Raw genomic sequence first — 231,123 nt, 5'->3', positions numbered from 1 at the left:
TTGGTTCATTGACCTAAAAGTTTTTCTTAATAGTATGGCAATTAAAACGAAATTACAAAACTTATTCAATTATACTTTTAAAGAAATCTCATTAACTGAAATTACGATAGCTTAATATTCGAATTTATTAAAGGTACGTACTACTTGTACAGTAGCAAGTAGGAATATTTAGGCGTCGCGCAGACTGTAAGTATCAACTTGTTGTTGAAAAAATCTATACTACATTCTATGAAACTGATATTGCTTCAGTAAATGTAGCTACTGTTATTTTGATAGAAAGTATGAAAAGAGGCTGCATTGTCATAAGTATATTATTCCTCAGTAAGTCCACAGCGTTTACGCTACGCTTAAACGTTCACTTGATTCTTGTTTAAATTCTTTATCAAAGTCTCAGCTCTCAATGCAAAGTCGGTTTCATAACTCGTAAGTAGAAGTTCGAAATGTATGTCGCTAGACAAGTTCAAGAAAGTTAGAAGACGGAACTCAATATATTTAGTCACGTACCACGTTACGGTCATGCAAATCTATATATATAAAAATCAATTGCTGTTCGTTAGTCTCGCTAAAACTCGAGAACGGCTGAACCGATTTGGCTAATTTTGGTTTTGAATTATTTGTGGAAGTCCAGGGATGGATTAAACGGTGACGAACATAAATAATAAATAACGGAAAATACTAAAAACGACAATATAAGTTTTCAATACAAAATGTTCCTACCTGTCAAACATTTCATGTCTTTTCTCTTTTAGAAATAAAGAACTGTAACATATATATAGGTGTATTCAGAAATAAGTCTGTTTCATAGTTGTAATATGAGGTCCGATTTCTTTGGTTTATTTTGTTCAAATACAAAACATTTCAGAAATAAATAAAGTGTAAAAGTGTTAGTTGGTTCTCAAAAATAGAAAATAAATAAAGAAATTTCAAGACTATAATTAAAATCTATCATCAATTGTTCAGTGCGCGAGAACTTTATTTATTGTTATTGTCGCAAAATGCCACGGAGATGACTTAGATCGTCGAAATCAATCAAATGTGCGACGAGCTACCTCACGTGCAAGCCGTACTGGGGCCTTATTCTCTATCCCGCACGTTATTTTAACAGTGTGTAACAAGCACGTAACACAACGCATCATGTTAAGGACTATAGAAATTTGGCTTACAGAATACCATTCCACGCACATTTCTCGAAGATAACATGACACGGCCGCGTTACGCATTTATATCATACAGAATAAGGCCCTGTTGACTAGCGAGAGACAGATAACGTACGTATTGGTATGGCAAAATTGCGTTCCACGATGAATAATAATAATAAATGTATGTAGGTGATACGAAGTTCACCGGGTTATCTAGTAATATATAAAAATGAATCCCTATTTCCCTTGATCGCGCTATCACGCGTGAACGGCTCGACTGAATTCACAAATTTTTTTTGTTGGAAGAGGGGAAGGAGAAGGAGAAGGAGAAGGAGAAGGAGAAGGGGGAGGAGGAGGAGGAGGAGGAGAAGGAGAAGGAGAAGGAGAAGGAGAAGGAGAAGGAGAAGGAGAAGGAGAAGGAGAAGGAGAAGGAGAAGGAGAAGGAGAAGGAGAAGGAGAAGGAGAAGGAGAAGGAGAAGGAGAAGGAGAAGGAGAAGGAGAAGGAGAAGGAGAAGGAGAAGGAGAAGGAGAAGGAGAAGGAGAAGGAGAAGGAGAAGGAGAAGGAGAAGGAGAAGGAGAAGGAGAAGGAGAAGGAGAAGGAGAAGGAGAAGGAGAAGGAGAAGGAGAAGGAGAAGGAGAAGGAGAAGGAGAAGGAGAAGGAGAAGGAGAAGGAGAAGGAGAAGGAGAAGGAGAAGGAGAAGGAGAAGGAGAAGGAGAAGGAGAAGGAGAAGGAGAAGGAGAAGGAGAAGGAGAAGGAGAAGGAGAAGGAGAAGGAGAAGGAGAAGGAGAAGGAGAAGGAGAAGGAGAGGGAGAGGGAGAGGGAGAGGGAGAGGGAGAGGGAGAGGGAGAGGGAGAGGGAGAGGGAGAGGGAGAGGGAGAGGGAGAGGGAGAGGGAGAGGGAGAGGGAGAGGGAGGGGAGGTGGAGGAGGGAAATTAGAAAATTTAAGAAAACTTAACGAAAATATTCATTTTATATAACTGTTAATTGTTTGAAATAACTGTCAGCGATTTACAGAATGCGTGCTGCAAATTGATAGTTAAGACGGGACAACGTCTGTCGGGTCAGCTAGTTATATTATAAAGATTTGGTATCTGTGGTTCTATCCTATGCAGTTTGCTTCAATAAAATTCATAAAAAAAAAACTAAAAATATCACACGTAGCGACAAATTACATGACATTATTTAACACAATCTTACATAACTTGTGCAAACAAATGTAATTATTGTTAAAATCTATGATATATTGAAATAAAACATATTCCTTTTTTGCGAGTATCCAAGAAAATTAGATTAATACCTAAGACATGCAAGCGGAAAACTTAATAGAGAAGTCATGCCGGTCGCAGTTAGTCAGTGTATAAAAGAATTATTTACTTTTAATTCATGTGCTAGCAGACTTAAGTTTATAAATGTGAGTGGATGTGATATCTAGGTATAAATAAAACAACCATAATTAAGTATTAACAAGAGTAGCACTCGCATGAATATTTTTAGCAATCGATATGCGATCGTCTCTATTCCTCTATTTATTAAGACTGATATTTATGTGTAATCGATTTTGTATATTACGGGCTCATTTTTATACTTAAACAAATGGTTGCAGTCACACTTATAAATTTAGGTACTTGTAAAGCAAACACGTTCATCATCAATTTCCTTCATCAAAGAACAAAAATATAAGGAAATGATAACGACTCTAAATTAAATGCAAATCCACTAACCCCGGTTTAGTAAATTTTATCTTACTTACTTCTTATTTCATCTTACTCTTACTAGTATTATAAATGCAAAAGTATGTGAAAATGCTTGGAAAGAAGTTTTGTTAGAAGTATACGTAAACCGCTGAACGGATTTGGATGAAATTTAACTCACGGATCAACCATCTCCTGGATTAATACACAAGCTACTTTAAATCCCGTAATTGTGTAAATAAAAATAAAAGTACTAAATAAAAATAATAAACCTGTATTTTTGGTTGAGAATTAAAATATCAGTAATACAAAAGACTTTGAACTCAACAGTATTCGCGGTAAATCTACTTAAGCAGAGTTACGGTTTATTCTGCTGCCGAGTATATCATAGCGATGCGACCCTCCCTAGAGCGCTCTGGACATGAAGATAGGATTTCTTGCTCTTTTCCAGACGGAAAATGTCACTCAACAGAAAAAGATAAAATTTTAATATGACTATTATACTCATTCAATATGAAAGTTACGTAATGAAGAAAAGATATCTTTACTATTTTTTTTATTGAATACGTAATGTGTATAATAGTTTTATTCTTATAAATGATTGCACAACGTAAACTTCATATTTTTACTATTAAATTACATTATTAGAAATCTAAAACAGATGTTTTTTAATAAATAGATTTTTTTATATTCTGTCTGCGAAGCTTCTTCCTTTGAGAATAAATTTATAAGTTATTCTAACGGGACATATCATTATGAAGTTATATTACAAGTTAGGTAGATCTTCGTGGTCAAAGTACAGCCTTTACTACATATATTCACGCCCTTTATTCCTGAAGGGGTAGGCAGAAATGTATCTAATGCACCTACTTTTCGCCATGTTTACTTTGTCCCATGATGCGATGATATTGGCATGTCAAGTCCAGCGCAAATTCAAAACTTTGGCTACTAAGTAGAAAAAAGAAAAATATATAAACCCAATCACTTAATATTTCATAATGTTATGTCATATTCATAATAATTAAATTAACAAATATGAACTTTTTGACAAGTTGAAATTGGAAACCGAACTTCTCGAAACGGCTAACCTTTTCATTACCTGATGTTTTATGAAAACAGTAGGTACTTATTGAAAACTTTTATTGTTAACTCGAAAATTATAGCAATTGTGAAATCTGTACAAGGTAATATTGTAATTAAAATAAGTAGTTTAACAAATGTAAAATTTCGTATCGCCTACACACTTACGTTTTCTTAAAAATATTATAATATGGATTTACTTTATTTTATATAAAGAAAAGCGATTAGAGCTTTTGAGTTTGTTTACCTAGTTTTGTGTCTGACTGTATATTAGGATAAAAAACTTTTATTACAGTTATACAGCAAATAGTACAAACAAAGACAAAGGGCTGAAATAGGCCAATGTACTCTGTATCACGTCTTTGATTTATGTTTTGCCTGGAAACTAAAGAATAGTCGATGATAAAGGACAAATAGTCACTCACATTAATCAATAAATTACCTGTAGTCGTATATCATTGCCTGTGTCCTAAAAGTCATGTTATTTTTGCTCTTTAAGGTAACAAATAAATCCGGTCGCGAACGTCATCAGATAACTGATCTCTACATTTCATAAATATTAATGGATGCTTTGCCGACCATTAAGAAAACAAATAGGGATTATGCTAGCGGTACTATGCTAGGGATTATGATAAGCGGTGGGTATTTCGATTGTAGTGCTAGATTTTTCACTTAACATACGAAACAAAGAAAACATCGGGCTCGCTTCACGTCGGTATTTAGTGAGATAATGGAAGTATAAGGAACTTGTTTAGTCGAGCCATTTGTAGACGTTGAAGACAAAATACTTTTTTACAGCTCTACCACGATATATACACGCCTAATATGCGCCGAAAAACATAGAGTTAACGCGTCACACACAATGTATGTATATGCGTCTATTAATATTATGTTTATTAGTGTTTTAGCAACTGATAGTGTAGTATTTGTCCACTAGGTAACAGCGTCTGCGCGTAGCCTTATTATCTTGTTGCAAATAATATACAAAAGGCACACAATATTTATGGTAAATGTATTGGAGCTACGTCTCGTGAAAATGTTAACAATTTATTGTTTGGCTACAGTAAACACTTGAGGAATTTTTAATAAACCTAAGGGTAGAGTTGCTCGGTTTATGAAAAGCTACATTCTTAAATAATTGAAAGCTTTATTCTTGTTGCTTTCATCCGATTACCGGTTCTAGTTTGCTTTGGTTTTATGATTACCGTTTTGTAATATGAAATTTTCATCGAAATCATAAAGAAGAATAAGTGTTTTAGTTCCATTGCAGGTTTTACTGTGGGAACACAGGAGTGTTCTATAGTGGCGTGGAAACGGAATATGATCCCTTTTAAATGGTCGCATTTGGTACGCTTCTGAATGTATCGCGTCGCCGAGTATCTCTGTTCCTGAACGCTCATCAGTGCTGTTTCAGCTTCAAGAGAGAGCGCACGTTACAATTTATAATTTTCAACTTCCTCCTCAATTTTATATAAGTAGAAGAATGTTCTAAGTTAATTTATTTAATACTTTGGAACCGATGAAGTGAACAGTTATAGCCGTCCGCCCACTTAATTAATTTTTGTTACTTTGCAAATTTGGGAAACTATTTGCGAAGTTTTTATATTAGCTTTGAGGATCAACGTTTTCTATAAGCTTAATTGATGAAGTGGCACAAACGTTCTTGGAATTGTATTTTATTATACCGAAGAGAAATATAACTCAGAGTTTGTCACTTATTACAATAATGAGGTAAGTGTTTAACATTTATGTTTTTGTTCGGTCATTTTTATGGTGTTGATCGTACAAGTAGAAGATTACATCAGCCCATTTTCACATACCATTTGCCAATTCCCGACAATATATGACCAGTGTAGTCAACAGTCCGTTAATATATTTACGAGGAAATATCTGTTTATTTTATCGTCGGAATATTTATGTCAATGGTGCCATACCATTTACTGCCTCCGGTATGAAAAATAAATTTGTATATTTAACCGATATTCTACGCACATACTTCGGCACACATAATATTATATTATCTGTTAAAATAAGCATTCCAATTGAATTAGAATGTAAATATACCACCAAACAAATGATAATAGTGTTAAAAAATAAAGTGACAAACTGTATAAAAAAATATATGTATAAGCCTCTGCGCGGTAATCTGATATTAGATAGTAAGTATATATATATATACATATAATCAATTGCACACATGTTCAATAGCGCTGACGTGTTGTTTACTTTCAATGTTAAAATTTCCCATTCTTAGTTATAATAAATCGACGTTTATAACATTGTGTTGCTAAAATGATCAATGAATAACATTTTCAATGTCAAAAGTTGCTGAAAATATTTCCAAATAATGTCTCTATCCTCTTTATAAAAATGTTACAAAGGCGTTTCAATTTACTTTATAAATTTAACTTCCAACTCTACATACCTACTTAAATATAATTTACAACCAATATCAGTTGCTGGTAATGAAATCATTAGTAAAAATTCGTATGCGTGTATAAAAGTACAATACGCTATAAGGAAAGTAATCGAAATACAATTTTATTCGGAAAGCTGTGAAAGGCGTCACACCTCTGGTCTTCTAATTAGAATAAGAAGACCAAGTTTTTTTACTAAATAGTTTACAATACCTAAGATATAATATATACCTACAAGATTAAAAATCACGCAAATATTTACTTAATATGTATGTATAAGTATGTACGCTTTTTAGATATTTTTAATTAAATGTTACTTTTCTTTCTATCGTGTCCTTTGTGTGTAGTGCACTTCCCTAAGCAAACATTATGTGTTTGTGTACGGATCAGCGATTCACTCTCCTAATATTCTATACAATTTTATTTATTGTTATAATAAAAATGATGCATTTAGTACCTTTTTCTTGAGCATAAACTGCAAGTTATGTAAGTATATTTTATTATATATTTTATTGTGTAGAGTCGCACTGTAGCCAATTTTAATTTTCATATAGAAAAAAAAATATTTTGCGGTCTTATATACATATATATAAAATAAATATTATATTAATGGAAGGAATGAGAATGGGAACGAAAAACTTAATTGAAACGGCGAACATAAATTTTCAAACATTACGTTCAAATTGTGTAATAAAACTTTTACGCGGCAATGTTCGACGTCTGAGCTGAACATAATTTGATTGAACATGGCACGTTGTATGCACAGATAGGATATCTGTTGTCTGCCAAAATTAATTTGCTTATCGGGTGAAATTAAACACTTATATGTGCGTAAGTACACTATTAGATAGCTGTGATACACTGTACCGCGAACCGACAAGGGACAGGCGTAGTTACAGAATATTAGGAATTACACTTTTAATGAAATAGAAGGGTTGTCAAAGTATTACATATATTTATAAATATTACTCATATTATAATATTTTTGAGTCATTATCGAAAAATATCTGTCAATGATTAAACGCATGATTTTAATTTGTTTAAATCTCTAAGCTTTTTAGACATTACTGGAATATTAGTTGTTGTACTAACTGCTTTTTGAATGTTAAGTCTAGTTTTAATAATGCCGGATTTCTCAGAATACTTTTGTTAAATACTAAATGTTGTTCTCCAGTGACAAATTCACTGTTTATCAAACGCTTGAGCCCAAAGATTATTGAATGAGACCTTTAGATTATAGTGTGTATAGCTTATAATATATAATATTATAAATTGTAGCTTAATTCTATGAAAATACCCGATTATTATAAAATTTGACGTCTCTAACAGTTTGACCCTATATTCCTTAAGTGCTTATTTACAAGAACATGCTGTTTATATTCGTTTTCAAATAAAGTAGATCATGCAGATTTATTCTTTCTGTAAAAGCAACAAACTTGCATACAGAAAAACAAACTTATAGGGGTCAAAATACTTGTCGCTTTACATTTAAGAATAAAAACGAAACCACTGTTTGTCTGAAGTTGCATGCTGTATCATAATTTGATTTTTTTTTTGTTAATTGAAGCGTTACACGTTTTTCAAATATTATATTATGATTTTACCTGTTTAGTTTTTAATCAATAGCATAACATATAACTCTAGGGCATCTTAACATTTCCAATAGTACCGTTTTATGTATTAAAAGTTATAATTGCGTTATAAGAGTGTACACAATGTATTTTAACACGTCCTGTGCTTCTATCATGCTAATGTGATGTGTTCTACGCGTTCATCAGTTTCGCAGAATTATAGGATAAACAAATACTTAGAAAAACCGCCAGCATAAAACTTTAATAAAAATCGTAAACGTTTCTCATGGATGTAATATGAAAAACTCTTTGTGTTGTTGTTTCCGACTTTGTGATTTAATTAAAATTATAATTGTAACAATTTAACAGAATCCATTTATAATCGATCAATAATATTATATCTAGTAGGCCATGATATTTAGAAAACTAGACTTTACATTAGGCGTGTCTTTCATTTGTTGAATGAATTGTTTATTCACTCCCAGAAATTGATTAAAGAAAATCAAAAGAACGAGTTTAAACGATATAGAAATGTCAAGAAACTTGCAAATGCAAAGCGTATTATTATTATTTAATATATTTTCCGAAATCATAGAGAACAATATAACAAGTTAACAATTTATGAAATGAAAACATTCTCTAACAAAGTTTTCACTAATACATAGCACGAAAATATAGAAATTAATTAAAAAAAAGGAAAAAGCTAACAACTAATAGACTTTACATGTTTCAACAAAGTCTTTTTATAGCTATCGAGAGACTCATAAAAATATCGATGTTGGAGAATATTTAATTATTTTTAGTAGTGAATCTACAGACAAAAATATTAAAACCATATTTAGTTTTAGCTACACGTGGTTTAAATAAATTCATTTCAATTCAGCATTTATAAAATATTTTACTTAAGAGAAAAAAGAGACTTAATATAATTGTTAACAATTTTGATAAAAATACTTTGATATATATAGCAAATCCTGTACGCTCTTATTATTTATACTTAAATAATACGAACTATTTGAAAACAAGACATTCAATTTGTAATATTTACTTATTATGTGATGTATGAACACACTAACCATTAAAATTATGGCAACAATCATTTTTATGAGTCTGTTATTGTTGGTAGAGCCGTGTTAAGTTTTGTCTACGCCACGAAACAAAATATCACATTAAGGCAGGGTTTATACATCCGTTCTATAGTTTCGAAATTCAGAATTGTAATTAGAATGATCCGGATCTCATACAAAACGGCGTTATCTCACACACATACAATTTTTTCCGTGAGCGGATGAAATGAATGATTCTTTTTTTAAAATTGTCGTGGCAATCCGTTTCACTTAGTTTATTACAAATTATTATTATATTACAAATGGTAATAAGTGGATGTATATTTTACTTTTATCATATTCAAAAAAATAAATACGTGTATTTTGTTCACTATTTTACATGTTACAGAATTTACTTAGTTAATATTCTGATCGCGACATATTTTATTGTTTTTAATTATGTGTCTAGTATAATTGCCCTTTAATATTTTATTTATTTTCAAACAATGAGTGGACATTTGTGACGAAAGTGTTTATTTTTAATTACTTTATAGTTAAATTTAACTTTCAATATAATTTTCCTTTTTTAGGAAATTTAGTTTTTCCAAGATGGTCTAGCATTCTTTATAGCGTCGAGTTTGAAAAGGAACACTTCGGAATTTAAAAAAGGTATGAGGCAAGTTTCAGATTCTGAATTTAGAATGCAATTTCAAACGTACAAGCCCGACTTAACATTTTTCTTAGTACGATATCATTCCCCTGGCTTCTCCCTTCACATTCGCTTTTTCACCGGATGCCTTATTGCTAGTATTCACTTACTTAAAGAAATAAATTCAAACAGTAAAGTAAGCGTCAACAAATAATATTACAAAAGACAATCTGAATATTAAGCTCTTTTGAAGAAACAAAAATGATTTCACAAATATTTCTGTATGCGAAACAATTATGTCGGGTGTGTTAGACGCGAAATGATTTACTATGATCTGATACGCCACAGGGTGACAGAAATAAGCAATCTAACTTTCTTACGTACTTCTTACTCGTGTATATACCAATAAAGTTGCCAACGTCCACGTTATATTTCAATAATCTACTCTACACAATATGAAAAAAAAAACTATTTTGCACTAACAGTGACAAGGGGTACACTAGAGAATATGTACTTTATAATTATGTAGATTTACTTTTTGATAATATTATGTACATATTATTACAACGAAGTTGGTGACCACGCCTTGTGTTTAGTTTTTATTCTAGTTTCCTAACTTCATTTAAAACTGAAACACTTCAAAAATCCTGATAAAATTACGTAATACGGTTGTTCGAGTATAAGAATAGAAATAGTCTTATTAAGTTCGTTAAACTCATTGACACGCGGTGATTTAGCTCGGACTGAGATTATGTAGGAGAGAGGGCGACGAATTATCATACATTATTCCATTTTCTGTTTACATGTAATGGTACAACTTTAGGGTAATAGGGGAGAATTATTTAAGTGGCAACTGCCAACAATTACAATAGAATTAAGTGAAATATGACGCGCCTTAAACAGTTCTCGCTAGCTCTGTTTTCAAGCTAATTTTCATTGTTTGAAACAAAGCTAAAATAAGTGTGATGTAAAGTGGCACTGCGACTACAGATCCGTGGAATCTTTCGAAATGACGCTTCAGTTTTGTTGTTACGAAATCCGGGTCGTATACACTTCTACACGTTATAAACTTCGACGAACTGTTCTAGTTTCACAGCAACGCATGTGAATTGTGAAGTACAGGAATGATACGTAACAATACAACCCATACTACCATTACTATTTTTGGCTAATATATTATTGTCTGACACAGACTAATAGACACATGTAGGTATGAGAAAAGCTCACGTATTCTCTTATATATTACAGTATGACTAGACTAGACAATTTTACACTTACACATACCAGACCCTATTGTCATATTGCTGAGTACGAGTATAAAGTTTCTCTACAACTCAGAGGACTTATGATTTCCGTGGCGTTTTACATTCCTGTTTACATTTTAAAAGTAATTGTACATGAATATGTTCCTTAAAGCATAGACCGCCGAAAATAACTGCCTTTAAATTTCGATCATAAATCTTCGGTCAAAATACTAAAAACATTATTGAAGGTGATTTATATAAAATTATCTCGCGTAAAACATACGTTTAACAAATAATGCGTGACTATAAAGCGGAATGTAAACGGATCGTAAAGCTCAATCATGCTCTAGCGCGTAAAAATTTAGATCCGGAGGATCGCACGTAATCTTTTTATTAAATTCTTATCTGCGTGAGTATGTTTTGCAAGTTGTGATGTAATTTTAATGTATAGTGTTAGGTCACTAGGTGTAGTGTACAACCACTTCCAGTAAAGTAAATAAATATGGATTCTTGTATTTAATGTAATTTCTAATGTCTCAGGGATACTGAATTAACTTAAGACAATGATAAATGTTAATTTTATAGATACGATTATATATTTTTATATTTAAGTAACATGCAGAATGTTTGTCATAGTTTATGCAGACGCTAACAATTAACAAGGTAAGTAATGTAAATTACAATGTACGCTTTGATAAATAAAATGCAATATAGTTCAGTTACAACCATAACTATGGATATAGAATACCCTATAAGGAAAACGGAATTGATAGGACACAAGAGATGAATGAAATAAACATCGCAATTAACCATAGAAAGCAACTTAATTGTCATCTAAATCTCCATAGACATTTGCTAACAGAGGGTACGCAATAGAAATTAAATTCTCACATAGATTAGTTAGGTTACTTTATTTGGGATAAAGGTTTGATAATTATAAACTTTTCTATTGCCTTGGAGGCGTAGTTGTTTCGTATGCGCGATACGGCTATCACTCTGAAGTCTGGTTCGAATCCCGGGTCGAGCAAAATGATATTGTTGATATGGGCCAGCTGGGTTTATTAACTGAATATTATCAGCCTGGAGTGTACAATTTGTGTCAGATATGACAATAGGTTATTTTACACAATTAAGCGTCGGTATACACACGGCTTTTGATTCTGTCATTAACAATAGATATAGTCAAATAAATTTGAAATACTTTTTTACTATTTTAGCCTCTTGCTATTTATAATAATCTGGGATAATATTTCTTTATACAACTGGATGACAAGATGAATTAGCTGCGGGCATATCTAGTGATATACGACGCAACCATCCATAGACATTATCAAAGCTTTAACTTTCAATTACAAAGCTCCGCGTGGCGCTGCACTAGGCTGCGCTGGTAACCATGACACATAAGGTGCTAAGTTTTAAGTTAATGTATAAATCCAGCTAGACCGTCGTATGCTAGTGACCAACCATCTAAAACTTTGTTTTTTCTTAACTCGATGAATAAAGTTTATAAATAAATAATTGTCCAATTTATTTCGATCTAAATCGCCTGCACTCACTATTCAGTCTTTAATTTACTATGAAACGTATCCCGTAAATGTAGGGGCATGCCATGTTCCCGTATATTGTCTATTTTTATAACAAGAGTAGTTTCCCGACATAGCCATTAAATTTACAGCAAAGTAAGGTTTTGACAGCTTTATCAGTCCATTAGACTGAAGTATACTAATATATATATTTTTAGCGCGCTGTGTGCAAAATACATTGTAATTAATTTTTATGTGACATAATTTTACAAAGTTCATTTCGTTTGTCATTCCTTTATAACCGATTATATTTTTAAACATTGTTTTATCAGTGGTGGCTTATGGAGGTAATCAAATGACTGCTTTGATCCAAATATTCTTAGTGTTGTCAAAAATTTCATTTATCGGGGTTTTAAATTGAATTAATAGATAACTTGATACGAACTTACTCGCGGATCCTCTCGCGTGGAATTAATTTCATGATGCAAAATTTCATCTAGATATATTCAGCGGTTTCTGTATTGATATTTAATAAACATCCAAACATGTCTTTAAACATTTATAATATTAGTAGTCTGAGGTCAACTAAATACCTAAAAAATTAAGGAGTAATACTCTTATCATACAAATAGCCTCATATATAAAATTTATGTTGAAGAAAACTTAACCCATATATTATATGTCACTGATATTCTAGATCAAAGAGCTTAGAAAAGAACTATTTTATTCTTAGCAGTATCATAAAGCCTAAGCATATATCCAAAAGTTCTACAAGAACCCAAACAAGAATAATAAAAAAATCTGGGTGAAAAAGCTTTCCGTCTGGCTTTATGAGTTTATTTAATAAATTCTTGACACTAATTACCAGATTGATAGACAATGCATAGCTTGAATTCATGGCTTTGAAATAATGGACTTTTGCCTACGAATTCTTGAACTATCAAATTAGTACTAGATGAGGTATTTGGATTTTTTGCCTCTGAGAAGTTATTAAATGCTAGACCATCTGGCCAGTTATAAATTAATTCATAAAACAGCGAATGTTAATAAGTAAAACGAAAGAAAATTATGAATAGTACCTACAATTTAATAGCCTAAGAAAGGATTACAAAAAGCGAGGAGCCATTTTCCCGTTCGAAATTAGAGCCGCGTTAACCTAAACCTTACTCAAGGACAGACTAATAAATATAAGGACTGCGTCGCAAATCGCAATATAATCCGTATTCGAATATCGATACTAGTAGGCCGTAGGTATCGATAAACTGGCGTCTAAGATATATCTAGTATGTTTTTCAGTGACTCTTATGTATTCTATGTTGAAACTTGTACTTTGTAAAATTTCGGGCGAAGCCACAGCTGTTATAAAAAACACGCCTATAAAATGTTGTTTTTCTGGACGGTACTATGTACGTAAAAAAGTATTATACTTTATTGGTGGAACGGCAGTAATAGTAACACTTCCTAAAAATTTATAACAATTCATACGTACTTTTCATCTACTTTAAATATGTTGCAACCCCAAACACAGCTGACACAGGAATCATTTGAAATTTTGCAAATTTTGTCATCATTATCTTAATATGAACTTATTTTATTTTTTATTCATACTGTATATTGCTGTATATAGACAGGATAATGTACAGATACTTCGATCAATTTGATATGTAATAAATCCCCAATAAGTAGGTAGAGCAATAATTCCTTATATTGATTTTTATCAAAATAACGCTACTTTGAATCAACGATTGGAATCGAGTTGTTTTGCGTCTGTCTTTATTATTCGACTTAGGGTACTTACCAGGATAATTTTAGCTTAACGAGTTACGTATTTTTGGATAAGAACATCGAATGGCGCCTCAAATTCCCTAGCCTTGTTCATCGTCGAAGAGCCTTAGATTGGTTTTTCTTACTTTCGCAATTTACTTTTCTTTTCAAAGTATAGATGGTAAATGGGCAAGTGGGTCTCCTAATGATCGATGTTTATAAACTTCCCTAGTACCCACCAAAATTTCATATTGTATTTGTTGCCGAACTTTAAGAAGTTTGAGATTTCGAACTCTAAAACAATCTTAACTGTTTGAACTGCAAAGCTGTTACTTCCCGGTGTTTTTGTGTAGGAGAACTAATTATATGGTGTAAGCATATTGGCTATGAGGCGACTTTACCACCTGTTAAAATATGTATTCTGTTTATAATTCTATAATATTCTTGTTTCTTGAACTTAAAATTTATGTGTTAATATTTGTTTTAATTTTATGCAACTGTATGACTATAGCAGAACTAGCGAACCGCATGAAATGATAAGCATCAAGACTATTTGTAAACAATAGCAACACCTTGCAAACTTTAAATAATTATTAATAAGATCTTAGTGACTCTAAATTGCGCTCGTGAGTCTGTAACAACTTTCGTACCTCCCAGCCAGATTTAGATACGAGAATCGTATCATCGTCTACACCTTATGTTTAATAAAATTCAATACTGCATCCCCCGGAGTGAGGTGTAACTATCCACGAACGCGTAGTTCGAATAGTTAGATATAGTTAGAGTTGTTTGAGAAGTATATTTCCTGTAATGTGAATGGCGGACACATTGAGGGTTGAAGCGTCACCACAGGCCGCAAAGTGCGGCGGGGACCGCGCGCCGAGCAAATGTAATTACACAAGCACTTCGTCTAAGGTGCGTCACAAAGTGTCTATTATGTCTGCTGAGTGATCAAGAATTCTTCACCAACCTACTTTAACATTATGTAATTGATATCTTTTTATTTCTGTCACTTTCGCGCTGCCCTATATTTGATTATAATACTTTTAAATATTAAAGTATGTCTTAGAAGTTACGTGTTCGAGTACGTCAAAAAAATATATATACTACTAAGAAACGGATAACATTGAATATTGACCAGACATAAATTATACCTAATATTATACCTCGGTAAAGCTTAGATGGTACGTTCCATACAAGGCTTTCATTTTTTGTAGGTTTTCCTAATGCGTACAGGTGTATAGAGAAAAATTACATTTATACCTAAACAATATGTAGTAACTGTCAGTCAATATTCTTCCTCATCAAAGACATTGTTTTATATTATTAAAATAGATTGGCATATATCTCGTTACTCCTTATTTACAACATAAAAGTGCCAAGAATAAATGGGTGGCGAAAGATAGAGTGTTATAAATTGGGTTTAACATACGTTACATAAATGTCGTTGCATTACAAATGGTGCACACTATTTTGTGGAAAATACGTAATATTATTATACATTGGATAAAATTTACTTGTTTAGAGAGATTACAGCTTGGGTTAAGTTTAAAACAATATCAAAATGTCGATGATTGGCAGTATTGTTACGTATTATCTAATTTTCTGCGTCTTAAAATATTAATTTTATTTTATTGCGTATTCCAAACTTCAACGAGGGAAGGACAGCAATCAATAGAAACGTTATTAATACATCAAATCAATAAATAATTAAGTGGGGTAGATCCAAACTCTTTACCCCGACTCGCATCATTCGCGTAACAGATTGATGTTAATCTCCATGATAATCGGACATGATTCACATTCGAATAATATGTTATAATATCGAACGCAGTTTGTTATTATGGAGTAGGAACTGTGGGTACAAGAGTGGCTCAACATCGTTACAGACGCTACACGGGTCACTATGAAATAATTAAACGAATAAGCCACAAATTTAATAAAACAATTCCATTAGTTGGGCAGTCGGAACCGTGCAGGTCCATCAGTTATGGTTTGTGGATGTAGGTCCACAGATCTAAAATTTACAACCAAATGTAACTCCAAAAGAAATCAAATAATGCCCAACTTTAATAAACAGACGATGCGTCCATATTTAAAATTATTAAACTTTTTCACTCGAAAATATTACAATTTATAAGAAACAGTCATTTTTCATTTGTGTTATATTAGCTTAACACAGGTCGGCAAATAAATAAGCGGTCTCACCGCCCTTTAGTATCACCTAAAAAAAATCACCTTACTTAACCTATAAGCTATTAAATCAAAGGTAAATCAACGTATTAAAAAAAAACGCTTGTCATTGTGCTACGAAAAAAACGGTCATAAAATATTAGATATAACGGAAATACAAGTGTAAAATAAATTATAATAAGTACAGCACTCATTTTCGATATGTTTTTCTGGTCTGTCGCCCTCTATAATACTTTGATTTGAAGTTACTCAAGGAAATTGAATGTCAACAAACGAGTCAACTTTATTCCGAGTGGCTTCGTTGTACTCAAGGAAACAATACTTATTTCTTTTGTGAAGAAAATATTTCCAATCACATTTGTTGTTCTCGCTCTATGGTTATAAATATAAGTATCGTTCGATTAAGTTTTTTAAACTAGTTCACAGCTACAGAAGCCAATTGAGTGTAAGAAATTGCTTTCTTTGTGATCTAGTTTTTATACTAGCTGTGGAATATGACTTTAAGGCATCGCACTGACGTTGACGAGAAACACTACACTATAGCGAAACTGAGTTTTGCCTCAGCAACTTTAACAACATCATTTTATCGTAATGAACACATTACGATAAAATGATGTTGTTAAAGTTGCTTTTCTTTTTCTAAGATTTCTCAGCAACAAGTTGTTGCAACAACAACAAGAAGTTGCGCGGTGCCTAATTTTCAGTAATGTTTTGTATCGAATTCATTTTTTGTATTCAAAGTTAATTTTAATATGTTTTCAATCTCTATAATTCCGACTACGGCAGTAATTCATCTAAACTTTTGAGTACATTAAGCTTTTATAATTCAAGTAAGGAATAAAAATGAATATAATCTGTTAATTGGCCTGCGTTATTTTCCAAGGAAATTAATTTCATATTATGCAATTTATTTTTATTTAAATTGAACAATTTGTAAGAAATAGTTGTATAATAAAGCTTTCACCCGCTTGTATCAAGGTTAAAAAAAAATATAAGATTTTTTTTAATTTACAAATATCTACGATATGAATACCCACTGATGTTGGAATAGTAAATAAATCAAAATGTTTAGGATTCGCAATATATTGACAAATATTTTGCTTAATGACACTGTACTTACTGTAGTGTATGAGGGATGGCTGTTAGTCTCTACCAGCATAATAGTAAAAGAACTTGCCAACTAATATAAATTTTATTCTTAAAATAATGTGGATCAAGCAAGCATTATAGATCATAAAATCTTACGAACACACACTTACACGAATTAAAGCACAGGATAAACGGGGAAATACCAAACGCGTGATGGCAGTCTGTAGAGTTCTGCGATGCGGAAGCTTTTACAGTAACTAGCAACTAATAAGGACTATTGAATATTAAATTATGAAAGTAAATTTTCACAAAAAGCGCTTAATAAAATTGTATCTATATAAAAATATCTGGGTTTTTATTGTTTTCTGCAAATGTTATAGAGATAAATTAGTTGGAACAAAATTACTTCCTGTTGATTTGAAATAATACCAAATGCATATAAAAATTGCTCAGATAATATGTTTGACGCAATGAAACCAATTCATGATTCCCGTACGTTTTGTGACAAAGATTATAAAAAAAATACCGACTATCCCGACCTTACATTTGCTTATTTTACATTAATGTGTATATGATGAATCATAGAGAAATCGTCTCCAGGATGTTAAGCAGCGTAATATATGAACTGTGAAATTGTGTGGGTTTTGTTAAAATGAACGTTCGGACATTGGATCTTCCAGAGATCCGAGAGGTCGATCGTAAAAACTAAGCCAAATCATTCAGTAATATGCCAGAAAAATATTTTGCGGCGACCCTATACTGGCGTACGAGAAGCGTTGATGGAAAAAGGCTTGTTATGAATTTCTAAGCTATCAAGATCATTCAAGTAATTCTTATAATCCGCCATTTATAAAGCACCCATTACACAAATATTTAGTTATATGAGTGTTGGGTCTTGACTAAAGATATAAATGTTTATAAATTTAAGAGGACATGTAATTGAAAAATAGTGTGCAGTTTTGAATATCGTTAACTCTGCGTCTAGCAAAAACATAGAAAGACGGCCAAGAATATGTCAGACAATGTCTCTTACAGGGTTCTGTACATAGATTTTATCATGTACACAACACTTATTTGAACCAAATATATACTTAATGTATTATTTACCTACATTTTGTAAATTGCAATACAAAATTTTAAAATAAATATATTTTTAACTGAAAAATATTGTGATATACATATTAAATTTGAACTAACTTGTAGTACTTATTAGGCCTTGCCTAAACTGATTGGCGATTTAAAGATATAATATATAAAATCTTTTGCTACGACATTCTAAAAATGTATATCTAAATGAGATAACAAACTGAAGGGAGTCTCTAAAGGCACTCTTCATACTCAATTAGGTTACTAAAGACTCTCTATAGCTAACAGTGTTATTTTAGTAAAAAGCTTTAATGGCTTAATACGTACAAAGAATATTAGTATCTCGACAAGTTTTTATCTTAAATTTGAGATCCACAATACATACGATATTTTCTTAAAAATGAGCACATATATAGTTTGTTTAAATGTTCAGGCTTGGGTATGGTTTTGATTTATTTATTGTTGTACCGTTACACCTTCTATAGAAACTAAAACTAGACGGTTTGTACATGACGAATATAACAGTGAATATTATAATATATAAGGCACGACGCAGCCACTGACAACTTATTACACCAGACATAGGACACAAAATGGAAACATCGAGTAATTAATACATAGATATTATAAAATTAAAATAAAAATAACATATTAATTGCTAAATCAATCAACTAGAACATCGCCGACTAAAAATCGCCTGTGTCCGATACAAAAAAAGGAAAATTCCACTTCGCAACACATTCAGCTAACTTACGATAGTTGGCAACTGTTTTGACCAAAGTTGGTTTGGAGCCTTGCTTTTGTCATGTTGAGATATAAAATTCCCCAATAAAAATTGTATAAATTTTATAATTTTACAAAAACATCTGCAGCGATAGAGTTGACGTCTACGCCGCGCCGTGCCTAAATGGTTGTTACCCATATTTACTATAAACTCATAATTTTCCCTCGCACTAACTGGTGCTATTTGAAAGGCGAGGCGAACCTAAAACTAGTATGTCGATTGACGAGACACGAGCCATGTTCGTCAGCATTTATTTTAAACCGTGGTATTCGTATTCCATTGAAACAATACCTAACTTTAAAATCAAGATATTCTTCACTAGTCCGTAACCTTCTTTCGCGTGACTTTAAATTGCTTTGTTATGGTCTACTATTGACAACAAATATTGAGTAAGTATATCATGTTCGTGTATGTGTATGTAGCTTTCGTATTTAATTTAAAATAATATCTTTTTTTCATTAATTATTTAATTTAATATAATTTACAAACATCACATAACGTCACAATTCTTCGAAGCTGTGTAAAATGCCAACGTCTCTATAACTTTGCAAATTGAATTTCGTTACAAATTGATATTTGTATACGGCCATTTTCATTTATGGATGAAAATTGCTTCGCAACAATTTCGTTTCATGTAATAACAGAGTCCGAGTTTCAATAGATTGTTCGACAGCGTAAACAAACAGACGGCTCGTCCTAGTTAAAGTAGATGATTGTTGCCTGTTGGAACAGATTACATAGAAAATGTTAATTTCCTATCAATTATATTGTTTTACTGAGATTGAGACACTAGGTATTATATTTTATCGTAATAAGTAGGTAACTTGTAAACATTTTTGTTTTTCTAAATAAATAGTTTATATAAAAATATCTTGTCGAGCAGCTTAATAACTTTATAAACTTTTCACAACTCAGAAGTAAAATCATGTTAAATCATCTTAACAACCTAATTAAATAAAAACTTAACTCTCGTATAAACTTGTTAGTTAACATTTCAAACCGCGCTGAGTGCTCGTTTAAACTTTTGTTTATCTTAACTTTGTTGCCGTACATAGAATATCTCTGCAATTGAGGTAGACGCAATCAAAAGTTTAGAAAGCCGATAGAGCTCGATGCACATCGAACTCTACTAAGGGACTATGTCCGGGATAATAAATAGTTTATAAACTAGTTTCCTTACCACAAAGATATATTTAAAAAGTTTTTTAAATGGTTTTGTGGTCGCTTTCGGTGATATATCTACAATTTACAAAGAATTTAGTAAATTACCAACCTGTCCTCTAAATATTATCTAAACAACTTAGTGAGAAATGCAAGGTAGGGCAACGTACGGCGAATGCTACTTGTTGCTAAAGACTAGGTAGATACTCTTGGTAACAATATATATATAATGAATACATAAAATATTTAGTACCCGTTGTCATGTGAACAATAACGCTAATCATAATAAAATATTAGCAAACTTAAGTCCACTTAGTAAATCAAATGTAATATATAGATATACAGTAGACCTATAAAGTGTAAATAAATAAAAAGTGCAATCAACAATAGTACTTTGTTTAAACGAAACTCTATTGTTTACTAACTATACTTTCAAAATTTATTCTCTTTAATTGAATTAGTAACTTGACACTGTCATAATATTTATATTTGAGTTCGAAACTACGATTTATAATTGTCTACTGCGCTTTCACAGTGCTGAAATCGAGACATTTATATAGCTAATGGCTTTTTCATTTCCATTAACACTGTATATATAGATATTTATGAAACATCAACATTTGGTTTAAACACAGTCCTAAATATACCGTCACTCTCTATACCTGGCTTACTTTGTGTACTTTACCACAACTACAACAATACTCGACCTACCTTTTCATTACAGTTGTTACCATACATAAGAAATGGAAATTTGAGAGCAGTACACTTAAGAAAATTTCATTATTGTTGAATTTTTAATGACTTACTTTTGTGATGATGATTTAATAAATAAAAATATAGAAAGGTATTTAAAGATAAATTACTAATGTTTAAAAAATAAGATTGCTAGAAGATTTAGTTTTCTTGCCTTGTTTTAAGATTCTTGGTCCAACTTCAACATTACAAGTAAATCTATTATATGTCGGGAAATTCCAATGTAAATATATTACGTTCAAAATAGGAGATAAAATAAATCAATTTTCAATATCTGAGAATACAGCGTCGCTTATGTATTATGTTTTAAAGGTTATGAACACGTAACAAGAACTGAAATTTGATCAAACATTTACTTACTTAAAAGATTTAACATTTTTACACTCCTTATTGGCGAGACGGCAAGCGTAAAGCGGTGGTAGCTAGTTGGTTGTGGAACGGATGCCGAGACGAATGTCCGCAGGTTAAAATCCCTAGGGCACACCCCTCTGATTTTTCTAAAAAAAATATGTCTGTATTCTTTGTGAATTATTGCGTGTTTCACCGGTGAAGGAAAACATCGTAAGGAAACCTGCATACCTGAGAAGTTCTCTATAGCAATTTCGAGGGTGTGTGAAGTCTACCAATCCGCACTAGGCCAGCGTGGTGGACTAAGGTCTAATCCTTCTTAACAGTAGAGGACGCACGTGCCCAACAGTGGGACAGTATATAATACAGGGCTGATATTATTATTATAATTGGCGAGACGAGCATGTCGCTTATTTGGTATAAATGCCACTCCGAGTCTATCTATAAACACTATCATTATGTACTACAAAAATTAGAATGCGATTTCAAAACATAATAACGATGATACAAATTGCTAGTCTAACCTAACAAAATGCCCAAAGGGAATACCAAATGGAAAAGTAACAATGTTAATGCACGTAAGTCAAAATATATCAAACCGTGCGGTTAGAACGTAAGTCTTTTTAATTTGTATGATTTGAATTAGGACTTAGCAAGTTCTGACAATATTTTGAATAGAATTAATAAGATGTTTATTTTTCTGTAATCTTAATAACATAGTAAAATTATTACCTCCACTTATTTACGGCATAATAATATTGTGTTCCTAGCTATATAATGCTATACAATCAGTACTATGCGTAAAAATCTTTTTACTCGTAAGATTACCCATTCAATTATTTTTCTTTCTACTTTTTCTATCATTTAGGGGGCATAAAAACGAAGTCATTATTTTCCTCGGTACCTTGTAGCTATGAAACACGGCACCATCTGAGTTATGACGTCGTCATAAGCCATTGACCTCATTTCTTTTACTATTCCACCTATAAAACACTGGAAAATAACGTATCCTCTTGGGCTTATTTAATATCTCCGGATATTATGAATGATCTTATGCCGCCATGCCGACCCGTCAGTCTCTCGGTGTAGCGTTTTTCTTGTAGCGAATAAAACAAATAATTATTTCAAAATGGGTAGAGGAAGTGTTTTTTGGAAAACTTTCCGAGAACCATGACATTCTACCTAGAATTTTCATTAAAGGAATACTTACTAAAATAATTTTAATTGTTAAAATAGTAAAATTATGTTGTCAAATGTGTAACATTTTCATTATCCATTACTGATAAATTATCAATTATGAAAGAAATTATAATTATAAAACTTTTCGAATATAACATTAATAAGGTGGTAACATTTAGACAAAGAAATTCAAATCCTAATACATGTAAAAAATTAAGTACCGACTAAATCCTAACGTACCAGTTGTTTATTTTGTACCCCTTTTTTACTTTTCTGTTCTCCCTTAAATAACTTTCGAAAGTCGATCCGCCAGCAGGACAACATACTCAAAGCTAGATGCAAAAAGTTGAGACTTATTTTTATGACTGGCCGCTTACGTGATACCTCCTCCCCTTTGGGGATATAGCCCTACATAAATTGTGTTACAAAAATACATATAGTAGACCTGTGATACAAATTCATGATCCTGCTCTACCATCCATATACGCTGCTACTAGACCAATGAGCCTTGAGGGATCATGACACTTCAATTTATTGGATATCAAATTTATTATTATTTTTTAATAGAGAAACATTTACTTTCAGATAATATCCATAAAGATGGGCCGAAATTCTGGTGGTGTGGACGCCAACGGCGAATTAAGAATACTGCTCGTTGTAACCGTGATCGTCGGATTACTTCTAATGTTTTCTCTCCTTATGTGTTATGCTTGCGTTCTGAAACGATTGTGCTGTGGAACACCCAGAGAACGAGCCAAAAATCTTGCATGTGCCAGGAGAACCGAAAGCTATCCAATGGGTGACGTCACGTTGTTGTCGCAGCCCACAGAGAGTGAACGTGTTTAACAACAAAAGTAGTTACAACCTACCTGGCCAGAAGATATGGTAATCGTCTGAGAAAAATGAAGATGCTACTAAAACTTTAGCTAAAATTTTGTTTACTCTTACTACTGCCATTCTTACAAATATTTTGAAGACTGATTCATCCAGTGTTTATAACTATGTATCCAAAGAAATAAATGTATCGTAAGTAGATACCTGCTTAGTTCACCGTATTCGTCAGATATATTTCTACACATAGTGCATAAAGATATCTTTCCACAAAATATTCTACGACTGAAATAACCATTATAAATGTAATATGACACAAAAAAAAACACTAACCTATAATATATTTTTAAATGGTGCTTCAGAGAGCTTATTTAAATACACCCTGGACTTTAAACCTAAAACATGATCTGTTTTGTCGTTGTGTGATGTGTCTTATGTTTTTTACCGTTTTTAAAATATCATAGTTTACGTAATGAACCTATGTATTTAAATACATACTTACCTACTCATAGGTAATTATGATAGCTAGCGGTACGTATAATCCCAAAAATTGTAATTGACGAAGGTCTTTACGAATAATCAAAGTTATAAGTAGTAACTTTTACTATGATTGATTTCAAAAGTCTTCTAACTGTCACATTTACTGGGTATAAAGAGCTAAAATGCTGATAACTTACTTACCTATATTGACCTCAGAATGATCTACCTATGAAATAAAAATATGTAATTGCCACAATGTGTATGACGGCATGCAGCATCACTTGAGAACGGGTCCAACAATTTACCTAATTTCATGTTTTTATGTTTTTAATTGAAAGGACAATGAAAATCAACGGTACACTTAATACCTAGGTAGAAATATTGTTGGTATTTTTAATATTTTTTTTTCATACACGTCATCGAAAATCTGAAACTATCTAACCGATTTTACTGAAATATTGTGAACGTGTTTAGTTGGTTCAATCTTGAAATATTAAATACTTTTCAAACCAATAAGTTGCACTGTTGTCGAGATCTCAAATTACGTTAGGTGATCTAAGTACATACATAAGTAAAATGCAGTCTACGTAGAAACCGATGTGTGACAGGAAATGTCTGCAGTTAAAAATATATGAATTATAATTATTTAATAGCTGTAAGCATAAATGGATAGGTACTTAATAGGTACACAGAATAAAATTATTAAGGTGTGAGTAGTTTTGGAGGTTGCAAATTTTTTAAATGTGATGTAGTGTCTTCATTAATAGTAACAGTCAAAGATACTGTTATTTTGCCTAGATTATAATGTGCTGTTAGTTTCATTTTGACAGTTCTTGAAGTTATTTACTGAAAGTTGTATCTATTGCATTACTGTTAATTGACCAGACGAGGTTATAATATAATATTATGTAGATCTAAGATGTTTTTACTACATAGATACGTTGTCCGAGCTCAATACTGGCAAGACGAAAGTAAGGTAATTGCCCGACTTAACAGCCAATGAGCGTGCGGCACTAACGTTGTTACGTAACTGTCGATGTATATATATCCTTTTCTAACGAATGTATGCTGCATCTGTTTATTCCTTCTTCGAGCCAATTTGTAATTATATGTACAGGTACGTGACTATAGCAAATAGTGCGCCGTTTTTTTGTGCCATTTTTTTAGTGTATGACGCGTCTATTTGTAAAACGTCATTGATGTAGATAGTTTCATATTTTACTATTTCATGTAATTTCATTTAAGATCTAGGCGTTTAAATAAAGTCATGTAAGTAGTTGCCTTTAATTTTATTATAATACTATTTTAAATAATAATGGATAAGTTAGGAATAGAGAGGGAGAAGAGTGGTGAGCACAGAAAAGAGTGTTAAAAGACGACCAGTGCCAGCAGCCAGTGTAGAGTACTAGATCTACATATTCGTGTCCATGTCGTGTCAATAGTAAACGAGCCTCGATTGAGGACCAATCTCGCGAAATATCGGCGCGTTGAACGTTGAACCGACAAAATAGGAGTGTGCTCAGTGCTCACGACTCGTACTATAATCTGTACCCACCTACGTTATTATTTTATACCTCTTAGTAGGTGTTTGATCGTTAACATTGAGCAAGTTAAGAAGTATGTATAACAATTATTTATATCAGTTTAAATTAAATTAACTACTTAACTATTTTATTTTTGTGATTCGTTCATCAATTTTAATGTAAGTAATGAAAAATCAGCTTTAAATATATTTAGGTATATTTTGCAGATTCATATGCAAATCCAGTATACTTGGCAATAATCAAAATATTATCCAAATATTCAATACCCATTGAATGTACTAAGAGACATATCTTACTGGTGGATTGCGAACGAATTTATTGCGGAGTGAAGTCGCAGTGAATTGAGTACTCTTACAGCGCGTTTTTTACAGTCAGTAACAGAATAAATTCCGCCAAGGAAACATTGCCGTTATCTTTGTAAAGACGAAGAAAACGAACGCGAAATCATGTACAAATATTCTTTTATAACGAAGTGACTGAAAGAGAGCGCCTACTTTGTTATTTTGCAAATAATTAAAATTTTGTTGACTACATGCCAATGTCAAGAACTACATCTTACTAATTGTGGCATTTGATCCAAAAATACTTCGACAGAAAGATACACACTTATAATAATTAAAGTGTACTGTACAAGACCGTATGGACGTACACGTGAAACGAAGACACTGCGTGCAACGTGGCAAAACAAGAGGCTAACATAATTAAGCCTACGTATAATAAAATTATTTCATTTTATAACTTCTTTTTCTAAATAAACATTATAATTGGTTGTATGGGCAACTGGGTATATTTGATCCACAACGAAAATTGGTAGTAGATAAAAAAATATATACTTTCTGCACTAGTGTTTCACTACTAAGTCCTTAATAATTGTTATTCGTAAATCATCTAAAGAAACTTATTTTCTTTTTGTAAAAAACATGCCGTGTCACATAATCGTACCTAATTCTAAACTGATACAGGTCTTATGCAAAAATATTTTGTTTAAATATTAATTGGATTCAGTTCCGTTATTGCATCCCATTTCCACTTTACATTTATTTTGAATTCACGAACAAACGTTTTAATATCATATACCTGCTGATGCAGGTCGTACCTATGCTTAGCAACGTAATCAACATTGCACCCTCAGAATAAATACGCATCCATTTTCTTAACAGAAGCAGAAGTAAATATTCGTTAGGAAAAGCTACTCCATATGAAATAAAATAATAATCGCCCTCACTAACGCTCCAACTATACTCAGACACGGCGGTATTATCAATTTTCATCACTATGGGTCTTACGTACTATATTTCTTATTCTATGACTATGTGTATAAGGGTGACGAAATTGCCAACCAATAGAACATTGCGGCATAGTTGCCATTAAATAAAAGATCGAAATTAAACTGCAAATCTATTTATTGTATTTATTTACATAAAGATATATTCATGAAAGGCACGCACAAGGCACGATATTCATTGAACGTCATAAAAATGCTCCAAGATTTGGTGCTATTTATCTTCATAATTTACTATTCCAACATCTATGTTAACATTCACCTTCCCAATGTTGAATCCTAAGATACTCATGTACCTACGTACTATGCGTACCACTTACACTTTTTGCTACACGTCAAATCAGAGCAAAATTTCTGCTATCACGCATTGCTTATGATTTTAGATTATCTATTTGTAGGGCTGTGTTGTTTTTCTATGTACCATTTGGAAAGCTACATCCAATAATATATAGACTGCCCTATTAATTATGAAATGGGGCGATTTCATTTCTGATTTTCGTAATTCAACATTGTGGAGCTGAAAGTATATTCAGTAAAATCGGTAGACTTATTTGCCTTGTCCCATCCAAAATCGACTTTCCCTCACATGTATTTTTATCCAACAAGGGCAGGTTAATAAATTAGTTAGTAAAATATCATCGTCGGCAAATATAATCAATGAAGAATCGTGGTTTGCGGAAGATTCTCATGGAAAAGAAGCTGTTCTTGTAATTATGCATTTTACATTATTCTCAGGAAACAGAAAAATATAAAAAAAAAATGATTACATTTTAGTATAAATAATTATAAGTAAGTAATCATTATATAAGCAACCAGTTCATAGAGACAATACTAAGTAGGAAAAATTTAGAACAGCAACTAAAGGATTTCTTTATGAAACTAGCTAATTACCTTTAATGACGAATCTGACATGCCAAGATAGTATGCTTATTATTTATTTTTCTCTCAGCCCAAATTGTGATGGGATAAAATACAGAAACGGGGTAGTTGTTACGAGACGGAATATAGTTACTTCAAAATGTGCTCTTATAAAATTTGTATATAAACTTGTTGAAACTGAAAATCTTGATTTCGGAAAGTGTTTTTCTTTGGATGTATATATATTTTTTCTCAAACTATATTTTGACAGAATATGAATAACTGCTTGTATAATTTTACAAAATGTATCTATAGTATTTTATGTTTCATGTAAATAAACTATTTGAACAAAAATATACTGTTACTTCCAAAAAGTATATTATGCAGTTTTTACACAATTGAAAAACGAAATAGTTTATGAATGTCTCTTCACTTGTATGAACTACACATTTTCCTCCTTTGTAGAAGTCTATCACAGGCACAATGTTATATCTAGAAATGTAACTAACATAAAATAATTAGACGGAAAAAAACCATGTATATTATAGGTACCAATATGTTTACCACAAGTATATAATATGGTGAAAACAATAATCTACGTACTTTTAAGACCTTTAACGGACGATAGAAATATATATTATTCATATTAAAAAATTGTTTCAAATTAAAACTGCTTTTGCTTTAAAATGGGTGGGATCACATCTTCCCAGTTTCTCTTATACAACCATAATAATATTATAATCTATGACACATGTTAGAAAGTATTAAAATAATATTGTTTTCATTTTAGAAAACCCTCTGTTAGATATTAATATGCATTAATTCTTTTACAAATAATACATTAAAAAATTGTGACAACAATTGATACCAAACTTCAACAAAAACAACCCATTTAATTTTGATAACAAACGCATATTATAAAAATCCTTACAATAATAAATATAGGTTTGAGCTATTACTCTTTTTTTTTTGTTAATAATTAAAGATATATGACACTTATATACCGGGTTATTGTTATAGGATATAAAAAAACGGGCGGTTCAGAATTTCTGTAAGATATTTTTTTTCATAAAAAACTGTGGCCTTTTTACGAAAAAATTAGACATGTAACTATGACTATAGAATAAAATATTTATAAAAATACATTTTCTTATATATCGTAAAAAGAATTATTCTCAGTAAAGTATTCTCTTTTTTACTTTAAACATTCAGTACTCTATAAAACACCCGTGTATAAAAGGCCAAATATTCGTAATATTTATTAATTTTATCATACAAGATATAGTTTCCAGTTATTTAAAAACCTCAATTATTAACAAAATATCGAGGGCTTCATAACTAATTGATTAGATAAGTCTATAATTTAGAACACGGATTTTTATAGGCATAACTTATACATATTTGATATACAATCAATTATTTTTACTTTATTCGCATTTTTGTTGCTCCTGTAAAACTACATTTTTGTCTATACTTCTTTTTGATATGTAGTCCTCGATATATATAATATATGTAGAGTATAAAAAGGCATTTATACAATACATATATTCCAATTTGATTCCTTTTAACATGTAATAAGTTTTTTGTAACATTCCATTAAATATTTCATAAAAACGTTAGAGCTGTATAAATATGAATCATTAAATTTAAATCACATTTAAGGAGTGTAGTTTTGCTCCCTAAGGACCCCGTGAACCATCGTCCGCAATGACTGGGGCTTGCAGTATTCCTCTAGCCAGTTAAATACTCCAGCGGAAAACTCGGCGAAGTTGTTTGTTGGGACCGACTCGAAAGACTCAAACAGTTTGTCCATTATGCCCTGGAACTGAACAACGATAGATTGGAATTTACATGTCTGACAGAATTAAACTTAAATGGAGTATAGTGCATATAAAATTTTGAAAGGCGTCAGTCTTTGAAACTTTGGAAGGTTATTTGCATTATGCCATTCTAATTAATACTGTTTGTTTGGACGCTTATTGAATAGAAATCTTGCTCAGAATATTGTTTGCCTAAAGAAAGCTAGATTATCCCTTACCACTTGGAACTTATCCTGATCCGTCAGTCTTTGCTCATTAAATCCAGGTACGGAATGTTGCGCCTTCACAATCTGTTCGTAGTTGGCTTGCATTATGCGCAGTGCGATAACATCTTTGCGAAGGGCATTGCGCTCTTCTTCTTGCCGACGTCGCTGCTGCAGTAAGTACTGGATGTAGTCTATTGATTTTTGGAGGACCTGTAATGAATTTATTGATTCATAAGGGTGAGTATACAAAAAAGGAAATCAACTATGGTAGAATATATTCCTAAATAAATATTTACATATTCTAAAATTTATAAACCTGCACAGGCAAATGCATTGCAACTACATTTAGATACATTTATTTCTTTACACAAAAAATATTTTAAACAACATTGTTATTATAATTATCACATTCTTTTATTCTCTCAATGACCACAGAATGAGTCCAACACTTATTAGTTTAAAAACTTCTTATAAATTTCTGGGTAAAGGGGTTTGTGTGTTACATAATCAAACAACTAACTGATAACCCTTCACTTGTCACATAGGTAATAACTGATAAGATAATATGTTGTTCTTACAGCTGCCTTGCTTGGTTTGTACCCCGACGCGTCAGTCTGTTGACATGTTGGCACTAACTCTTGAAGTGAATCATAGCCTTTCTTAATAGCGTCTCTTCTTTTTTGTTCTGCCTGTAAAAATTAATTGGAAATCTTGTCTACATTCTTCGAATTTTATCGCAGTTTTAATACTTTACTTTTCCCTCAATATTTCGAAGACTTTGCAGCCTTAATGGTCACTGGGATACTTTGCAGCCATAAAGGTTGCAAAGTCTTCGAAACGTCGGGAGATAAGTGAAATATTAAAACTATCCTAAAGTCCGAAATATAGTTTAATTTTAATGTCTAACATTCATGTAAACATAACAAATCATAATTATCTACATACATTGAATATAGCTACCCTTTGAATATGATTAATTGAAGGTGAATAAGTATGATGAAGGAGGAGGTTTATTATTAGGGATTTATTTCTCATAAGCCTATTAATACAATATATACTAATACAAAAACCCTAATATAATGATTTTATAAAGGATATATACATTTGTTTCCTTAAATTTTGTTCTTATTTATGGTAATATCAAATTATACTAGTGTTATCTATCTTAAATCCACATCTCTATGTTACTATCTTACAAATAATGTACTCATATAGATTTAGAATTTTTTTCATTCCAATCTGTATGCAATATGACTGTGATTGTTGCATACTCATACTTAATCATTGAGTACAGCCTCATAAATATCACATTTATACCTTTCTCTAGAGAAGTAATAAATAATAATAATCAACATACTTGAGTATGAGCTTCTCTTCTCCTCTCTTTGAAACTGAGCGCTGAAGTCTTGTTATCACCACTGTCATCTTCATCTTCTGCAATTTTAAACATATTAAATAAATAAAGAACTTTGTTTTTACTAGCTCAGTTTGATCACATATGGTAATCATGAAAGGGATTACTAGAAATATACTAAGACTTTTTGGGTATGAGAGCATATGAGGAAATGGGAGCAAATTTTTATTTCTTAAGCATATTATGCATACATAAGTGATTAATAAAATAAAAGATAGTTAAAGATTTTTTAAACAGTATTTTTATGTTTCTTCAGGGATGTTTGTATTCAAGGTAATAGCGAAAAGATAAATACATAATTTAGATAATGATGTTTATTTAAATCACTTTATTATTTTTGCAATCCAATATCTGAAGTGTGTTTAAGGAGTCTTGCTTTAGGCCTACACAGTGGCATAGGATAAGTAGCCACTCAGGGGACACACTATGTTTGCCGCCCCGAAAGACTAAGCAAGAGGCTTTTGAAGTAACTGTACCTATATCATCTTAAAAGGTAGAAACATTGCAAAACTTCATCTAAGTATGTAAAACCTCCTGACCTTATGGATTTACTTTTAATTTATATCTATGACTGATAACTTTTAGCCCAACAGAACATGTGAGGAGTCAGTCCAATTTATTCTTCCATTCCCTATTCTTAAGGTAGTTGGCTTTGTCTCTTTATGTTTTCCATGACTTACCTCAAAATACAAACATTTCATTCCCTTTAGTAACAAACTTAGATTTTAAAAGGACTTTTCACATTTATTTTTAAGACTATGATGTCTCTGACCTGGATTTACTACAGATGAGAAAGTAACTGTACCTACATACAATATCTACAAACAATTGCAATACAGTAGAGTTATGATTATCCGAACAGTAATTACTTAATTGCACAACTTCATACCCGGATAGCTTGGTTTGCTAAATCAGAACAAAATTAAGAATTTCTACATAGGGAAAAAAATATTAAACAAGATGTTTTGTTCCTTAAGTTATGGATACTATATTTCCTACTATCACTATAATAAACGAGATTCATATTACAAATGTATGTTTTTATTGGTATATTGGTAAAGACATAAAAGTATACAATTAAATTATCGGAAAAATCGGTTTCCCCATATCCCCAATAAATTCAGAGAATCGGCGCTCTATTGTACTATATTTACATCATAATTCACAAAATCAAACTGATAACCATTATCTATTATAAAATGATGTGAGTTATGTACTCTTTGTCACAAAAATATAAATAATTTCACTTGTATCCCTTACCTGTGTTTTGATTAGAAGATGAAGGCGTTTGGTGTATATTCTGAATAGATCCGCTACTTCCACAACGAGGATACATTGTTACTTTTGATAAGAAAACAAGTTGACAGAACTTAAACACGTGAAATAAATCTTATCTATTGGTTATTTTTAATTAATACAATAATGAACTCAAAAAACAATTATATTTAGGTGACCCATTTTATCTAAAATAGGTACGAAGTTAATAAAGTAAAACATACTAAAACTAATAAACTAAATAAACACTTTGATTGTGATAATTCATGACAGTATTTTTAGTTACGCAATACGCACTAAAGTAAATATTTCCTATTTTTTCAATTAAAAGAATGTCAATTTGACAGTTCAAGCTAGTGACAAATATGTGATATAGCCTATAGAATCATTCTATTTTGAAGTTATGCCGACATATTCTTTATCAATGTTATTTATTTTAAAACATTCTTACAATAACGAAGTCAATATTATTAGTCGTGACCAAAACCCTACTCCACGTATATACCATAAAAATATCGCACATACATAGATTCAATCGAAAGAATGTAATTATCATGTCTGAAACTCCTAAACTCAATAGTTTCACTATCAACATCAATATTATGTACTTTCGCAATAATATTAACGGTTGAATAATAAATACTTAATATTATTAATTTTATCATTGTGACTAGTCCAATAAATATGTACATGTAAATATATCTACGATATTTTTAAATCTTTAAGTTTGATATTGATTTAAATGAAAACTTAAAGTTTTAATTGAGATTTTATGAATTTATAAGATAGTGATATTCATTTTTAATGTTACGTCCATTACTCCAAAAAAATCTATTCAGTAAAATAGTTATTGTAATCGATATTCCATCATTCAAAGTAATCCACCTGTAAATTGTTTGAGAACTTAATGTTTTAATTGATTAATCATTGTTCAAGTGTATTCATATTTAAAATCTATATAATATTATATTTGTGTTGAGAAATTGCTGATTTTGCTATTTTAGAAGATTGTGTAGTAGTACGTTTTTGCTTTTATGCAATAGTTCACTCCAATCCATAGACAGCATAACTTTTTCAAGCTCTAATCTCATTCATTCATTCCATCAATGTCTATGATCTACGATTCCAATCCAATCCAATAAAAAATATTTTTTGTGAAAGCGTAGCTCCCAAGAATCTACTGCGTCTCATTACAAATTTGTTTTAAAAGAAAATTTCAATTTATTTTAACAAAAGATGTACATGAACTCTTGAGTGGGTGAATTTTTTAAAAATTATTACAAGTAAACATGCCATGTATAGATATCATACGTAATTTTTCAAGTGATTAGGTACCAATCTAGTCATCCATGGCCACCATTTTAGAATTTACTCGGTGGTGTTCAAAGTAATATAATTTTGTTGTATGAAAAATGTGCATGATTTTAGTTCAAGACTTAGTTATATCAAGAATTAACATCACTTCTTTCTATTTATCCGTTACTATTGCAGCGACGAATTGAAAAAAAATGTGTTTTGTCAAAGAATATGAGATGACTTTATCTAATGGGTAGTTCAGTTTTCAGATACTACAAAGTTTAAAATTGGCAAAGATGGTGTCAACGAGGCAGATGAGTAGTGTGGGTGGTGGTAATGGGAGCGGCGACGGGTCGGGTCCGTCTCATGCGGAGCCCGTGGCGGTGTCCCGCGTGACACGCCACTCGAGCGCTTTGATGCCCGGGGGCTCCTCGCCACACGCCAGCACCTCTAAATGCAACGCCATAGTTCCAGCTCCCAAGACCTACACTACAAATATATTAGATCTGCCTGTTGAAGTGATTGAGAAGATTTTTTTCTACCTGGGATTTAAAACAGTTTCACAACTGAGAATGGTTAATATATTTCACATAATACGTTATTTTTGTACATATTTGCAAAATTTCGACACGTATGCAGTACACCATGTAGAATTTTTAATGCTTACTGTTACTTTTCTAATGCTGTAGTTAAATTTGAATATAATCAACTAAAACAGCATAAAAGCACAAATGGGATCATTTACAGTTCGTGTTTTTTATGATCTTTTGGTGTGCTACTAGTGTTATGTTCACTAGCTTTAATTCATATGTATTGTAAGGTATGCATTCTGTTATCTTTTATTTAGTTATCAATATTATGCATATTTAGCAATTATTTTCTGATGCATGTCTACCAAACATCTTTCATACTTCAAGTTTATGACTAGAAACAAAATAAATTAATAACTCACATTGATCAGGTCAATGTCATTGTATTTAAGCCTTGTGTTTCCAAATGAAGAGCCCTTCACACATAATGCATATGAACAGGGAGTCTGGGTATGAATGACAATTTCATTGAAAATCTTGATATCCTGTAAAAGCCTTTGCGTAATGGGGAATTACCTGATATGATTGTGCTTTATGTATATATTACTGCCTGTGGGATAATTTTTGATCTAATTTATATATAGCAATACCATGTATTAGTGTATTTTTTATATCAGCATGTTTTTACATAGCTACATTTATGGTTACACAATGGCAACCCATAAAGAAATCTCTTATTTTGTATGCTAATTTATAAATTTTTTCAGGTCAATCGTCAGTTCAATACAGTATGTAGTACTATTTTAAATTCTACATTTCAACGTCTACAAAATCAGATGTTACATAGATTTCAATCAATTAAAGCTAAGATGCCACGAAGAGAGTCCGCCCGTAGAAGCCATCCACTTGCGTGCGAGTCAGACATCATTGAAACTTTGCACATGAGACTGAGCTTACTGCAGATGACATTTGGCAAACATATTGAGAGGAAACACTGCTGTTTCTTCCCAGGAGAGGTAATTGCTTCTATTTTTTTTTTTTTACCGTTAATGATTTTATTGTAAGTATCCAATGTGGTGATGTTTCACTGTTGTCATTTCATAGGTTTATTTTTGTTATGTTTGAAATTAGGGATAATTTGGTGACAATCAAGAGTAGTAGAGTTCATGAAGGATTTATAGCAAGGTTATGTTATATGTTCTTTATAATGTTGACAGACTACAGCACCATTAAAATGTGTGTCTTAAATTTTAGTTTTCTTTAAAAATCCTTATACCTAAAATACACAGTAATAAATACAACTAGTATATTAATAACAGCATTATATAATATTGTTAATAGACAACCTTGCTTTCAGATAATGTTAAGTACCTTATAGTATGTGAGGCTAGACAAAATCTATTTAGTTTTATAGTGAGTGATTTTCAATCATGAAAAAGAGAGTGATCATCTTTGAGTATGGGAGTATTCATTTGTTCCCTATAGTGCCATAACTACTTATTCTATCTTGCCAAGTAAGGTGACACTGTTAAAATCCATTTGAGGATTCTGTAAATTGCAGGACATATTATAATGTCTAATGTCAATGTATTATAGTGGGGTTTTTAATTAATTCAAGGCTTAAAATCCATTTGGTAAATAGTATGTGACTGACTGACCTGACATTGGAAGCAAATCCACAGCCCAATAATTTTTTAGATAAACTCTGAGTGGCTAATTGGTTGCAAAGTAAGACAAAATGTCACAAAATGCATGTAGTAGTCATTGCATAAAGGCTCTATCTAAAATATGTATGAGTGCCAGATAAAAAGCTACAAACTATTTGCCTAAGCAGCTAAAAACTTGAAATATCCCAGTCATGTGGCTGTCAAACTCGTACTCTGTAGATTCCATACTTTAGTGTATATTTAGTACTTGACTAATTTTAACAAGTAACTTCTTAAATTATCTCAACCCATTTCAAGAGCAGCACCTTCTTGTTTTTTCCAAAACCCATTAACAAGTATTTTTGGCATCTCAAATTAGTTCTATCCATTTGCTTTGGTAGGTATACTTTACTGTTATAATCCTATAATTTTGTTACTATAAATAAATATTTTTCAAACACAATGAAACTTGTTAAACTTTGAAATCTATTACATACTTTTACCTAAACTTAGTAGTGGGATGAGCATTAGCTCCTATTATACATAATAATTAAATGACATTGGCCTATGTTGTCATGTGAAAGAATAAAATTGCTATTCATTTAATTATATTTTTAACAAACCAAGCCATACAATCTTGTGGATTGGGAAGTGGTTACAAACCACACTCAGATATGTTATATAAAAATGTAGGATTAATAAATATATATATTATAATTTACATGTGCATAAGATGAATTTAGCTTTTTGTATTGTGGGAATTTATAACAAAAACCAAGAGGAGCTTTATACCCTATAGTGCCTACTGCCTATACAGTTCGGATAACTCGACATTTCGTAATAAGGAATAGTTAACTCGCTAATAATCCAGATTGTTAGATATTTTATGTGTTTCACGTGACAAGAGCTCACATTTATGCTGAAGTGAACATTGAGGTGCAGAGTTGACATACATAATGTCACGCCTTTTTGCGTTTTTCAGGCGTAGAGTTAGTAGCATACCTACATTGCGCCAACTATGTTAGGTCCTATATTGGGGATGAGCCTATTGCCATTTACAGGGCAGAGATTGGTTAATAATAAGTAGAAAAACCCAATATTGCTGCCCACTCCGAGGTTCGAAACCACAGCGCGATAATCGTACCACATGTGCAATACAACTGCGCCACCGAGGCAGTGTAACTTTGACTAGGTTATTTTTTTTTAATCAGCAATATATGTTGGCCGAGTTTAGGTCAACTAGTCTAGACATATGGCAAGTTTAAAAGAAAATCAATGCAAGCAATATAGACAGATTTTGTAGATCTGCTCAAACACTGTTTATACAGACGACAAGGAAGTTATTGCGGCTGCAGCTTATTGCTAATGAGGCCAAATGTGAGCATTGCTTCGAAGTGAGACAAGTGATTGGTAGGGACTGAGAGTTGTAACAAACTACTCGAAATGAATTCTATACAATTTGACGCATACATTTACTCAGTCCTCTAGGCAATGGACACCAAGCAATAGCAAGGCAAGGCAAACTTTATTGGTTTTGGCCTTCATTTAGCAAAACTACCTCAGGGGTGTAGTTGTATTGCGTCCACGGTATGACACCGCTCTGAGATCCTGGGTCCGAATCCCAAGTCAGATAAAGTGAAATTAGGTTTTTCTTCTCACTATTAGCCAGGAGTCTGGGATTTGTGTCTAACATGGCGATCGGCTCGCCCCCTATCACATCAATGGACTAAACACGCAGGCGAAAAGTGAGTGTTCAGTTTGCACTTTTGCCTCTTCTGGAATAAAGGGGTGTTTTAAACTCACGAATTTGTGAACCATGGCTATAAACACAGGATTTAATTTCACTTCGTCTTCGTAATCTAGATAAATGTGATAAATTATACAATAATTATTGTTTGTTTTTATTTTAGATATTAGATGAGGTGTACAGTATTTTGTCTTATTTAAAAACAACAACCAAACTAGCCAGGCCTTACAAAGTAACAGATGAACTGTTTGACTTGACAACAATGGCTATGGAATATTTCAAGGAACACATTGAACCAAATTTACCAGAAATTACATATTTCGGTACAGACTTCTTTGATATCACCACGGCGTTTTCACGTAAGTATGCCCTACTGTTTTATGTGAACATGAATGTAATTAATTGTTTTGTCCAAGGGACATGGATGTACAACTTTTTATACATATGTATAATTGTTGTTATTCAGCAAATAATCTGTAGTGTCACTTTTTGATATGTTAATAGCATTATAAGTTTCACTGAACTATATTGTGCTATAGTCTTGTTAACAATTATTTACACCATTGTAATTAAATCACAAAGGTTGATGTAACGTAACGCGATGCTAATTGGCACGTCGCGGTAATTATTATGTTCCTGGAATTACATTCAATTATTATAATTTATAAATTAAAGATTTAAACCTGACTGCATGGACTGTTGTCTGTATTTATTTATTATACATATTGGAACAGCTATAATATGTATCAAGCTGAATTTTTGTTATAAACATAAAATAAATACAGTATGAAATTTACATTGAATAAATAAGAGGAAATAATATCAAACATAAGTCCCAAAATTATTAATTGAAATGCTTTCTTGTATATGCTATGCACTATTATGGTGTTCATTACAATCTAACCATAAAAAGTTACGATACTATTTTCTAACTAACAACAAGATAAGGTCTCAGTGTTGCGTTATGTAATATCATGTAGCAGGAGTCTTATATATTAGCCTTGATATATTTCACTAACAAAAACATGGCCACAATGTATGGTTATACAAAAATATGTAAAAAGTGTCGGAACTGAACAGTATTTCATCCAAATGTTATTTTGACAAATACATACACAACACAAATGCACTAATAATATAATTCATCACTAAATCTTTTCAGGTTATAAAGATAAATAGTCCTGTCATATTACAATTTGAAATTTTTATTTCAGCCGGCGAAAGCAGTAAGTCTTACATCTGTCTTGACTCGCCCCCGCCCAGTGGTTTTGATTCTGCCGCGTCACAACAAGCGGCCAATTCTAATGGCGACCGAAGGGTGTCGTCGCTCAACTTGTACATGGAAGAGAGCTTGCCGCCCTCGCCGCCACCGCCGCAAAGCAACATGGTGCTCCGGAAACGGATACACCGCATTAAACAAGGAATGAAAAAGTATGTTATAATACCTCTTTTACTTGGTTAATTTTACGCTTTTAAGTTTTCTGATATATTTATGAAAAAAAAAGAATATTCTCTAAAGAGTTATGCATTTTCTCCAAACCTCTACTCATTTGCCTTATTGTTTATGAGAATGTGATACATCCGTTATTTTTCTTATTATGATAAGGAACTGTGTGTGTTCTCATTATTAAAAACTAAATAAAATATTGTAATAACATTGATGGCTGTAGAAGAATGTTTTAATGTCCTGTATAAATCTAACATGTGTGCCTGGATTGACCGGAATACTAAAGTAGAACAAAGAAATTATTCTTGTTACCTTTTTGTACTTTAAGCATTGATCTGCAACAAGTTTCTTTATTATAAAAACATGCTAGACAAAAATCTTTTTGATGAAAAAATCTCACTCCAATAATTTAAAATGTATGGATTTTAATAATTTAAAATTTCACAGGTACAACGATCAACTGTCGGCGTTACGAAGCGACCTGCGTAGCTGTAAACGCAAAACTGCACTTCAACAGAAACAAATAGCGGAACAGCAGAAACAAATTGCTGAACAGCAAAAGCAAACGTTAGAATACGCGAATCGTCTCGACGATTACGACAAGAAAAATGAGGAAACTAGCCGCAAATTTCAGACTTTGTTACAGGTATAATCTTATACCTTATGTAGAGTAGATAGAATATTTTATATGTAATATATTACCAGCTTTATGTAGATATATTAGTAATCAGCGCAACCAGCGAGTGTTAGTTTCCTAAGTGTTATTGATGCAAAACAAAAATATTATGTGAAGATGTTTACTAATATATAGAGAATGAAAATAAAACAGATGTTACAATTTCAAATCTTTTACTATTTTAAAGTTATAGTAGTCAAGGGACAAATTTTCACATCCTTATATTCCATGGGCATATCAGTATAACACCTTCTATCGAGGTTTATTTGTATAAAAATGTGAAGATAAATTCAATACTACCAACAATATCATGTAATGTTTTTGTTTCTGCAAGACTTCTGTATTATATGCATAAAGTAATCTAAGTAGGACTAAGAAGATTTGAAAATGGCCTATAAAATATTGCATGTGTCTTTTATACGCATAACTATACAGATATAGTCACACACAAAAGAGCAGAAAAAGTTCGCGATTCATAAATAACTTGTAATAGATCATATATATCCTATTCATACATTATTTAAATGTTATGGATAATATGTCATATTGAAACAGTCTTCTGTTACTTAAAGTTATTTAAATTAGAGTTAGAATTTAATGAATAAAATAATATCTCACATGACCTTAAATGACGAATGATAAATCATCCTTTTATGAATATACTTTTTTTTAAACGTTTTATGTATTTTTCCTTTACAGGAATTAAATAAATGCAAAACGGAGTTGCAATATTGGCGATCTCGATCGCCAGCTGTGCCGCCGCTGTGCGCTGAATGCGGTGCTTCCCTCAGGTTATCACCGACGTCTTCGTTGGCTCAGGTAATAACATTTTGTTACAAATACGTTAATTTTCTGTCAAATATTTTTATTACTAACTTGATACGCCTAGTATATTTTAAAGTAATATAATTTGAATGGCAAAATTTTCCTATTATTCTTTAGATTTATGCATAAATTTATTTTTGCAATATATGTTTTGCAGTGGGCCGCCGGCACGAGTGCGGAATCCGTGGAGGGTGAAGTGTCGATGAACTTGGAGGTCGCCGTTGCGGTGGCCACCGGCGGCGTCACGGAACCTGCCACCGAGGTCAAGGGAGAGACGAAGACAAAATCGGAGGCGAAGCCCGATACTAAATCCAAATCCGATTCAAAATCGGAAACCAAATTAAAACCGGATGTAAAACAGGAAACCAAAAGTAAACCGGACAGCAAGTCTGAAGTGAAGTTTAAAGAGTGCAAGGCGGACTCCGGCAACGAGGCGTCAGCCGCCACGCCGCCCAGCCGGCGCCGCGCCTCGGCCGACGCGGGCGGCGCGGCGGGCGGCGCCACGCCCGAGCGCAAGAAGCGCCGCTTCACGCGCCCGCGCAAGCTCTGAGCGACAAGCCGCGCCGCCACAACTACACGTACAGCCACCACACATCATGCTTGCGATTTACGTGAGTCTTCTTTGTTTCTGACTCTTTAAATACACTCCTGAGTTATCTGTCCTTTATACATTTAATTTAAAATGTAATTTTGTAGCGAGTCTTTATGGTAGCTACTCTTAGACATGGAGAAAATAATGCTAGAGAATTACACAAATTAACATTATAAGCATATTAAAAGATTAAAAAAATAAGTGCAAAATATGTACTAATTAAATTTTATTATTGGTGCAGGAAATTGTTTCTTTTTTTTTTTGGTTAATTTTGCAGATAACTATTTTTACTAAAAACACTAAATATAATTTTAAAATAAGATGGTAAATTCTTTAAATATTTAAGAATTTTTCAATATTGGATAATAGTATCTGCCACAGAGACTCCTAAAAACTCGAGTGAGTATAATTATTATAGTACATATGCAGTGCTTTTTGTCTTTACTCTGGTACATACCAAATCGAAAGGAATATGACATGCAACAGATAAGGGTCATAGTAATTAAATATCTTAATTGCCAGTTGTAAGTTACATTTTTCACGAAATTATGCTTATTTTCCACATCATTAATAATGTGTGCAAAGGTATCACCATATTTTTTTGACTTTGAACACTGACTCTACTAACTGACAAAACATACAATTAGTATGATCCTTAATTATATATATTATGTAGTTTTCTTGTCAGAAATATCAGTAGCCTCAAACTAAACTAAAATACATGACCATATCTGATAACCTGGTCTTAATCTATACTGTGGTGTCCCTGCAGTCGTGTCGGTTCCCCAAATATTGACTACTATTATATACACTATATATATATTATATTACCGGCATTTCAAATGAACATGACTGCTTGTCCAGGCGTGAGTCTGGACGACAGATATTTTTGCGGTCGCTCATCTTACATAATGGGACGGCAGCATGCGCATGCGCCGCATTTTTAACGATGTCTGAATTATGTAAAGTGACGCTGTTTTAATAGTTGTCTAGTAGTGCTATTGATGTTGTTGGGCGGGAGCAGGGCCTCCTGATAAACTCGCTTTTGACGCGGGCTCTTGTAGACCATTATGGTGAAAGTTTGTTGAGTAATATTATTATAAACTTTTATGTACGTACGACGATCCGCAGCCACTAAACAGTAATTCACGAGCTCATACATATTTTGTATTTGCTCATATTATGTATATTTATATTACATATTTGAGGTATATAAATAAGTTATATTCAATTCTAGTAATCCACTGTTGGTTACTATTTTATTCTTTTGTTAAATTGTACTAAAAAAACTGACTGCAAGTTGTTAGTGTGCTTCATTTGCAATCTACATTAGTATATTTTTACAGAAAAAAAAATAATTGTTTAACAGAATAATAGAGCTATTTCTCCCTGGCTATTAGTATCATAGATTAGGATTTCATTTGAAAACTAAATAGTAAAATTCTTGGCAGGAAAAATTACTTATTTTATAATCAGAATAAAATAATATTTTAGCTAAGGTTTCAAAGAAATAATGTTTCAGCAATATAGATGTATAGCAAAAAAAATATTAATATGATTATTTCAACTTGAACATTTTTAGCATGTACCCCAACCATTTAACATAGTTTAGGGTAACCACATAATTTTTTTTTCCATAAAATTACCAATGCAAGTTTTAGTTATTCTAAACAGCAAATTTTATTTAAAAAAATACATCATCTTAAAATTCCTAAAACAGGTTTATTACATAGACCAAGTTTTCTAATAGGATTTCTGACATATAGGTTATCGCTTAATAATAGAATGGTATGTAAATGCTTAGACAGTTTATGTGCAATTTATTTGTCTGGTAATGTAATAATTATTAACTTTATATGATACACAAAAAGACCAAAAACACATAACACCTGTTACATTGATTTACAAAGAAGTGTTCGATATTAGATGGTTGAACTAATAAACGTATATATAATCCCAATTACAGTCATGAAAAAACATTGTATATATGAATCAGCAATATTATGTCTTACCAAAGCCATAATGATTTCATTAGATATTTGGAAATGCTGTCTTAAAAGTGCACCGTTTTCAGATGTCGCGTCTTTGTGCCACATGGACAGCACGTTATTAAGTCCATTCGCGTTAAGAAAATAGTGAGTCTTCGTTGTCAATCAGGCTAGCCACAACTCTAAAAGAAAAAGCTCGCTGGTGGTAGGATATATTTTATATCTGCTCGGATAGCGACCATCGTATACAAGGTGTTAAAACCCGCCGTTTCCAACAGGCCGGCATAATTGTGTCGACTACCGAGGGGTAATCATCTCTCGTCAGTCGACATTCTATTGGACCCCCCTCCGCTTACCATCAGGTGCAGTGGGGTCACTGCCGTGTCCGTTTAAAAAAATGTAAGTAGCATAAAATTGCAGTCAAGTTGATGTTTTTTATAATTGGACTGCCTCTGTGCCGTAGTTGCTGCAATGCTAAGGTCTCTGGCTCGATTCCCGGGTGGGGCAAAGTGATATTGGGTTTTTGTACTTAGGATCAGCCGAAAGTTAGAAATTTGTGCCCAATAGGCGTGCCCCCCTATCTCATCATGGGACGGAATACACACTGGAAAGTGGGTGAACTAGTTGCACTTCTTTCTACCCCTTCACGGATAAAAGGCTTGCTTATTCAAGTAATATTCAAAATGAATACCTCACATATTCGTCAGCATAACGCGGTTGTAGGCCGAAAGCTAAGTTAATTTAGCTTACCTTGCATAGATGAGATGAGAACACTTAGTACATAGCTGAGTTTACAGTGTTTGTGGTTTGCACGCAAAAATGATAAAATATTTCGGCTGTGTGAGGTATGCTAAACAAAATAAGTTTAGTTTTGGGTCTCCAGTCCGCGTAAAAGGGGTCCAAACTCATAGCCCAGAAAAACGAGGAATTTTCAGTGTTTTAAAGTAGACTCGTGATTTCAATACTGCCGTGGAAAACAGCGTAGTAATAACGATAAGTACATGCGGTGTGTCCGAAAATATTATAGTTATTTAAATTATAATTTGATAAGGTAGCTAAGCACACACAATCTATATTCTCCAAATTGTCACAATTAGGTCGTATGCATTCACTACGCGTAAATAACAAATACAAGCTGCCTTTTTTTCTTACTAGTTTAAGTCCGTCAATTTGTATAACACGAACACAAAATCTTTTTAAATATATATCTTGTTGAATATTTTCTTTCTTGGAATACATTTAATTTATCCTTCAGGGTCCGAATACTGATGAGTCACTTTTTTCTTATCGCGAATGGATTATAAACGAAAGTTGCTCGGTCGCATATTACGAATCTACTGTTGCTTAGTGAATTCATGAAATAGTTTACAGAATTTAGCTATGTATGTATATAGGTTCTGATAATTGGTTGGGTCACATTGCATTATGTTCATGCACTACATATTTCATACCTGTAAAATATGCGGCCGCGAAAACCAGAATGGCGTAACTATAGTGCAATGAAAATATTGAACAAAGTTGAAATTACAATGATGATAAAAACATCTATTATCAACTTTCATGGAGATGAAGCGATAGTTATTTATTTAGATTCGCATTTAGTGTATGGATATCAGCAAATTAAAGGATTTGCATCAAGTACGTTTTCGAAAATGTTATAAAGAAATAAAATAATAAAATATCAATTTTGGTTCTCGCGGCGTAATAATACTTAGTGTGCATTTGTATGGCACACGTTTATACTGTCTCACGATACTAATCTCAATACGTTTTTGACTTATAGGATTTATGTTCCATGTATACACTTTTGTGTTCTATTATTTTGTCTGTTGGCAATGGATAATAAATAAACATGCTATGCAAGTAATGTTCAGGGCAGTATTCAAATACCAAATGGCTAGATAGATTTCTTTATGATGAAATATATTGTAAATTATAAAACAGTTAATTGATTTCGTGCTGGTCAATGCTGCAGGTGTCATTGAAGTGAATAAAATATAATGAATTATATCCATATATCCACTGATGAAATTGTAGAGAAGCCGAACATGTATCAGTATAAAAATGCATAATTTATCAAATATAAGTTTTTGTTCACTTCAAAGATTCGTTAGTTATTTTGACTATAAAGTAGGTTTGAAGTAAATAATTCTATTTTAATACTTATCACACCACTTGTATAATTAAATAAAAGTATTTATTAATAACAGTGTTGTGGCGAATTACTATGCTTAGCACGATTAGTTTTATTTAATTTAGGTTTTACAGCCCTGATTATTTTCATTGATTTTAAGAAGCGTAGGTTTTAAAACTTTGTGAATAGAGGTGAAGGTTGAAATGTTGTGTTTATTTGTAAATATTCTAATTCTAAAATGACATGTGTAATGTACAAATGAATATATTTATGATTGTATAAATATAAAGCCGTGTAAATGTAATATTTAGTGACATGGTGCTTGTTAGGCACGGTGTGACGTCCGCGGTGTTGGAGACGCGCTCGCTCCGCTCACGGCTCGGCTCGCTGGGCTTCACACAGTTCTTGCATCATGTCACGCAACAATCTACAAACATATCAACCAAATTCATCGAGTCATAGCCAGCAGGTTACCCACAATATAGATACGTAGTTCACTATTGTATTCTGATTGAATACGCACAATTTTTATGTCATATTTATATTTTTTTAATATTTACATATAGATTTGATCACATATTACTTCAGTTTGTGAGTCATTCACCTTTAATTATAGGATTTATTCACACGTCTTATGTACATAATTCACTTGTGTTGCTAGGATGATTTAATTTGTGAATTTCATAAACACTCTGTACCGTTCGGTTGACTTAGGTCTTAGACCATTTGACATTGAGATAAGACTTAATTTAGTTGCTTCTCCATGTTACACAATAAAATTGCATGTGGGCAAAGGTGAATATCCATATATAAGAAATTGGAAAATAAAGAAATACACGGCTTTAAACTGTCATATGAGAAGGTACTCTACAACGTAAGTCATTGATCGAAATAAAAGTCTTGACAATATTATTGCTCTTAAATAATGTAGTTATGATGTGTGAAAAGTGTACTATTCTTCTACAGTTATTTATATTTTCATACTATATCACGATTATTTTAACATTCATAATAATGTATAAACTACTTTTTTATTCAACGCTTCGTTATTACAATATTTATTAAATACGTTTTTGAATCTAAGTTCAATCGAACTGTGCAATTTATTTATTCGTCTCACGCCACGAAGGTTTCTAAGTTCCAAGTTAATAATAAATAATGTTTATGTATAGATTAATAGTTACTTTATATTGCGTAACGCAATTAATATTGTGTGGTAGTTTCTGTGTATTTGTGTAAATTTGATCTCGGGCATGTTTCTCAGGTACGAAGGTTTGTAATGCTTCGTCTACTTGGACAATAAGAATACTAGTTACCATATGTCTGCCAGATCCGCCACAGCAGCGCACGTGCATCGGAATTTGTTCGACATTCAAGTTTATGTAACATATAAAATGGTTTTCGGTCATTGTCGAAATTAAAACAAACTTTGTATGAAGAACAGAAAAGTATTGATGCATGGTCGCAGTATGGCAAAGCAAAGCTCTATAGATATCTTTGCGATGTTATATTCATGTATATAGTTTGATTGTACATACTATGTATGCTGTGTGTAGAGCTGTAGATTGTTACACATGCTTAGAAATGTAAGACATATTAAAGAATTCAAAGAAGTACACAGATTTTTTTAAATATAGCTGTAATTTGTGGGATACAGAATCTGAGAGGTTCACTGTGTATGTTACATTTAAGACGTGCCTGTCAATGCCGTGGAGGGAAGTTGCGATGCCTTTGTACGATTCGTATATTTATATGACAGGAACGAATTGTTGTCGGTGCAATTGTGTACATATAAAACTAATATTGTAATGATGGCTATGATTTTCAACGGTCTATAACGATGGATAATGCATCTGTTTCAATTCCTTACATGATAAAGTACTATTTGTCTTTTATTTATTTCAAAATGTATTAAAGGTGAATGTTGCAAATGCGTTTGAATAATAATATTATTTAGCCAATTTATTTTAGATACGTTGTGTACATAATAACATACTTAGTTTTAAGTAGTCCACTTGAAATCATTTTCCGATGTGCATGTCGAGCTTTCTATTATAAATGAATATTATTAATCCCCTAAGAATGGGCCATGTCTTGTTACAAAAGATTAAAATGTATTTTATTGTTAATTATCTTTTATTATCATTTCTGTCAAGTTTATATTGTGAAATTTCTTTGGCAATGTTCTATTGTGAGATAGAGTAGTTTTGTACAAAATTCTACTAAATATTTGTACCTACCTATAAGGATGATTTAAATATGTATCTTGTGATAATAAATAACAGTTGAGTAAAACATTTCATAAATGTATTGTAGAGCTTAATGAATTGAGCATAGTTACTAATGTTGATCAAGAAAAATCATATTTGTGCCTAAATCACTTGAGTACTTAACCTATTTCACTGAAATGTATTATTGGCATGAAAGAAATTGTACAGTCGGACACAGTACCTGGAATATTGTGACTCTGAATCTGTGGGAATGTGCAGTCTCATTGTGACACGTACTCTTCATACACGAACGTGTGAACAGTTCTCGCAATGAAGGCGCAGGACTCCGTACTATGGCCTAGATACCTTCACCAAATAGGTCTTGTAAAGATATATTTAGATATTTTTATTTCTTTTGCATATAATAATTTTAAAATTGTTAAGATTCCGGGTCACACTTCAACTAAAGAATGAGTAAAGCTTTAGAAATTGAAAATATGAGCTCACAACATGCATCAACTTGTGGCAGTAACAATATAATAAATGTTAACTTCCTCTACACCCAATATTTCTTTAACCTTCATTAATCATTTTCACTTGGTAGTGCAATACGAAAATATATCCATTCAATGGTGTTATTTTGAATAAATGTGCAGTTTTTATTACTCGAAACTTAAATAGATGATGTAGGGCTGTAAATTAAGGTTTAAATAATTTTGTTAGTAAAGAAAAACATTTTCAAGTGCAGTAAAAGGGTATGGGTATCATATTATGCTCTGGCAAGTGCGTACACAACCAGCAACACTGTCAATTGCTGTAGATATCCCTTTATAATAGTAATATGATATAGTATTTTTATTAGACAAAAATACAATAAATGTGTGAAGTCCAAATTTGTTTTCTTTTATTTTACCTCAACAAAACTGCATCAAACTAACATGTTTGTGTGCTAGAATTGCGAAGAAAGCTGGAACAAAACTATTGTTGATGTAAGGTTAGTAATACAAAAGCTGTTGGCGAATATTGATGATCACAATCAATACTGTACAGGTATCTATTTCTGATGAGTGATATTTTGCGTTTACCTATCTGGAGTTTTCTCTCACGTTTTATAGCTAGTGGCGCTAGATTTAAAAGATTTTCAATAGAAATAAGGTAGATTGGGATGAGTTTTTTTGGGGGGCTACCGTGGTTATCACCGGAGGTACCCTGCTAACGGTGTACAAGCGATCCCCCGGCTTAGCAACCACGGCAGCCCCATGATAGTTGATGGGCCCTAACACTATCACTGGAGGCGCCAGCTGAAGATTCGCTGGCAGCCTGCAGCTACACGATCTTAGGGCCCGGGAGGAAGAAGGGAAGGAAGAGAAGAGGGAGGACTAGGAGTTACTAGGATGGTTGGAAGGGAAAGGGAGGGGAAATGTTCACGAACCCTTATAGACCTCACTGTGAATTTAGCAACCATGAGATATACACACGAGCTGTGTGCCTAGGGTCGCGGAAAATGTGCCCCCAAGCAGATAGGGTAGATGCTCAGTCACGAAGTCGCAACAACATAAGGCAGAAATGTCGTGATCCGGTAGACAGGGTGTTGACCTTGCAATCGACGCTAATAAAAAAAAATGTAAGTAAATGATATTTCATTAATTTATATTGTATTTTAGTAAAACATTAGCGTTAACGATTGCAGAAAGGCATCCTCGATTCGATCTCTGAGCGTTTTTCTTTTCTATTGTGTAAGTATCTCTAAAGTAAATAAATATTCGATACCAGCATGGTGAAAATTGAATCTAAAATACACTAGTGATTCTCGACCTAGGAATTGAACCCAGGAACTATCGCTTTTATTTTTATACGGGACAAAGTGACCCCACCGCACCTCATAGTAGGTAAGCGGAGGGCACGCTGCTGTCACTCGATTAGGGAATGTTGCGTACATCATTAATCAAAGCGGATTTTTTGCTAATGCGTTATTTATTTTCGAATTAATGGAGTACATATAATAAACTTGACCGCGAAAAATTTACGTCATTGCTCTTTATTAAGTACTTGTTTTTGCTCGCGGCTTCACCCGCGTAAAAGAGTTTTCTGGGATAACAGTCCCGCTATATATTTTTCAGGATAGAAAGTAGCCTATGTCCTACTCGGGGTCTCAAATTATCATATATCACATATACACATATATGTCATATATAACTATTATATATTGTTGGGTAGTTTTTGAATTCATCGCGTTCAGACAAGCAGACAGATGCGACAGGGACTATGTTTAATAATATATTTTTTAATAATGTTAAGGGAAATAATTCCATATATAGGTATAACATCACTCTATCGATCATACAGTGATGTTTATAGCTTATAGCCATCCTCGATAAAGGGGCTATAAAACACAAAGAATTTTCAATTCGCACCAATAGTATAGTATATATAATCAATACAGCCGCTTTTGGCGTTAACACTGAATCGCGTATTAGAAATTTTGTCAAATCTGAATCGCATAATTGCAAAGCGCGAATTTTACTGACATACTTTTTAACCGACTTTAAAAGGTTACTCAATTCCTTGAAAAAAATAAATTTTGTTCAGTCTTACTTCTTGTCCCCGTTGTCTGATTTAAATAATTCTCTTAGCGTTAGATTTCGTATAGTTATGCAATTGCACCATTTTATTTTCCTTTCTATTACACCCTGCACTTCGAATACACAGTATCTATAATTCTTCAAAATCCAATCAGATTTCAATAATCCTTTTTGTGTTGGGTTCAGTGTAGCTTTTTGGTGCTCGCCAATTAAAAGATTGTTGTTTCACGTTGAACTTTAAAGATGAAGCAGGAATCTTCAAACACTTAGGGCTACAATTATTAAGTACTTTTGCGTTGATTCAGTTACATTTTTTACTTACTAATGTAAAAACAAAAACATTAAAACTTTTTAACAAAAAATAAGCGACTTGAAAAACAACTACATACTAAAAAGCTTTATGTACAAGTTAATTAGAAATTATCTAAATACGAGCAATATACTTTGCTTTGCTATTTATTTTATCATGTTTTTTCCACATTCAATAATTTTATGGAGTCGTTAAAGCGTTTAATTTTTGTATTATAAGAGTTTAAAGTAGAAAATCTTCAGCGGTCATCCATAATTCCTCTTATTGACATCGAAATTAAGTATCTCTTAAGAAAGGACCAGAGCAGCCGCATCTGCGAATGTAAACCCAGAAAAATCCTAATCCGCGGATATCTGAAATTCTGCATTCCCAACAACTTTGCAGAAGACCAAGAGTCGTATTTTTTTATTAACTCCTTATTTGGTGGTGGACCCTAAAAACTGCAGCTCGGGGTAGAAGCGGGGCGCGTCTAAATAATCCATAATATTATTTGTGACAGAAGTTAATGCAGGACCTATGTACCGCACTCGATAATTTAGTAATAAATTAAAAATTTTGTAACCATTTCTATTGCACTTACAATATGTTCTGTTGTGTATGGTATTGGCCTCGCTTTTTGTTCCAATAATAATATTGTTATAGGTATGGTTCTGTTTTTTATTTGAATATCACGTGGACATGGTCGATACTCTTTATTTAAAAAAATATGTTATGTTTTTCTTAAAAATGTGTCGAATTCATTATGTAGTTTTCAAATTTTCCGCTTGTCTTTGTTTTTTCTACTGTAGTCGATTTTAAGTTGCAATTTAACTCATTATAAAAATATAGGAACGCGCGTGACCGACGTGCAACGCAACAATCTCATTTTGGAATATCGGCACAATGTTTTCTGCGGAATTATAAATACGTGTTTATGAATTTTGCGCTGCGCCCTAGGATTCTCAAATAACATAGAGACTATCCAGTGTAGCAATTAGGATATACTTACATAAAATTTATTAGGGTGGTGAATTCATAACTGTCATGCAGTAGGCATACATGCATCTGCCTGTTTTGTATTTCGAAATAGGTAGTAAGGTATTCCCAGTGTTGTAGAGTGGGACTGCTGTCCAGAGCATTAGTAGTGCCAATAATCGGAGTTGCTACTGGATCCCAACCCTCAAGAGACCCGAACGTGTGCTGCCATCAGACTAATAATATTGGGATTATCACCCGTACCGAAAACAGATGAGATTAAGACTACATCTAAAATACATTGCCGTAACAAATAGGTTATAATAAATATTTACCTATTTTATAAAAAAAGCATTAGGAGATTTCTTATGCCTGTATGGGTTACTCTACATTTTGACATTTGAAACGACTATAACATTTTTCAGGGGGACCATCGCAATAAAGTTTCTGCGGGGTTTTCTTGCTGTAAATAGGCCATGACTTAGTTTGTTTATTAACTATCAGCTGTATAGGTACAGTTTTTACAAGAATAACAATAATAATAATTAATAATTTTATTGTGACTAAAAGAACATAGAAATAATAATATCATTAAGAATTACTTCTGGTTCAGGTTGTCTGGAAGAGATTGCTTTTTAGCGATAAGGCCGCCTATTGGTGCACTTTTTTTTATTTGATGTAATAATGGTATTCATTTTTCTGTATTTGGTGTATACAATAAAGTGTTTCATTTATTCATTCATTCTTTACTATTCAATAATTGGCATATCTGAGTTAAGCATTTCAATAATCGGTATGGGCTAGTCTAAAAAAGGCTATGCCTATATCTTGGGATACCTATAAAGAGAGTCAAAAACTTATGAGCACTGAGCATGGCACCGACTCCAAAATTGGTAACCAGTATATAAGTAGGTAATGTAAAATTAGTTTTTGGTTTTAGTGGTTTCTGAAGGCGGTTTTATTTTTTGTTAAAAAGTTTTCATTTTTAACTTTTTTGTGTAAGTAATAATCATGAGACCAAATGGCAAACGCCCTTTTAAACATAAAAAGAAAATTCTTTTTATGATTTACTAAATCAGTCGGTGCCTCTTCGAGTAACTCCTCGCTGTTAAGGTGTTGTACCTTCCATCATCAGCTCAGCTACATAAGATGAGGATTATCATATGCAAGTACTTAAGTTACTTCATAAAATTTGCGAAAAAAGATGTGTGGGCCTATAAAATTTGAGGGCTGCCCTCGATTTCTCCAGGAACCAATCATCATATCCTGACTTGGTGACAGGGGACAACTTCAAAAGTATCTTCTTTCGAACAAAAAAAGAATTTTGAGAATCGGTCCACAAATGTCGGAGTAATCGCGTAACAAACCCACACAAAAAAAAACATACAGTCCAATTGAGACTCTCCTCTTTTTTTGAAATCATTAAAATCTTTTAAAAAATAAACAAACCAAAATCTACAAACTTCTTTATAAAAACAAAGAAGAAAAAACAATGAGTAGCTATTTGAAAATAATTATTAAATAGTTATACCTCATACATAAATTATTGTTCTAATATGTTATAATGTGTCATGCATTTTGTAGTCCGGAAAACTACACAACGAAAGCAGCTGACGTCCTTTCATTATAATAGGCAGGGGAAGTTATAAGCGAGGGAAATCGTTGGCAGCGCACAGTTGTCTGTTACAGAGGCAAGTCAGCGCCGCCGTATTTGTATATATTTTATAATGGACTTTTTAAACTATTGTATTGATAAAAAATGTTTATAAATGTAATATAATTAACAAAACGATTTATTATTTAAGTGCTTTGTGTCAGTGAATGAAATGAAAATTATGGTATTTATGCTTTTTGCGCTGGCTCTTATGCAAGGTACGTAACGATTTTTATTCTTTAATTAATTAATTATAATTTATTTATAACCAATATTTTAGTTTCAATTTTTTAATGAGCTACCTACAGTACCGATACTGTAACTTAACCGTGCCAAAAAAGTCATGAAATATCCCTGTTTCGGCAAAAATAATATATTATATCGATTCATGCCTGAATTATTATTTAATATATTTTGTAGTAGTCAGTAATAAGAAAAACCATAAGGACTAAAGAATTTAGCGCCTAGGTTTAATTCAGCAAAAAGTAACGTGTATATTATTTCTCATGCTTCGTTTATATGTAACAATTTTATATTATTTTAGTACGCATGCGTTCTTAGTATTCCTCATACTTATAAATAAGATCTACTTTGAAGGAATCTAAATTAACTTTTGGGAATTTCATATTCTATTATTAATCATGGTGTACTAAAATAATTATGCTTTTAATATCTCGTTTTCAATAGGGAGGTATAAATTTAGGCAATGATTATAGTTTTTGAAATTATAAAATTTCAATTTTATCATAAACTGAGCTGTAGGTGCAATTCGTTTGCATGGACTTACATACAAAAGTCAATGTGATGGTGCAAACGATATTCCCTTTAACACCATCTTTTGACAGTAATCCGAAGTAGCGACTTCTACATAAAGTTACCAAATTTGATTTTTCGGGCGTTCGTTTGGGATTTTCCTATTTCTTTTTTCTTTTTCACCGCGCCCAGTATTGAGCGAACAAAAGAAAAAAATATTCAAATATTCAAACCATTTTCGAGATTTGGCAAAGTAATGCAGCAAATCATTTTTATATTTACCTAAATACTTAGATCCTATATTAAGGTTAAGATGAACTCAAAAGAAATGTATGATTAACATATTATAATGTACAAAGTCTATTTTAGAAATAAAGTTTGCTTTAAAAATTAGAACTACTTTCCAAACGTCACATGCAAATAGAAATATAATAATAGTATCATCACACTTTTATGAAGTCGTGTTATTATTATTAGATTATATCGTCAAAAAAGATATTGGGTTTTCTCCGTAACTAATGAAGAAAAAAATGAAGAAAAAAATGTTTCGTAAGTCTTCGAAGATTGTTCTGGAAATATAGATTCATTTTTGAATTTGGACTTTCTTTTCATCATCATCATCAACCCGTTTCAGTCCACTGCTGGACATAGGCCTCTCCCAAGGTACGCCATAGAGTCCGGTCTGCTGCTTTGTGCATCCAGTCGTTGCCGGCCCTCTTGTGTAAGTAATCTGGCCAGAGGGCGCCCCGGTACGTTTGCCAAGACGCAGTCTCCACTTCAGAACCCGCTTACTCCAGCGGTTATCAGTTCTGCGACATATGTGCCCGTTTCCCCGTTTCCCAGCCCATTTCCACTTCAACCTACTAACTTTCAGAGCTATGTCGGTAACTTTGGTTCTCTGACGGATCACTTCAAAATGTTGCTCGACATAGAATTAGAATCTCCTGATCCCTAACCCGCTACGCACTGCTATCTCTAGACCAACGAGACGTTCTAGAATTTTATAATAAATAATAAGAATTGTGAATATATATTTTTTACAGTACTTAATTATTTATAGTTACTCAATATTTACTTTTTACCGAAAGCTAAGACATCTGCCGCTAAGTCCTGGTCAGCTATCAGCTTTTTAGACACATATGTTGTTACTTATGTTGAGTTTTTTTTCCGAATGGACACAATCCAGGTGTAATAGGTCTTCTAGGTATCTTGTTCCGGACAAATACCTAGTGTCGGCTCGCATCAGTGGATCAGATTACACTGCCCCTTCATGACTCAGACTTTCTCCATACAGTACGTATCTGCTTTCGAACTACTTACTGTAAACTTCAACTAAGGTGGTAGGATATTTGAATCCGGCCACATAGCTGCCACCATACACTAGGTACCCCGTCATAGTAATCCACGTAACTGTTTCGTGTTCCGGATCCAACCTGTGTATATCTGGCTTCAAACGAGACAGCATAATTGTGAAGACTGGCAAGGGATAATCATGTCTTGACACTATCAGAATCCCACTCCGCTTACCATTTGATGCAGTGGGTTCACGTTGCAGTGCATGTATAAAAACTAATTTTACTGGAATCCGCGTCTCTAAAGGCCACTGACCTACAACGTAGTGCGTACCTACATATATTTACTGTGGTATATTATAGTTTGGGAGGTTAGATCATGATTTGAATATTTTATTCTTGAAATAAGTGCTAGTGATTTTTCAAAGTATATTATCGTTGAATTAGTAAGTAGAATGTATAGTAGGTATATAATATTATCTACCTATACGTACACTAGGTGTTGCTCATGGCTCTGCCGCGCCCGCGTGAAGGACCTTTCCCGGATTCAACGACCCACTATTATAAATGAAATTAAATCTTTATTGTGATTTTGATACAGTAGTTACTATTATTAGTACATACAGATTTTTTAGATTCATTAATACAATTAGTACGTAGATATATTTGGCCTAAGGGCCAAGGGATTAAAATTTTAATCGAGATATACTCACATTGATGAGCCATATAAAAATACTTGGTATTTTGGTAGATATATACTTAAGTGTATAAATCTACTGGAATTAGACCATCTCCCTTTTTTAACTTAATTTAAATTTTCGACATTTGGTCAAAAAAATAAAAATCAGGTTTTAAAAATTATTTTGTGATATATACTCAATTCGCTAAAAGATTATTTTGAAGCTACACGCTGATATTTCCTTATATTACCTACAAGTTTCAATTAATGGACTACTTATATGAGAAATTTAAATCTATTACTTTCCTAATAAAAACATGAACTGCACTAAATAATATAATTATATGGACAAGAGTTATTGTATCTAGATACTTGTTCTGCAAAATATAAACTATTTTCCGCACTGCTGGGGCCTTATTCTATATCCCGCACGTTATTTTGACAGTGTGTAACAAGCACGTAACAAAACGCATCATGTTTTGGACTATAGAAATTGGCTTACAGGATGCCATTCCACGCACATTTCATGAAGATAACATGACACGGCCGCCTTACGCGTTTACACTATCATACAGAATAAGGGCCCAGGTAGAATTAATATTGACAGAATCTACTTAAATAATGTTAAACATTTGATAGGGTCAAATAAATGATTTCATTTAATTTCAAACAGAATAAGAGTCTAGTTTTTGAGGCAATAAGTTCATGAGCCGTTTTATTATGCCTACAAATTTCTAAGGACGTGGGGTAGTGATTCGATTATTGAAATATATTACATCATAAATTATTTAATATTTTTTGCTTACACCATTCGGCATTAATTGATTTCTTATGAATATTTAAGATAAAAAACCGGTAAAAGGACATAAAAAATATGCGAACTTTTGTCAAGACAAAAGTTGTGTTATATAATAGTCCCCTTTGCTGGGAAAAGTTGTCTAATGGCAAGTCTTGTGACATAGGCTGTTAATTAATAGTGAAACAACATGTTCTCGTTTTTACGATAAAGATCGCAAAAGTTAATGGAAGGGTAAGTACATAATACTGTTTGGATAACTTCGTGCCTCTCGTAGAGTAGATTATAACCGTAAATTAACATTATGTACTTACTATACTTTTTTGTATAAGTACGAGAAGTAATTACATACAAATTTCAGTCATATCATTGAAACTACAAATAAAAAACGGGTAGTTTGTTTCTCCAGAACGTCCGATGACATAAAATTTTAATTTTGTTGGATTTGCACCAACGTCCTCGGTACAATTTTATGCAACTTACTAAGTTTAAAACATTACGTTGGAAAATTTTGTCGAAAATAAACAATTTAAATTGTATTTTATTAGTAAATCTTTACACGGGAAGTATAACTTTGTATTCCACTAAACAGTGTAATGACGTGACGTGTAATACCCATAAATAAGGAAACATGCCCGAGAACAATAAATAAACATGAATAATTTTAGTCTAGTTGTACAAGAGACCAAGTACTAATCATCTACATTAGTCGTGACAGTTTTAACGAAGGTCCTTCTAAGAACGTCGATTCAATATATATTGGAAATGAGTTCATAATGTATGCCTATGTCCCATGAGAAGTCCTTGTAACAAAAGTATGGATGCACCTTAGGATTGATGTTGAAGAACAATAAAGGTACTGTGGTTTATAAATTAATAAATTTAATTCTCAATGGTAATAAAATTGTTTGCACTTAGAGGTTTCATGTTTCAACATAAAATTTTGCAATAATTTGCACTTTAAAAGGAGTGACTGGATGAAATGTCCACCTATATTTGGATATGTCGTTAAATGTGGGCGAAAATAGCAACGTCTTGCAAAATATTTTGGTAATTCAAACCTTGCTCTTCTACTGAGGTTCATGGTAGATTCTTCCAAAATTGCGATTTTGGCTTTAATGTTGTGATCACTAAAGGCCAATGCTATAAAAATATTATGCGACAAGAAGAATTTGTGTCAGTTGGATCAAAACCAAGAGCAATTAGTACTCTTTATTATATTAATTTAGTTTTGTATTGGTTATATATTATTATTTATGTTTATTAAATTAAATCTTATATCAGAACAATTTTAAAACAGACATTAATAGTAGCCCCGGTTATTATCTGTAATTTTCACTGTTTCGTTTAGTTGCTATGTGCAAATTTCAATTATTTCACACTTTTCAATGAGATATTCTGTTAACCAGGATGGCTTAGTGGCCCATGCAAACTCATAATTATAATTGTATACTCACATTTATGGTAAAAGTGATAAAAAGTTTAATGATTTCTTATGTTTACGCGAGTGCTTGACATTCAAATTATAAAATAGTTTAATTTTAATGATCAATAGTTGTAGGTATCTATACCGTTTATTTTAAACTTATGGTTGAAATAAAACACACGTTTTAAATTATTTTGATAATTGGAACACTTTTCGTGTACAGAAACAATATCTACGTGAACGTAGTCAATTTTTAAAGGCCTTCATCTAACAGAAAACACGATAGAAGCCAATCACCATAATGTCCCTACAAATTACATACTATTTTTATGTTCTACAATCATAAATAATAGCTAGGTACCTAATTTTTTTTTCTTCTAACACCAGCATGTACTTCGCTGTTCTGTTCTGGTCACTGTAGCCAGGCTTAACTTAAAATCTAAGAACACAGGTGACAGCACAAGGAATCTTGCAATTTAGAGCCATGATACAGTAAAGGCTAATGGTCATTGCTAAACGCATTTAATTTTTCCGGCAATGCATTATATGGAGCAGTTCGAAAGATTGACATTTTGATACGGCGAGTTGGAGGAAAACTATGAAGGATTTCAAGCCTTCTTTAAAGACGCAATTAGCATTTTTTTTTGCTACCAATGAATTTAGCCAAATATATATGCACAAACAGTACAGACCAATATATTTTTGAAGGAATTGTGAAGTAACTAAATCACGGTTCTAAAAATGGAGCTTTTGTTATTGCTCTCCCGTCACGACCGAAACCAATATCATACTTTGTAAATGGTAGAGCACGAATCTGTTTTCGCTAACTTTTACTTTGTTTTGAGTTATATTTTACCAACCTACGACATAATATAAGTTCCCGTTTAAAACTTTTTGAATTAAAAAGCCCATATAACATTTTTGATGCCTGGCTTAAGTAGTTAGACTTACAAAGCTTTTGATTTCCACCAACTTCATGAATCAGATCCAAATCCCATTAACTTATATACTTAGTTTTAAAAACAAATGAGAAGTTAATTAAGAGGCATTTTATTCATGTATCTAATACTAGCATAGCATAATATGTGCATTACAATTAAAAAAAAATATCAAGAATTAATTTTCTGTAAAATTCATCTATGTAGAATACAATTTCTGTTTTGTGGCTTGCGTAGTTCTGAGGCTCTTGGTTTTTGTCGCCCGCCGTTTATGCGCAAAAACCTATTATATGACGTAACTTGCTACATGTATTCTTAATCATGTGCGCACAATTAACATGGCTACACCACTTAAAGATTCATATCTAGTGAGACGGTGCGGATATTAGTAATTTACTTATTGATGTTCAGATAAACGTAAAATTATATAATACCCGTCGTCGTTCCGTAAAATTGATTTAAATAGAATGACAAAAGCAACCTTTATCACGCCAAAGGTATTATAGACAATTCTCTAAATGTGTTGATTATGATATGAATAATGAATACGGCACGTGGACCGACTCGCGTGACACGCGCTCGAAACACAACCACGTCGCTATTTAATTCATGATGTGACTGTTTATAACTGCGATTGTTTGGTTGCAATAGTGCTTTTAGTGTTTGTGTAATATAAAGAAAATATTTAGTACATAGTTTATAGTTATACGATCCATAGTTATTGATGTACCCATTGTTTCATTGGTTATCCCTTTTAATTATCCTATAGTTTCTTGGACAAAAGAGATACAGCACACTTTGTACAAATAAAACTAAAATGCATTTACCACGAGATCTATATCATAATGATCCTTTGGTTATTGTGTTAATAATATCCAACTTAGCAATATTTAGTTTCACGTAGCGTGGCTAATGCTAAGCGAATCACTTTGTCTTGAGACCGCAAAATGAAATATGAAAGCATTATTTGAATCATGATATTGTTTCTTTTACTACCAAACGTTTTATTGTTCTGCTATTTTACTCAGAGCATTATCCAATTGTTAGTGAAAGTGCTAGCAGTTAAGAATGCTCAAATTTAGTACAGTAATAATGTATGCAATAATGAAGTAATATATTCTTGTTTCTTATTTAATAACTGACCATGTGCTTGATGATATTAAATTCCCTTAGGGGATGATTTTACGAAAACCCGTTATTGATCAGGAGATCAATAACGAGCACGTATGTTCATCAATATGTTATTTTCACAAAGCCTCAGCCAAAAGAAGACAATTCAAAGTCCCACTCATGGTATATACATTGTTATGCCTCACTTATATAAACATTCCGGGTACCAGCAACTTTACGGGCCATTCGTTTTTTTAACTCCAAAATCTGAAATATTTTTTCTTTATATAGAGATAGGGATTAAACCCGCGCCCCCTCTTTTCATGATAAGTTCATGACACGCTGCTACATAGAAACTATAAGAAAATATACTAAGTTATGACCTTAATCCATTCAAGGAAATAGTAATAACATTATTAAATCATAATCAAATTTGTGAATAAAATGTGGGAATCTCTTGTCTACATTTGACTATTATACGGATATTACGACTGAATACTTATTTCCTGTCATTTAAGAGTAGGTATATTCCACATGAATATAAAGAAGATAATTCTAAAACCAAAAACAATTACATTCCTAAAATAAATATGACTGTTATGGTTAAGTTTAGTACATACAACACTAACACCGTTACGCATGCTATTAACAATTTAAACACAAAGGAACCTTCTAAAATGTGTCAGGCCAAATTTTAAAACAATCGCCTTCTATAAAACTTTCAAGCAAACTTAATACTCCGAATCGAATGCTGTGCGAATAATAGACAATCAATAGTTGACATTGTACGCACATTTGGGCTTTCAAAAATGTCCTACCTAGTCCACACACCTGTTGGTGAAAGTGGTCGCGGAAAGCCTGGTTTTGCTCTATCTACATGTCCGACTGGTGATTCCTGTCGTGGAAACTAGTCTTATCGTCCACTGCACTGCATACGAAACGTGCCGCGACCGTTGGCAGCATTGAAAGGTCGTTAAAACTATTATTAACTGTTTAGCCACCATAATTTATTTTTATCAATGAACTTGTCACGCATCATTTAACGTTACGGTGCCTACGACCTAACTGCACCAATAATAATACAAACTACAGTTACAAATCTCGTGCCTCGTGAGCGTTTTTATTGTGAATTACCGTGAACTGATTTAATAGACTAAAACGTGATTACGCCTAAAGCAATTTTTTCTTTTTTTTTAATTATGAAAAGCCTTGATCTCTTTATTTCTGGGTTTGAAGTGGAAGTGTAATAAAATGCAGTTTCCTGAAAAACTATACCCTGATAGTTAACGAATACTTAATAATATATGACTTATGTGATGGTCAACAATTGATTAAGTTGTGCTGACAATCGAAAGCCCGTAGTCCTACGGGAATATTATAACTCTGTAACTTGTTTCTTGTAGAGATACTTTCCTCACTCGCTCATCCTTGCTCAATCGCTGCTATAAACAAATCTCTTCAGTCCCACAGCTAATTAAATATTAAATACAATTAGGAATATGGAAGCATGCGCAAGATGTTTATTGAACCAATCCCATATTGGAGTGGGATAAGGACAGGAAAGTAAGCATAATGAATTAGAAGACGAAGGTGGCAATTTGAATTAATCTGTTCTCGTCTCTTGGCAATTTCCGTAATAATAATTCAGATAATTCAGAGCTGGGCAGTGTAATTTTCCAGTACTTTTCCGGGAACCTAGAAAACCCTGCCATCCACTCAAACCCATCTTCAAACTATATTTACGACAGGAATAAATACACTGAAGTATTCTAACTGTGTCAAATATAATAATTAAGATTTACATAACAAATTCCATGTTGGTAGTTCTAGTAACCCAGTTTTGAAACTACTCTTACACAGCGGGTACACTTTATGACTAAATACTTATTCCTTAATATTTATCAGACATTAAATAAATACTTTCTATAGGCTGTGCGATGTGCTTCATTGATGATTAAAGGATACGTTAAGTATATAATTTAATTGAGCATTTATCAATAAAATAACCGTTAACAAAATAGTATTATTCCGTCGTAGTTAACATCAAACGTGGCCCATGGATCATTTGATAATGCATTATACCTACATAATGACAGTGTTCCGGTGTTCAAGCTCGATACAATGGCTTTTATATTCACATCAAACGATTTGTGTCCATCGAACGTTGTTTGCGAAATTATAGTTTTTTTATAAGTATTTTAATAAATTAATAAAGTTTCGAAAATATTGTATTCGATATGTACTTCTGAAGGTAACTGTGATTCTGTTTCAGCGCCCCGGATCACGTATGGGGAAGACTTTGGGTACGATGGAAACACAGGTAACACGAACTTATATATTTTTTTACTTTCATATATATGCTTAGTACCTACCTATATTGTACAGCACCTAAGAAGTACTAGAAGTAGTGTCTTTCTTTTCCTATTTTTCAATTATCTGTATTGTATTTGAAAAATGTACATAAAAAAAATAATTGTAAAAATAGTAACTAACTTCCTTGTTTACATTTAGCTTTTCCTCCACTATATACGGTTTATAATTCTATGAAATAAAATGCAGCAACCGGAATATACATCATAATAAAACCTACGGAAGGCCCAACTGCTCTCATTAGTTGAGGATATATGTATCCGGTATTGTGAGTTGACAAACTAATAGAGGACATATTATTAAAATAATACTAAGAATTACACTCTCACGTATTCCTGTTAGTAAGACACACGTTCTGATTAACTTGGGGTAAATGTAATTGCTGTTTATAAAGCAATTAAGTATGCGGTCAATACTTTACCAACAAACCGACCTTATTTCTCGCTCATTGGAAGTAGCGCCCTTTATGACTGTTTTTATTATGAACAAAAAAGTGTGTCATTTACCTGTAAATTACTACACCAGTAATAGAGTTTCAATTTAGTAGTAATTAGTTTATTATTTTTTAAGGGGTCATTACCTACTTCGTGGCTTGAATATTGGTTATGGTAATATAAAATTGTTGAGTATTTGTTGTTTGTTCTGTAAGAATTTGAAAAGGACATTAGGAAACAAGTATCACTTGTTGTCGCTATATGTATCCGCAATACCAGTAGAATTATGGACCTGCTGCGACAGGGCATGAGTGCATGGGTTTCCGGAAATCTCAGTTACCTTGAGAAATGTTAGAAGCAGTCTTTTCATGTTAGTTGACTGTGAGACAGTGGTACTGCCCCGGTCCATTAATTTGTACCTATTAATGTTATAGATGTCTACAGAGTGATTTTTTTATGACACAAATTAACGTTATTATGATAATATATGTATGCAAAAAGTTAACCACACCTCGACTCTATGTAACTATTAAAATTATTGGTCATGTCACTATGCGTTAGAAATTTATGATTATCGTATTTATTTCTTTACAAAATTTTACGTCGCCAGAAATGCTCTTGGGAACTAGTTTATATAACCATTACTTTTTATAGGCCTTTATACCTACCTATCCTAAAAATGATATCAAGTTTTTTTTTTAAATGACTTAACCAGATAAACAAACGTATGGGAACCGACACACAACAAAATGATCCTTTTTACTAAGAATAAAATTCGGTACATAGGTACTTCACTAAAGTCCGTATAAATACAAGAAAATATTTTTAAGTAGGTACCTAAGCGCTTGTCGCTAACATCGTGTAATACTGTCAAAATAAATTAAGTAAATCATAATTTTTAGGCCCGACGTTTTGGAGCGAGAGATACAGGGAATGCGCTGGAAAGCACCAAAGCCCCATCAATATAAACGTGTTGCATGTGAAACAAGTGACGCTGCCCGACATCACCTTCATCGGCTTCGACGACTCTATTGATAATGTCCACGTCACCAACAATGGACACACAGGTAATGTATAATATATTAATTTCTTCTATAATATTATGGAATGCGTTTAGGTAGGTACACCTAAACCAAGTTTTCAAATATGCCGAATATGGCTCAGACATTGGTCCCACCGACTACGATGAACGAGCAGCGAATAAAGTTACAAACAAAAAGTTAGAAATGAGTTAGCGAGCATTCAAAGTAAATGTATAATTCCGATAGTTTTGTCGCTGGGCTATAGAGTGTGTACAAGTACCAGGGGCGATTACTCGCATTGTAATAGAGACAGCGTAACTCTAGATTTTTGACGGGGGGAAGGCAGCCGTCGGAGCAAAAAAATAATCACCCAATTCAACGAAACGTCTGCACCACCCTGTAAGCGCTTTTTTGGGGTGGGCACCATCGCTCCTTGCCCCTACCGCCTCCCCCAAGAGTAGAGAACGGCCGCCGAATCATCGGTCACTGCGACAAACTTGCGGAGAATCTGTGTCTCTGCACGGTAGACAGTTAGTTATCAACTATTTATTTAACTTAAGCGAGAAAATCAATTATTATTGATTTTCTTGACGGCGGTGAGACAAGTGCTTGAAGTAAGTAGAAAAAACCCCTCATGGAAATCAGATGCCAATTGAGTTAGACGAGCAACTCCCTTTAAAACATTGGCATACAAATTTTATCCGAATAAGACTTTCACATAGTGCCATATTTTATTAATAGATATAGGTGTTAGTTATCATATTCAGTTCAGTTTGGTATTAAAACTAAAATATCTACTCGAGTTTTAATTTGCGATAGCAGGTACAGGTAGGTACAACTGTAACGCCAAAAATCTAAAAATAATCCTTACGTTTCTTCTGATAACTTTTGTTTTATTAAAAAAAAGGCTAATGTACAGAAATGTATGACCTGCACAGTAAACTTCAGTGTAATTATAGATCAACAGTAAACTAAGAATTCATTAAATTAATATTCTTTGAAGACGGACAAAAAATCACTTGAAACGAACACATTAGATATTTATTTTTATTAGTCGAACTGAGAAGTGGTTTGAACTTTGAAGGCAAAAAGTATGCTTGAGTTTTTATTATATTAAAACAGACACTTTTATTCGCTAACGTGTTATTTTACATTAGTTAGGAGATCGCAACAATGCAATGGCTGTAACCTGGACATCACCATACTTGTTACTATATCTTGAGACAGTTTTCTTTTCTTGTTAAGACCATGATTTAGTCACTATTGTATTATGAACTATAACATATTCTAAGCAAATTAATTTGAAGACAATATCATTTACTCACTGCATGGCTAAATAGTTTTTAGATGGATTATAGCCAAGTCGTAAAATGATCGAGACAATTTTATACTCTAATGCGAAATGCATAATCACGTTCAAACGCAATTACATTTATAAAATATGATAAATTATAATCTATTGTTATGATAATATAGGTACAAATCATCAAGTCTATTCTATATTTATCAACCGGTTAAGTACCTATAGACAGCACCAAAAAATTTATAATGCACACAATCCGTCAATCGTAGGTATTTTATTCTCACTTGATATAAGAGCTCTACGTATACTTGCTTAGATTTATAGGTATACTCAGTGTTCTACATTTTTTTTTTATATAAATTAAGAATTAATTTAAATATTCTATCTATAATTCACAGCCAATTTACAGTTAGTTTTCTCTTGAAATAGGCGATTTCTATAAGAAAATTTTGATATAAATGTTATTTGTGTATATGAACATTGAATAATGCATCTTTTCAAACAAGCAAATAGGACTTGCACATAGTGTGTTCATAAGAATGAACTTAGAAGACTAAGTATCACTAGAACTGTGTATTGTGTAATTCAAATAAATAATGTTTCATTTTTTATTTATATTTAGTTTTAATCGAGGTACGAAACGAGCCGCATCCGCGCGTCCGCGGCGGTCCTTTGGAAGGCGATTACGTATTCAGCCAAATGCACTTTCACTGGGGAGACAACGACACCTTTGGATCTGAAGATAAAATAAACCATAGAAGGTAATTCTTAGAAAAATATTTATAAGTATTAAATGGGAACTAAAGTAAACGTTTTACTGAATATATAAACCAAATATAAGTACCTAGGAGTTGTAGAAATATTATGTATCCAGTATCTAGATCGAAACACAAGTCGACGTAAAATAAGTAAATATTAAAAAAGCAAACCTATGACGGTAATAACCGACATAAGTGTTGATAAAGTGTTCAATTGTTAAACACATGCAATAATACCGCGAATAGGATAATCAATACATTCATTTATTTAACGTTAAACGTGTTGCATTAGATAACGTATATGACTTGACTTATGAATTGGTTATGCCTCACACTTCATCATAAGAATCATTCACTTTTCAAGTGGATGATTAAAATGACTCCTTTGAAAATATGGGTTGACGAACGGATGGAATGTATTAAGATTAATGACTAATCTAATAATTAGCAGCGTTTTACCAATTAGGCACTGAATGTATCGTCTCTGTCTACTAAATCATGCAGGTTATTTTACATTATACGCTGTCTATAACCACCGATAAGAAAACATACGCAATATTACTCATTATTATTATATAACTATGTATTTTGTAAACGGTAAAGCGATGCCACAGGCATTTCTGTAAATATTTTTATGAAAGTAGAGCTCAACATAAATACGTACCTTAAAAGTAAAAACGCAAAATAATTAACTGAGAGTATGAGACTGCACCTTGCTATACGACCACTTGGCGTTAACAAAGAAAATTTGTGTAAATTACATAAATACCTGTTATCTCAAGGTTTATCGCTAGTAACTACTAAGTTAGCGCGTCGATCTTCTGAAGAAGATCTTAGAATATACAATGTGCATACAGACTAAGAATTGTTAAAACTGACATAGACAGCAGAAGAGACGATTTTTTTCAATATGTACATATTATTTAGATCATCAGTTGATGAAACCTAACTGAAATATATTATGTACATTTTTCCAGCTTTCCGATGGAGTTACACATGGTTTTCTTTAAGGAAGAATATAAGTCTGTTTCGGAAGCAGTGAAGCATCAAGATGGTTTAACAGTTCTTGCGTTTTTCTATGAGGTAAATGTTTTATTGTTTGAAAATAGACTTCTGTTTATTTATGTGCCTTTAGGCCTACCATAGCATTTTTATCTTAGTAAAGTGACGAAGGAACGAAATATTGCAAGTTATTAATGTAGTTTATAAAAAATATTATAGCTACCAATAGAATAAAATCGGTTATATAACAAGTTACTTAATAATTTATGTAGAGACTCTACAGTAGAGCAACAATTACAAACTTAACATAAAAACTGACGCAGGTAGTGCTGGTTACTATTCTTAATTAAATTATCAATGCTGTGTTATTAAGTTCCGGAGTTTTCCTAACTCAGATTAGTGCGATAAAGTATTTTTATTTCAATCACATTGGTTTAAATTATATAACGACAAAAATGCATACTCGCGGTTTTGTGCTATCGATGGCGACAATATTTAAATATAAAATTTAATTAACTATATTTTTCTTATTACAGTTGGATCGCCACTTTCATCCAGCCTATGACGACATAACATCCGCTCTAACCAACGTGACAGAACCATACACTTCGGTCGTCATGAGCCATCCTTTTTCATTCCTCAATATCCTTCCTTATGATTTGAAAAGATACTTTACATACAGAGGATCGTTGACTACCCCTCCTTGTTCCGAAGTAGTCATCTGGTTGGATTTTGAGCAACCAATACGACTCACTCATGAACAGGTATGAGGAACAACTTCTAGAAGTAACACAATCAAATGAATGAATGATACTTCACAAGAAGCGGCACTGCTTATTAAGCATAGGACATTTATAGCTGGTAGTAGGATATATTTTATATCCGCCCGGATAGTGACCACCGTACACAAGGGGTCAAAACCGCCATAGTGGCCCTCGTAAGTGTCGCGTTCCGGGATCAGCCTTTGTATATCCGGTTTCAACAGGCCGGCATAACTGTGTCGACTGCCAAGGGGTAATCATCTCTCATCAGTCGACGTTTTATTGGACCCAACTCCACGTATCATCAGGTGCAGTAAGGTCATTTGGCTGTGTTCGTATAAAAAAAAAACATTTCGTGATTTTATATGATAGTTATGCACTAAATACCACAATGCTCGTACTTAGAGCTAGTGTTACTATTTTCCACTGATAGGAACATCGCGTTACACTCGAGCAAAATCGACTTAGGAATTTAAAGCGGGCACGATCTCGATAAATGCACAACTATATTGGCACAGAGTACTGAGATCCACGTGTTATCTTACAGTTGTTATACGTACCTATTTGATTACAGTAATTTATAAAATAATGAATACAATTACTGTAATGTGACAACGCGTACACAATATTATTATGTTGATTTAGTGGATTTTACCTTGACACCACAGAACCCTATTGTATTTTTGTAAACAGTTTTTGCACTAGGGTTTTTGTTGAAGAATTCACCGAAATCTTCCATTAGGACGGTACCTACTATATAGATACGTATGAATTTATACTTTGACTTTACGAAGATTTTATTCTTACAGATTGAAACATTTCGAGAGTTGAAATCAGCCCATGGTAAAATAACTCACAACTTCAGGCCCATTCAACCCATCGGAGACAGAGTTGTTTTCTACAATATAGATAACAACTACTATACCTACAACGAAATTGATTACGGCGATGAGGACGACCCCAAGTCACCACGAAGGAAAAAAGGACATAATAGTGGGGAACGACTTCTTAGCAACTTTCATTATATTGTAATCAATAGCTTAATCCTATTGTTTCTTTGGAAATACGTGTAATGTAAATACTTATATTCTTTGAGTAGTGAGGCCTTCAAAATGGCATATTAATCTATTAAAATACTGAATACTACAATGCATTACGCAATAAGTACCTGTCATATACTATTAAGTTATATTTTATACATATATTTTTTTAAAACTTAATTATCATTTTAGCGCACTAACTGCTGTTACATGTTTAATAAGACATTAATATTTTTTGCGCTCAGTAATAAGTAATAGATATTGTTTAAATGTATAATATTTTTATAAGAAAATAATCTTACTTTTGAAGAAATTGTATTTACGCGATATGATACATCATGCACGATGTAAAATGCTATTAAATTTTTAAAACACACCCATGTTGTAAATTAGGTAGAAAAGAAAACTCAAACGAGTTTATAGGTGTTTAATAAATTATTCTGGTATTAAGTAGTTTAATTACCAAAATTTTTGAATTAATGACTATGGTCTAAGCTTACTTAAATTATGAGCAATTAATTTTGACTTCATGATGGATACGAAAAATGTAAACAATTCTATATTATTATCCTGTGATATTAAAATATTTAAATTAATAAAATATATTTATTTCCCTAGTACCAATAGTGTTAAATAGGCTAGATACTTTCTCGCCCTCACACCTACCACTGCAACTCCTATAAGCCAGGATCAGCAGTGGCATGCATTTTATGACACCGAGCAGTGAAGCTTGGCGAGTCTCAGGAAAATTTAATTTCTATTTATCCCGTTTCCGATTACCACCATTATTACCAATAACAAAGCATCATATCTAGGTTTATTTTGTTTATCGGGACCCTTCGTTCGTTCCTGCCCGGAGCCTCGTGTTAAGGTCGCCACTGGTTAAACCAAGTAAATGTATTATGTTGGAAACATCAGTGAGATCACTTCAACATTTTTATCTGACAACCAAAATTACAATTAATTTTGGTAGAAATTATATAACATTTATTAAGGGACACTGTTTGAACTACATGTCCAAGAAAGTTTATTAAAATATAAAAAAAAGTTCATTGTTTTAAATGAAATACACTTAACCATCTTGATTATAGTTTATCACCGTTGTTCTTTTATTGAACAACATTCATGCAACTTATTTATTCAATCTTCATCTGTCGTTCTGTTGTCAGTCATAGTGACCATGGCTCCCAAATTGTCTTCATTGCCTTGTTTCAACCTCTCCCAAATTAGTTCAGCAATGGCTTTCTGTGTTCTCCTTTCTAGTTTTTCTAATTTCTTAGCCACATCTCTTTTTAGATCCCAATCTGGTTTCCTTGGCGCTAAGCTTGATATGTCCAAATCTTGTAATACTACCTGTAATTGCAAATAATGTTCATGAATACATTTGAATTATTTGAAGATGTTTCCTTAATTAGATCACCCACTCATACATTTTTATGAATACCTACAGGGATAATCTGTGTCTTATTAGCAACTGGTTTATTATCTGTTATACTATTGACACACACACACACACACACACACACACACACAAACCCACTCATCACACCTTTATCCCAAAAGGGGTAAGCAGAGGTGCAACCAAGGCACAATATTTCGCTATACTAAAAATCAAGAGTGTTTAAATGTTCCATAAAGAGAACAGAGACATAAAAATTCTTATTTATACCATTCTAATGTGGATGTTATTTTAACATAAATTTAAGTTATTATTACAGATTGAAAAGTTGCCAATATGACATTTTTCAATTATGTAGCTGTCTAGATTGTGAACTAACAACACATTGTGGACTAAAGCCAACAATATGAGTATGTTTGCCAAGCAACAGCCAATCCATTGTAGTTTCTGGTATTGATATCAGAAGACAGTGATGTGATTGATAGATGGACTGATTATCTGAAATCCATCATCACTTCCCGTGGCGCTACATTATATGGCTATATATATAGAGAAAATACCTCCCTTGTAGTACATGTCGGTAAATACAACACATCAGGTTATAAAAAGGCATTCAATTCTTAGCAGTGAGTTTTACAAATGTCTATAAAGAAAAAATACAAAATTGATAAGTATTCCTTTAACAGAGGGCAAACCTGAGAGTACTATCACTACAAGCATGAAATACTCTAAAAGCTTTACAAATACATGTGTAGTTTATATAGGTGGACTAAGTTGTGTTTCATACAAATAATTTCATAATGTAGTGTACATACATACATACATACATCACGCATTTATCCCCGAAGGGGTATGCAGAGGCGCAACTAGGGCACCCACTTTTCGCCAAGTATGTTCCGTCCTATGATGTGATAGGGGGCGAGCCTATCGCCATATCGGGCACAAATTCCAGACTCCGGGCTGATACTGAGCAGAAAAACCCAAATATCACTTCGCCCGACCCGGGATTCGAACCCAGGACCTCAGAGCGCTATTGTACCGGACATGCAATACAACTACGCCACCGAGGCAGTCATAATGTAGTGTGTATGCTTCAAAAGTAAATGATTATATAGAATAATTGTAGTTTAATTTTAATACTTAATTTATAACTAAGCTGTTTGAAATAAGAAATTTAAGAATATAAATACACAATGTTTTATATCTTTCGATTGTAAAGTTTTAAATTATTACTTTATAGTATACCTGATCAAAAATGTATAATATTAATAAATAATCTTTTTTATACAAATCAAATGCCAATGAGATAAATTTTTAACCTTTTCTTTCCCAGCATCAAGTAATTCTTTAACCTCTTCTTCGATAAGTGCTGGTTCAGCATCATCTATTTTGGATTCTTGTAGTGATTCATCTTGAGGTTTGTAACTTCTAAATTTAGGTCTGAAATATGAAAATTATGCATTAATGTACAGACCAATATTAAAAGGGGGAGTAAGAGCTTACTTAAATAAATGGGCACATCTAAATTACTGAGGACTGCCCTGGACAGAACAACCTGGTGTGCATTGCAAGAGGCCTACACTCAGCATTGGGTGATTATATAGGCTGAAGAAGAAGATCTAAATTACAGTACAAGAAAAAAATTACTTTGGAAGTGGTACAATTTCTTTTTCTACTTCTGACGGTGCATTTTCATTGCTAGGATTTTTTCGCTTTAAATTTTTTAATCTCTCTTTCCTTTTTAGTGCTTGTTCTTCCAAGCTCCCAACAGATTCCGGAGTGTCCATAATTACCATATTGTATTTGAACTATGTCATACAAAATTGAGACTGGTTTAGACAAATTAAGTTAGGTAAATAACAAAAAATATTATTAATGTTGCCTTTAGAGGTTATGTTTGACAAAAATACTATTTACTTGTCAAAACTTATATATTTTTTTAATTCGTTCAGAAGGCAGGCTATAGTCTTTCGACCATACTGCCTAGTCTTACGTAATATGTCTTGTTAATATTTTTTTCTTAATTTTCTTTTCCTTTTGGCACAAGAAACAACTCAGAGAAACAAGTAATAACATTCATAAATTAAAGAAGGTATGTGTAATGTCTATGTCAAAATGATTACAGTGCGACGCGGCCCGTTCGCTCATTGATTTAGCCCCGACGTCCATATTGTCGTATTTTAGGAAGGGCTTACACAATACACATCCATTTTGTTTTTATTTTAAAATTGAAACTGAATTCAGTATCTGAAAACCGAATGGTTGCGTCAGAAGTCATACCTTTACCTAACAATTTAAAAAGAATTGTATTCTTTACGACATGTTCACACATTGTTTGAAAATTAAAATAGAATATGGAAAGAAAATTATGTTTAACACATACATGAAAACAATACAATAAATCCAGAAAAAAATATAAACTAAAGAAATTTGGTCTTGAGAAATATGAGTAAAATATACATTAACATTTTTTAAATCCTGTAAAATTGTAACATAAATTCACATACTTTTCATATAAATTGAGTGATACGGAATGTATTCCTAATATGAATCCAAAATGCTCGCTAATTTCATTCATGCAAACATTCTGAGAAATTCAGCATGTGTGTGAGATGATGCCAAATTGCATAAGATTCGAAGCGCCTAAATTCAGGTTGAATTCCCGTTCTGAATTAGGAACGTGATTTCGTATAAGCCAGAGCCAAAACGCGACTCACCTTTTTTTCATTGGCGAATTTCATGAAAGAAAGTATATTTACTTAGCTCGAACAATTATTGTACTAAGATAAAATTTTGTGCCTAAAACATTTTGTTCTTCCAAGGGCTTCTTAAAAAGGGCTCAAAGGCCTAGTTTTCAGAGCCGTACAATAAAAAACATTTAAAATCAGCCTATACCGCGCCAATATCCCGCTCAAATAGCAATGGACGCAATACGTACGCAAAAAAAAACGGATAAGTGCGAGTAGGACTCGCGCACCGAGGCGATGGTTCCGTACAAACTAGTAGGTAAGGTATATGACATAATATGTAAGTTTTTTCACAAACTTAACTTCCCTAATCTTAAAAACCCTAGACATGGTTATTTCAGTATTTGCCCACTGTAAATAAAAAAAAAAAAAAATACTTTATTTATCACGTAGGCGAACAAAGATGCACTTATGATACGTCAAAACAAAGAATAAGAATAATTATTATTTCTAAACAACTATTAAAATTACTTATATAACTATGGACATTTTAAATTAGGGATAAAGTTTATACAAAAGACAAGGTACAAACCGAAGTAACCAGCTCGGGCTGGCAAGTAGGGGGAAATAGAAGGGTAACGCGTCGCGATCCTCACCGGCGAGGACATGAGCCCTAACCTAGGTAACCTACCAGCCTTTCACTAGCTACCTAAGTGATGACTACCCGAAGAAGAAAGGCAGAAAGAAACTCCGGGCTTTATTTTTTGTCATCAATTGTTCAGTAAGTACTTCTTTTGTATTTTTTTTCCAAGTCTTTCTTGTACATAGTCACAATAGTTATATAAGCTAATGCACGCACATCACCGTTAACATGGGATAAGATGAAATCCAATCGACTAAACCTGGAGCGGCATAAAATAAAATTAGCGATAGCAAATAAAAGAGAACATAGATTCATACTTAAATAACGGCGTACAGCGTGCATTCGCCTACATTTACAATCATAGTTTTCAATCATGAGAAAAGAAAAAAAAAATAGTGATATTAAACAGGCAAACACAACATGATCGGGTGGTCGTCTTTCAAAAATTATATTTCATTAAGATATGATATGATTATGTCAAATTAGAACTATAGAAATGTCATTATTATAAAAAAAAAAAGCATGTGAGACATGTAACAAAGACATTTTAGGCAGTTAATTAATTACTAATGTGTGCTAACATGGTGGGTCATTGTGTGCAGGACAAACTTTCCAAACCGTCTTATCATTAAGGTAATCAGATACAGTATAGTATCCTTTACACATTAATTCACGCTTAACATAACACTTGAATTTTTGTTCGGTCAAATTGGTAATTTCGAAGGGAAGTTTATTATAGAACTTAATGCTATTAACTAAGAAAGATTTATTGGTTTTACAGAGCCTATGATTAGGGACAACCAATTTATTTTTATTTCTGGTATTTAGACTATGCAAGTCACTGTTTTTAATAAAAGTACTAAGGTTTTTACGTACGTACATTATATTCTGAAAAATATATTCGGCCGGCAAAGTCAGTATATTCACCTTCTTTAACATTTGCCTAAGGGAATCATGAGAGCGAAGGTTGTAAATAGCACTAATCGCTCGTTTCTGCAAGATAAAAATGGTCTGCAGATCTGCAGCAGAGCCCCACAGAAGAATACAATAGGACATAATGCTGTGGAAGTATGCAAAATACACTAGCCTTGCCGTAGCCACGTCAGTTAATTGTCTAATCTTCCTAATAGCAAACACGGCAGAGCTCAGTTTACTAGATTTTTTGAATATGGGGGCCCCATTGCAATTTACTATCGATTGAAACCCCGAGGAAGACCGTTGAGGGAACTAATTCTAATTTATCCCCATCTAAATCAATATTTAGTTCCTTTTTTTTATTCAGTAACGAAAATCTGACACAATTCGTTTTTGCGGCATTTAAAAGTAAATTATTAGAAATCAAACTAAGTACTTTATGTGGCTCACCGAGATTTTCATCCCTTCTATTTAACTTAAAAATTATCGAAGTGTCGTCAGCGAACAATACTACATCTGCCATATTATCAACCATGTAAGGCAGGTCATTTATGTAAACTAAGAATAGGTATGGACCCAATATGGAACCCTGGGGAACCCCAATTCTAACTGCGGACCTGGCAGAGGAGACGTTGTCGATAAATACTTTTTGATTTCGACCTGATAAATATGAAGATATTATTTTAAGTCCAATTCCTCTAATACCATAATAATGAAGCTTTAAAATGAGGGTTTTGTGATCGACGCAATCGAATGCCTTGGAAAGATCACAAAAGACCCCCAGTGCATCCTGGGATCCCTCCCAAGCATCTAACACAGCTTTGACTAAAGCACGTCCAGCATCTTGCGTGGATCTGCCTTTTGTAAAGCCGAATTGTCTATTATGTAAGATCCCATTTTTATTAAAAAAACACCAGCATTTGGTTAAGCATTAGTTTTTCAAATACCTTACTTAAGGCTGGTAAAATAGAAATAGGTCTGAAATTAGAGGGGGTGTTAGAACAACCTGCTTTAAAAATTGGTACTTCTTTACTAACCTTCATAAGATCAGGAAATATGCCGTCTCTGACGCAGCAGTTAAAGATTTCCGCAAGAATTGGGGCAATGTTGTCTATTACTGACTGCAACGCTTTAACAGATAAACCCCATAGGTCTTCAGTGCTTTTAATGTTTAAGCTCTTAAATACTTTTATTATATCAGAGTGCGTGACAAACTCAAATTCGAAATTTGGAATCGACAGATCAACATTTTGTTTTAAGAACGACCCAGCTGCCCCTGGTGAGGATGGCAGACATTTTGTCGTTTCAAAAGGTATGTTAATAAAAAAATGTTCAAAGTAGTTAGCTATTCTATATTTATCTGAAACTAGCTCGTCATTAATGTTCAATAAAATCTTGTCATTAGTTTTATTTTTGCCAGTTTCAGTATTAATAATTTTCCAAGTAGTTTTAATTCTATTATCTGAGTTTTTAATATGACTACTGATATAGGCAGCTTTAGCATACCTACATACACGTTTAAAAATTTGAGAGTATGTTCTCACATAATTATTAAATTCGACATCGGGTGTAAAGGACCTTCTGTCATATAATTCATAGAGAACATCTCTACTACGTCTAATACCGTTTGTTGCCCAAGCACTGAATGATATTTTATTTTTTAGTGGCACTGATTTTACACTACATGTTTTATTAAATATGTTTGTAATACCATTTAATAATGTTTTAAACATATTATTTGGGTTGTCTGAACCGCAAGTCAGCATAGGCAACACCAAATTAAGCCTAGCACTAAATTTCTGTAGATTATATTAGGGGTCTAAATTGTACTATGTTCTTATTTCTATTGCTTTCACAATTCAGTTTGACCATTTGACATGTGTGGTCTGAGCGAACGCCAGCTAATAATTCTTTAGAGTTAATTTTAAAATTTGAAATAACATTATCAATATAGGTAGCTGAAGTTGTAGTTAATCTAGTCGGCCCGAGAAATTGACAGTTTAGATTAAATGATTGAAGTAAATTCAAAAAAAGTCTTTTATCTGTGGAATCCACTAGCAAATCTATATTAAACTGTTTTTTTATAAGTACAATAAGGAGTTATAAAATCACTGATATATTATGCTCCGAGTGCTATGCCACTAGATTTGATACAGCGCATACGAAAGAAACTACAGCAACGACGTCGAGACCTATTTAGTATTATTTTCCAAGTTACAGCTAGGAATAGATTATAAATTTATAACGTTTTGTTCCCTTCTTCCACTGGTTTCTGGTATCATCAACTTGTTACATATCCAGTACCTTCAAGTTAACTGTATGAAGAGATTATTGTATTAATAAACATATAAATTAATGGTCTTAGAATTCTTTATTTTCAACCAACACTATTTCATAGACAATTTAATAAGGAACATTTTGGTCGTTTATAATTTCTAAAAAGAACTAAAATTGTATTTTAAAGGAATTACTCCTAAATCTGTATATTCCCGCCCGTAGCTCATATGCCTTAAATGTAAAGAACGAATGCTCAAGGCCGTTTGCTCGGGGGAGGGCCTTAATTTTAGAGAGAGGATTTCAACTTTAATTTAACAGTGTTTTCACAGTTTGTAATTATATTGGGCGGGAAAGGACTAAATAAGCTGAGATTATTGATAAATATTTAACAACAAGGATTATTGATATTTATACTTACGTAAGTTCTTATGCAGTAAGTATCTATACCTACAACACACGGCATAGATCTCCGTCGACACTCGACGGTGACGCACCCTTTGTTCTTTTCAGGGGGTACGCATAGGTTTATCACTCATATTTTATCCGTTTTTATGTTAACTCTCATGTGGCCGAATACCCTTTTTTTATCTTAATCATAAGAAATTGATTAAGATAAAAAAAAGATTGCAAAACATTGAACAACTACGTACGTCAACGCCTTAGATGATAGCTATTAACCACCTACAATTTTTTTCATACGCTTTTAAGAGCTGCGATTCCAATGTCACATACTGCCAATACCTTGGTTACTTTTATTCCTTGTAAAGAACTCGAGAATATGTTAAGCGAGGTTTAGATTAAAACCTGCAGAAGTTGACTTCCGCAACCAATTTTTACCATGTACCTAAGTATTCACACAAAAAGCTAACGTTCGCAAGTTTTGGGAGTTGCAATATTTGCAGCAAGTCGCCTGTGTACAGAGCTTTCAAAATATTTCCACTAGTGTCAACGTATCTGGAAATTCTTGCATACAATACTGGTGGAAGAACAGCCTAACAGCAGATTGGATAGTTACCTTTTATCCATATTTGCGTTGCACACCTTCAAGTTAAAATATCAATGGGTCAATACTTTACAATAAGGTGCCTAGCTGTGAGTATATAATAATAAACATGCTTCATTATAATTTATTATATTTTTATTGGGCATATTTGAAGATTATTTACAAATCTTACAAAAACATACGACTGAAAATGTCACAAATGCGTGAATCTTATATATAAACAAAGTTACAATAAACGTAGGTTGCATACAAAATTGCAATGTATATTTATATAACTTTTTGTTTGCAAATATATTTTGTATCTACACAAACAATTTAAGTAATTATAACATAAAATTGCAATCAAAAATGTTTTGGATCATTATTATAATATTTTTATGATTAAGTATAACGCCTTATAAAACATTATAATATAATGTGATTCACAATAATTAAGCAAATAATAACATAACAATTAATAAGTTCGTTTATTATTCATCAAATTCATTCTTTTCCACGGTTGTTTGACAGACATATTGCTTTTAACGATAAGACCGCAGTACAACAATAAAGTGCTTTACATAGAGTCATCGTTCTGCTTTTACATTCAATAATAAAGATTTATGCTACAAGTACAATAATAATTCAAAACATTACTTATGAAATAAATTCTTTCTGGTTATAGCAAAAAATATATAATATTAGCTTTTTCTTGCGGCTAAGCCCGCGTGAAAGAGTTTGTCCAGAATAAAAGCTCAGCTACATATTTTTCTGGGATGAAAAATAGCCTATGGTCCTTCCTACAGTTTCAAATGTCTATACGAAAATTTATCGAAATCCGTTCGGTATTTTCTAAGCATATCGCGTTCAGACGTGGCGAAGTACTTTGTTTAATAATATGGAAGCATGCATGAACAAGGTGCAAACTGACAATTTATGATTCTGCAGTTATTGTAACAAATAGTCCATTCACTCATCACGATCCACATATTTTATTTAAGAATATAATAATATCTCACCTATTTTACTTATGGCAGTTGACAATTTTTAAATTAAAATAAATAATTCTACACTAACCTAATTTAAAATTAATATTAAACAGGTAAAATAAAAAAGTGCTGTTCGAACATCACGTTTTCTAGTACTTGTATAGTATTGTATCTATGTATCTACGAGTGAATATTAAAATTATTCTAAGTATGTGTAATGTGTATTGAAAAGAGTCTCTTTGGTCGCTATACTGAGGGTAAAAAATACATTGTTTACTGTGGGACACGAGTCTCGAAAATAGTCCATAATGCTTTCTTATCTGTGTTAGGTGCTATTGATAATAACTTTGCAGATAACTAGTGTTCTTTTATGAATTTCAACAGTGGTGGACGTTTTTTTCTAACCGAAACATATTGTAAACTTATCAACACACTTTTTATACAAATGGTTTCACATGTCTTCTACTGTCAAAAGGCAAACGATTCGTAAAGATATTGAATGGAACTCCGTGATTTAAAGATAACACCTTCGACACTATGTTCAAGTCTTCAGTATTGCGTCCATTTATTCCAGTTTGTAATAATAATTGTTTAAGCTCAGCGTCGGAACCGAATTGAGTAGACTTATTCTGTTGTACAAAAAATCTATTTGATTGCACTGGGTTAAAGGTATTAAATCTATTGTAATGTTGTTGATTATTAAATCCGAAATTTCCTACGCCAGGTTCTTGGCGGAATATCCGAGTGCTTTGCTTGACTCCATTAATCAACGGGTCATTCAGTGATATTCCTTGATGAAACACTTGAGCTGACGTTGGGTGTAAGAATGTACCTATTCCTTGAGGTAAGTGGTTTTCTTGTAAAGGAAACTGAGCGGGTTGTTGACTACGTAAATGTACCAGAAAATCAACAGCTTCTCGGTTTGGTAGTTGTTGATTAATCACGGTATTTTGTTCTATCGGTACACTAGATTGGATTGATACTTGTGGACTGTGCGGCCGTATTCCTACATTTTGATTTATTGGTGGAGATTGCTGTACACTTTTCTGAATTTGAAAATTATTTACAGAACTATCGGACTGAAACTGTTGTCCTTTATACTGGTTTTGATCAAACAAATTTTGTTGAGGTCTTTGAGCTTCTTTCTGCTGCAATAAATATTGTTGTTTTCTTAGTAGCTCCTCTTGTTGCCTTTGTTGTAGCTGTAGTAAACGTAATTGTTCTTCGAGAATTCGTTGTTTTTCTTCTAGTTCCCTCTGTAAGATTAGTTGATGATTAATAAATTCGTTTTGAGACCCTTGATTTATGCTTTGGAAAGGCACGCTGGTGCTCAAAGTATTGGTAGGCTGTGGAGTTAATAAATGTTGACTATTCCTTTGTTGGTAAATGGGAATAACTTTTTTTGGTAAACCTTGAGCGTCCTGGTGCACGGTAAAAGCTGCTACTAATGGAGCCTGATATACATGAACGTCTCTTTGGTCTACATCCTCTATATTTTCACCATCTTCATTATGTGTCGGTTTAGGAGTAGTCGTAGTCGTAGTTGTAGTCGTTGTCGTAGTTGTCGTGGACGGTGTTGTTCTAAACGTAGGCTTAGTAGGTTTTACCGTAACCTTTGCCTCCTTGTCTGTGTTAAGATAAGCCGAGCTCGGAATACTTCTCACTTGTTGTAAATTCACACTTGAATCTTTTGTATGGAATATTTCTGTAAACGGTGATGTTGTAGGTCGTGTTCCTGATGCTTGATTCTCAACATTACCAGCTGTGGTGCTTAATAGTGATATATTGCTGTCCAAAACTGTAGGTGTATTATAACTGTTGTTTGCAAAAGCTTCTTGCCCGTTGACTACAAAGGAATGTATTTGGATTGTTTCCTTATGAGGTGATTCGCTATCGGTGAATTCGCTTGTTCGTGGAGTTTCTGAATCATTAATAGTTTCATCTGTGCCGTCGGATCCTGTCGTATAACTATCACTTTCTTCTAATTCACTAAGAGCCTTTAGCAATGCCTTTCTTATGTATGGATCCAGCCGTGCCGAAGGTTTGGTCTCGATATTGTTTATTTTATTGTTGAAATCATCTGTTAACGAATCTTGAGCAGCACTCAGGGAAAGCAACCCGAAGATAACAACCACCGGCACCTGGAATGTAAAATAAAATAAATAAATATGTAATAATGAAGAGATATGCAGAGGTGAACCAGGGCACCCACTTTTCACCAAGTGTGTTCCGTCCCATGATGTGAAAGGGGGCAAGCCTATCGCCATATCGGGCGCAGATTCCAGGCTCTGGGCTGATAATGAGCAGAAAAATCCAAAAATCACTTTGCCCGACCTGGGATTCAAACCCAGAACCTCAGAGCGTTGCCGTATCGCACATGCACTACAAGTACGCCACCGCGGCAGTCGAGTATGTACCTATTCGTTATTATTCTTGTTTATTGATGGTATTAGTTTAGGAGAGTTATACTAATATGGAATTTTTAAAACCCATCTTCTATAATCTGTATTATACAAAGGTTTAGAGTGTTTAGAAATATATTTAATGGCACTCAACTGACTATTACAATAACATTGGCACTGTTTATAAATGTAAACCTTTGCCTCTGTTATGACTTATGATAGTTGACTATGAATACTTCACATGTTACCACAACATCAATGTTTTTAAGTCAGTGAGAATATGGTTTACTTAGCGTGGAACAATGTACACTTTTTGTAAACTGTTCACGTAATATACACCATAATATTTACAGCGAACTCTTAGTGTCGAATAGCTGTGTTACTTGACGATAATTATCATGATGCCTGGCAATTTCCGCCTTAGTTATAACACATGTTTAGTAAAAATCTAAAATACTAGATCTAAATACCTAAGCACATAAATATAATTATTCTCCTTGTAGGTAACTATATCCAAAGAGTCAAGTCCATTAGTTAAGTTCAACAACTTTCACACCCACTACGGATAGAATATAGACTTAAAACCTGACCGGTAGAGACTTGGCATCAAGGTAATTTGAATACGATTGAAATAAATAGCCAGAGAAAACATCAATTATTACCTAATTCGTTGTTTCTTCGGTCTAATTTGTTTGTGGTATAAAGCGATATATAGAAAATAATTTGTAAGTTGAAGGTATTCGGCTTTTATCTTGTCTTATTTATATTACAAATGCGAAAGTTGGTGTAATCGTTTGTTAGAAGTAAACTCAGTTCACTGACCAGATTTTGATGAAATGGACGGCCTACTATTAGGCCGTGTCTTGGATTGACAGATAAGCTAGTTTTTATCATTGTACCTTCACTCCCGTAGGATATAATTGTTTTTTTTTTAATAGATGGCTCTAGCGTTGTACCCTGGTGAACGACTACGGGGTTTTAGAGAGTTTTACAGCGAGAAACCCTTATCACGCGGGCGAAGCTACGAGCAACGACTAGTCGATTATATTTATCAATACAATATTGATTAGATATTAGCCAAGAATATGTAACTCTTCACTACAATATCGACTGACTGCGAGTTGCATGTCGCTAAATATAGACAAATTGTTTGCACGTAAACTAAGATTTATGTAATTGTTCTAATTGTTTTTTTTTATGACTGAATATTTTCTAATACGAGTTTTTGATAAATCATTACATAACAATGTTTTTTTGAAAACACCATATAAGTTATATACACGATTTGGGATATTATTTAAATATTATGATCGCCTCGGGCCACTTGTTGCAAAACGTATCTTCGGATGATGGCGACGCTTTCACCGGTCGTAAGTCACGGACAGCGTTCGCATCTCGAGGAATGCCGGAATCAATAGTGCCGCGCCCATACGTCACCAGACTATAGGCCTCATGGCTCACACATAACATCTTCGTAATAAGTACACGTCAGATGCGTACAAAAATAGAAGCCGAAAAAATTACGTAAAAAATAATTTAAAGAAACCGAGATTAGCTTTTTATTTCTTAAGATTAAACGTAAAAAACACAAAATATCATATAACGTAAAGCTCACGTCTATAATTGAAGATAATTTCGAAATATATCACGATAAGAAAATAAAGTATTCCTATACGGTTGGAAATGAATGAATGAATGAATGTTGACTAATATCCATAGCTCATATCTACGTTATACGTGTACAATTTTTGCGAATAATAAAGTAGCTAATATCGTAGATCTTGGACATCATGCACCAATTAAGTTAGCCATTGCAGTAATATATATTTTTTTTTTGTATCTTAAAGAAATAAAAAATTGCCGTACAAGCCCTAACGGATTTCATAATATAATCAAATTTAATATTATATTAATTATTCAACATATTAAATATTAATTTTCTGGTCTGAGACGAAATTAGCTAAACCAAATGATATCGAATTTAATTTCCATCGTACCTCATTGATGTACTTTATAAATACAACATAATGTTATAATTTATTATTTAAATACTAAAGCAAACTTAATAAGTATTGCATTTTACTTCAGTTTAGCATATTGCACCGTTATAATTTTTGCTTTATACATCAAGTGTTAACTGTTTATAACTTTCACGTACATTGTACTCTTCTTCCACTGTGACATAATACTTAGCTTTAAAATTAAAGACTGCATCTTTATAGCCCATGTTTAGACGTCATCATGTATAAACCATTAGCATAGTGATATAATAGCCACGCACTACATGTCAGTAATATACCCTGAGTAAAATAAGATTATTTCTTAGACTTAGAGTATGAATACAAACAAAACATATAAATTAGAACAAAGTATCTCAAATAATTACGTTAAGCTTCTGTCATACAATCTACCTGTTTGTGGCGAGCACTGTAGCACATTTCCTTGCGGTTTGAACTAGCAAGGTATAATTTCCCACAGAATATAATAAATTATTTATTGCAACATAACATGTCTAATAAATTAACCAGGTTCTGTAGCATCGTAGGAATGGCAAAGATACCTAATTATTAGATACCTTAGTATCTCAAGCCTTTCTCTTTAACACATGCATTTCATGGGCAATCCATAATTTCACTAACTGTTTTCTTGCAGATAATTACTATTCAAAATGCAATCCTTTATTCATATTAAGATGCCGATAGAATGCATTCAATTGCGTCGGCGTGAACTCTTCCTTCTTTTAATACATGACAAAACTTTGATGACTGCGCCGCAATCGCACGGGTTAGTTGAAATTAATTTCACATAAATTATATTGAATCGGATATATGTTCCAAACGTGCATTGCTATGAATTCGCCATTGTCGAAATAAAAACAAAATATGTTATACTAAGTATTAAATCAATAGAACTGTTCTGGAGTTAAAAATATAATACATACAAATATTAGTTACTCAGCAGTTGTTCGTTTTGTATGAACATTTACCTGAATGAGTCTTTTAGAATGCCTTTGGGGTTCAATGGAAATAACGTTGATAATATGAAGCTTCTAAATTTTATCTAGCTGTTGTCTGTCAGACTTTCGATTGTTTGCTTTCAATGGATGTATAAACGGCCATCTTAACACACTCTCACTTAATACCTGCTAACGCTGCGTTTAGGTAACTATGATATTGTTCTTCACAGTTCCTAACGCGGGGGAGGTCAGTGACATCAGAATCGTAAACAAAACGAGCCACCTTACCGGTAACCGGTCTCTGCAGTCAATTGTTTCCATGCTGCATTTCTTTCCACATAATAAAACCCGGGGATTACAATATCCGCACTTCCCTAACATCGACTTGAAAATGAACTAGTTTAAGACTGCTGACGTATGAATGGCTTTTGTGACATAACTGTGGGAGAGTAGTATGGCCGAGTTTAAAATGATTTTGGTCTACTTTAATTGTGGCTGTTACTAACTTTACAAATTACATCTTTAAGCATCAATTCTAAAGTGATATTGATACAATGGCACATGATAATTGCATAAGGCGGCGTTGTCACAAAGGCAGAATTTCACTTTCTACGATTAGTGAAGATTAGTTTTGTTAGGTCAGAGTATTTGCAATTTCAATGTAGTTACTCTATCCATCAAGAATAATAATATGGTTACAAATTTCAACAATAATAATTTTGTTTCTAAACACCATTACCTAATACACAGTAAAACTATCTTAAATGGAGGGTTAGGGTATAGTTATCAAGTGTGTTTACCTCTTAAAGGTATTTACAACTTACTCCAAAAAATTCATTTAGTACTTAATTAGATATGTATTAATAGCGTATTTTTTTATTAATTAACTAGCTGCCGCCCACAGCTTCGCCCGCGTGGATTTCGGACTTCAAAAATGGAGGAGGTGCTCAATGTATCGGGATGTTTTTTAATGTATGGTGGTATGCAGGTGGTACGATTGTCCGGTCAGGGTCTGATGATGGGATCCTGGTGAAATCGAAGGAAGCATATAGCATGATTCAGTATTCACGCGTGATGGCTTATTATTAGCGTATTTCATGTATAACTTTGGTGTTTCTATACCGATTTCTATGATTCTTTTTATGGAATATTTAATAATGTTAACTTTTTTAATTAGGGATGACTGAGAGTGTTATAAACGTAAGATTAGACAAATATAATGAGAAAGCTTCGAACTGCTAAGCTATCGGGAGTTACACGTGTTATTGTGAGTGTACCATAAAAGATAGACATATGCTGTCGTGGGATATTTTTTACATAATTTTAAGGAGAACATTTCCGTCATACATGATTTCTGTGTAGCTTTTACCATTAAGGTTGCACACGCGACGGAAGCTTAAAAATGGAGTAACTTCTCCCGTTTTCCCAACATTTCCCTTCACTGCTCTGCTCCTATTAATTGTAGCGTGATGAAAAGTATACTATAACCAGCACAGGAGTATGAAAAATAATTGTACCAAGTTTCGTTAAAATCCGTCGAGTAGTTTTTGTTTCTATAACGGTTATACAGACAGACAGACAAAAATTTAACTAATTGCATTTTTGGCATCAGTATGGATCCCTAATCACCCCCAAATAGTTATTTTGGAAATATATTTCATGTACAGAATTGACCTCTCTACAGATTTATTATAAGTATAGATAGATGTTAACTTTTTTAATTAGAGATGACTGAGAGTGTTATAAACGTAAGAGTAGACAAATATAATGAGAAAGCTTCGAACTGTTAAGCTATCGGGAGTTACACGTGTTATTGTGAGTCAACCATAAAAGATAGACATATGCTGTCGTGGGATATTTTTTACATAATTTTAAGGAGAACATTTCCGTCATACATGATTTCTGTGTAGCTTTAAACATTAAGGTTGCACACGCGACGGAAGCTTAATAAATGGAGTAACTTCTCCCGTTCTCCCAACATTTCCCTTCACTGCTCTGCTCCTATTAATTGTAGCGTGATGAAAAGTATACTATAACCAGCACAGGAGTATGATAAATAATTGTACCAAGTTTCGTTAAAATCCGTCGAGTAGTTTTTGTTTCTATAACGGTTATACAGACAGACAGACAGACAAAAATTTTACTAATTGCATTTTTGGCATCAGTATCGATCCCTAATCACCCCCTAATAGTTATTTTGGAAATATATTTCATGTACAGAATTGACCTCTCTGCAGATTTATTATAAGTATATAATATATATAGATATAGAAGATAGATGAAGATATAGATTATAAGTATAGATAGAAGAAGAAGATTGTGATTAGCGTGTAATTCACTTATGGCGTAAGTTGTATGCGCAATGTCAAGCCAGTAATATACACTGTGATTTTATAAGCGTTTTGGAACCGAAAATTTTAAATTCTATATCAATAATAGTTTAAAAAAATACCAATGTAACATTTTTTTTTATAAATATTCAAATTAATGTTTACGAATAATAAATGAGAACTCGTGGTAATGCAACTAAATCTCACATGCTATCACTACGATCGGTGCCATGCATAGCTTTGAATAATTGTCACGATGTTACTATAATTATCAAATTATTATCAAAAACTTTTTTTTTAATTATCCATAGTACAAGGAACTAATTTTTTTTTTGGTCCTAAAAATTGTTCTAAGTTACCACATTTTAGTTCCAAAACGATTATAAACTCACGGTGTACCTATATAGTAATAAACAGTCGCAGTTATCATCTTGATTCTTAAAAATACTGCAAGGAAAAACTTAATCCGAGATACATAACTGATGAAAAAAAAAACTGTCAAACAAACCCAATTTAACGTTTAGTCCAATGACCACTATAAGTGATACTAAGAAATGCAAAAAATTGGTATAAAATTTTATATATGGTTTTAATTAGCTAAATTGATATCTTTGAAAAGCTTGACCATAATAAATTAAGTGATTGAAATGAATACGAATTGTGCTTATTAAAAAAGTTAATATTCGTTAATAAAGAACAAGAAAAAAATATGCCGTAACGAGATATCAGCTTTGCATACTGTCAAGTCTTATTGTGGTAAATAATAAGGTGATCATTGGCCAGTGTGTAATAATTACACGTGTAAATCAAACTGGCGCTTCGGGCTGGAGAATTTAATTGCTTTAATGTTCCATATAGTTCCATAGGCCATGTCACATTGCGCAAGATGACGCACCATAAAGAAATACCGATGCGCGTATCTAATAGAAATTACACACATATAATATGTAGTTATTATTATAGTTATTACATATGGGAACTACAATCTCAAGTTCTATCGTACCAAGGCAATCATATAAATTTGATTGCGTCTATTGTTTAATTTAATTATAAAAAAATATCTCGCAAGATCTCTCTTTGTTATATTTTTCTGTAACCTTGTTAAAGTTCTTTATTAAATCTTTATTATTGTATTGTGAAAATAATGTGTTTATGACTGCCCCGAATTAATCATTACAATATATATAGTATAATCCCTAATATAGTCATAATCCCCAGATAGCTATGAAATACGGTTGCAAGATATCTTTTATATTAATTTTATTCTACCAAGTTCATATTTTAGACGCGACGATAAACCGTAGACAAATGAAATGTTATAAGGATAATTAATTTGGTAGGTACCTGAAGTTATTTACATTTATTAAATGAATCTTCCCGATGCGCTAATCTAACATAATTAACTTTGCGAACTATAGTGTTTTGATCCTTTTTATTACAATCATAATATCTTCCGTTCAATTTTGCGGTTTCAGGCTAAATTACTTTAGTTATATATTTTGTAAGTCATAAGTATATATATTTAATGTCATATAATTTAAAAGTGCAAAAACATTAGAAACACTTTCACATTTTTTTGCTATGTTTTTAAAACGTAAGTTATGAATAAATGTATTATGGTAAATTCATGTAGAAATGAAAAGAGGAATTATTGAGGAATGACCAGAGGAGGAACCATATTTGCTTGTAGGCATTCGTGATGGGGCATAAAACATTTCAAAATTGCGAAATTGTTAACTATGGTTCGAAATACTTCTCATTCGGTGTATAGAATGTAAAAGAGCCAATTTCACATGGCTTTGACATTATTTTTACGTATATGTTTCAGAATACTTAAATTATATTTCTTATACCTATCTGCGAAATTACTATTTAAATCAGTTCAACATTTTTGGAGATTAGTTCAGTACTTATAAATATATAGGCAAAATTATCAAAACTTAATTTAAGTAGGTAAACGTTTCTATTTTAAAAATTTTGTATAAAAATTTGTTATCTCGATATTATAAGCAAATATCTTAATTGTTTATTTATCTTAGTTTATTATTTGTTGTTATTTAAAAAAATCTATTTAAAAAACCGGGCATCACACTTTTAATCTTTTTAATATTATATGCCACTATAACACGTATTTCCCATACAAATTCGAAATATAACTGTAAATAGAAACCAGAATTTTCTCTACGGCAAACATAATAAATGTTATACAATAATATTCGACTTTTTTCTCGTGTCTCGTGTTGAACGTCAGTAGAAACAGATATTTGTGTTTATTGCGTAATAAACTCGAATGTTTATTTTAAAATGTGTGAGATTTTTTATGCTAATGAAATGGGATATTCGACACTGAACCTTACTAGATTTATTACACTTATGAAGTGAATGAAGTCGTAATATTAAGTTGTATCGGTCGAAGAGACCGTTATGGTTACTTACACAATTTATTTTAAAACTTTGTCTATAAATTTCGGTGAACACGCACAGCCGTTCTGAATTTTGTATTTTGCTTTAAACCTTACGAGTACCTATGCGTCGAAATAAAAATACGTTTCGAATTTTATTGTGGTTTTAGATTTTTATTTTGAAACGTCGGCCCCGTGACTATGATAGCTGCAGTTTTCGAAACGTCGGGAGAAAATACAAAAAGAAATATTTTGCGTAAACACAAGAAATCCTTACGATTATTTTTGTACCTAATAAAGTTTTATAAGCATCTGCAGCGGACCAATGCACATGTCATATCACGAATGCATTATTCAGGTTTTTAATTATTTGTCCTTGTGTTTGATTTCTTAAAAGGTTTTTTTTTAATACTTGGGACGTGCGTTGCGTAAACATTTCACGATGTTAATGTCAACTCAGCTCGGGATAAAAATACAGTAACTTTATTTCAACATTGACACTTATGAAATATGGTTCTGTTTACGCAGATTACGAAAATGAATATTAATAAAGGTATCACTTTCACTCGTAAACATATATTAAAATAAAGAAGATGTAACGCATTAATATTTTAGGCATTTTCTATTAGTTGTATGCAAGTGAGTAGTATTTGGCTTCGTGATGTGACTTCTCGTTGCGTCGTTCTCGCTCCGTGACTTGTGAGGCTTGCGGCGGATGCACTGATAGAGACGTTACGAGCTTTCCAACTTGGGCGCGTACGTGAGTTGGTGCTTTTAGTTTTTGGCAACTGACATACTTTAGCTTTTGCAATATTACCTAAAGTAAAGAAAATAAGCAAATATTTTATAGCTAGGAATCTTAAAAAGAGATGTTTTACACAACTACCTGAATTATTAAATAACTTAATAAACATTTTAAGCCTTACATTTTCATAAATAAGTTATTTTTAATTTTACAATAGTGTATTCGAAAAAACATTGTGTGAGTTATCGAATCTAAGTCTCAATCTGTGAAATAATTATAGTAAGAGAATGAGACAAACATTTATTACAATAGAATGAAATATCTACTAAATATAAATATAAATATCTATCTACTTTGGAGAATTGTGTGCGATTATTTTTAATATGAGTGTAGTTAATAATATAATGAATTCGTTATAATAGGTATTGATGATTATAAAAGTTAAAATGAATCACAAATATATAATATTTAAAATTCTAATAATGTTGTTCGTTGAAATCTTTTGTTTAATATTTTAGGGGGTCGTTTATACGTGCGTTATCCGCGTTTAGGGCCGCGTGCCTACATGCAGTCATTGAAATCGCTCAAAATACTTTTCGAATACTATTATAAATTATAACTGTACGAGAACCATGAAAGTCTTCAACGCATTAGACGCCTTTCAACTAAACTAATCTAATGTGTAACATTCGCGTAAACATAAAAAATCCTTACGAGTTTTTTTTTTCATTATCCTAATCAAGTTTTATCTGCAATAAATATCTGCAGTGGGCCAATGTTAACATGTTGCTAATTTTTACCGCTCCATATTTTATTTTAAGCAAATCTTAGTGAAAATGTTACACAACCAGAGTCATCAATATTAAAAATTTAGAGACATCTCGATTTTCACTATGTTTAAGATTATATAATTGATCTCTAAACTGTGATTCAAATCTTAATAAAACATATTTACGGACTGGTTCCACCTCGTACAGACTTAGAAAACGAGGTAAATTGATTTAGAATTTTAATTTATTACGGATGTGAATGTTATTTTGCTGAGTTGCTTGCGGATGTTTGCATACTTCGAGTTATTCAAGTAATTAAACGGTATTTAGTTAATCATCCACATTGCGTAACACAGGACCATATAGATGTAAAGGAAGACACCCTATCCGTATTTCCGAATATAGAATAGAGAAATGGTAATGCACTTCAGTAGCAGGTTCTTATGTAATGTTGTGCTGACGATTTCGATGAGGCTAGCAATAGAATTAGAGAGTAATAAAAAAAGTTTTTATACGAATTACTGGGTAAATAAAGTTGCATTTTAGTAAAAAAAAAACAAATTTTGAAACGAAAATAACACATTTTTAATAAAAAGAACTATCTGCTGTGTAATATTAGAATACTTTAATAACCTATTTTATACCTAAGTAGTATAAGGACACATTAAAGTTTTAAGTAACAATACGAAATAAAATATTAGAGATTGTCTTCATAGGTTAAATATTCTAGTACGCATCCCTAAACAGTAGCATGGTGAAGAGCTTTACAATTCAATGCGGACTCGGAGTGAAAGTGTACGTCATCACATCGTGCAAATTTTGTGCAAATTGCCTTCCACTGTTGTGCACATGTTACAAACTCGTAGAGAAATTAACCTCACCAACATAATTGCATTTACTTATTGTTCGGAAGCACTGTATTTTTAACAGTTAATGTTCCATTACTTTTATGGTGAAGTACCTTTCTATTATACTGCTGAGAATTGAGCTCATTCAAGTATAATATGATGTTATCAACGAATGTTGCTCTTCTCGGTAATTCCTTATCATCATAAAGAAGAATTCTAACAATTCTAGGTTAATCTCAATTCTAGTATTTCGTTGACTCACGATTAAAATAAATGGTCATTACGTAAACTGCATAGTGTAATGTTTAGTCGGGCAGTAGGGTGCATGCAGTTTGTCTAGGAATACAAAACAAATTGCGTTTATTCGATGTGCAGAAATGAGGTTGTGATTGAAATGCGTAAACACAAGATTAGCCAGTGCACCGCATGTACTCAGTGAATCCATGACGAGCGAGTGAATGAGAAAATCATTCAAATAACTCGGAAAGTCAGTGACTACGTAATGTCATAATGAGTGCAAGTATGTAGTCTTTCTTTGAGCAGGTATAATTATATCTAAGTCAACTTCCTATTTCACACATATATGGAAACAGCGGAATATGTAATCTTAATATTTACATTATAATCTGTGTCATAGTTACAATAATTTATTAAAATAATAATTAAACTTTAACTTTATGAAAATTAAATTAAGTTATATAATTGAAAATATTTATTATTTATTATTTAATTGAAAATAGTAATTTGATTATTAAATTTCCAATAATATTTACTTTCAGTTCATTATAAATCTTGCGATGGCAAATCGTATCTTTGTACATATCATCTTTCATTTTAAAATGCGACCTTTAATATTATGAAATATTTAAACAACAGCCTTGGGCTATTATACACTGATAATTAATAATTGTTACTGAGATTATTCTCATACTTGGTCGTTATCGTATAGTTTCCATCGCGTACTTCATTACGCTTAATCGTATAATGTTCATGGCTGTGAGAATTTCAATAAAAAGATTTCGAAAAACATAGTCGGTAGGTCAAAACGCTGATTTAAACATTACTTACGACATATTATATTATCAAGGCAATGTGGAGACCTAGTTTCTTAATTAACATTAAACTCAACAATGTTCTTTTGTAGATTATTTTACGGATATCTTGTTTGCGTACAATGTGCGTCCATTGTTTTATCGCAGTCTCATTAGTGACAATGGAGAGATAAATTCCACTTGGTAAATGAATATAATCTTTATAAGCTGTACATGGAGATAGGGTTTACTTGTGTAATACTGGTTATGAAGGGGCGGCGAGCTACGCTGGAAACTGGCCTGAAGAACTTCCTGAAAAAGATTGTGTATTCCTATGTCGTAAATTTGAAAACAGTATACGATGATAGCTCATTAGAGACTACCATTGTAATCTGCAGCCGCTTCTTACGTTTTTGTATGCCATTGCACTAGATACTCAGATCCACGCTAGAAAATATATTCACTTAGGACCTCTAAAGAACACGCTATATACCAAAGCAGTTCATCGGACAAAGCCGGAGAATTCAATATGCACCTTTCTTCTAACAAGATTTCGAAAGCATGCTTAACCAATTTCTTGTACAGAAAGTAATATATCTATAGATAAGTAGGTAAATTTGACATAACATTAAGCGCGCTTGCATACCAACAAAAATGACGGCCAGTCGCAGGACAGGCTGCTAATGATAACCACGTTGTCAGGATGATTTATTACCTTTGATTATTTAATGCGCCATAAAATGGATACAGTATCACGTAAGTGCGCAAGCATTTGCGTAATAAAAATATGTGATTAACAGGCACTCAGTAAATATTTACCCAATATATGTCATAGGACACTCCCGCAATCCTACTCTCACACTATAAAATTATAGACTATAACTATACGACCATTTGTTAATCAGAAAAAAAAATTCTTTTTCGCAGCTAATCAAAAAGTAACATTGGATTTCAGCCGTAAATTAAAACATTAATTTGAAATGCCAAAACTTACTGAGAGGTGGTTTTATTAAAGATATTGAAATACTTAAGTCTTAATAGCAACAATTTAAAAGACAATTAAGTACATTATGCAGTATTTGCTTTATGGATCAGTCATGACGTTGAACAGCAATCAATCAGCGAATAGACAACGAAATGTTTATACTTGTACGCATTAATAACAATTACATATGTAATTAAGGTGTTGATTATTATATAATTAAGAAATCTACATTCCTGGTTTTCTTAAGTAAGTGAAGTCTATTAATCCTTGTTTATTTTTATTTTATCATTTGTACTCACTACATCTCAATGATTTACATATTTCGTATTTTAATTTCATAAATCATAATATGTTATACTGATGCCTAATATTAATTTTAATAAATATCAATCCTTCACTGCCTGATCACTATTCATCGACAACCTCTATTGTAAATACTTTACAAAACATTGCATAAGAGCGTCAAACAATCGAGTGACAAGGGAGTTACCGTTATTGTGCACTAATATTTATCAATGAATTCGTCAAATATTTCTTCATCGAAGGCATGTATGTTGATCTTGAGGCGAAACAACTGAAGTGAAGAATGCATCTGTTTAAGGTACACGTAATGTCAATTATCATACAATAGCAAATGATTGCTATTGTTGTTGTTATGAAACACGAATTTGTTTTTTATCCATCACTCACGCTACACCTCAATTTAAAGTTAATAAATAATAATTAGCAACGCACATTAAAGCGACGAGTTCTGTGTTGATGCGATTAATCAAATTAACCTTCTGTAACTGTTCTGTTCTTCTTACGAAGTAAATAAACGTCTTGACTTTTCAGTTTGCGAAATATACGTGTAGATACAATATGAACTTGGAGTCAATGAAGTTAAAGAGATTAAAAGTTGATACCTGATATGACTTTTGACACAATTTTAAGTAATATTACCGACGGCAAAATATAACCATTACTAGGTAATCTAGTATATGCACAGAGGCTGCTAATTTCGATTTTTGAGGATAGGCAAGTGGTATTAAAATTTTCAGATATATCTTTATTTAATTAAGTATCGGATTCCTAAAAAAGTGATTAAATATTCTTGAAACCACAAGTAGAGCCTTTGACGCAATGCGTTTAGTTTTGTATGCATAATCTGAGTAATAAATGATAATTGTCTCGTTATCCATGCACAATTGCCTAGTAATTTTAAATATTGTGTAAAATCTTATCCGACACTTATGAACAAATTATTATTATCAAAGTGAAAGATCGTGAGAAAGATACTATATTCAAAGCCTTATTTATATTATGCTTTCACTGTCTCACGGTCATTCATTTGACATCAAGAAATTTTATGGTTTTTATTGTTATAATTTGGAACATCTAACGTTGATAGGCATAGCAAATAACAAATTATGGTTGCGTACATTGGAAAATGTAACAATAAGGTTTTTGGCAGTTACATTGAGCGCTTATAAATTATTGCTACGCTCAACACAACTTACGTATATCTTAGAGCCTGGAAAAAAAATCAGTTTGTTTTATTTTTAACTCTAGAACAGAGTAATATAAAAATATTTATTAGAAATGTTTATGGAGGTAATCTTTACAGACATTGCCGATTACCTTTATTGGAATAAACCGCGTTACGTATAGAGTCAATCACTACTGAGTTGAAAAATATGCAATAACGTTATAGACGCGTATTGTGTGATAGACTGGGAAGTGCGATATCTGTGAGCATACGTTACTCGTTCGGAATATGAAGAGATCACACTTTTACGTTACGTTATATAATCGGTTAGATGCGGCGCTATGATTATAAATACGCTGTATTCTAAGATTTGTTTCGTAATATTCACACAATCACGGATAAGAATTAAAAAATTAACAAGTTTTCTATATTCATCAGCTTTTGTTTTTTGTGCACCAGTTTTTAAGTGTAGTAGGCATTATTGTTAATGTATGGTTTTATTTGTATTCATTGTTGTCCGCATCTATTTTTGTCAGTGTCTCTAGGAATTTTCTGTGAGAAATGGCTATTGTTAATTTTGCTTATTTCTATAAGTGATAAGCTAAAAGGGTTTAAGGTTAAAAGTTCAACTAAGAATTAATCAAAACGGACAAAAGTTTGCAAGTCATTGAACTTGCAATTTATTACAACCTTTCTTATTGTATTTGTAATACTTACAAATACTTGCAATAATAAAATTATACACAAAAGGTGGTCTTTTGGTACAGTTAAAGAAAAATTCATTGTTTTTTTTTTGTGGTATAATGAAATTATACGTATATTTGCGGCTAATTTCTTACTAAGTGTAGAATACAGGAGTCCAACAAAAAGTTAATAAAATAAATACAATGTGGAAACTATGTTCGGAACTCTTTCAAGCAGCTAGTCTTTGCACCTTATCAGTTTAAGCACATTCGAATAACAAAAATAATTTCAAAGTATATGAAAAACCTGCATGCAAGATAGACATGTTACATTAAGAAACGACTTTAAAGCGGTTTGGCTGGCAGTTACCGAGACTACAGCCCAGACTAGAAACTGGACATCGTATGATTCAATTTCTCCGGTAAACGTAAGCTGAGAAGTTATCAACAGTCGCGACACGTGTTCGGCGGCTACATATGAGGAATCCTTAATAGCAGTCATTCTCTTCCGACGATTGATGTAAACGAGCGCATCGCATCATCACGCATCGGTTACGTAATCCGGGGAAAGCGCATTGATAATAATTTATCGTTGAAGATATCTTAAAAATACATTTTATATATGTGCATTTAATTTTTTAAGTTTAAGTGTTGTGAAATGGAAAAAAACATCTATCTTGATCATTGCTACGAAATGCCACGAATAAATACTTTTTTATCAATAGTTTAACACACAAATCTTATAAAATAACAAAACTGTAATCAAATGCTTATTTAGCGTATATAACTATGGTGTTGTTACAATTATTACCAGCTTCATTCTACAATCATTCTAGGAATACCGTAAAAGTCAATACTATAGATAGATGCAAGGTGAAGGCCGGTAATGGAATACTGAATGAAATCAGTAAACTTACTGCTCACATTGCGACAATGGATAGTAGATAATGCATAGGTAACCTATTCAACCTTCTTAGAGGACGAGTAGTGAACTTGCTGCAAATAGAAAGCTCGTTGGCAACTTTCAGCATGTCTAGATAATAATATTATTATGATACGATGTAAATAAATCGACAAGAAAGTCAAGAAAAAAAAAACAAGAATTCTAATATTTATGTTTATACATTCATCATAATGGAAGGCAATTACTTACACGAAAGCTCATATTTTAGCTTTACACGAAAAATATAAAATTCTATTAGGATATAACATAATAGTCTCAACTAATACATTTATTTAAGACTTATAAAATATTATTAAACTTAATGAAATATAATTTTAGAAAATTATGTTTATTACATATTATTTTTAAAACAAATTCTCAGCCGTATTTACATTATAATATTAAGTTTTAATAGTGTATTGGTAATATCCCCTACCCCACACTGTAACAATAACAATAATAAAGAAAACATTACTCACGGAAAGCATCGTGTCGGCAATCCGGGATAATTTTCCGGCACGTATTCTTTACCGCAGATTTCGAACGTGAATGCGCGTGCGCGTGTGGCCGCGGAGCAGTTTTACCGTGAACTGCGGATGCATGAAAAGCCGCCACACACTCGAGATCACAACCACGACCAAAACACGTTAAAACAACTGCCAATTGTGTAAACTGTCACATCCTACGAGGATATGACTGTCACAACAATTATACCTACTCGTAGTACGGGGCGATATCATAACACACTTAGTTTTAGTGTTGAAGTAATTAGCGTTGTTAACTTACTCTACAACGGTTACCGTTTAGATTGAGATGTGTGCATATACGTAATATGCAAATCAACGGTAAATCTAGTTTGATTTCTTGCATTTTGAACATCCATAAAAAATGTGTATTTTTAATCAAAAAATAATTCTGCCTGTTCTTAAAATTTATTGAGGAAACTAAAAATAAATTATAAACCATTACGACATTACCTTTTAATAGCAGATTTTTATTCTTAACGTTTTATTAAAAAAAATACATATCTGTAACAAGTGGTTGATAAGCTAAAGAACGTCGTGCTCCGTTCTCACAGCTTCAGTTGGCGAAAGCTAGTTTAGAATCTATACCAACCCCACGACTTGAACTATGGAACGTGATAATTGATAAGTAAAACTGAAACACGTTTAATCGTTAACAAGACTCAAAATCAAATCTACATTTTTCTAAGTTCTTCTCCATCAAGATTCTTGGGTTATTGTTGGAAGTACATAAACATAATGATTTCTTAAGTTTACGCGAATGTTAGACATTTAAATTAGACTATTTTACGAATTTTATCGCGGTTTTAATACTTTACAGCCAGACTTTGCAGCCTTCATGGTCACGGGGGGGACAGTACCCCCGTGACCATAAAGGCTGCAAAGTCTTCGAAACGTCGGGAGAAAAGTAAAATATTAAAACCGCGATAAAATTCGTAAAATAGTTTAATTTAAAAGTACATAAACACATAAATTACATGAAATTTGGCACACAGCTATGAGATAAACCAAATTGTGTGTTCACATAAATGCTCCTTTATTTGCAATAATTACATAATATGGCGTCGGTCTTTTTTCGGGAAAGTTCAGTTGGGCTAAGTATCAAGCAATATCTATTATATCGCCTAAAATTCAAAACAATATTCACTATATTCTGTACAACAGATTAGATGTATCAGTTACAACACACCTTATTTGTGTTATTCACATTGCCGATAATTCTTAATTAAATTATTTCCAATGAGTCACGGAACGCACGCTGTGAGTGTAATGTTGCGAACTTAGATCTCTTTAGTATTTTGTGCGTAAAAGCGCACGTAATACCGTGAACAACAGAGGGGGCTACGTAACGTCCGTGTTTTCTCGCGTGGGCTAACTAAACGCAACAAAAGACATATCGCGTCTACAAAGCGTGAACAATAATGCATAAATGGGTGTGACAAATGTTTGACGATTACAAGACTGTTATAAATGGATTGTGTTCATGTTGGAATAATTTTTACTATAAGTTAAGGTGACCTTAATAATAACTGAGAACATACCGAAAACCCCTTGCCGAAAACAAATATTCTGAAGTAGAGCTAGCAATAAATTGAAGGTAATCATATTAATATATACATCCAAACCCTTTGGATTACGCATGTTTTTTTGGACCCAAATAATTCATGATGTAATATAAAAATATAAGATTCAAATAATTATAGTACCTATCTGGGCAAAACAGTAGTAGTCCCAATGCGAGGTCAAAGAGCATGCGCGTCGCCATCCGGTCCTCTCTGCCCTCACCGCCGCGCCACACGGCTACTGCAAAGTTACTTCGTTCTTCGCCTTACAATATCTATTAACTTTCTTTATGTTGTCGACAGTCTTTCTTTTCTATGCACACATAAGATTCCGCAATGACTATTGTAGTTTGCTTATAATGAAAGTTCATGCATGTACCATATATGTACTTACTAGTCATTTAAAGAAATGTATTTGACGAAGAAATGCTATAACATAATGCTCTTCGTATAAAAAATATTGTTTTAAGATACGAGTACACATTTTGTTCTACAATTTGTAAATATTACTGTAAAAGTGTGATAAAGTAATTGTAGGTGCAGTCATTTTTTTTAATCTACGCATTAAAGTGGTTATAGCGTAGTGTTTTGATAATATATTCTTTGCCATAAGTAATAATAGTTAGGTGTTCTGTTTCAATGAGTTACGACAGTTTAATAAAAATATTTAAGCCCCACCGGTTATCGATATTTTTGTTAGAAGTAATAAGATTAAGGATAAACGACCATTTAAGAAACGTTGTCTTTTACTAAAATTATAACATGACACTTTCATTTACTTTTAAAACCACCATAACAAAGACATGAAAGTACCTCTGACTGCTACGCAATACTAGGAAACCAATGCGATGCGTGTTTTTCGAAAAAATAACCACGGACTTATGATGCCGTAGTGAAGACCGTTTTGAACCTTTAAGAGTTCAGTAGTACAACAAAAAAACCTTTCAGTTTTATCATGTCGCTCGTATGTTAGTACAAGTAAGGTATGCCACTTTGTAAGCTTTTTGAGGAATTAATTGATTACAATTGATACATAAAACCCGCAGAATTTTGCACGGTAAGTGTCGGACTGCGATATTTTTGTTTATAGTAATAACTGCACAACACTACGCTACGACCCGACATGGTCCTTACTGGTTTTTCTTGTTTCCATTGGATTGTTTAGTTATTAGACTCTCACGCAAACGGAGAGGCAGACACAACTAGTTCCAATGTTTATAATGAAGAATGTAAGTGACATTCTTGTAAGTTATTTGAGGTACCTGACACGCTTACGAGTCGAGAGAATACGGCGAGTCAATGACATGAAAATGCCTCATTTAACGCTAGAGGGCTCATTAGTCGTAAACTTATTAATATTCAGCTACCGACTACTGTAATAAGAATTGTCAATATATTTAAGCATGCATTACGCCTTTAACCCCACAGGGGTAAGCAGATGTGCAACCGGGCTACCCACTTTTCGCCGTGTGTTCCGTCCCATGATGTGATAGGTGGCGAACATATCGCCATATTAGGCATTAATTTCATACTCAGGGCTAATACTAAGCAGAACCGAAATATAACTATGCCGGAACCGAGATTCTAACCCAGGACCTCAGAGCCGTGTCATACTGCCCATGCAATAGAACTCCGCCAGCGAATATATTTTTTACTTTAGAAAATACACAATTATCTAATTTTCTCGTCATTGTTAACTTGTAAATTAGCCCTTAGTTATAGAAAATACTATTGTTTAAAAATAAGAACATTAGGAAACGCCACTTTTGATTTATCATAATTTCCCTGAATAAAAAATTAAGGAAAAGAATCTAGCTTCCTGTTTAATCTCTGCCGCAAAAAGAAAGCGATGATACATTATAATATGCAAATTTCATATTTGCACACATTTCTGCCAGTTCTTTCCAAGCATTTATATTTCGACAGCAAATCTTGACGTCCTAAACTATTTAGATCGTTGCAAGTGCATCCGAGCGAATTGTGATACGAATCAAGTGCTTTTCGGAATAGCTTCGGCAAGACAAACCTGCAGCCACACCTTCCTGAACCGTCAGACTTTTTACTGTTTTATCGTCATTTCGTCATAAGGTGAGGCTTTCTCCTGACTTGTCATTTACATACGCATATTTCTGTTTGTATTACAGATTTCACCATGAGCCACCAGAGCCTACGCGACGCGCTGTCTGATCGATGTTATTGATCCGTGGATGACATTATGTTTACTTAAGTCATAAATCTGTTTACATTGAACAGTTATAATGTAATTTTTTACCATACATGAGGACGTACTATATATAAATAAACAATATTTATATTTGAATTTCCGTAACTCAATAGATTTAGGAAATAAACAATGAGTAAAAAAACACCTAAGTTTGTAGCTTGATATCATGGCTGTATGTGCGACTTCATGAATTACCTAGTTATAGTGAAGTTTAAGTAGGTCAAGACCAAGAATAAATCAATCCTCATGGATTAAAACGTGTGTTATTGATGATACATGTATGTTTGTGGAGAAATATCGAGTAAAATTTTTGTTAAAACCGCCAAAAAATTTTGTTTAATAATAAAGAACAAATTAATTTCAGACTTAATTTCATGATAATTTGTAATTGCCTTTTAAACAGTCCAATATAAAAACGATTGGATGGGTAATGATTTATAATTGTCTAGTAAAACACGCATGGTAGCGTTCACGCAATATTTATGAAATGCATCTTTTTTTTTTACTATCACGAATATTAAATATTAGTTATGAGTCACGATAGACCTATTATAATAAAGTACATGGTAACGAAATGTGAATTTTTACACTGTAAAACGTGTTAACGGACTTAACCACCATAAAATAATTTAAAAACATCAACTGCAAATAAGCAGGTACTTTATATAATGAGTTATAATATATAGTACAGCTGTTTACTGAAGTGAATTTTGGCATGGCGTGCAAAGCTTCTACATGGCATCGGACACATTATCTTTATTTACAAAATGCACAATTCCTGCCGAAAAATATGATATGACTATTTGTGCTGACTAAAAAATATAGATACTTTAATTCAGGCTTAGTCTTTCCAGCCAAAAATAAAATGTTTACGCAATTTATTAATTGAGTAATGACGATTCAATAAGTTATCTAAATAAAAGTCCCCAACGGTATATAAATAAAAAAATAGAGGATTCTATCAGATCAGAAAAATGTTCTTGAGAATAGTATAACAAAGGTAATGGAAAATCAACATTAAACGATGAAAAGTTCTAACATCAGCCATAACAATAGATACTTATTACTAAGGAAAACTAAAAAAAAATAAAAAACAATAACATAAATATCAATAACATATCAATCATCACAAGTTTCCATATATATATTATAATTCTTTTTGATCACAAGTCAACAAGACGAAAAAATTATTAATCCTAGTGGTAATTTAAGTGTTCAGGTCCAGAATCGAAATCATCCGGAATTTAATTATCTACCGTTCTTATTTCTTCTTAATTATGTAAAATTCGAAATTAATTTCGAAAATATAAATAATTAAATAAAAATATTTTATCCGAATTATTAAAACTACATGACGAAGTTCTATTACGTAAGTTTTATCAAAACAGTAAATTAAAGCCAAAAACAAAAGCCTCAAAAGATAAATTGTTTGATATGAACTTATGAGACTATCAGCGACGAGGCTAAATTAAAACATAAAGAGATAATCTTACCGGCATCCCTGATATTTTGACATTACAAGAATCTCAATTAGATAACTGATTACCTTGACAGTGACGGGAATCTGAGAGATATAATTCTATGCATTGATTCAATACCGTAGGTCAAAATCAAGTCGAGCGCATGGATGCAACCATTACGCAAGACCACCCATCGAGGTCATTGGAATGTATTGTGTAACATCCCCGCTGTAGATCTATTAAAGTGATTCTGATAAACTTCGTAAATAAACTGGAAACAATAAAAACTGATGTAATAAAAGAGACCACAGTAATGTATTTGAAACTCATTGAAGCATCACACTATATTTCCTAAATTTACAAGTTTTCTTATCTAAGATTTACATACATATCTTCATGTTGAAAGGAAATAAAAACAAAATGTAAACTGTTATTGATAACTGTACACTATAAATAGTTCAGTTCATTTATTATTATTAAAATATAGACATGAGTAACGGGTAAGGCTAAAATCTGAAAAACAAATCCTGTAGATAGATACTGTAACACATTTAACTCATAATATTATGAATTCAATTACATAATATAAACATTACACAATGCAAGCTATATTCGCATATTAACCGCTATTTTTATTTCTACCCAGCAGGCAAAATTACATACATATCTAAGGCGAAATGTCCATATCAATTAATCTTCGCTATTAACACACGCTTCTAAGTAATTTGTGGAGAGTTAACGCTACCTTGTGCGTTCTACCTGTGTTAAGATGCCTCATAATATTGACACAATACTCTTACGATATGCACTACCATAACCCATCGTTACAAGAACGCATTAAGTTACATAATATCTTTTTTAACATACTTTTTATATACTATACACGCAGTGACATCCCTATAAATTAATATATTTCCACTTGGCACTATATATAATCTATATTATCATACTAATTTCTTTGAAATATAAACTAAGTAAGTGAATTAACTTCTAAGGAATTGCATGAAACATAACTTACTTTTTGATATTATGTGCTGCACTCGATACGTATGTAATATGTATGCGTTTAATGAGTTTTACATTCTTGGGAAAGTTTCATTTACGCATTACATTATCTCTTTATAGCTTCTAAGAAGCTCCAAGTTTGAGATATGTTTAGAAAGATTATGCTACGAGATACCATCTATTGGCCTTCTCATTTGACCAATAACAGGTCAGTATATAACTACTTTAACAATAATGAACTGAGGTACGAAGTCTTCATCAACTTGCTCCAATTATTGGTGATAGTTATTGTGTATTGGACAAAGGTTGGACGTACAGCAACTGCGCCAGATTACTTCGAGCATATCGTCCGCGTTGCTGTGGGGCTCCATGTCCTGGGCGCCCCCACAACGAAGCCCATGTGGCGTGGTGTTGTTTGACACTCTCCGCGGAATTTCGACGACTCTCCTATATACATAAAATATAGAAAACATCATTAAGAAGGTAATTAACATATTTTATGTGGTGATGTAGGCATATATAACACTATAACATTATACGGTAATAATTAGAAATTTTATCTACATTAAAATATTATGATGTAGGCATCTTAAATAATTCAGTTTAAATACCTCAGTAAATGTTGAACTGAGTATAAATTAAATTCTGTTTAAAGTCGAGCAAGGAGAATATTTGTAACGATTATGATTACAAAATAAATTATCGATTTACCTCTTTCTGCTCGCATTTAACACGCATTTGACGTTTGAGCTCTCTCAAATAATCAACTTGAAGTTCACGCCATCTGTAAAGCAATGAACATCACTTGTTTCTAAAATAAGAAGACATGCCACACGTGTTAAAATCACAAGCGTAATACTTATTTATTAACAATTACGCGTATTCATTTTATTCAAATGCATTTTTGTCGATCTGGTAACATGTTGATCATTATCAATAAGTGGCGGTGGCAAGCGTGTGGTATGGAGCTAATGAAAACTATAAATCTTCACCCATGTGATGTCACGCGGTGCGTGTTCTTACAGATAGAAAGCCGTGACGCAACCACGCAGCCACGTTGCAATCGATGATGGATGACAGAATATTGAGTAAAAATGCTTTACCTCATCGATATTTATTACTAAGCTTTTGTAAACAACCAAAATACTTTTGTGTAAAGTACTACTATATTAAACTTTACGATAAGTAGATATATTAAGTAATTATTTTTTTTTTTTATTGAATCAAAGATTAGAACTTAATAAATATAAATTATTTCAGGTGTTTGGTGAGATATAACAAAAGCAGGACAAGTTATATAAGTGACATATTTCATTATTTTAAAAAAATATGCATTAAGTACTCTTTATAAGCATAAGTTTAGAAAATTATTTAATTATCATGGTAGTAATAAATAAGCCTCAGGCAATATTATTTTTTATTATTTTTTTTACGCGTACTGCTTATGCCAAATGTTATTGGATTTCTATTTTTTATAAAAGTTCATAAGTCAATGCCGAAGAATTAAAAGCCCATTCTCCTACAGTAATTTATGTATAGTGACAAAATTGTTCAAATGCTCTTAAATAATCTATGCTCGATAGGTACACAATACCTTTTTATAGAATTCGTTACTGAGGCGGCAATATCAAACACAATGTGTCAGTAACAATGGTTATCTTTAGTTGTTCATTGACCTACGGTTCACAATTGGTTTTAATACGTACTGACACGGTTGGTCCGGAGGTCTCGTAACATCGCTGGAAGGCAGAGTTCTCGCGCCGACGCGCCTTCTCCTCGCGAGTAACGGCACCAGCTCTATACCTCCTGTAACCCTCAAAATATTTGCTTCGGGCGTGAGTTTCTTTTGAGTTACAACATCGCCTTCAATATAATTATCGTACTCATCAAGACACACTCTGCTTACTTTGTCGCCGTTAGATAATCTTTTGATAAACTTTTTCTTCTTAGGACTACGTTTGTATTTACGGTTAGTGCCATAAATAGCTTTGACTTTTTCATCCATTTCTCTTCTTCTGTCTCGGCCACTTCCAGTTGGACTATCGTTATAACTAATGTGTGGTAGCTTGTCAATTAGAGATGGTTTAATATTTTCTTTGTCCGGTGTTTCCCCATATGTATCATCGTCTCTCTTTACTTTAGGTAAAGTAAGCGAAGAAAGTTTTACGCCCCTTTGATCCCCTTTTAATTTACTAAAAATTTCGTTGTCGGTCCAACCCTGAATTTAAAAAGATATACTTATGTTATAACAACTTAATAAAACAGTCATAACGTAAAATCTTACCATAGACTTCGAGAAATTTAAGCCAATGTTGCGAGGGTGCCGCCAAATTGTTCCGCCTGGTCCGGGCTTGCCCCATGGTCCATCCATGTTAAGCTAAATCAGTACATTGATAAATAAATTAATTGGTAACATTGATAATATATATAATATATTGACGCATTTATGTTATTCAGTTAAAATTTACCAATTTTTGCTCCTGTTCTAATTCTCGCTTTATTTCCTCCTTTGTAGTCTTTCGTCTCTGTTCTATAATTTCATCTAAAACAAATAAATTAACGATATCATTTGATTGATTCAAGATATCACTAAAAGCAAGGTAAAATCTAAAATAAGGAATCTTGCCCAGATCTTGCTTATAAAGCATTTGTTGATTCGGAGACTGCTTGTATCGGATGTCATTGTCCACACTTTTACGCAGATTCTCCGCATAACACAACTGTGGATCTTCTCGTAGTTTTATTGGAGTTTGTCGCTTACGACGTTGTTGTGTTAATGCCCAGTTTCTACACGCCTCGTATATCGAAACACCCTTAAACAATGACACGATAATAGTTAAAATTTTAATTGCAACTAGCTTAGTGCATTTCAACGAATCTAAAAGGCATATGACTAAGCCTTGATTGACTGCCTACATGATGGTAAAACTCGTTAACTTCACTTTGTTACTTATAAGCAATTTGTATTCAGCAATTATGTTTTCATGGAATGTTTAAAGGTCACGAAATTTCATGAAAGTCAGGCTATAGCTATTTATATACCTAGAGACAAGCATGTCACTGGTTTACCGAGGTGGATGGAACTGGTGCAGTCCAACCACCAATACCTACGTATTTGAACTTACGACGTTAGTAATTTCATAGACTAAATCAGCTGACTAAACTAATTAGCTATTATTACATTTTACTACAATATTTCAAAATAAAAATGTCATTTACAAGTATATCATAAACATTGACGATATTACGTTTTTTCTTAAAACTTTGATTCTTACTCTAAGTTCGTCCTCGGGAAATATTCCGGTGGCTCGTATGTTTGAGAAGCGCACGCCCTGCGGGTTGGGTGCGCCGCCGCCCGCCCGTCCCCATGGCTCGTACGTCGCCAGCTCCTCGCGCGCCTGCAGCACAAAGTGGGTCACTATGTCGCGGATTACGGCTTTCTAAATGTCATGCCACTGTCATATCGCGGCTTCCATTCTTCTTTAGTAGTGTCATAAATGCGAAAGTTTTTGTGTTTTACCGATAGTGATATTAGCAATCCCTGATGGCTATAAACTTATTTGACAACATAACTATGAAAAATAATAAATAACAAAAAGATATAGTCTGTTGTAATCTTGATAGGGTATACAGATCATAAGAAAAGCATGCGAAATTTGTTTTCTGCGGTTTAAGCGTATGTGCTATTTTGAAAAACAATTTCTAAGAAAGCTTTGACAAAGATCAGTGGAGTACCTATTTTCCGATGCGTAATATAATTTAGTTTTAATAATTACAACCCATGTTTTGTACACCAGCTGTTACTCGCGGTTTCGCCCACGTGAAATACTTTTTGCGGGATAAAAGTTTTGCTTTATATTTTACCGAAAAAGAATGGAGTCTATATTTTAAGTTAGACATCTAAATATGCATCGTTGAAAATGCAACAATTTTTGCGTGATGCGTGTAAAAACATACTGGCCGACAGAGAAACGACATTATAAATAGTTACTGTTGTTTTGACTTCTATTACTCTAATAAAGACAACCTCCGCCCCCATTTTATTTTTTTTAAATAACTAAGTATAATGTACAAACTTCGGCCTGTTCCCATTCTATTTTATGTAAAAATGTCATGTAAAAATTATAAAAAAAAGTGATTTAGCCCGCTTTTGGCCACTAGATTTTAATTTAAGTTATCTTCAATAAGGTATAATTCTACTTAAAAAACGATTACACAAAACTGAGATTACACAATATACTAAAAAACATATTACTACTTAATATAACTTTTCATTATTACGTGACCGAAAACTAGGAGTTACCGGCCCTCACATAAAACACTGCAGACAAGTTTAAAGGTTTTTGTTATGCCGTTTACTTATTTGCGAAACTTTATTACTGACCAAAAACAATTTTGCGGAAGCTATTTTAGATTAATGTCATACATCTAACACACAATTCCTGTAACTTGATACCTAAATATATCACTGGTATGCATTACGTTTTACTGTCTAAGTGACGATTTATTGCTAAAATTTATATGCCTAAAAGCTATATAAATGTAACCTGGCGGAGATAGAAGAATCTAAATACTTATATTTTCGGTCGTCAAATACCAAAGAACTTAAATTTGTTTTATACCAAGTATTAAGTGATTATATGTTGCCAACATCTATTTAGTGAAACAAAAGTTATTTTTAAAGAAAATATGTATATAAAATATAACCAATTAAATTATGCAGGTGATGTTAATAAAAATCATAAGCACAACAAACTATTTGTCGTCGTTATTAAAATCTAATGACCGGACCATTGAATTTAAATGCCTATAACTTAATGCTCAAATGATTTTAGTTAAACACATAAATTTTGCTTATCTGGAATAATCAGTAAAGGAAATTATGTTTATCTACCATTAAACACCTTTGTAATTTGCTTGCTAAAATCTCAGGCGCCGAATTTTTCTCTCAATTTATGATACATGTGAGTAGTCTGATTTTCAAAGTCTACTGATATAACAATTCGATCATTATATAGCTACAAAATATTTAATTGGAGGTACAGGGTTCATTGGTAAAAATTAAGTGGACGACAATTCAAAAATGGATAAAGTAAAAATTTCTTATTATTAGGATATATACCTCCTTATTTGCCGAAAACCGACTGGAATTGACCGACTAAATACTAATATTTAATAAAATACGTAAGTTGACACATGTGAGAATTTTAAAATATATAATTAGAACCGTTGTATTGCCTACCTAAAATCTTGTCAAACAGATCATACATAGTCATTTAACTAGGTATATAACTTCAAAAGCATACAATCCTATAACTTTAGCTGCAGACTCCATTCATATCATGTCGACAGATACCGAAGTACATTGCAATGTAAATTCAATTTGAATTCCATATAATCCGTAGTCAAAATTCAATATGTGGCAACAATTAAATATACCAACGGCACAAATGCAATTAAACTCATTGGAATTATCTTGTCTCTCAACATCGTTAAGCTCTTACCTTTCTCTGACTCTCAAGTTTATCTATAGCTCTCTGCTCACGGAGTTCTCTCGCGAGTCGTTCTCCTTCCGCGCGAGTTTTTTCCGCTTGTCGCCGCTCGCGCACTCTGCGTCGCAACGATCCCGATGAAGGAGCAGTTAGTCTCCTAAAAATATTCAACAAATATTGTTTAAAAAAACAGATACATCGGGTCATCTTGTGATAAGTAATTACCTATAAGAACACATAAAAACGTCGTACGTGCATTGTTAACCTTTCAGTGGAACTGGAGCTAGAGTAATTTGCAGACCTCTGACTATATTATGGACTTTATGAGATGTAAAAATAAAGCATCACGGAGTTATGTATAAAAATTCTTTGCCATGTAATTAATTGAGTTATCAGGTCCACGATATAAAATATTTTGAAAGTCTATATATCTATCTGCTGACGACTGATGTCTTTAGTGTACTTTACGTCACAACGAGGAATATCACAATAAAAACAACCTCATACCAATCAATATAATCAAATCTGTCAAAATAGCTCTTGAATGTGTAGCCCCGTAAATGTAATTAGAATATTAAAATATTTACGGTAGCAAATATTTTGATAAATAAATATTCGACAAAGTGCTATTTATAAAGTAAACAACGATGATCACTTTAAAAGCTCAGTCTTTACTGCGGGAACACGATATCTTACCTACGCAATCGTGCTGAGTGCAAAGCAAACATTTAAACTACGGTTTCACTTGTCCCAACAAAGAATTTCATATTACATAAGCGCAAATTAAAAAATATATACTAATTAACAACGAATGAATAGCAGGACCAAAACTGAAAGCAAACATTTTCAATGATTGTTCCCGCGCGGTTAACTCTTACTACTGGCGATTTTTCAAATGACTTGCGAAGTCGCGAGTGTTCAGACTGAATTTGTTTGCACGCATTGGCGAGCGTTTCCATATACATTTACGGTACGACATCAAAAATAAAATTTCAATATTTTTTAAGACAACAATACAACTACTATAAACTTTAATATAAATTAATTGCCGGGAATTTCCTTTTCTAATATCTAATGATCTGAATATGAAATTAGATAAACTTTTTAAGCGTCAGTTAATTATACTATAATAATAATACTAGAACGTATGCGTAACGTCCATTATAAATAAAATACAGGTAAAAGTGTGCCGAATGCACTAAATGGATCATGCCTTTGGAAAAAATACTAAATTCGTAGTCCTAATGTAATTAATTCTATTTATATCATTTTTTACTTATATCGATTTTATAATATTCAATAAAGTCGAACAAGTACTTACTAACATAATGAACAATATTTACAAGAACCGAGTACAGCTCTATATAGAGTTTAAAAACAGATAATATTTTTGAAAATTTTTGGACGGATTTAAAAATATATACATACTTACATAATAAATATTAATAATAGAGGCAATGATTAATTTATAAATTAGTTAAGTACTTAAATCTCCAACAGCGCCATTACACGTACACTATTATCAATACTAAATACAGACACACAAAAGCTCAATATCATATAATCTATAAATTTTTACTTACTTGGTAAATAAACTTTTTATGGATCACTCGCACGTTCGTTCTTTGATATCGTACAATAGTATATGAACATTATAAGGTGCGATACGAATTTGCAATTCATCAATAGTAATTCATTTGTGAGCCTTACTAAGCAAAGAGCTACGAAAGTGTGCGTATAATGTTTCTTTCACGGTATTTTTTAACTTAACAGAAATAAATTAATGTATTTAATTTTTTTATAGAGAATAATAAATAAAATTTACCTACCTTCTTTTGATACAGTGAAATTGCTTGCTCGAGGTATAAGTATTATATGTTTAAAAATAATAATATGTAAAATACTTAACTCACACTTAAAAATGTTACTGCTCAAAATTAAAAAGCAGTAACTACCTAGATTTTCAAAAAACAGTTTATTTAGTGAACATTTTCCCATTACCGAAACCTATCCAAGTTAGTTTTCTTTGTTAAAATAACAACCATTTGCCGGCGGCTGTACCTGCTTATAAAAGATAACATGGAGATGATTTAAAAACAGTAATAAATATTTTTGAAAACATGTTTTAAATCTTATTACGAAAATATTCATTTTAATATTCACATTTCCACTCACTTTGTTTAGTTTTTATTACACATTTCGTTTCAACTCAGTCTATAAAAAAAAAAAAAACTAAGGAAAATGTACATATTTACATTCCTAAAGAGCTTAAAGTTTTTATGATGTGTTAAAAACTTTGATGATAAGACATGACAATGTGTTTTTTTGAGTTACGTGCACAGTTTTTGAATGTAACGTTATTCATACTTTTTACAAAGATATATATTGCTATCTACCCTGAATAATGAGAGATGTCTATATTTAATCGGGTGAGATTGCCATATACAATGAGCATATAAAAACTATGGTATGTGGAATTCTAAATATATTTATTTATTAGAATTATACTTGAACAGCTCAGTTCGATCATAGAAGTATCATTGTGTCACAAAAATCTTACTTTGAATGCCAGTCTATTAAACGTATGATGCTTCCAAATATATTTTTTAAGGAAAATAATTGTTCAGTGGATTTACAAACTGACAATCTCTCTCTTGCTACTTTTGCCATCTTTCACATTCGCAACATTCGCTAGGGAATACTAATTGTAACTTAAAAAAAAAGAGAATTATGAAACTTATTATTATGTAATTATTTCTTATTTTTTTAACTTTTAATATTGCACGTTCAAATTTTTATTGATTAATTATGATAGATAAAATTTTATTATCTTCCAAAAAACTTACCTACATAAATTATAATAAAAGCAGACTTGTCTTATCTTTTTTGCCAGTAAAACAGAGAAAAACGTGATTAATTTTCTAGTATATTTTCACTCATAATAACAATACAAGTATGCGTATGATCTGCAAATGCAATGTTAACAATTTCATCACGTTTTACTTCTGTATTAAAAGATCAAATAACTGAAAATTTTTTTTTAGTTGTTTATTCTCTTTTCTCTTTAGATGGATAGGGTATTAAATGTTAACGATTTCTGTTAGTGACATATAATAAATAGCAAATTTGCCCTTTTGCGCTTAAAGCTTTACTAGCAGATAAGGTTCTTTCACAGATAAATCTAGGCAACATTTTATCGCGGAAATAGCCTTTTACGTGAGCCGGGAGTGAATAAATTACTTTTACGAAAAATACTAAGGCTTACAAACATGAAGAATGGTTAGAATAACATAAAGGGGAAATATTTAAGCAGCCGAGCGCGCCTGGCGGTGCCGGCCGCGACTCATCGATCGCCGCAAACACGCGCTTTGCACATTTCACGTTGCATGTCATTTACTACACTTTACAATCAGCTTTAATAATATTGTAGCATTTGAGATGAACAAATATTAAGAAGTATCTCAAGTGATTATTATTTAATTACTTAAAGTTATTTAAATATTCGAATCGCCCTGGTTTTTAGAGACAAAGGCCCGCAAAATCTAGGACACGTTTGTAAATTGTAACAATAGAAATACCGACGCGATCGCATCAAACAGATAACAAGGTGGTGGGAAATGTAAGATCACTTTAGAGTTATAAAAATATACTATATATGGAAATTAGATTAATGTTTTTTACCAATGTTGTACCTACTGTAATATCTTTAAAAAATTCTATTCATATATTTTGTTTTGAAGGAATTTCTTATATTTTAGGCGGATAATTGTATAAGGATTAACTATCACTATAAATATTTATTGAATGTGGTTGCTAAAAATCTCAACCAGTAAATAAAAAAAAATTGTATTTAAAAACATAAAAATTGACATCATTTTTGAAAATGTTCGATTCCGAAATAATCACCAGAAATAAATCAGTAAATCTTTTAGACAAAAATATAACAGTTCTAAACTAAAACAATAAAAAAAAATTTAACCCAATTTTTTAATCATTTGTATAGGTAATAGAATAAAAGTTAAATCACAAAAGTTATTTACGAGAGAGACATAGCAACTATTGTCATTTACGATATTTGTAATTAGAGAGTCATGGAAGACTATTTCTTCTAGACGTTGGCTGTATTCATATATATTTCTATTTGCTCATGCTTAACATTATTGTTTTAGGCTTTAAAAACGATTGGAGACATGGAATTAAAAATAAAACTATATTTTGTAACTAATGTTTATATTATTCATGATTTAGCATTTTACAGAGTAATCATATTTACAAACGTATAAGCTACGTACATGTGTACATACATGATATAAATAAAATTCATTGACTCCCATTGTCGTTTAATGTACAAACCACCTCTCCCTTCATTTATAATATTGGCCGACACAAGGACCAAAACGAGTTGACTTTAACAACGAAAATATCATTTTATTGTTGCAAAAGTATTTTCTGCCATTTGGGTGTTGTTTCGAAATTGCGTTAAACGCCGTGAAAGGTCAATTTTGCAAGCACAAAATTGACGTTTCTCGGAATTTGGAGAATTTACTTCCATCACTTTATATTGTGGATACACCTTTACCACATATAGCCACATAAAAATTACACAGTAGTAATCTGTTTAATCGAATAAAAACACATGCATCGTCTCGACGATAATTATAAGCGGCAGCTACTGACAATGAAGATTCCTTCACGTCTTTGTTTTGGTTTTTATGTCGGCTTAACTCTATTTTGACTTATTAGTGACTAAAATTTTGTTAAATAAAAAGAATATTTAAAAAATGTTTTTAAAATACTGTGCTCTTGGTGTACTTCAACCCAGTATTTAAATCATACCTCATTATTGTGAAACATTTCACAGAACCATAATAAAAGTTATTTACAACTCTAATCACTAAATTAGCTAATATCATTTTTATAAAACGCTTCTATACGAGTTAAACAAACCTGGCTGGACGTGTTGTGCGGTTCGATACAACTAACTTGTAACACTACGACAGAACACGCGTCGTACACTCGCACGCCACTTGGACGCGACGCGGCGCGACAAGTACTCTAAAGAAATTGAGGTAATTGGTTTTGAAGATAAACACGGGTAACTTATCCAGTGACTCTCAGTATTTACACATCAAAATATATATAATAAGAAACAATCGAATATTCTGAATTTTTATATGAACTTGGAGACGTAACGCGTGAAATACACACAGGTACTCTCTAACTCTACGCTTACCTACTTAAACATTGCACGATACAAAATAACAAATAGACAATATTATATAGACAATGAAGGCTAATTCTAGGCACTAACTTAAATAACGAACGATGATATCGTCAAACATTAATTGGTTTATATTGGGAACCTAAAATGTTGCTATAAGAGTATCAAAGCGTTTAAATTGGTGCCATTAGTATTAGCCGCATACAATCTCTTTATGTAGTATGTACAGGTATTAGTCGATATATCGTATTTCGTTAGACGGTTGAGCACATTATCGTACAGTCATATGTACAGCGGTATTTGGTAACGAGTAGTCACGTACACGCTCACTCTCAGCAAATATAGCATTGCGACGTCACGGGCCGCAGACGGACCACAGCATTAAGAATATTTTCACAGAAAACTATCTTAAAATAAATCAGGTCACACAAGTGAAGGACGCATAAAGATAAGTACAAATATATAAATAACCATACATATATCGCACGTCACATACGATCATTCGACAATCAGTCGGACTGATTACACAAATATAACTCTACATTTGATATATTTATTGAATATTGAATATAAATTATAATGGAGCGGCTCGTGTAGTGTCGTGGCACTACTTGATCCGGTTGAGCACGAGGTCGGCGGTGACGAGCAGCCCCTTCTGGTAGGGCGAGTCGGCGAGGTCGGCGGCGCGGCGCGCGGCCTCGGCGCCGTGCTGGCGCGCCAGGAAGCGCGTCTGCTCCAGCCCGCGCGACTTGTGCACCAGCTCGAACGCCTTCTCCACGTCGCCCGGCTCCGCGAACCGCCTCATGATCATCGGGTTCAGCTCCGGGTACTGCAACACCGCCGCACGTTACGCGCCACACTCACCTCCTGACCTCGAACGTTCCACAGAGAACGCTTGAGGACCGATCGATTTCAACTTTTCTTTTGAATTCGATCAATATGCATATAAATTTGTGAAACTTGTTGAAACAAAACTTTATGTTGTGCAAGTTGTAAACATTTGTAAATATTGAATGCGTTCCAAGGTTAAACATGAAATTGATCAACGTTCAAAACATTAATATAGTTGCCCTCCTTCTACTCTTAAACAACAACTGTGTAGATAGTATACTTATCATAGTATGCAGAAACTTATCGTTTCCTAGTTGCTGTCGTTTTATGGGCGATCATGTCTCTAATCATCGAGCGAGCGACATGCTCGTCTTTTTACTAACACTTATTTAAAAAAGAATTATAAAATAATAATCTCTAAATGTGACTTTACCCGAGCGTAACTAACTTAATATTGTATATAACAACTCGTTACGTAGGGATCACAAAACATGACTGGTTGCAAAAATCTATTATCTAATAAGAACTCTGAAATTTGATGTTTGATCAATATTATTTTACCTTTTCACAGGCGAACAATACAGGCGCCGTGGCCAGACCTAGCTTTAGGTCGGCGGCTGTGGGCTTGCCCATGGCCTGCGCTGATGACACGAAGTCCAGCAAGTCGTCCACCAGCTGGAACGCCAGGCCCAAGTTCCGTCCGTACTGGAATGCCAACTCGCATGTGCTCTCGTCGGCTCCGCTTAGTAACGCTACCTGCGAGACCCAAACAATCACAATTAATAAATGATAACTGAAATATTTAAATACAATAACCCTGGAACTTAAGCAAGGATAATAAAATAAATATGATTGACAAAATTTCCTAAACAATAATATTGTTTGGCTATGTCAGCACCCGCGTATATTTTGTTAAGTTTTTGTCAATCTTTTCTTTAATTGTTCCCCTTCTCGCTAATTCTGAATTTTTGGATTCCGAACACGAAGTCTATGATGTTCAACACTACATTATGCACTTGTTATAATTCCCCACATAACAATCAACTGCAAAAAAACACAATTCCCACCTTAACACACATTACATAATATAATGCAACTGTGAATTGTTAAAAATGTTATTGAACAAATCTCAGTGTTCTAATACGTTACGTGACTGATTACGATTTGCATTAATTACTTTATAAACAAAGGGACCGTTCGACTAATGTTACGTGTTTCCTTCATCATTCAGGCACTGAGATGACTTGTTGCAACGTGTCAAGAATACAATAGTTACTATGTCTTTAATAAGAATGGGAACTTCAGTGATCTCTAACTGCCTGTCAACTTGTGATATAAAACTGATTTACACGATTAAAATTGTTTTGCTTTGGACTTTCAGGTCTTAAAAACAAGGAAACAATACCTTGTATTTCCATTTTACCTTAATTGACTCATTTTAGTAAAAATAGTGTGTTACAACAGAAATCTTTTTTTATACAAATATACATATTTTGCATTTTAAGAACAGTGTTTACTTACCGCTTTAACAGAATTTGCGATAAGGGATGCTGTTTTTCTGTATGTTTTGGTGAGGTAATGAGCGAATCGCTCGTTTTCTGTCTCTTTGCTACCGAGTTGCATGAACTCGCCTTGCACTAAGTCTGTGACCACCTGCAATAATAAACAAACATATTTATTAATTCAAATATAAACATTATCTTTAGGAGCGCGAAAAAGCTTGTCTTTTTTATATACGAAAAAAAATATGTGAACTATAAAATATTTGTCAATTTCAGTAATGGAATAGATAATTTTAAAACATTATTGTGTATCGTAGCATTAGACATAACAAGGAAAAATATTTTGAGGTCATAACGAAGGGCATTTTATTGAGTTACACGAAGCGCGAAGAATGCAATTCGTACTGTAAATTTTAAAATATTTAAAATGCGTATTGAAAAACTATATTCTTGGTTACTTCTTAGTGGTTACAAAGACCGCGAAAAAGTCCCATTTATTAAGTAAATAGTAAAAAGTTGTTCTATTTTTATATTTCGTATTTAAATATAACCTTGTTTCTACTAATTGTTAATAAACGTAATTTGCGGTTATTATGCAACAATAGAGATGAATACGGTATTTTCACATTTGTTGAGTTTCAAAATAGGCACGAATTTTTCAAACAACGAACGAATAGAAAAATTTTAAATCTTTAAAATCGTATTGAAATGATGCGCTCTGTATTACAAAGTAAATACGTACTTTAACAAAAATCCAAGAAAAGTACGCATGAATCTAGAATATTTTGTGTAATTACGCTAATTAATAAGAAATTTAATTACAACGAAATAATATATAATTACTTAAATATGCAGAGGTAATTAATCCTAAGTATTACTTATACATAATGATTCTGACAGGATGGTATTTTAATGTACTTATTTTCAGGCAAATTTGTCCGACCCCGTTAGTTGTTATGCACATACGCACAGAGGTGGAAAATAATTACGCATACGAGTTCAATGCGATTATTCATTATAGATAATTGATATTACAACGCCTGTACTTAACTGGCTTGGGTTTAAATCCGCCAAGGATTAATCAGAGTTAAATAGCAACAAATAATAATCGAGCCTTTGAGGACTAAGATCGTGTAACCGTCAAACCTAGTTGTTATCAGTTCTAAGATTTTTTAAACCGATAGAGATTACCGAATAACCGATTGAGATTGATACTGGCCTTATACTGCCACTAAATGTTGACTAAAAACAAAAACCCATCCGGTACAAAATACTATTTTTATTTCCACGTGGAAAAATCATTATACCCACACGGGACCAACGGCGGGGAGAATCCTTAAATATACAAAATAAATTACATCATATTTATAGAATATACAAAATAAATTACATCATATTTTCCAAATATGTTGTATTTACTTAGGTTGTTTCATTTTTTTTTTATAATGAGGATATTATTTTATTCATTTTATAATGACACTGCCACTAAAATAGTTGATTCCGTAAATCTCTTTCTAAAGTACATAATATATTAATTTGCAACACAATTAGATAAACAATGTAATGTAATAAGGAACATTTTAGTAATTTAAAATTTTATAAAAGACCAACAATTTTTTTATTTAAATCATTTATTCCAAAATGACTACATTTTCCCGTTCGTAACTTATGCGCCATGTATAATAGTCACAGTTATTTACTCAGCGTAGCGTCTTAAAGAACATTGTAATGTTATCCTTACCCATCAACTTTTTTATGAATAAATCCTATTGTTATATTATATTTCTATAATTTATGAATGGTTAAGAAACGTTTCTTTCAATATAACCGATGAGGCTAAGAACTCAATACTAGAAGCTGTTGGACCTCGCAATAACGTTACTAATATCTACTTTGTATTGTTAACATAGTCTATATCTTATTGAGTTTATCTCTTAGAATATATATCAAGTAAATAATGTAGCACTGCATCCGATTGATCGGTTATCATTGTATGTTGATTAATCGCACGTCCCTTTATGTCTAACGCGATGATGATAAGATGATGTCACCGATAGATCGTATAGAAATGGCATTCATAAAACGTAATCGCTATGTAACATGGTATTGAATGAATGCTATTGAATACACTTTAGACACGATTACAATACACTCTTGCCAGCAGCCGATGCAAATTCGGCGTGACGTCAAGGGCTCTAAAAATGTATAAGGAGTCTAACCAGTTACTATGCAATCATATTTTTAGGCAGTTACTTGCTTTGGTAATAGATTTTAATTTATTTATCGTACTATTTTTCTAAAACCTATCATTTGGAGTAAATTAACAATAATGCTACGAAAGATATTAAAATATACGAGTATATAATATAGGAGCCCTGTTTGTAAGTTGTAATAAACTTTAATAAAATAACGTTTTGCCAATCGTAGACACCTTCAACTGTAAATCGTTTATGAACGTCCCATGGTAGGGCACAACTTTCTACTCACGATAAATGTTAGGGTCAAAGTGTATCGCGCTCAATCTAAAGGGAGGGATTCATTATTGTTTATCTTTTAATAGTGATGACGCATCTAATATGTATTGCAAATAACAAGTTGTTAAACCCGAAGGGATCAGCAGTGGCGAAACTGGTCCACTCACTTTCCGCCGTGCGTATTCCATCCCATGATGTCATAAGGGGCGAGGCTATCGCTTAATTAGACAAATTATAAACTCCGCACTGATACGGAGTAGAAAAACCGAACATCACTTTACCCGACCCGGAGATCAAACCCGTGATCTCAGCACTGCAGAAGTACTGTAATACAACTACGCCACCGAGGTAGTCAATAATAATTATTTATAACAGAATTAATAATAATTATTAGATATGGATTTTTTACGTTCTATTTGCCAATATCTAACGTCGTATAAAACAATTATTAACAGAACAGTAGATTCGATTTCGCGAAATAATGATTCACATAAATGATTATCGGTTCATATTACTAAAACTGCAGTGGCAGGACTGGCAGTAAACGAATGGCGGTCACTTGTCACTAAAAGTTGATGCTGTGAGATCTCGCGGTTAAGCGGCGTGCCACAAATCTCGCAACAATATTTTAAAGCAGAAGGGGATCGTAAAATTAAATTGTTCGTAAATGTATTTTTAAAACACGCTTCTTTAATATACTTTTTGATTGTAAAATTTAAACTACTAGCGACTGAAAAAAACTACGATTCGACACAAAGCTGAAATTATAAATCGTACAGCTAAAGTATAAACATTTGGTCAAAAGCTTTTATCACTTTAAAAGATGTCAACGTCTCGTCGCGGAAATTACCGATGTATCGAACACATACGTTAATTATTATTCCTGAAGCGGACGGGTTTCTCCGCGTGTTTTCCGTATAACATTTTATTTTAGTTCGACAATGCTATTAACGTTTATTCTTAGATACCACTCATGATAAAAATAGTCGTTTTTGTTCTTGTCGCATATTTTGAGTTTCTACATTTCTAGTACGTACGATAAATTATGAACATTGGAGTCTATGGTCTTCCTAAGAACGATGCGCAAGACCGGACGAAGTGGAAGCTATAAGAGCAGAAAGAATGACCCTCGCAATTAAACGGTATAACGTAAGGCAGAAAAAAATATGGATGTTTAAAATAAATGTGGATTACTAGCTTAGCTTCTTTGTAAGTATATATTATGTAGGTATGGTGAATTCATTTCTTTATATGCGGCTGGTGATCCCACTGCAGCTGATGGGAGCAGAGTGGGGTCCGCATTTAATGAGGGTAAGATATTACCTGGCTGAGCACAAGTGTGACGTCGTCGCTGCGCAGGCGAGCTATCATCATCGACGCCACGGCGAGGATGAAGTCGCCGGCCATCGCCACCTGGAAACATGGAAAAAAAAACAAATAAGTACTATAATAGCTTTTTAGATACACACATCGTTTCCATTTTGGTACATTTGAAAAACAAAGCGTTTCGTCTTTTTCCTATCTATTTTACACATCTGTTTTACCAATAAAAATTACAAAAGTAAACCATTGTTCATAGATATATAAACGTTAATGAATAGAATCAATAATGGTTACATAGTAAGTAAATTTTTTTATCGATGAGAGTCTGGTAAGTATGTACATAACATAACATAACATCACGCATTTTATCCCCGAAGGGGTATGCAGAGGCGCAACTAGGGCACCCACTTTTCGCCAAGTATGTTCCGTCCCATGATGTGATAGGGGGCGAGCCTATCGCCATATCGGGCACAAATTCCAGACTCCGAGCTGATACTGAGCAGAAAAACCCAAATATCACTTTGCCCGACCCGGGATTCGAACCCAGGACCTCAGAGCGGTATTGTATCGGACATGCAATACAACTACGCCACCGAGGCAGTCTTTATAAGGTAAGGTAGGTAAGTATGTACCCATAAAATTATATCATGTAGGTAAACAGATTTATCATTTGTGCGAAGAATGGAAGAAAATACAAGTTGATTTTAAGCATACGTGACGTAAATGGGTAAACCCAATATCATATGGAATAGTAGGTAAGGTCATTAAAGAAGTCTAGCAACCTCCTATCACCTACCATAATAGTAGACTATTTCCGATTGGTTAAATTTCGAGTTAGGAAATTGTTTTTGCAATATAAAGGTCTCTCGTTTCTTAACGCATCGGTTGGCGTAATTATGACTGCCCGGACCACGGTCCACGTTTGACCACGAGATGGACCGTTGAAAACAGCTTACTATTATATTTGTGCCCATTACGACGACGGCCTTATCACTACGCTTTACGAGCATCTGTCACACTGGACATAATAAATCGTCAATTGCTATTGTTGCTATCACCTCAAAATCAACGTTTAATGTAAATACATATGTATCCATGGTGGCATTTCTCCGCTTGGCAAGAATGTCGAGAAAGTTGTAATGTAGCTGCATACTAATGCCGCGTGCGTAGAGTCGCACCGGCCCTCGCTTCCTACTGGGGAGGTGCCGATGCGATCCGACACAACATACTAGTACAAACAGCAGGCTACATTAAATAAAGTAAAGTTTTTCTATGATTGTCTACACATGTTGGATACGTTGAAGTATAATTTGTGTCTACTCAAAAACTAGACTAAAATTTCAAAATGATGTAATTTTACATTTATTTATTATACACATATCTGTTCATTGTAGATCGTATGAAAAGGGAGCATTATATGTTTCGGTCTGAGATAATTTTTAACTTGAATTATAACAACCAGTTAAGTATGTTTATTAATAGCAAGCTAACATTCTGTTTCGTTTTTATTTTGTGTACGTGTGCAATTGGGACGCGGCGCCTTTCGATAGTAGTGGACACTCGTTAGCCTACATCGAGTGGCTTTATTTGTGCTATCGACCGCCTACCTTAATTTACATTCGATTAAAGGGCCACTATTTCCAACTGCATAACGATACATTTTATTATTTATTTTTATTTATAACTTCACTTTACATAAACATATACTGTGTTTAACATGATGTATGTAAAGAACTAGTACAATTGACTATTTGTTTTTACAAATAAAATAGAATACTGGAATAATCGACCTAAATTTAATCGACAACAATGATTTGAGTTATTTACAATTCAATAAAATCGTGCTTAATTGATATTAATTTCTTTTTACAGAAAAACAAATTGGATATGAGAAAACTTTAAATTTATTATTATTACAGAACGTTATTCCAAATTATTAAAAAATAACTCTCTAAATACTCAAGTTAATTTTATAAATTTTAATATTTCTTAAAATTAACTTGTTAGTGTTCTGTTGTACTCTAGACACTTGTTGTTTTTAAAGATATTATAGTAGAGTAAAATCTCAATATATTCCTAAAAACTATTGTTTACAAGTGATAAAAAATCACTCCCGAGTAATTACACGGGACTTTACGATACAGGCTTGTCTAGTATGGGGACCAGCATTAACTTCAAACTTTGTCTTTTTTTGTGTATAGCGGATTCCTATGTCAGCTTTTTTCTCATTTTCTATGTTTCAAATTCTGTTAATGCTTCACTTGCGATTTCAAGTTCCAACACAAAAAAATATAATAACGGATAATTAAATTAAATACAATTGCCAATTCGCAGATTTATACTCAATTGTAAATTTATAACATATTAAATAACGTAAGTAAGTACTCACGCATATGAGCTTAGTTAATCAAATTAAAAAATGTGAAAGTGGTCAGACGATGACGCGGTACGTAATTCCATAACATAGTAAGGTTGAAGGCATCCGGTCACGAATCCGGTTTGACTTGGTGACACACACACCATCATGTTAATTGAGTTTTCATACGTATTGTTTCTACTCCTGTTAGAAGTCAACTTATCAAGGGTAGTTTTAGTTCGGCTGCTAGAAACCAACAAATACTATTTTTTTCTTCGAAATTTGGTAGCGTTTCTTGCAGTCACGGATGTCTGAATGTTTATTTATGTCATGACCAAGTATTGCACGAGTAAGTAACGTGAATACATCGCGTAATAATAGTTTATATTAATTGCTACAAAACGGGACTGTGTACGGGAGTGGACAGCGCGTATCGTACGCGCTTCGTTGCGCAAATCAGTGTACATATTAACACACTTTCTGCCACGGCCATCGGCTGACCAGGCTAAAAACGCATCCGTTACGAACGAGCCCGCCAGTCTGCTAGACTTGAGATGAGTGACTCAATCACAACAGTAGAATAGAAAACTTGTTTCTTTCTACTGTGCAACTAAAAATAAAGGTAATTTTTATGTTAATTAAACACGTACTTATAAATAAAAGTCGGAAATGATAATTTTGGTGCTAAGAAAAGATTATTAACCACATATAATTAATCGAATTCACGGAACGTAGCAATATGAAAGTTTCAAAAATTTCTAGGCATGAGAAGCCTGACGTCAAACGTATACGTTACGGTCAAATTGTAATAAACCTGAAGCAGTATTAACCCAAAATGTATTAGTTATATGAATAATCACATATGGACAACATAATATGTAGGTAACTCCCATGATAAGAGTGAAAGGCTTTTACAAGAACGCGTCGAAAGTCTGCCCAACGTGAGCCACATGAATAATTTACCAGAAAAATCTCTACGATTTCACGTCGCCTTAATTCCGAATGCGTTGTGGTTTCTATTCTTTAATTCATTAACACTAGTACATTATAACGTAAGTTCGCACATCGTGTGAATTATTAATGAAAATTCAGGCATAGTAAATACGTGTTACAATGCTGTAAAGTCTTCAAACATTACGACTGTATTACTCAAAGGCGCGAAAGTTTTAGCCTATGTAATGATATTTCCCCTTTTCAAGGCAGCGCCGAGTCAATCACCTCGGTAGTGAACAATTTTCCTTATTCGAAACACAATACAGATTGCATACAAACACAGGTACTTCCGTCTTCGCTTAAAATAAAATAGTTTAAATTAAAATTAACTTTTGGGGTATAAATAATGTTAGTTTATTAAGTCACGCGTGACACTTGTATAGCGAAGATGTTAAAATAATACCATAGCCGCAGACACATCAAAGCTATTCTGGTGTCGAATGCCATTACCAAAGAGTATCATATTGGTTGCGAAATTGTCCAAGTGGTTGTTACAGACTTAGGTGGAGGTTGTAGTGGTGTTTCGCAAAGCAGCCTTGACAGTGATGGTGAGGACAGGTGGCGACGGCGGTGGACGGAAGGTGAATGTGGCGGGATGTATGTCAAGCGGTCGGCCTTGACTCCCCCCTCATCCTTCTTGCCAGCGGGCCATTTCAGACCACACTTCGAATCGAGCACGACACAAATTTATGTGGCCAATCTCACCATCGCAACATTTTGTCACAGTTAATCTTACTCAATTCGAATATAAATTATGATAAAATATTATTTATAGACAACGCGATCGTAAAATTTAAATAAAAATGTTGCGTTTTTGTTCATTAATACGAATATTCTGTAAGATTAATTATATTTCAATCATAACATTTTACCTAAAGAGATCGATAGACGTTCGAATTACAGGTGTTCAAAGGTATTTCGTATCGAGTGAGTGGAGGGACCGGTGTTGTTGCGAAACGTATGGTATCTAGTGGCGATTAGTGGCCGACGTGAGCCATCGTTACAACACACCTCGCCGCATAGTGTTGGCACGTGTGCCGGTAAAAATCCGGTTTTTGTAATAACACTAGGATTTGTAATCTCTAACCCTAATGAGGCTTTTATCACACAAAATGTGGGATACAATTGAAAATTTCTAATGTTTTAGTGCCGTTAACAGTAGCATTCCTGATTAATCACTTAGCAGCTTAAAATATGTTTTATGTCTATTGATTTAGCAAACACGTATTAATAACTTCATTACAAACATGAGATGTAGTCTCCCACGTTTCTTCGCAATATCCGTGCCTATTACCGATTAATACACCGGTTGCCGCGTGCCGGTATATATTTAACATCCTTAGCTCTACCGTCTCTCAAATATACTAAATAGATAATCGAATCGACCTTTACGTGCAAATACGAGGTCGACGCGTAAAAAACTGTTTATAATATTCGTGATAATTTACTGTTGATTTAATCCGCAGGAATATAATACACACACGTTTATCAGCAGCGTAGTAGTAGTACAGATATTGTATCAATCAATAATCGCATCGTGATACCAATTTATTTAGGTGTTAGATAACAAGTTAAACCAAACACTTGACATTAACGATAAATTCTGGTCCTACTTACAACGATTACTTTGTTCAATATATTTATTTTTATAAATACAAATATTTATAAATATTTAATTATTTTTAAAAATCAAAATACCGCACCTAGAGGTATTAACTTAATGACAATGATATAATATTTTTCGCGAGACTCATCATCATTAAAACCAAAATTTGGAGGATCACTAATTTTCTAGTAATATGACTAAGATATGGAATATTACATAGGCTTATATAAAAAATATGGTTATTATCTCCCCATATCAATGCATAAAAATGATGTCTTTAGTACTGTAAGTAACTGTTGTGGTGTTATATATACCTTTATGTAAATGTGACATAAATAAGTATATATAAACAAACCGAAAAGGTTGAGCGTCTAATCGGTTGGATGCAAGTGGCATGGAGCACAAATGTGTGTGAGCAGTGAGACACCGACCCACATCCCCCCGCAATCATCTTCCGGCTCCCCGCAAAATACTGTTACCAAGACCAGTTCTTTATTTAACACTTGCCACGGTGGGTCACTCGACGAAAGTGTTGGACGAATTTTGCTTTCGACGGAGCATTCAGTCACCTCAATACGACCATATAGAAAGTAATAGTTCACAAATCCATTCATTCATTCATTCGCCGCAATATATACGCTTAACCACTAAACGTATATGCACCTGTCGGCCAAATTGCATGAATAGAACACAACAAGTGGCTTTGTATGCGCGTAGGAAAGATTTCAACGAGATTTAAATAAAATATCAGTGTACAAAACAAAATCTAATCAAGACATCTATATTTTTATATTTCGACTATCCTGAATACGAGATAATACATTTAAAATATATTTAAAAAATATATATTATCATTATGAACAGTGGCTACAAATAAAATTAAATAAAAAACTAAACGAGATTTTAGATAAAAAAAAAGAGATACGCATAATTCGACACTGTGCAAAATGTCATTCATTAGTGGGTAAAAAAAAAAACAAGTTATTTGTTATCAGATGTTTAAAAGGAAGATTCAAAAATGTTTATATCTCAGTCGATCACTCGCCCAATTTATCATGAACGTCGCGCCATTGTATGATTACAATAAGGTGCTCTTTCGCAGTACATAAAAATTACGAACAAATTACGAACGTAGTGGGGGTTTGTACTTGTATCAGATGAGTCAATTAACTCTGCTTTTGAGTTGTGATAGTTTGGCTTACCCGCAGGAATTAATCCGCGGATTAATTTACCTATTTATTAAATGTCCACTCCAACGCATTCACGACGAAGCAAATTACAAATCATCATAACTATGTTTTGTTAATTGCGATTGGCAAATTACTCAACTTACGAAATCTTTTCTAAGTGGACACAAAAAGGACATCGGTAATTATGTAATTTGTACAAGAAAAAGCATGATTTGACGGCATGTCAAAGATGTTGACCAAAACGAAATAATAATTCGTAAATCGTGAAATAATATACAGTTATACAATCGCCGACACTTTCCTGGTAAACAATTATAAAAAAAGGAAATCTTTAATTTTTCGCCTTTTACTTATTTGTGAATAATTCTGGCAAATTTCTAGACAATGTATGGATAAGACACATTAATCATGTGATTCACGATAATGCATAGGTTATTTAAGTTTATGTCCTGTATTATGGGACCTATATACACTTTATCGTTCATAATTTTGAATCAAGGATAAAAACATTCCGCGAATATATATAATTGGTCATTACAGCGGCTAATAGCACATTTATAACAAACTTTAACGACATGAAAAAATTGATTCAAAGATTAATGTATTAGATAAAACTATACAAAATGATCTTCACACCGTAAATATGATTTAAATGTGATCTTAAAAATATCTCGTGCAAACAAATAGTAGAATCTCGTGTCATTTCGAAGATTTCATTATAGGAATTGCGTAAAAAAAGTTCAATTCGAGGCGAATGCGGTCAAGGCCCAAAGAACCGAAGAATTTTTGTTGTGCGGAGAAAGTTGAACGTATTTAATTTTAATGGTGATCTTTCCTTTAAGTTTTTATATATTAGGGACCAAACACCGTGTCTTCCAAAAGGGTTGTTGATGGGTTTGCGCCTAGTAGTAATTACGATATATTTTTATAGCATAAATCACAAGAACATCACCTAATAATATACTATTTTAATTAATGCACATCTCCTTCGAAACATACATACATATAACAAAAAAAGAAACGCATTAAACCCTTATAATCTCTATAAGTATATAGACAAAGATATTCGAACACAACAAAGACACTTAAACGGACAATAAGGAAGGAGGAAATTTTTTTGTTGAGTATTTAATGTAATTATATAAGGTGAGCTTTACCATGACCGGTCACTGTGGACAGAGCGCCCGAGAGCGTGTGTCGGCATTCGCCGTTGATAGATGATGCCCGCCCGAGTGAAAGCTACCATCGACCTCTCACGCGTCCTTCCGATCGAGACCCAACCGCTGAGATCGTAATCGAACAACGGTTGTGGTTAATAATAAATATCAATTATACTACACAAAAAACAAGAACAATATACAAGGTTTAATGAATTTTTTACTTTCAAATTAATATGTTTATGAGTCAGGATATTTGCACATTTAAAAATATAGTTATCAATCTACTTTATTTTTAGTCAACTGAATGTGCCACACATAAGTTCTTCGTATAAACTTGTATTAATAAAAAGACCAATAATTTTGTTTACGTAAGAATCTATATACTTGGATTTTAATAGGTGAACAGGAGATTTACCGCATTCATTTTATATAAAAGGTCAGGTACACCAATGTATTGCATAATTTTCATCAAAGTACGTACATTCGATCTAGTTAAGATGTTTTAATTTAAAATCATTATAATAGGTACATGTAATGAGCACAATCTCGAATAGACAGTTTTTATAAGACGATTAAGAACGTCGTACGTATGAATAGACTTTTTAAATAATATGATTCAGTTTCGCATGATATCATGTAGAAGAATATTCAGAATTTTTTTCGTATTTCAATTTGAGGAAAATATATAAACGTCTATAATGTTAGGAGACCTATAATCTCATTACAAATAACAAGTGACCACATTGAGCTAATTTTATCGAACGAATAAACGTAGTGGCTATTATTTTAAATAGGTTATAAGAGCGACCGAGCACAATAAAAAGCGTCAAAAGAATGTGTGCGTTAACCTTAAATTTTAACTGTCTAATAAAAATACTGTAACAGTGTAATATTCACTGATGAAACAATACCGCAAAACGGAGTATAACTTTACCAGGTATATTTGCAAATTTATTTTATAATTCGAATTACGTACGCTCCTCATTTAAACTCGCAATTCCATGCAGACAGAGTGAACAATAAGGTACGCGACATATTCTGAACAATGGTCTCAGATATGATAAGAATCGGCAATTCGACCGCTGACGTCTGCGTAACTTCGCTCAAACCGTTGGCATGCATCGCACTTTTATAGAGCAGGAATATTTTAATTATTTAAAGCAAACGTCTTTACGAGGGTCAACAACCTGGTATCGCTCTATTGATCTAATAATACAAATATTTATATTACGTAATGTCTATGTATGCTGACGTGTTTGCAAAGGAACACGCTAAAAATGTGCAATTTATCTTTAATTTTGACCACGTAACAACAAAGGTAAATAATCCACATCCGTGGCCGGCAATAAACGACATAGATTGCAAACAGGCACACCCTGTTGCCGTGGTACCATGTTTACACAAAGAGTATGTACACGTACGAACGTATATAGCAGTCACAACTGGTACTAGCAAAATCAACATTTGACTATTTGAATTACATAATACGGGTTAAGAGATCCCTAGCCCATTTAGAAGTTGTAATAAATGTCAGTGTTATACGTGTTTGCTTTTGTGTGTATATTCTTTTCTATATCTTCAAGCATACATTAAACCAATAAGGCAAGTAAATAAATAATATATCCAAATATCACACGTATAATCTTAATGCCATTTTATACACTTGTATTATTTCAAAGACAACAAGAGAACCTTGAGGGCCTTTCGTTTCCACTGGAAAGACCTGGGGATAACAATTTTTAGCTGCGATGCGGAAATCGCAATCGTAGCCCTTTACAACCACTTCCACGTTTTTTGCACCACGAAGGCTATTAAATCGTTAATACTTTCACGCATTTCGAGCCAAAACGATTCAAATTTTTATTTATAAATAAACAAAATGACCGTTCAAAATATGCATGTATTTACAGCTTTCATAACAGGAGCATTTTAACTCACAATAAGATTGCATATAACACCATATAAGTATTTTTAAATTATACATTTATGTAAATGCAATATAATATTGTTTTTATCTTTATATAAATTAAAAATATTTTTATATAAACTTTGCACGTAATAAAATACGACAAGGACTTCAGACGATAATGTACAATATTGTCCATTCAAGTAGCGTTACATACTAAAGATCACATCACCGGAAGACATAATCGCAGGACAGGGGCGTTTTATTTGAAGGGCAAACATAAACGCAATCTGCCTACAAGTAGAGTTAATAAGTAAAACCGTCAAAATGCTGATGAACTAAACATCAATAACTACATAAATATGTATAAGTCGGATTCTTTGTTCCAAATTAATTTATTTCAAAGCCACACCGATTCATTGTTTAAACACACAATTATAAGTCCTATTTTTTTACGTTGTTCAATTGTATGCCACATGCCTATCCGCAAAATATAAGCCCAATTAAGTAAAGTTCTCGTTTCGTAGCCAACTCTTAAAATCCCATATTTCTTCAGGATTCAATCAATTCGTCGCACCTAGTTCCTTTTTATGAGCGGGTATAGGATGTATGAATTTATCAAATTCAAATAAATTGTAGAGTAATTGAAAGGCAAGGAAATCTAACGGTGATACAGGTCTACATTAAAAAAAAAAGGAATTAATTATACAGTTACTTTGCTCATATTTCAAATATTGCTATGAGCAAGAGTGGCCACGTAGTTATGTTATGTCGCTATCTCTTTCTTAGGGCGCACCGTATTGCCAAGTGACGTCAAAATAGAGATGTTACATCTCTTTTCTATCATTTGAATTACCTCATTTGCCGGTTAAAGATTTATAACTTTTTGATTTAGGAGCATAGCTCTTTCTAGATACTAGCTCTTTTTATAGATGCTAGTTTCAAAATATCCTACATTTATGCTAAACATTATTAAGAATATCAAATAACCTATATGTAAAAAGAACTAGAAATATTAATTAGAACTTCTAAACTATTTAAAGATGTTATTTAAAAAGATAATACAGGACCCAATGGAATGTGTGTTTTAGCGTTGGTCATACTTAATGTTGTGACAATGCTTACGAAAATTACCTTGACCAATCTAATAGCTATAATAAGTTTAACAAATATATTCATTTAAAGAGGGGAACATTACACAACGATCGTGTTTCGAACATCACGTCAGAAAACGTGCTGTGTATCATATTTACATTTTTTCTATTAGATATTTGATAATTTTACATTCTTAATTTAAGGTGTAAGAAAGAAAAATGTAATGGAAATAAATTTTCCATTACATATTAGCATCTTTCCATTACATACTAATGTAAAAAGTTGATAATAGAATTGTTGATGTTACGAGTAAGTGAAAAATTATTAAAGACCGCATCGAGTACTGACTGTCCGTAGCACGAGCAAGCCAATACATTCAATCGGTACCTTTGAATCTCATGCGATTAGTAAGGACGCCGGAGGACTATAATTCGAACCAGCTATTAAATTCCTCAAAGGTCGTCAAAGCTTTCACAACTCATCTAATATTGAGTGTAACGGCAGCCTCCGTATCGCAGCGAGCAAATAGCCGTCTGTGTAATGAGAGCCCGCAGATTCAAACTCCGCAACGAGGCAAAAACACCTACATGACACAAAATAGCCGTCCTACTTCGGGATCAACATTCATTTAGTAACTTTTCGGTGTTATTGTGAATCGTGGTAATGCTGAATGAAGGTGATTATATACCATCAGGTGATTCACTTGCTCGTTTGCCACCTAAAAAGACTCAAAACATTAACATTGGTGGCACGAAAACAAAATCTAGACCATATTGATGTTATTAAAGTGACGAAGGCCGCGGGGCACTTTCACCGGGGGTCGCGCTGTTCAGCTTTCGGTCCACCACAAGCGTGTGAGCCGCGTCTGCAGCGGGCGACAACACTCTCCGATACTATCACGGACACTTTGTTGAATAGTTTCTGTTATACCTCTCGCTCACTCCGAAAACGAAAGAAAGAAACAACAAAATTATTAGCGCCAATGATCGTTACGTGGTACGATACGTGGTAGCCCCGTCAGGCAGCCAAGCGGTTACGTCTCGGACTATTTCCCACAGATTGTATTTATTTTCATGTTTAGGGCAACAACCTATAGCTACATGTGTACATATAATATTATCTTAGAAGCATGCAAGACACTAAAGTTTTTCTAATTTGTTTATATAAATTATAATACAGGTATCATGACCGTGACACATTTATAAAGTAAATTGAGGTCACACAAACCTTTTATGGTCTATGAAATTGAAATTGAATATGGCAAACACACAAATTTAACTTTACAAATATATATCAATATTTACACGACAAATGGTTAAATAATGGGCACTCGCTTAAGGCCTAAACTAATATTGCTAAAGACAACAATAAAGCGGCGTAGTAGTTTTTGTCGGTTCCCGGTTTTTGATGAATTTCTTAATGAAATAAACACTAAGGTAAAATTAAATTAAGTGTAACGTCATGTAACAAATTAATAGGAATAAAGAAAGCCGACTTCATGATACCGCTAGCACGTTGCGTGAAAACTATACGTCGGATGAGAGAGCAAACGTTCAATGACTTGAATGAACTATGCATAAAACGGCGTCAAACGTGATCTTTACCTACATACTTGACGTCAAATACATCCAAAGAACACACGAGTATTGCTTACTATTCAACTTGGATTTTAAATAGGACCAAATGGTCAAATCTGTATCTATAAGGTATAACACATCAGAAATATCGTCAGGGCGAAGCAAAGCGCCGCGACGGCATCTAATAACATAAAACACGTTCATAGTTTTCAAACAATTGGAATTAATTTCTTTGTATGCCTAAAGACACAATAATATCATTGTGTTTTTTGCATTTCAAATACATTGATTCAAAGTAACCCACATTCTTAATTGGTATAAAAAAGCTCCATAGAATAATATTGACGGCCTGCCAGCTCACAGGAATGCTATGTAAAATATCTGCTTAGCAACAACGTCGTATATACAACACAGACAACACCAACGGCTATTTATTTAAAAAGCCCATTTGGACTATCCGATCGGCTCATTGTTAGGACGACATCGGGCACATACCAATTGGTTAATCGGGTTTATCCAAATGTAGCACCATGCCGATTTGGTAAACCGTATAATTGTTAAAATTTTAAAATTTTATGAGCTGACATACAGACTGACAACAGACAGAGGTTTAGACTGGGGTGTAACAAGTATTCAACACAATTCCTAATCGATAGTGACTCACTTTGCCAGCTAACTTATGTGATTCTATAGCCGCAGGTGGGCCCGTGAGTTGAGTGACGTGGAAACTAATACTAGACCTTACAATTCACAATAATTAATATTTATATTTACAATAAAAAACTTGTTTTAAATTACACCAAAACGACATCAATAACACTCACAAAAACGCAATGGAATTTTACACGGATAGCTTATTGAATTAATATAGCACGTCATGTCGTGTATTAGATGATGATTTAAATTATATTCACCGAATTGTTAATGAGTGATGTATTACAATGAAACTAATGTTAACATTTTATTGGGCATAGTTCTGCTACGTATTCTAATCACGACTGGAATTTCCTGATGAAGACGATATTATAGTAATCTGCATTAAATACAAAGTGACGACCTTGAAAACTATATATTATTCGCAGACACGATGTCACATCGTCTGCCTCCTACTGTGGGGCGATAGAGGAATAAATAATTGTCTCTAGGAACAATCTGTTAAGTATGTTTATTTTCATAAAGATAAATAATTTTACGATGACTTAAATGTTGGGTTTATCCCTCACTGATTTAAATATCAAAAGGATATGCTTTTTTGAAATAAGTCGCGAATGATTTAATGGCTTATTTTTAATACAGGTTTATTATATAATTTTCTAATAACATTTCAAACTAACAAAACATCTCTTATAAGACGTCAAAGTAAAATTAATACGGAAAACTACTGTATAATTTTATAGTTATATACAAATTTAAAGGGCCGAGATTGATACGTCAATTCAATCAACCAACGAAACCTATAGGGAATAAGTACTTCGAGGCTTACAATAATTTCACAATTCGCCACTTAGAAAGGTTATCCGATATTTAACTAAAACATCTCAAATTTAATCACAAATTCTTTAAGAAATTATAGAACTACAAGATCTGCCATCCGATTCATGCATATATTTTTATTAATCTACTTTTTTTTAAATATAAATAAAAAGATTCGCAAATAGAACTTCTTATTTGAATGAGATCAGAAATCAGCCACCTTAGACTGACATATACGTTGTAAAAATATTGTATATTTGTCCCATGCGTCTTACAATATTTAAATAAATTTTGTTCCACGTAAAGCAAATTGCCCTTCTAGACGTTATAGCGAGTAGGTACATCATACAGTACATACATGTTTACCGTGATCAAGCATTTCCTAGAATGGAAAACCGCAAAAGTCTACAAGACTACAATATCAAGTACATTTTTACGTTAATTAATACAAACAATACAAATATTTATAATGAATGTTGTTCAGTTGCGTCACGGCAAGCGCTCACAGCCAAACAGCACAACGAAAAAAAAATAGGTTGAAGTATTTTTCAAGTATGTACTTAAATATTACTTTTCGTCTCATGCATTCAAGTCCTTGTGGAAAAAACATATTTATATAATTGAAGTTATTAAACGATGTATATCACGTAATATCAAGCGATCTCCGCCGACATTAACAGCAACACCGTTAATTTAAAATGAATCATGAATGCATTGCTATCGTAAAGAGAGTAAAGAGAGCACACGCTTTCTGGACCACTGAAAATGCCAATTATGATGCGAAATACAGCACCAAAGCTGTCATTTGATGTCGCTTTTCTGTGAAACAAAAGTATCACGCCAGAGAAGCGATAGTTAATTATATCTAATTCGTACTGTAAACTGTATTTTACAGCCTAAATCTTTCAATATAACGAAATAAACAAAAACCACTGTTAAGACTATTCAAGTAAAACACAAAATACTTTGGATTTAATTATTGGACGTGAAGCTTAATAACATCATGCTGTATAATTAGTGTTGTAACATTATGATTGTTACCTTTTTGTGATTCCAGAGCACGTTGACTGAGGGTTTCCCGCGGCGGAAGTCGCTTTGGTCGATAACGTCATCGTGGATGAGCGACGCTGAGTGTATCATCTCGCTTATCATTGCGACTTGCCTCTGTGAGGGCAGTAGTGCACTGTCGAGAGAAATATTATTATATAATATATACATTTTAAATAATAAACATACATAAAATAATAAGATTAAATATTTTGGATGAAATTATGTAGTAAATACCTAGATATAGAGGTAAATATAAAATGTAGGTGTAAATTTTTAACTGTTGTCATTAATGATACGTAACATTTATAGAATAGAATAAATGTTTTATCAAGGCCTATATCGTAACATAATCACATAAATAGGTGCGGCGAGAACATCAGTCTCGTATAAATATTGGTTAGAAATACAAAAATATCGTCTCTAACTTCAGAGACTAAGTTCAGCAACAGCACATCAATTTTGCAAACGATTTCATAAATATAATTTAAACAAAAAAACGCGTTAAAAATAAACATGCAGCCATATCGAATAAACGTTATTAAGTAAATGATAAAATTACGTTACGTATTTAAACACATTTCATGTATTTTAAAATTATATCTATGTATCATATTCTGAAGTAGTTAATAATAAATGTATGCAAAAAAAACATAAATTAACACAACTTTAAAGCAAACAGCACGATATATTGCGTTTACTACAAACGGGATCGTAGGAGTTGCGCAATTTAACCCTCAGTTCAATTTAAACAAGCTAATTACGCACGCACAAAACCAACTTTACAAGTCCGTTACATGACAGGACAACAGATTCTTATTTTACGATTACACCAACCACATAAAAAAAAATATACTTATACATATCAAAACAAGATTTTATGTAACATTCGTCACTTTTATGATTGAACAATTGAATATAAATTCACTGGGTCGGCGATTTTTGTCAAGAAACATCAAATGTTTTACAAGTAATAAAAATATAATTTGGATTATATTATATGGGCAACATGTATTTACAGTAAACCATTTATCAACTGTCAACATGAATCAAATCAGTTGAGAGAAAGACACAAAACAATAGTTAGATTAATCATTTAATGGTCAATGGTTTTGGCCCTTAATACACAAAGTTAAATATTAACACATACAAAAACCAAGATAAAAATGAAAAGGAGAGGAAACAACGATTAAAATCGACAACGAACGCGATTTCGTCAACAATTCAGATAGAGTAAAATAGCCTTGGAGTGGCGCATGCGCAACAATATTATGATGAATAAGATAGTCATAGCTCTGTTCTAGTGTTTGGCTAGCGTCGTGGCCAAAAATATTTTAAAAGCATGTTGCTAAAGCAACCTACAGTATGTTTCGATTGCTATTAAGTAAAATACGCCGTACTCGGTGAAAAGTTAAAATAGCTTTAAAAATAAATAGTTATTATTCCCATAAACAAAATATTCCAGGCACGTAGAGATTCCCTGCTACGTATCATACGTGCAATTCGTGCAAAAGTGCATTATTTGTTATTCATATATGAAAATTATTTTCATTATCGCGGTAGAATCTTTTTAAATCGGATTTTCCTTTACATAACCATTGCAAGCACGTCCTTTTATCATCATTTACATCGTTTATTGAAAGCGGCGCTATATTTTTATTGTAACCGTGTGCATTCTCAATTATTTACGATTATTCTACGCGATTAAAATATTTAGCCTATGTTTTGTTGGCATTTTTAACACCATTATATTTAATCGATTACCGATTACATAGTTAGCACCACACCTAAAAAACGTACGAATATTGCTGTCCATATTATCTTAATTTTTATATATGGTAGATTAGATTATAATATTATGTATTATCGAAGACAACAAAAAAAAATACAATTTAATTTGCCACTTTAATTAAATACTTTACCAGTAGAGTTAAATTAATAAATAAAAATCCCAACAATTTGATTTTAACTTATTTTAAGACACACACCATCTTCACACAAAATGATTATTCCATTATTTTACAAAACAAAAAAGATTTGTAAAAAAGAAAAGTAACATTCCGTCCATTTCGTGTCTCTCTAACTACCAGGCTACGAACACAATGGTCGCCATTCAGTTTTAATATAATAAAACAACCATTCGTTCAAGGCCTCAGGCGAGACATTGAACTATAGAGTGCGCGGTCTGATGAACGAACGCAATCTGAAACTATTGGTAAATGGACATTTAAGCAACGAGTTCAATGCATTACTGCCGGCGAAAGGTGGCACTTATTGGTAAACATAGTAATCGGAAGCGATATTTCCACAGACATTTTAAATATCAAAACGAAATATACATTTTTTTAGAGGTACGGAAATTTAAATCAAACAAATAGTTCATTGTCTAAATACCAGCATTTTTGTATGAGTACTGGTATTATAGCAAAGAAGCTACATATTTTCAATCTGTTAACTGTCTTGTTAGGTCCTAGTACTCTTGTTGAGAACTTGTCTTAAGTTAGTTTCGCAGTATAACAACATATTGTTTTATTGTAAGGAGCATCAATGTTTTCAATCTCGAAAAAAGTCGAGTCAATATATTAAAAAAAAGCGGCAATAGTCTAATTGAGTGTGGAACGGACTGCCAAGACGAATGTCCGCAGGTTCAAATCCCAAGGGCACACACCTCTGACTTTTCGAAAATCATTTCTGTATTCTTTGTGAATTATCGTTCGCTTTAAGGGTGAAGGAAAACATCGTGAGGAATCCTGCACATCTGAGAAGTTCTCTATAGGAATTTCGAAGGTATGTGAAGTCTACCAATCCGCACTAGGCCAACGTGGTGGACTAGGGCCTAATTCCTCTCAGTAGTAGATGAGGCCCGTGCCCAGGAGTGGGAGTGTATATAATACAGGGCTGATTTTATTATTATTATTATATATTAATATGTTAATCTGTACTTATAAATATCCAAATAAATTATAATAGAATATAAATATCAAGATAATAAAATAGCATAAAAGTGTAGACTCGTATCAAGTCAAATGGAACGTTAATGTATACTAATGTAAGCATAAAGCAACATACATTATTTATGAGAAAATTATTTGACATCATCTAAAAGAGTGACAGGTTTGCACAAGGCTAACGTAATGATGTTTGTCTCACCTGTTTTCCCCGTAAACGTGGTAGTTGACAGCCCTCGCCATGAGTATCGCGACCATCGGCCTGAGCGCCTTGCCTTGTCCATCGAAGTAGTATGTGGCTATTGTGTTGAGTTCAGCTTGGTTCGTGTTCCGCTCCAACTCCTGAAGGCAAGAGGTGCTACAGTCGAATTGGAATCTAATCTTTTAACTGTTAAAGTTTCTTATTATCTAAAAATGTTGCCAAGTTTATGAAATAGCCAAGCGTAAGTCTTAAATGTCCGCTTATATTTTAGATGATATCCTAAGGAGACACAATATAATTACTTAATACTTCATTTAAATAGGATAATAAGATATGGTATTTGAGTATTAACTCAAAAACATGCTGTAAACATTAGTTTACAGCATGTTTCTCTTAATAGTATAATATAAAGTAGCTTTCTTATACCCGCAGGATTAAAACTTAAGGAGATTAGTTTGTATTTATATTGTCTTAAATTAGTTATTTATATATTGGTATGCCTCTAAATATCAAGGCTTAATAATTTCACACGAATTTACTTATGAATAAATGCGAAACGTCCTAAAGCATGCTAAAGAAACTTATAAAAAAAATCAAGAATATAGTTCAACAAGATATTACCTACACATTTCATGGTCAATCAATCATAGTTTTCGAATTTCGTTTTTCCATTACGATATTACAAAGAACCCTAATAACTAAATACTGCGATCTAATACCACAATACAAAGTGTCTCACAACATCAAGGTAAGAAATTGTAGGCCGTACAAACATTGGTTTAGATGCTAAATGACCACCACCATTTACCACGTCTAAATTAAAGGTCACGCTACTGGACGAGCATGTGGATATTATAATTTTTTACATGTACTCAATAGACTTTTCATATACCTATTATAAAAAAAAAAACATCAAGGTTTGTTTAACATTTTATAAATTCTTTTAGTTATAAGATATTAAAATTAATTCATAATATTAAAAAGCAACTTGATCATGCCAAAATTATCATTATTAACTTTTTATTCGTGCATCATATTACGAAACACTTCAGCGGGATCTCTCTATACACCGCTATAGCATTTCACGTAATATCATACCTATTACTTACAACGACACGGTAAAACGTGACTTTTCACTTTTCACCAACTTTCCAAATTATTTCTATAATAAAATACTAATATAGTCATTTTATATTTATAATATTGTACCATCGTAGCACTAGTAGATTGTTTTCATCACCCATTGTTCGAATGCTACGACGTTGTAGACATTGTTAGTTGCTACGAAACAAATTTTATAGAGTACGATGTTACAAACTTTTAGTAGTGACTAAGTTAAATAATCAATCTATAAAAAATCCATTGATTTATTTCCCAGCATTAACAACGGTTGTGTATGATGACATTTACGTGCATTAACACAAATTTATTAGGACTGTTGCAAGCTTACATATTTCACACTTTACCTTGACTTAAGGCCGTTCACTATTATAAATACAGTTTAAAATGCAACAAGTGCAGTTTAAGATGAATTATATCTAGTTAGTTCTGCTAGAAATTGCTGGTACTATCATTTATGTTACATTAAATCTAAGATGACACATTTAATATAATTATCTGTATAGTGTTCTTTAGCCTTCGTGAGCAACAAATTGCTGGATCATTATTACAAGGTCCTATGATAATTCTTATTTATGTTGCAAAAATAAGGTAAAAATTTCATTTTAGTAAAAATTTCAATACATGGTTCCCGCTTTATTTCGAGATTATAGGAAATATTCACAAAAAAAATTACTTAGAATTATGTGATATATATAATTCAATTTGCACATCAAATATAATATAGAACTTTGTAATAGTGAGCCAGCGATATATATTATCGTGATTGACAGAATTGCCCTTTAAAAACGTTTCCATCAAAGAGACAATTAACACCTACGCTTTTGTGTAACACAATAAGTACATTTATGTTAAATAAATAATCAAGCAATAGGTAATCGGGCCTCTGATGTTTACTTTAACAGCGGTTTTGTCCGAGTTGAAGGACTCGAAGTGAATTTTCAACCAGGTTGTTTTGTAACCACCATTATCTGCACCTTGGCGCAAGATTGACGCAAGTGTCCTCTCGATAGCGGACAATGCGAATTTCGGCATTGCAAATTCACTAAAGCTATTGTCATTGTTATACATCAATTTTATTGTTCAGCCAACGGACATAATAACATCATCCGTTCCTGGGAATTCACCATTTAAATGTTTATACAATATTATATTTAGTCTTCATATACGTCATCTTGTATTTTTGCTGCTCGATATAAAAATACGAACAAAAACTCCATAACTATTAATAGAACTCATTATACCAGATTAATATTTGAAAACACGAATCAAAGTGCTCATTAAAACGGAAAACAAAACCAAAGTCCTAAATTTTCTAGAGAACAAAACTATCACTAAGTTAATATTGTATGTTTAGCTGTAAATTTAAATCTTACGAACCATCTATCCTCAGTGGACAGTTGACGAAAAGAATAATATTTATAGCTCATTATATACATGTATTACTTGCCAAGAATTTTAATACTAAAACTCAATTTATTATTAAAATTCTTGGCAAGTAATACATACTTAGTAGTAGTAGTAGTCTTAGTATGTGCTTAGTAATGACCAATTTATGCCTATAATATTAGCCGTTAATAAACCTTAATTAACACTTAAATCGCTCGTAGGAAACTGCCCTGTGTCATTACTGGAACATTGTACACAGCAATAGTCTTTAACTTAGATACTGCTAATTGAACTGTGAAACAATTCCTCAATGTCGTGACCATTACGAAACTTCAGCGACAATATATTATGTACACATTACATATAAAAATAGCAACATGTGCTACCAATTTGTATTTGTAGATAAATGAATTATTTGACATCATTTACGAATGGTAACAACTTATGACAATGTACGCAATAAAAAATCGTTAATTTACTTTACAATTTGTTCCAAACAGTTTATGTAGAAACTGTATTTTATCTGTTATAATTTTAATTTTTCATTGTTTTCTGTATTTCCCAATGGTTTTGTGATCTCGTGGGTATTAATAAAAGAAATATCATGACACCTTTTTCTTTGGAATATTTTTTTTTACAACCGATATACTATCGGTCTCGGAGAAAGAGATTCTACGGCTGACCCCGGCGTCCTATTAAGTCGCTTTAACGAAAAGCGAGGAAAAACACTACTATATTGTCTAAACTCTAAAGCATCCAACCCGTAAGACATAGTGGATCCAAATCCCTAGTCAACACAATATTTGAAATCGTCCGACACCATTTTAAAATGTACAGTTTCTAGAATTATCATTAGACGATAAGTAAAATCGCAAAATGCATTACGCCACTAGCACGCTTATCATAAGCGAAATACTTTTATTTTACCGACCACACCTATAAGAGTGAAAACATTCGCGAGATTTGCAACATCCGTCTGAATACAGCTGATGTTGCAAAAATACTAGAAGGCATGTGTCACAAGGAAGTGAGTGTGTAGAAATATGCAACCAGCTTCTGTAGCACTCGTGTAGGGGCCTAGTTTAAACAAGTTTTCCAAACAGAAAGCAGACTAGTGACTACATGTCTGCCACGGATTTATTATGCTAGAGATAAAATAATAATAACACGTTTATCATTGAAAACTATTTTTATAACATTTAAAATGACGTGATTTATTTGTTGCCTAGTGCCAGGTTACCTAGATAGCCATGAATTAGATAGGTATATTTACTAAATCGAAATATCGGCATTTGTTATTTTCAATTCTATAATCTCACTAAGAGTTCATGTAATCATTTGTAATTGTCTTGACATACACACGAGTACACAAATAAGAATGTGTCAATCCTTAGTTCGGAATCGTTAAAGAACTTGGCTTAAATTCATTCCATTTCATAAAACATCATAACTTGTAGGGACAAATGTTTAGAAGGATATTCAATTATTTATGCATATAATTATAAAAATTACATACAAAGTAGTAGTAATATCCATAATAGGATTACTAAAACAAGTCGCTAATTATTTTGACATAGATGTATATAGAAAGGGTGCCGGGTGCCCTATACCCACTCCAAAATTACGTGGACCCACACCAAGGATTTGAGACAGCCTCCTACAACATTTTTTTTTAATACGAACAATATTTTAAAGTCCTCTAGTAAGCTCAGAACTAATAAATATTTGACCGTCCTGTATTAAAAGCCACCAGAGGTTGCCATCATCATTTTTAATAATCTCATCATAATTCAGCGCCGATGCGTTCGACGTATGTTGCGCCGGCTAATAGAGTGTAATATAAAGTTGACCCTGCAGTTAATGGGTAAAATGGTATCGCGATGTGCGAATTTCACAATCTACTGCGGCCAACGTTCAAACACGTTACGACTTTGACACAATTGTTCATCAATGAGCACGTCGCTGGCGTACAGTTCTCTATATTACTTTTTTACCATAACATTTATTACAATTATATGTTTTCGGCTTGATTGTATTTCTTGAACGCAATCGACGCGTTATTAGAATGTATTTACTTATTTTCAAGGACACAGAAACGCCACACAAGTCAACTCTTTTAATAATAACTGGTTGCGTATTTAGTGTTGATCAATATGGCAATATTGATAATAATTGAAAATAAGTTAAAATCCATCGGAGCATAATATGTTCAGGGGAAAAAATAGTAAATTTGAACATAAACTTTCTTTTAAAATAACGGCTTCTTTTGGAGCTGTCAATATCAACCAATACAATGAAGATAATTGTATAGTAGGTTATTATTCGTTTGCGTTGAGTAACACTTTTACGAAAAAATATTTTAAAAATATCCATAGGTATTGTGATTTGTATTAATTTTATATTATATTGAAAGTAGTTACTATCCAACTTTAAAGAGTGGTGATCTCTTCATCCATTTACGTGTTTTTTGAAAGATTTCATTGGCATGATTTTCTTTTGCGATTTATGTTTAGTGATGGTAATTTTAAAATAAAATGTAATTTTTTCTAACTTAGGCCGTGTTATACTAAATAATATACCGGCACTGGGCCTAAGCCGCGTTTGCACAATCTAAATCGACTTGAACTTATTGGTTATTGTAACTAAGGCTCAATTTCATAATTATTAAATATTATTTATCGCCTTTTACTTCCCTTCGTTACTTATTAACAAATGTTATTTTAGGCAGATAAATTATTTTTATATTTGTAATGATTTTACTACTCGTCGCCTTTCAAGTGTTTAATATTTATTAATAGAGTTACTTTAAACTCCAATGAGCTGTGTAAAATGGAGCTTGATCGTAATCAACCTTGATAAAGCAGTAAGCTCCGACAATTTAGTGCGCTTTGATCACTATTGCATAATCAAAATAGACTCGCAGACATCAAATGCACTTGGTCCGAGGAAATTTTGATCGTGTCAAGTTATCATGTAAAGTGCACATTTATAAATAAAAGTTGGTGCAACAACTTGAGTAACAAAATACATATTGCTGGCTCCAAGTGAATGTTGAACAATTCTCTGCGATTGCAAGCAGAACTACAATACCAACTAAATATTAAACAGTCGATTTGCTCGTCACGACGCTGCCTGATATACTGATATCGTATCTACTGGGATTTAAGTAGGTCATAAAGTATGAAAGTGACAAAGGAGGCTTACCGATCTTATGTCCTCATATATTCCGTTAAGGTCATCTTCCAACAGGCGATAAGGGTCTACGATTTGTGTTCCATAGTCCGGCAGCGAGCCGGTGCTTGTGCTCTGAAGACTGGAGGCGAGTCGTCGCACCATACCGGCGCCAGAAGCAGCGCTCGCGGAGCCGCATACCGGCTCGCATGTTGTTGCTCTCTGAAACAAAGAGCGTACATTGTTATATTGCTACTTCTTCGAGTAGTCCTCGTAATCACAAGCCTGAAAGTTAAAATTTCTCACAATTTTTAAAAGAAAGCGTAAATCACCTGTTATTAATATTTTTAAAAGTTCTACACCTAAAGATTTCTAATGATATATGTCAGATACAAAAAATATTTTCGTTGGCGATATTGTTACAAAATGCGCACTTATATCAATAATGGTTACAGTGCAGGGAAGGGTGCGGCGTGTGCCCTTAACTATGTATCGACTACAGCGGCGGCAGTGACCGCGATACGCTGTTTCGTAATTACGTTTATGCAACTGCAAGCGAGTGCAGTCTCTGACTCGCCCGATGGGCTTCGACTGGCCAGTTGCAAAACCACGACACGTACCGAGCGTGAGCAGTGCATGTGTGTTCACCTGCTGCACCATCATTAATTGAAATCGAATCAATTTTATTTATTTAAAATTGATATTATACCAGCCACACGCTGCGAGTAACCTTTCAAATGCACGTCATATGGTTTCTTCCATTCTATTGGGTAAGAAGGTCCATAGGAATGGCTGTGTATCTTATTCGGTTTTGTATTATCCAAGCTAACGTATGGCACGTCGAATCAGACATCCGCGTCTGTATAGCTTGTAGCGATAAGGCCGCCCATTGTACACCATAGATTTAAGAAAATTTATTAATCTTGTTTGTCTCTCTATTTGACAATGGTTACAATAAAGAGTATTTATTTATATATATCTTCTCCGATCCAATTGAACCATATCGCTCAGTATTAAAAGATCAAATATAATTCTCTATTTGCTCAATATAATATGCGAGAACACAATGGTGTTCTGTAAATAATGATTTACTCCTATCAGACATCACACTAATTCATCATGCAATTTACAATATTCGTTTAAATCAAGGATGAACGGCTAAAATTGCTCTTACCAGTGCTGCTTTCATTGGTAACAAACATGAAAACCGAAACGATGCTACTGACCGTGACGAATTGCGTACTTTGTTTCGCTAATTCATTGAAACCAAGTTTAGAATGGTCCGTCATCAGGCTAATAAGTCGAGGACATTACTCAATCCGGTTTTGGTGAATAATTGATTTTTATAGGTTTTAAAAAATATAAAAAACACGTTTGGTATTCTGAATGAATATTGTCATTTGCAAGTCAAGAGACATCTACTATCAAAACTTTATTTACCAATTTAGAACGCACGAGCTTTTACTTCCGTCTCGACATATATAGGCTTGAATTATTAACGCCCTTTAAAGATGGATTTTTATCAAATCCTAACTTAGCTACTTTTCTATGTGTTTTTTAAAATAGAGTTAATAATTATTATTTTCGTGGCACATTAGGATCATTTACTTTTTTAAATATAAAACTTCCTAACTGTGACTTGCTTGAACACATTACCTACACAATACACAAAGTGAAAAAGTTTATATTTAGCACTTAACAATTTGATTATTTACCGAACTATTAACCAAAAACATAAATTTACGCTAAGTTGAGGGTGTGTACCTGGGTGTCTGTATGAACGTCTATGCCTTCGTAGCTCCCGTACGAATGAATCGGTTTTGATGCGGATTTTTTAAATTGGAAACCGCTGTTAACAAATTGGTTTTTAGCTTAAAAATTATTAGGCGTTTAAAGACGATCTGCTCATTTCATACTATCACGGATTCGATTAATTAGAAATTTGGTGTAGAGATCTTGCTGACGAAACTCAAGTCACACGAAGACTCATAACGGTAATTCCAATACAATACCTATACCTTAAGTTGGTAGAGTCAAAATATCGGAAATGTTATCGTGGTGATAATTTATCAATTATGAAGATTTTTAAATAATTTATTTTTTGCATATTCGCGTAATTTGGTAATAGATTACGGTTTTGCAAGATTTTTTAAATCATCGAGATAACGAGCTACACTGATAAAACAAATTTCAAGCAGTAGATTCCGAGTTTAATATTGTTTGTCTTTCGCGAAGTATATAATACAAAACATTACACGAACTAGGAAACCGATATCGATGTTTGTGAGTATGCTCTATTGAACGCTATTCAATCGTTTAGAGGGTAAAACAACACTGGCTCGTTTGGATACTTGCGTTCCAGAATCAGCTGGTGTACCAGTGGGGCAGGTTCCATATAGCCCGATTCCTGCCGGCTTCCCTTCCGTGATTTATGTAAATACTAGCTTTTACTCGCTTTGCTCCACCCGCGTGAAGAAGTTTTCCGGGATAAAAGTCCCACTACATAAAACCTTTCAGATTTTGAGAAAATCGATGATATACAGACAGACAGAATAGGGAACTTTGTTTTATAATATGTATATGTAGATTTATGTACATTTTTAGTACCTATAAGTTGTGTCGGGTTCCCTTTCGGTAAAAGGGTAAAAAGCAAGTAGATTTTTTTTCTTTAGGGGCAAGAGAACACAAACCCACTGCAACTGATAGTAAGTAGAGTCCAGATAGTATGGACTGACGAGAGATGAATACCCCACCCCAGCTGACACAATTATGCCAGCCTGTTTAAAATCGGATATATACGTACACAAGCTGATCCCGGAATGCAACACACGTACGTGGGCCACTATGGCTGGGTTTACACCGTTGTCGACATTTCAATAATTTGAACCATACATATAGAAAAGCAACAACTTTTGAACGGCGACTAGGAAAAGTAGGACAAAGGGTACATCGCAATCACTTTTCGATATTACAAATCGTTTATTTTAGTAGTTTAGTTTTCAAAGTATAACCATGTGAATGCTTTTACCTCTGCTCACGAACTCGTGAAAGGTTACGTATAAAATAACTTGTTGATTAATAGTATTACTACGAATTGATACGGTGCAGCGTACGCGTCAGCAAGCACATCCTGAATTCTCTAAGTTGCCATAATTGATGATTGTTCTTGTTTTATTACTTAAAAATATTGTTCCTGTAACCGAAGGAGTTGGCGGAAGTGAAATCAATGCACCCAGAATTCACATATTACTAAAAATAGAATGCTTTTCATATTCATTATAAAAATACCGGATACCTACAGGCATTTACTTTCACAACCCTGACTTGATGTTTGTATTATTAAAGTAGCTTTATTCATATTTTAAAATCACCTATCTTGACCTTTAAGTTGACAGGAAGGGCGATCGAAATGTCTTTCCTCAATAAATAAGAATTCCACTAGCGGTTTACTCATTTCATACTCGGCCTCGGCCAGACAATGCTCTTTTGACCTTAAATTTGTATTATAAAAGGGCTGATTAAATAAAAATAACATCATCGTTTAAGTCAAGCGTAGTTGTACCTCCACTTTTGTGGAGTGGAATAATAAAAAATAGTGGAAATATTATGTTTAAAACTTTATTGTAACACTGAATTCCACATAATAAAGACACGACAAAAAAGAAAGGGGAAATCCTTACATAGCATGAGTTATATATTTTGTTGATACGTGTAAAGCATGGCAAACGTGACTACTTAATTGACATTATGAAACCATCCTCCAGTGATATTTATGGGCTGAATAGCTTTTAGCTGTGGCTCTGCACGGTGAAATCGTTTTCCCGGGAAAGTCCCAATACTTATATATTTTCCAAGAATATACAGTAGCTTTTATTCTTTCCGGGATCTCAAACTATCTGCAAACCACAGTGCATATCTCCTCCCCATCTTTATATTTGACCAACTTCATTGCGGGATCAAGACAAATTAGAGTTCTTCGACACTCGCCGAGCTTCACCGTTCGGCATAAAAAGCGTGCCACTGATGAAGGATCATCAAGCCAGGAGGCTTACAGGAGTTGCAGTGACGAGTATGAGGGCGGGAAGTCTCTACCCGCATAGCAAATTTCATCAGAAACGGTTTAATGATTCAGCCATGATAGCCTAAGAGACCAATAGAGTTACTTTCGCGTCTATATTATAAGTATGGATTTAAGCAACATCCCTTCTTACAAATAAAAAAAAACTTGAAACAACAGTCACGTAGTACTGTACGCACCCCAATATATGTGTTTAAAATAATAATACAAAAACAAATTCGTGATCGATGTAAATGATGAACAACATTGGCGCACGTAAAATTGCATGTGTCGGTAGGCGGCAAGTGTACATAATAATTATTAAACTACAATAGAAAGTGAGTGAACACTCTTGCGTATCAACCTGACTTCTTACTTCTTTATATAGAAATGAGCCGCAATTGACACGTACTTTAACTTGATGTTCGGCCGACGTGGAGGTTTTAAATTGGATAACTTAGTTTGTAATAAACGGCCTCACTAGTACATTTTTAAACATTGTTTTGTGTCTGGACACTAACGTTTATTTCATTTGATGTTCGGCCAACGTGGTGGTTTTAAATTAGATAACTTAGTTTGTAATAAACGGCCTCACTAGTACATTTTAAACACAGTTTTGTGTCTGGACACTAACGTTTATTTCATTTGATGTTCGGCCAACGTGGTGGTTTTAAATTAGATAACTTAGTTTGTAATAAAAGGTCTCATAAGTACATTTTTAAACATTGTTTTGTGTCTGGACACTAACGTTTATTTCATTTGATGTTCGGCCAACGTGGTGGTTTTAAATTGGATAACTTAGTTTTTAATAAACGGCCTCACTAGTACATTTTTAAACATTGTTTTGTGTCTTGACTTTCACGTTTATTTCGTAAAGAGACAAAAGGACAAAACAATATACCGGCAAAACACTGATTAAAAGCATTTATTGGTAAACTCTATTCAGCTGTTGCATAACGTCTAAAATATTTATAATAACTTTTGCAAGTTCTTACAATTAATTATTACTTTTTAAATATCGGGTTATTCTTCAATAATGCCGAACATCTTAACGTGATAAAACCTTAATTCTATCATTTGTCATTTTAGTGATACCAACGGACAACATTTTTATATATTTATACCGAACACCACTTATAGTTTTTGTTTAAAAACCATTGTAATATTAGTTTGTACCTTCACAAAAGAACCTTGTAGACATCTATAATATCCTATAAGATTATGGCCGATCATGGCTCTACTATAATTATCACTGTATTACACCATAATTCCACCTGTGTACTACAATAAATATAATATAAATGTGTATTATAGTACAATTATATTTGAATTTTATTTAGTTGCCGATTAATAAAAAAAAGAATAGAATAATTTTGTTAAATATAAAATTACCCAGTGTAAAAACAAAAATATCAGTTTAACGAATAAAAGTTATTATAACATTGATACTCGTTCCACTGTGTGTTGTATTTGAGGCAACAGTAAATTAAAAGTAATGAAAATTTTAGACTGCAACCAGAAGAAAAGATTTCAACGCGATCACTGAATGTAGATTATATGCGAATGCATATAATATGCGATAAAGGTCATCATTTAGTTGAAATTCGCTGATACTGTATAGATAGATGGAATGGATGTTACTGCCACTTTTATTTTATTATTGTAGTTAGTCGTCTCTGACAGTCAGTTGAATGGCCATGCAAAAAAGTTATAGATGAGGTTAAATATTGGTAGCAAGTAATAAGATTTTCTCAAAAATTATTTAAAAAGCTCCGAAATATTACACAACACATAGTTTTTTCTAACTTACACAATAAAAACTATTAATTAAATTCAAAATTTAATTTTCATTGGACAACTTGACTTTGGAATGAAATAGTAAGGTTACACCAAAACTAGGTTAGCATTAATATAGCTATTGGCGAAATACGATATAGCAATTAATTATTTTTTAACTTCATTGATTGTTCATGTATACGAAATCTATAACCGTTAAGTAATGTTTATAGACAGAATGTGAATAAGGGTCAATGTTGCGCCGAGTCAGTTATTATGTTAGGATGTGAAACAAAATTGCTCGGCGACATGCAATGGTGTCGCACGACCTGGCCCGTCTGCACGATTACAATATCTCGTCTGAGAAAACCTACTAAGTCATTGATAAAAATCAGAATATCTTAAATCAACGAAGTATAAGTACAAATTTAGAATTAGGAAGTAGGTAGGTCATATAAAAGTTGAAATTGAAATTTAACATTCACTCAGAGAAGCTTTTACGAACTTCCGCCCATAAACTTTTTGTAATAGACTTTAAATTGTAATCAAAATTCGGATATTTGCACAAGCGACGTCTATTTAGTTCAATGGTTGTCTAAAAAGAAGTACCAAATGACAATACAAGGAAAAAACAAATTATAAAATATAAATTCGTATAAAAATAAGTCTAGAATACTAAACTAAATAGTTAAGATAATATGCAAAAGTATCTTGTCCCGAATTACTTCCTAAATCAAAATTTGTTAAAAGAATGAGGTGAAAGTAAAAGAAAAAAAAAAGCAATTAACATGACCTCTAAGATCATAAGTACAACATGTGTGTTATAAGTTTTTAGTTGTTTTAACTTCACGTTTGAAACAAACTGACGTCTCTTAAAACTTATATATGTTGCCTACCAGACAGACAACCACAAATAAGTATTTAAATGCAGCGCGGTATTACACAGCTACACAGATATACCGTTCACCGTACAAAAACAGAGACACGCAACATTTTCAGACTCTAGGGAGAGCGCGCACCACGTTTTATTTCCACGTGATAATTTTAATACTTCTAATGACTAATCTTTATATATTTAAGATAAACTATTTAGAGGTAAAAACCGAAACAAAATAAAGTTCAGGTTCTGTCTTGGGTCGCTATTTCATATACATGAATCTAATGCAGATTTTACAAAAAAAAAAAAAAACATATTTTAATTTTATTATAGATAAAATTTACCGTATATAATTAAACAAAAAAGTATTACAACATAAAACAATAAAAATAAGAAAATTATTTATTCAGTAGAACAGAAATAATCTCTACAAACCGTGGGTATATAATACGATCTCTACCCCACCCAAAAGTCAATTGTTCATTATTAATTTAACAAAACAAACTGTGTCACAAGTATCACACCATACAAATATATGGTACTAAATGTAAGACACCAGGAGAAGATTTATACCAAAAGTTGAGTATATCTGACGTAGAGGGGGTTATAATGATTGTGGATGCAATTACAGTCTCTAGTCCATGGCGTGAGGTATGTGGGTCGAAGACGGGCCCCACCTCTCTAGGTTAAGAATCAAGGACGATACGGTCAAAATGATTTTTAAACAGTATTACTCGGTGTTTGTGAGGTTTTTTTAAGCTACTAACCTGCCCAAATAATTACTTTGTAGAAAAAGCTTATGTTGGTTTTGCAGTTTATTAGATTTTTAGCTTTGAAATTATTTACGTTAAGCTTCTAACGTAATATATACATGTAGGGAAAAGTATACACTAAACTGATATTATATTACTTAAAGGCATACTTTCGTCAAGTTTCCTACTCATAATAAAATTATGACCTCTATGACTAAACTAACGAAAAGTAATACAACACTTGAGGTATTAACGAACGCCATAATGCGGACGTTTAACGATAGTTTTCAAAAACTGCTGCGAGTACGTAACACTATAATTGTGAGCGGATTTTTTCACTCAACAAGTTACAACAATTTTTCATTTGCATTGGTACAATGATCTCTGTGTACGGCCTTCGTCACTCCGAAGAATGGTTGAAGTGCACGTAAAGTGATTACACACTTTTAATCACAATTGCGCTTATAGAACGTAATCAAAGGCCTCAGCAAGGACTTAGGTATAAAACAATTTTAATTTAATAATGCGAAATACGGCCATATATACATAAGTGGAAATTTACAAATAATATATAACTCAAAGGTGATTGACTGACTGACATAGTGATCTATCAACGCACAGCCCAAACCACTGGACGGACCGGGCTGAAATTTGGCATGCATAAGGCTACTATGATTGAGGCATCCCCTAAGAAAGGATTTTGATAAATTCCACCCCAAGGTGATAAAATAGGGGATGAAAGTTTGTATAAATCTTCTTAGATTTTCGACTGAGAACTGAAATTAAAGATTGGAGCCACTATGATGAAGACGTTCACTTAAATAGGATTTTGATAAATTCAACCGCCATGGGGATAAAATTAGTTTGAACCTATCAGTACCGGGAAAATGTGTAGTAAGACTTTTATCTTACAGTGGACTTTTATCCCGGAAAACTGCTTCACGCGGACGAAGCCGCGAGCAAAAGCTAGTTTACTAATAAAAGGAATAGTCACAGTACATAATTCATATTATCATATTGTTTTAATAAGTAATCAGACATGATAGATTCGACGATAAGGTTTAAAACACAATTATCGACTGAATATAACAAAATATATTGTTTCGTAATCATTCTCTGGTAGTATGTACGAGTATATTGTATATTTTTACTACTACGTAAACAACTCCTTTCACAGGAAATATATACTTAGTACGTCATTGGAAAAAACAGCTCTGATTATAATGTAATTAAAATTACGCTTTAAACTTTTAAATTACGTCGTGTTTTAAATGTGTTAAAAAGACATAAAACTACAATCTCTTCTCTTACTGCTTACTATCGCTAATATTATAAATGCGAAAGATTATGAAAATGTTTAGATGTTTTTTACAACTTACAATAAATGTAAAAATAACTGAACGAATATGGATGAAATTTGATGCACGGGTAAACTTTATCTCGGATTAACACAGAGACTTCTTTTATCCCCGTGACTTGCTCCTATGGAAAATAATAGAATCTTTTAATATATATTTTTTAAGATGTGGCGTTGTACGTTGTTGTGGAGACTTTTGTAACGAGAAAGTTTTACAAGCGGGCGAAGCCGTGAACAACACATAGTTTTAAATACAATAATCACAAGCAATAAATTTGTTTGATGGAATTAAATATTCATCAGCAGTATCTCTTTCTGTCTGCCTGGGGACAGCAAAAAATGCTAAATTTATGATTCTTCGTAGACCATAAAGAGGTCGGTCAAATAATTACAAAAATCTAATCAAAAAACAATGTCACGTACTCAAACCACAGCAATTAATATTGCCTCCGCAGACGTTGATGAGTTCATTGTTTGCAAGTGCCGACCGAAACGCGCTTGCTCAATACTACTAACGCCGTGAAGCTCAATAGCTAGGCCTTGCAATCAAGGACATCCCACTATGTTGACTACAACCTACAATTAAGTTTATAACGCTAGTTACAAGAAAGGCTCTAAATCGGTAATCGCGTAATAATTTAAATACATTAATTTACACTTTTTTTAACCACGCCATCCTCATAAAGATTAGTAAGAAGTAACGTCGCAAAGTACACTTTAAAATATTTTATGATAACTGAAAATGAATCGCATAAAGAAATGAAAAAAAAAACATCGAACATTATTACTCCTAACATAGTTTTTGAACATCATATAACCTTTATTATCTGACTTAATCGAATCAATAATAACAATATTTCCGTTGTAGTTTTTTTTACTACTATTAGATTACTTAGTGGGTATAGAGTTATTGTATACCATTTTGTTTGATTAATAATTTACTACTCTTCACAAATTATTTTTTCACTCAAAGTACTTACTCAAAACAAGATCAATATCCCAGAAATGGAAAAGCGATAAAAACTGTGGCAATTAAAAATGAGTTCCCTAAAAAGTTTGGGGATATTTTCAATATTTTTCTTCTCATTTCTTTTTGGAAAATAAATAAAACACCCCCGTCCTTTTAGGTAAGAAAACGCTGTGGCTTTTAATTAGATATATAATTCTTTAGAAACATCTGTAATATAGCCAAATTATATCCGTCATAATAAGTAGAATTCAAAGCTATTCGTCCAAGGCCTCTGTCTTCGGATGGCTCAATATTGGTTCCACACCCGCTGAACTCTGTTAAGTTTTACGCAATCAACAAAATTATAGTAAAAAATGGCTGCCGTGAATAATGTGATTACTTATTGCGAAAAAATATTGAAATTTATTTCTCAGACATTCATTTGTGATCATTAAGGCGGTGCCACCAGAAAAACCGCGCACAAACCATATTTTTAGAAGCTAAGCCTTAGAAATGTATAATACGTATGGAAAAAAAATTAAACATCATATTCCTCAATATGGTTGGTATTTTTGGTTTTATTTTTTAAATATTTCTATAATATGGTTATTGTTTCATTAATTTCATGATGAAAATGCCACTAAAATTGATGATTCCGTGCATCGCCTTTTAAAGTAGTACAGATCATAACAACTCGCAACCAGCACTATTAGATAAAAAAATAGATTTAATAAGGAAAATATTGATGGTTTAAAATTATTAAATAGACTTTCATATTTTTTATATTTTTCATAAATCTGTTTATATTCCCGCCCTAACTCGTGCGCTGTAATTGTATGGACCGAATGCTCAAGGCCGTTTGCCGGGGGAGGACCTTAAATGTATGGCGGCTTTAGGATTTAACTTGCTACAATAGATGACGCCAATTCGCACCCATGGCATCTAAAATACAACTTTCCAGTTTTTTACGCCCTTCTGTATTGTTGTCACGTAATTTAGGATTCAACAAAATGTTGTAAGTTGAAAATAACATATGCTACATAGAGTGTGTTGTCGCAAACTCTTATACAATGATGTCGACTGAACAAATAGTTGTGCGTTCCGCATTTCTACTGAGCTTCATTTACGCAGGACGTAGCGTGGGGCATGAATCAATCGGTCGTTACTAGCAAGTGCCAACTAAAACATGAAACAATTCTATGGAAACTACGTAATTGGAATTATTAAATAAAATTAGAGTGTGTAACTAGGCTTCGTCGATAAAACAACATGAAACACCGCTTTGATGCAAAGCGGGTCAACGTTCGACAATCTGACTAGAATAAAATAAGAAAGGCCATGGCGCTCCTTCAACAGGTTACTTACCCAGTTTTCGCGTTATTAAAAATTCAACGAATCGTCACACAACTTTCACTAACAGTGAGCTCGCGCATGCAATCTCAACGGACTGACATCATAGAAATTACGCTAAAATAACGAAATTGACAAGACCATACAAATATATATTTGGATACTATAAACACTCAGCTATAAGTACTTTTTCGGTAAATATGTGTTTCGGTAATTTACCCATAACTGTTACCGAGAAAATATTGCACTCATGCTATTTCAATTGAAGGAGTAAATGAAATATTAATGCGAAAAATAATTGTTGCTTAGAAAGTTTTGTACCAGCCGTCGAGATTGGACATTGCATGCTCGCACGCTGCCGGCTGCGCGAGAAAGCACGACGACTAGCGCGCGAACCAATTAGGGTTGTCATATGTTGCAGAATGCGTAAACTCTTGTTTACCTTTATAATTATTTATACTTGGAGTATACTAGTTTTAAATGGCGATTGCATCATTATGATATTATAAGAGAAATATTTATTGCTTACATCTTCCCAATTCTGGTGATAAAACAACACTACATGAGTTTTAGCATAGTACTCGTTTAGGATGTTCTAGCATAGTAGCTACTCCCTAAAGCCAAATGCAGCTGCATATCGAGCTTAATAGTGGCTTCGTGAAATATCATGTTCAGGAAATACTTAATGATATTCGAGTTCAATGTTCATACAAAGAATTTAAATTCTATAAAGCACAGTCAGGCACACCAGCAAGTGGCTTACCTAATGTCAAGTGATATCCACAACCCAATTGATGGTATTTAAATGTAGGTTTGTGTATTCCACTGCGTATATGTGTTTAAGTTTTAATAATTCTAAGTCGACAACCCTACTTACAATTGACTCAAAGTAGAAGCTTACATCTGAGATCGAGGACGTCAATACGGGATGTGAAAATGGGCACTATTCTGCTAACCAAAGGAGCAAAGTACCTAATCATAAAGTTAAAATTGTTTTTTATTATACGGATCTGCACTGCTTATTTACTGCTTTTAATTAAGTTTCTTACTAATGACAATTTGATATTAACATTAATTCCATGAGTTTAATTATAATCTCTAAATTTTGAATGAAAGTATGGTTTGTTTGCCAAAAGTAAAAGTTGGTAATACCATTACTTACGGTGAAAATCATTACACAAACTCAACAAACGCGCGCCACTCGCGATGCGACCCACTGTTCACCGACACAAGATTTCACTTTTAAAATTTCCAATGAATAAACCTACTTATTACTTTATCAAAATGCAGCTTTTCTAATGTAAATAAATTCTCAAATTCTATTCATAAAATATATGATTTGATGGATCAGCTGACATTATGAGGTTAGTTTGTGTCACGCTGTTATGTAAAGAAGATGAAGATAAAAAAATATGTAACCTATTGCCCTTAGGGAATGTTATCAATATTGTTTACAGTCTCGATAAAAAGTAAAAAGTAGTACAAGCCGCAAATATATTTTTGACCCAAGTCTCTGACCTGATTTGTCTTCCCAAATATCCGAAGAGGAGATGGTCCGGGTGGTTTTAGTTTCACAAATACAGTCTGCTTTCGAACTTTATGTCCGAACTGACACAACAACTTATCTTGAACACGAGCACAGAGCCTACTTGAACTTAAACACGCCATAGCAACAACTGCAGCGAAACGCTTGAGGACATGAACTACATAACGCATACAGCACACAATCGTTCGCCTTTTCCTCCCCACCTTTTATTCGAGACAGCTGATTGTCAAGCACCATTTTTTAAATGTGTTGCCAACTTTGAGAAAAAAATATTCATGCGCCATTTTACAAAATGTTGCCAATTCATATAATGTGGATTGAGCTAAACTTGGAGGAATTTTATACATGAAATGATTTTTCACCACTTTATCTTATTTTTTTTCTTTAAGGTGTACCGTTTCATCAGTGAGTATGAGTCCGCATATCCAATTCCCAATGATATTTGATCTCATTAGGTGCTGTTTATTACTAAAATTGGAACAATTTGACTTGCATTATTGAGGAAATTGACGAATTGGCGTTGGCAGCCTAGAATCAAAGACTGAAGTTCCCAAAGAGGTCCCTTTCACCTTTGCTGACAAATATATTATTATGGTCTAACCCAAAGAAAATTAAAATATATATGGAAAGGAAAAGCTAACAGCGGACGGATTTTTGATGGATTTATATTTTCCATATATATTATAATTCTCTTTGATTCATGTTATAATTCATATAAATATACAATTATGTTGTGAAAAGTATATATTGTTATGTACGCCGTACTTGTTGTACATATCAGTGACTTTAATTATTGTTTAAAACTAGTGTAACTGTTATTATATGTACAATGTGGCAGTGCTAATAAATAAATAAATATTGTATGTACTTTTAAAATAATATAATAACATTAATTTCATCCAATTGTACTCCGAATTAACTTATATACCACGAAAACATTGTGAACTATAAAAACACTGTGATAAATTTGTAGTATTTAGATGATTTAGCTGTGTTTTTTTATTGTTTGACGGATTTTATTTATTGTATTTCTTACTGACGATCGAAAAGTTTTTGTTGGCAACACTGGTCCCACTGTGAGTGCCGTTTAAGCTTTGCGTTTCCGTAGTATATTTGTCTCTGAAATTCACTCGTCGATTGATTTACTTTTGTTAACTACTTAAATTCTATTTTAAAGCCAGAATCAAAACATAAGCGATATGTTTCCTCGCTTTACTTACTTAATACAAGTTCTAAGAAATGTGGAAAGAAATTTAATAAACAGCATATTCCATAATCCACCAAAAGGTTAGAAAATGTACACTCTCCAAGACAATACTTTCAATAATTGTTATGAGATAAACTGTTAAAAATTTGGATATAATTCTTTTCAGAACTAGCATTAGCTTATGTTCATCAAAGGGATACTGACATACCATCAAAGAAATTTAGTATCAAAGATATTGTTGGAGATGGGTTCCTTCTGGCTGTTCCGAAATTCAGAAGAACTATTGAAAAAAGATTGAAACGAAAGTATGGTTCACCTGAGTATGTGTGGAAAATGCTAATACCAAAGACCAACGTAAAAGTGTGCCATGAATGTGGACATTATCATGAACAAGGAAGACTTTGTGGTAAGTCCTTATAACCTTTAATAGTAGAGTTGAGATTCATCAAATTGGTATTCGATAATCAGAACATAGAGTAATCCAACAATGGCCTAACAACTAGTTCTCAATTTTAAGGCTTTTAAGTTAATCTTGTGGTGGTTTGAAACTTAAAATGAAAGTAACCAGTATCAGATATATGTCCTGAAAAAAGTGCATAGCTGTAGGATTGCATCAACAGACTAAAATTAGGACTTCCATCATAATTTATAGGCTTATTGCACACAAACACATGTTAACATGAAAAACGCCTATAAAACTATTATAGATATTGGATACAGATAGGTTAAGGATGAAAACAACATATTTTGTTCATTAACCTATCTGTTCTTCATTTCTTACTTACCACTCTAATAAACGAGACTCATATTATAAATGTATGTTTTTTTTTTTGTATAATGGGGCATACATAAACATATATAATTAGATTAACTGAATAAACTGGTTTACTGAAGTCCCCTAATTAAGTCCTACAATTGACATTCTATAGTGGTGTGTAACAGTCATTGTTTTTAAATTATTATGACTTAAGGGGTAGCAAAAAGTGAGTGCATTATTTGCACCTCTGCCTCCCCCTTTAGGTATTAAGGTATGATTGTGTGTGCTTAAGGTATGGAAAATCTTTATACCCTTATGTAATCTGAATGCATTGTTTAATATCAATTAGTCAAAAGCTCTTATTTATTAAAGAGAAAACATTTTTTTCTTTTAAACTGTGTAGAAACACAGTATTTTTTAAAGCTTGACCTTCTGACCCATGACTTTTCCACCATTCACCATTTTTCCCTGTGCCTTGGAATTTGTGTATTGCAAAATAATATGTTGAATTTATATTCCTTGTATTTTTAGAAAAATGTTACAAGAGAGTGCAAGAGGAAACAAGAAAAATAAAAAACAAAATTCAAGAAAAAATAGGCAATAGCCGTATTGAACAAGATGTTATCGTTCTTTATGAAGGCGAAAGTATCCCAGATCAAGTATGTATTATTTTTCCTTACCAACGAAAGTAGACAAGTTGAAAGTGTACTGACTGGTATGTGGTCACTATCACCTATGGACATCCATAATGCCAAGGGCACAGCTAAGCCTTTACCTACTATGCAATTTTTTTATCATTTTACCTAATAGAAAAAAACAATTACCATATCATATTGTATCACTGAAGTTAAACATTGGAACAAACAATGATTACAAAAAAAGACAGTAATGGTAGTATGGCTGTAGGCAGTCCTAGATGGAATGAGTGAATTTCCCTCTGGAAGCTGTATAATATACTTTTTATAACCATTAATTTATTCTATCTCTTATTTAAGAAGCATAACATTTTTGTAACAAACATTGTATGTATATATATTATTTATCGCTAATTTAAGAAATAACTGTATTAGTATACATAATATTTGCATTCACTTGTGATTTTTTTGTAGCCTAATGAGTTCTGGAAGGGTAAAAGGATTGTCGAGATGAAGAAAGAAAGACCACAATGGTTCAGCAAAAATCTTCTACAGAAATCTACACAAGAGCCATCTAAATCTACAGATGTAAAACCTACAGACTTAGCGTAAAAAAAAGAAAAGTAAAATATAGTACATTTGTTGTAATATGGTTAGATATATAAAATAAAAATCAAATAGGCACTAATTTGCTGTTATAAATGGATACTACCCAAAACATTTTTTTTATTAACTCTAATAATTAGATTTTTATTATTTATACATTATCTACATTACATTATCAAGAGAATTAGGAATGTTTTCAAAATTGTCAATAACAGAATCTGGGTCAATTTCACCCATAAAGTGATTTTCAACATGTGACTGGAAATCTGTAAATTCTACATCATAATGGAATGTTTGGCCACACATTGGACATATTTTATCACAATGCTCCTCTACAACCTCCTTTTCATCAACTGCATTCCTCTTGCATGATGTGTTTAGTTCACTGAAATTGTTATTATAATTGCTAGAATCTGCCGGAGTAGCCCAATTGGCCAGGCTATCACTTGTTTCTATTTCTTTGTGTTCTGAGGTTGTAATTTTTGCATTATTTTCCAGGCATTTTGGACATTTATAGCCATCTGAAAATAAAAATTATTTATATGTATTTGTTCTTACATAGTATACTCATAAATAACATGAATTTTAGTGAAATTTGCTGTAGAATTTGAGACTTCAGAACATTTTAGCACATTTTAGCTTGACCAATTTGACTAATTCTCTTATTATGCTAGAATGGTCAAGACAAGATTTCTATGAAAGAATGTATTTAGAAAATCAAGAAAAGATTTGCACCTGTCAAAAGGTGGTTTTGTTATCTTTACTTAAAGCAGTGGTTCTCAAACTTTTTAAATGACGGAACCCTTTTGGGAAGCAAAATACTTGATGGAACCCTACAATAAAACAATTGTTTTTATAAGTGTATTTTTTATTAATCAGCATAATAAAAGTACAATGTAACAGTTACTAATTATTATTGAGAGAGGTGTTTTGATTTTTTTTCTAAATTCTTGCGGAACCCCGACAGAGGTATCACGGAACCCTAGGGTTCCGCGGAACACACTTAGAGTATAGCTGACTTAAAGATATGAAAGGTAATTTACATAAAATGTTATCTACATCATAGAAGCTAGTCTGTGACACATTTGCTAGTCCCTTACTGTTTATCAAAGAAAATTGCACAGGGGTACCCATGTCCCAGAAAAATATTTTCATGCAGGCATGCAAATGAAATCTAGATGTTAAACATTTTTAAAACAGAAAAAGTAGGAAAATTAAACACACCTCTCAGAATGATCTCAAATCTAGATAATAGTAATTTCAAATCACTTTCTTGTTGCACCAATTCTTTCTTGAGTTCTTGTAACTTTTCAGTTTGTGAAAGTATTTCTTTTAATGAATCTGTGGCAGGGTCTTCAATGTATGCGAATCCTACAGAGTCTATGTTTAACACTTCATCATCGGCTTCTTGTAACTGTGCCATTTGCTCATATTGTTCCACTAATTGTGATTTTTCCTGAACATAACTGTTAATTAGTTTTAAAGAAATTTCTTCGAGACTCATCTCTGAGTATTTCTCTTGATAGTTCTCATTGGTTTTTGGTGTACTGTGAATGTAAGTGTTTGTACGCATCAAAGGTTGCTTCGTATACTCTTTCACTGGTTTGTCACCCTTTTTTAAATTAGATATTTTTATCCACAAATTCTTGTTTTCACATGATACCATAAAAACATGATGCATAAGTTGCGATTTTTGCTTATTAAGCTCTGCAATTTTTTGCAAAAGTTCATTCCTTTCATCTTCTTGAAGAGGAATATAGGTGGAACTATCTGATGCTTTTGAAACATCAAGCCTTAGCCTCATATTATCATTTTCTAGGATATTTATTCTTCGTTGCAGTAATAAGCAACGGTCTCTCATAGCATGTAACGCCAGTTCGTGCACACTAATATTGTTGTATTCCCCTTTCAAGGTTGTTTGAAATGTAGAATCATTACTAAAACTTACAATAGAAGACGACTCCATAACGTGTAAGTAATTGGAACCACACCTTACTATTTATCAAAATATTAGTTTCTGCTTATTTTATGGACCTAAATTTATAAGTTTACACAAAATCTTATAAATTTTAAATAGGTATTAATAATTTTCTACAATAATGTAAACAAGGTTCAATTTTATTTTTTATTTGAAGTTTGAGTTTCTTTTATCTTTGGACACTGGTTGTCATTATGACAATTCACAATTCGTTGGCAACTCTAGCCCAGTGGCCAATGTATTCTTTAAAACTCCCCGAAAATTAGATAAAAATCTCAGAAAAATTCAAAGTTGGCTAATGTAATCAGGTAATGAGTTTTATGCTCATTACCTCAACAAAGTGACAATACTGCTAGTGAAGTAAGCCTATAAAAAATACCTATAGACAAAAGATGAAAACCGCCCAAGATGGTTTGTATAGTCATGCCGATTGGCTCAATAGGGTATTATAATATCTGCAAAAGGAAAATAATATGCAGCTACTTATCATGCAATCACGAATCAAAATTATTGTTTTAGTTTTGATTAAAAAATAATAATTTTTTATCCTATTTATATTCACATTTTTTCATCTTTAAATTATTCTGTGGCCAGTTCTATAGATTAAGTAATATTCTATGTAAGAAGAGGCGGCACCAGAAACCATACTTTCAAAATTTTTAGGTCTATTATGTTGGTACTACATGTAACTTAAAATTTTGTTAACCAAAACTAAACTCTATGTTATAGTGTGATTAAGATACATAATCATTCTTAGAAAACCCTAACCCAAACATCATTACACAAAATGTTCTAAGTGTCCACCCCCTGGCCTGTTGTACTCTAAGTAATCTGTGGGCCAGTTATTGTCTCTGCTTCTGTGGAATGCAAAGAGAATTATAATAATTCTAGTTTATTTCTCTTTGATTATAATGCACGTCTTGTGGTCTATCGTCCGTGGATTGTGAATTGTGGTTCTGATTATTTCTACCAGTGTTATAATTATTTTTAATTAACTAGTGAGATACTATGTAAACAGTGCTGTGAAATAAAATAAAAGGAGCTTAGTCTAAATGAGTGATTCATAGTATTAGTAAGTATGCAATGCAATAATTTTTTACTTCCCTTCTGTAATTTTATTGTTGTTACTGTCAGATTGGGTCTTTGTTTTTGACTAGTTGTTTTGGCCTTATTTTTTTGATCTTCATAAACTAAATATTACATTATTACGACAACATTGGACTACGGTTAATAGGAATATTGACATACAGCATCGTTGTAATGTTTCTAAAGCCTTGACTTTTAATTATCACAATTTACTTACGGTGAAAAGAATAAAGACTTCCATCAAGTTTACGAAAATATCGTCTGCTTACTGGTAACACAAGATAAGTTCATTTTTTTACAAAATTGTGTTAAAAGTGTAATTAGATGTATTTTTTTTATTATCTATCTAATGGTAAAACCGAATAAATGCAAAGTCCAATGGCTGCAAAGATAATGAGTATATAAAAGTTATAAGTTCTTACATTTTGGAAAAAATATACTAGTATAACATAATACATATTCTTGTAGCTTAAATCCATTCCAGTTTATACAGCTAACAAATAATAAATATAGCCAAAACTTTTTACATTTTATAATTTAAATAGTATAATGGTTAAAGAAAAAGTTATAAACGAAAGTTAAAAGAATTGGTGTAATATACATTAAGCCATCATATAAAACTGAAATAAGTTTATGAAATAATTGAATTTAGAAATTATTACACATTTGTTAGGTACTGGTAAAATGTATTAAATGTGGCCCCCTTTTGATCTAAAATTAATTTTATTCAGTTTTTACTGATATTACATATTATATATAAGTAAATATCAAAATAAGGGTAGTTAGCCCTACTTTTTGCTCTAACAGTGTTTTAATTAATGAGTTTGAAATAGATTAAATTACAACTTAAATTTAAAAACTTATTTACTTGAATTGACTACATTTATTACTTTTTACCCGTAAGCAGACAATATTATATATTTCTATGGAGTGTTCTGAAGCATGTTTTAGAGCTTAGACAAAGTTTGCGACAAGGATGGTCGGAGGAAATCGTGATTTAGTTTGTAATCAATGTAAAACCGTTCTCAAGTCATACCTTAGTTTCATTCATGTTATACAAAAAGAGAATTTCATCAATCTTCACTAAATCCATAGTAGAATGCAAGAAAAATCTTACTTGCACAGATTCTGTCATTTTATAATTAATCTACCTTAGATAGAATTAGTGCTTATTCAAGCTTTTAGATAATAAAAAAGATGTTGGTCTAGCTGCACACTATCACCAGCTTTCAATTTATCCAATTTTAATCCTTGATGTATAGTAGTAGTAGTATCAGTGATGTGTTTCTAGTGTAAGATGCAAGTTACTAGCTTCAATGTTACCTAGAGTTGACATCTCATAACAGAAGGGTTATATGTGTCTTTCCAAAGTTTGTATGTATATTAAGAGTACAATTTTGCATACAGTGTTCATGTCCTGGATTAACGCATAGACTGCTTTCTATTAACTACTTTCTATTATTGACTAAGTCAATACATGATTTATTTTTGCTACTACATTTTAATAGAATTTATAAAAAAATTAATCAAACTAATTATTTCACAAGCAACATGTCAGTATATTATATGGAAACTGGTATTCATTCTTATGTACTATAATATATTATCTTTTCATTATTCACTACTCAGCTTTGAGTATGCAACTAATACAAAGAAACTTGTTCTTAGACAAATAATTTTTTGAACATTTGAGTATCCTTATTGAAATATGGGCTGGGCACTGGGCCTTTCTTCAACCCATATTTCAAAATAGGTAGTTTTTTAATTAACTCCAAAGGAGGAAGGTTTATCATCAAGATATTTGTCGTAATTTATTTATGTGTTCAACAATAATTTTTTGCCTCATCGTCCAATTTAAATGATTCTTTTTGAGTTTGATTTTGATTTTGTATAGGTTTGGAATTGTCCTCTTCTAATTTCGTTAATATAGGCCTTTAAACTTTGAAGATGCAAGACAGAATCCCTAAAAATGAAATAGGATTAGAATAATTATTTTACTATTGAGTTATTTAAGATATATTTTATTAAAAAAAATTATATATATAAACTTATAAAAAGAAATACGGACTCCATAAAACTCTACAACCCAAAGTAACGAAAACTTAACACACAAGCAATATAATCTTTTCTCCAATTCGTGTTTTCACATTTATATGCACATTAAATGTTTTTTGGAGTCTGTGCCTATTTTAATTTGCCAGCTAAGCTAAGTAACAAACAAAAACAATGTTCAATGATGTAGCCAATACTATTGATGTCAATGAATTGGAATGAAAGGTTGATAAGGATTGATGACTGCTGATCCAAAATCTATCAAATTAATAGCAGGTGATAGAAGTAGTCTAATTATAAATGATAAAGTTCATTCAATAAATTCTTTGACATCTAAATAGGTCTCAGTAGTGAGCAATGGTTTAGTCATCAGTGTTTAGCATCTGGATACCACATTTTTCTGTTATCATAAATTGGTACAGTGAACTTTTCCATGAAATTGTTTGCCATAATGTGTTACATGTAGTCATTACATCATTCACACAATAATAGACACTCTAATGTATGTATTAAGATTCTTATGCATTAAGATTCTGTAGGAATTTCTTATTTTTGGCTAAAAAATATTAAAAAAATGAATTATCATACAGTAAACTTAACAGTTTTTTTTTGTTAGACTAATAATATCCACAGAACTGTGGAAGTGACTTTTTCTATTGCAATCCCAGAAATAAGATTTAAAAAAACTGTGAATGATCAAATATATCTAGGTCATTTAGCCAATCAAAACCGCATTGGAACTACAAAACTGCAAATGAAAAAGCTAACTTGACTGGGTTATAAAGATATTTCAGGAATAACATAGTTAAGAATGTCATTTTGGGGGCTCATAAATTTAAAACCCTATTAAATGTAGGTTTAGCTGGACCAACCAACCTCTTAGCTTACCAGATTTATTTAATAACTATTATCATTGAAATTTCAACTATGTAGATACATTACTTTTCGTCGTTTCCTGCCGCACTATCGCATCCTGCAAATAGCCGCCGATCCTCACTCCTTCCTAAATTACAGATTCAATCGTGAGATTTAATACAGCATGCGTTTATCTGATGATGTCATTGTTTTGTTCCAATGTCAAATTTTTATGACTCATCAGAATTTAAATAGTTTTTTAATTTTTGTTTCGTAAATATTGTTTTTTTCATTGCACCTGAATGGCGAGACGAGCTTGCTTGTCACGATGGTAAGCAATACGAACGCTTGTAAACAGTAGCAAAACTATACAGGCAAGATCGTTGCTAGCCGATGGCCCAGGGAGGGTGGGAGGGGGCAAGTTGTGATGATGAATGAGAAAAGTATGAATTGTAGGTAAAGTCGAGAGCACATGTGCTTCCCCGCTCCCCCTCTCCCGCTGTAACAACAAAATTATAAATATATATGCACATTGCTGTTTGGTGGTAGAAATAGACATTGCGGGGGTAGATAACACGCGAGCGAATAGGTACGATAGGGCGTCCTACCTCCGAACCCCACAGCGTAGGCTTGGTGTTTTTATAAGCTAGAAGAATTGACTTAATTTTTTCGGTCAGCCGGTCAGGTAAATACGATGATATATAATAATTCTTGAATTCATTAATTCTTGTTTACAGCATCGGGTGATTTATGAAAATGAAAGCCTACACCGTCACTCACAATTTTTTGGCGCATGCCATGTTACAAAAGCTTTAATTTCTTTAACCAGAGAATCAAATCTAGGATATGGTTCGCAACTAATTAATACTTACTAGGGGTCGCAAACCGGTATCCCGGATTTCGAAAATACCGGAATACCGGGCCAAATTAAGAACTTCAAAATACCGGTATTGATTTTATAAAAACCGGTATTTTCGGTATTTTCGGTATTTTATAAAAATAAAATTCAGTACAAAATGTGCGTATAATTATTAATTTCTCCAGTTTTAAATCGCAAAAATTTAAGCTGATTGCAATTTCATTCATTCGTATAGGCGTATATTCTATAAGGAGCGAGCAGAATACATGGCTTATAGCTATATTGCTACTTTTGTTTTGTTCTAAGCATAGCGGTGTTAACTGTTAATTGTTATTTTTATTAGAACTTATTAGAAATATTTTTTGTTCTTTAAAGTCTATCCTCATTATTCATAGATGTTATTTATCTAAGGACGGAGCATTGCTGTGATAACAAGTCTGTTTCTCAGCGCTGAGGGCATGGCAGCCTGAGCAGTGCGAAGGCTGCCATGCCTACGTCTACACGTGGGGTCGTTGTGATTAGCTAATATTGTGATACAACTTGAATCTAGTTGGCTGTCAGATTAACAAAGCTGAACAAACAGCAAGCTGTCAGATAAACAAAGCTGAGAAACATAACAAGGAGAATAGATGTAAAATACAACCTGTTTAAAAGCCTTGAGCTGCCTACAATAATGGCCTGGTATTTTATGGCAATTTAACGGCGTTTACCGAAAGGCCCAAATTGTCCTTATTTACCCTATCTACAGCTGCGGACACACAATCTACTTGCTTCTGAAAATAAACTTGCAAGTCATCAGCATACAGATGGTACACACATTGAAGATTTTGTGTTAAGAGGTTTATGAAGATAGAGAACAATAATGGGGAGACTATGCCGCCTTGAGGGACGCCACAGTCTATATCACGCCAGCTAGACGAAGAATCGTCTAGGCGCACCAACTGTTGGCGTCCCTGAAGATATGACGAGAACCAATTCAGTGCCTTGGGCGAGATCATAAGGTAGGAGAGGTTTGCAAGAAGAATGTCGTGACTGACTGTATTGAAGACGTTGGAGAAATCAATCAAAGCCAAAACAGTGACTTTGGAATCCTCCATGCCCGCCCTAATATTGCCAGTCACTTTGAGGAGTGCAGTAATAGTGCTATGGCCAGGCCTGAAGCCAGACTGGAGTGGGCACAGTAGGTTGTTTCGGTGCACATGCTCTGACAGTTGCTTGTGAGCACAGGCCTCGAGCACTTTGGAGAGAAAAAGAAGAATAGATATGGGACGGAAATGCTTAGCAAGTGATGGGTTAGGGATTTTAGGAAGAGGGATAGCAATAGCTCTGCACCACAAAGACGGAAAGATACCAGTGTTGAGGGAGGCGTTAATGATATGAGACATGATTGGTAGAAGTTGGTCCGGGATAGAGATTATCATGCGATGACTGATGTTGTCACAGTCAGTGGCATTAGATTTAATGGACAGGATGACTTTTCTAATTTCACCCAACGACACAGAAGAAAAATGAAAAGTATTAATGTTAGGCCTGGATAGACCCGCCAAGAAATCCATAGTACGACGCCTAGTTTGGTGATCAATTATGGTAACAGATGTGAAATGTTGATTAATGTCATCCAAACCAATAGTCGCACCGTGGAGATCTATGTTTTAACTTTGCCATTACCCAGATTTCCGAGGAATCTCCAGATACTGGCTGGCGAGGAAGAAGAAATATTATTGAGAATGTATCGGCGTTTAGCATTACGTACCATCTGGTTACACCGATTCCTTGCAGCCTTAAGAAGGCACCAGTTCTCCTCCGAACGATCCCTTCTGTACTGGCGAAATGCCCGATCCCTTCGTCTCATCGCCATCCTAACCCCATGTGTAATCCATGGTGCAGGATGACGTTTTAATTTAATTTTCTTTAAAGGGGCATGGGTATCAAAGAGTGAAGTGACAGCGCGGTTAAAAATTGCGACTTTATCATCAACAGAGTTGGTTGCCAATAGGTGATCCCAGTTAAAGTTAGCAGCGTCTAAACCAAACTACGCAAGTGCAATATCTTAGAGGGGTCCTTGGGAGGTTTTGGGGCGTAAGACACGTAGATGAGATCATGGTGAGAGAAGCCAGGAGCGGGAAATTGACCGGGAGAGAAAACAGGGGAAGGAGCAGAGGTGAGGATAATGTCAAGCCAAGTGTCGTGAATATCCATATTATGGTGGGTGGCTTGCAGTGGTAGGACATGCAGTTTAGCAGAGTCAAGGACAGTAAGGAGTTTACGAGATCGGGAAGAGTGGCTGGCAAGGAGATCAGTATTTAAATCACCCATGATGATGTGATGAACATATTCTGATCTTATAGATTCCAGAACTGTTTCCAGACTAGAGAAGTAATCAAGAGATGAGGGACAGTAAATAACACTTAGTAAGGTTTTCACTCTCTTGACCCAAACCTCAAGTAACAGAAAATTCGCATAAGCAGAATAAGAAGCAGAGGAAGATATTACAGTTTTATATTTCAGGTCGCTACGTAAATGTATAGCGACTCCGCCCCCTCTCCTGTCAACTCGATTATTTTTAATCAAAATGAAACCAGAGAGAGGGCAAAAGGTAGAAGGAAGGTTTGAGCTAGCTCACAGAAATCAGAACGGCATGAACGTTGGCTTACGAAAATAATCTCTTTTCATTTAGCCTTTAACTAAGCACTAAGCTGTCATTAAAATTTGACATTTAATTACTAACTTAAATGTATATTTCCTAATATTTCTTCAAATACCGGAAATACCGAAAATACCGGAATACCGGAATTTATTTTAGGTCAATACCGAAAATACCGGTTTTGAAAAATGGTCCGGTATTGCGACCCCTAATACTTACCCTCTGCAAGTTAAGGCAGTAAATTGATCGAAATCGCTCGGAACCGGCAAATTCGGAGTTTACCAGCTTTAATAAAAGGCAGAAAATTAACATTTGCAAATACATAGTACCTATGTTTATTGATTATTATATTAAAAAACAAGTTAAATTGTTGTATAAATTCGTGCACATTTTGTTTATGCTGTAATAACATCAGTTGTTGAATGGTATTGTTCTTAAACTATAACATCAGCAAGTCGTGTTAATCTTTATATAGAACAGATATTTAGTCACAGTAGTAATCAAGTATGCGAACCAAATGTGTTGTTTCACATCACAGATGTGAAGTACCTAATGACCGGATTAGACAAATTTAGCGATTAAGTTATATTGAAGAAAGTAAGTGACTCAAAATCACTTTATCAATTCATGGCAATTTGTATTCAGGACAGAAGCAATCGCATCAGATACCAGTAGCGTGGATCGCTGGGTACATCTATGGTCCATTACTCCCTACTTCATTCATAAATAAGCACTGAGAATGAGTGTAAGTCAATAGCGACCACAATACGAGAATGTATTGTAATTTTTTAACGTTCTCAACAACAATAATTCATTAATAAGTAGTGAGTCTAAGAAAAATACATATTAATTGTTATTTTATGTATTTCTTTTTTGAAATAACACCCCTATGTAATATGTTTTCCGTTATTAACCATATGTCCTACTGAAATCTATATACATAGATCAGCGACGATATTGTCGCTGATACATACCTACCTACATTAGATCAATCATTCAAGCTAAATTGTGATGAATGTATTTGTTAATAAATAATTGACTACGTGTTAATTGTTGTTTAATTATGAGAGGCTCGCCTCGTTCCTATTTCCAAGCACTGCCTGGCCAACATGGCATAGCGGCGCGTCATCGCTTACGGTACAATATCGCTATTCGCTCCACATTCACTCTTTGTACCACATAACTAAATATACTATACCCACACGTTGGTGTGACCCGTTTAAACTACTTGACGGTTTCAATTGTTTAAGTCTGCAAAGCTGATTCGTGTTTTGATAATATTCATCGCAATTGCAAAACGATGGCGCTCGTGTTTGCGTAGAAAGCAAAAAATATCTTATATTGACCTCCTTACGTTGCTTGCATTAAGAGGCAGTTATAAGTAGTAACTACTTCTATATTTCCACCTATGCGTACCACCGCATATAATATGCGGGTCGTTCAGTCTGAGGATAAAGTTATAGTGATACCTCGAAATGTTTATGTTTAAACATACAATGTTGCAAAATAACAGCCACTAATCGAGGATATGTAAATTTGCTAGCCTTTATTGGGCGAGTTACCGGCTGTAAAATGTTAGGTCGCAGGTTCGTTCCCCCTACCTAGATAAACACGTTGTTATAGACCTTACATACCTATTTATTTAGGATTTAACATTGTGCTCTGAGTCCCTCATAGTTCCCTATACTCAAACACGTTCCGATTCCCAGGGCACACTAGTCCAGATTCGGCACTATGTGTATCTAATAGGTTACTGTTTTAGGATTAAAATCATCCATAACACAAGTCCATTATAAATCCAAATTGGGTCATGTATACGCCGTTAGAGATTAGTTGCGTTGCGGCGTATCATTACAAATATTAGGTGAGATCGAGGTATACCGCATGATATTATATTTTAATAATAAACTGGCGGCTAGTGAACCGAGTTACAATATAATTAACAGGTACACAGTGGATTGTAAGTATAGCTGCATAGCATTATGTTGCAGGTACTACATTAAGATCTTAGTTTAGATATTTATCTGCAGGGTTTGTGATGATATACTTACTTCAATTAGGTGCTTCGATAACAATGCAAGTCACATGCAATGTTTATTTTTTTTGTTACTTTCCGGTGGTCATTGTCAACGGTGGCAACTGGCAATACCAGAGTACGATCTGTGCTTGAATGTTGTTATTACTTTGTGTACCACGCTTATTTACGTGAAACCAATATTGAAATATAATTGTGTCGACGTTATTTAATTAATAAGAACATTGCTCGTCCCACAACGTTTGACGTAACTTGCAACCGTCAATTCCCTGTATGGTTTAGTCATCGAGAGATAAAACAGACAGTAGCTTCTGCTATTATATTACATTTGTAATCATTTTTTGTTTGTGCCTGTTGTGTATGTTTTTATAACAATATAACACAAGTACAGTCGTGCAGTTCAGCTCTTAGATGCACAAGTTTATTTATGTATAATATTTCTGCTGATAACAGTTCCGGGTAGTAGATTATTCGAGAGATAAAAGTCCATTCTAGTTTATTTTTTAATTTATTTGCTGTGTAATCAAGTCATTAGCTATAATTAATATTTAGATATCCGTGCCCTTAAATGATGAACGCATCTCACAAAGTAAATTTTCAAAGTTGTCACTTTAACTAAGGGGACATTTTGATAATAAAACACTTTAGATACTTACCGTGTAATGTAAAGTAAATATGATGTTTCTTTGTTATTGCTTGTTTCTAGAGCTAATTCTATTATGTACAAAAATAATAATCACGTAATAAGTAGGTAACGCCCATCTGTTCAAGTGTTTTAAGTGCCATATCACATTGCGACAAGGATTATTATTCCGTGGAAATATAAATTGTACATCTTGACTATGCTGTCACAGGGGCATTTATTATGAACAGATAAAATGTATGCAAAAAACTGACATAAGTAACTGAAAACCGTACCCACGCAACAAACATGTTTCGACGCAACTGAACACTTTCAATTGTGTTTAAGAAATCAATTTAAATTCGCTATTTGCTTCGTTATAACAAAACCTGATAACTTTGAACTATTTGTAACAACCACTCCCCAAATTGTTAGTGTAATTTAAACACTATAATATATATTTATTTTATTATACTTCGGGTTTTTTTAAGAGTAAACATATTTATGTGCAAAGTGTACTGTGGTACACAAAATACTTATATTATAAAAAAGTTTTTTCTTTTCAGTTTAATGTTATACACGTCACTGCAACGATCATTTAAAAACACTGCGGAACTCATCTCGCATTTGTGACGCAGACACGCCAAAATATAATTTGTTATGGAGTATTGAAGTACGTGAACATAATTCGAGATGTGGATGAAGATCTGTACGGTGTTGGTGCTGGCGGGGGCAGCTACAGCGCTTTTAGAAGGGCCTAATGTTTGTACCAGACAAGAACCGTAAGTATTTTATTTAGTAATAAGACGTATTTTTAAGTGCAGTGGTAATTATGCTCTACTAATGTTATAAGGGATTTGAAAGTTACAATAATATTTAAAAGACAACATACCTATATTGCTGTTGGACTTTGATAAAATAATAAAATTATTATTTCATATTAAACTATTTGTGAAGCCTTACAATAATATATAAATAAGGAAAATGTATAACATCACAAAAATCGAAACAATTAACACTGAACTCAATCGCAATTTCCTTGTTGTATTTCTATTACAAAAGTATTCATTGTGTTCCGTTATAATATGAGTAATTATAAAAAAGAAGCTATGAATTGTGACCACAATATATTGTTTATCATATATTATTCATACTTAACTCACATAAAGTTAGAACTATGTAAATACATTCGTTCTTGACTATTAATTTGGTGCATGATGTACTATAAAATGTATAACAATTGATGGATTTATTACTTTTAGCATCATAAGCTGTAGAGCATAAACATTAGCCTCATATAAAAAAATAAGCAAATAACTTTAATAATAATATCAGCCTTTTATTGTATACTGAGTACTGACCTGCTGCTTTGGTCGACCACGCTGGCTTACTGCAATGGACTTCATATACTTTCAAAATTCTTATAGGGAATTGCTCAGGGATGCAGGTTTTCTCACGACGTTTTCCTTCACCGTTAAAGCAAGCATTCACATTCACAAAAATTAGGTTTGACATAACTTTTCAGAAAAGTTAGAGGTGCGTGTCCTTGGGTTTTGAACCTGCGGACATTCGTCTCGGCAGTCATTTCACCCCCAACTTGGCTATCGCTGCTTTAAACAATAGGGGACCGGCCTATGCTTGATTTTGTACATTATTCTATATTTAATGGTTAATAATACGAAAAAGAAGCATTCATGTGAAAACTGCATAAATATTGGTTAAAAAATGAGCGAGTAATTTATATTTAAAAATTGTAATGTGCAGAAGTGGGCGCGATGTGGGGATATCGCTTCATCTCTTTCTTTCGCACGCGTCGTAATTCCCGATGACGTCACATGTGGATATTTCGTCTCTTTTCTATTTCTTGTTAATTACCCCTTCCACCGAAATTCTAAGTCTTATAACTTGTTGATTTTTTACCGGATTTTAATAATTCCTTCTGTGTTATAATTTATATTATGTAAATATTCGATGTTAGTAAAGAACCAAAATGAGTCCGGTAGCGTATTAGTACCCACTTATGAATAAAACAATCACTCTTGTATTATTTTTCCAACTCTTATAACTTTATAAAATTCTGGAACTCAGAGTCTAACCCTAAAGTAGAATATTATGATAAATGTAAAAATTAGTAATAATAAAGTTGTTGGATTATATAGCTTAACATTGGCAAACGAGTGGCATATTTATCTTATGTGACTACCACCGCAAGTAATACCCTAGAATATTTATGGAGTCATAATATACTCAGGGAAGGAAAAGTTGTAAAATATTCCTTTGTTTGGTCTATCAATACTAATGCATTAAAGGCGAAACTGAAATTGAGGTAGGTAATTGCAAAACGATCACGCTATATTTCATTAAAAAATAAAAACATTCTAGCGTTTAACCATCTATTATAAAATGCAGGAAACTTAATTAATATTGCCTTATCCATATTCCTTTTGAATATTATGAACTGTAAAGTACATGTATTAATCTGAAAATGCCTTTGTCTGTCTTTTAACAGAACTGTTTGTCATTAAATTTCCAAATTTTATGCGCTGATGTAAGGAATGCAAGGAAGATTATGGGCTAGATTTGGTATCTGAAGAATATTTACATCTGTCCAACAGGAACTCAATGTTCAGTTTAAAATTTTGGATCATGGACACGGAATTCTTTTATTCAATGTAATGTTTATTTATTTTCAATTCGATCTTTATTTATAGATGATCATATTATTTTCCGCAGAGTTTCTACATATAAATCTATGTTTGAATAAGTATATCTAAGATTATTTAGTCTTATTTTATTCTGTAAGATGTAAAAATATTTGGTGTATGTATAATACCGACACCACATATCCTGCCACACTTGCGCAAAATTCAGTTTTATGGAGTTGCTTGCAAGAGAAGCGATTATATAGAAACCTAAAAGTAAAAGCCATAAAAAATTAAATTTGGTCAATGTCGTCTGGATCAGAATAACAAGTAAATTGTTATCTTGCTCCATATCGGAGATTTTAGTTTATTTTTATATACAAGGATATCGCGTCCACTCGTCACACAAAATCGCTTTCCATCGTGTTCGTTGTCTCTTTGAATACCTACTTTAAGCGAATTTATTTGCAAAGCATGTGTGGCAGGTCCAGGATAAACTGTGTTCAAATGTGTGGGCAAAGTATTTCAAAGTTTTTGTTCGAATATTTGTCTGTATCGTGCGCCGGCATAATATTACTCTCAGTACTATCAATTTGTAAGCTTGATCCTGTATAATTTGCTTTTCTCGGGGATGACGTGACGGTTCTATTATTAGTTTTCCTCGCATTTTGGCAGCTGTAAATAAACATTAGCATATTTCTACAGTACAGTCTAAAGTAATGCATGGGTATTAGTTCTGTAAGCGGTTTGAGTATTTGTACAGTATTCTGCAGGCAATGTAGTAGATAGTAGATAGGATAGGGTGTACTAGAATGTAGAGATAATCGGTTAGTTTATATGCACAGCTTTCTTGTCTCCTGATGCTCATTCTACCTCAATATGTAATTTATTGTCGTGTACTATATGAACTTTATATTAAAGTAGCTTTCTCCCGCGTAAAAAGTTTTTTGCAATAAACTTCTGGCTTTATATTTTCCCTGGTGAAAAGCTTATAGCACTCAGGAGTAATATAGCTTACTATTAATGAAAAAAAAATCAAAATCGGTTTAGTAAGTTCCTGGGATATTAGGGCGTATTAGGGCTGAATTTTATGGCTTGTACGAGGAAAATGTGGCCCCCTCTGCTTTTGCTTTTTAAAAAAGGAATGCTTTATTCATATTATTTCAATCATCATTTGTTAGCACAACGGTCCAGTGGTTTATATAGGTACTTGTGGAAGCGCACTGGGGTGACTGTGATTGTTACTCATTCGGTCAGTAAACTTTATCGAGATTTACTGACCCGCATCCCGGTTTGTGTTTTGTTTCTGACCATAGTGTAAACTGTAAATTGTTGTATCGGATGCATCTTATGAATGTACGGTTTGTTTATTGAATGTGGTAAAATGCAGTATTTTTAGTAAATTTATGTCCATCCGTGGATGGAGAAAACCTTATGGAAAACAGTCCCCGGATCCACAGTAGAAATCGATTAATATTTTAAAAATATTGTACTATAGTTCATAAGTTATCAGCGAAGAAAACGATGCCAGTCAAATATATAGCGACTGCGTTAATTAATTTAGCACTATGAAAGTAGATTGCTAGTTTTTGGCTTTTGAAAATTCGTCATATTATGATATAATAAGTTAATTATCTCAAACTACCCAAAGTAATATTGTATCATATTTTAATTTTGTATCATGTAAATAATCATTCCACTTCTATTTTTCAGATATACAACAACAATAAGGGTATCCCAGCAACAGCCTTATCAAGTAAAGGAGTATTCGTGGTGCTTAAATGTTCCGCCGCGTTGTACAAAGTACAAAATAAAATTTAAACAAGTGTTTAAAACGGAAGCGTTGGTGAAGTACAGACCGGTGGAGGAGTGTTGCTCGGGGTATGCGCCGGACGCGCAGGGCGAGCAGTGCGTGCCGGTGTGCGCCGACGCATGCGTGCACGGCAAGTGCGTCGCGCCCAACACGTGCTCCTGCGCGCACGGCTACGGCGGACCCGCCTGCGACATATGTTAGTAACATTCATCAACATTCATTAGCCATCACGCTCGGTAACACGCCTTGCTATCATCATCATAAACATCACTTAATTCGCTCTGTGTAATTGCATTGAGCGTTCCAATTGAGCGCTTCATTTGTTCAACACAATTCGCATTTTGACGTTGATTAAATATTATGTCCGCGTTTAGAATTTCTGCTGTAATATAAATCGTAAAGATCTATTTGCGATAACGTTATGAAATTAATAAACGGGTTTATTGTGACAATTATTTTTCAAAATCCCTGAGATAAATATTATAATATTGCCGAAAAACTAGTAAATTATGACAATGCATCCAGTAAGTAACGGTCGCGGCCTTGTCGAAATTCGACTGCAATACATTAATAATATGTTCTGCAACCCTTTTCTATAATACCTTAAAAGGTAATTATTTATTAAATCATAAATCTGACATTCCTCTGTGCTCGCAATATTCTTAAAAATGGTACAAACTAGAGGTAAATAGGTTATTCAAAGAAAACCCACACGTGGAGCCCGGGATTAAGAAGATAGTTTTATGTTATCGATGCTTAAAAACGAATTACGAGGCACATTTTTTAATTTTAGAGACAATTCATAACGTAGGTAATACATTTTGAGGACAATTTGACAGCGTGTCCCGATGGCAAGTGGGGTCGTAACTGTCAGAACGAGTGTCGCTGCCTGAACGGGGGCACGTGCGAGCCGCTGTCGGGCGAGTGCGCGTGCGCAGCGGGATGGCGCGGCGATGCGTGCGAACGGCCGTGCTCGCCGCCCAGGTACGGCGACGCGTGCGCCGAGACCTGCCGCTGTCGCAACAACGCCACCTGCCACCACGCCAGCGGCGCCTGCTCCTGTCCGCCAGGGTTCACCGGACCGCTGTAAGCATATTTTTTATTATTAGTCTAACACCCATCAGCATAGATTTTTTATACGGTGGTTTTTGAAGACGAGTATGTTGCGGCATTGAGATATAGCAAAAAATTACATATGATGCCATCTACTACCAACCGTGTGAACTACAAGGTTTAATGGATAACTAGAACACCACGTACAATAAAAATAAAACAGATTTCGATCATCGTCAATGATTCGCCATATCAAAGCAATGTGCGGTGTTCCGCATATATATACCTGCTCCAAATATCTACAGTTACCATGGGCCGCGGCCGATCAGGTACAACATCCGCCTAACTGAAGATTTTCCCTTCCATAAAGTAATGCAATCATCTGTTCCTCTACTAGTGTACACTCACTATGGTGACTTCATAGCACCCGACTTGACGAAAATCATGGTAACAAAAAATAAACTCGGCGGGGGTTTTAATGACACCGCGAGCTCACAACCGGATGTGAGTTGTCTGATAGCGGGTTAAAAAACACGCATCGAGGCATATGTGTTTGTACGATCCATATTTTTTTGTTCTGGCTGATATAAGACTGCCTCGATGACGTAGTTGTAGTACGGTACTGAGTCTGGAATTTGTGCCCGATATGATGGTTAGCTCGCTCCCTATCATAGGAAGGAATATACACAAGGCAGTAAATAGACGTAACCTGTTGCGCCTTTGCCTCCAGTTCTGGGTATAAAAGGCGGGAGTTTGTGTGTGTACATAAAATATTAAGTCTAAGTCGGGCATCTAAACTTATTTAGTGATTAATTTTAAATACTATGGCTATGACATTTCCAGTCGGCTATCAAAGTTGTAAAAGGAAATCGAGTGGCGTTTTACTAGGGTGTCTATATTTATCGAAATAGTGAATTAGGTTGTCAATAACAATAAGACACATTTGTTTAAATGTTTACAGCTGCGAAGAAGTATGTCCAGTTCCTCATGTAGCGTGTCCACAAAACTGTCGCTGTCAAAACAACGGCACTTGTCATATATTATCTGGCGAATGTGAATGCACTGCTGGATGGACTGGCGAAGTGTGTGCCAATAAGTAAGTAACATACGTCAATATTATTGTTTGTTTAATCACTTTTTAGTGTTACTCAAATATTTTATTTAATATATTTGTTGCAGATGTCCTGCGGGCAGATGGGGAGACTCATGTGAAAACATTTGTCAATGTGCCAATGGTGCCAGTTGTCATCATGTTACCGGGCGCTGTCAATGTGAAGCTGGATTTATCGGTGAGAAGGTGATGTATTTTACCAATTATAATTATTTGTTTAAATTTATGTTGAAGAGTTGCCCTGAATAATGCAAAAGTAAATGAAAATTTGCAGTGCCTAGACATCTGTCCGGTGGGTACGTACGGCGTGGAGTGTTCTAAGAAATGCTTGTGTGAGCACGGCGGCGAGTGTAATCCGCGAGACGGCTCCTGCGCATGCCGGCCCGGCTGGGCGGGCGACCGCTGCGAGCGACGCGCCTGCGCCGACGGCAAGTGGGGGCCGCACTGCGAACACGACTGCGACTGCAACCCGGAAACTACTGAAATGTAAAGCTCTTCAAATATATAATGATTTAAATATCATATAGTTGGTGGTGGTGTATTGTGCAGCACTATGGACATTGTATTGCGTGCGCAGGTGCGACCCGTGGTCGGGCGCGTGCTCGTGCGTGGCGGGGTGGGGCGGCGACGCGTGCGCGCGGCAGTGCCCGATGCTCACCTACGGCAAGGGCTGCCGCTACACCTGCCGCTGCGAGAACAACGGCCACTGCTCGCCGATTAACGGTAATACTATTTTAATATTAATAGCCTTTCTCACAAATAGTTAACTAAAAAGAGAGTCAAGATTATTAAGTTTTGTACAGACTGTCATCGAATATCTCCGTACATTTCGAATGATGAAAACATTAATTCCCTCCCCATCAGTTCTTCCCTTTGAAATAAAGAAAATTACTTAATTTATTTTTTAATATAAAAGTTGTGTAGAGTTAAAAAAGTTTAAAATAAACGAATTAATACATAGGTTAATAATGGCGTTTATTTGTGACGCAGGATCTTGCCTGTGTGCGCCGGGGTACCGCGGGCTGCGCTGCGAGGAGCCGTGTCCCGCGCCATACTACGGCGACAACTGCGCCGACAAATGCGACTGCCACAACAACGCCACCTGCTCGCATGAAACCGGAATTTGCGAATGTAAACCGGGGTATGAAATATACTGTACTATATAATTATTATTTGCTACAGAATAATGCTTTATTAATTGAATAAACTTTAATAGCTTTTTCGGGTTAAACTGTGATCGACCATGCGACGGCAAGACCTTCGGCGCATACTGCAGGCAGCAATGTCAATGTGAAAACGATGCACCTTGTAATCCCGTCACTGGTATGTAAAAGCTATTATTTTTTATATTTTTTACTTATTTATATAATCATATAAAATATAATTAATTATATCATCTGTTGCATTAAATGTTAAAACTCAATGAAAACTTAGCCCGTGCGCGAGCTCTGAGTAGCTGTTGATATAGTGACTCAATCGATATTATGTTATCGATGTCGGTAGTCGGCGCAAATGCGCTATAATTTTTTTTTAAGACATTCGATGTAAAATATAATTTACAATATTTTTGTGTTGACTTAAATTTATCAATTTAAGTATATTGGCTTGCTTGTGACGATAACTAATGGCCATTCAAATAACTTAAAATAAATTATGCAGAACCTATTAATACTATGAGTCGTGAGTAGTCTGTAAAATGCAAATGAAAAAGACGAGTCGAGATTAGTATTCCCGCGGTGAGGGCCGGGAGTGTAGTGCGGCTTGTGCAGGCGCGTGCGTGTGCGGCGCGGGGTACCGCGGCGCGCGCTGCGAGCGGCGGTGCGCGGCGGGCTGGTTCGGGCAGCAGTGCGCGACGCGCTGCGACTGCGGCGCGCACGCCGCCGGCTGCCACCACGTCACCGGACAGTGCCTCTGCGACCCGCCCTGGAGAGGTACACATTCAACACGCTCATACTGGCGCTTAGATTCATTGTCACTTTTCACTTATTCAAATAATGTTCATTGCAATTTGCTTCAAAGTAAGCTAATTATTATGTTTATCAAACAGGTCTGCCTAGGAAACGTAAGTCTAAATTACTGTTAGAGGATTTTATAAATGGGATTATATTCAGATATAGATAATAATATTATGTATGTAAAACACCAGTTTCCTACAAAAAATCTACGTAAATATACATAATTGGACCCTATTTAACAACTGTTTCACTAATGCAGGTGACTTTTCACTAAGGTGGGTTTTAGTGTCACGCTGACCATTGGTGCTGACGGACCAATATGTACGGTTGCTATAGAGGCGTTTAGAATAACGCGGGTCGCTCAGCGCTGACGCGGCGCACACCGCCGCCCGCGCGCCTCCGCCTTCAGTGAGCGCTTTAGTATCGAGCCGAGCGCACGCCGTCAGCATGTACATTGTACAGACATGTCAAATCGCTATGTGGATAGAATTTTTTTTTTTTCTTCTTGATAAGTAGTATCAAGCAACGCAAAGCACGATACTGAGCTTCTCGCGCTGACAAACTACACGCTGAGCTGTCAGCGCCGATAGACCTCGGACTCTAAAACCCGCCTAATATCTACTTACAGTAAATAGTGTATTAAAAAGGCTAAAGTAGTTACATTATCTATTTACTAAACTTGCACGATTGATTGGTTCGTGGTATCTTAGAATTGTATTATCATTGTAGGCTTGTCTAATAATATAATATACATATTATGTTAGTCTGCATTGCATTTGTAAAATAGTTATAACTATGAATCACTGTGTGTGTGACCGTAAGCATGTACTAGTATGTGTGTGTTGTGCACATGATATATGGCGTTTGTCAATGATACCCCTATACTATTGAAGATTTATGAGGCACAAATCACTTTCAAAAAGTAGAGATGTACCGATATATTAATCCTCCCTTTTTATAATGTGGAGTCATATTTTTTGGTAATGAAAACTGGTTTCTCGATTTACTTTCGAATTTCATGAATGCTATTAAATATTATGGTTAATTTTATATAGAAAGTTTTATGTGATAAAAAAGATTAACAAAAATGGATCCATTTTAAACTTACTTGATAAAAACTACTGACAATCGTTGAAATTTTAGTGAATATATTTCCTAAAAAGACAATAATATTTATTTGTAATAGTAATTAATCATTTCATATTTTTAATCACTATCGACTATGTATAAGTGTTAGATTTGAGAAAACCGTTTTACAAGTTTCTATGACTGATATCAATATTAAGAGGATTCTTGCGTACAAATCTGGCGAATACCTGTGTTTGCGAAAAGTTCACGAACTACGTGCGAGGAATAATGATGTACGCGTTCACTACCCGCCTCGTCAATGCAAACGTTTCATTTACACGTGATGCGAGCGCACCGACTGCAATAGAGTGCGTCGCGCGAACGACAGAATATATTCGCCAGGCGCGTACAGTACACCGTTGCGTAGTATGCGTACTATCGGTACATGTCTACACGCTCCGAGTAGTCTGAATCCGCCGTGACCGTGAATGTGGTGTGATTGTGTGACGTGCGCAGGCGTGCGGTGCGAGAGTCAGTGCCCGGCGGGGCGGTTCGGCTCGGACTGCTCGGAGCGCTGTCCGTGCGGCAACAACGCCTCCTGCGACGCGCTCTCCGGGCGCTGCGTGTGCGCCGCGGGCTGGACCGGCGCCGCCTGCGACCAGCCCTGTCCGCCCGGACACTACGGCGCCGCCTGTCTGCAGCGCTGCCCGCCGCCGCCAGACGGTACTTACACACACCTATTCACACCACACACACGCACACACACACACACCACCATCACGCTTTATATCTATGCTATGTATGGCTTATATGCATGCACGCCTGTATGTTTGCAAAGGTATTGGTGTAATAACTATATTGCAATCTATAAGTGTGACACGCTGCTAAATTTAAATATTTTTTCTCATATGTCAATGTAAGTCGTCAAAATAAAGCGAACGGGTTGTATATCTATAACATTGAAATACTAACAATATTAATACTTCTACTACTACTAACTAGTGAGTTACCTAGATTTTTCATTGTTTCTTCTACTTTTGTTTTTAGCGTGTATCAATAACCTTGATCGTTTTAATTCAGTTACAATGTGACTTTGTTATCAATTTTGCATTAGACGTATATGTGTGATATTATAGTTACTATTAGAGTAATTGACAAGCAACTGTTTGTAAGTGAATAATATTTTATGTAATGAGATAATTAGGCGACATGCGTGTTATTGTTATTAGGTACGAACAGCACTTGTGACCCGGTGACCGGCAAGTACACCTGTCCCAGCGGGTACACGGGCGACACGTGCGAGTTCCCGTGTCCGCTCGGCAGCTACGGGTTGAACTGCGCACAGAAATGCGACTGCAAGAACGGCGCCGACTGCCACCATGTTACGGGTAGGGGTTCAGCTACTTGTACCAGCGCGTTGGTGTGATATAAATTGTATCATTTTGTATTATTATTCATAAATTATCAAGGGTAAATTTTATTAAATGACGTAGGTGATGAAGGCTAGTAAATGCAGCTATAAAAAATATGTTAAAACAGAATAAATTTCATATCAGAAATAAGTTTGAGAAATCTAATGACATACTTTTGGGTGACATAGATCGAAAGGTCGAAGATTTTCGATATAAAGGTAATATAATTTGGAAAAGAAAACGTATAGAAAAATATTATCATGTTAATAAGCTTGTGATAGTTCCATCATACCTGCATCACACATATTGGGTATATTTGTCAGTCGTTATGGAGTTGTTGTTGCGTGCGCAGGCGAGTGCCAGTGCGTGCCGGGCTGGCGCGGGCGGCGCTGCGCGGAGGCGTGCGGCGCGGGCTGGTGGGGCGCGGCGTGCTCGCAGCCCTGCCGCTGCGCGCGCGGCGCCGCCTGCCGCGCCAGCGACGGCTACTGCCGCTGCCCGCCCGGCTACACCGGACACTACTGCACGCAGTGTGAGTCTGCACCCTACCCTCACATTACTCGTCTCGTAGACTTTTACATACATTACAATGAGAATGTGTTGTTTTTCCCCAAGTGCCTGATCGGCAATTTTTTTGAACAACTGAAGAATACAATAGAACGCAACTGGAAACATAATTTTTGTATGATTATGAAGATCTTTATACTCAGGAATTTATTGATGAAACAGAAATACTAAGGAGGTATTTATAATATATACTCATACAAACCTTGTTCGGATAGTCACTAATGCCGTGGTAAGGCTGAATTATATGTCTTTCTAAACTTGATTCCCAGGTCAGATAATATTCTGCACAACTGTTCTATACAAAATTTAAGAAACATAGTCGAACTTCTATAAAAGTAATAAATACTGAAAATCTGTATTAATTTTATTTATATGATAATTTGTCGTGACAGTCTGTCCGGAAGGCTACTTCGGTGACCACTGTATGGAGGCGTGCAACTGTTCGTCGACGGGCAACTGGGCGTGCGACCCGATACAGGGCTGCGTTTGTCAGCGCGGGTTCATCGGTGATAACTGCGACGTGCACGCCAAGGACGCCATCGTCATCGGAAAAGCATCTGGTATGAGTCGTATACACTACTTACTTCAAGTATAATGTAAAAAATACTTTGTATGCTTCGAATTGAGAACCTTCTCCTTTTCAAAATTCAGTAAATATAAAAATAAGACTAATTAACGGATGGTCGCATTTATTGACCGTTGCAATCGGAAACTTATATAAAGATGAACAATTTGTTTGTTTAAACGAACTAATCTCAGGGACTACTGGTGCAAATAGAAAAAATGTTTTAGTGTTGCATAGCACATTTATCGAGGAGGGTTATAGGCTATATAACATCACGCTATGACCAAACGAAGCAGAACTTCAATGAAAAAATTTGTAAAAATGGGAAAAAAAATATTCCTTTCGAGAGTTTTCATTGCGTACGTAAACGGTTAAAGTTACGCAACAACCATTTGTGACAGAATTATTCGTGTTAAAAAGTTCTAAAAATATATTATATGCATCTGTCTACCTGTTTGAAGGCGATAAACTTACTACACAACGGATTTCGATGAATTTTAGTATAGAGATAGTTTGAGATCCCGGGAAGGACGTAGGCTACTTTCTGTCCCGGGACAATATATAACAAGACTTTTATTCCCGAAAACTTTCAAACGCGGGCGAAGCCGTGAGCAAAAGCTTGTATTTTATTTATGCGTAAATTTCCAATAATGAATGGCATGATGTGCCGCCAGCAGGTTCGACGAACAGCGGGCTGGTGGCAGTGATGATAATCCTGGCGCTGCTGTGCGCCGCCGCGGCCGTGCTCGTGCTGCTCTACTACCGCAACCGCGTGCGCAACCTCAAGCGAGAGATCGCGCACGTGCACTACACCGCCGACCCCAACTCGCAACCCGGTCTGTGCTGTTACACCTTAATCAAGTCTGATAAAAAATTTATACCTTGATCTACAGTAAAGTTATCGCATCTAGCGGCTGGTTTTAATAAACGTAAAAGACTTATTATTTGCAAGCATATCAGAAAAATTTGATTATTTGTTCCATTTTCGCCATAGATCGAAAAGAACGATGGGGATCGCTTAATGAAATCGACGATAAGTGTTATCTTGTGTAAGTATTGTAATTGACAATGTATTTTTTGTTAAACAGAGCAACAGCACTTTGACAACCCGGTATACTCGTTCCAAAGTTCGACGCGTAGTGACGACTCGGCCACACTGCTCAACAACGCGACACAGTTCGTTAACAATCTCGGCCCGAGTAAACTAAGCAACACCGCTATGGAGAAACTGAGAATGCAATCCTCGAGCTCTAGCGATAGTAAGTGTTTTTCTTTATTTGGATTTTGTGTTTTAATGCCGCTATGAATTTGGTCAGAAGTGACGTGATTTCACTTCCTTGAGCTCTACCCTTCCCTGACTGGTCGGAAGTTAGTGAAATTCAGCTATCATTTTGTTGTTCGGGTACTAAATATTATAAAACAAAGTCCTCCCGCTGTGTCTGTCTCTCCGAACACGATAAATTCTAATACTACAGAAAGGATCGTTGTGCTGTCTTCACTAATGGACGGAGTGATTCAAGAGGATAGTTTGTGTATCATAATTCATTAATGTTTGTGCGTCAGAAAAAAAAATATATATATATGCGAAGTCAGTGCCGGTCCCTAGTTTAATATAATTTAGGAGAAAATTATATGTTAGTTGACAAACCATTCAACTTGATATTTTCAATGGATTGCGATTTTATTTTCCCGTGAATATCATAATACTATAGTTACATTTTTTTAAATTTTATTAAGTGATTTGGTATTTTAAGGATCTTCACATTTTATTTATTTTTCACAGCTTATGACCCACTATCGTCGCTGAAGAATAAGGACGCAGATGCAAATAATCCAAATTTGTATCAATATGTTGATGATAACAAATTGGACCACGTTTACGACGAAATCAAACATAAGGAGGGATATGGTACCTACATTTTATATATTCACTACTAGTTTTGCTCACAGCTCCCGCTCGGGTGATAGTTTTTCCGGGACAAAAGCCCCGCTATATATACCCGGAATAAAAAGTAGCTTATGTGTTATTCCAGACTATAATCTATCACTATACCAATTGTCAACTAGATCTGTTCAGCCGTTCTGACGTGTTTGAGTAACAAACATTCATCTAAACATTCCTTTTAATAATTATTTCTATATATAAGATAAATTCGCTTTAATTAATGTAGTAGTAGCTTACCTGGACTATGAATTAGCGACGGCATATGTTCGAAGTCCAGGTCAGGTGACATTAGGTTATGTAAGATTTTTATTACGAAGTAAGATCGTAGGGTTTTTAATTGTAAACCTTTATAGATAAACGCATCGGTTTACACAGTAACAGCAACTTATAGCCGGTAATCCTATTCATAGTCTAGCTCTTCATGAGTACATATTGTTCCCAGAAATGGAATACGACCATCTGAACTACACACCGCCCGCTAACAAGTGGAAGCCGCATTATCACAGGATGGCGAACGGATTTACCACGCCCAACACGCAGTCGACTTCAGAGTCTCGCGAGGACACCCCCACCCCTACGCCACCCATTCCCCCACTGCCCAAGCTAACAGTGGCCCCTATTCCCCCTAGCAGGGACACCGGGAGCGCAGGCTACCCCTCACTTCCCCTCACCGCCCCTGCCCCTCCGAGCAGAGAGGAACAGCCCCTCAACGTACCCACTCCTCCCCGCAGAGAAAACGACTCCAACGACGAGGAGGAATCTCCAACACCGTGACACGTATCCGTGACAAATTGTAGATCAATTAGTTGGCCCAAAAATGAAATTCTGAATCGATATTACATGTGAAGCTTAAATGTGTGTTCACGAGCATCCTGTGGGTTGGATGATTTTGTAAAATCATTATTTGAAATCCAAGCTTTAAATTCGGCATCTATGCAAAAAATCTCTTTATTTTTATGGAATTTTTAATAGTCATCATTAGATCGTATTTTGATACATTTTATAAAAATGATATTATTGTCATTGTTGTGGTAGGCGCCAATCTAATTTCTCAATCTTGTGTAATTTATTTTTAAAATGTTTTGTAAGTATTGGCATTTTAATATATTTTTATTATAAACTATGATTTTAATGCTGTAATTAACATTTATTTTTTAATGAACCTTAAGCGTCGTTTAAAATCTTCGATTATAATAGCCCTTCTTTAAACTGAAAAAAAAATGATATTATCTATTTGTAATTCGGTCGCAACTATCTATCTTAAAAGAGCAAATTTTACTTTACGATCGGGTTGTTTATGTTATGCGATTAATGGTTGTAAAAATGTAATATATAAAGCAATATCTTTTACTAAATATAGAAACATTTGCATATCTTAGAGCGGTATTAAAAAAAAAAAGTTTGTCTTATTTACTGATATGATTGATATATTATGAACTATGTATCGTAATTTAACTTTTAGTTGTAATGGTATAAACAAAATAAAAATTAAGGCAATAATTTATATTTCGAGTAAAAATATAGGTCATCATTATTATAAATTAACTAGCAAATTTTTTATTCTGATAATATTTGTTACGAGAAAGTGTCTTGTGAACTACACTGTAAAAGGACCCACCAAAATTAGATCTCCAATAACTTTTTTGTTTTAAATATTTTTTCTAATTACCTTCCTTGTGTATTAACAAATGAAATGTTTTATTATCACCCTTTTATATGATTACACTTTATATTGTATTTAATTATTATTCACTGCCGTGTAATTCAAAATGATATATTAAATTAAACCTAGTGGATGCACTTGTTACATTCCACTCATATGTGAAGTATGTATAATGTATATTTATTTTATCTGTGTGTTTATCATTTATAATATTTTACTTGTTGTTGAATTATTTACATTTTATTTTGGAATCGTTAATGTGACTTATTACATTTTATTTTTGGATAATGTTGTGTATGACGAGATCGGATCAATTTTTGCCTAAAATGTACAATAAATAGCTAGATAATGTGTGGTATTGTGCGTGTAAATATTTTGTAATTATCATCGCACCATAATGGTTTATTAGTGACATGTTGAATTGGAAAAGTTGCTCAAAGTGCCAAATAGGAACTAAGATAGATGTTGAATGATATAAATGTTGTGAAAAATAAATCGGATGTTAAATGGCAGTAAAAAACGTTTAAGATTATGTTATGATAAGCTTTTTTATACGAATAATGCATTTCAATATGGTGCAATAAAGATAATTATCTACTGCCATTGTCGGCATATTATATGTTGGACGAAAATAATTATCTGACAATATTTTTAAAATATTTACATTGGGTAACATTAACAAAAAATATCATAGTAATTTATAAATTTAAAAGATTTTTTCCAAAATTAGTATGAGTACTTTTCTATTATTTGGCACTTTACACGTGTTTTATGAAGTTAAGATGAATATTTGTGATATATTTTAAGATAATAATCTAATAAATCAGGTTTAATCATTACAAACAGTATTTTCATTGCATAAATATATCATGTTGGATATATTTATTATTTTTCATTCTACATGGTATGTATACGTAAATCAGTTTAATATCTAAGTCCCATAAATATTATCACATGTGTTGAATAATTCTAATTCGAATTGAAATTCATGTTTTGAATTGTATTTGTTTTGTAACTTATCGAGCTAGTGATAATTCATACAAAATACCTGTGCGGTAATAATGTGTGTTTGTACGCGCGTATCAGTAGTGTGTCTTGTCAGCTTAAATTGTTCAAGTATGTTAGCCTGACAAAGGCCGCCATGTACAAACCTCAGAGTACAAACACACCGGACTTTTGGGTGAGCGCTTTAGAGGCCGTTCAAGTATTACGTAACGCATTTCTTTAAGTATTTTTATCACCCACCCACCCCTTCCCAAAAGTTATGTAATTCTAAAGTTAATTTCTTTTTCTAATATTTAAAATTATTTTACGCAAAATACCGGAAAGTCGCTAAAATACCTTTGTTATTGTTTTAAAATAGAAAAAAATTGTGACATCACTTTGTACGAAATACCCCCTCCCGCCCCTGTAACGCATCGTAACGTTTTACAATAATTGCGTAAGTTAACCATTACGCATTATCATGTAAGCCTGCCTGCCTGCCTGTTGCCTTATGTTTTGAATTAATATTTACGTTTAAGATACCAGCGTCGTATTTTGATGAATTCCAAGGCAGAGTTTTTAATGGGCATGAAGGCATTGACAAATTAATCGCAAACGTTGTACCTATTGAAAAACAAAATATAGACCATGGGGAAAATGGATAATGTACTGAAACTGGATAAATATTTAGTTTGATAAAATTTGTGCTCTAGCAAATGAAAACATTCATTTTTTATTAAGCTCAGTACAAAAGAAACGTATACCTTGAACAATTACTAAGAAGCAAAGGAATTTGATCAAAACTGACTCAAACGACCGTAGCCTACCGTCGCCAAGACTAAACGGAACATTGTTAGGGCGAGAAATTAACAATAAAAATAATCACAACATGGGAAGAACATTTATAATTGATCAATTAAAAAATAACATAAAAAAGAATAATCATTTGAACATGAACTGATTACGAACATTTATATGAATTAGAACAAAAAAAGTAACACAAATAAAAATGAAAATGAGGCTGTAAATGTCACTGGTCTGGTGTCTTTCAGCTAATAAAAATTCTAATACTTTTCTGCCATATTCATTAAAGTAGTGAATTTTCCTAGTTATTTATAAAAGGATTATTAACAATTAATTTAATTTGACTGCCTCGGTGGTGACTTGTAATGCGTACACTGTACGAATACGACTAGCACGCTGAGATCCTGAGTTCGAATTCTCGGGTGAGCCCAAAAACAATTGTGACTATAACTATAGTGTTAAAGTATTTGTGAGTGGGTTTTTCCCATCTTAAAAATTACTCAGTCGCAGTTCGATGTCAGGAAGTTGGCGGTGTGATACCCCTGTGCCTCGGAAAGCACGTGAAGCCATTGGTCCTGTGCCTTATCTCTCTCCGGTCTTCTCGGATTGCCGTGTCACAGGACTATGAGTGAAGAAACAGAGAGGACACTTGCGTATTGCGTACATAATTGTGCATTATAATATATCCTACGTACCAGGCTGGTCTCCGTTGGGAAATTTGGTTATGAGGGATTTAAATTCAATGTATAAAAGGATAAACTATAATGACGTCTAAAGCACGTGACGTGTAAGATTATAAATATTTTTTCAAGTCAAGTATTATGATATTGACTTGAAAAAATATTTATAATCTTGAAATCTCGTTGTGATATATTTCCCATTATCATTTAGCCAGGTTTTAAGAAGCTGTAGTAAACGACACCGGCACTAATCCACCGAGCACTTGCAAGATTTTTTTTGGGTAAACTTTCGCTTGGGGCCTGATTTGGCTGGTTTTCCGGGATACAGGAGCCATTGCGACAAGCGCTTCCGATTTATCGTGCAGGATCCAATTCTCATCACAGGTAATATAATATATTGTCTATATTTTTCCATGTTTACGTTACGTTACACCTACCGTACCTTTTAGTCTGTTAAAGGTAATTATTAGATGTCTGCATCTACGTAGGACACTATGTTCAACACTTTGATTTTATCATCTGCTCCATAAATATTTCTCTTTGATGAACCGGGTAGATAGCTTCTTGACGAACATTTATAATCATGTCTATTATCTTTATACTATGCCCTTTATGTAAAATATATCACATGAAGGCAATGATATTTCAATTAAGGTAATTCAAATTTTATTCCACGAGGGAATCCATACCTATACGTATCCAGGTATAGGTATGTTTTTTTCTACCAATGTCTAAAATATACTACAAGTATTTTGTATCTTATTTAAGATAATAAAATGATGTTTGCTATGTATAACGATTTTATTAACAATATAAATAGATAATTACAAACTTATACTTCTACAAATTGAGCTGCGCTACTCTACTGCGAGCAGTCCAATGTGCTTAGTTATAATTATATATTTATCATTAAGTTTTTCGTTCACTTTATAGATTACTAAACTACGTTCCGATACATTCTCTAATCCTGTCGCTCTCTGATTGACAACCGGTTATTCTACATTTTAACTTGTGTATTAACATTACCTTCTTTTTCTCCCAACACAAAAGCGTTTATGTATTTGCAGAATTTAAGTATATTCGTTTTTTAGTTTTGTACAAACATTTTTATTTTTTGTTATATTTATTTTATTTTATTAAAACAATCTTCAATTCCTGCCCAAAAGTGACACGTTTGATTATAGTCAATTCCGTGCCTAAAAACATAAGTAAGTATGTAAAATTATGATGTAATTAATTACTCAGTAAATATTTACATAATTATGTCATTTTACAACAAATACAGGTGTAAACAAATTTAAAAATAACTTAGATACTAACACATTTATAAATGAAGTGCAACGAATCCAGTTGTGCAGAAAAGTTGAATACCCATTTGTAAAATTGAGCAATCGTCACTTAAATTAAATTGTTATGTTGTACTTATTATCTTAACGATATTTTCACACTGGGCTTGTAAAATGTCATTATGAAAGTACACCGATACAAATTCATTGTATTCTCACAATATTAAGTTTGATTTATTTTAAAATCAACTATCATTGTTACAGAATACTGTGGTATCCTGTTAATTTTCAAAGTCTCTATACTTCTTATAAATTATAAAATCGATTATTTTAATATTTTAGTTTTTTACATGTTCTATTCTACGACAAGGTAGAAGGTAGTTAAGTAAGTAATAAAGAAAGTGATTACTTAAGCGATAGTCGCAGTATATTTTTAGATAGACTTACAGCTAAATATGTAAGTACGTTTACTTAGTAAGATTACCTATATTTCGATGTCTACTTAAGCGCTACATTAATAAAAGCATTAAAAAACCATGCGTGTTTCATGACCCATAAAAGGATAAGCGAGGTGCTTGTAGGAGTAAATGGGGTTAAGTCCCCATAACGTGGATTCTGAAAATGATGAATTAAGTAGTTTTATCAAATAATCATTAATTAATAATGACAAAAACAGATTATGACAATCTGGAGTTGTTCCTTATTTCGGTAACGACTATTTCTAAATATCTACGTTTAATTATATTTGTACAGTTAAATATTCGTTGAAAGTACCTTAATGACAATGATAAATTAATATTACACTTAATACTGCCTACGGTGAACGATTGGTAAATATGTGTTTATTGTCGTAATTGAATGATGACAATTAGGACCAATTTTCAAACAAATTAAAAGTTAGAGCTTAGAATGGAAGGAGAGTATAGGAGTGAGAAGATATGAAATTGCCTAACGTTAAGTCTAGGTGTTAAGATAGATGTTATGTGTCGTGGAATAGAACACGTTTCTGGCGGGACGGGTGTGCGTTGGGTGTGAACGACACAATGGTAATATTTTAACGACTGTAATTTGTTTACAAAGGCATTTAAGCCAGCTGAAATAGCATATACTGAAGTAACAACCTACGAACACAGCTATTTCAGTCTTTTACTATTTCTGATTTGTTATTCTTTAATGCTTTATAAATCTACTACAATTTATTTGCTATTTTTTTTTCTTTCATAAAATTAAATAAACACATATTCAAATAATACTTCGCAATATTTTTTTTATAATATGTTGATTATTGACTGTGTGTAATTCCTTAAATTATAAACTTTTGATTATGTCAACAACCTCGCGGTTATTTAATGTTATTTACAAACAAATTACAGTCTAAATACCATCGCATTTTACTTATTCTTGATAACTACTGGCACAATATTAAAATTACACACACGCATATATGACATCCCTTTTACAAGTACTATCGACGTAACATGGATTACAGATTTTCATAGTAGTATCAAATAATACAATCTCTGGATTATATCATTTAGTGAATGAAACAGATGTTATCATTAACAATAATTTTGTATTGACTATATAATGCAGTATATAAAATGATACTTCATATTTAGCTGAGTATAATAATATGTAGAAAGGAGAATTAAGCATAATATGTAATTATTTGGAATGTCATATAAGTATGTTTTCGTTTTAATATTGTGCTCTTATACCGGCGGCGGACATCGCACCAGTGATGACGTGGCGTACTGGTTAAAATGTTTGTCAATAGGCACTCTATCGTCGTACAAAGTTGGCGCCTGTAGTATAATACCAGCCGTGCCCACTAACACTGCTAACGTGAAAATCCAAAGAAACAGTCTGTCAAGCACCATTGCCACGTACTTCCAATCTTCTTTGACCTAGAAATAATCATCGGAAATAAATAAATTAATTAAAACGGCCTACATAAATGATATACCACTGGTTTCAAATTTGCTTAACTTAGTTCGTGTAGTACAGTGCGGTGTGGGGAAAACTTACTTTAAAATTTAAACATGTTATTAATAGGCACAATATTAGGAGTAATGAAACAGTATGCTTATCAAAATATCCGCAAATAAATACCTAATTGCGTTCCGTACCTTAGTAGAGTCTTCCAACATTCTAGTATGCTCCGCGATAAAGCGCACGCAGAAACAAGTCTTGTGTACTTCTGGCGGACAGGCCGAGTGACTGAACCCTGGTGGAGGATCAGGCACCGGGCTGAGGGTCTCCTCTTCGGCGGGGTTGGTCACACCCCCGAGTCCCGCGCCGCCACCCTCGCTTGACCCGTGCACCAGACAACTGCCGCCGAAGCGATTACTGTCGATGCTGTTACACGCAAAATTTTATTAAAAAATATATGTATTGTGAGTAATCTCAATCTAGGTCATTATAATTTAAAAAAATATAATGGATAGAAATATATAAATTAAGTACCTACCCTGAATTAAGGTAAGTTGTGTGTGTCAAATCCTCTTTGCTGGGCGTCCGCGTGAGCGGACGTGGCGGCGGCGCGGCGGGCGGCGGCCAGGCACCGGGAGCGCAGCAGTCGTCGTCGGCCGCTGCTAACCGGTAAGGGTACAGCGGCCGCGCGGCCCCTCCGCAACGCACCACTACACCGCACGCTGTGTAACGCGATCTATGAAACAAACTCTACTAATAAACAAGCAACTAATAAACACTATATGGTGTGTTAATTATAACTCGTTTTAACAATCCAAAAAAACATCGTGAGGAAAGCTATTTATGTATTACCTAAGAACTCTATAAGAACTTCAAATATATGTGAATTCTGCCCACCCGCATTAGGTTGGCATAGTGTAGGTACTAAGTAGACTCAATTGTCGTAGAGAAATCCCTCTTCCAGCACTCTTATAGTATATATAATATAGGTCAGATATTATTCATTCTCAACTATTTGATATGATAAAAAAGTGACAAAATAGATGGTATTTAGTTACAACACTAAACAATACCGTTTATTAGAACATGAGGGGCTTAGTTATGCGCTATAATAGCTATCAATATTAAATTGCCAAGAGTAACGTATCCACTCATGTGTTGCTATTAGCACCTTACAACATTCTACATTGTAGAGACAATTTACATTGTATGATGTGGAATTTTGGTCGTTTGCTTCGTCCAATGGAGTTGTTCTCCTCGAATCAGACTTGGTCTCAGTATAATCTATACCAGGGATCCATTTACGTAATATACGGTAAGTTGGCAACCGCATCGGGCCGGCATAGTGGGCTATTATACCACTTGCCTACGTAATAGACATCCATTCCCTAAGTGAATTACAATACTGGCTGGTTAACCGCACGAATTATTCGTAGACCGTGGCACGGTTTATTGATGGCTATATTAAACAAGTGCCGTTTTAGATTGCCACTCCAATTTATTAGCCAAAAGACAATTTAGATATTACTTTTTAGCTTACAAATATGGAACCATGTACAATTGACGAAGTAAATGAAGATTAAAAGACATGACAGCCAATTCATACAACGAACAGCTATAGTAACCTAACGGCGGCGTAATAGCTTGAATAACAAATAATAATGCATTTTCATAAAGTGTTAACTTGAAATTTATGTAATTATATACCTATATTTATATGAAAGACGTATAACCTATGTGTTCAATTAACTTCGGGACATTGTGAAATACGGCAGCACTGGATCAGCTTACGCCATCATAGCTTACTTAGCGCTCAGGTGCATTTTCTATCGTAGTTTACTTAAAATGTAATCTATTTTAAATTTTTATGACTTTAATAAATATGTTATTTTCACTTTCAAAAAGAAGTGCCCCGTAAACAAATCTACTTTTAGTACTAAATAATAAAAGTAAAATTATCTTTAAAACCGTAAATAAGATTCATGTACAGTATTCTAAACCAATAATGTTTTGATGTATCTAATATTACGTAAAAATACATTCTTTATATTTAGATTAGTTTAGGAACAACAGATAGGTTATCTAAGTTCAATTCAACATTTACCTAGGTAACAGGGAAACTACAACATTACCAAGCTGCATCATCGTATAAACTCACCTAGTTGTATCAAACTTGTATTGTGGTCGTTTCATAAACAACAGTCGGGGCAGGATGTGTATGAAAACTCTTTTCACCCACGGTGCCATCCGGTGTGTCTGCGGCGACCGGAAGTGGACATTCAGTACCACCACCGTCACACATATGCTATGCAAAACAACAACAATCAATAAATACAAAAATATAAGTTGGTTAGTTAACTCTTGACACGACGCTCCGCAAATTGTGAAATGGAGTTAGTCAACTCGTGAATAACAACTTTCTGTTGACACCAGTTCGTTTACAAACCCAGTAACATTTAAATACAAACAAGCGAATCGGAATTTATCTGTTAAAATTATATTTGAATTTATCTTCGTTATTTATTCATAAGAACTGTTACATGGATGCATAATTCAGAACTATTGAGAAAGTGAATAGGACATTTTTTTTTATAAAACATAAAACTAATATTTTGTGTGCTAGACTTTATAAAGATATGGGAAGGCTTTAGCGGTCGATCAAGACCAGGCTTAGTAGGCTAAAACCATTACCTATCAATATCTGTATGAGAGAAGCCAAACTTAATTCCAGAATTTAGCATGGACCAATTTGTCATTTACTTCGTGCCATATGTACTAGATATGTACTATAAAATATGTACTAGATCCTAATATTTGTTGGACGTGTGATGTCGTCTCCCAAGTTGCAGAGTGTTTCCATAGAGATGTCGATCAGTGAGCCCCGCTATGTATCTTGAGCAATTTAAATACCTAGTTTGTTATTTAATAAACTTCAAATTAGCGTAGTTTCAGTTCCTGCGTAATATCTATATTCAAATTTAAAGTAAATCCTCTCATAATACTTACAAAAAAATATAATTCGTTCCTTAAAGCTTGCTATATATAATTGCTACGTAAATTCTAATAGTGAATAGTGATAACTGTACAGCCTGTATAAATATTATTTTATGCCCGAGTAGTATCAAATTGAATAACCGCAATTCGTATTTATAAATTATTGTTCAAATACATATTTGCGCCGGGTACTATTGGTATAAACCGCAGCACGTGTTATGGTTAATCATGTTGAAAATCCGAGTTTGTTAAATAATCCCTTATTTATTTCGGACAAATATTGAAATCAATACAACATTGAATCGTTACTTGTAAAGGCATGGGTATCGGTATTAGTGTGTTGAGATAGTCAGTCGGTCGAATGTTAATTTATTCGTTTAGTAGTTTAAGCTTGCGAATAACTACATTTCATTAAGAATGTCATGGTTACTTACTTATAAAGTAGGTACATAGACCCTTTCACGCTTAGCTGCAGTCTTATCGTGAATCACAATAGACATTTTGAATGAAATGTTATAGTTAATATATATTTCGTTTTTAATTTTGACTTACCTGATAGATACAAGTATCATTGCGAAAATGAGGTATTTTCCCAAAAGGGGCACAACCAGCGATGTGGGGGGGATTATCTCCACCACTAACAGGAAGAACACATGGAGGCTAATCAGTATTGATATTGATAGCGTGACCTGTTGACAATCATCAAAATCAAATTAATTACATAGCTTCGTTATGTGTCGAATGGATAAATAAGTTCTAGAAAACATGTTTAATTTATGTTATAAAACTATTTATAACCAACGATCTTGTCTTTTCTGAAATTTATTATCTTCAATTGAATTCATAAAAAGCTAAATTTATACGCTAATGTTCGTAACTTTCCGCTACGTTCGGAAACTCATAAGTTGCTCTTTTCAAAACCAATTTACATTTTAGTGGCGAACACAACATTGACATAATTTTATTTGATCTAGTACGATTCATACATATTCCTGAGCTATTTCTATCTTCTCTACAAGTTTATTTATATCCAACTCTTTGATGTTATTTGAGATTTTATATCGATGAGTGATATAGGGCAAGAAATAAAAATAAAACATTAAAATTTTAATGTAATAAAGTTCACGCAAGTTTCAATGATAAGATACCTAACTAATGATTGTCTCTACGCCTGTGACAAAAATGACATGAATTTCAAATAATTGTTCGTAAAACATGACTAGGGTAATCTTATATGCTATGAATGTTTACTTTGCGTACCCGCTGACCTATTTTCTTAGAAAGACCCTTTGTTCCGACTTATATATAATCCGATTAAGTTAAATTAATGGTTTAGAGAATAGCATGACCCCGAAATTTAATTACAGAAACGTTCATTACTTAAGTACATGTTCTTTTACAATATGAATTTAATATGTTTTTTACTTATATTTTTAAATCAAAGTAAATATGACTCGATGCAATTGTTAAGAGTCTATTATATTTTGATTTTTAGAAAGTGACCTAAGTATTTCCTTTAAGAATAAAAGTATTAGATTAGGAGCTCACTTTGTAAAACAGTGGAACGACTTTTTCACCGCAACCGCCATTCTTCGTATATTGTTTGCAAAACGCACGCTTCTATGCTACACGATGTCATATCACTGGTGCTTTTAAATTCCGCCTTAATTATTTTCCGGAATAATATAGACTTATGTCAAAATATTGTATGGTAAAAAATAAATATACGTTACCTTTTCACCGCTATCCGAGGGTAAATAAAAAGTAAGAACTGTAAGAAATGATATTCCCATGCAGGGAATGATGATGTTGACTGTATAAAATAGAGTCTTCCGCCGCATCGTTATGTTGAACGTGATGTCCAAGTACGGCTCATCACAACACGTGTAGAACTTTTCATTCCTGCACATAAAATAAATATTATACTCAAAAGCGGCCATGTATACGATAAAATATTTTTAAAGTTTACAGAGTTTCGAAGATAAATAGTTTAGTAAAACAAGTTAAGTTCTGCTCTAGCCTACAAACATAAAAAAATGAATCATGGGTGGTTTTATCGCTAAATAAAGTATAGACTCAAGATAACGTTTTTAGAGTATTCAAATTTCCTTACTTTAGGTATCTACTCCGTCGTTTAACAGATAGGGTATTTAGTTAAGACGTAGAATAGGTTAGTAAATAGGGATATTATATTTTTCCTCATTTTAAAATCAAGAAAAATAAACTTAAGGTCTTATTTATGTTTAAACATATAATTTTATTAGGTTTTTTATTCGCGCAATAATGCTTAAGTTATTATAATATCTGAAAGGGCATTGATAACAAAATAGTCAAACATAACAGAAAATTTTACGAATAACAAATGCGTAAAAAAGCCGAATGAGATTTTCCTGGAATTGACTACATATTAAAATGTTTCCCGGATTTTTGTGTAAAAAGGTTATAAACATCTAAAAGGTAAGCGGATTTGGGATATTCGCGTGTTACGCCTATAAGAGGGATTTATATAACAAAATAAGCTGTAGTAACTAAATTAACAGTACTTTATATGTAACAGGCCTATTTCCAAAGGTCTTGTAACAGTCGTACATTTATGCAATTTAGTTGAGTGCCCGTGCTAGTCCAGCGAAGTAAGCGTGCAATATCGAAGGGAAATAGAAAATGAGTTTTATATATTATAGTTCCAAGGGAAATCATCGTGAGTGTGCAAGGATATGGCCACTTAGTGACCCTGAATGAATTAATGTTAGGTTCATCATAGTATATTTTTATTTTTACATCCATTTAATGTGTAGTCAAATTATTTTGGTATTAATGCTTTAATATTTGAAGCATATCTACTTAAAGGAAACCTTAAAATTTACGTAAAATCAGAATACTACATTTAAATTATTGCATTTAAATTATTATATATAGAAAATTAATTGTTATTTTCAAAATAACAATTAATTTTCTATATATAATAAATATCGATAACCATTCTTCTATTGTTAGAAGCCTAGGAAAACTAAAAATAGTATAAAAAGAACTACAAACATGAGGAAAATTCCTCGAAAATTCACTTCTACCTCAGCTTATTTTGGGATCTTCCTTACTCATCTCGAATATTATCTTGTTACAAAACAACTACGGGTTACGAGTATCCATTTGATGTTTGTGTTTGGTGATAAGTTATCTTTTATTATACAATTTGATTTTACTATTTTATTCACTGTTATTGAATCTCTATAATGTATGACATGCTTAATTGGGCCGTGGCTGTGAGCTAGACAAGATTATAATAATCGTACACCATCATAAAACCGTAAGTCCTAAGTTGGACTGTTGCATATGAGAAACTTCGAGAGTACTGAGCCAAAACAAGTACATGTATAGTTGCAGATCAATCAAAATTTGACGTACCTATTGATAACGCAAGCTAAGCGTCCGACGGTAAAAAATCTTAATTAACCCATTTTATAGTGTTCAACGCATATGGTGAGGGCAAAAATTCAAAACAGTCAATTTTGTTCTTACTGATATAGGCAGGCGTGTTATTCCGTCTAGGGGGGCATATCCGTCTTTTTGCAATTACGGACGATCTAATATAACAGGATTGATGATCATATGGTCAAAAGAATAAAAACATCCCCTAGTTATCTTTACGGCTATCAAAGCTGTTCTTCGATAAGGACGCCTGTAATTACAAAAAGACGGATATAACTCCTAGACGGAATAGGGCCCCCAGTCTATACTATATTTTGCGACAAACGTAAAATTGTCTCCGGCCTCTCTTAATTGAACATAGATTGTCTCCCGTCATTAAATCTAAGAAAAATATACCTCCTCTGAGCGAAATCCTTGATCTGCGTTCGGTTAAAGGATCCGCCTGGCCTAACTACTTTTTATAATCTACGCATAACTCGCTACACCACGATTTTACTACGAAAATGCTACGATCTAATCTAATTGGCACTTTTTATTGTTTATTCATTGGCATAACCTGTTACGTAGGTAAAATCTGTTGTTTTGTATGAACGATACTTCCACTAATGATATACCCTGAATTGCAGCAATTGTATTGTTTGCATTCCAACCTTTTATCCTGCGAATTGAAAAGAATCTATGCGCTGACTGTTCTCAATGTGTATATCACGTGTGATTCCTCGATGACCCGAATATTTTTTTGTTAAATACTAAATAGACATTTAAAATGTAGATAAGTTGATTATTAAGCTACCTTAAACATAAACGCAATACCATAGTAAAATAATTAAATAGTAGATAGGTACCCAACAATGTCTACTTTAATTATTTTCATAATAGGTAATAATACAAACAAAATAAACATTATAGATTATAAATAATTTAAAATGAATTTGGACTGCCTTCCTATTGTAATTGTATTGCGTGCGATGTTTGTCTAGTATGCTAAAGTCTCAAGTTCGAATCTCAAGTCGAGCAGTAGTATTAGGTCTTTCTGCTTAATATTAGCCCGGAGTCCGGATCTGTGCCCGGAAAATGCCAATAGTCCCGCCCTCATGGAATCTAACATAGTGAACACCTCTGTCTACACCTGAAGTGGGAAAAAGACGTGATGCTATACGTGTATGTAAAAGTAATTTATAAATGTGTACATTCATTTTAAAAGATAATTTGATTACCTACAGACTTGTTAAGTGTCAGCGAAACGTTATTCTCACGGGTTCTATTAGCTTTTGGAACGAGCGTCGTAATAGTTTAGGGACGCTGTATTATTTCTGTTAGCATCCATAAAATAAAATAAAGTTTATAGTAAAAAAGGCGGTCCTAATGAAACACTTATTTTACCTAAAGGAAAGGCTTTCATTTATAAAATATGGCGAACTGTCCGTTGGGGATTACAATATTTCTCTTCTACCAATTGAAGTAAACAGTACAACGTAGACATGTTATAGGATTTTTCAAGTTTTTATCATATTCGAATATGGACCCTATCACTAAAGCAGTAACAGTTATTGTGCTGTATTGAGCATACGTTAGTATGTAAAAGATATGACCGGAGGTTGTGGTAAGTAGATTTTCCTGGGTTACTTTGTGGCGCTCTAGACAAAAGCGACTTTATGATTTACGACTTGATATCTTTGTTTCAGCAGAATAATAAAATGTTGGCTTATTTATAAAATATCTATAAGTTTTTTATATTGTTCCCATTTTATGTGTTAGTATATACCTACCTATTTACTTACATATAGGATGCAAATACAATCTCACTCACTCAATTTCATTTGCTATTATAATGTTTTGTAAAGATCAAACTAAAAAGTGTTTTTTTTTTCAAATTCCTCAATAGATACACATTTAAAAATATGTCATATTTTATTTTTATGGTTGCTTTATGTGATCAAGCACAATCCCACGCAATACAAATCTATATATATATAAGAAAGTGGTGTTAATTACACTATTTATAACTCAAGAACGGATGAACCGATTTGGCTGAAAATTGGTGGAGAGGTAGCTTAGAACTAGGAGACGGACATAGGATACTTTTTATCCTATGTACGTGACACAAAACGTGGCATAAGAAAGCAAAATTTGGTATGGAGATAGTATAAGACCCTGGGAAAGTTATAGGCTACTATCCCGGAAAAATATATAGTGGGACTTTTATCCCAGAAAACTCCTACACGCGGGCGAAGCCGCGAGCAAAAGCTAGTTACAAATAAAGAAATAACGACTGCATTTTATTTAGAGGAAAAATATATCGTAGTTATATTATGTTCAGCGCATAGACCCTACGATGCAACGAAACGCCGCCCAAGAAACCTGTTTTCATATTAAATAATCTATACCAGCATGCCGATAAAAGTGTCCTGGGTAAGCCTGTTAAAGGCATTCGGGGCATCTGGGAGATCCTGGGGTAAAAATCACCCGATATTTATACAGCCAGAAACGTTTTTGCGTAGAGTTGTTCTAAAACTCAGCTCTGTATTAAGGTTGATAGGCCTCTACGTAAGTACTTATCGTTTATAACGGACTAAATTCTAGAACGACACACCTCACTATCTGCCATCTTACAATTGGAAAAGGATTCCTTTTGCACGCAACAATATTGAAAATTTTAATGGCTTTTTTTTCAACCAGTTTAATGCTGATTTTTAAGAGAATTTCTTTTTCGTGTTATTTTCTGTTTAGGTATAAAATAATATATGAATCACGCAAAGGAGACTACTCTAATGGACGTACTTAAGGGGATGAAGTACGTCAAAATCTCCCGTTACCCACCCGTGACCCACGACGGGCCCATTAAGTTACCTCGAATGTTAGACAGAGGATACGATCTGCGAACTCATCCTTTTATTTATGAGTTACCTCAATACTATGGCTAATTAATGAAACGCCCTCTGAATAGACGATCAATGTTCGAAATACCTCAGTGAAAAATTCTGAACTGCTAATAACAGCCATTACGCCTTCGCTGTGCTATACAGCGCCCGCGGTGAATCATGTTGTTAATTTTAGCAGATTTTAGAGTAAGGCAGTGTTAGCATTAGATGTTTCAACGTAAAACATTGAAATCTGGGTTAAGATTTAGAAAAAAAAAAATGGTAATGTATTAAATGTATTTTAAAATTTAAAATGGTAACATTATTTTTACGGTACAAGAGAGGCAGGAATATAAACATACCTGACGGCTGGCACCTCTAGTATGTCCCACTCCACAGACATGTAGAACTCGGAGAGGTCCACGCCGACAGAGACCACGTTGCTGCCGGCCTGCTCATCCATGTGCCGCAGATCCACCTGTGTACATACTACCTTAGGTAAAGACTACTACTTATTTATTTCCTTTCTATTTTATATTTTATATTTTCTCACAAATCAATCTAAGGTAATTGTAGATGCCTAAATATTTATTTTTAAATTGTAACTGAATTAATAGTTTTCGTAAAAAAGAAGTTAGGTTTCTATAGTCTGATGGTTTCTTAAAATCTAATATACTGCATCATACTTTAATAAAATATATTTTTCGAATCAGTTTTGTAATGAAAGCAAAGGTCCAATATTTTATTAGATTTAGATTTATGAGTTAAGACACCTACATACATACCTTGTAGGTAATTTTATGTAAAAAGCGATAACATCAAATACACATAAATAAATTATTGTAATGTTACGTAATATAGTTTTTAAGTTAATGCATTATTAGCTACTTAGTCTACAGTGTACGTAGTGCAAAAACCAAACATTTCTTTGTTTATCAATTATATTCATACATCATATAAAAAAAAATACTCCGTTCGGTTTTGGCTTTACGTAAACTGCGATAATTTTAATATCACACTGACATTATACCCATCTAATTAAAGTATATATTTAATTTTCACTTTTAAGAATTGCATTTAATTTTGATACATGCACCCTGTCACACGATGTGTCAACAATAGGTCTAAATAGATTGTTTAGTACAGAAACAACAGTTTACTATCACAGACCATGTCAGTATATATGCAGCTAGAGCACTAATTACGAGCACTCTATTCTACAACATGTGTAGATAAATATCCTGGTGACCTTCGATGAAGATATCGCTAACAACAATACCACAAAGTGTGCCAAGTGGGATGTACCTGTGTACAGACAGAGATCAATACATTATATGTAATAGTTTAACGACAAATCGACACATTTATCCTCAGTAAAATACAACAATATTCGAAATCATGCGAAGAAATAACAACGCTTCAACACAGTTAACACCGAATAACGAAAGAACGTGGAGTTTTCGACAAGATAAACAGGATAAAGGCGGCCTCCGCATCAAGATGTTTTGACACAACCGTATCGATTTCGCGCTTTCGCTCATGTACTTGTCAGCACCGAGATGGCACATTTAAATCACAACGATTAATCAAAATCTGGTGCGGAGGGCGACAGCACCGGCTCCGCCGCGCCTGTGTGTGTCGCGCGGACGCAGCGTCTCTCGAGCTACGCGCCTCATACCACCACCACCGTCGTACAACGCGTCACGCGCCGAATCATTATTACAAAGGGAATGTTGGCACGGGGCGCAAGCTACTTTAAGTGTAGTAACATGCATGCAAACGACACGTCGTTAACGAAACTGGGACTTCCATCTCATATCCGATGACGACGCGTTTTGATTTTTGGCTACTCTTAACAATTAGCTTCCAATTTTGTGCAATATGAATTCCGTGTTAAAAATTGAGTGGATTCGTTGTTTTTCTTAAAAATGACACAGGTTGATATCATGCAATGAACTGCCAGCGACACCATTGCAGCTAGTGGAAGTCGCTAAGGGAAAGGTATAAAATATGCAACATGATGACTATTTATGCTCGAAAGTGTATTTGAGCAATAAGTGTGAACTTCACATTGATTGATTTCACGTGCTGTGCTTAACCTGGTCGCGTGTAAGGTTTCGTGTGAAGCTGTGTAAGAGCTGCGACCGCGTATTGCGGCGAGCGGCCGCCGTGATCGGGAATGCAAGTGGTTCGGAGACAAGCCGGAACATGCAGTGAGTCAAGTGTACATCCACATAAGAGGAGCATGCAGCAAGCATCTGTGTGCAGTGTAGCCAGTTGTGTCTATGTGTATGTGTGTGGCGCGAGCGGAGCCAGCTATAGGGAGGTGTAGAGGTGGACCGTGAAAGCTCGGTATGACGCCCCTCCACGCCGTTGGCGTGTCGCATCGCATTGTCCGTCACGAGGCTGACCGTTCAACGAATAACAAGATCAACGTTACCCGCGCGCACGTCTATGTCGGATGACGCGGAAAGGCCCATTCCGAGCGGGATGTGTTGGATGGGACGGATAGAGTAAATTTTTGCATCCCATATCACCTGGCAGTTTAATTTTATACCTTTCCGTGTCGAGCGAGGAAGGCCGAACGAGCTAAGTGGAACCGGCCGAGGATAATCTGGAGCATTCGTGGTCACGCACGTCGACATACCGCTACTCCACATACTTTAAACATCACCATCGCAATAAAAATGTAATCTTGCAACATGTCAGAGCTTAGGAGCGAGTCGCGGGCGAGGAGCGAGCGCCGCGCCGTGCCGGCGACAAGCGCGCGCTCTGCGCCTGAGCGCTCTGCACTAGCGTCGTCGTACAGTCAATATGTAAAAGTGAGTTAACATACCACATGGACAGAAATGTAATAATAATTACACGACGAATTACGTTCGAGCCAACAAGCTATTGCATGGACATCAACCGGGACGGCGGGCCCTACGGCTACGGCCCGCGCGCACGGCACCAAGCAGCGTACAGCGGGGCGTCACCTTGAAGCCGTCATACGTCCAGCTGCCTAACTTAAGCACACAGGTTTGCACGTCGTAAGGAAAGAACTCGACGTCGATCGAGCACGAAGACTTATAGACGGCGGGCGGCTGCCACACCACCATGCCATTGTAGTAGACGGTGGCCTTGGTCATCAACGTCACCTCGTAGTTGCCGTCAGCGCTGCGGACAAACAGAGCGGTCAGCGAGAGCGGTGAGGGAACCTCGCACAATTACCTTGAATCCGTCGTAAGTCCAGCTACCGAACTTAAGAACGCATGTTTGCTCGTCGAAAGGAAAATATTCCACGTCTATTTCGCAGGAAGACTTGTAAATAGCGGGTGGCTTCCATTCCACAAGTCCCTGGTGATAGATGGTCGCCTTGGTCGCCAATGTAACTTCGAAGTTGCCGTCGGCACTGCAATATTAACGCACGTTTACAAGCCGGCAAGCGGCCCCTAGTTTTAGTCAGTTCGTCAACGGCAGTACAGCGGTGATTGAAGTGTGCGTTAAAATTTGTGTTCAGCGCTTGTTTTGTCGTGTAATTTGTGTGTAACTTCTCTGTGTTACCTATTATGTACAAAAAATTAACAGTAATAATTGTATATTCTTATTTGTAGTTCAAGAGTAAACGTGTTTCGTAAAATTCATTCACCTTAATTTGTATTTTTTGTAATCCCCTTTAATTTCAACTACATTTTGTTTTTAATCATTAATTTTGTAGTTCGGTAGCATGAAATTTATATTACACTTTTCCTTTGCAAAGTTTTATTAGCAACTAGAACTTGATTGTATGATTATTCAGACGCCGCCGATTTAGTCCCCTAATATATTTTTCCTAAAACTTAAATATCTAAGTAGGTACAAGTATATATATTACCTTTCGATGTCCTCCAGGGGCTAAAAGTTGCACCGACGATTATTCCGAATAAAGCAATGCAAACAACGAAGGCAACTAGACACACTTAAATATATTATCTAAGTATTAATGTATTGATTTATAAATTAATATAGATTTTAGATTTTTATACAATTAACTATAACACCGAATATACATGCATTTATGTTTTATTTATAATTAACGTGTATATTTTTTTTATTTTATTGTCTTGTTATTTGATATAAATTTAAATAGTGTGATTTAAAGGCGTCGGTTGCGCAATGAGCAGTCTGGAATTTCTAAGTCAGAGTTCCCCATTTTGCATTCATTGTATTTTTTGCAACAAATTGTTATGTGAACTTCGTATCTATATAAGTACATAAAGGTAGTTCCCCGCGGCGTATAGAATGAATAAAGGTATCGCAACACGTAGCTTTCTGAACTTAGGCCTCTAAACCGCTCGCTGTGAAATCGACGCCGGCAGTATGGATTAATGAGCTTAAACTTGGATTAATTTCGTATAATGGACGCCTTTTGAGGCGGCATTAGGTGCAAAAGGGAAAGAATATCTTTTGATTATTTAACACATCTGTCAGTAGTTTCTATGCTATACATATTGAGGTTTCTATATTTTGTAATGAAAATTTTTCCCTTGAAACTTTGCTAATTTTACCTCCAGTTTTGTCAATATCTTACTTTCAGAAACAATTTCAGTAACTCAAGTTAATATTTATAATAAATTGAGGTCAATAATATGAATCATGTAATGGAAAGTTCGAAAAATGGTTTCTACTACACAAATAGTAGTACTTAATATGGCACTCTAATAGTTAAGTATTTTATTTTTCTTACTTGGCTTTTATAGACTGTAAACTAACGTCCTGGATTCCGTTTCCAGTTCTGACGTTTGTGTGGACTTACTAACACCAGTAGCCAGACACTGGGTCCTCTAAGAGTAGTTTATGTTAGGAAAATTTTAAAAAAGCAAAACTAAGTTGTTTCTGCAACATGCGTAGAAATACTGGCAGATGATCCCTACATTGGAATTGTATAGAGTAAAGACGAAACGAATGAATGGGGTGTACACAATAATATTTCGACTTTGTATAATGTACTAATAAAAATAATCTAGTAAATTAGAAACTCGTTGAAAACATGTACAATCGTGAAGAGTCCTCTCTGTAAGTAAGTAATACTCAAACTTCGCCGATTTTGTTGTAATGTTTTTTGTAATAAAAAGTAGCCTAGATTATTCCTTGAAAATATGTTTGCGAACTGCCCACTAATATGTTGTAATATTTGACTTATAATACGTTATGGCAGCTAACATCTTCCATATGCATAAGAAAAAAATATTTTCGATAGTAAAGTTACTGCTCGAACAATCCAAAAAGCCATACCCCTTTATCTGCAGTTGGGTAAAAAGGTACGCATTGGGTGAACGCCACGGTGCGGGAGGGGTGCAAGGACGGAAATAAGGGAAGATTGCTATCCCGGCCATTTATCAAAGTCCGACGCTTGTAGGTGTTGGGGTAGTACAAAATGACAGCGATACCGAAATGTCTGATCAATAAAGAATGAGGTGTAAATAGAAAATGTTTTGCTAAAAATTGTTTTTGATTTAAAATATAATTTAATTTTATAAATATTTCATCTTTCTAACGAGATACAATACACGGTTAATAATAATTAATAATAATTACACGGTTCTTTAGATTGTGTATGTTTTAAAATATAAAGACGTTGATTTAATAACGCAGTTTTGAAAGTCCGACTTAGTAAAGTATCAATTTCACATTTCAATCTATCACCACTGTTGCAGATCTTTATTAAGAAAAGGTTCGTGAAATATTTTTTATTTTTTACTGGACAAACAAATTTGTTATTTTATTAAGATTTCGATATATCTAAAAGAAAATGATAGAAATTTACGAATCGCATAAAAGTGATAAGAATTTATTATTCTAAATATCCAAATATTTAATATCCAAACCTAAACATTAGGTACATAATTAATTGAAATATGGTCTCCAGACTAATTTTTAAAAAATCATTACTAATAATATAAGACAATTAGTTCTCAAATAGGACCAAAAGCCCCTAACTCTAGGAGTCTTAACTCTACACAATCTACATATTGGTACAAATGTAACCTACATAACCTCCTTATTAAATTTTCATGGAGCTAAGTCTAATAAAATAAAGGTGACTATTTCTGACCAAGCTTTATAGCAATGTTTATGCGGCTGCAAAACGGGAGATAACATAGCTTATCCGAAGCTTTATTTCAGAAAATTGAGAACATGCAACAAATTAAAGAAAGGAGGAGTGGTGCTTCGTCCTATTTTGATAAAATGTTATGTGTAGAATGTAGCGTATGATAACTATAATCCTATCTCGGCTGACTACGTGACTCGTATACCCAACATTAGGTCCAAAAAAGGCTCAAATAAACATAAATTCTTTTATAAGACATCTCAATGTTAAATAGGTATTGGATAACCAGTTGAGTATCATGTTAAATACGACTTCTGTATTGTACCGCGAATTATCGATTTAATTTTAATTATAAGTAACTATAGTTTCATATTAAAGTAAATTTCAGATAATGAATAGTAAATTTCATTGATGCGGTTAATAAATTGAACGTGAAAATGAATGGCCTCGGATGTTGTCTGACATTTCATTTAACATCATACACAAGCAATATGTTATGTGAAAAATATTGTATGAATAATTATAATAAAATATAATTTATAAGTAATTTAGTTTTATTTTTGACCTGCCTTCATATAAATTTAATTAAAAAACTACCAAAAATTTTCCAGGATTGGAATTATAAAATCATTTAATATTACAAAGATAACAAAAATACCATATACATTGTGATTATTCTCTGCACATTTGTATGCCTCTCCGGGGATGCAAACGGGTATGTATGTATGTTCACTTTAATAAGGATTCGATGGATTTAGATTCAAATCGAATCAAAAATTTATAACCGCCGCTGCACATCCCATTCAGAAAATATGAATACGACAGGCGCGAATGTGCTATGATTCAGCGAAATGCGATTTGCAAAATCAAATACTTTTGCAGCTATCACACTTTTGGTAAAGGCAAATAATTTATGAGTTTCTGGTTTTACCTACTGGCTTATCTCAGGACAATATTTTAAAATAAGAAAAGGGTCGGTAAATGTCTATTAATATTTACCTACTAATCGTAACGAAGTGCTCGAATATCGACCGCAATGGTAAGTAGTTGTTTCAAACATGAAACGCTATTTAATATAATAAGTACTACCTACTCCTTTATACACGATTCGAAGAAAATACAATAAACTTGATAATATTTACTCACTTAGCTGGGCTCTTTTTATTTTTAATACGAGTATAAGTATCAATCAAGTAAGTTTTTGAACATAGGTACATCATTCATCAAACCATATTCATTGGTAAAATCTCAACAGATTTTCATGATACATAGAATTCTGAAAAAGGACATAGGCTAGGTTTTATCTCGTATATAACTTGAACCCGTATAAAGAACTATTCTTTTTGGAACTAATAATTATTATTACGATATTTCTTCAAAATCTTCTTCGAACACATACCAGGATAAAATTAAGTAATCTAGGATGACAAACGTTATTCACAAATATTTAGAATTGTCTACTCATTAACATCCATTATAAACTCATTAAACATGTTTCGGGGATGCTACATAATAGGTAGCTACCAAATTTATTTATACATTTTTTCCCTCGCCGCCGGACCGCCGCATTGCGCGGTTTCCATGTGTCCAGACATATAATTAACATTTTTATACATTGTGAAAACTGTAAGTAAATTGCATATTTTAGTGGTGAATTTGATTGCGAAAACTGCGTAATTTATTTTTTTAGATTAATGATGTAGGTGTGCCGAGAGGTGTTAGTGTTAGAAAACATAAGTTGTCAAAATATTTGTGTATGAAATGTGATTTTTATTTATAAATGTATGTGTTTAAAACGCGGAAGAAGCAGCGAAACAGCTCGAATAAGTGTGGAATGGTGAATATTCCATTACTAACTGACTTTTCCTGTTTTTATTTGAACGTCTGAAGTTTATATTTGTACATACATTATGTACATGTCCCATTTAGATTTAAAGACAAAATTAAAGTTTCATGCCTTTGCTACAACTCACTACCAACTGCCACTGTTTTAGAGGTACCTACATAGATTAAAGTTTATTGAGTAGTTAAAGGCAAACCTCTGGCGTCCTGAAGATCACTTGACTGGAAAATCTACGTCTACATAACTCGTCGATAAATAGGGTGAACTTCTACATATCGATAACCAGTTTTGCTATCGAACGAAGCGACTCGTCCAAGTTTAGATTAAGCAATTGCTTGCTAGTAATCCACAATATTATACTCAACCATAATAAATTTCGGTCTATTTATGAGACATTTCTAATATTATTAACATTTGTTAGTACGGAGATGAAGTAATAGGATGGACACAACAACTGTCTCTACGTGTCTACAGAACACATAAAAAAATGTCGGAATATTGTTTCGGACACTAAGACTTTACAAAGGGAAATCTAATATTACTGCTAAGAAAATTCGCTTCAATTCAACCCTCAGGTTACACGTTTGCGCGTTTTCCAGCTCAAAAGTAATTTTCAATTTTTTTTATTATATTCATCGGATCGAAAATTACCCTAAGAGAGCGCTTTGTTAGTCTAAGATCTAAGATATCAACGAGGGTTTAATCAGATAGATATCTCATAAATAAAGCTTAAGGGAAATGTGTAATATTATACGTACTTTCATTGTGTATCAATATCCATATAATACAATTTGAAACAATTAAAATCAAAATTGACTTTCTCACTTTTTGTTAGAGAATAAGATGAACTCAATAGATTGAAATTCAGCGACGCTACCTCTTTTGGCGTAACAAAACTTGTGCAGTGCATCTTTTTGAAATCAACAATAGAGCAGATAGTGTCGTCGGTTTGTAGATCTTTCGCTCGTATGTGATCGACTGCACGAAAATAAAATGTGAAAGTAAAGCACTGCGACAGCTACAACTTTAATGGTTGTGTTATGGACTCAAAGCTGTCATATTGTTATTGCTGCATTGTCACCCAATTTTATTGATTGTTTTTAAAAAGAAGTTAAATTCGATTCGCTGCTTCACCCGCTTATTATTTTAATATCAGTTTATAGAACACATATATCTAAATGGGCATTAAGAGTAGTCTCACTTGTTGTAAAGCACGATGTCGGGCCTCCAGATGTGGTCGGAGGGCACGTGGAGCATGTGCACGCCGCCGTACTCGCGCGGCTCCCAGCGCAGCTTGTAGTCGTACCACGACTGCTCCACCCACAGGTTCGTTGTCATTATTTGATTCTTGAGATTCTATTGAAGAAGAGAAATATTGATTATTTTTAACGTCTTACTTATTTGTCTCAATAACTTTAAATAGCTAAATGATTATCTGCCACCTTATAGGATTTGAAATCTTTAAAAGTCTAAATATTTTATTTAAACTTTTAAATCTAACAGTTTTTGGGGTGACATTTTAAACACGAAGTGATTTTATACTATTTTTTAATATATAATTGATTAAATATAAAATAATGTCAAAGATTATAATTTTATCCGTAACCATAAAAACATTTGAACTAATACAGAAAATTCCGAACGTGATATTTCAGCGAAACAGTATGATAGAAATAACTTTAGATCTTCGAAAATGTAACAAAATAAATATATCGGAGATTCATGAGATAAATACGGACACTGAATTTAATTTGCAAATAGCGCCAACGATGGTAAATTGGAGACCAAACGAAGCCAGCGATAAATATTGTATTTTCATGGGTTATGAGAGAGGGGTGATAGATTTAGGTTACTCAGCTTCACGGAGTTGTTTAAGATTCATTATTGAAGTACCTAGAGGGTGAAAGACTTATTCGAAAGGGTCTTCTTTCGTAGCTTAAAGTGGGTATACGCCGTTAATATTATGAAAGCTTTTTAAAGCCGTCACGTTAAAAGAAATGGTTCTGTTTTTAAATCCAAAGGTTTGAGGAAGGCAAATAGATGGATTCAATTTTATCTTAAGGCAAATGATTTTCACTGTATCTGTTTCTATAGCTTTGTGGGTCTTGTCACATTTTAAGACATTCACTAATTTCAATGACCATGCAACAAAATCGGCTCCTCCATAGCGGTACTTTGCATGGCGGTTGCGGTAAGATAGTTAAAATATTATGTCTTCAGCGTAACTCTACCTCTTTCGTCAAAACGAATAAAGTACCTACCTAATTTATCTGTATAATATTATCACCCATATTAAAATCAATAGCGTAAAAGCAATAACCAATTATCATGAAATGGCTATAAATTTATTACCCTCGCCCAAGCCCTAATAAATAGTTTATAGTAGGGTATGTCAGTCGATAGTTAACCGATCAAGAGACAGATTCAGTGTAAAGATTAGTAGTCAAGGAGAGTAGAGTTTCGACTAAATTGAATTTCTTTCAAAAGTGTTATTTTGAGATATGTTATTTCCGCTAGGGATTATACAACTATCACAATGTTACTTGTAGATCGATAATTCAGTATCAATATAAATCTAGGTTGGAAGAATTCTAGGCTCATTATTAGAGGTTGTAAGTATATTTATTATAAATAAATTAATATACTTACTTCACACACCTTTCTAAGTAATTCAATTTATTTTCTAGTTTGTCTTTTATTAAGGTGGTAGCTCAAGGTCCATTTTCATACATTTTGTTTCGGCTTTAATCTGGGTAACTAAATAAGTATTGGCAAGTAAAGAATTTAAATTCACGTCTAGTTAGTGATTAGTTCTCGCAGTTGAAGAAAAACGTAAAAATAATTAATAATCATGGATATTTCGGCCTTTAAAATTTAATATGACGAAATTTTAAAGGCAGAAATATCCATGATTATTAATTATTTTTACATTTTTCTTTCAACTGCGAGAACTAATCACTAACTAGACGTGAATTTAAATTCTTTACTTGCCAATACTTATTTAGTTACCCAGATTAAAGCCGAAACAAAATGTATGAAAATGGACCTTGAGGTATCGCCTTAATGTGAAAAATTCTGCCTGATAAGTACACATGTACTAATCAAGATAATAAATGTTTACTACGTTAGCTTTAGAAGTTTAAAGTATCATCGCATGTAGATAATTGCTGGTTCTAGAGCATCGAACTAAATTAAAATAATCCAGACATTAGGCACCGCAGTTTTATGTTATATTTATATAATATATTTGATAAATTAAGATGGAATTATTACACTGCGTTTTATATTATTTAAATATGTGACTTAATTTTATAAGACGATTTCTAAACCATTAACTAAATGGTGAATTCTGTCAGGGCGAGTAAATACCGCCATCATTGAGATCACAAGGAAGCAGCAGATAGAATCCATTATAATAATTTATTGATATAAAAGCGTCTTTGCGTCACTCTTTTAACAATTTCTTAACCCCACAAGTCATTCAAAAACTTTACAAGCCAAACTTTTCATGATATTCTTTTCGACTTTTATCCTGTGTCATTTGTATATTAAAATAATAAACAACTAGTTACTTATCTATCTTATGTTTTAGTCTTGCAAGTCATAAGCAGTAAAGTAGCAGACTTTGAGTTGTTTATTGTACTAAAATTGGGTACATTGGTAAAACAATTTATATATTACCGTATATTATTATATATTATAATAGACAGACGCTAATTTTACGAAATATACTTACATTATAAATTGGACAACTAGTTTCTTACAGAATTATTTTACACTAGCGACCCGTATTGGCTTCGCACGGGTAACGAAGCATTAAGCCTATACTTTTTTGTCGTACAAAACATTAATGACCCTCACAAAAATCTGTTTTATAGTACCTAGTTTTTGAGTTTTTCGCGTTTAGACAAACAGACGCGGCAGGGGACTTTGTTTTATAATATGTGCGGAACGATTTGTTTTATAATATGTAAGGATATACCTACTGACGTGATCATAAATGTAATAGATATAAATAATAAAATTATCTAAGCATAGATAAATATGCAAATTGAATCAAACCAAATTGTTCTATGTTAATAACGATGAAAGCTATTAGTGCTCCTTATCGGTAGGTTGTTATCTCTATAGAATATCCGAGGGTGAATATTTTATTTTCCACAGAGCATTATCACTGTCTGTGTTTTCCCAAGGATATTAGATTTCTCTCACGACTGCCTCACGGCAATGCAGAGGCAGTGCTATGTGAAGATAAGTTTTTACTTGACGCGCTTTCTACACCGATATTAAAATGGTGTTGTCTAATTGCAGGATTGTTTGTTTCATTTTACCTTAAAATTTTAAAATCTTGAATTATTTAAATACTTAAGTTGTTTATTTTAATTCGTCCAAGACCGTTATACTGTTTAAATAGTTCAAATCAGCACCGCCTTACGTAACTATATTATATCAGTATTTAACATTAAGGAAAAGTTTTATTATTATTATTTCTTTTCTCCCACATGTCCTCATCTTACTATAATACGAAGTTGATGTATTTTATTTATTTGGGATAAAAGACAATTGTATAATAAATTATATATAAAAGTGAAATCACATATATATCGGAGATAATTGTTCAACTAACTACATTATCCACAGTATGTAATATTTATTTTTATTTATTTAAGATATCTTTATTTGGAATAAATAATACAGTTTTTTTTTTAAATACAATGTTCGAAAATATCTGCATTAGTTGGATAACTGTGTCGCAGATATTAACGCCCACCTCCGTAAAGTCGATAGTTGTATTCCACAATGTAAAGAAAACTTTCTAAAGGTACTTAAATCAAAACAAACAAAAAATGTATGTGTGTGTGTGTGTGTGTGTGAGTTTGTCTGTGCGTGTGTGCGTGTGTGTGTATGTATGCATGTTTATGTGTCCTATTATTTTCCTATTATAATATGTATTATAATATTAATATGTATTGTTAATATGTAATATGCTTACAAATATGTCATTATTATTTTTCCTCTCATAAATAGTTACGTAATTTCAATGAAATGTTTCTGATTCAAATATTAATATTAAATGGGGTTCCGTTAAAATTCTTCACGGAGCCTGGTCGATTTACATAAACTTTGTGAATTTGATGGCTCTGTTTCGTTATGATAATACTATTTAACATCAAGTTCATAATGAACATCTGGGTTTAAGGTCGTCGCAATGTTCAGTTTATTTTCAAACCTAATAAACAAACGGTAATCTTTGAACATTCTATCAAGAAGAAAAGCTGAGAGTGATTTCACTTTTTAGTACCTTATCTCTTAGTTCTGCGAACTCAACATTACGTTTCCATAAAACCTGTATAACACGGTTTTGATGACTAATAAAACGGTTAGCGCCATCTATGAAACTTTTACAAAGGTCAACCCTTTTATTTGTAATAGCTGATCCGACAGATGTTGTCGTGTCTTACCTATGAATGTTAAATTATCAACCGATCCATCTGTGTTACACGATGTTTGCGGCGCGCATTCTGTCAATCGCAGACAGTTATTTCAAAAAACAGTTATGTAAAATTAATATTATTAAGTTTAATAAATTTTCTAATATTCCGCCTAACTTCCTTAATTTTTTCTTTCAGAATATTATTTTCTGACTTAATTAACACAAAAAAAGAATTAGCGAAATTGTTCCATACGTTCACGCGTGATGCGATGACCAAGTCAAATAGAGATTAGATAGATTGAAGGGGAGCATTCGAATTTTCAGGGAGGTAATTAAGGTAACCTATATGTTTAGGTTCGTTATTGCAATACACAAACATCATTCTTATACCACTTAACTGTTGTAATCCGACAATTTCTGTATTAATCTCTTTTTGTGCAATGTTTTTTATTTGGTGTATTTTGATATTAAATTACTTATAATCAGACAAACAGTGATGTTTTTATTATTAAGTATAGCCTAAAATAGATTTCGAGGTAAGTTAAGTAAATGTCCATGATCAGGAACATATACCCGTTGTTGCCAACATAGTTTAATTACATTTACCCAGTGCATTCGTTGCCACTTCGAAACCTTTTAATATTTGTGAATACTTGTGTTACCAGTTTAGAAACCAAAATTACACATATTAGAGAGAATATAGAGTTTATGCTTGTTATCTATGCAAAGTTTCTGTGTTATCGTGTAAGAGGTCATATACTAGCGCCATGTAAGCTCTAACTTTAACAAACTTCGTTTATGAATTACCCCGCAACTCTTAATTGAGTCATATATTTAAATATATTGGCTTATAAATTGCGAAATTATCTCACGTTTTAAATGTGAAATACAAATCAATTTCTTTTTTTTGTTTTTAAAATATAACAATGCGAAATAGTATTTAGTTATCATATCTAAATATTTTGCAGTACAAGAAAATAAAGTTTGCCCTTGTTTTTATAAAATGAATATTAAGGTACAACAGCCATTTGTAATCAAAAATACAAAATATTCAAATATTGCTAATATTTGTCAGTATAAAATAAACTGACTAGATAGAGTAAAATTTTTATTGAAATTTTTCAAATTAACAAATAGAATCAATCTTAAAACGATGAATTTCGCGGTCTCATTACACTCTACGAACACAAACTCGCACTTTTTACCCCCGAAGGAGTAGACAGAAGCTTAACGGATGTACCCACTTTTCCCACCGTGTGCATTCCGTCCCATGATGTGATAGCGGGCGAACCTAACGCCATATGGGACAAATCCTGATACTAAGTAGATAAACCCAGTATCACTTTTCCCGACATGGAGATCTAATCCGAGACCTTCAGCACTGGAGTCGTACCGTAATATTACTTCGGTACAGAGGCAGTCATCAATATTTTTTATATTACTAAAAACAAAGCAAACAAACAAAATTTTATAAAAATATTTGAATTTCTAGAAAATTTCAATACATTTTATAAAATCCCGATCCTAAAAATGTTGTCCCAATATAAATTGATGTTAACAAGTTCCTAGATTTAAGAATTTTCATTATACGGAAATTATTCCTTTTAGGCCTTTTCCATTACTTTCAATCTTCAAAAAGATCAAAAAGGACCCATTCCTTTACTCGCATTTAACGTTTCTTAGCATCTATATTAGACATTACATTACTTACTTTCTAAGTAGTTTCACACCATTACGAATACGATACGCAAAGGATTAAGTAGGTAATTTTATTAACATATATATGTAAGGTAATGTAGAAAAATTGCACACCATTGTACATGTGCTAGCATGCTTTATAGAGACCTGAACTAAATAACTGATTCGAATAAAATTTTTTAGATTGAAAAAAACATATGAATGCTCGTAACAGTAATTTGCATCAATTCGGGGCATATTATGTTAATTTTAGTACAGCTAAACACAGCAAGGAAATCGTTGTCTGCAGGTCACTTTTAACAGTCCGACCTAAAAGTCTTTAGGGGAGTGGACTTCCTGTATAATGATGAAACCCAGTAAAATGAGAGTGAGCACTAGGTACTTCACTATCTATATTCACAATCCATCTCCTTATATTATGTATTATGGTAAATGATAAAAGTTAATTACACAATTAATTTATTACTCCTAAAAAAAATCAAAGTGAGGGCCGTAAAGTAAACTTACATAATTTATTTTAGTATTCAAATATAATTAACTACGATGGATGTACTAATCCATATTAAACGGGTTTAATTTTTAAATTCACAAATAGCTCGAAAACCAAACTCCCCTTGACGTCCTAATTAATATTCAATCTACGCCAAAATTCATAAGAGGCTTTTGAGTCTTAAAGACCGACTTCTATATCGTCCGTTTATGATTATTCAATTATTACTTAGTTGGATTATATTTAAATAATTATAAAAGGTTTTAATAAACTTGAGTGTCGCGTTGCGACAATACTTAATTGTTTAAATAACATTTAAATAGCGTTTATTTGTAGGTATTAGAAAACACAATAAAGTGTCTTGAACCCCGTATTAAAATATTATGCCATCGTCGGTAGTTATATCCACAACTATTTTTCGAATAAAATAATAAACAATTACGTAGATACGTACTACTATTATAAAATATTTACCTTCCTGCTTTGATCCCTTCATTAAACTTATAACTCAAATAAAATTAAGATGTACTACTTAAATGAGAAAAAGAAGGAATAAAACATAATCTGTGTAGAGCATAGAAATACGAAAGTGTATTTTAATTTTTTCAGTAAAGGTAAACTGCGGAGTAACCATTATCCGAGCGCGTGACGGGACGTCTATAGACGGTCTGTCGTTGTTGCTTTTGTTGGGTTTTGTTGGCTAAGTAAACCCTTTTGACCGTTACCTGGGTACGGTTTGGCGTGTTATCCCTCGGGTTTAGGACTGCAGTATCGTTTGTATCCTGTTAATTAATAACTTCCTTTTTATTGTTTATATTATACGCCTGCCCTTTGTGATTACTCACTTGTTTGATTTATTATTCACCAGATTTTGCTTATTGCATGAAAATTCCTTACCGCAATAAAGATCGCGCTGTGTAGATACTTTGCCGGTATAAATATAAGATTTATACCAAAATGAATTCAAATCAATTCAGCAGTTTCTCCACGAACGTCTAACTATCGTCATAAACTATCTCAAATTTACAACATAAGTCAGTTTACTCCAATAGCGTGGTTGTTATTGAATACAAACCGAAGTTTTATATAATAGAATAATCTATCTCAAAACATCTTATTATTACATTGCCATATTCAATGGTTATAAAAACACATATCAAAAATACGTCAGGCATTTAAAATAAACATTTCCATAATGTTTTTCACGAATCGTACACTCTTAACTCAACCTTTTCGTCATATCTCACCGCATTTACATTCTCAATATTGGTATTAAATATATATTCTATCTACGAAAATCAACTCGACATTCCTTTACAATTGGTACCAATTTTATCACTTCGCTCTTCAGAAGAAACAGGTTAAGTTAGAGCTTCGTGTACAAAATGTTTATTTTATAGAAAATACCCTGAATTCTCACTTTGTGGTTATTTGTTGACGTGTCGCTGTCAGTAACTAATCCTAAACACTTTCCCCAGCTATTTTAATGTACGGTTTTACTATCTTTTTGTTTTTTGCAAACCTTCCAATCCTCAATGTACTTACTTTTAGCAAGGATTATAATTGATAGTTTGACGTAGGTTCTTGAAATTAAATTTAATTATAAGAACAACACACACTTGACAAGAAAATTTGATAAATGACATGTATGTAGTATGTAGGCAATTTCCGTAAAAACGCACCGTATATAAAAACGAAACATTTCGAGGGCACAATCTTATCACTGCACATTTTGAATAGCCAATTATCTAAGAATAAAAGTTCCAGACTAAGTTTCATTAAACTGATGTGATATTATCTAACCTCCAGGGCCCTTGGCTAATTGGAAAGTATACCTCGTAAAACACTTCCTCAACAAAAACTTACCGGGCGTCGAGAGGGACATATATTGGTTTTGTACAGACAAGGACATGGAATTAAGGCAATAACTTACTCTGTTTGGTAAAAGTTAGGCTAAAATTAAAAGATAACTATTGACGTATGATAACAAACTTGCTTAGCTTGTCATGACACACTGCGGCGCCTCTACATCGACCCTTAATGTTAATAAAACTATTTAATTTCTCAACAGATTTTTCTATATAATATAGATAAATTAGAGTTCTAATAATGACAAAGAAATGCGAACTATGGAGGGTCTATACACATATTACCAGGCTCTCATTTCCAAGATATCACAATACTATTTACAATGGACCGGTATACTGTTCTCTCTATTGTTGGCTAACGGCTGTAATATTTTGATAACCATTTCGTTGGCAGTATGTTATTAGTGAATGTGAAATATAAGTGTACCTACGTTTATGTATGGGTATAAGTAATACATTATACCCATACATAAACGTAGGTACACTTATATTTCACATTCTGTAAACAGTCGTAATTAATAGACGCGATTAAACTTAATATTCAATTGTGACATTTTAAGACTTTTGGATATTTAAATTATTTCTACAAATTATATTTTTTCGCGTAACTTCGCCTGCGTGAAAGTCTTTTCTCGGAATTATTCGGAATAAGAAGTTAACATACGCCACTTTTGACTGTATGAAGTATATGAAGATGCAAAATGGTGTCTATTAGTACAATTACTTACTGCGTTTACTTACAACAACACCCAAACATCTTCACAAACTTTCAAGTTGTAGTATATCTGTATATTTATATTATTAATATTGAATCAAAAGGTTTTATATACATATTTTATATTACAAGGGTATTTGCGGTCTGGATTTATTTGCAAAACATTTAAGACCCCTGAAAACCTCGTCTTCCAAGTCATATAGCGTAAGTATAACACTTTTACCATCGTTAGATAATCTTGAACTATTATAATTTCATTCTGCAAAGAGCTATAAGGTTTTAGAATAGACAGAAAAATCTACTGCTGACATAGTTATGTCGGTGAGAAATAATGATGTGTAGTAAATATGTATATACAAAATTTTGTTGCGCGCTAAATACGCGTTTAAATATCCAGATAAAATCGAAAGTATCGAATCTTACTTATTAGGTAAAAAATGTGTGTTTTATTACAGTAGAGTAGCAAGTATAAGCCTCCGTCATTTTCAACACGAAACAGCAAACTTGTTTTCACATCGATTACGTGTAAGACAACGGATCATTGATAGCTAATCTATAGCGGGCCTCTTCCTCTTCATATAATTCGTTTACGTATTATACGTTGTGTCTGTGTGTCTTGGTTCCATTTTTTACGCAAGTGTAAGTATGTAGTTAAATCTTTATTTATAATACTTACCAATAAAGAGCAAAATGGTTTAAAATCCATGCGATCTTAAACGCGTCGGTGGCAGGATAATCGCTACCAATGGTGTAGAATATAGAAATAATGCATATATCTGCCCGTTGAGGGCTATCAGCCAAATAGCAGCGGAGTGGAGAAGTGCATTGCCGACAATTCTTTAGAATAACAATAAAATTTTCATCTATCCCTGATTGGTAGAAAATGCCCAGATTTATAAGGATATAATAAAATTATGATATTTTGATTAATTTTATGTAACGATAGCAATAACTTTACTATTATTAAACATTAGTGTCATTATGCCAAAATAATTTAACAATTATTTATATTCATCAAATCAAATGAAACTTTTAATCGCCAAAAATTACTAACGCCAGTCCTAATCTGTAACAGATAAGTATGATTTTGTACTAACATTACGATATTCGTATGCATAATAAATATAAATAACATTATCCTTACCATGTCTGAAGGGTCCTAATATGTTTTACGGTACAAAAGGACAGTTCAAATATAAAGAGCCATTCCATTTATTTTCCTCTCGTAATTTATGAGTTGTGTCATTTATATTCATATAGAATGGAGGCAACGCAACATTAAGGAGCGGCGTCCTGGGCCGGTACAAATAAAGGTTCTTGAAATATCTATATTTTCACGCTTACTACAATTCTGAAAACACAAGAGTGCTACAAAAAGTGGGTCGCGTGCCTGAGGCGTTGATGCAATTCACGTCTATTTAAATTCCAAATGCGGTGCGCAAGTGCAAGCAAGGTATGCGCCCACACTGCACCCTGGCCATCCCTCGATATAGGTCACTGTGGTCTGACGCTGCACATCAGCCCGCCTCGGACAGACCGGCCAGCTCGCAAACGACGAGCCGTGCACCGAGCACTAGCGTGTAACAGGACACTTACAACATCGATAAGCTGACTGAGTTTGAGTTTGATGCAGACTCGCAGGACGTCAGTGGTGTTGACGACCGGCCGCACCAGTTTGTTGTAGTTCGAGAGGAGGTCATCGTACAGGCGCTTGGCGTCGGGGTTTCCGGCGGTGGCGGCGCGGAACAGGCAGCAGGCCGCCAGCCACCACACGAGCGCGGCCATCAGCTCGCGGGCTCGGCCATCGTTACGTAAACGTTCGTGGAGACGAGGGCGGGCGGCCCGGGCGCGGCGCGGCGCTGACTGCCGCCCTGCGCGCCCCTAAACACCCCCCAGTCCCCCCTCCCCCGCAACACAACCCGCGCGCACGCCTACTCCGCCGGGAGCCAAAGAATCATAGCCCGATATGCGACTCTTTTGTGTTACAGCTCTGTGATAGCTTTAATTAACACAAAATTACTGACTATTTGTGCTAATACAACATAACGTAGTTTAAAATGCAAGTGTTTTTGAAAATACGTATTTTTCCTTTCCTTATAGAAACTAAGAATATTAACATTACACTACTGTGGGATGATTAAACATTGTCACATTTATATGGAATAGAAGGATTGGAAGTGACAAATTTATAAGTTTATACTTAAGATCTATTATTATTCACATCAATCCTATATTATCTGTTGTAATGATGGTTGTCCGATTTTGCTTACCTTTAAAATTTTGGTGAAGAACTTTTAGAAATAAAGGTACTCTTACTATATTTTCCTTCACTGTTGGAGCGAACCAAAATGGCTTGAGCTGGGCATAATTAGAGGTATTATTATATATTAAATGTGCTACCAAAATAAAATAACATAATGTGAGAAAGGTAATTTACTAATGACAATAATACTCCACCTTTATTTTAAATAAAAGTTACTAAAAACTGGCATAAGTAAAGCTACGAAGATAAAATGAGCTAGCATACCGTGCTTCAACTGAAACGTGTAAATGGTCACTGGAAATAAATTATTGACGAAACATGGAATTATAGTAGACAGACTCTATTCATCGAGTTGTGACTACTTAAGCAGCTTGTGAAAGACTTCTAGGGTGACTTAGTTATATATTTCCTGAAGATCATCCCGCAATATCCACATATTGTATTTTTTACTTCTTTTATTAGTATTTTCTCGCCAAATTCTTCTCATTGCTCCGTGTTGCTTTATCACCTAGCTCCACTAACATCATTCATCCATCCTTAGCTGAATCATGATATTCTATCGATGAATTTTCCTTGCCCGACTTTTTGATTCAAATTCTACTCCCCCTTTCTTTCTCGATCCACCCCGTAACAATATTTTGAGTACCCCCTTGCCTACCGCCCCGTGGTGGGAGATTGTATGGTCCCCTCCTTTTAAAAATTGAATTAACTTTTGAACTGAGTTATCAACAATAAAATTAATGTTCATCTGTAGAACTTTATGTGGTTAATATTATAATGCAAGTGGATTTTTGTGTATGCAATATTTTTCTTATGTTGTCATGGCTCTGCTGCGTTCCATGCAAGCCTTGATAGTATGCCATGTTCCAGGAAGTCCAGATCCCTATTTCATTAACATACATGGTGATATCTTTTTGAGATTTCGATATTGCTAAGCGCACTTCAAATATTTTTAGCAAATGTTCTACATCTCAGAATCTATATCATTGATTCCCAAAGTGGTTCAGGACCCCAGGGATCCATGAGAGACTCGGCTGCTGTCTACATTGTCGTAACCAAAAAATGGGGATTCACAATTCGTAAGCGAGGGTCCACGAAAATGTAATTCGTTTTCTTAGTAAAGAACTAAAATGATGGTTAGACTTCACCTGTAATATTTTAAGAAGGACAGCGACTGTCATTTGTAAAAACTTGCATATTCTAGGGAATATGGTAGAAATTTAGTTACAGGGCGTCCACCGGAACCAGCAAAATTTTTAAAGTGGTCTATGAGAAAAAGAGTTTGGGAATCTCTGTTCGCGAAACGAGAAATTTATTTTATTAGGCCTTTTAGTTCCTAAGGTGCTGTGAATTGGCACTGAATGGTATCATGTTTATATACTATTTATGGCAGGCAGTAATGCTGCTGCTAAATGCGACGTGCTGTTGGTCTGCGGTCAGCTGCAAATTAGCAGCAATTGTCCTGAATTTAACCATTTACAACTCATTGGCCGCTACTCAAAGCAATATTTAAAAGTTTTTGAATTGCAATTGATTGAATAAAGCTCGTCGAGTAGAAATATCTAAGCGGGCGGAGGATTCGCTGGGGTGTCTGATCTGTGCCCATGCCTGCTCGTACTGTCTCTATAAATATGCGAGTCGATAGCGCATCGCATTCCTCTGTCCGGTGTTTGTTGACGCTTACAACACAAACCTTTTATCCGTGATACTACCGAGCTCTGACGTACATTGGATATACGGATTTATTAGATTCTCATTCAATTAATCTACATTGGGACTCTCCCATTTATACGAAATCCGAATAATTTTATGTGACGCTATGCCCATGTACTGTTCGGATGTTCACACAAAACTGAATACATACATTTGCGTATCTATTTTACTATTTTATTGACTTTTTGTTATTCTATATTTTGTTCAATTAACTTTCAAAAGCAACCGCTTTATTAGATACTTAAGAGAGAAAAAATAATATCAACTGATTAATATCACCTCCATGCCAGATTGATTTTCTTGTGGTGAATAATTTTCATCCTATCCGGGGATAGTTATAGAAACGGTTAATTAAACAGTATAAAAGAATGATTCAGAAATTTAACGTTAAATAAATGTATAAAATATGCGTGGAGAGCACGGGGTAGATTACAAAGCAACGTGATAAACGCGTAATTCACTGGCATAAATTACAAAGTATAAGCGACCCTCCTCAAGCTATAACTCCATCTACAAACATTAAATTACTTCATGAAACACTTTCGATCCCAAAAAATATTACCACGCTTCTTATTATAACTTAATTGTATTTGATATGAATATTTTAATATATTTTACAGCTCTCCTCTTTAATTTAGGGTGCGCGACCGAGATTGATCTACTTTTTAATTCTATGAAGAGCGTTTGGGGTACGCCAACGAAACAAATGTCTAGGACAGGTCAGATCACTTTATTCGACTAAGGTAAATTATCTGGGTCAACAAAGTACATTTATTAAGCCTTAATTATGTTCCTTTCGTAATATCGTTACAGTCACCTCTTTCAGATGGACTACCACAGATTTTGTAAATCCTCAATTTTCATATTCTAATGTACTCAAGCAGTTTAAAAATATAGGATAAACATGCTAAAGTATGTTTTTGTAATAATCTTTTGTTTTGTTAGCAGTAAAAAGTTTTACCACACTTGGAAAACTTCAAGATACAGCTCCTCTGAAACATAAATCAAAATTACACGAGAAACGTCTTAGATTCATGACCGCACGCTCGCACCATATAGAAAGTTTTTTTTTATTTACAGATTATTTTAGGTACGCTTATGTTTTAGTAATCACGGTGATTACTGAGGACACAAAAAAGGTTTATGGAGCATTTTGTTTTTGATAACATTATAAATCTAAAAAGCAATCCCTTTTTCGCTTTACGCCGCGGTTCAATTGGCTAGTGGTCACAAAGTGCCTCTCAATAAAACCGCTCCCTTTACCCCATTTTAGGTCTTTCAAAATATATTCTTTTATAACTTTCATGGTTAGATAAAATAAAAGTACACCGGCGTGGAGTAAATAACACAGATTATGTGAACATAAGACAAATAGAGAAACGCATGTTACAATTTTGTTTATTATGGCTAATTTGATTCTACGAAATTTTTAATTAGTATTTATTATAGCACCTTAGATTACTACACGAGTAGTCCCAATGCAGAAAAGTGGTGTGGTATCATTTGCACTGATTCCAATAATAAATCCATGTCACGAAAAATAATACCTAATTATAGTCGTTATGTATGTGACTTCTTCAATAGATTTTAAGTTGTGAAAAGTTCTAATCGGCTTTTAAAAATAATTGGTTTTAGGTGATTTACATTAGTATTTATAATAAAATATATATGTGAGCCATTAGTAAGACAATAGTAGTCATCTCGATCACAACGACTTATCTATGTTAAAGACAAACTTGGTATAAGAATGGCTCTAGGATGTCAGCATAAAGTCCCAATGTAAATAAAGTTCTTATATAATTTATTAAATTCTTAAAAATATTCATGTTAAAGTACTTAATTATTGATATGGTGCGTTTAATATGGAACGTACTGTATAGTTTTCTTTTTAAATAAATTATAATAACGAATTAATGTAATAATATTTAATCTAATATAGAGTAATTAATAGTTCTACTCTGTTTTAAATTGATAAAAACATTACAGGACTTAAGAGCGATAATCACAAACATGAATAAAAATTTTGGTCGAAGTTAAACAAAACCCCGAAAGAAAATTGCTGGCTTTACTTCATTTAAATTAAAGCTTAGTTGGGTTATAGCGGTCTTTCTCGCGGAATATCTTTAAACGCAAATTACTCAATTCGCCCCAAGGCGAAAAATCACTGGTGATGTAAAAATCTCTATAATTCTTTTTCCAACGCGGCCTTGTAAAATAAACAAACATCATACTTCTTTTCGTATTATATGAAAACGTTGTCAACGTTTTTTATAACGCGTTTATGTTTTTACACGACTCGTGACTTTATTATTATCTAATATGATTTTTATACAAGCGAAATTTATTTGGTAGATATACATCATGTATGTACGTGACCAGCATTCTTTTGACAAAATCCCAAATTCTAAATAACAATCATCCAATACAGTTTATTTATTCAGGGGCTTAAAATTGCTCGATTAAAGAGCAGTTAAGATAATTCATATTTTAGACATAGTTATCAGATAGATAACAAACATTAACCGAAGTATAGATCTAAACAGGGCTCAATTGATGCCATTAATTTCGCCAAGGACGTGAAAAAATTCGATTTGATCTGACATGTAAAAGGTGATGTGCCTTTCACCTAAACTCTGTTGTAATTGAAATATATTTTCCATTCTTTCTTATTCAAACCAGAATTCTCTAAAAGGAAATTAGGTTTTCGGATTTCTCATTTTTAGCTCCCAATAATATTGACGAATTACCGGAAATAAATAATTAACTACACGTTTGATCTACGACCTGAAAAATTAATGGTCAAAGCATTGTATTTACTGCGAATAGGAGACTAGACTGGATTAGATGTTTTTTTCTACTTTATAAAATTCTAGATAGTGATACGTACCTACAGACTATGGGCAGGCGTGGTATCAGCCATCAGGCAAGAAGATTGTGCGTCCAATTGTCCAAATAATAATAATATAAAATATATTTTTAAAAAGATGACTAAGTTAGAACTTACTGTCTAAGCCCACTATATGTATATATACATATCAAAACTATCGATTCTGGTTACCTAGATTGGGAAATGTGGACTAAATGTTATTTTATCTTTTGCTTTAGACGAAATGAAGAACGACTAGTTAATAATGAGCCCCATCAAGCTGGAAACTTAACAATTAAGATAACAGACTAACATCGCTCTTCAGCCAACAACCCTCTAACGTTTGAAAAACTTATTTTGAAGTTTCTCATCTAAAGTGGCATCTGCAGGATGCTTTAGGTCATGAACCTTGTTACTCTGTAAATGACATCAGACAGAAAAGAATTTAGTTTTAACACATCTTTTTATTTAAATTAGTAAACAGACTCGTGGTTGTGAACACTTAAGCAAAAGTGCTGATACACATTTAAAATGTTTCTATCCCTTATAAATTTTTCAGGACATCGCGAATGAAAAATATGGGGTTGTAGTTAATTTCGCCTTCATCAGATAAATGTTTTTAACATAATACATATTTTCTTTAAGGTATCTTTCAAATTAAAGTAATTCGTCTGGAAGTTAGCTACTGATCAAAGATCAGCCGTTAGCTAAATAATCATTAAGTGGGTAGGTACGAGTAAATGGTGTCAGTCAATAGTGATTACATGAAATTAAGTGACGGAAAGAATTTGACGTGTGCTAAATATGTATATTTCATATATTTTGTACATATTTAAGTGACCAATTTAGAAGCAAAAGAATATCTAACAATTTCATTTTAGAGATCTTAAAGGCTAAATCAACTTTAGTAAATATCATTGACCATAAAATAAACATTTCTTTCGTTTACCTCCAACAGCTTTCCTACACCTGATAACGATCTTGACAAAGCCGAAAAAATATTATTCTTATTTGCACAAAGCGACCCCAATCCGCAAAGCGGCATGACTGGAATGACGCGGCATTCGAATGATGTACCGCTCGTTTTTCACTTCTCTCCCGGATTTTAACAAAACACAGAAAGTATTTTATTCTTTAGGTATATTTACGTCGCCGACTATAATTGAAACTAGTTATTTCTGAACTAACGGTTGGAAAAAGGAGGCTTGGAAACTAATATTAATAGTAACGCGAAAGCTCCCTATTTTCTAATGGATTATATCTTTAAAGCCTTCCAGTTCTCAGAGCCGGGCCTGTTCTTACAATACTCCAGTCAATGTACATATAATCAACGTAGGTATTATTCTAATTCCGAGAAACTAATAAGGCTGCCGGGACCGCAGAAACTCCCTTCTCAGTAATCACTTTCAGTTGCCTACGCATAATTCGAGTTTTTCAGTTTTTAACTTCAACTATGTCAGCAAAAGCTGCGACTTATAAGATTGAAGTAACTTTATCTTAATAAACGGGAAAGTCTCAATTTTTGTATATTGAAGTAAATAAATATATTTGTATTTGTTATATCCAGGAATAGATACATTTTGCTCTTGTATAAATACACAACTATATTTTAAAAATTCATATCCGCTATAGAGGTATGCGTGCACTCTCTTATTCTCTTGTACTTTCGCTAAAGCGGTGGCTATAGTAAAAATATATGTCCTATCGAGTCATTAAGCTTTGTAATACCACGCACTTATATGGGCTACAAATTGAAATGTATTTTAAAGGGAACAAAACAGTGTTTACACGGTACTGCTTTATAAAAGATATTGACAAAGCGATGGGTGGTCGCAGTACTTCTCGCTTACGAAAAACCTACTGCCCACCACTGCGAAACGCAATCTCGTAGGGTGAATCTCGAGGGCACTCCACTTATTTTTGTCAAATCAAGGACCATGGGCCCTTTGCTCTGCCGTTGGCTTCATACTTATGCCGTTTTAAACCGATTACTACACCGCAGAAAATATTTTAGGTAGAACCCTTTAAAAAAATATATACTTTTACAAGATACATCACACTATGAAGAGATTATTATCCATAAAGAGTTTATAAAAATGTAATCAAATAAGTATTGTATTGTAGTCAATAGCTAGAATTTAACTAGCTGTAGGTACGAATAAACTTGATATAATTAAAAAGAGTCTACAGAGCTCTATTCACGGTATTCAACAAAGGCTTTTATGAAAATATTTTATCCTAGATGCAAATTACTTACGTACCTATATGAAAATTCTTGCGCTTTCATCTTTTGTGATGCAACCTATCTATGAAAATAAGTACTCGCATAAACGCATTCTTGTAAAGAACTCGTTCAACTCGTATTTATGACGACATTATTTTATACAAGCAGGGAAAATGCAATCACGAAAAAAGGTATAATCTATGTAGTATAAAAAAACAAAGGCAAAACAATAAACTTAATTTTTCTCTTTTTTAGCGAGATATTTTTCTTTTATCTAAACTATTGATAAGCTTCAGTGATATTAATAAAACAAATAAAAACAATTATTTTTTCCCACCTTTAATGTAGAGTCTAAAATTTAATAATTATAGTCAACTTTCGACGACTGAGCGGACACTAGTTTATTTCATTTTAATAATTTGGCACTTATATTGTCGTTAGTTATCGGTGACACAGTAATACTAATTAGGTAGGGCTGACCCAAGAACTACTGTAGCAAAATATATCTATAGCGTGACTGTAGACAAATTAAAAAAAAATACTTTTTGAAATTAATCTTACACCTTATGTTACTATGTAATATAATATTATACATTTAAAAGTTTATGATAATGTTTGTTTCTTTGTTAAAAGTAAAGGCAAAAAACAAATTTGATGATGAAATTTGGCACTCGGGTAGAACATGTCATGAATTAACAGCTAGTGTACTTTTTTTATCACGGTTATTTTCTGCCAGAAGAAACAATATTTTTTTTGAAATCCGATTTTTTTAATAAATGGCGCTGGCTTCTTATACATGGCGCTATGAATCGCGGTTTATGGACTTTTATAGCGGGAAAAAGATTTCACATGAGCGAATACGAGCAATACCATAAAATACCATACTTTATAAAATAGAGCGTAATAGGTACTTACGGTCAAGTTAAAAATATACATTATAGCAGATCTTCCACATTAGCCTCTGTTCTTGGCAAGATTTGTTCACGATTTAAATAACCTAGCCGAAACTGTATGTAATGATTGTCTATTACTATGTTAAATAGACATAGACTTAAAACAGTGTGAAACTATGTAAGTACTATGTTTCCTGAGAAATTAATACGTATCTTTAAATAGTCGATGCGACCACAACACAATATAATGTTAAACCCATATAAGAATATGGTTATATTATCCTCGTAGCCTCGCCTACGTGTCCTTCATTGATCAATACGATCTTCATAAAATAGGATACATTGAAATAGGTACCTTAAACTTTTCGTATCTGATCTTTTCTTAAATATTGATTTGAACTTCTCTTGGAATGTCTTGAACTATTTAGAATGTTACACATATAACGCCTTTGTGCTCGAAGAGGTAGGCATAGACGCAACAAGGCCCTAAATTTTCGTCAAGTGTGTTCTATCCTATGATGTGATACAGGGCGAGCCTATCGCTACATCGAACACAAATTCCAGACTCCAGGCTTATAATAAGAATTATCAAATGTTATCATTACCGACTCGGGATTCGATCTCAGGAGCTCACAGCGGTGGTTGCACTCTACACGCAACACAACTACGACACTGAAGCAGTTTAGCTTCAGCACTAGAATGTTAATCATTACAATTTACCAGTTTATTACTTATTTTTCATTGGTACAAAAAACGCGTTTTATTTATTTACTGAAACAACAGTATTATTTTATATAATATATATAATACTAAAACTAATTAATCAAAATTCGAGTTAAACACTAGTAAACCCTTGGTAAATATTAAGATTATCTACTCAATATCAGACGAAAGTCGGAAAATGTGTCCGGTAAATGGCAGTACGCGCGTCCCTTACTATGTGCATGAGACTTAATATAGCTGGAAAAATGTGGATGTTTAACATCTCTAGCTACTTTTGAAAAGGTTAAAAGGCGTGATATGTATGTATGTATGTGAGTATGTGCGTACTGTCAACGATCAGCAACCAAACCTCGGAATGAAATCATCCGTCAAAAACCAAAGTCACATATTGTTCGCCGAATCAGCTCGCTGAAGTGAAAACTTCACGGATGATGGAGCAGCCACACGTTGGCCTGGCAAACGGGTTTTAGGCAGACGGACGCTACACTTAGTTTATGTGATGGAATGGAACGACAATTTGCGAATGTCAATTAGTAAATAATGGATACCCAAGA

The 231,123-nt window shown here is 33.4% G+C and overlaps 11 protein-coding genes and 2 long non-coding RNA genes across 20 annotated transcripts; 5 read left to right on the top strand and 8 right to left on the bottom strand.

Moving 5' to 3' along the window:
• Positions 1-27,531: 27,531 nt before the first annotated feature.
• LOC115445652 (max-like protein X) lies at positions 27,532-32,779 on the bottom strand. The gene is made up of 5 exons (XM_030172015.2): positions 32,414-32,779; positions 31,097-31,173; positions 30,318-30,428; positions 29,752-29,949; positions 27,532-29,538 (listed from the first exon to the last, which is right to left on the bottom strand). The coding sequence occupies exons 1-5, from the start codon at positions 32,487-32,489 to the stop codon at positions 29,371-29,373; spliced, it is 630 nt and encodes a 209-aa protein (XP_030027875.1). The 5' UTR covers positions 32,490-32,779; the 3' UTR covers positions 27,532-29,370.
• A 762-nt stretch (positions 32,780-33,541) lies between these two features.
• On the top strand, positions 33,542-48,412 carry LOC115445671 (F-box only protein 28). Of its 4 annotated transcripts, none has more exons than XM_030172047.2 (8): positions 33,542-33,682; positions 33,987-34,299; positions 35,022-35,270; positions 37,811-38,006; positions 38,862-39,078; positions 39,542-39,740; positions 40,470-40,589; positions 40,753-48,412. In XM_030172047.2, exons 2-8 carry the CDS (start codon positions 34,021-34,023, stop codon positions 41,143-41,145), a joined length of 1,653 nt encoding a protein of 550 aa, XP_030027907.2. In that variant the 5' UTR covers positions 33,542-33,682; positions 33,987-34,020; the 3' UTR covers positions 41,146-48,412. The 4 variants fall into 4 exon arrangements, with proteins under 4 accessions (XP_030027907.2, XP_030027916.2, XP_037296494.1 ...); XM_030172056.2 differs by having other exon boundaries at positions 33,549-33,686; XM_037440597.1 differs by having other exon boundaries at positions 33,549-33,711.
• Positions 48,413-53,025: 4,613 nt separating this feature from the next.
• On the top strand, positions 53,026-69,299 carry LOC115445688 (carbonic anhydrase 7). 2 transcript variants are annotated; one of them, XM_030172068.2, is made up of 7 exons: positions 53,026-53,237; positions 62,286-62,333; positions 63,720-63,884; positions 65,765-65,903; positions 66,878-66,983; positions 67,439-67,666; positions 68,473-69,299. In XM_030172068.2, the coding sequence occupies exons 1-7, from the start codon at positions 53,192-53,194 to the stop codon at positions 68,734-68,736; spliced, it is 996 nt and encodes a 331-aa protein (XP_030027928.2). In that variant the 5' UTR covers positions 53,026-53,191; the 3' UTR covers positions 68,737-69,299. The 2 variants fall into 2 exon arrangements, with proteins under 2 accessions (XP_030027928.2, XP_037296587.1); XM_037440690.1 differs by lacking the exon at positions 53,026-53,237 and adding an exon at positions 57,362-57,395.
• Positions 69,300-69,689: 390 nt separating this feature from the next.
• Positions 69,690-72,092, bottom strand: LOC115445698 (coiled-coil domain-containing protein 12). The gene is made up of 3 exons (XM_030172079.2): positions 71,750-72,092; positions 71,422-71,542; positions 69,690-70,056 (listed from the first exon to the last, which is right to left on the bottom strand). The coding sequence occupies exons 1-3, from the start codon at positions 71,896-71,898 to the stop codon at positions 69,844-69,846; spliced, it is 483 nt and encodes a 160-aa protein (XP_030027939.2). The 5' UTR covers positions 71,899-72,092; the 3' UTR covers positions 69,690-69,843.
• Positions 72,093-72,806: 714 nt separating this feature from the next.
• LOC119189929 lies at positions 72,807-100,725 on the top strand. Its single transcript, XR_005112686.1, has 2 exons — positions 72,807-73,108; positions 100,389-100,725. It is a non-coding gene; the product is annotated as an uncharacterized LOC119189929 (long non-coding RNA).
• LOC115446038 (transcription factor SPT20 homolog) lies at positions 77,745-96,848 on the bottom strand. The gene is made up of 2 exons (XM_030172593.2): positions 96,638-96,848; positions 77,745-80,736 (listed from the first exon to the last, which is right to left on the bottom strand). Exons 1-2 carry the CDS (start codon positions 96,644-96,646, stop codon positions 79,033-79,035), a joined length of 1,713 nt encoding a protein of 570 aa, XP_030028453.2. The 5' UTR covers positions 96,647-96,848; the 3' UTR covers positions 77,745-79,032.
• A 1,561-nt stretch (positions 100,726-102,286) lies between the features above and the next one.
• Positions 102,287-105,479, bottom strand: LOC115445868 (the record flags this gene model as incomplete). The annotated part of the gene is made up of 5 exons (XM_030172350.2): positions 102,287-103,380; positions 103,645-103,717; positions 104,640-105,151; positions 105,218-105,310; positions 105,402-105,479. Coding segments are annotated over 5 exons (918 nt in total), but the record flags the coding sequence as incomplete, so codon positions are not given.
• An 86-nt stretch (positions 105,480-105,565) lies between these two features.
• LOC119189969 lies at positions 105,566-108,576 on the bottom strand. Its single transcript, XR_005112689.1, has 3 exons — positions 108,438-108,576; positions 106,209-106,331; positions 105,566-105,746 (listed from the first exon to the last, which is right to left on the bottom strand). It is a non-coding gene; the product is annotated as an uncharacterized LOC119189969 (long non-coding RNA).
• Positions 108,577-112,638: 4,062 nt separating this feature from the next.
• LOC115446013 (decaprenyl-diphosphate synthase subunit 1) lies at positions 112,639-155,899 on the bottom strand. The gene is made up of 8 exons (XM_030172556.2): positions 155,645-155,899; positions 143,042-143,230; positions 137,330-137,469; positions 134,174-134,315; positions 119,777-119,866; positions 115,999-116,130; positions 115,039-115,233; positions 112,639-114,475 (listed from the first exon to the last, which is right to left on the bottom strand). The coding sequence occupies exons 1-8, from the start codon at positions 155,840-155,842 to the stop codon at positions 114,254-114,256; spliced, it is 1,308 nt and encodes a 435-aa protein (XP_030028416.2). The 5' UTR covers positions 155,843-155,899; the 3' UTR covers positions 112,639-114,253.
• Positions 155,900-156,718: 819 nt separating this feature from the next.
• On the top strand, positions 156,719-158,989 carry LOC115445907 (39S ribosomal protein L32, mitochondrial). The gene is made up of 4 exons (XM_030172411.2): positions 156,719-156,959; positions 157,046-157,285; positions 158,168-158,295; positions 158,746-158,989. The coding sequence occupies exons 1-4, from the start codon at positions 156,872-156,874 to the stop codon at positions 158,881-158,883; spliced, it is 594 nt and encodes a 197-aa protein (XP_030028271.2). The 5' UTR covers positions 156,719-156,871; the 3' UTR covers positions 158,884-158,989.
• On the bottom strand, positions 158,903-161,009 carry LOC115445902 (protein spindle-F). The gene is made up of 2 exons (XM_030172398.2): positions 160,102-161,009; positions 158,903-159,398 (listed from the first exon to the last, which is right to left on the bottom strand). Exons 1-2 carry the CDS (start codon positions 160,841-160,843, stop codon positions 159,040-159,042), a joined length of 1,101 nt encoding a protein of 366 aa, XP_030028258.2. The 5' UTR covers positions 160,844-161,009; the 3' UTR covers positions 158,903-159,039.
• A 685-nt stretch (positions 161,010-161,694) lies between these two features.
• Positions 161,695-187,642, top strand: LOC115445596 (protein draper). Of its 4 annotated transcripts, none has more exons than XM_037440642.1 (20): positions 161,695-161,927; positions 171,575-171,790; positions 175,364-175,659; positions 176,303-176,549; positions 177,478-177,612; positions 177,696-177,813; positions 177,902-178,113; positions 178,205-178,350; positions 178,618-178,768; positions 178,844-178,950; positions 179,397-179,558; positions 179,675-179,689; positions 181,167-181,373; positions 181,880-182,038; positions 182,415-182,591; positions 183,019-183,186; positions 183,866-184,027; positions 184,280-184,450; positions 184,975-185,100; positions 185,579-187,642. In XM_037440642.1, exons 2-20 carry the CDS (start codon positions 171,702-171,704, stop codon positions 185,908-185,910), a joined length of 3,180 nt encoding a protein of 1,059 aa, XP_037296539.1. In that variant the 5' UTR covers positions 161,695-161,927; positions 171,575-171,701; the 3' UTR covers positions 185,911-187,642. The 4 variants fall into 4 exon arrangements, with proteins under 4 accessions (XP_037296539.1, XP_037296540.1, XP_037296541.1 ...); XM_037440643.1 differs by having other exon boundaries at positions 161,696-161,927; positions 183,869-184,027; XM_037440644.1 differs by lacking the exon at positions 179,675-179,689 and having other exon boundaries at positions 161,696-161,927.
• A 2,411-nt stretch (positions 187,643-190,053) lies between these two features.
• On the bottom strand, positions 190,054-221,737 carry LOC115445737 (acetylcholine receptor subunit alpha-like). The gene is made up of 10 exons (XM_030172132.2): positions 221,484-221,737; positions 210,884-211,038; positions 204,980-205,160; positions 202,129-202,244; positions 197,213-197,381; positions 196,032-196,168; positions 194,644-194,790; positions 193,024-193,221; positions 192,683-192,911; positions 190,054-192,460 (listed from the first exon to the last, which is right to left on the bottom strand). The coding sequence occupies exons 1-10, from the start codon at positions 221,670-221,672 to the stop codon at positions 192,266-192,268; spliced, it is 1,716 nt and encodes a 571-aa protein (XP_030027992.1). The 5' UTR covers positions 221,673-221,737; the 3' UTR covers positions 190,054-192,265.
• Positions 221,738-231,123: the final 9,386 nt, after the last annotated feature.

The sequence above is a fragment of the Manduca sexta genome, chromosome 20, assembly GCF_014839805.1.
Source record: "Manduca sexta isolate Smith_Timp_Sample1 chromosome 20, JHU_Msex_v1.0, whole genome shotgun sequence".
Classification (NCBI taxonomy): domain Eukaryota; kingdom Metazoa; phylum Arthropoda; class Insecta; order Lepidoptera; family Sphingidae; genus Manduca; species Manduca sexta.
Note: the sequence above shows the minus strand (reverse complement) of the source record. Positions and strands in the feature narration are given on the sequence as shown.

Coding starts and splice junctions, on each gene's coding strand:
- LOC115445652 (XM_030172015.2), bottom strand. CDS start 32,489: ATGTATCCTCGTTGTGGAAGTAGCGGATCTATTCAGAATATACACCAA. Junction 31,174..32,413: donor ATCTTCTAATCAAAACACAG/GTAAGGGATACA, acceptor TTAAAATTGCAG/AAGATGAAGATGACAGTGGT. Junction 29,539..29,751: donor ATCAGGATAAGTTCCAAGTG/GTAAGGGATAAT, acceptor ATCGTTGTTCAG/TTCCAGGGCATAATGGACAA.
- LOC115445671 (XM_030172040.2), top strand. CDS start 33,778: ATGGCCACCATTTTAGAATTTACTCGGTGGTGTTCAAA. Junction 38,007..38,861: donor TATCACCACGGCGTTTTCAC/GTAAGTATGCCC, acceptor TTTTTATTTCAG/CCGGCGAAAGCAGTAAGTCT. Junction 40,590..40,752: donor CGACGTCTTCGTTGGCTCAG/GTAATAACATTT, acceptor TATGTTTTGCAG/TGGGCCGCCGGCACGAGTGC.
- LOC115445688 (XM_030172068.2), top strand. CDS start 53,192: ATGAAAATTATGGTATTTATGCTTTTTGCGCTGGCTCTTATGCAAG. Junction 62,334..63,719: donor TGGGTACGATGGAAACACAG/GTAACACGAACT, acceptor CATAATTTTTAG/GCCCGACGTTTTGGAGCGAG. Junction 63,885..65,764: donor CACCAACAATGGACACACAG/GTAATGTATAAT, acceptor ATTTATATTTAG/TTTTAATCGAGGTACGAAAC.
- LOC115445698 (XM_030172079.2), bottom strand. CDS start 71,898: ATGGTAATTATGGACACTCCGGAATCTGTTGGGAGCTTGGAAGAACAA. Junction 71,543..71,749: donor GAAATTGTACCACTTCCAAA/GTAATTTTTTTC, acceptor TTCATATTTCAG/ACCTAAATTTAGAAGTTACA. Junction 70,057..71,421: donor TTGATGCTGGGAAAGAAAAG/GTTAAAAATTTA, acceptor TTGCAATTACAG/GTAGTATTACAAGATTTGGA.
- LOC115446013 (XM_030172556.2), bottom strand. CDS start 155,842: ATGCGTTATGTAGTTCATGTCCTCAAGCGTTTCGCTGCAGTTGTTGCT. Junction 143,231..155,644: donor TATTTGGGAAGACAAATCAG/GTCAGAGACTTG, acceptor TCTTTGTTTCAG/AGAGCAACAACATGCGAGCC. Junction 134,316..137,329: donor CACGTTTACGGGGAAAACAG/GTGAGACAAACA, acceptor TTCTCTCGACAG/TGCACTACTGCCCTCACAGA.
- LOC115445907 (XM_030172411.2), top strand. CDS start 156,872: ATGTTTCCTCGCTTTACTTACTTAATACAAGTTCTAAGAAATGTGGAA. Junction 157,286..158,167: donor TGAACAAGGAAGACTTTGTG/GTAAGTCCTTAT, acceptor TTGTATTTTTAG/AAAAATGTTACAAGAGAGTG. Junction 158,296..158,745: donor GCGAAAGTATCCCAGATCAA/GTATGTATTATT, acceptor ATTTTTTTGTAG/CCTAATGAGTTCTGGAAGGG.
- LOC115445902 (XM_030172398.2), bottom strand. CDS start 160,843: ATGGAGTCGTCTTCTATTGTAAGTTTTAGTAATGATTCTACATTTCAA. Junction 159,399..160,101: donor ATTTGAGATCATTCTGAGAG/GTGTGTTTAATT, acceptor TTTTATTTTCAG/ATGGCTATAAATGTCCAAAA.
- LOC115445596 (XM_037440642.1), top strand. CDS start 171,702: ATGTGGATGAAGATCTGTACGGTGTTGGTGCTGGCGGGGGCAGCTACA. Junction 176,550..177,477: donor CCAGGGTTCACCGGACCGCT/GTAAGCATATTT, acceptor AAATGTTTACAG/CTGCGAAGAAGTATGTCCAG. Junction 178,951..179,396: donor ACCTTGTAATCCCGTCACTG/GTATGTAAAAGC, acceptor CGGCTTGTGCAG/GCGCGTGCGTGTGCGGCGCG.
- LOC115445737 (XM_030172132.2), bottom strand. CDS start 221,672: ATGGCCGCGCTCGTGTGGTGGCTGGCGGCCTGCTGCCTGTTCCGCGCC. Junction 211,039..221,483: donor TCAGTCAGCTTATCGATGTT/GTAAGTGTCCTG, acceptor CTTCTTCAATAG/AATCTCAAGAATCAAATAAT. Junction 196,169..197,212: donor CCTCGGATAGCGGTGAAAAG/GTAACGTATATT, acceptor GATTGTCAACAG/GTCACGCTATCAATATCAAT.